This window comes from Echeneis naucrates, chromosome 23, assembly GCF_900963305.1.
Source record: "Echeneis naucrates chromosome 23, fEcheNa1.1, whole genome shotgun sequence".
NCBI classification, from domain to species: Eukaryota; Metazoa; Chordata; class Actinopteri; order Carangiformes; family Echeneidae; genus Echeneis; species Echeneis naucrates.
In genome coordinates, this window is record NC_042533.1 from 6,835,745 (window position 1) to 7,045,321 (window position 209,577).

At 40.1% G+C, this 209,577-nt stretch overlaps 7 protein-coding genes across 18 annotated transcripts; 4 read left to right on the forward strand and 3 right to left on the reverse strand.

Annotated features, from left to right (window-relative positions):
* The first annotated feature begins 4,183 nt into the window (after nt 1-4,183).
* Nucleotides 4,184-72,007, forward strand: cacna2d4a (calcium channel, voltage-dependent, alpha 2/delta subunit 4a). The gene is made up of 39 exons (XM_029495702.1): nt 4,184-4,288; nt 7,172-7,253; nt 9,353-9,469; nt 9,551-9,610; nt 9,896-10,058; nt 10,146-10,277; nt 10,679-10,739; nt 11,597-11,747; nt 12,670-12,744; nt 14,005-14,094; nt 14,267-14,380; nt 14,552-14,630; nt 15,463-15,596; nt 16,725-16,802; nt 17,008-17,088; nt 17,229-17,303; nt 17,389-17,475; nt 17,602-17,673; nt 17,938-17,999; nt 18,303-18,370; nt 18,463-18,508; nt 18,586-18,683; nt 18,868-18,961; nt 19,133-19,225; nt 20,613-20,740; nt 22,758-22,826; nt 62,063-62,124; nt 65,739-65,753; nt 66,249-66,293; nt 66,425-66,487; nt 67,238-67,308; nt 68,368-68,443; nt 68,527-68,579; nt 69,134-69,189; nt 69,660-69,680; nt 70,194-70,314; nt 70,934-71,049; nt 71,359-71,441; nt 71,828-72,007. Exons 1-39 carry the CDS (start codon nt 4,212-4,214, stop codon nt 71,918-71,920), a joined length of 3,261 nt encoding a protein of 1,086 aa, XP_029351562.1. The 5' UTR covers nt 4,184-4,211; the 3' UTR covers nt 71,921-72,007.
* Nucleotides 29,389-47,870, reverse strand: lrtm2a (leucine rich repeat transmembrane protein 2a). Its single transcript, XM_029494862.1, has 7 exons — nt 47,754-47,870; nt 42,576-42,765; nt 32,786-33,015; nt 32,129-32,254; nt 31,609-31,697; nt 31,139-31,296; nt 29,389-29,921 (listed from the first exon to the last, which is right to left on the reverse strand). Exons 2-7 carry the CDS (start codon nt 42,649-42,651, stop codon nt 29,389-29,391), a joined length of 1,212 nt encoding a protein of 403 aa, XP_029350722.1. The 5' UTR covers nt 42,652-42,765; nt 47,754-47,870.
* Nucleotides 72,008-74,277: 2,270 nt separating the features above from the next.
* cpsf6 (cleavage and polyadenylation specific factor 6) lies at nt 74,278-88,191 on the forward strand. 2 transcript variants are annotated; one of them, XM_029495025.1, is made up of 11 exons: nt 74,278-74,510; nt 75,550-75,759; nt 75,916-76,019; nt 76,424-76,569; nt 76,794-76,967; nt 77,852-77,959; nt 78,912-79,410; nt 79,582-79,697; nt 79,795-79,948; nt 80,200-80,398; nt 86,195-88,191. In XM_029495025.1, exons 1-10 carry the CDS (start codon nt 74,451-74,453, stop codon nt 80,384-80,386), a joined length of 1,758 nt encoding a protein of 585 aa, XP_029350885.1. In that variant the 5' UTR covers nt 74,278-74,450; the 3' UTR covers nt 80,387-80,398; nt 86,195-88,191. The 2 variants fall into 2 exon arrangements, with proteins under 2 accessions (XP_029350885.1, XP_029350886.1); XM_029495026.1 differs by lacking the exon at nt 77,852-77,959 and having other exon boundaries at nt 74,279-74,510; nt 80,200-88,191.
* Nucleotides 88,192-89,381: 1,190 nt separating this feature from the next.
* On the forward strand, nt 89,382-91,708 carry yeats4 (YEATS domain containing 4). 2 transcript variants are annotated; one of them, XM_029495034.1, is made up of 7 exons: nt 89,436-89,753; nt 89,870-89,989; nt 90,073-90,139; nt 90,361-90,455; nt 90,716-90,805; nt 91,048-91,135; nt 91,251-91,708. In XM_029495034.1, exons 1-7 carry the CDS (start codon nt 89,703-89,705, stop codon nt 91,418-91,420), a joined length of 681 nt encoding a protein of 226 aa, XP_029350894.1. In that variant the 5' UTR covers nt 89,436-89,702; the 3' UTR covers nt 91,421-91,708. The 2 variants fall into 2 exon arrangements, with proteins under 2 accessions (XP_029350895.1, XP_029350894.1); XM_029495035.1 differs by lacking the exons at nt 90,073-90,139; nt 90,361-90,455 and having other exon boundaries at nt 89,382-89,753.
* A 535-nt stretch (nt 91,709-92,243) lies between these two features.
* On the forward strand, nt 92,244-99,835 carry napepld (N-acyl phosphatidylethanolamine phospholipase D). Of its 3 annotated transcripts, none has more exons than XM_029495031.1 (10): nt 92,244-92,395; nt 94,548-94,623; nt 95,399-95,515; nt 95,760-95,900; nt 96,503-96,727; nt 96,843-96,946; nt 97,076-97,241; nt 97,480-97,628; nt 97,962-98,076; nt 98,695-99,835. In XM_029495031.1, exons 1-10 carry the CDS (start codon nt 92,325-92,327, stop codon nt 98,824-98,826), a joined length of 1,296 nt encoding a protein of 431 aa, XP_029350891.1. In that variant the 5' UTR covers nt 92,244-92,324; the 3' UTR covers nt 98,827-99,835. The 3 variants fall into 3 exon arrangements, with proteins under 3 accessions (XP_029350891.1, XP_029350893.1, XP_029350892.1); XM_029495033.1 differs by lacking the exon at nt 92,244-92,395 and adding an exon at nt 92,712-92,990 and having other exon boundaries at nt 94,442-94,623; XM_029495032.1 differs by lacking the exon at nt 92,244-92,395 and adding an exon at nt 92,712-92,990.
* LOC115036718 (proline-rich protein 5-like) lies at nt 99,384-114,554 on the reverse strand. 4 transcript variants are annotated; one of them, XM_029495030.1, is made up of 11 exons: nt 114,313-114,554; nt 112,123-112,212; nt 110,110-110,304; nt 109,233-109,313; nt 108,241-108,347; nt 106,828-106,919; nt 106,609-106,749; nt 103,144-103,288; nt 102,758-103,045; nt 102,482-102,595; nt 99,384-101,422 (listed from the first exon to the last, which is right to left on the reverse strand). In XM_029495030.1, the coding sequence occupies exons 2-11, from the start codon at nt 112,146-112,148 to the stop codon at nt 101,412-101,414; spliced, it is 1,200 nt and encodes a 399-aa protein (XP_029350890.1). In that variant the 5' UTR covers nt 112,149-112,212; nt 114,313-114,554; the 3' UTR covers nt 99,384-101,411. The 4 variants fall into 4 exon arrangements, with proteins under 4 accessions (XP_029350890.1, XP_029350889.1, XP_029350888.1 ...); XM_029495029.1 differs by having other exon boundaries at nt 99,395-102,595; nt 110,110-110,292; XM_029495028.1 differs by having other exon boundaries at nt 99,395-102,595; nt 110,110-110,295.
* A 6,551-nt stretch (nt 114,555-121,105) lies between these two features.
* wnk1b (WNK lysine deficient protein kinase 1b) lies at nt 121,106-198,613 on the reverse strand. Of its 5 annotated transcripts, none has more exons than XM_029494718.1 (34): nt 198,091-198,613; nt 193,932-195,608; nt 163,026-163,198; nt 159,278-159,498; nt 158,226-158,383; nt 154,420-154,508; nt 153,552-153,691; nt 153,224-153,303; nt 152,799-153,032; nt 152,613-152,682; nt 151,728-151,921; nt 144,079-144,168; nt 143,344-143,418; nt 140,114-140,172; nt 139,861-140,014; nt 139,546-139,662; nt 139,237-139,347; nt 139,078-139,129; nt 138,817-138,948; nt 137,478-138,411; nt 137,029-137,342; nt 136,869-136,930; nt 136,473-136,529; nt 134,970-135,053; nt 134,827-134,863; nt 134,666-134,745; nt 134,290-134,568; nt 133,808-134,079; nt 133,522-133,597; nt 133,299-133,428; nt 132,522-132,719; nt 126,788-126,960; nt 126,277-126,333; nt 121,106-126,169 (listed from the first exon to the last, which is right to left on the reverse strand). In XM_029494718.1, exons 2-34 carry the CDS (start codon nt 194,874-194,876, stop codon nt 125,738-125,740), a joined length of 6,279 nt encoding a protein of 2,092 aa, XP_029350578.1. In that variant the 5' UTR covers nt 194,877-195,608; nt 198,091-198,613; the 3' UTR covers nt 121,106-125,737. The 5 variants fall into 5 exon arrangements, with proteins under 5 accessions (XP_029350578.1, XP_029350577.1, XP_029350579.1 ...); XM_029494717.1 differs by having other exon boundaries at nt 144,079-144,171; XM_029494719.1 differs by lacking the exon at nt 136,473-136,529 and having other exon boundaries at nt 144,079-144,171.
* Nucleotides 198,614-209,577: the final 10,964 nt, after the last annotated feature.

Genomic DNA, 209,577 nt, shown 5'->3' on the forward strand with positions numbered 1-209,577 from the left:
GATCCACAACAGTGGTAGAAAACATGTTGTGAAGTGATCAAAGTCCCATCAGTCCTCTTTTTTTTGGGGAATTTGGCTGCCCCTCTCTCACTCACACTTCCTTCCTTCCTGTTTCCCCAGTAAACACTGTCGTGTCACACAGTGAAATTCAACTCGTTATTTGCAGTAGCAGATTAATTTATTTAAATAGACATTGAAATCATTTTAAACTTCAATATAAATACAGTTTTATTAAAAAATACATTAATGCCAAAATAATCTTGTTAATAAAGAAATGGCATCAACACACACACACGCACACACGCATACTCTTCCCTCTGAGACTTGGCGGTTCCAGATCATTGGTTTAGCTGATGGAGCTAAAAGTAAGGGCTGACTATTAGCCCTGGCTTAGACTAATCAATGTGACTTCTGGTTTGTGTGTGTGTGTGTGTGTGTGTGTCCGTCCATAGAGGCGGGGTCCAGTTTACCACTTTTGTTGCCTCTACATCGCCGTCCTTTTCCGCAAGTGGTGGTGAGGTCGTCTTAATGACCTAATCACCAGATTGGACAAAAAGTCCAAGAGTCTTTCTGTCAAGTTCTATTAAGTAATAATCATTTTGCTTTTAAACTTTGTTCAGGCTGGTCCTTCAAACTGAATTTTGACAATCAACTCTCCACCATTTTTTTTTTTTTTTTTTTAAATCAACTTTTCTCAGTTAAAAGACAAGTTGGAAGAGGTGAGTGACATTGCAAAGTTATACCACATTTCTGCTGTGGAATCCTTTTGGGTTAATGTGTTTGTTTAGTTCAGGTCTCATAAGCTCGAGCATTTTTCTTTGTTCCAAATAATTGTAAGTGCATATGAAGTCTCTGTATGTTGCTGTGCCTTGATTAAGGAATGTGTTATTACTGTCCATACGTTTACATCTTGTCTCAGAAGGTAGAGAGCCTAAAAGACCAAATGGAAAAAGAGTCAGAATATGGAAACCCACAGCATGCATTAGGTAGGAGCACTAATTTGTTTCATTATTGATTTAGCCCATTTCCTATTTCAGTGGGTCTCAAGTTTAGAAATCTTTCACTTGTTTACCTCATCTTTTTTTTTTATCACAGCCTCCTTCATTTGTGATTGTTAAAGGTTTAATAGATGAAAATTAAAAAATTTGCAGCATTAACTTGCATTCATCTCAATAGCATAATTAACCTGGATTGTTTTTTATGTGGTGGCAGAACTTTTTGTTAAAGGTGCCGCAATTATAGGATATTAGACCGGAAAAACTAACGATTCCTCCATTTTGAGTGGGAGTGGCTGAGCATTCATCTCCATCATCAGTGATCTGGGTCAGTGGGGGAGGAGGGGTCCCACAGCTGTTACACACTGCTGGTGTGTGCATGGATATTCTTTTGTTGTAGTTTGTCACTGTGCTTGTTATTAATCTGAACCAATTCAACATCCGATGCAACATTATGGCTTTGTGGTCAGGTTGCTTTACTACATTTTCATTCCCATAACAGCATGAGCAGATGTTTCACGGTGTGTTTGTGTGTGTGTGTGTGTGCACGCATACTTACCAAATGCATGTTAGTGTGTTGTAGCCATGCACATTAGCTGTATTTACCTTGCACGTTATGGTCAGTGTGCTCAGTGTGTATGTGTGTGTTTCTGATATCTAACTCCATTAATGGCCCATTAGAGCTCTAGATGTCATATCAGCATCATGGCTCATACATTTTGGAATACTATTTGTGTGTGTGTGTGTGTGTGCTGTGCAGTTTTAGACACACAATTATTTATTGACATAGTTCACACAAAACTGAGCAAAATGCTGAGTAATCTGGTCGTGAGATTGCAGAAGTGTTTGCAGAAATGGCTTAAATACATTTTCCTCAATAAGTTGTAAAAATAACTTTAATTTACAGTCACTTATATAGGACACATTTGCAATTTTGTAGTACCTTTGAGTGTGCGTGCTGTGTATACGTGTGTGAGGGAATGAGCGTCCACTAGATGTCTCAGTTCGATTATAAGATGGTATCAGTAAAGCCTCTTCCTCGTATCATGACTTCCCCTCTCCTTTTCTCTTTATCTCTGTTCCCCTCCATTTCTGCTGTCTTCATACTCTTCAACTCTCCTTTGACCATTTCTCTTCTCCCACTTGACCACACATGATTTTTAGTGAGGATACATTTTTACTTCATCTATTGCTCAGTAACCACAAACACATGGAATAAGGTTGAACACAAAAGTGAGGGAGAAGTAGGTGAGAGAAGGCCTGATGAGAAAGATTAAGGCGGTAAAAAAAACGGAAAGAGAAGCGGGACTGGAAAGACAGTAGGTCAAAGAGCGTTAGAGAAAGATAAGGGCGAGACAGAGAGAGAGAGATTGTGCTTGTGATAATGTGTGTGAGAGAGGGAGAGTAAAAGGGATGGGGAGAGAAAAGGAGAGATGGAGGGAGGAGGGGTTTAATCCTGCCTGGATTATGGTATAAACTGGTGCTGGAGAGCGGGAAGAGATATGCTGGCAAGAGGAAGTCCCACTATCACTCTCCCCATCGCTCTGTTCATCTTACTCTCCATCCGGTAGCACATTTGTGTTCCAGTGCTGTATGATTATTGGCTCTGGATCCACGAGGATGTGAGTTCAACAGAAGGGACGGCAGAAAAATCTGAAATTGCGGCAGGTTTCTGTTTGAAATCCTTGTGAATGTGTGTCTGGGGCACACCACATTGGCTGACAGCAACTGAAATCCTGTGAAGACAGAAGACAGAAGTCCATCAGGACATCTCAAGTCCTTCTGGCATGCTGTAGATCCAAGAGACGAAGTATGGAGAACAGAAGAGGATGACAGGAGGATCAGAAATAGGATTAAGAGGTATAGAGAGGGAGGTGTAGGAATATGGCGAGACTCTGTTGTGACTCCTGGTGTGAAGAAGTGACCTTTGACATCAGAGACAAACACTCTCTAGCCTCTTCTGTGTGCAAGGATAACCAGCTCAGCTGACACTGAATCAGCAGTTGGAAACTTTTTATTCATGACTTGCAATATTTGAACTTTCTTTAAAGGCCCACATGCCTCAAAGGACTGGCTTTAAAGCTTTGACATCATGACACAGTGAGTAATCTTTTGTGCCATTCCGCCTGCTATTATTTTGTGTCTTAATCTTCCTGCAACCCACTTTTAGGCTCCAGCCTGTTTCCTTCAAATTAGCATCCTGCACATGTTTCATGAGCGTTTCAGTAATTGTCTTGAAAGAAAAGCAGCTCTTACATCTTTCAACTTAAATGCTGTCTTCTCAGGGTCATTCTTGGGAGCCAGGTTCAGTCTTAACTATGACGGCTCTCAGGATGTTGTCAGAGGTTGTAGTCGGGCTTTCTGGCTCCTCTGTTGCCACAAAGATATTTTACATACTCACTGACAAATTCAGCCTCTTCGAGTAGCTCCATCTGGGAAAGATTGTAAAGTTGACATAAATAGTTGTCTTTCTATTACATCTGATCTGATCTGATGCTGGTTTCCACAAATCAAATAGATCTAATTTAAGCAGGTTCAAGTGAAACTTGGCATTTAGGATGTTGTGTGAATTCGTACTTGTAGCATTTGCACTGACGGGTCCCCATACTTTTGGAACACAAAGTTCAGGTTCTGTGGTCTTAAAAAACAACATCACTTTGGAAACTGGTAAAAAAAAATAATTTCTGAATTTCTTTAATTGAACATGTGCTCTTCAGACAGGATGTTGCTATTGTTGTGTGAATCAAGAGAAAAAATGTTTCTAAAGTCAGTGGACAATGATCAAATGGCCACATATTTCCACAAATTTATCACAAAAGTTTATACTTTTTTTTTTTATCACGAAAAAAGCATTATAGTTGCTGTAGTGAGAAGGCACTTCATACAGACTCAGTAGTTGCTGTTCGTTTTAGGTCCTCAGACAGACTGAAACTACCTCAACAATTTGCTGCTCCTTCATCTCCCCAAAATGACCAACAGTCGCCTAGTTCATTACACCTTTAACACATTCCCTTCTCTCTGTGTTTGCACTGTGACCTGAACATTTCTAATCTCACTTTACAGTGTCGTCATTTCATCCTTTTCTTTTGGAGTCAGTGTGCAACAATAGCTGGACTGATGCGGATCACAACAGCTGCAGGGATGAAGTGCTGGGTTCAAGGCGACACTAGGGAGGCCTGTAAATCAGACAGGAGTGGGCTGCACGGGGGGAGGCTGATGATGCTGATGTGGATAATCTTCTTCAGCTCGCTGTGCCTGATGGCCGACGGACAGATGAAGATCCCACCAGAAACGTGAGTACAGCTGCAGCAGGAAAAACAGACTTTTTCCTCATCAAATGAAACATCAGGAGGACGTCTACTGGTCCAACCTTTTCACCTAAGTTCTATCAAGGCGTGGAAAAATTGCTTCTCCATCATTTCACTTGCACCTGTACTTTTATCACTATGACATTATTCATTAAATTTGTGGATTTAATGAAATATTGCCTTTATCTGCATTCACCTGATCACACACTATAGTTTTGCTTTCCTGTTCTGATGATTGCATCCACACTAACAAGGTGACACAATGTGCTGCCATTTACAAGTTTGATGAACACAAATAGTGCTTTGTTAAGACATTACATCAACAATTGTGCCAGGTAATTTCTGGATGGGCACCCTGTCCAGCCTACATGCAGCTTTACCCTTGTTGAAGCCACATGTCGGAAGGATGAGCCAATGCTGTTCTTGCTATTTTGGCTGATAAGTCCACTCAGATACATATGGGCCATATGGGGACCCATGGGACACAGCTAACTGCCAAACTATCATACAGCTTATCAGCTGCAGCCAAAGACATTCAAGTTGATGGATAGATATTGCATATTAGAGTGAATGCAAAAAAAAAGAAGACATTAGTGAACCAGATTTTGTATTTTGCTTCAATTAAGAGTAATTTCACTTTGACATATTAAGCTGACATGTAGAGACATTTAGAATAAAGTTGACTGAAACGCATTGATATGACAGATCTTAAATCGATCTGGCATCGTTGGACTGACTTGCTATTTCAGACCAAACTGAAAAATATTTACATGGTTGGATGGCCTTGGAATTAAGTGTAGTCATTCATGATCACAGAATACAACTTTTATGGCTTTGGTGGTCCTGACTTTTCCTTCCATGCCACCAAATGCTCATCTACTTGATACGGATCATATGATGATTTTTAATCACTTTGGTAATCAAGTCCAAGTTTTTCTCCCATTACCAATGGGAAGGTTTAGTTTAGTTCTTTATCACCGCATAACAGCACAATAATGTTATCATTTAGTTCGCCAGTGTCCCTTACACAACCATTAGCATGGCTGTAAACTGTAAAGTTGACTTGACTGTGATTATTTTTTACTGATAAAGCCTTCTCTCAGCTGAATATTTCTTTTGGGACTGAAACGCTGTGTTTATTCTCCAGAAGCCAGACGAGGCTCTTTTCCCTGAACAGCTTTCAAACCTCCTGCTGACTAAAAACGCTAACAGATCGATACAGTACTGTCAGTCCATAATAGCCTATTAACTGTGTGTCTGTGTGTGTTAGAATGGAAGGGGGCCGAGAGGGACAGAGAAATACACAAATACAGGAGCATTTTGTTTGTATACCTGCCCTGGCCGGATACTGTGTTTTCAGGAGTATGTCTGTGGCAATCCATTTTGTGACAATTTCCTACCAACACATTTGCCAACCAAAATCATAAAACAATGGAGGCTTATGCAGTTTGGGGATATAATTAGTGAATGTGTGTCTTGCACTTACTCAACTCGGACAATTTGTGATATCACTATAGGCAGGATGGCTTCTGGGACGGCAGTGTTAAGCAGCCCAGGTCACAGAGGTCACTGAGCCCAAAGTCCCCCTGTTTGCCTGGCAGCAGGGCCCCTCTGGCTTTGGAAGTCCGTGGGGCCATGACTGGAACATTTCCGGCCAAGAGGGTGACATCTTCAGCCTCTGAGGCCACAATGAAAAACACCCAAATAAACAGAAAACTGACAGTGAGACATTTGAGCAACAAATCTAATAAAACTGAAATATAAATGGCGACAAGTGAGTGTATATAGATCGAAGACTAATCCAGACATTTACAAAGGACAAAAAGGTCCCTTCTTAGTTAAAAAGAAGAATTTGTTATTTTCCTGAAGAGTAAAGAAAATAAGGCACCTTATTTGGTCACTGGAGGAGTTTGCTGTTTTTTGTCCCATCTGTAGAGGTACAGTGAGTAAAGAGGTACTCACTGTGTTGCATTTGCTCCACATTTGAGGCAGGTTTGACATGCTGCCTGCTTAAGGCTCTGTCAGGCTCTGTTCAGCTGTCAGAGGGGAAATTTTACTGTTGAATAAAAACAACCTCTGGTCTGTTAGGAAACTCTGCATACGAAAACAGTCTTATTCATCTCACTTTAAGATCTGAGCCAAAACATCTTACACTTAACTACTGAACAGCCTCTACACTCTCCGTCCTCACATTCAAAAGTGAACACATTCCTATTCTCCAATGAACATATCAACAAGTCAACAAATTTTTAGTACCATTGCTGGCAGGGTAGCTGTCACCACCCTGACTGCTCACTTGGAGCAAATTGGCTGACTCCCCATAGGTTGAGCCATCTGTCACATCCTGTCTACTCTCTAACCTCTATTACCTTACCTTGGCTGCCTTCACATCGAGGATTTGTAGAATTACTACATGTTACTGAGCACCAAATAACCCCCTTGACCTGGCAGCCGGACAGCTTTTACCGCCACCTTCTTGATAATCTCTTTTAGCCTGTTATTGGTGAATTCAGGATGGGCAGAGGATAATATATGAACAGACCTCTTCTTTTTCTCAAACTGAGGGAGTCAGATTTGTTACTAATTGGCCTGCTTTAAGATCAAATCCAATTTGTTCCAAAGTTGCTTCAGTTCTAACAGAATAAGTCAGTTTATTGCGATGTAAAAAGGGAGCTTTATTAAAGGATGGCTGGATGATTTATTAGACAATCTGAAAAAAGGTGGTAGAGAATCCGGACTAAGATCCATTTTTTTTTACATCTCTTTACACATCTATCAAATAACTACACTGAGAGGAAAGATACCACCCACAGACACAGTGTTAACAGTTTGGGGAATGATCCATGATCGTGTTTCCTCTGTGTCCAGGGTGCAGCAGTGGGCTGTGACCTTTGGCAAGGAGATAGCTGCCCTGTCTGCCAGATACTCTGGAGCTAAACTGCTACAAAAGGTGAGAAGCCAAACGCATACACACACACTGCCAGATACACATTTTATATACCCAGGCTAAAGGCAGTGCCACACATGAGATTCATCATATTGTACTTGAGTAATAAACACAAATCTTTGGTGTTGAGGAAGAGTAATGCTGATTGGAGTTGGGATTTAATCCCTTTGCTTGATTATCCCTAACATACATTACAGGGCCAGTGGAGGGATATGTACAGAGGGCCATTGTGGGTTGTGTTTACAGCCTACGCCCCCCCCAGTCTCAAAACATAAACAGTTATCTATTATTTCAGAAAACCTCACACTGTTGCCTGGTTACATGTCATTTACAGTTTGGCTTTTAAAATGATACAGAGCAGAAAAAATGCAGAAAGACAAATGCACTTTAAAACAGGATATAGCACACATGACATCATCATATCATACTGAGACGGGTGGGATCTGGATTCATCCCTCTGCTACATCAGCCAATAAGGATCCGACTGACTGGCATACATTTGCTGTACAACATCTGCACATGGCCCAGAGACCAATGTGATGACACACTTAATTCAAATATACTTGACACATTCAAGCACAAATGCATGTACACTCTTGCTTTCTTGGAACACGCATGAGAATCCCATAAAAACACACACACGCTAAAATATCATGCAGATGCACTGTTACTTGCCATTGAGACTCAATGCAAGGATATGTTGTTATGTGTCTTTTGTGTGTCTTTTAGTAATTAGGGTGTGTGCTTTTTCTGTGCATGCCACCCTGTAGAATCCCCAGCAGGGCTGCTCACCATCTGCCACACACACAAACACACACATTGAAATTGTGTGTCCACAGAAATGTGCGCCTACTGACCGTCTCCCTCTATTCGTGTACTGTATTTATCGTTATGTCCTTTTTACACCACAGCATTTTCTGTCATATATGACAGCAAACTTCACACAAACCTCCACAGATTTTGTGAGCCTGCTATGTAGTTTGTTCTTAACGCTGTATTGTAGACAGAATTAAGCTACACCTGAGGACACCACCTGCCACCTTTACTTCGTAAAAATTATTTTCCAGAGGGAGAAACCCACAGTGACTATTTTGACAAAAGCAGTGGCTGTTAAAGAGTTGTGGTGGTTGATGTTGAGACAAAAACAGATATGACAGAATTATTTAGAATAAAATCAAAGCATACTTCTCTTAGTTTTCTCTAGTCTCTGTCTGTGGACATTATGTGTAAACAGCATCTAGGGCATTAGTTTAATCTCCAAGAAGCCATTAATCACCCATGGCTGTGCAGTTGATGTCTTTCTTGTTATCTGTGGAACATTTAGTGACTTTGTCTTCCTGTCTGAGTCAACTGGATAGGATATTAAAAATGCTATAGTTTTAATGTAGCTGCAATTGAGACTATGTGGTTATTTGTCATTTGTCCTTTATCACCCATTCTCTGTTTTACATCTGTTTGTTTCTCTTATCTTCCTGTTGTTCATAAAGGAAATTAAAACATATCACCTGTGGAAGTGGAAATAAAACATATCTTTTATTTTGAATGATTAGACTGTAATTATTTCTTTCCCAAGTTTTCCAAGAGGTTCTGGCGACAGTCTAACCCCAGCCTTAATGAATAACATATATGAAACGTGAAAGGGTTCTTTATCTGTCTGCCATTCTGGGAACTGGGGATTTTCTACTAACAAGCCTGCTTCCTTGATATTTTAATAACCTAAATCCCAGAGTTGAGGGAGGGCAATTATCTTGCTGAAGGTAATAGAAAATGAGTCCATCATCACTCCCGGAAATTAACTTTTCAGTCCAGTGGTAACAGCAAGGGATCCCTCAAATTACACTCATCAAGCTGTTTAAATTAATAGTACAATGAACAAATGCACCAGCCATGAGAAGCCATAAAAGTAAGTTTGGTTCAGTCAGACACTTTAATCATCTTGATCAGATCTTGATCATCCAAATCCCTTAGTTTGAAAACTGAATTAAAACCAAACATTAACTTTTTCTATTTATAAAAGTTATAATAGCATAATAGTTGCATCTGTACTGCACTCTGCGTCTGGATGTATTTCTCTTGTATATTGATATGTGTCTGTTTTGAAGAAATATAAGGATGTTGAGGGTGTGGTGAAAATGGAGGAGGTGGACGGAGAGGAGCTGGTGAAAAAGTTTGCAGAGGAGATGGAGGAGATGCTCGGGAGGAAGATGAAGTCTGTCAAGGTAATAGTACTTTTTATACTCGTCTTACATGGTTCATTATATGTGCATACTTTGACCCTAACCAGGTTGTTTTTATCACAGAGGTTAGCAGAAGCAGCAGAGGATGCTGATCTTTACCATGAGTATAATGAAACTATGGAGGTATGTGACAATATACTGTATATTACCTTCTGAGCTCAGTTTGTGACATCTAAGCCTATTTAAATGTATTTATTTTGTAAAGATAAGAGAATGTAACCATCAGATTTTTTGCTATTAATTGATGACCCCTCTTCACTTTATAGTGTCAGATTGAAACAGTGTCACATAAAAGAGAGGAAACAAAGTAAACTGAGATTTCTACAGCCCAACTTCATAGAAGAAAACTGAGCTGTTTCATCACATAATCTACATATCAAAGTCATGATCAGATATTTTTCTATCCAGTTTGACTACTATAACTCCATGCTGGTCAACACAGTGGATGAGGATGGGAACCCGGTGCCACTGGGAGGAGAATTCCCACTAGAGGAAAATGAACATTTCAATAAATTGCCAGTCAACACACAAATGAGTAACATTCAAGTTCCCACTAATGTCTACAACAAAGGTAACACACATGCCCTTCTTATACAGTGTTTATCCAATGGCCTGTGGCATATCTATATTGTTTTGGTCTTTCTCTCACTTTTTGTAGATCCAGACATTCTTAATGGGGCCTACATGTCCGAGGCCCTAAATGATGTGTTCATTGAAAACTTCCAGAAAGATCCGACTCTCACATGGCAGTACTTTGGCAGCTCTACAGGCTTCTTCAGGCTGTACCCAGGTATGTACACCTCACAGCTGCCTGCATTCAGGACACGTCACAATTCTCCCAATTTCACTGTCTTCATTTGAACTTTCTCCGGCGTCGGCACAGCGTTCACACAAGCCAAGCATTACACTTACACAGCAACTGACAAGGCAGGAAACTGTGGGTCAAACGTGATGACTCAGTATGGCTGCTGATAAGTTCTCTTCTGTTTGTTTCTGTGTGAGTGTGTGACGGAGGAATTGTGTCATAGCTTGTTTTATTAATCTGCTCCCTCATCTATCACGGTCTCATTTGACAGCCTGTCACCCTCCATCCATGCATCCAGTTCTACATCCAGTCATCTATCAAACCAGATTGCTTAGCAGCAGTCTGTCGTCTGTCAGTTTTTGACCACTTTCTCTGTGTCTCTCTAGGGATCCAGTGGATTCCAGATGAAAATGGTGTTGTCACATTTGACTGCAGGAACAGAAATTGGTAAATCCATATCCATGTCATGTTCAGTCTACTTCCTGATTGATGCCAAGCAGACAGTTAGAGATAAATGTAGTGCTTGAAAATACACTGTAGTGCTTTTGAGGATATGATGGGAGACGACTCAACTTATCCTGAATCATTTAACTCCAGTGAACAACTCAAACAAATACTCATCGGGCACCATTAGATTCACATTGATCAGCTATGCCTGATCAACATTTGCGGTTTTTGAACAAAATGTGTTTTTAGCATAGTGTTTTCCCCCTTAATTTAACTCTGAACAGAAATTGTGAGGTGATGTGGTTTAAAGCAAAGCATTTTTATTAGTCAGCCTTAACTGATCATAACCAGCGTTTTTCACAGCGGACATTTCACCTTGACATTTAAGGTCTGGTCTATTTAAGCATCCCAGTTAAACATAACAGTGTGACAGGGAGTTAGCAGCCACAACCGGGCCCCTGAAACAGCAGTTTAATGGGATTCAATCATCATTCATTTTATTTTTTACAGTCACATGTTGAAATGTGTAAAAAAAGACTGAACTCTTGTACAGTCAAACAGTACATCAAATTCCAGGAATTCGGGTTCAGGTTCTCAGACAGGATATTCTGGGTAACACAGGGAGGAGATGGAAAGTTTGCTGAACACAACTGCTACTGGGGAAAATCTTATTTATGTTAATGAGCTTAGAAAATCTAGGGATGATCATAAAGGGATAAAGGGAAGCATGGGCGGAAGAACAGAGGAACAAATAAAAGGATAAGGCCTGAACTTTGTCTGCTCTCGCTGACTGCTGGTAAATAACCAGCCTCTGTGATTTGAGTTACATTATACCCTCTCTCTCTGTCCCTCTGTAGGTATATCCAAGCAGCCACATCTCCTAAAGATGTGATGATCGTGGTGGATGTCAGTGGTAGTATGAAAGGACTGAGACTGACCATCGCCAAACACACCATCAATACAATCCTTGATACATTGGGAGAAAATGACTTTGTTAACATCATAGCTGTAAGCATACACACACACACACACACACATGCATGCAAACATAGTACACTAAAAAGAAAAAAAAAATAGCTGACAGACGTGAGCAGTCTAAGACTCACAAAGATGTGTTTAAGTCCTGATGAGTGTGACAAACAGATTAACACTCTTAACACCCAACTGTATGGTCAAACTAACATGCAGGTAGAGACTAGGTTAAACACAGGAAGCACAACGAAAGGACACTAGTGTACATAGAGAGAAATACGAAAATCCAACGTTCAGTTCATGCCAAGCCTTTACTTTTGGAAGTAGCATCAAAGCTTGAAAATTTCGTTTTGTTTCTCAGTTTTTCAGGATTTTGGCCGGGTGTTGGCCTACAACTACAAATCAGTGTAATAAGCATGGTTTATCCTGGTATTACTGCGTGTGTAATCATATGCCTCCTGAAAATCCGCTGCCTTAAGCTGTTTTTACACAGAATTTAAAGCCACACTCCTTACAATGGAATGACCATGTTAGTGAGCATTTTGTTTTAAAATGAGACCTCCTCTTGTCATAATGAGGGTTCAAATCCCACTTTCTTCTGAGGAATACATATTCTAATATGGATTTTCTTGACCTTGAATTAAATACCTATCTATTTCAAAAAAATGTATTAAATGTACTAAAATATGAAGTGCACATATCCAAACACAATTTAACACCAATGTTTGTAATAATTTGGTAATTTAACAATAAAAGCACTTAAAGCAAACTTCAAAGTAATTCGACAGCATTCCTCTATTTTAGATGAGCTATAATAGCCATAAGGTTGGCCAGAGTGATACAGTGTAAGTTGGTGAAACGCAACTCTGAACTGAACATCATCACTTAGAAAAGGAGATCATGGTGAATGATCTTTAATTGTATTGAGTTAGTCTGTATATTTGGTTTCTCTCTGCAGTACAGTGACTATGTTCGCTATGTGGAGCCCTGCTTCAAGGGCACACTGGTACAAGCTGATCTGGATAACAGAGAGGTAAAACACGCACACACACACACACACCCACACCCACACACAGTCTCACAGCTAATTAATTCACTTAACCTGTGTTAACCCATTAACCGTCAGCTGTTATCTCACTAATCCTCTAAAGACAAAGATTATGCTGTTATCAAATGACAGGTGAAACGTCCCAGCAACCCCGTGTTATGGGGTTAGAAACTATTTGTGAAAGGGTTGCATGATGAAGCTCTTAGAACCACTTCACAATTCTTGCATTTGTTTGCCCTTAATCTTCTCTTTGTCTTTTAGTCTCTTGTTCTCTTTTCTTCTCTCTTCTTTTGCACCTTTTTGAATTTACATATACAACTGCATTAATGTCTCATTGCTTCGATGTGGCTTTAATATCTTTCATCCCTTCCTCATCTGTGTCTCCATTTTTGTATGTCCCAACACCTGCTCAGTCTGCTTAGCCTTGTGTGTATGTGTGTGTGTGTGCATAATGTGGTGGATGTATGCCCTACTTTCAATCCCCTTCACATCATGGCAGATCAGGTAAGGTTGCTGGCTGCTGACAATTTTAAGTAGGTCACATGACCTGTCAACAAGGGATTTGATTGGTTGAATGCCAAGAGAGGCAGACTGTAGCAGAATGGGCTTACAGATGTTGGCTGACATACTTACATGCATTTACAGGAAGATGATCTTAAGTTTTATGGTTGTTATATCAGATTCATATGGGAGTTCTCAAAAACAATTTTCATGTTGACTCCCACTGAAATTCAGAATGACTTTCCCCAAACTCTACAGGAGATTGGTTATTGGTTTTGTCAGCTGTGTGTGAGTTGGTGAAATGCAGCATGTACAAAGTTGTCTCTGGAAAAAAGATATGAACTAAAAAAACTCACTAAAATGTGATTATAATTAAAAAGTACACAGCAATAATCGCAGGAATGATGTTGACTTAGTTTGTATTTGTAAAATGATATCAAGTCAGGCCAGGTCTCTCCCTGGTTTCCATTGCAGTTGCATGACAGTGTAGCCAATTATCTGTGTTTGTGGGTCGGTGTGTCTGTGTGGTGATTAATCCTGATGACATCCTAGTGTAGTGATTTTGCTGTACTTGGTCAGTGTGCCAGAGAGCCACGGATAATCCTTCACTACAATCTTTCTCTCACTCCTTCATGATCTCTCACTACTTATTCTTTGACGAACTATACACCTTTAGTAAAAGAGCAAGATCCAGGGATCAGTGATAATGTCTATTTAATCAATTATTGTATGTCTCTCCTCCAGCATTTCAAGCTTTTAGTCGAAAACCTTCATGTCAAAGGAGAGGGTAAAGTGAAAAAAGCAATGAAGGAATCTTTCAAGATCCTCAATGAGGTTTGTTCCTGTTTGCAACAATATACAGAAATGTACTAACTGGCTCACAGTATTCAGAATTGCTGGCCATGAAATTGTAAAATTAATTTTATATCCACAGTTAAATGGTCTGAGTTGGGTTCTTTGGTCTAATTTAGGATTGAATAAATTGTGTGTGTGCATTTGTGTTAAGGCTGCAGCACTGGGCCAAGGCAGCCTTTGCAACCAGGCCATCATGCTCATTACAGATGGGGCCATGGAGGACTTCCAGGATGTTTTTGAAGAGTTCAACTGGCCAGAACGACGGGTATGATGCTCACACACACACAAAAACCACACAACCATGACTAAAAACAAGCAATAGCGAAATGTAATGTGTAATGTGAGCACACAAGTCTCAACTATTTGTATGAAGTTGTTTGGATTGACAAATGGGACTAATCGCTTGGTACTTTACTCAACTTTATTGTGTCTCCAGGTGCGAGTGTTCACTTATCTCATTGGACGAGAGATGACGTTTGCTGACAATGTCAAATGGATTGCATGTAACAATAAGGGTATGAAGTGATCTCATGAAACTGGGCATCAGATGCTGCCCCCTTGTGCTGTACATTGGGCCATGCACCGGTTCCGGCATGAATATAATCACTTTATTCTGCTCTGGGCACATCAAAATCCCCTGACTAAATACCCGATTATCAGCATAGATACACTGTAAACATTTTGCTCGCCAAAAATATCATATCTGTGTGCCTGTCTTTGTGTGTACATTTGTGTATGTATGTGTGCGTTTGTGTGTGTAATGGGTAACAGGTGCACTCCCTTCTGTTGCATACACAGGCATTTGCTTCTGCCAGTAACAAAATATCTGTCATAAATCTGACAAACACCCATATTTATATTTTTGCTAAAACCGTCTCCTTGCAATTTAAGTTTTAGTCAGATGAGGAGAACTATTTAAAATATATAAACAGCAGCACACAGAGAGAAACACAGGGGGAAAAAAAAGGCTTTCACACATTCACATATTCATATCTGGCAGCATCTCAGTAGCCTGTTGTCATTGAGCAGCTTCACCACAGGTATCCCATTGACGTCATTGTCCTCCACTTGCAGAAATGCCACAAATCTTAGACTGAGCCAAGCTTGAAAGAATGCTAAAAGCACAATCCCATCGATTGGGATTAAAAAATAATTTAGTGCCATAGGGACCACAAGGTTTTCTGATGTCTGATGAATTAATTTATTGCTTTTAAAATAATACCCAAATGTTGGAGCAAGAAACATAAAAATATAGTGAACACTTTCCTATGGTGAATACTTTGAGTTGTAGGTTTCCTGTTTCAGTAATATAGGATTTATGGTATTTATTCTTTTTTTTCCAAACAGGTTACTACACACACATCTCCACATTGGCTGATGTCCAGGAAAATGTTATGGAATACCTCCATGTTCTCAGTCGGCCTATGGTCATCAACCACGACCATGACATTATATGGACTGAAGCATATATGGACAGTGTGGTCAGTCTACTTTTCATATTATGAGGGTGCTATCTGGTAAACTTATTCAAATTATCACTCACTTTTTGATAGACTCATTCAGAACGCCTCCTCTCTTATTCATTTTGTTGAGATATTAGTTTACATTGCTGAGGATGCTTGTGCTGACATTTACATAGTATGACCTCTCAGTTTACCTTGACATCAGATCATGGAATGAATAAATAATGAAGACTTGTTGAAAAACAAAAAACAAAAGACAAGGACAGAGTTTGTCAGCGATCATCTCAAGCTGGACTGCCTTTGTTATATTTCTTAACAGCAGTGTATCAATCTTTATGTTTCTCCCCATGTTGCTGAAACACCCATCCATCCCAAACACCAATGCAGTTTATTCGCAGCATCCAATATCATAGCAACGGTACAGAACACCATGGCAACCACCACCAACCAGCTCTGTCCCATTAACGGCAGAAAATAGGCTCATGTTCCTGATGTCAATACATCTAACCAGCACCATTTCACAAACCATAGAATCTACCATCAAGATTTATTATAAAGTATTTCATTGAATATTTACTTGACATTTGGATTATTTTACCGTTTACGCCTTCATTCATCTTCGTCTTCACCTGCAGCATTTCATGCCGTTTCATGTCTTTCCTCCATCTCTGCCTTCAGTTTCCAAACACAGAGACGGTAATGATTAATTGACCTGCTTAAATTAACCTAGCAAAGCTTTATCAAACGTACATAATCTGTTTAATGTTGATAGTGAAGTAGTATGTGGCTAAATAAACTTTCTACCTTTAGCTTCAGTTGCTAAAGATAGCTTAGCTTAACCTGTAGAAAATTAGCCTAGCTTAGTTTTTAGCCGAACCCTGCAGGTTAATGTGCTGCTTTCGTGTTGCTACTGTGCTTTAACCTTTTGTTGAACGCGTCTTCACGGTTTTATTAGTTATTTAACATTCAACATTTCATTTTATAGGTGTAGTTTCACACTTTTTCACGCTCTTTTCACTCCTTTGTTAGATGTTAGCTTGACGAAGTTAGCCGTTTACCTTAATGAACCACGTGATGAAACATCACCTGTTCGGTCAGATTCATAAGTTAATTCATAAGTGAATTGTGTGTCTTTGTGGATCATAGCTGTTCAACACTCAGGCCCAAAGCCTGCTCCTGATGACCTCTGTGGCCATGCCTGTATTCAGCAAGAAGAAAGAGACTGTACGTATTTATTCATCAGATTACATATCTCATAAAAGTCTTTTTGGGTCCATAATGGTATTTGAGTCACCTTTCCTTTGCAAGTACGAAAATATCCTCCCAAGAGAATATACAATGTACAGATCTTATAACTAAGGTATATTTGTGTGTCAGTTTCCTCTTTATTCTGTGCTTGTGACTTTATGAACTTGTTTTTTTCCTCAAGTTATCTCATGGGATTCTGCTTGGAGTGGTAGGAACTGATGTGGCCCTCAGAGAACTAATGAAATTAGCTCCAAGATATAAGGTAAACCATGGCCAACACATACTACACTGTATCACAAAGCTGTCGCCAAGAACTGTTTTGATGCTCCTCCATGATGGCACATAAACTGCCACATCAGTGATCTGTGAGTATGTGATTGTGTTCATTCTCTGTCCTTTCAGCTGGGTGTCCACGGTTATGCCTACCTCATCACTAACAACGGCTACATCCTCTCCCATCCTGACCTACGACCTCTGGTACAAATCAATATATCATTATGCTTTGAATTATTGCTGCCGAGAGGTATTTAGGTGTGTGGACTCATATGCGTGCATGTCACAGTATAAGGAAGGGAAGAAGCTGAAGCCAAAACCCAACTATAACAGTGTTGATCTGTCAGAGGTGGAATGGGAGGACACAGAGGAGAAAGTGAGGAACACACACTCACACAGACATTTGTCAGTTCTCTGCTTTCTTTACACTGTCCATCAGTGTGACTTGTGTTACTGAGAATTTAAAGCATGGCATAATGAGTATGTGATGTCTGTGTCTTAGCTGAGGACAGCCATGGTAAAAGGGGAAACTGGAACCTTATCTTTGGACGTCAGAACCTCAGTGGACAAAGGAGTGAGTACTTTCATGTCTGTGAGTGTGTCTGTGTGTGTCAGGACAACAAGGACCTATTTCAAGTATTTCATTGGAGAACTGATTTTCCTCTTTCTTTTCTTCCTCTTTATTTTCATTGTCATTTTCATATCTTCAAAGTTTTGTTTTCCCATTCTAATTCTTATTTGGCCTTTTATTTATTTTAATATTTTCTGTACAAGCTGTCTATTCTTCTCTTTGTTCTCATTATCAGTTTTATAGACTATTTCTTTCTGTCTCACGCAGAGGAGAGTGATGTTCTTGAAGAATGATTACTTCTACACCGTCATCAATGAAACACCATTTAGGTGTGTCTGATTTCCTTTAAATTAACAGGATTACTTTGTCTGTATTAAATTTATATCTATATTAAAATGTGATATTCACCACATCCTGCAACCTCCAATGCATTATAGTGAGTAATTAAAAGAATGTAGGTAATATCTACTCTAGCCTGATATTATGAACTGTTTCTCTGAATAACATTAAATACTTACTGTTGGAAATATGTATGAGCCCTGGTTATTTTGAGCTTTACTTATTCTGCAAACAATGAGGTTGTTGTCACAGTTTATTGTATGTCTTTTAATTTTCTTCTTTCTGTTTGGCAGTCTAGGTATAGTTTTAACAAGGGGACATGGGAAATATATCTTCATAGGAAACGTGTCTGTAGAGGAAGGTAAGGGTTTCTCTTCTGTCTCAGTTTATCTGTACTTGTGGCTGCCTTTGTTCCTCTTCTATGTTCAAGTCTTTCTTTTCTTTTTTCTCCAGGTCTTCACGACTTATTGGCTCCAGATCTGACCATAGCTAATGAATGGTGAGCAGAAATGGTGAAACCTAAATAGTGATAGTAGTATGTCACTTATGTATGTCTGTGCGTGTTTATGTTTGTAGGACATACTGTGAGACGGATATTGACCCAGCCCATCGTAAACTGACCCAGCTGCAAGCTGTAGTGGGATACCTCACTGGCAAAGAGTCTGATCTGGAGTGTAAGTGTACACACCAATTTCAGTCATCATTCTTTCATTTGGGAAGAACAAATATACCCAGTCACTCCAATTCATTACCATGGGGATACTGTGTGTTTACATGGAGTCAGAAAGCAAAGAACAGAGAGCCACACACTAAAACTGCATGAAGTATTAAACAACAGACCAGTGTTTTTCCCCACAGGTGATGAAGAGTTGTTGCAACAAGCGCTGTTTGATGCTGTGATCACAGCCCCTATGGAAGCTTACTGGACCACCATTATGCTCAACACATCTGGGTGAATATTTACACACATGCAATTACTAAAATGTTGTTTTAACATAAGGATGTTTATGCGATTACTTGCTTTATGTTTTATTAATATTTATCCCATATTTCTCTGTTTGCTCCACCTTTGTCTTTATGATGTCCCTCCCTCTCTCACTCTCTCTGTCTCACTCCCTCTCAGTGTGGAGGAAGGGGTAGAAACCGCCTTCTTGGGGACCCGTTCAGGCCTGATGAGATTCCAGTGGTATACCGGTTTGGAGAAAAGATTAGCTAAGTGAGTTATAAAAACACAACACAACACACATTTTTTTTTTATTTGAAAATGGACTAAATGTCATCACTATTCAAAGTAAATAAGGATGTAAAACAGAAAGTGTTAAAGTTTTGAATTACAGTAACATGTGAGTTCATCCCCCTGGTGGTCATGAAAGGGGAAGCTGGGCCAGATGGTAAAGAATCCAGTTTACAATTTACTTACTCCAAAACAAGATACTTATTTAAATTGTTATGTACTGTTGAGTTCCCAAAGTGAACTCGCGCATTCGTTTGATGAAGGATGCATGAGACGTCCAAATCAGTTTCACGTTTTATTATTTAACATCTGACAGCAAAATAGATTATAGAAAAAGAGATTGTTTACAGAGACCAGACTATGTCTCCCTGACCAGCAGACAACTCCAGCATCAGTTCACGAAGTATGATGCTCTATCTTTCCCTGGTCCAGCTTATGTTATGGTTACACAAAGGAAATGAGGAATGTGGGTGTAGTTCTCTTCAAGTGCACACTTCCTCCTCGTGATATCTGGCTCCGCTCTCGCGATCAGCTCCTGGCGGCTGTTGATAGTCCCTGTTTTTGTGCAAAAGGAAGAAGAACTGACAAACCACAATCCCCACAATCCCAGTGTATTTTCTGCACTGTCAACAGTTAGAAGGCCACAGTTACATAATATATATTGTATATGGATATTTCATAAAAGATGTTTTTCAATCATGTCTGTATTCTATCCTCATTACATTGTGCAATTGTTATTTGATTTATGCGAGTGTCACTCTCTACTTCAACATAAGCAGTTAATCAAATTCGAACAATATAATCAAAGAGTATAAAAGCATGTGAGAAGTGTAAAATCAGATATTACAACGTGTTTAACTAAGTTTAAACTGAATAATCATCAAAGTGCAAAGGTGTGTGTGAGAAACATAAAATCAGATATCCCAACAGTACAAAAACAGATGATGTTAATTTCAAGTGTAGACTGGCAGACATCAAGCTGTTGTGACATCATGACTTATCCATTCTTTGAAACAGGTTATCTATTATCAATCCGAACCATACATATGAGTCAAAAATCATTATTTTAGCTTCTTTAGGGTTTTAAAGCATCACTGGAGATGAGTAGACAAATAGTTATATTGTCTCTTGCTATTAGGTTTCAGATTTATTTCCTCTGTACTGCTCTCACTTAATTTTGCTTCATCTCATCCCATTTTTTTAAATTGTATTTAAATCATTTTATGTTTTCCTCATTATTTTTCCTTCAGCTATCTCAGCTATTTCTTTGTGCTATTCTCCTTTTTCATCTTCAACTTCTTAGCCTTTGTCATCATTTCAGACTTGAGATAATATCTTTTCCTTTAAGCCTATTTTTGTCTCTCCCCAGGTCTTTCCTGACCTCCACAGACAAAGAGAATATCTTCACATTGGACCATTTCCCAGAGTGGTACCGTAGAGCAGCTGAGTACCCAGCTGGACAGTTTCTATACTACATGCCCAGAGAAGACACTAGAGGTATACACAAGAAGAGATAACTTTACTGAGCAAATGCACACACATGGGCACACAGAACTGTTTTGTTTTTTTTCCAGTTTTATTAGAGTAATCTCTCAATGACTCATTTCCCTGCAGCCAGCAGGCTACAAATGCTCATTTCTTATTACTTCATTGTTTATTCATATATTCTGTATCTAGATAGTTTCTTATACAGTTTAAATGAGTCAGAGGAATGTTTTTTTTTTAATGAGGCAAAATGCCCAAAAATTGTCACTTCAGTTATTATGGATTTTCTAATGTGGTTCATATTCTGTGACCTTTACTACAGCTACTGTCATTATATTTATCATCACATCGTACTAACACGTAATGCCATTTTCAACCGAGAGACCATGAGATGTGGTTTCAGCAGGATTCTGTAGATGCGACTTTGAGCTTAGCTCCTCTCTGCCTTGTGAATTGCCTCTACCACAGTGTCATATTTAGAATGACATGTTTCCTGCTAGGTGCTCCAGGCAAGCAAAAGATACACTTTTAACTCTATTTTCACTAAACATACACAATTATATGTAATGATGTTTATGTCCTCACTTACTTAAAAGTTCAAGAAATGTAGTTTCAACCGTGCTGTCAGATTTCAGACTAGTTATAATTACATGCAGCATTCGGTAAAGAAGATAAAATTCTGTATGTAGTAAGGACATGGATTTTAAATCCTGATAGTACATGGAGAATTGATAGTGTTTGAACCTTTATTTCTAAATCAAGATTGTTATTATGGATATCTCACCTCCATTATTTTTTAATGTTTGACATTTAAGCAGAAAATAGTTCTCTATGATCTTTGGGGAGATCGTGAGTACAGTGTGTTTTGTTTAGATTTGTTCAGGGACTATGAGGGTGACTATAGCGCCACCTTCAGTGCAGAAGCGGTGGAGCACCAAACTAAGGAGGGAGGGAGAGAACAGAGGAAGGCAGAGGAGGTGGAAGAGGAGGGTAGAGAAAACTATTACTGATTCTTAGCATGCCTCCTCTTTTGATTTATCCTCATTTGTGTTCATTAAAAGGATGAAGAGTGACACCTTGCTTTCCATTTCTTCATCCTTCTCTTTGTTGTTTTCTCTAGTCTGTTTTTCGTGTTATGCTTCCCTCACCCCCTCCTCTCTCTCTGTCTCTCACTATAAGTGCATGCAAATACAATAAGGAACCTCCTGTTCACTTTTAAGGACTCAGTAAGGCTTTGGTTCATGTCTTTTATGTGAAATAATCAATTATTCTTGGAAAGTCAGAATCTGTTTTCATAGTTTGGTTATTTTTCCCCCTCATCATTTGATTATATCATCTCAAAGCAGCAAACCCCTGTTACAGGATTTCCTGATTGCAAAGCTCCATGACTGTCCTGCAGGCAGAGTTAACAGCAGAAATATAAATACAAGGCTGGCAGAAAAACATAATACACATACTGTTATGAGCATGTTAGTCGGTTAGTTCTGATAATCTGTGTTATGTAACGCTTAAATTGGCTGGAATCTGTGGCTTGGCAGTTGGCATCTGCTAGCATGGAGGCTGTGAATAGACAAGCAAAGTATGACTTTATTAGATGTTACCTCCTTAGTTCAAATCCATCTCTCCAATATTTTCAAACGCATTTTGATATATAGCACGGTGGCTAGTGGTTAGTGCTGTTGCTCCACAATGGGAAGTTCATGGTTGTTGGGGCTGGGGCCTTTCTGTGTGGAGTTTGTGTGGGTTTCCTCTGGGTACTCCATAAACGGATAAGTGTTAGAAGATGAATGAATGAATACATTTTGATATATGTTTTAACAATGCAGCTGTCGAAATGGCTGTGAGTGCTCACAAAACACCCACTTTTAATAAATATATCCACAAGCATTTTGCATGCATATGCCTATGTTTGGAAGGAATATTTGTGCTTTATTGATGTGCATGCCTGCTTCTGTTTCCACCTGCATGTTATGATAAACTACTATATATTCTTGTGGATTCTGGCTAACTGTAGGTGTTGCTCTCCCAGCAGGTAGGATTGTGATCTCTACCACTGCTGTCACTGTGATGGTGGGCACAAAGACTGCCATTGCTGGAGGTAGGATGACAATATATTAATTCATTTCTTCCCTTGATACACTCTCACCCTCTTTCTGTTACATGAATGCTTTCTCTTCTTCGCTGACATTTGAACTTGTTCATTTGATGGGGACGGCTGGTTGTGTCTGATGAGCTGGGTCGTCAGTAACACTTGGTGATGAGACAAGAGATTAACTTAATACATGTTTATGACAGGTTAAAAATTGGTATTCTGTTCTTATTGCTCTGGATGTGATGACAAGGTCTTCAAAGGACATGATTTTGTGAGAAGTGTTAAATTTACCTTGAGGTTGAAAGATTCATAGTTAGTCAGTGAGGTGCCGCAACAGGAAAAACTGTACCATTTTATAGAGTAATACAATCCCATAGAAAAATAGTTTGAGAAGCTGTGAGTGACTAAGTCTGTAATTTAGATAGAAGCCTTTTTTGTGTAGTTCATACTCCCAGGCTTTGTTTCACTGCTTCTTGATGTATGGGTTATTCGGTGTGTTTATCCTGGTCAACCCATCTGTGACTGACACATTCATCAGTCATATATCTGAGTGCAACAAGGTCTCTTGAGCTGCATCCTTAGAACATGGGTGTGTGTATGCATATATGTGTGTGTGTATGTGTGCATTTGGTGCCTCATTACAGTGAAAGACAGAGGAAACAAATGACAATCCAAACACATTTGTACAAAAACACAGATGCTTACCTGTATTTCAGAGGTTTTGGTAAAATTGTCTAAGATGTAATAATTATTTTCAGTTCAATTCAGTTTCATTTATATTGTTTCAAGTCATATCTTCCAAAAGCTTACAATATTATGTACAGGACCCCCCCAAAAGCCACTATTTAACTGGACAAAACCCAACAACAGAGCTGGTAAGGTGCCTGTTTGGTTGGGCCAAGAGGGAAAAATGAGGGCAAAATGAGAATAAGGAGGATTGTAATACTTATAGGTGTGTGTTATATATAGTAACAACAGCAGCTCTAGATTAATAGCTGTAAGCTCTGACTCCCATTCTACCCCGGAAACTGTAGGAACCACAAGTAGCCCTGGATTTTGAGACCAAAGTGTTTGTCACTACTAAGCAATGTCTTTACCCGGATTTTTTTATTGTAGAATGTCATATGTTAAATTTCTACACCGTATTTCAGAGCAACATTGAGGGGAAAGTGAAAATGTCTTTAAAATCATTATATATTTGGAAATGGAGACCAGGTAGAAAAGGGTTTCTTGACTTTATTCTCATTCCCTCTCCATGCTTTTTCTGGCTTTTGCTTAATTCCTCCCCCCTCTGCTTGTTTGGGAGCTACATAACAGTATGCTGTATCCAGATCGCTGCTTTGGCCTGTGTCTGTTGTCAGCTGTCAGAAGCCCAAACAAGTAGATGGCAAATCTGAATAACATTGACAGGAAAGTAGGTGCACATTCAACAAAAGCATATTCAAAAAGAGCCGTTTTCATAGTTCCTGCACCACTGGATGTCTAGTTTTACAGCCTTTCTACCAGGTCTTTCTCTTTAACAAAAACACAGAGAGAATGGCTGTATAAATGTTTTATAGACTTGCTTTTTCTCACTTAATTTGACACACACATACAAACTATCTGTTTCACCCACTGTATCTCTTCTTTACTTTTGTTGAAACCTTACATACACCTAATTTTTTAAGCCTCTCTCTAAGATGTCAGACCTGTCTTCCTTCTCCTTGCTTTATTTTTCTGTCATATCTTGCTTCCTCTTTTTCCATGCCTTCCCTCTACATCTGTTTCTTGCCATATCTGAGCAAGGCTGCATTGTCATTTCTGAACAGAAAGCTGTTAAACATTCAAAAGCTGCCCTATCATGGGTCACATGAACATATGAACATAAAGCTTTATTGTAACGAGCCATGGTGCCACACCTGTGCAATTATGGCGTATGCTTGATGTAGCATTTAAAGATGTCTGCATGTAAATAAATCTCAGTTTGATTGTTACTTGTCTACTTCAGAGAGCCTTCAACGACACAATCATTTGCAGACGAAGCCATCTGTGATTCAGCCGACAGGCTTTCTGACAAATGTATTTGTTGTGTGATGTTGTAGAATAAATCAGCTACTTTATGATGAACACTGCTGACAAAAGAAAGGCTAAGCTATGCAACTGAACAGTCTTTTGTAGGCGAGCAGAAAATGTTTATTATTGTTTATGAGAATGCAGGTATAGATTCGTTAATGGCTACAGAAGGAAAGGTTGTGGTTCCACTTTTGACCACTGAGTGTCAGTGTTTGGCTGAATAGAAACCATTCAGTTTTCCACCATTGCCTGAGTGTGCTGTGTTCAATATTTATGCAGATTTGGTGGCAGATTTAATTTCTCATCCTGTGATGAAGGCCAGAGATTTTGTATTTTGAAGGCTGATCCAAACCAGTCAACAGTGACTACATAAACATTGTGTTTATTCAGATTTTAGGCCCAGCAATGGATTAGTATATCTTGGTGGCTAAAGTGACAGGCTGTATGTAAATAAACCCCGAACGTTCCTACTGACATAGAAACAGACTGAGAGGATGTGAAGGAGAACGCAAGATAAGCAAGCAAAAAAAAAAGACAGAGCGAGTCAAGAGAGGAATCAAGGGCTAAGGGAAGATATTTGACATGGAGGAGGAGGAGAGGAACCATGGGAAAATGATAATAAAAAAGGAGAAAAAGAAATAAGATAGGGGATTTGAAAAGTGAAAAACAAACATACAACAGACCAGACAGAGAAAAGGATAAAGAAGGCAAAGATGAGAAAAAAGGAGGTGAAAAGACAAAGAAAATAAAATAAAAATGATACGACTGAAAGATAAAAGGGGGCAAGTGTTTCAGACAAAAATGGAAATGTAAAAACTTTAATCTGCAAATTATTTTCTTCCATCCATTTTGAAGGAGAAATGTTCCAAATTTCTAGTAACTAAACTGGGATTACTTATGAACATTATTAGACTTCATTCTGTTATAAAAATATAATAATTGGTATCAATATTCCAAAGTAACCTTATCCAATACCATATGAGACCATATGAGACATTATTTGAATATCTGCTTTATTTTGTGCGAGTGAAAACTTTGACAACAACCGCAGTTGTTGTAATCTGACAAGCCTTGCCACTGGTCTGGATGTAAATTTGACATAAGTGTGATATGTTTTTATTTAAATCAATGCATATTGACCAGGAAATGCTTCGTTGTCATCATCATCATCATCATTTTCATATCATCATAATCACAATCATCATAATAACATAACACACCATAGATCTCTGGGCATTATATTATTCAGGCCCTCAGTCAACATGGCTGCTGCAGTTTTTAACATAGCAAACTATAGGTTATTATTCTTTACACACACACACACACACACACACACACACACACACACTCACAGGCTATAGAAACAGGGTTCAGCTTGCTAAGATACTTAGCTACCAACAGCACAAGACCCGCAGACCAGGGGTGAGAGGACGATGTTTCTACATTTATAGAAAGAGTTTAGACTTTTCCTTTCTTTCAGTCACTGCCCCTGTGAAGTCGACGGCCATGTTTACAAAAAATCCCTGAAAGGAATTCCTTTACTATGTTTTCATACATCTGAAAATGTCAATTGTAATTTCAAACCTATACTAGATTCATGTTTTACATTAGTGAGGTGACTTCTGTTGCAGAAGTCCATCTTAGACTTTTGCAATTGTAAACTTGTTCGGTATTGAACAGTGGATTTAATAGTCATCAGCAAAGCTTGAGCTTTTTTGCAGTTTTACTTATCATGTATCCCACTAGCTGAAACGCCATCAAATTATGTTCTGCACAACTTTTCTGTTGCTACTGATGCTTTCAAAGTAGTGTAATGTTTGTAAATTAAGAAAAGGGAGATTGTAAGAGTGCATCTTCAACATCATAATAAGTCCCTTACAAGTCTCATACAAGCCACTGTATTTGACATTTAGATTATTCTCACAATCATTCCCACCAAGCATGTCCCTAACTCATTTAAGCTGTATTATCATAACCATCCTTTGACTTGTGGTTTGGTTATGGTGTGTGACTGGAGACAATGTAGTACAGCACTGAAAAGTTAGTCCTGATATTTTGTTATTGGGAAGCATGATTTACCATAAATGCTCGTGCTGTTTCAAGTCAGCTACACATTATCACATTTGTGGGACATCAAGAGAGCCTTACAACATTAAGTTAAAAAAATTAACGTTGCATGCATGACTCAATGCTAAGTGAAGAATGACCAATTCCAGAGACCAGACAGCAACACTGGGCCTTTTTACATTCTTTCCAAACTCTTTCTATGCTTCTTGCAGAAACTTTACCAGCCACTGAACACAAATTATACAAAACACAACAAATTAAACATTACAAAGATTCCCAAAGCCTCAAATGAAAGATAAACAGACATTATTAACACAACAAAAGGCGTACATCATGAATTGATACATAAACCCATAAACAGTTACGTCAGAAACAGTTTGGGGACTGCTGGGCTAACACACAATAGAGACTAGTATAATAATAATAATCTGCATCATACCCAGGTATAAGATAACACTGCTAATATAAGCTCAGCCAATTTAACTTTCAGAGGGAACAACAGTTCTACTGTAGTGGAGCAATATGCAATGAAAGGCAGATTTTGAAGATTGGTTGACACTAAAGACACAAACACACTACTCTGCTAATGATGTTAAACTTTACAGAAATATTACAAAGGCATAAATTAGGATCTTCATTAAAACACGATGCAAAGTAAACAAACCTTTAGTTTGTTTTCGTTGTGTACTATTCAGACAGACATAAAGAAGTGATGATTGCTAAGTTGATAGACTCTTTGGCAGTGACTACATTTTAAGTTGGACAACTTCCATTGCATATTGCAGATCCTTTGGGGAAACATAAGGGATGACAACATGGTAGAAGGGACTGGTTAAAGGAAAGAAAGAAGGTGGAAATCTTGAAGGAAGTGTGACAACAAACTTTCCATAAATAGCACTGGATGGAAAGATGGCTGCGACCCGGAAACGGATAAGCGGTTGAAGATGAATGAATGAATGGAAAGATGGATGAAGAGATAAGGGGACAAGAAGGAAGAAGGGGGAAAATAGCAGCGTCTTTTTGTTTAATTCCTTGTTCATCTTAATCCCTCTAGGCAATTCATCCATTTTAGAAAGAAAGAGAGGGTAGGGGAGAGGGAAGCCAGAGGGGACTGATTAGGTAAATAAAGTGCAGGAGTCTGAGGTTTGTAGTCCTTAGATGAGTTTATGTAGTCCTTGCCAGGAGACAGGGTTCTCATATAGTTTTTTCATGCCATAGAAGCAAATTTTCATGTCTTTGATCAAAGATGATTTGCTTTGAAGCAAAATTTGTGGTCCTTTAAATTTCTTCATTCAAACTGTTGAATGATGCGATGTGACATCTCTGGCCCAGTCCAGAGCCATAGTACAGGAAAATGTTTTTGACCCCTTTTTTTGTGAGCTACTGATCATAATCATTTTACTAGCATCATGTAAGCAAGAGCCTTTTCCAGTTAAATGGCTAGTTACTCATTTAAGTTGTTGATAACATCCATTATGTGGTCCAGAAAGGGTAGAATCTATTTCTAGTCATCCACAAATGATCATTTCGTCGATTCAGATGGTTTCCTGTATAATTAAACGTCAATAGCAAGTCTCATGAGACAGGAGATTTGGGGGACACCGTTTTTGATTTTCAGTCAATGGAAATTCTGTGTGTATCCTCAGTGTCCTCTATGTGACAGAGCACTTGAGAAGCATGGACGATATAAATGACATCTTTATGTAGTTTATCCACGATGTTTCCTTAATTCCTTCCAAGCTTTCCATCGTTGTCTATTTCTTTGGAATGTCAAGGTCCAAAGGATCATCAGGATTAGGCCAGACGAGGGTGAAGGGTCCTGGCTTTTTGGAGGAACTACTGGCTTTGGAGAGGTTTAGGAGGAGAAAAATGCAAAACAAAACAAAACAAACAAACAAAAAAAAAAAACAGGCCAGACACTGCCTAATATCACAAATTCCTCTTATTATTGTGAATACTAGTCTCATCACCTTCATACGTAATGTAAATCCCTGAAAATTTTATCTAGTTTTTAGAAATACTGTCTGAGCATACACCATGAGCTTCTTGTAAAGGCTTAAATGATATGTGTCATACTTGTTTTTTCTCTATAGAAATAAATTTAGCAGCAGCCAGCAGCAGCAGTATGGGGTTGGTAGGCGACTTGAAGTGATGATTCTCAACAAATACTGCAGTGAGAATGGCTCCAAATGGAAGAGAAAATCAGGAAACACACAATATATGCGAGTGAAGGGAGTGTGTTAGAGAGAGGTGAGGGGTAAATATAGAAAGAGGACAAAGAAAGGAAGACAAAAAGTGGGAAAAAAGTCAGTTTTAGAGTAAGAGGGAGAGTCACCATAACTTTCTATAAGAAAACTCTTCCATCTCTCTCCTCTTTGAGCCCTTTAAATTTTTGCCCTTCCAACCTTCATCCTTTGACACACCAACCACACCCCCTCCCTTCACTCTTCTAGGCCACAGAGGAGATCTGTTTCTCTTCCCTATCTTCCCCATCTGCCTCCCCATCTCCCATCAGCGGCTGCCTCTTCTTCAGCTCTCTCTGATATTTGGCCATGAGGGAGGCGTAGATGCAGCCATATGCAGCGGCAGCTACCATCATGATGCAAACAATGCCGCAAACCACACCAGCAATTACGACTGTGCCGATGGCACGGCGCACACTTACAGGTCGGTAGCGTGCGCGGACACAATCCGATGAGGCCTCCCCACCTACTCCTCCACCCCCAACCCCACCTCCTGGGTTTGAAGAGGAGTCATCACCCATGTTGCTGCCATTGTCAGAAATCGGTGTTGCTCCGCTGGGGTTGAGAGCGTTCCTGCTGCAAGGAGGAATGCCCTTTTGTCCGGAACGAGAACCCTCTCCTCCTCCATTCTCATCCTCAAGTTGGAGGCAGTAGTTGAACATTTCCACTGGAACACCGCGGATGTCTCGCCCACGCAGATCCTTTGGCAGTGTGCACTCCACTGCGTCCACCTTCCCCCCTGGAGGAAAGAGGAAGACATGCCGAGACAGAAGGACATGGAAAGGTCATTTATAAAATGCCTTATGCCTGTAAAGCACTGCCAATTAACTGAGTGAGACGAAAAGACAGAGAAGGGGGTGTATGTGCCAACAATACGATGAGTCATAAATGACTTAACACACACACACTCTAACTTCAAGTTAGAGATAGCCTCAAACAAGCTCTTCTATAATTCATGAGATGACATGACAAGCTTCAGCAAAATCCTACTGTGTGTTTAAAAGAGAGAAATACTATATCTGAGTCAACCAGCAAGATGGTAGGGGATCTACTTTATCAACACGTGCTGTATTTGTTTCCGTCTGGAGGTCATTTGTAAGAAAAGCGCTGATTTGTGCCCTCAGGTATGTTTAACCTGAGAGTCAATGAGGTAAAGGTGGAGGATAATAGAAAGACAGAATGGGGAAAGTTGTATTTAGCCCGCATTTGCTATATTCTCAGTGTGTGAAAAAAACAATCTCCTCTGCAAATAAAGCTCTCTCCAAATATCTGGCAATAGCCAAGCTGCGTGTGCTTGAAGCAGATATAAGTCAACACCGACTGCTGTCACTGAGCTTTTCACGCTCACCCATAGCTTTGTCTTACTTTCTATAACACATTTCCTGCGTCATCTACACTTTTAAAAGATTCTGTCATGTTCTGAATCTCAACAACGGTACGTCTCCCTGTAATTTTCTCTGCCGCTCTGATGATTATTAAATTATCACGTCTGCTGTGTGTCAGTCTCAGTCTTAAGTGTACTGAACTGAGCTGGAGAGTGGAGCCTGGCAAAGCAGAAAGTAGCAGAAAGGAGAATGGAGCAGAAAAGAGAAGAGATGCTTCATTAGCGGGGCAGCTGAGGCTCGAGGCGCTGAGGTGAATGTAGATTTTTACACATGAGGAGAGAGTAGAGAGCAGCTGTGGTTATCTGATGCACTAATAGCCTGCAGAGACACAGAAACACACAATGAGCATGGTAATGCACATTGATGCACCAGTGCAATTATGTTACGTGGTTTGAAGTGTAAAGATGCACAAATGGAAGCACACACCTAACTTCAGCCATCTCTGAAGTAAGCACTAGCATTCTTGAGTTTCCGCCCACTGCTTTATGACTTCTTTGCCCTCTTGTCCTCTCCGTTAGTTCAAATCAAACACACCCTTTCAGTGCTCCTGCTACGTAAATCAAACAATCACCTCTGTACAGCAGCCACTCCATCCAGTGTTTGAAATCGCGGAGGTTGCAGTCACATTCCCAGGGGTTGTGTCCCAGTTCCAGGTGTTGTAGATTGGCAAGGGGCTCAAATGCAGCCCTCTCCAAACCATGGAGCCTGTTACCTGCTAGAGACAGCCATCTGTGGAATGATTTGGATGGAATTCATTTAATCAGTGAACACTGCTTTGGAAAAGCAAAATAAATAAGTAAATAGAATAATTCTTTTAAATATATCCCATTTCTCCCCCCTTTCTCTGTAGTTTGTTTCTGACCAGTTCTTTCTTAAATTATTTTCTTTGTGTTTACTGAAGAATCACTCTGACTCAGACCTGTGACCTTTGACCTTGTCATTGTTGGATTGTTATAGTGTTTATAATTTGAGATTGTCATCCTATTTTAGTGTTGTTCTGGGGGTCTGTGAGGGAACATTACATAAAAAAAGAAGCTGTACCTGAGGTTCTGCAGCTCATCCAGTAGCCCCAGAGGAACAGAGGAAAGTCCGTTAAGGGACAGATCCAGACTCTGAAGACCCCCTAAACCCTGTAAAAACATCAAGACAGTTTTTTTTTTTTTTTTTTGGGTCGGTCCTCATTGTTTACAGTGAGCAATGTTTTTCACCCAATACTCTTGTCGGTATCAGTATCTTCTAGCTTCACTTGTTGGGTTAATCTTGTCTAACAAAGGGTCTCATGTGAAGTGCTGACACATGTTCAGCCTACAGACAGCTTTGGTTCAGATGAAAGTGGATAAAAGTGTTGACCAAATGGTTTATTACTAATTTATCACCTGGATGGGAGCCTAGTTATGTCAGTATGTCTCCTCAGGTTGGTTCTGCTCCTAAATAGAGTGTGTCGAGTCCCACCCAGGAGATGAAAGAGTCTATCAGCACAGTATTTTGTGCATGTACTAATTTCATGAAATATCTCCCATTGTTTGTATTTTCAGAGGTACATAGCCTTCACAGTGGTTACCTGAAAGAGGTCTCTGTCCATTACTGTCAATGAGTTGTTGTGCAGAGTCAGTCTTGTCAGGTTAGACATATCTCTGAATAATCCAGCTGGTAAATTATCTAGGTAGTTATTTGAGAGGTCCAACTCCTAAAATACAAAAAAATGTTGGCAGTTAGATTGTGTTCTTATTGAAGATGAGTTAAAACTGACATTTCAAGCTACTCACATTGAGTATAATGGATGACACAGAAGTTATTCATAAATTACAGGTTATATATTAAGCACTGCTGTAGAGGGTGTGACTCTACAGCAGTGAGGGGTATAACTAATGAGGTTGTATTTACCTGACTACTTTGGCAGGTGCAGTAACTTTCATTATTTCTAGTCGTTCTATTTAAAATACCTACATGGCTTGCTCTGCACACAATATGCTAATGGTGAGTGTTCTTGCAAACACTTGAAAATGTCAACTTTCCCTGACTTTCATACAGAGCTGTCTGCAGCTTGCTCAATGTGAGAATCACCACCCAGTGTCAGTTTAAATTCAGTATGCAAAGTCAGCAGAGAGATCACTAGATATTGCCTTGGTGAACACCAACCAAACAAGAACCGACACTTTCACTTATATGGCACAGAAACCTTAACTGACAACACAACAATAAACAATGAGCTGCAGACCTCCAGAGAGGAGAGGTTAGCAAAGGCAGAGGCTCCCAATGAGGCAAGTTTGTTGTTTTTTAGCAAGAAGGAGCGGCTCCCTGGCGGCAAGAGGTGCAGGGGAGGCAGGGAGGAGAGACCTCGGCCACCACAGTCCACTACCAGGCCATCTGAAGAGCAGTGACATGGAGGAGGGCAGGAGGAGGCCAGTGGCAGCAGAGCTGCCAGAAGGCAGAAGACACAGAGGAAGGCTGAAGAAGGAGAGAGAAAAAATACGGTTATTTAGTTCCTCCTCTGAATTATCATTTCCAAGATGAGTACAATACAGAAACAGAAGGAGAGGAGAAGAATATGATCTGATGCAGTAATATGACGGAGTCATTTTAAATTGAAGCTTTAGTTAGAATTTAAGCATAAAAGTCGTTTTGTCATTGGACCTGTCAAAATCACCGTCAACTGAAATAACCACAAAATAGTCTGTCAGTCAGTCACGTGGCCAATTTACTGCCGCATTTTTCATCAGAGCACAAGTCAAAGCCACAGCTGTTCAAAGCCTTGTAAAGTCCCCCTGATTCATGTAGAGAGTGTGAGAGATGTAAAAGAGAAAACACAAGTCAAACAAGACATTGGGAGACACTGTGAGTGCGTACCTCTCAAACACCTTCCTATGCAATTTTGATATTCTTTTTAATGCTGGAATTACAAAGCAAATTTTCATTTCCACCATTTTGTTTCAATAAACAGATGCTGTCATGGATTTCTGCACACAGGAAGGGATTCTTCACTGTCTGATTGAAATGAACTGTTTTATCTTTGCATAGACAGATTTGTGAACAATCCTGGCACATTTTACATGAGCGATGACAGCAGAACCAAAACATGGCCAGACTAGTCATATTAATTTTTTTGGTCTACTCTACTTTATTACTCACTAGCATTTCCATGGTGGCTCTTTGTTCTGCAGTCACAAAACCAGAAGTTTTCATGAAAAAGCTGCACTTATGAGTTTTCTTCTGTGTTCATCAACGAGTGTGTTTGTCTTTGTTTTTCTGTGTGTTTGTGAGCGTCTCACAGCAGTCTCAGCAGTTTCAGTTCACTGCTATCCTGCAGACTACAGCCCAGCTTCCCCTTGTTTCTATTTTTGATTTTTATTTTTTTCTGTTCGTGTTGCATCAGTTTCTAGATATGATTTTATCCTTTCATTACTAATCTTCTGTCTTTTCATTCATTTTCATTCCATTTTTATTTTATTATTTTTCTGTCTCTGCCCTGCATATACTCTCGACTGTGCAATGCTCTCGCTTTTCTGTTTGACTCTCTTTATCATTCTCTTTCCCTTTGAGTCTCTTGGCACCGCTCTGTATTCCCTTAGTGTCTCGTTACAGTGGCTGACTTTGTTCCCATCCAATGCCTTATCAGCATGACTTATGTTTGAGCTCTATAGGGGGTGGGGGACATATGCTTATGCGCCTGTGTGCATGTGTGTTAAGCGCCAACAAAGTATGATATTAAGAAAAATAACTCCATCTTAACCCCAGACATAGACACAGCACGTTTTATTTCCTTCCAAGTCTCTTTTCCTCACCAGCAGATTTCATGACTTGCATCATCTGCATATTCTTCTGCATCTATTTCTGAGTTCAATCACTGATAAAATATGCTTTATCTATTCCATTAAAACAATAGTTTATTCTCTTTAAAGTACTCATAAATAAGAAGAATAGACAGCAAACCTTAACCTGATGAATAATTAATGTATTCAGAAAGGAAAAAAGGCAAGGGCAATTTTGTAAGATTGCCTATTTTTGAATTGTTGGAACAACACACAGTGTGAAAACTTATACATAAATAATACTTAATTAAAATCTGGGTAAGTTCAGAATGCCAAATCCTGATTTCTTTCAACACAGGATTTTGATATAATAATTATTTAACTCAATTCAAGATGAGCTTATCTATGTATCTATGTATCTCTGCTCCCCAGAGTAATAATCTGTATCATTCTGCGGAACAAATGTGCCAGTGGGGGAAAAAAAACAGTGAATAGTTATTATTTACCTCACTTCTCCTTGTTATTTGGACATTGGGAATTTTTATTACATAATACTGCAAACACAACCTCTGGAAACACAATGGTACCAATCTGAAAACACACAAACCAACAACAGTCTAGAAATAGCATCTTTGCTCAGACTCTTTACCTGCCAGACAGAACATGAACTCTCTCCACCAGGATACTGCCCCATTTTGCAGCCTGAACCAAAAATTGACAAAATATGTGTGACCTGGTGAAAAAAATCAGTGTGTGTGAAGTGAGCTCTCATGTTCCTGCCTGTTATCCTCTCTGCTCCTATATAATCCTAATCTCTTGGAAAAATGAACTCCATGTCATAAATGGATGAAAGAGATTTGAAAGTGTCCTAAAGCGTCCTGTGCTGTCTAACTTTGTGGTGGAAATGCTTTAAAAGGCCAATCCTTCACTGCACCAGCTCAGCAGGAGTCAAGATGGTGGTTCTAAATTTCCCACAGCAGGTTTGAAAACGTGCAGAAATGCAGGATTCTTGTAAGGACAATGTCGCTCAGAGCTAAAGCACTCTTATACAACTGACAGAATTTGTAACAGCAAAAGAAATTGTGTTTATTTACTGTTTCTTCCTCATATTATGTCATATTTTAAGTTGTGGTCTTCTTTGCGAACCATTTATCTTTTTCGTTCCACAATATGGGTTTTATTGCTTAACAATATTCTTTCTTCCTGTTTTTCTTTCCCCTACCCACGTTGTGACCTCTCTCCTTTTCCCTCCTTCAACTACTGTACATCATAATTCCCCCTCTCCCCCCTCTGTGTTGTAGCCTATCTTCCAACATTTATGAGTGGTTTTAGCCGCTCTTGTGGAGGAGGTGGTTGTTGTTTCGGCTTATTTTAGCTGCTCCAAATCCTTTCTGCTTTAGCTCTCCATGCAGCCAAACCATAAGGAAAATACTCTGCCAGTCAGAGGAAGATACGGAGGTTCAGTCCAAATAAGTTTAAGTGGCTCTGTGCAGTTGAATTCAGTCCAAACAGACTCCTGACTGAATCTTTTATAAGAATCCCCAAACACATGCCATAAAAGTGCTGACATTTTGGGCAAATGTACACTGGCAAAGCTCTCAGCGATGGAAACAAACGAAGACATGGCATTAAAAAGCAACAAGATGTTCCTGTTTGACTGACGCAAGACTTCTCGAGCAGCACTTATAGTGGGACATGAGTGGTTAGACAAATATTCTGTCCTTTTATGAGGACATCTTTTCTGTGTATTCATTACAAATGGCAGATGAATAGAATTACAGTCCAAGCATTGAACAATTGTCCATGAATGAATGCATTGTCTTAGAATAATATTGTATTTGAATTCTTGCTATCATTGTCTTTTACATGATCATTTTATCATTTTATTTATCAGTGCTGTTCTTCTGTGCTGATGTAGGAGAACGTGAACTGAAGGATTTCTTTGGATTGTTAAATAATATTGTTTTTCAGTTTTCTATTACTTTCAGCAGTGCAGCTTTCTTTTGTTTGATTTAGATCCTGGCACATTATTCATGGTCCATGTGTGTCTGTGCGTGTTTGTGTCCATGTAGGTGTTTAAAGCACGGAAATTATGGAAATAAGTCCTTGTTCCTTAGCGGCCTTTGAGGTACAACAGTTCACTGTCATGTTGGATTTGTGTGTGTTCCTAAAGGTGTGTGTTGCGCCATATCTCTGGCTTATTCCCTCTCTTCATTGGTGTAAAGCACAAAACCTAAACTACATTGAACTCATTTCTGGTATCATATGATCGTTTTGCAGCATCTCCTCTCCAATACTGACTGACAGCTCTGGGGCCTCAGCTGTCTGTAAGTTTATATCCAGGGGCCCCTTCATGATACTGGACCCATCTATGATGTCATCACCATAGACACCTCTGTTACTGAGCCCAGTCGCATGTTACCAGGGGCCAAACTGTTTTCCATGCAAGCAGCAGACTTTGTGCTATCTTGTTACTAGAAAGACCAGCTGTCCTCCCTGCAACACACTCGCTCACTTACTGGCCTGTATTTCTTAACTCTTAAATGTTTTACATGGTGCTCTGTGCAAGAGTCTGAAACAAATCTGTCCTGCTGCTATGACAGGACTGACTTTAGAGCTGATACTTGTTTGATCTGATCCTTATGACAACATTATAATACCCTAATTTAGATAACAACCACTGAATGTCTTATTGCAAAACAAAACATTTTCAACAGTTGTGCTTGTACAACTTCTCCTTTCTTTTTTTTGATTTAATATACTTGAGGTTTTGGACCATTGCTTTGGGGAAGTCAAGCAATTTGAAGATGTCACCTTGGGTTTTATGGAGCATGAGTTCAATTCATAGACAAAATGCTTGTGAGAACATTGTATAATGAAAAGAGTTAGCTGCAGCCCTTATAGTATTCCAAAATATTGTAAATAGAGGCTGATTTTAAAAAGATTAACCGGTTACATCTGCGTAAGAGTTTCCCAGTTTCAACAAAGTCAACATAATGCCGACAAACACATTATGTTGTATGTATGATATATACATTTGGCTTGAGTTTGATTTAATTGAAGTGATGATATGAAACATTTAGGCATTTGAATGAATGAAGTTCAGAGGCATGATCTAAAGATATGTGACAATGCTGAGACAGATAGCGGAAGTATCTTAAAATTTGTTATATATGATGTGTTACATCACCACATTGTCTGCAGCAACAGTTCCTCTGTAATGTGTCAGATGCTACTAAATATCTGATCTTCACTGTAACCTGAGAACTCATTTCGTGAGCAGATGGAAAATAGCCAGCCAGTGTGTTCGTGTGAGTTTGCTGGCCTTGAATGTTTGTGTATTTGTGAATCTCTGTATACACTACTTTGTCTACTGTCTCATTATATGCGTGGCTTTTCTGGCTTTGTATAAAAAAGATTATAAAAGAATATACAGCACACACATAATATCAAGGTCCCACCAGTGCCACCATAATATTTCAACATTGACAATATAATGCTGTGTTACCGTAGCAACCAACTGCCGTAGATGATGTTAAGGAGAGCAGAGGAAGCATAGGAAAAGAAGTTTATTGGTTCATCCTTTAACTGCATTATCTTGTCTTCTCTCACCTGTACGACCTGTCTGTCTTTCTCTCACGCATGACTGTGTATAATCGCTTACTCACACACAGGACATCACGGTTGTGCGCACACGCCACACACAGTGAAACACACATACAGCAGTTGAAGATAGGTAGGAACAGGATGTAGGGGTTTAGGATTTGCTTCTGCTGACAGTGTGATGACGAAAGGAGAGAGGAGAGGAGTGTACTTTTTCTGGAATCTTCAGATCATGCCTTCAATTTCTCACTATGGGATTTCCTCCTCTTGTCTCTCCCTATTTCTGTCTTTCCTCTCTCTCTGTTGCCCCTCTGTGTTTACTCTTGTCACCCTTCCATCCTCCATTTCTATCCTCCCAGTTTCTCTCTCAGCTTCCTTTGTTCATTTTTCATGAATTCGGCATCAGTAAGACAGAATCATTACTCTGACTTGGAGGGGTGAGTCGGTAATGTGTAGGCTGATCTGTCTCTTTATTTCATGCTATCTGTATCAATTTGTGGTGACACAGATGCTTGTTCACACACCAGTGTAGCTCATGGGAGAGTGTGACATGCAATGACATTGTTTTTGTGATTGTGGCTATTAATTAGGGGGAGTGACAAAGAGAGGAGAAATAAAGGGAAAAGAACAAAGGGGAGCAAAGTGGTGGGAAACAAATTATCCGCAATGCATAATTTTAGGTCATTCTTGGCAAATATCAGCTATGGATTTCACTCAGACATCTTTGTTGGATGATGACTTGTTCTTTCCTGAATGTCAACCAATGTCAACTGGGCATCTGTTTGAGGCTGTATACATTCAGAATTTAAAGAGGAAATAATGGCTTTTTATGTCGCATTCAAATCAATGTGACTGGAAGAGAATGCATTTTACTTTGGACCCTAGGAACAATCACACACACACACACACACACACAACAGTTTTGTCTTTGGTACGGTTTCAATGCAGATGTTTTGTTAATATGTATTAGTATAATTTGTTACTTTAAGTGCTGTAAACTACATTTATCCGTGGTTAGTTAGTTTATCTACCTTTTCCAGGGACTTGTGACGTGTTCACTAACAACAAATAAAATTACACCACAAATGGCTATATTCCAGAACCATTACTCACCATTTTCTATGATTACTTGCTGCCTAAAGTACTATTTTATGATCAGGAATGGGCTTTGCTGTGATCACCATAGCTTATCTGCCTCATACCAGATCCATACTATACATGCTTTGAGTGCAAAACTGTATCAGTATCATTTGGTGGTTGCTGAACTGCCGTGGTGCTGTTTGTGGAGCAGAGGATTATCCAGATTTATCCCTGCCAATGTCCTTTGAAAGTGGGCCAGTGCCGTGTGTTTGTGTACTTGAACTTGCACATTCCTGGTGTAGCCATATCAAACTAAACTTGTCAAAAGAGATGTGAAAATGAACCCAGTTTGCTGCACTTGCAGGCATGTCCATGTGTCTTTCTGTGTGCATTGTGTGCAGCTGGAGCTCGTACAAGGTCACCTCAGCAGTAGGAATCTTTCCCACGTGATGCTTGTGTAGCCAAGCTGATGTGTAATTATCACAACATTAAACTGTACATAATTCATCCACTGAGGAGGTGAGGGGTCTGAGTACAGTGCGTACAGAATATAATGTTTCTGTGTTTTTTCCCCTATACCTCGAATTACCTACTCGCCAATACATTGCAAATGCATTGAGATAGCTATTGAACAAATACCTGCATCTGCCATATGTTACATGTTGTTTGTCAACCAACTGTTATTACAGTTTCTATAGTCTCATGCAGCACTATGTGAAAGGGTCAGGCTCCAGTCCAACTCAAATTCTGCACATGCACACGTACTGTATCACACTGCTGTGGCTTCATGCCAAACCCAACATACCAGGAGAGTTGAAGAGTGCCATCAGGTACTAATCACCCAGTGATGAATTTAGCTTTTTACTGCTCACTCACAGCTGATCTGTGTCTTGAAATAGTGAAGAGGAAATTAGTTTCTTAAAGAATCAATTTAGCAACCTCATAGTGGCAGACGGGCAAAAAGTTAGACTGTGCTGTGATACAGCCAGTTGAGCCTGAATGTGGTCACTGCACTGTGTTACAGCATAATGTTATAACCTTAGTCACTGAATCATGGTTCCAAACCAAATCCTCACAGCTTTCTCTGCCTCCCTCTGGCACTGTTTTGATCGGAAGTAATGTGGTCAGTTAATCTGCCATCTTTTTTTTTTTTTTTTTTTGACTGCAGTAAAATGCATAAACACGCACACACACACGCACACTCGCACCCACACGCCCACACACAGACAGTATGGTCAGTTAAGCCACTGTGTGTGTGAATAGGGATGAAATGCTTGCTTGTGCTCTTGTGTGAATGTATGTATTATGTCAGATGAGACAGTCTGCTGGGATCATGGAGGCCTGGAGGCACCATATGTACTGTATGTCGCTGACAGACCTCTCTGTTCTCCTCTCTCGCCTCTACTCCTCCATCCTTTCTTCTCCACACTGTCTTCTCTCTTCCACTGTATCACTTTGATCTCACATCTATTTTCCTCCTTCCCTCCATTGCCCACTGTTAACATCTTCCATCACTCACATTTTGTATTCCCCACATCTAGTTTGTACTCTTATTAAATTTTTATTGTCTATTCAGACCCCTTCTGACATTGTGATATCACTTTCTTGTACTTCACCTTTCAACAATTGTAGGCTTAATGGTTAATAGTGTCATGGTTATTAATGTTTTGTTTTTTTTTTAATCAGTCATAAGCCATTTACAGCAACAGGTTTGCAGTTGCTATGGATAGTGAAAAATTCACTTGGTTGGTGTTTGTTCTTCAGTATATAATTTTCTTCTTGAGGTATTCAATTCCCTAGTGAAACTCTCAAGTACATGTAGCTTCATATTATTATTATTATAGAATTCCAGATTTCTTCCCATTTCAGAATAGTTTTTTTTTATCATATAAACAACTCCTGGTGTAGCCTGAGCACACCTTTGTCTTGTGACATTAGCACAGCGATATCTCCGCAGTTGGCTGGAAACATTTTTGGATATTCTCTGTCAAATTTAATCTATGTACAAACATAAGCTTTGGAAGGAAACATCAGTCTTCATGATTTGATTCTCAGCAGTCTAGCAAGCTGACATATTTTTTGGCTCTGATTTGGGGGAAGGCTTACCCCCTTCTACTCCTATTACACGCATGATCCTCCACTGATTCAAAGTGTGTGTGTGTTTCAGCATATGTGGCATAATAGATCAAAGAGCTTCCAAGCTTTACTCTTCCTCTTTGTGTTTGCAAGAAAAATACAGACAGAGAGCTATAAAGTGAATAGAATAACAGAAAACACCTGTTATTTAAAAGTATCCTTGTTAGCATTGATTTCACTTTGTGTCTCTGAAGCATATTACATTATAGTGAGCTTTCTGGCAATATTGTGTTACATTCATACCAATACTATAATTCTGAATTCTTTGAGCAGGCTTGAGCAAAAATATTTATATAATACTAATGGTGATAGAAGGGCAAAAGATGTTGATAACAGAGTTAAAGTGGCCTGAATTTAGTACAGTTACAAGGAAAGGATGGAAAACAACACAGAGGACAGATGAGAAGAGGAAGGAAGAGGTATGGAGTGGTGTGAGCGATACGGAGGTAGGATGAGCGGCCCAGAAGTAGGTATATCTGTTGACTTAGAGGTGCTGTGTGGGTGTGTGGAGGTTCTGACGGATAGTGTTACCATGTTATTTAGTGTCTTCAGTGCTACACACCAATTTGTGGGGGCATTTATGCATCAACACCGACACAGACACCTCTGGAGCAATACCTCATCAACAGAAGGACAACAATTTTACGATAAAATTATTTCTTTACAGCAGCAAATGCATCAATTGTTAATATAGTGCATGCTCGTGCCACATTAGATGTATAACAAAAGAGAGAAACAATTCAGTGAGGGAGCTCTTCTGTTTGCCCATTAGCAGAGGATGTGTTGGGAATCTCTCAGAGAACAGGATTCATCCACTTAATTGTCTAACCCACACACACACTCACATGCAAACACATACACGCATAAGGCTGTCGTATCCGTTGCTATGCCACCCGACTTCTGATGGATTTTTGTTTTGACTGAGTGTGCCCATGGTATGAGGTAGAAATAGAGAGAAAGATTATGTGCTGAAAGTTACAGGAAAAGAGGGAGGAGCAAATCAAAAAAGGGAAAGATAAAGCAGGTAAAAAAGGAGAGGAAAGGGGAAGTGAGATGGAAGGGTGGGACATGCAGAGGAAAAAGGGAAAAGCAGACTAATAACCTGCAGGTCTCTTCCCCTCTATACTGCGAGCTGTATTATTACATACGGTAATGTGGCATTTCACTGGAGGACTTGGCACATGGCCACAGCATGCTCAATGCTCTACTCCTTTGTGTATGTGTGTGTTTGTGTGTGCACGCGTGTGCTCAAGCATGCTGGGCATGCTAACATTAGCAGCTGTCAAAACAGACAGTGTTCCTCTCGACATGCATAGTTAGAGGTACAATAGATGGAAATAAAATAGAGCAGAGTCTAGTAGGAACAGAAGACTGTTATTACTTCCCTTGTCACTTTTTCCTCAAAATTTTCTCAAGCTGTTTTCGATTTTGTCGACTCACCAAGTCTGGCCAAGTAGGTGGGAGCACTGGGAGTGAGGAGGCCTATGCCCCTTGGGATATTGGTGTGGGGGGGCATGACACAGAGCTCTGCAGCCTTCCTCTTACGGAGGGGTGGGGCTATGGGGGTGTCAAGCTGCCATACTCGCAGCCTCCACTAGAGCGGTGACTGCGAAAAGCTACACCAAAACACCTGAAGAGTAGGAGAGAAGACACAAGTGAGACAAAATAATCATCAGTAATCTACTATTTGCAGATTCAAACTCACAAATCTGAATCTGAGGCCATATCCCATGAGTTACTCCCCAGAGCTACACAAGCCAGTGTGCACATACACACATGCAAACACATTCATATATACACCAGCAGCAATGCAGGCTAAAGGATGCTGTTTGTCTTTGTCAGGTGGCTGTTTTGCATACATTTAATGCATATTTTATTTCTTGTGTGTGCTCTGAGCCTGTGAGCCAATGCGGAAGTGTGGAAGCATCACAAAAAGCCCCCTGGTATTTGATACACATGAATAATAGATGTGTATGTCTTTGCCAGTTTACACAATCAGTTTGCCTTTCCCATCAGACAGACCCCCCACTGCTACTGTCTGGCACAGAAACGGACAAAGACAGAGAGACACAAAGCAAGACTGTCACGTGAAGACAGAGAGAGTGATAGAAGGAAATGATACAGACAGAAGGATAGAGGTAGAAACTGCAAAATAAAGAGGACTATACTTAAAGAGTTAAAGGAAGTAATGATGGAAGGTGACTGTGGGAAATTACCCTTGAGCAAGCAGTTAGTAGCAGGAAGCTGTAGAGTGCAGTTCACACTCTTTGCTGAATAACTAAAGGTAACTTAGCAACAGCTGACCTCATCTGAATCTGTTGGTTGCTGAGCAAACAATAACTTAGTTGTCACCATGAGCAATTATCAAGCTCCTTAAATGCTGAGGTTTCACATCAGCTCTCAGTTTATGCATGTGGACCAACAACGTCATTTTACATTAAAAAGTATTCATATCAAGTCTCATCTGACATTTTATAAGAACACACTTCAAACCCATGCATTACCGAGCCACTGAAAATGTCAGAGAACTTTGGGGGGGAAAGAAACACAAATTGTGAGGGGTTGCAATTAATTTGCTGATGATATCATTTAGGTACAGGAGCAGAGTCTTCTTGTCATTGTTGAGTAATTTCAGTGAAAAATGGCAGGATATTTGGGAAAGAGAAAACCTGTTGCAAACACATGAAAGATTCATGCTGTAGAGTTGCAGCCCCTGGGCCAATCAGTGTAATTTTGTAGATTCTAGAGTGCTGCTGTGAGATGTGCCTTTACCCAAAGTATCATCAAAACGCAATCAGCAGTGTATGAAATTTGGCACTAATCAGATTAGGCTGTTGTTCAGTGGTTAGCTGTTTGTGGAGAAAATTTACAGGCGAAGACACGGGGTCGACTTGTTCCTGTACAGCTCATTTTGCCAGCAGGTTGATTGAAGGTGAATGTACGTGTGCATGTGTTTGTAGATCCATGTGCAGTGATTATGTAAATTTGCACCTGTATCTTGAAATAGTCACGTTAAGCAAGCATAGTCCACAGTGGCAGGATGATAACGTGGATGTGTGGAAAAATATGATAGATGGATTTAGATGAGGAAAGACAGATATACAACATGTTTAACTTTCTCTGTATACCTTGAGTGTCAGTAAGTTATTTACAGCTGGTTGTATATGACTTAGTGGAAACTGGAGAAGAGGATGGGAGGGGGGGTGAAACAAGAGAGTGTGATGACAGGGAAAAGAGGTGAAGGAAAGATAGGGCGATGAAAGAATAAAAAGAAAATATAGGAGAGGCAGGAAACGCCCAAAGGGGTTGGGAGATAAAAATAAGTGCAATGGGTAAACAGGGAAAAGATTAAAATTCTCCTCCACAACCTCCCTACTGTTTAGGTGTGTGTGCTGAGCATATGATTTTGCATGTGTGTCCCAGTGGTGCTATTTGTGTTATCATTATTGTTATTAGTACCTGCCAGACATTCAGGAAAATATAAAACATCCATCTAAACTCCTACTTCTCTCATCCCTTTCCCCATACTGTCCTTCTTCTCCCCTCTTATGTTTCGCCCTCGACCTTCATCTTTCACTCTATGCTGCTTCCCTTCCTATCCTTGCCATCTCTCTCATCCTGTCTCTCTCCCCTTGACAAAGCAATGGAGGCATGTACCAGGGATATTCTGCAGATGGATTTCCTGCAAGTGATTAAAGTCACATTAGTCAGGCTCTGCTGGGAAATTTGAGTTGTTCTTTTCAAAGGAGCACACGAGCTCCTTTGAAAAATTCAGAAGGTGGGATGAGAAATGGAAAGAACTCAAGGAATTTGGGAGCATTCCTGGGTCAGTTGCAAATTTCAAGATGTTTTTCCTTTTTCATTCTCCTGGTTGATCTGAATTTATACCAGGACTAAAATGGCTGCAGGTTGGAGCAATGTTGCAGTGAATAAAGTCATTATTTACTGTGAATTTCTATTGCTGATTCTCTGATTTCTGTACTATTCACCCCTTTACTTACACATGGTAAAACATTTGAGAAATCACTCTTCACACATCAATACTCATGCTGTTTAGCCTTTGCTGTAGTTGTTAGAAATGAAGGTCATTCAGTTTTATGCTAAATGTGCATTGCTTTAAAATATTGAACTAGGCTTTTATTGGCTTTATATAAAAATTCTGGTTGCTGCTTGCTGGCCTCTCTTTGCCATTTCATTTTGATTATTTTTTTACATACCATTGTGGAAATGAATAAGAAGATGAAAAAAGGAAATCTGAAAAATGTAAATTATGACTGTTGTGAAATCCGTCAATATGTCATCATGTCCACAATCATGCTGGAATTGTCCTTTAAATGACGCATTAGCGGTGGAGCAGAAGGTCACCTCCGCAGCCACATATTACAGTTCCCATCATGTTGAATGGGTGCTGTGGGGGCAAGCCTGCCTGTCAGGCTATTCTCAGAAAGCTTTTTTTACCGATTTGACCTGGACACAGGGGCAGCTAAAATGCACACATGCGCCTTTGCACACGCACACACACGCGCACGTAAATACTTGGGTCGCCAAGTGGTCCCTCCATGTTGGGGAATCAAGTATCACCTCCTTCTCTCCTCTTGGCTCTTCATTTCCTCTTCTCCAGCCTCTCATCTTTCCATTCTATTTTTTCCTTGTATTTATTCCACTAATTGTTTCCTGTCTGAACTTAAACTGGATTTATGCTCCACAGGGGGGCTGGACAGGCTTTGGGCAGCACTCCAACATGCATTTGCTCAAAAATTTCACCACACATTTGGGGACTTAGATAAAAATTAAGCAGCCCCAACTGTGAGAGGTCCACATGGGCTCTTTGTATTTTCTCCTATGAGTTGATAATCCAGGTGGTGGGGTAAAGTTATTTTTTCCATTAATGGAATTTATGGAAATTTCTATTTTGTTATTTAGCAAAGCCATTTCCAATGCAGTCCTCTGCAGTCCCAACTATTACACTGTATCAGTTCATTATAAAATGGGTATGTATTGATTGTGCAGTTTACTAATCTTGTTTACAGCAGCTGGAAAAATAACCTTAAGGCGATCCGTCTAGGAATATCTCTATTGCAAATCTGCTTGTCATTGCTGCCTATGATAAAGCAAATAAAAGGCTATAAACCCTTTTTGCTTGATAGATAATGCTGGACAATATACAAATCAGCCATTTAGTGTTGGTGCTACAACAGGCGATGTTATTCAACTATAAATTAATTCCATATTCTACAGGGTAACCAAGACACACTGGCAGATCTGACAGCATGAATCTCCTCAGTGCTTGTCATGGGAGTGAGTGAGTGTGTGTGGAGGTCCGTATGTATTTGTGATTTGTCCACTTAATGTCTGTGGTTGCTTGACTGAGATCTGTATTATCAGTTATCACTTTTCACAGGCATATATTCAAGCACACTACGATTTAGTATTTAGCAGTGGTTCAAGAGGAAAATCATTGATTTACCACAGAGAGGAACAAGGAATAAAAGGTTGTAATAAATGCTTATATGCTGATGTGTGTTCATCTGTTTGTGTCTATGTAGGTGTGGTAGCTAACAAAGGAACAGAGAGACAGCCAAGCTCCCTACATCAATTTTTAATGGCTTTCTTACACAGGAGAGGGGGTGATTGGGGCAGCATAACATACACATGCCACACACACACACCTAGACACATGCCAATAGCTGTACACATAGATTTAAGTAGGTGTTGACAGGAACATGTTGCAAAAATATGTTATAGGTATGTAGTTGCATGTATAGACATTTGCAGACACATTCTGTCCACACACACACACACACACACACACACACACACACAGACACACTGTGTGCATCTGTTTGGAAACACACGACTATATTGATGGATATAATGACTGTACCACTCATGCAAGTAAATTACTTTTTTGACACACATTCTGAACCAGGGTTAGTGTCATTCATGTTCAATCAGTCATACGGAGTTGGAGAAGGACGAAACCTGAGCTGGAAGGGACAGAAACTTTTTTGACAAATTCACTGGATGACTAGCTTTCACCGGGATGAATGGACTGCTTTTTTGGAATATGCCTATGAATAACTGCCATGGAAAATGAAACATTATTTGTGGCAAAAAATATCCAAATAACTTGCTGTATATGAATATGGCACACATACGGATATTATACACCAAGACGTTTGATACAAGCAAACAACGATTTAATAACAATACATGTTTCTTTTACACTAAAGTGGCTTGTGTGTGAAATAAAATTAATAATGCCCTAATATCATATTGTCAGATGTTAAGGTGAGAACATTACTTACTTTATGCACATACAACAACATAATCTTCCTTTGAAAAGTCTTATGCAATCCAAAACTACAGCCCAAAAATTCCCACCAATGTACATATTGTATCTAGGAAATATGGTCAGATTTTCAGCGTCCACCTCCTCACACATGCACTTTTTGCTCCTTCGGAAACGTCCATTTGTTTGTAGGGGAATAAGGGAAGTGTGTCTCTGTCTTCAGTTTACTTCTTCTACATCTATAATTCCCGTTGAGAAATTAGATGAGGAACAAGTATAATCAAGTGTGTGGCTGTGGAGCTAAGTAACACCACAAACACACTTACCTTTTGACCAATATGTCAGACAGCACCAGCCTTATAGATTTCTTCTCTCAGCCATCCCCCCAAAAATATCCCAAAAAATGAATGAAAATTCAAAATGTCTCACAGCACAAAATATAGGAGAAAAACTATCACCGCTTCGAGAAATCCATACATTTAAGGTCCTAGTCAAGTGAATAATGTAAGAATAATCCTGCTTTCTGTGTAGAGACAATCCCCCCGGCTTCCCTTCAACCCACCAATGAATGTGAAAAAAGGAGGGATTGTGAAGAAAAAAATCAGGGATTGTGGAAAAAAAATGAGGTGAAGAGAGGCTTAGAGACACAAGAGGAGGCAAGAGAGGATAAGGTCCTTAGAGGGAAAGGGATGGATATAGTTTATCCTTTTCTTCGGCTCTATTCCCTAAATGAATGATACGTCCAGCACCGTTCTGTTCACTGGCTTGTGCGCTGCCGTGTGCATCTGAGAGGCGTCAGTGTGTGTGTTTGTGTGGATGTGTGAGAATAAGAGAGAGACGAAGAGTGTGTGTGTGTGTGTTTGAAAAAAGGAGAGCGATGAAGAGTGAGTGTGTGTGTGTGTGAGTGAGAGAGAGAGCGGCGTTAGGTTGCTGGCGTCACGCGCTAGTCCTTCTCTGTGTCGCTATGTTTATGATTCCTTCACTCAGCACGTGTCAGAGTGTGTGTGTTTATCTGCACATGTACACTTCAGGGTTGTCTTTCCGGTGTGTCTTTGTGCCCCCACCTCCCTTTCCTCTTTTCTGTATGTGTGTCCAGTCGTGCATATGGCAGGAGAATATGTGTGCATGTGTCTGTGTGTGTGTGTGTGTGTGTGTTGTCAAATATAGTAACATTAGTGTACACTGCTTCTGTCTGCCTGCAGCTCTCCCACTGTGACAGAGAGGATAATATGAAAGAGTGAAAGCCAAAGGGGGGGGGCAATAAGAAAGTAGAGCGAGAGTAGGAGGTGAAAGAAGAGGTTGATTGAAAAAAGATAAAGGTAGGAGGGAGGAAGAGGACAAGGAGCAATGGATAGGAGAGAGACAAAAAGAGATGTGAGGAAAAAAAGAGCTTTTGCAGTAGAGGACGGGAGTGAGGGAGGGATCATCTGACTGAAGATGAGAATCTCCCTCTGCCTCACGGGCTTCTCCTCCCTCAATTCTTTTTCCTTTTTTTTCTCCTCACGTCTCCCTCGCTCGGCTTTCATTTTCATTCTATTCCCAGTGGCAGCTCTCGTAACGGCTGGTCTTTGTGTGTCTACGTGTGTGTGTGCAGTGTATGGCTGCGCACATGGCTGTGTGTACACACCTTTTTAAATGTGTACGTATTTTAATTTTAGGGACAGAACTCTGGCACCCACAATGTAAAATATAAAAGGATGGGATTATGACTGATCTTAAATCCCAGAAAAATGAAGTGAGTCAGTGCAACGTCTTTGGAGTTGTCTGTTTAGTGTGTGGAAATCATTGTGAAAAAGAAAAAAATGTTTCCTTTTGAAGATGGCAATGACAATTTCAGAGACAGAGATAGAGGGTGGGCTGGGCAGAGTCTGAGCAGGGGGGAGTATAAACTGGTGGGGGGACGACGCATTTGTTTGCACACAAGCATATAATTACTTGGCTGCTTCCTTACATGGACTGAATCATAGCTGACACACACACACACACACACTTTGTGCTGTTAATGAGCATGTGAATCATTTGGCACGGTTGGCAGTGCCTTAGGGAGAGACTGCTTGTTTTCTGAAGAGATCAAACCAAAACTTTCTTACAGTGAAGCATCTTCTAATGGCCCTCCCAGGGCATCTGCATTGTGTGTGTTGTGTTTTCATACTGTCACTTCTATCAACCAGCAACCCAGTTCTGGGGTGTTCATGTGACATGAGAAAGACAAATGTCTCCCAACCAACCTTATGGGCCAATGATGGGGATGGACACAGGCATTTTTCAATGGGTCTGTGTTAGCTAAAATAAAACAATGATCTTGTTTGACTTCAAAATCAACCTCAGTAAAGGGATGTTTTAAAGGCTATGAATATGCCACTGTACATTACCCCTCCAGTCCAAAACGGAAAACAAATAAATCTGGAAACTAGCAGGTGAACCCAGTGCAGTATTAAGCATCCAAAGCCTCCAATATACCCATCAGTTGTTGGTGGAGACCAAAACAGCAATAAGCAGAAATGAATAATGGGCTTCATTCATCCTATGGGCAGAAACACAACTCCACATGAATGCTAATGTAGCTCTCAGCTGGGTGTGTTGATTGGCCACTGTTACTGTTTAAGGGGATGATGTCCTGGTCCAGCCCAGAGCCCAGAATCTATAATACGTACTGCTGTAATTAATCAGTAAGTAAGTAAGTAAGAATGTAATGTGTCCCATGTGTCCTTACCAAGACACTTACCACAGTTTGATATTATATCCTTCCCACATTACCCAACCCTGTTTACCAGTCAGAAGTACCTACCTGCACACTTTTCTGAATTTGCTCACCACGTTGTCTGTCAACAGCTCCAGCTTTTTGCACAGGCCAATTAAAACACTAGACTGGTCTGTTATCCAACACACACACATGCACACACAAATACAAAGACCTCTGGTTTCCCGTTCAAATGTGGGCACTGGACTGGCTTCACTGGTCTTGAATGTACTTCCTGGCAAACAGAAATCTATTTTAGCTGCCAGTAGCTGCTGCCAGTGCTGGCTATATAGGACACACTCTTCAGTGCTAGTTAGAAAAGATGATTGCCTAGAATGACTGGAATAGCAGGTAAGATGCAATATGCTATTCCACATGAAAGTTTTATTTTGTTGTCTGTGTCTTTCTATAAAAGTGAGGAGTAATGTCTGTGTAGCTGCATTTGTGTGACGCACCCTTTAGTCAATTTGATGCCAGGCTTAAGGACACATGGTATCAAATATAGAAAATCATATTTAACAGCCAAAATTAGTTTATTCATTTTTTTATATCATTTTTCAACCCATGTAGTACACATGTAGGTCAGTGCCTCAAAAAAACAAGAACAACAACACACACACACACACACACACAAAAAAAAACACGATACTTGGCCAAAAGTCTTTGACTTATTTTGGAACACTCTTATTCTCCTTAGGTGCTCTATATATGAATATCGAGACAGCAAACTGTTTCATGTCTGCATGAGTAATTGCTTTTGAATGTAGAGTGCAACCCTTTGGCACCACTAAATTTCACATTCCATGCTGCTCCAAAAATTGAATCTCAACTATGACTTTGCTTTTCTGTGACCTTTCATTTTATAGCAGACGAACAGACAGCTGTCTGTGATGTAACCTGAGAGAAATCCATGATGGATGAAAGTGATACAAGAACGTTTCTTGCTCTCAAGCCCTTCTTGACCTCAGATCCTACATCAGATATTTCAGATATATAAATGCCACTGTTTTCCCTCCACTTACCTCTGCACTGTTACACTACACTTACTCTAATCTCTGAAGGTTCCCCTCTTCCAGATTTGTCCACTGTTTGAGAGTAAAAGAGGTTTTAACATCAGAGTGTGAAGTGAGCTTGATTCATTTTGTTCCAAAGGTAGTGTCCATGTTTTTCCAGGCTAGTCATGTGTCTGGCAAACAGACTTTCTGGCATAGGGATCCTTTTTAAGTGCCAACATCTCCTGCCAAAGCGACTTTTATGGCCGGTTCTGTTCCATGAATGATTCAGAAAATACGTGTAATGAAAAGCTGTTATAGGTACAGTGTTTTTGAAGGAAGTAAAGTATTCTGTAACTTTTCTTTTGCGCTGTCATGTCTCACCTAGGATCTATCCAGTCCCAGGCCACGGGATGATTAATTAATTCATTCATACATTTACCTTCTACTGCTTATCTGTTTCTGGGTCGCAGGGGGTGCTGGAGCCAATCCCAGCTCACTTTGGGCGAGGTCAGGGTCACCCTGGACAGGTGACGACAGACAGACAGAGACGAGCAAACACTTACACTCACACTCAGACCTACGGACAATTTAGAGTCACCAATAAATCCAAACATGCATGTCTTTGGATGATGGGGGGAAACCAGAGTACCTGGAGGAAACCCACACAGGCACAGGGAGAACATGCGAACGCTGTACAGAGAGGCCCCAGGCCTGGGAACCGAACCCACGACCTTCTTGTAGTGGGCGAACATTGGTTTATTTATTATCATGGAGGAATGATTAAATCCCTGTACTGTTTGCTGTTCATTACCTCAGATACTGATGATATATGAATTTTAACCTTCTCAGTTGCATTCATTAGAAGTTGCTGGGTGAACTAAATACACATGGTCCTTTCTGCTATCCCCTTCACTTCTCTATTTCTATGGGTTCTGCCTCTTCTCTCATCTCTATCACTCTCCTCTATTTCTCTATCATCCACCCACCTACCCCTCTTCACCCTCTCCCTCACTCTGTAATTTACTGTGCCATTGGGTGAATGTCAGTGAAGATGAATTGGCTCTAATCTTTATATTAACACCAGACCTGGCCAGGCATGTTTAGCAGTACAACAACTAGTTCCTGCATAGAACAAGCCACTTCAAGGTACTATCCATCTTTTCCACACACACATGAAGGGACAGCAATTGTGTATGTCCATGGTTCCATCCCAGGAGTGATTTTTGTCTCTTTTTCAATTCATCAGCCTTTTCTATCATCCGTGAATCAGCCTCATATTGACTAGACAGTTTTATGGCCCTTTGATCAATACAGTCAATGAAGATTGCTCCATTAGAAATCAATGTTTTAATTTACGCTTTCAAAAACATTTTTCTTGACATAGTTTTATTGAATAGCCCATTCTATTCTCATAGTTTTTGCCTTTTCTTTTTTCTAAGACTAGATTTTTGGTATTTTGTTTTTCACTTCAGCAAAGCGTTTCTGCTTAAAGCACAGTCATTGGGCAAGATAATTTTTTTATCTTTATGCTGTCTACCATGCTGAATAAGTTCACCAAAGCATGTTCTGCATCTTAATAGTCTGTTTTAAGGACTTATTGAATGGGGCCTCATACTGCAAAAGGCAGAAGCCAAGACATGATTTTTTTTCTGTCTTTTCTATCCAAACAAAAATAATTTATACCTAACATTGGAGAAACACCCACCCAGACTCAACCTGGGTTGTCACAATCTTGATTGTAAATCAGATATCAATCATAATTACATCCAAATTTCTACCTTTGGAATCAAGGATGTTACACGCCCCCAAGTAGACATAACCATGAAAACAACACTGTGAACACAGCCAGTTCAACCATCCTTATTTAGAGCTATTCTCCCACAAACATTAACTCACACTGAAGAAATAATTCGAATAAGAATAAATAATAAGAAATAATAAGAATAATTGGTAGATCAAGCAAGCAACCCTATTCACTGGTGGAAAACTCTTTAAGGATTGAAGCCTTTAATTAGCATCCTGGAACCTCACTATGAAATGTGAAGCAGGCTTTTTCTTACCACAAATGTTTTGCTTTTATTGTAAGGTAAATATCCAGTAATTAAGTTTCCAGTTTACTGGTGAAGTTAGTTTTGTTTTTGATGGAGATTATATCATTCACAACACCATGCAGACCCTTTTATGAAATAAGAATTAGAAAATTTAATGGACTGTCATGGCATAAAACCAATGACACTAGACCAGATTAGACTAGATTAGTCTAAAAATGGGATAGTCATCTGTGCCTAAAGGACCCACCCACCCCCCACCCCCCCCAAAAAAAAAAAAAAAAAAAAAAACGAGACTCAGATTAGAATGTGACCTTGAAATTTTAAATTAAATCTAATTCAGGATTTGGAGAATTGCGACACCCCCAGAAATTACCCTTTTTGAAACACAATATTTCCTGAGTGCTGTGTCATGCTTCCCTACCAGAAAACACTAAAAGAAAACTGATATCTTACTTTCCTGTCCAACAGCATTAGTGCTTAAAAGAGTCAGATGGCTAAAAGTGTAGACAGTAACCTGAATAAGAGGCCCCATATAATCTGAACTTGGCTTCTGATGCGTACCTACAAGACACAGTCATGAGCCTTCATGACCTGGAAAATATTGGTTGTCATTCACCGAAAAATAGGAATTTAATGTGCAAGGGCAACCAAAACCAGGCTCATCTGTTTAGGGTCAGTCTTGTTTGCATTATTTCTCTGTAACACAATATCTATCATTGCAAGATAATTTAAGATATACAGTCAGAGGATTATAAAGTGTTTTAGGTACACAAACTCACACACAGATGCTGACAGAAAGTCTATCCCCTTGGAGAGTCTCATTAATTTGGCAGAGCTGATTTGTTCTGAAAGGCTCTGAATTCATCACAGCCAGACAGATGGTGGAGAGGGATTTCCTAGAGAAGACGCATGTGTGAGAGAGAGGGGGAGAGAGACAGACTGAGAGAGCCAGCAATCGACAGACACAAAACAAGAGTGAGGGACAGAAAACAAGGAAAGTGGAAGGTGGAGAAGAAAGGAAAGGAGGCGAGAACAACAGCACAATAAAGCTGCAACCCAAAAGTGAAGGGGAGGAATGAGAAACACGAGAGCAAAACAAAAATGGATGAAAAAGAGAGGGATAGTTGAGATAAAGAGGGGAGAGGTGAGCAAATGCCATCTGTCTTCTTAGAGAGAGAAACAGATAATAGAGTATAAAGGAGAGAAGGGGAAAATAGACAAGAGGGCGATTTAAGCATATTTAAGCTTTATATAGAACATGTTAAATGTGCTGCAAAATTGAATAAAGTTATTCTGTCTGCACATTATATGTAGATATGGAGCCAGGGAAAGGTTAATTTAGTTCTCCGCAATAACTGCAGGCAGTGGAAAACAACTGCCCTGGCTTTGTCTGACGTAAAATAATACACCTACCCACACCTATTAACAAATCTCAAACTTAAAGCTGCAATAATTCCATTTTTATATTAATGATCAAAAAAAGTTGTGCATGTAAAGTGAAAGGGGTTTCTCATCGCTCTGCAGTTTCCCTCAACTCTACAGCATCTTTTAGCAATGAGCTGGTGGACATGGTGAAGCATTCAGAAGCTTGACAGTCATGTTTGGCCATCTATATTATCGTTGGAGATACAAATATGAACTTTTGCTTATTGGAAAACAAATGATTTTATAATAATATTAATGCATATGTAAAACCAGATGGGTGGAGTAAAGAAAGGTGACACACAAACAAAAGACACTCACTCACTGCCATGTTGATGAGATTGAGGAAGTGATTGAATTTCATTCTAATTAAGTGCATCAGAATATTGACACTTTTCTTTCCTCTCTTTTGATGTGTGGGGAAAATCCCCTGTTCAGAGCATAAACTGCCATGTAAACATTGAAAATAGAAGACAGAACACAGCAGTTTGCCTTGACTGTTGACACACACACACACACACACACACACACACAGAGGTTTCTCCCTGTCTCTCCACTATGAATGATTTAGTGATCGTGCCTCCAACAGGCCTGCTCAAGAAGGCTGTGAAACTAGGTTATCTTAAGGTAGGCTCTACTGACTTAAAAGGTCCACACACACATCTACCCATTGTCAGCTGCATTTATTTCCGTTTTAAAGAAAGAGGCCACCCATTTAACACTCTATCACTCCTGCTCCATCACCTTTACAACAGCCAAACGCAGTCACAGGCTCCTCTGTCTATTTTTCTGCTGTGTCAGTGGGTTTCAGAAAACATAATCAATAACATAATTGAATTGTGTGAATGTCTGTATAAAGTTTTGATAATTAATTTTTTTTGTAGTTAGTAAAGCAAAATATAAATTTTTTGTCATGTGTCATCTAGTTATTCTAGGCCACCTTTTACAGTCTTTAAGTTGAAACGAATCACGTGGCCCTGCCTGTTCATCCACTTCTGTCTTCATCCTTGATATACAAAAAGTTGCGCATAAGAAAGTGAGAGACACTTCTAGTGAGAGAAAAGGTGGAGAGAGAGAAGAGGAAGATGAGGAGGGAGGTTGAGTCATCATGCTTTTCATCCAATCACAGCCCTTGGCCTGTTGCTTTGGTAACGTGATGTCAGTGCAGCCTCTGGCGAGTCCTCTGAGGTTGGCGAGCGGCAGCACAGAGGTGTGTGTGTCTGTGTTCTTTTCCTCTCTATTGAAGACGTCAAAAACACATTCTGAAACTTTATTTTAAAAGGCTCAGAGTCACAAGCCATTTGTTTATCAGCTGGAAGAGATACAAGTTTGAATCTGAAGAATGTGTTGGGTGTTTATGTTTGTGTACTTGTGTGTGCTGATGTGGGAGTTTTCATGCATGTGTGTTTCTTAATGTGCATCCATACATTTGAGTCTGTCTTTAAGTGGCTCTGTGAGTGCATTTTGATGTTTTTCTTACTTTTGCCTGAGCGTGTGTGGACTTTTGTGTGTAGGTGTGTTTGTGCAAACTGAGATGCTGAACACTTCTATTTAGCCTCAACAATAGAATCAAAAACATTTTTTCTCTCAGTCTTTCTGAGTAGTCGATCAAAATTTACCATAAGTCCCTTTACTGGCTGGGGCAGTGTTTGTTGCCAGGCAACATCAGTTTATTGAACATTCTCCATCAGAAAGTTATGAGATCTGCTGAGGCTTTTGGGAAACACAAACAATTGTGCGGCTCAGCCATATTGGAAATTTGCAAATTGGCTTTCATTTCTAATCTGCCACATTGCACCCATGTGTAGTTAATTAAGGAGTTGAAAGAGCCAAATGCGTTATTTACTAATGACACTCCAACAATTTTGGAGCTAGGCTAGTAAACACATTATTTCATATGACAAATGCTACAAATACTATTGTCTTCATGCATGGCTTCTCCTATCTGATGCAGATTACAGTGTGATGACTTTGAATGACAGATGCGGAATCTTTGGAAACATTGATGGTTATTATTCAGATTAGAATGGAGAATGGATTTAATTTTCACAGGGACAACAACAGTCACATATTAAAGAAAGAAAACAAAGAATGCAGATAGAGAGATTGTTGATTGCTGTTAAAATGAGAAGAAAAAGGACATGAAATAAAATTTCTGAACTGCATCTTACTCTGTTCCATCTTACCGATAGCGGTTTTTTGATTTGATTTTTGATAAAAAACTGTAATTATGTGTTTGTGTGTTTGTGAAGGAGCTGGAAAAACAGAAAGCGCAAGTGACATTTAAGTGAGAAAGCTGTAATATCTGTGCATGTCTGCACTGGAATGATTGTGTCTTTGTCAATGTTGATGTGTGTGTGTGTGTGTGTGTGTGGATGAGGATGAAAGCAGAAAAAAGAGATAATAAAGTCAAAGACACGATAAGACTCTGACATTTGCTCAGATAAACAGTAATCTTCTTGTCCGCAGTCAGTTCAAATGAAACATCACACTTCTAAATATTCAAACAACAACTACTGTGAATCAGTTACTTTTCCTGATACCAAACTCACCCATGAGATGAGATTTAACTGAAAAGGCACTGCTTATAATTAGCTAAAGACTAATTTTAATAACTGAACTGTTCTGGGTAATGCTTAACTGAAGTAGCATTCTGCTAAACTACAGTTGGTGTAAAAATATTTGTATACTGTTTTATAATATAATCTATATATTTATCCTTAAAATTCTAACAATGTAAATACATTTTCAATTTAATTGCATTTTTTTCTCATATTTGGCTATCATTCCCTTCAGTTATGATATTGTAAAACGCAAAATGGATAGAAGGCTTTAGAACTAAAAACAAGTGGGCAGTCATTTGGTGAGTATTATGATTAACAATGGATCAACAAAATAACCAAAGTGAGACTATTGCTTTAATAAACTGAGATTATCTTAGTAGGTGTGAAATTTTAGTGCCAGAGCTCACATCTTCAAAAAAATACACATATCATTGCTAACTGTCACACCTCCACTTCTCTTGTCATGTCCACACTCAGATACACAAATTTGAAAGAATGGGAAACAGATACACTCACATGCACTCTCATGCACACCCATTTGTTCTTGCTGGCTCTATTATTAATAGCTACCATTGGTAGAAATGAAAAGGGTTTCCAACTCATAACATTATTAAAAAACAATTCATCCTCTTTCATCCCCTCTGCCTTTTGTCTTGGCCCTCTTCATCCCGCCATCATTCTCATACCACCTGGGCCACCTGAATCCATTACATCAATTAATCTGTTCTTTTCATTACATCTGCCCTCTTTCAATGGCCTTTGTGTGTGTGTGTCCTTACAACCCAGGCTCATAGCTTTTTTGGTCGCACTTGTGGTTGTGTCTTACCTTTTTGGCCTTGTAACCGCTTCTTCCCTATCACAACTAATGCAGAGTATATATGTTTCCATGAAAGAATGACAGAGACAGAGAGAAAGAAACAAACAAATATACAGAAAAGAATGAAATGACCTCCTCACTATCGGCCTTATTTTCAGTGTCCCCTCTGTTCCCAGAGACTTTTCAGAGCTATTGTGCCAGTTTAATTTATTGACTTGTGTGTGTGCATTTCCTCTATATTTAGCCTCCAAGACCATCTTGCCTCAACTGCAAGGTTTTACTAAGGGAACCATCGGCACTAGCTCAGCTCACTGGTCATTTAACACAAACTAACCTCCAGTGCCACATCAGCACAACAGACTGACACACACACACACACACACACAAACATGCGAAACAATGTCAAAAATGCAACAACACTAACAAGCGCCCATTTATAGAACTGTATACAGTCACCTCTGTATACAGTGTTTCAACCTAAAACACATATAACCTCTGATACATAAATAGCTGGAGAGACAGATAGATAACTTACTCTATCTCTGTCTTCCTCCATCTTTCTCCTTTTCTTTTCCCTTTCACAGTCTGTCAGACACTTGACACTTGTGACTGCTCCATTTAGCAAAAAGGGCAACAAGCTCGTCACCTTTCACTGTCTCATTCTGTCTCTCTGTTTAATAATGATACATTTCAGTGACATGGTCTGCTAAAAGTTCTGTTTATATCGCTTTAAATGGTTTTGACAAATGTATTATTTCTTGTTCCTCACAGAGACCTGCTTTGGTCTATGTCCTGCACTTAAGTCTAAACTCTTTTCATCTTTGCAAATATGCTTGTGAAATGCATCATTACATATGCTTTGTTCTTATTGAAAACATTTGTAACTTTATAAATCTGACTGACTGATGTATGAAAAGAAGATTGTGTCATAAAAAGTTGTCTATAAAAAAAATATTTTGTAGTTGGAATTGCAAAGGGATGAGTTGTAATTATTTTACAGCACTATTTTAGGATCCATTCATGTCACACAACAGAATTGTGTGACTTGAATCTCAAGCTGGGTACAATTATATGTAGTTGCTTCATATATAATATTTATTATTTCTTCACGTCATTCTCTTTTATTATGAATAGTGTTACCATCTCAACTATACATATACATTGGTTGTGCTAATGTATGAGTGTGTCTTTGCCCCCCTTTCACTCTGTTGGATTGCCCCTGTTCTACTACCTGTCCATTGTTATAAATGTCTTCCTAATTTATTGCTTTGCTACATGTTGCACACACAGTGTAATAGGTATACTCTGTTGGGAAAACTCCTTTGAGACAAATATGTAAAACGTATAGCTTGTTGTCTGCTTATCCTTGTTCCAGTCCCCTCACTTTTTTTTTTTTTTTTTTTTGCATGTTTTTTTTTCCCCCAGCATTCACGACTCACATTCCTCTGTCTCGTTAGTGTAATAACCAATTAACTCCAGTTCTTGGTTGCTCAGTTTTTTAAATTCATTTCTTTATTAATTCATTTCCTTTGCAAGCGCACTCCACTGTGATTGTCAGCTCACACTAATTGCAACTCAGACTGCAAGTGTACAAGATATCTGCTAGAACTAGCACATTCACACACACACAAACACACACAGGAAAAAACACAACTATTACAGCGCGCACATACACACACACTTACATGGATCAGTGTGATGGTTTTAATTAGATTTGGCCTATCAGCCTCCAACTCAGTGAGGCAACGACGGCAGATTACTGCAGCCCTCCTTCCAACACTTTAGCTGACATTATGGTGGAGGGAGACAACTTCAAGTTCATTTGTATTATTGAGGAGGAGTGGGAGGGTTGTGAGGTAGTGGTCAAATGGAAAAAAATCTCAATTTACTCAATTTATCTCAAATTACATTTCTTTGAATGGAGTGTAAGGATATTGATTTAGTATCCTTACATATAATTGCACTGTGTGACAAAGTGTTAGATCATGTCGAGAATGTGGTGCTGAAATCGCAACAGATGCCTCAACAAACCAACACAGCTCAGTCCCAGTCTGTCTGTAGATTTTTACATTTTGGAAAATCTTGTGCATCCGTTCTGATTTGTTTGAACAGATAAACAAGTGCTCAATCAGCATAACAGGAATTTATGTGTACATGACTGATTACATGCTGATTGCAGCCATGAATCAGCATCTTGGTTGATTTTCAAGAGACTGGACAGACAGACACACAAACCAAACTTACATGCAGCCACATATTGAAACGCACACCCTCAGACAGAACATGTCAGAGGCTTTCCCTGTAATATACAGAATGATGCCTATATGGATGTACAGCTCACAGGTTATTCTTACCCTCAGTCATGCATCATTTATTACTTAATAGCATTTTACAAGCATAATTGAGTGAGTTATGTGCAGCCTATAGTCCTGACCACAGCTGGCCCCACATCTTTTGGCAGCTATTGGATTACTTTTTATTTCGTCACCTCATAACTTAAGAAAAGAAGGAAATGAACCAACAAACTAGCCCTTTTTTTCCTTTGTTCTGTTTTCCCCTCCTTCTACTGTCCCATGCTCTTTTTTGACTCTTCTATAGCCCAACACACACATACACGTACACTTTCCCAGCCCTGCATAAAATAATCTGTCTCACTGGCTTTTTGCTAACTTATTAAGTTAAAGTAAGTAGTCATTTCTCTGTGGTATCATTACTTTACATGGTGCTGTGTGTGTGTTTGGTCGGATTTTAGTGCATGCTCTCATGCTGTATACAGAATGTGTACCTATACTGTTTGTGGAAGGATGTGTGAAAGTACTGGTGTGTGTGTGTTTATATATATATTTTTTTGCATACAGCGAGGCTTTCCCTGAGTGGCCATACAAAACACACTGCAAGTAAAAAACACAAAATCTTTGATGCTAATATGAAGTGTCACATTTTCCTTTGCTGTGTGTGCGTATTTGTTGTTTGCATGGGTGGATAAAGTATGTGTGCAACTTATGCAATTACACTTGCTTTTTGCATTACCACACGCTCTGAAATGCTGACGGACGTACAGCTCTAAGCTGACACAAGCAATTGCTTTACCCCTGTGTGTTTAATGTACACATACACACACACAGACACACAGTTGGTTCAAACAGCGATTCTGAGGCTCAGAGGGCCAGTTACTGTAAAAGGTTCTTCATAATTTGGGTTGAGAAGGCAGAGCTGATCTGTACAGCAGGTCTTCTTCTTCCCCTCCAGCCTGGGAGCTGAAAGAGAGATACAGTCGCTCTGTCAGTGACGTTAATTGGCTCATTAATGTTCTTTCTTCTAACTGCTGAATTTAACTTTCTCTCTCCATTTATGGTCTACCATCTCTTCTACTACCATTACTGCATAAGGAATCACCAGCACTTAAAAGTGCAAATATTATCAGACCCACACACACTGCACATGTTTTTGCATTTACTATGTATACACTTATTACTATTAGTGTGGCTGCTAATAACACTAAAACTGCAGTAAAATAAAAAACTTCAGCAGTTTTACTGATGTTAAAAAAGTTTTGCTTAACAGCTTTTTAAGAACTTTTAACTTTCTGAAACCAACAAACTGAGCACAGATTTTTGTTGTAGTCAAGTTTGAAATTGTTCAGTTTATGTCATAATTATCTCTTCTGGAACTGTATATACTGTTCTAACCAGAGTAATGTAAAAACTCAGACGTGAAATTGACCAACAAAACTAAATGATAAATACTAAGCTGTAACAAAACAAAAAAAGCAAAAGGTAATAAGAATGGACAAAGCCTTCTGTGTAGCCACATGAAGTGTGCTTTGTTTTCTTCCTGCTTCAATGCTGTTGCCATGGCAGTTTCGGCATGTGATAAAAGTGTCTGCAGTGCTTTTTTGCCTTCACAACAAAGAGGAAAATTTGCATTTTTTGAGTCAAAGTCTTTGATTCTACCCTTCTCCTTCTCATTAATTTTTTATGTTCAGGTTTATTTTAATGCTCTTAATTGGTCTTTCACTCTCTTTGTGTGTCTCTCTGACTCTACAGCCATTGGTGTCCAGATGACTCTCAGCATGTTGGAAGCCAAATTCTGGGCCATCACAGTACAGGTAAATACATACTGCCTTAATGTTTACCACCATAAACTAAAGACAGAACGTTATCCAGTAGACCCTGCTACCTTTCATGAATCTTTTATATCTGGTTTGGAAATAACTATTAGCTGGTATTTAGCTTTAGTCATTATTACCCATACATGTAAGATGCACTGTTGGTCTGCAATTATTCATTTATTTTTGTTTTGTTTAGTTTTAGTTTTTGTTTCTTTTTTTTTTGAATTAATGAATCTTGTGTCCGATGAATTAATATAAAGCTGTTCATTCAAGACATGCTTGTTGACAGATATACTGCCTACTCCAAGCATATATTCAGGATTATCCTTATCCTTTCAAACCACCTGCCCGCTCTGACACAATATCTTACGTATGCATATTCAACCGTTAAAAGAGTGTATATCCATCCTATAATATTACTGTATTTTGCGGACCATAAGGCGCAATATCAGTGAACAGTCAGGTAAGTAGTACTTTCACTACATAATTAGTTATCTAACGTTGTCTGATGTTGCAACCCATATCCAACCAAGGACCAACGTCAGTACAACGTCCCTGTGTCAGCTGGGAATGCTCCGACAATCCACCGAGCGGAGCAGCTTCATCACTTATCAAAGTCGCACTAAAACATTTTGAGATTCTTGAGCGCAGTGTACCAGATAAAATTGGTTTGAGGTCAATAAGCACAACAAGAAGTCATACACAAGGCGCATTGCCGATTTTTGAGAAAATTTAAGGATTTTAAGTGGGCCTTATAAATACGGTAGTTTGAAAAAAAAAAAAAAAAAAGTAAAGTCGTTATTAGTGTTGTTTTCAGCTGTTAGTTTGTGTGCTGCTCAGAAAATGTAAACAGGATGGTTTCCTTGAAGTATCCTTGGTATTATTTCACACCAAAAAAAGGTGCTTAATGACCTTTGCTGATAGCTTTGCCACTTCTCCTCTCTGCTCCCTTGGCTGTAAATGACAGCAGATAAAATAGAATTAAGGCTCCTGGCTAGTCATTGAATGATAGATAGCTACCACAGATAACAGCCCCCAAATGTGTGTTTGTCTCTTTATGCGTTGCTGTGTAAGTGCGAATAATAGTCCTGTACTGTATATGTGTGCACACCTCCTAATGTTAGTGTGTGTCATGTTGACAGGGACCATATGCATGACCATCTGCCCACAAGTATGTTATGTTCATATTCCTTAGCCCAGAACTCATTAAAATCATTTGCATCTGTCATGTTATCCATTACATCTATGCTACGTAGAAAATCTTTATCACTCACACTGTGGATTCTCTCTTCTGTTGCCTAAATTCACAATTTTCCCCCTCCTTCTTAGTTCTTCCCTCCCTTTGTTGTCTTCAACACTTTCAGTCTTCCTCCCCTTTCCCATCTCCTGCCCCCCTAACTTCTTTCCTCACCTCCCTTCCTAGGCCCACCTCCTCTCCTCAGATAGCTTACATAACCATATTATGTCATGTCTGTCATGTCTTCACTGTCAGGCATCTTTATTTCATAGTGTGTGTGTGCGCACTACAGTATGTGCTTGCCTTAACTCTGTACGTTCATGTTTGTCATTTGTGCGATCAATGTGTCTGTCGCATTAAGTCCTCAGTCCAGTTTATTTTAAGCTTTAAGCTTCCTCAAGGGTGAAGATACTGTACGTACTGTAAATCCTGAATTAAATACCCATATCCAAGAGGAAGTACAATCACCAGTCATATGGAAAAAAAACAGCAAGCCAAATAAAAACACTGATTAACTGATTAAGAAATAAGTCATATGCTAGCTCTTCATATCATTTAACTATAATCTTACTATTTTGATTCATTATCAACAAGATAATGCCATTTTTCTGTTGTTGTTGTAAATTTGGTTACATAAAAGTTCTAAGAAGCATTGTGTTATTGTGTTATATTAATCTGTTCAATTCAATTACTAATATCATCAAATTCACTTCATTTTATGTGTGAGAGTAAGTATAATGGCAACAACTGCTCTCTGCAGATCTCAGTGACAGAGTTATATAAGTTTTAGAAATCCTATCTGACTTTATACTTACAGGATAACGTTGACTAGCTTAAAATAAGATTAGCTGATGAATCATGAATTAATAGGGCTAAGAATAAAGTATGAGGTTCCATCTCAGAGGAATAAGTCAGAATGTTAATAGGAAAGTTTTGACATCACTGTACAGCATACTCAGCTCTGGTTTCTGAGTTTGTGTCCAGTTCTCTGGTGTTTAGAAATAGTTCATGTGGATGAGAAACAGAAACAAGTTTAAATGCATCGTGACAAAAAGACTGTAGATAGATCCACTTCAGTGTTTTACTCCACTGATACTTTATGTGCCCATCTTGATTAAATCTCAAAACCCAAAATTGTATAAATATGTGGAAACATATATCACATTATAATATTCAGTGTGAATCCTGCACTGTAATTCTCTGTATGTCTCTGACAGTCCACTGCTGATGCATTTTGTCTGAGAGCAAGCTGAGATGCAGTGACAGTATTGTGAATTAGAAGTGATAGCTTTTCTCCTATTCACATCTCAGCTGGCTCTTAATCTCACAGAGAAGACTCAGCGGTTCCAATAGCTCTAATTCCATGTTTTCTAACTCTGTGCTCGCACGCTGTTTTTGTATTTGTCAAAGCAATGCACCGCAACCTTTGAAATATGAAATATGCTTAAATATATTAGTGCCATTACAGAAGCAGAAATGTTTTTGTGGATTTTTTTTTCCAGACAATATTATTTTGTGGTAGTCAAAAAATATTTTATCCTCAAGTTAAGTAGCTTACTTCAAAATGTGTTTATGTAATTTAAATATAGATTTTTTTAGATCAGGATTCATGTCACAGAAGAATATAATCACCATCTCATTGTCTTCTCCTGGAGTTCCCAGTTGAGACCTATTTGCTAACACAGGAGCAGCCTCTTACCTGCTGCTTTGATGTGGGAAACTGTCTCTGACAGTGGAGGAGAAAAACGTATAGAGAATTGAATGACTGATCTGACCATATCATAGTTTCCCCAAATTTTTTGGCTCTAAACTCATGCATTTTTTTAATTACGGCTTTATGCTCTGCAACTCAACTATAATATTCCTGAATAGAGTTTCCTTTCAAACTTCTTCCTTCGTAAACAAAGAAAAAAAATACAGCTTTTGCCCTAAGAGTATGAGGAAGAATCATTTCTCTAAGTCCATTCATTGAATTGTGATTTATTTTAGGAGGCAATGGTGGGAGCTAAGACTGACACTTTGCTGTAATAGGATTGAAAAGAATGACAGACTGTCTCATTCACACTTCGACATGCTCTATATAGCCTGACCATGACTCCAAAGACATATTGTCCATAGACCCTAATCTACACACAATGTGGACTTAAAGTTTGTCCACAAAGTGAAGGGGAGAACATCACCGATAAAGAGCTGTCAAATATAAAAAATGTCACTAACACTGTCACTAACATGGACAAAGGTTTGTGTACTTTGTGCGGTACAGTAAGCAGTACTGCAAAGATGAAGATTTTGTTTCTGACCTGCATATATATCCAAAGGGACATTTTCATGCAGCCTGTTGTCTCTCTCTGTTCCTTTCCTTGCATCTTCTCAGCCAAATGACACAGATGTAAGTGTGCATAATTTTCCCCTCTCCTTTTTTTAAGTGTCACTTTAGTTTGGAACCAAATTTAACATTTTTGCAACACCTGCTCAGCTCTGTGAAGTCAGCTTCACACCCCAGTTACGACAGTCACATGCAAATGTACACACAGACACATGCTTGCAGATATTCAGGTGCACAAACTTGCAAAAACGCTGTAAGAATGCATCAAAAGTAGATAAGGCACATCACTCGCAAATTAACACCTTCTCACCAACACAGGCTTGAACATGTGCTGATAAAAAAACTCATCTAACACCTCCGCCGACAAACACAGACAGAGCATGTGTTCACATCGTTTCCTCACTTACACAAACATGGCCTTCTCTGCACACACATACTCATCAGATATTAACACCGATCACAGTTGTAGTCATCACTTTCACCTATATTTTGTCAGTGAAAGTCAGAATTGGAAATCATGAAACACATTGCAAAGACCTGTCATCTTTCTGTCTCCAGTGCTCTAACATAGAGGGGATTTGTCCTCTACGGTGTGACAGCATTGTGAGTATAACAAAACAGTGTGTATGTGCAACTTTAGAAACACAAATATTTGTTATCCAACTGCATAATAACTGTATGAATCATTTTGCCTATTGTTTGACCCAGATCTGTGTCTCCTTCTCATATTACAGGATATTGAGTGCTACGTGATTGACAATAATGGCTTTGTCCTAATTTCTAAACAGCGCAATGATGTGAGTTCACACACAAACCCACACACACCCAAACAGACACAGTGAATTTAGCTGGAGTGCTTTTCAGTCTCTCATTTGATTGTTTTAGAACTTAATGGCTGTCAACAGAACAATGTAAGAAATTTGCTGTTCTGTGCCCATTATTCAAAATTACATCCACACATCTCACAAATACTACTGTGTGTGTGTTATTGGTTGTAGTTTAAATCGTCTGAGAAGACAAGAGTTTATTCACAATATACCAACCATTAATTATAGCAAACATAATCGTATAAAGTCTGGTTCTTAGAATATACCCAAGTGTGCTTCAGGCTTGAATGAAGCTTTATTAAAGGAATAGTTTGTAAAATAATCTCATCCAGTTTCTTGCTAAGAGTTGCTTGTTGCTTGTCTGAGTCATTTATAGACTTTGGGTTTTGACAGATTAAACTAAGGAAATATAATATTTTAATAAATTAACTGTCAGAGATGTTTGCACTGCAGATTGTTAGGATACTTTTGGGGGCCCAGCTCTGAAGACTGTATTTACAAGAAACTCCAGCGAAATCATGTACAATAACATACATTGTGAATACACACAATATCACATGGATGAATAATCAATCACACCATTCACATAGAGGGGAAAAGGATGAACACCAGAATAAGTAGTAGATATTCTCTCTATCTGTCTTTTGTGATAGAAATGTAATAAGTTCAACCACACTTTGTTTCAAATAGCATTTATCTGGCTTACCTTCTCTTTAATAGGCAGGGAGGTTCTTTGGTGAGATTGACGGATCAGTGATGACCACATTGATCAGAATGGGCATGTTCAAAAGGTAAAGCCTATCATTACTGTGTGACTGACTGACTGACTAGTGTAAAAGAAAGTCTATCTGTCCAATCTCAGTGTTTCCTTGTCTATCTGTTACCTAAGAACAGGAAATTTCCTTATACTGGCTGAACTATTCTCACTTTGCAAATTAAAAGTGGCACTTTATTCATCCCAATGCCTTGTCCTTATAAAACAATGCATTTGAACCGTATTATGGATTATGAACATGATTCGCTTCGATGCCATGTTACAAATTAACCAGGAGGTCAGGTTGTAAATGTTTCCTATTTTGTTTTTGGTTGTTATTCAGCTAAGCCTTTCATCAGTATTCATGTGAGACACGTAGCCTGGAGGCTGTTCTTTACTCTCATTATACAGCCACAACAGCTTTGTTTTTTATGGTATAGTCTTGTGTTGCCTTGCGTTGTTGTCTCTTCATGCAGAGGTGTTAGTGGTTTAGATATCCCTGCTCCCTGCTTCTCCCTTTTGCTCCCCTTTGAGCTTATTTGGCTGCTCTGGATTTTTCCCCCTTGTACTTTTTGCCCGTCTTTTATGTTTGAAATCTCATGAGTGATGTGCTATTTTTAAACAGCTAAAAGATTTCGTTATGCTTCGTTTGACACAGGATATTACATAACCAGTTTTGAGCATGCATGAACTTCAGTGGTTTGTGTATGTGTGTGAATATCTATGTTTGCAGTGTTTGTGCGTACATTTACATCGAATGTGTATTTATTTGTGCTTCTGTCTGCTGAAGGACCAACTATACTTTGATGTGCGTAAGGATCAGATATACCATACTGTATTACTGTATTGAAAAGGTTAGATCACTGTGCTGTTTAAAAAAGAAGGTAATTCTGCCACATAGATAAGTGAAGTTAAGGATCAAGCCTTGGCACAAAGGTTAAACCCTGCCATTCAATGCAGTGTGTAATAGTCTCCGGGGGGGGAGGGGGGGGTCAAGAAATCAATGAAAGTCACTGAAATACTGCCAGAAGAACAACACCATGTGCTTTTGTGTGTTTGTGTGTGTGTGTGTGGGTGCGTGTGCGTGCTTCCTCAGGGTGTCCTTGTTCGACTACCAGGCCATGTGCAAGATGAATTCACACTCTGTCAGCAGCTCCCGTCCACTTTTCAGCGTACGTACAGCAAACTCTCTGTATACACCACAACGATCCAATCAATTCAACAGTAACTATAATCAATCCATCTATCTCTTCAGCCATTTTATGGTCTGGCTTCAACACTCAAGTGGTTCCTCTCCAACTTCCTACTGTAAGTGTTGCTAGGGGCAACCCGGAATTGACTGTTGTGCAAAATATATTGGATTTTTGTGTACATTTGTTTTGCTTTTTGCGTAAAAACAAAGTAATGTTTGTGTGTTGGTCAATAGCACTGTTAAACATAACTTTAGATACACATTGTTCATGTAACATGTTAATGTCTTTGGTATTTATGCCAAATTGCTGAAAGAAAGAAAGCAGATGAGTGTCACCAAATTTCCAATCATTCCTCTTGAGTACATTTATCAACCCATGGAAGCTGGATCAATGCTGAATTGGACCCTTTTTATCTTGGTGGTTTTGTAAGACTAAAGGCACTTCATAAATCCAACAACTATATTAAAAAGAACAGGTTAGTTATCCAGTTAACACAGAAACTGCTACCAAAACTTCCAATTACTGCTGAATAACTCGAGGACCCATTTTAATATTCCCGTGGCACATTTTTGGGTCCTGGCCCAGTTTTTGAGAACTGCATGCAATCTGCTTTTGGTTTATAATGAAAGCTGTCTAATTGACTATCCACTCTTCTCTCCTCTCCACAAGGTTTCTCCTGGAGTTTAATATCTGTGGCTTCTGGCACTCTGAGCATTTTGCTGATGGTGAGCTCATTTTGGCCAATTAAGGTTTAAACACCATCACTGAATATTTTATATTTTGTAACCCCCCTCAGAGTAAACCTGGGATTCTGCAATTATTGCTGTATAAACAACTTCTTAAAAAATATATAACAAATAAACACTTGAGAAATACATATTATTTAAAGATTCATATGGATATATGTCCACCAGGGCTTCATTCAGCACCATCCTCATTTCATTTTCATCATCATCTCTCACACCACAAAGTGATGTCATATTACAGTGATGACAAACACATGTTTTGTTTTGTGTAACATTGATCACTAATTTGAAGGTCATCACACAATAACAAGACTGTGTCCTTTGATCCCCTTACCTCTCATATGACTGTCTCTCCGTTGATCGCACATTCACCTGCCGCATCACTTCACCTGTCAATCATCTGTTCTTCCTCTTACACCTTATCATGAACATCATCTTGCTTCATTCAGCCAAGCCGTCTTTCAGTGTGTGTGAGTATTGGCCTTAAATTTTTCTGATGACAATCCGTGTTCACTAAAACTCCCTATCATTTTGTATTTATGTGTGGTGTTGTGTTTTGTAGCTTCCCTTGAACTAAATAGAATTTGTTTTGTCCAATTTTTTTCAAGAATCTTTCAGTAGGAACAAGCAGAAACAGGCAAATACTTACTAGCATAACATTGGACTAAAGTTATAGTAATTCTAAAGAAATTGAGCATAAACTGTATTTCACAAGTAGACGTTAAATCCTGACAAGCCATAATGGCTCCTTTCTCAGGTTTCAAAGCCGTCCTTTTACCTGAACACAGCACCATAATCAATTTTGTTTGGAATACACAGCAGGCCAGAGCAGCTCCGGCAATGGCAGACAGAGACAGAAATGGCTGAAATAGGAAGGATTTAAATGTAGGCCTCGTCATCTCCCCAGCTTGTCAACAAAATGTCACACGCAGTAATTCCAATTCCAAATTTTAAGACATGACCCTTATTTATGTTTCTATTAGCCTCAGCTCATAAGAAAAAAGGGGACATCCTGCAGCCATGTGACACTGAGTACCCCAGCTTCGTTTACGAACCATCAGTCAAAGAGACCAACAGCATTATTAAGTGTGGACGCTGCCAAAAGTAAGCACACACTCGTGCACATTTATACACACACACACACACGAATCCGCAGTTTGATCCTGTTAACCCAAAGACCAGTCATATTAAATTGTCCTTCCAAAATCCATTTTCTAAGGCTTTGCTCTGCATACAGAAAGCAGTGTGTGTTTATACAAAAGTATCAGGGAAGGGGAAATGAGTAGAGAGGAGCTGAATTACATCAGCCTGCCTGGGGTCATAGAAAGATAGAGAAGCATATGGAGAATGAGATAGAGTGACTTGGGTAAGAGTAAGTGACAGAAACAGACATGGAAAAACAGTGGGAGTCAAGTGCAGGGGAAAGAAAAGGAAGAGAGAGAAGCATCACAGCTTGTGTTTGTCTGTGAGAGATGGAAACATGGAGAGAAACCCTGGGGTTCTGCGGTTATCTGAATTAGTTCAGCAGATTTATCATAAATTGAGTCTGAATGCCCTCATGAGGCCAAGAGAAGCATAACACATTACAACCAGCCTTTTTTTGTTGCTTTGCTGGCCAAGATCCTGACACATGAGGTTTTTGGTCGGCTGTATTATCCACTAGAATCAAACAATATCACTGACCTATTTCTCTTTTTCATAAATGTTCTTTTGTGTGTGTCAGGATGTTTGTGGTGCAGCAGATACCAGAGAGCAACCTGTTGATGCTGGTGGTTCAGGCAGACTGTGACTGCTCCAGACAGTACGGACGGCTGACCATGGAGCCCAGAGAAGTTAGATATATCCTTTGAAATTTTGGGATTCACTGAGCATCTGTTGTTACGCTGTTGTTCTGGAAAGGGTGTACACAATAAGCAGGAGTCACTAATTTTACAACAAGATATCGGCCCTTGCTGACTTTGCAGATCCAAACACGGTAATAGTGTTGAGGTTTTTCCTCTTGCACCACACTTACCTCAGCTCTTATGTACCCTAAACTACAACCTGACATAAATATGAATTGGTACAAATTGTGAGCCTATGGTTTATATGTGAAATATTTACTTTACATTGTACCTCTGCTTTTGTTGCTCCTTAACCCCACTGCACATAACGCCTCAGTGAAGTGTGACAGGATGAGGTCGCAGAAGATTCGCAGGCGGCCAGAGTCCTGCCATGCCTACCACCCACAGGTGAGCTACTTTAAAACTCACAAGATCTGTAACCAGAGTGCAGCTGCTTTGAATGAGTGTCCATCTCAGCTTTTTACAAACTTTTTAAAATTTTGAACAAATATGACCCATATATGTTATTTTTTTTACAAATAATTCACTCTTTCAGACTCACGTGCTGTTGTTTTATAAATTTATAGAGTTTGATCTAGACCTGCTCTATATGTAAAGTGCCTTGATGTAACTTTGTTATGATTTGGCGCTATACAAATAAATCTGATTTGATTTGATTTTTCCACAATGTGCATTATAATAAAATAGATATTTCCTGTTATTGTCTTGATGTACTAGTTCTGTTGTTTACAAAAGAAGAGCTCATAGTGAAATTTTCTGTTTTGTCTCTGTAGGAGAACGCCAATGACTGCGGGCGGGGGTCTTTTATATCTCTCTCAGCCTCTCTCTTCTTTACCTGTCTCTGCTTCTCAAGACTTGTCTCCTGATGATGGACAACTTTGCCATTTTATCAATTCCAATATGCAGGAGGAGCCTGGAATAAATCAAGTGATGTGTTTGGACATTGGAACCCAAGTGGATTTTTTTTTTTTTTTTTACTAATTCTGTGGAGTTTGCTCATTACAACTACAAACCTGTTCCCTTCAGATGGACATTCAGTGTGCTTTATGAGCTTATTTTTGGTTAATTACTAGAAATCAATACATTGGAAGTGAAAACAGCAAAGAAGCAAATTAAAGGGCTTTTGTTGCCATGGATATGTTTTCTTTTCTTTGGTTACTTTCACAAGCACTGCATTGCATCTTAAAATGAAAAGGGACTAAAAAGATGCAGGTGGTGACTATGACGTGTATTGATAAAAAGGGATTGTGAGTCACAAGATGTAAAATAACAAAGTCTGGTCCCTTTATGCCACTGAATTGCGTGTTGCAGGCAAACATGCATGTTATTTATGCAGCTATAGGCACACACTTGACCAAAATATACACACATCCGATATTTATCATCCGCAAGTCTTTATTTCATACTTTGTTTTTTTTTTTATATTTTCCACTGAGAGAAGGGCTGCAGCAACATGTGAGGAATCATTGTTGCATTGTTGGTGCAAGTCAAATTTTACTTGGATGTTTTTAATATTGATTAATAATTAACAATGGATATGACTTCGGCTTAGTGCCTAGAAAGTGGCCACGATCCTCGCATTTTCAAGCTTTGCCGACATAAAAAAGTATTTGTTTCTTTTAAAGATGTTTGTCTGCCTTTCCGTTATTATCAGCTGTGTCTTTCTCTGTATTTGTACATACTGTCTGTAATTATGTTTTGGTGAAAATGTGGAAACTGCAACTTTCACATGGTCACATGCTCAAGTCTATGACCAGCATGGATAACACAATGATAGACTAAAGTTTGAAATGCACTCACATTCTCTGAAATTTTAAGAATGCTTTCAGTTTGCATGTGTTTGCCACAAATTATAATTTTAACCTTTACCAACATATAATTGATTCAGGAATTGAAACAAAGACTTTATATGTAAACCTATTTTATTGCTTTGCTTGACTATGGTTTTTGAATACTCTTCCTAGCCCTTGTTCTCATGTATCTGCTTAACAATAAAAGCTAATTCACTCTGAGAGACAATATAGTCTTATAGTTATGGAAGAAACTCGGTCATAGGATGATTTCTAAAAATGTCTCATTCGCTAATTAATTTTGTAAAACTAATAGGGTATTTTTGCATACATTGGCTTGTTTGTTTCATATTCTTCACTGCTTTGCTCAGCATTTCATTGTACTTGGACTCTGAGTGATCCTTTAGCTTTTTCTATCAGATTTTTTATCATCTTACAAAGCATGTGTATGAGTCGAAAAAATGCTGATGACAAAATAGCTTGAGTTTTTTGCCTGTTTAGGAAAATGACAGAGACATTCATGCGTGTGCATCATTGCAATATTTTCTCTCTTGCTGGGATTATGAGGGTTATCATTTGTCTCATTTTGTTTGTACCACTACACAAAGACTGTAAATTGTCTGGTTGACATGTCCACATTCTATGTAGCCATGAAGCCATGATTTGTACAAAAGAAATTAAATTATCCATATGGTTTTTGTACTGTATTTGTTGTTGTTGTGTATTGTGTTGTAGCAGTACGAGGCTAAAATAGAATCAGTCCATCAATTTATTAGTGATGGGATGTTCAATTCTTTTTACTGATTCAGGTCTTTTAATCTCGTTCAGTAAAATGAACTAATCTTTTTTCAAGTAATTTGTTCATTTTGTTCATTTGAACTTGACTGACTCTTTTTAAACCACAAATGAGTCAAATGCAGTTTCTCTTCAAATCCTCAACAGCTTCTATACTGACAATAAGTTGTTGAAGAAGAGGCAGCAGGGAAATATTTTTTAGAGTTCTTAACGTGATTGTGGTAGATTGTGATAATATGCTTGCTGTGAGTAACATGCCAAAGATTAAGCAGCGCTGCAGCAATAAAATGTTCTTTACCAACAGCTTTCATCACATATGTTGAAATCACAGGTCTTTAAATTGTAGCTGGGTTCTAATCCTTTTAACATTATGAAGCCTAATTTAGGACATTTTCACAACAGAGTGCATTATTACAGCGTCTTTTGGGTTTAAAGGGTTCAGTGTTGCAAAACTATCTGTAAATAACATGATATTTTTTTCTATTTGCTTTACTTGTAATAACTCCAAACTTTGATTATGGGCTGGACTGCCAATCATTCATACATATCAGTCACACCTTTAATCCTGCCAACATTAGAGCAAGGTGGATAGAGAGTCAGATCTAAGCTAAAAGGCGGAAGTCAGCGTGTTTTTCGCAGCATTTGATGATATTGCATGCAGCAGGGTGTAAAAGCTGAGGGTTGCTTTGGAGGGGGACATCAGGTGAGGCTTTGCAGTGAGTGAGCCGGACCAGCAGGGACGCTTGTGGTCCGTCTCTTCCGCTTTGTTCGCGGCTCACTGTTGGTCTGCACCGCGACGGGTCAGAGGAAAATGGCGGACGGTGTGGATCACATCGACATCTACGCCGACGTAGAGGAGGAATTCAACCAGGTAATTCACTCCCCGTTGTGCGCTTCTACAAATACTGCCATTTTTTTTGTAGCTCCGTGTAAATAATCTGTTCTTGCTGTGATAAGAGAAAAGCCTGCTCTGCTGCTAAAACGAGCCTCTCTCGCATTCAGGCCCGCCGTCACATTGCTGCGGAGCTGCAGCAAAGGCTAACATTATCGGCTCCAGATGTTTCATTTGTTGTGTTGTGGCTATCAAACCCGCAGCCTTCTTTCGTGCAGTCATCGACAAACTTTGTGTAGAGGTGGTTTTATCTGTGTGTGCATGCGAAAAGCCGCCGCTCATTGTTCTGCGTTCACGACGTCAGCATGGCCGACTATGGCGGGTTAGAAATAAACATTTGCGTTCGCCAGCTAATAGTTAGCCACCGGTTTCTTTTACAACGAGTTTGTTTTTGATTCGCCCCTTTTGTTGGTCTGTGCTCATTAACTTCTTTTAAAGGGGAGGCAGTAAAAAAGGCACGTGTGAAATTAATGAAATAAGAGCGCAATTGTTTTTGAAATTCAAGCGTAATTAGCTTGACTGTTAGCTTCGTGTAGCCTGGTAGTTGTTGTCTTCTTCCATACACGCCCCTTTCCTGCGACGTCAGTTTAATCCAGTATGCAAATTGAGGTTTGTTTGTGTGTAATTTAGTGTAAGCATAAACAGCAGCTACTCCAAAGTTGTGTTGTGTTGCCCCGTTGTGTCTGCTGTGTCGGTCCGTGCGGTGAGCTCTCAAAGCAAACACTTGTTTCTAAAAAAAAAAAAAAATCAAGCTTCGTTGTCACTTTGAAACGTGTTTCAGCTGTGATGTGTTCACTGACTCCATTTGGGGTGGGGGTAAATCTGAGATCTACAGGTAAATAAAAACTGCCCCTCATTCTTTGACTGGAGACTTCTAAATGCGATGAGTGTCAACATATGGGGCAACATTAATTTAAATGTTATGGAACATCCCTCTGCAGACTGTGATGACAAAAAACAGCAGCAACGTGCTTATAACATGTTTGTTTGACCAAACTCTGATTGTCATGTCTAACAGGAAGCTGACTATCCGGTTCATGAGCAAATTGACCTATATGATGATGTAATATCCCCATCGGCCAATAATGGTGACGCTCCAGAAGACCGTGACTACCTGGATGCACTGCCTGCACCTGGTGGCACTGAGGGAGGAAAGAGTGCCCCACCCAACGTGGTGTACACCTACACAGGAAAAAGGATTGCCCTGTACATAGGGAACCTCACATGGGTGAGTAACAAAGAGTTCTATTCATATTTTTGGTCAAGTACAGAGAACACATTTTCCCGAACTACACTATATTAACATCATATGCACGTTCTTAAATATTACATAATAATGCAAATTGCTATGAGTAAAAAGTGGCTGCTATCTTCTTTCATGCAGTGGACAACAGATGAGGACCTGACAGAAGCCATCCGGTCAATAGGCATCACAGATGTGTTGGAGATAAAGTTCTTTGAAAACCGGGCAAATGGGCAGTCAAAAGGGTGAGGTCTTCATTATGTAATCATACTAAATTATAGACTTCAATATTTATTTCTAACGCATTGACGCAATCAACTCCAAGGTCGGATTTAGCATTTCCATGCATGTCTTGTCTAAATGCTGTAACAGTGGATACCACTGGAAATGTATTTGGTCTTAGTTTATATAAAGTTTGACTTGGTGCACATTTCCTTTTTGAGTTGATGTTGGTGTGAATATTGCGAGATGATGTTTGAGACTATAATGACAAGAGCGTTTTGCTATCTAAAGATTAAAGCAAAAAGACACAGATGGAAGGTGACCTAGCAGTACGGACAAAGTCACAATAACTTATTACTCTTTAATGAAAAAAATGCATCTTTTAGAGTGTTACTTGCACAAGTGTAATTGTATGTGTGTCTCCTAGGTTTGCCCTGGTGTGTGTCGGCTCAGAAGCTTCATCCAGGAAGTTGATGGAATTGCTATCAAAGAGGGAGCTCCATGGTCAGAATCCCATCGTGACACCATGCAACAAACAGTCTCTCAGCCAGTTTGAGATGCAGTCACGAAAAAGTAAGTAGGATGCATAGTGTAAGTGCACTCAGCACGTATAAGTGAGTTGCATAGGCTGCGCCATGTCAGATTGTCTGCAAGTGCACTTTCAGAAAATACATGGACCCAGTGTCTTTATGAAATTCAGACAGAATGCACACAGCTCGATGTCTGTTAGTGCAAACGTAGTATAGATGTGTTTTTATGTATTAGATATGACAGTGTGTGGTCTCATTATTTCACAGGTACTCAGTCAGGTCAGATGTCTGGGGAAGGTAAAGCTGGTCCCCCAGGTGCAGGTCCTCGTGGAGGTTTCCCCATGGGTCGAGGCCGAGGAAGGTTCCCCGGACCACCTGGCCCTGGAGGAGATCGCTTCCCTGGTCCCGTTGGACCTGGAGGCCCGCCACCGCACTTCCCTGGTTAGTTTGATAACAGGCGTGCTAGAAGGGTGGGAGCAATGTTCCTGGGTGCCATGGGTGCATTTGGAAGACATACACACCATGAGTCAAATCACTGGCTTTCAACAGCATATATAATTTGGTGTCTATTGATCAGTTTTTAGTGCGACTCCCAGTTGGCAGAGGTCATGATCTGTCACAAGTTTATGGGTTGGTGGATTCCTGATTTAGACCTGGTATTAAAAGCTGTCCTCGCCTGTTATTTTGAATTTAATGGTTTTGTTTTCAGCCTCTTGTTATTAATGGGATATTACAACAATAAAGCATTTCAGCATATTGAAATAACAATCATAGTGAGACAGGGGCCATGAAAACATTACAGGACATCCATAAAATTCTGCTTCGTTCCTGGTTGTGCTGCTTTGTTTGGCACAGTCCGGTCTCTGCTGCTTTTTACGTCCGCATGGTTTCTAGAGAGGGCTGTCCCCCCCCTCTAAATCTCTCCTGGCAGGGCTACGTCTTTGCATGTTTCTTTGACATCTGTTTTATTCATATTTTGTCTCTCTTCCCTTGTAGATGAACAAATAGTTCCTCCCTGGCTGCAACTTACTACTCACTGCCAATTTCCAACACAACTCCTTGATCAGCAGTTTGCCCAAAGCTTCACTTGACAACTTACCAACCTTGAACAAATCTGTATTGGCTGTCTGTGACCTTCAGTAGGAAAGAATGGAGTTGCCCACTTTTTCTTTTTTATATATTTCCCCTTCATCGCGATTTAGCGCAGCTCTCATTTCGCTTCGTGGCTGGCCCCCCCATGTTGCTGGGCTGTGAAAGTCCGTCAGTTGGTAGGCAGAAGTTAATGCAGGGAAAGGTTGTGATTGGTTTGCTTTCTTCCCCATTAGGCTCGGGGATGAGACCAGATCTGATTAGGCACCAAGATGACCCTCTGATGGATATGAGTTTCAATCCCTTCCCGCCGGGGGGCAGGAACGGGAGCTGGCGTGGCAGAGGTGAAACACCTCGATTGATCTGGTTGATATGATTGATAGCCTTTTCATCCTAACCCTCAGCTGGTTTTAAGTGGAATAAAAAAATATTCGATTGAAACAGTAAGACTGGCTTCCCCTAAAACAGCTGAATTTACAAAAAAAACAACAAAACATCCCCTTGACAGTTTGCACCGAATGCTGTTGCTGCTTACTGAACAAACAGTTCAGGAGTTTTAAGTAAATATTTCAGTGTTAGTTCACACCATTTAGAGATATCCTTAGTTCAGGTGAGGGCGAGCTGTTTTGAAGGCCTTAATGAATCCTGCCAACTGCCTAGTACTTTTGTACCCTTTTTGCTCCTTATTCTCATCAAAAAAAAAAAAATACTTGGCTCTCCTTAAATTGCCTTGGAAAGGTTCCTTTGTGTAGACAACTGATTTTTAAAGCAAAATGTGTTTAACAAAGCCATATAAGACCCATGAGTGACCCTTATATACAGTATATGGATTTGGGAACTACAGTGTGTATGTTGCATACACAGGCAAATGAACAAGAAGTTCTGAACTTCTGAAGCCCGCTTGGAGAAATCTTTTTCATTGCCTTCTTATTTTTCAACATTATTTTGACACCCTTTCTTCACTTGTTATACCCTGTAGCTGTGGCTTGCTCTTCTTGATATGTCTGTGTCATTGTCTCTGCTTTGAACATCCAATCCTTAAAAATGAATCTAAGTTTGATTGAAACACAGAACCCAGGTTCCTGACATTATCGGAGCTCAACCAATTGATCGGACTTTCCAATATGCATTTTATGTTTTCATCTAGCAAGTGTCTTTGGTATTATTATTATTTTTCTTATCCAGAACACATACATCCATCTCACTAAAAGCTGAGGAAAACTCCACCTGCTGAAACATAAACAAGATAAAATAGTTTGATTCACAAGCTTCTATCTTGTCTCTTGTGTTTTCCAGGTGGAATGCAGGGTCCCCCACGTCCCCCTCCTGGTCCACCTGGCCCCCCTGGCCCTCCAGGACCTCCACCTCCTGGACAGGGTCTTCCCCCTCCGCTCGCAGGTCCTCCAAATCGAGGCGATAGGCCTCCTCCCCCTGTTCTCTTCCCTGGTCAGTTTGGCCAGCCACCAATGGGACCCCTACCTCCAGGCCCACCCCCTCCAGGTTACGGCCCTCCTCCAGGTCCCCCACCCCCTCAACAGGGTCCACCACCTCCTGGGCCCTTCCCTCCTCGGCCCCCAGGTCCCATTGGACCCCCCATGGCTTTGGCACCACCTCCACATATGCCAGGTCCCCCACCAGGTGGACCACCACCAGCCCCCCATGTCAACCCTGCCTTCTTCCCCCCACCGGGCAACAACAGCATGCCACCAAACGACAGCCGGGGGCCCCCAGGACCAAACGATCCATACGGACGCCCACCACCATATGAGAGAGGAGATTATGGTCCTGGAGGCCGGTAAGAGTGGGTGCAGTGACTGGAACAAAAATTAAATACTCAAATTTATATCTCTAATTGACACACTTGCACTGAGTCCAATAATGTTTTGTTTTGTTTTTTTTTTTTTGGTAATTGTTTTAACATAACACAAATTGTGACTTTTTTTTTACTTGGTCTGTGTTTTTATAGGGAGATTGAGGCGTCAAGGACCCCACTGAGCGAGGCAGAGTTTGAGGAGATCATGAACAGAAACAGAGCCATCTCCTCCAGTGCCATATCTAGGGCTGTGTCTGATGCCAGTGCAGGTAACACGTGTTTTACACAATATCACAATGTCACAAGCATCAAAATTAGAAACCAACAGTGAGGAAAGTTTATTGAAACCTTGTGTGTTCCCTTTAGCTGATTATGGCAGTGCTATAGAGACCCTGGTGACAGCCATCAGTCTGATAAAGCAGTCCAAAGTATCAGCAGATGACCGCTGTAAGGTCCTCATCAGTTCCCTGCAGGACTGTCTTCATGGCATTGAGTCAAAAAGCTATGGCTCTGCATCCAGGTACGATTCTTCTTAATGCCATCAAGTAGGACATTCAACATGTTGGAATATTTTGGGTATGAAAAGAAAAGGGGAAAAAACCTTGACAAAAGCTAACTGCAATATTTACCCCCCATTTGACATGCTTTGTGTCCCCTTTTGACTGACTAGCCTACACTTTTCACGTTTTGTGAAATGAGAATTTGGGCCCCATAATATTTAGTTTTTAGACATTTGAAACCCCAAACAATGTGAAAATCTTTGTGTCCCAGGCGAGAGCGGTCCAGAGAACGTGACCACAGTCGCTCCAGAGAAAAGAGCAGACGCCATAAGTCCCGCAGCCGTGACAGGCATGAGGATTATTATCGAGAACGCAGCCGTGAGCGGGACCGCCATCGTGAGAGGGACAGAGACAGAGACCGGGAAAGGGAGAGAGAGAGGGAGTACCGACACCGCTAAACAGGAGGAGAGGTGGGTACATCTTGGGTTATTTTTTTCAGTACTAAACATTGTTCTTTTCTTCTTCCTCAATGAAATTCTCTTGGACCTGAATTGAGACAGACCAGGCTACACAACGGGAGAAGAAAATTTGTGTTGAGTTTTAGACACGTTCTATGAATATAAAAACTTAGACAATAGAAGGCATTTAAACTTTCTTTATACTTATGAAGCCGTATGGTCACATTTCTATCTAAAATATAGACGTTAGTGTTGATTTGAATGAATTTTTGAGGAAAGGGAACAGGTGAGACCAGGTGAGCATCATCAAGACTTTGACGCTCAATCCTGTGGTTTCAGGTAGGTGTTAGGTAAGTGCTTTCATTCAAATTTCATAATTTGTGGTCACACTTGCGTATGTCTTTATGTCCATCTTTATTGTCTCATGGAGAAATGTGTGTGTAATACTCAATTATTGTATTCGCTGTGCTTGAAGGGGTTTGTACCTGTGATGTGGTATTTGGGCCAGTATCCCTAAAACAGAAAGTACACTGGTGGTGACTGGAAATTGATTTTGTGGGTGAATTGTTACTTTTTGGTCCACAGGCATTTGCTGCTGGTAAATTACAAAATTAATTCGGTCTAATTCATTTACAAAAAGAAGTACAAGTGGTACTGTTGTGCCTATACTAAGCGATTAAGTGACACTGACCCAATGCTGTTTTATGCTGTGATGTACACTGTATGAGTTCAAAACCTGTCTGCAAAAACAAACATGAGATTAGCTCATATAAAGTGGAGATGATCTGAACTTTGGTTTTACCAGCAACTTGGGCCTGTGGGTCAAAAGTTGAGTATTTATTTAGCGAACATATCAAGATAAGTTCTTTGGCATTTCATTATATACAAGTTTACAACTTATTAAAGCATATTGTCTTCTGCGTAGCATTATTAGTATGCTATCAATAGTGGTTCTAGGACTGATTGGCCAGTTTCAGATGTCAGGGTCCCCCATATCATTTTTTTGGTACTTAGAACTGATTTGGCAGTTTGTGTGATCTTTTACGATTTGATTGTATTTTTGAGGAAAAAAAATTGCAATGTTCAACTTGTCCAAGGTGGACCAATCTATATTTTGTAATGTTGTATGCATTTTACCATTTCAATTTATTGTCATGTTTTAAATGAAGAAAGCCGTGTCAATATCTGATGGATTTTGGGCATAGCATTTTGACAGTGCAATTGTTCCACATTTGCATGACAATATTTCCTGGTATTCTGATTTTGTCAAAGTGAATGTTTTATTGACCATTTAAATCATTGTACCTCAATTTAAGGTATTGAGGTGAAGTGGAAAAATAGTGACGCTTATGGCCATTTGATGTTGTGACAGCATTGATGAAGTAAGTGATCAAGTAACGATTCTATCAGTAGTAGTAATGTCGCAAATAATTTATTTTAGGCAAAATTCAAAGAAAATATAGAATTTAAATTTTCTAATGGATTGATTTGTCGATTTTAAGACGTTTTTTGTTTTTGTTTTTTTTTTATCAAATTGGTTAACAATCAGGATCAATGACTAATTAAGTTAATTGTTTCACAAATACATTATTGCTAAGAGTAAACCACTTAGCAACATTTAGTCATAACTGTAGAAATAAAATGCTGGATGAGGAAAAAACTATTTCGAATCCCAGAATTTTGTGCCCGTCTTCAGGCTATTATTCAGACTATATATTGGAAAGCGTGATAACTTTGTCAGTGCAAACATAAAAATTATTTTGAGGTAATAAACAACTAAAAACTTCAAATTTTTCAATACAGTAAATTCACAATTATTAGGGAACGGATACATATTTCCAATTTTTTTTTGTGTATTTTTTTCCTTTTATGTGACTCTTGTATGTCCATTGAAGTCATTCCCATATAGGTTGCAGTGTTAATTTTTTGTATAATCTTTTGCCAAGCCAGAATGATTTACCAATGAGAGAGTGTTTTAGCTCATAGCATTATGGATGGCTTTTTGACATTTAGATAAAACTATCAGCTTGTACACAACTGATGTGTGTTGTGGTAATTTATTTTAGGTTAATATTTTAGGCAAGCTGTCTGAGACGTAATGTTTTAATTAATTCTCAGCCTTAGGTTTCCACATTATGATTTTGTATTCTTTGTTGGAAGATTATTTATTCCATCTCGCCACGATATATTGATATTGAACTATTCTGTGCTGCCGAGGCTCCCAGATGTCTGGGACAGTCTAATAGGTGTATTGGGCCCTTCGGCATCTCTGCACAGCTGTGCATCACCCCAAATAATAATTCTCAATTTTAAATAAGCTTTCAGAGAAAATTTTGTCCATTTCTGACAAAATATCTTCACTGGACATGCATGAAACATGCTCTGCACAGGAGCTACATTATAAATTGGCATTTCTCTTATTCTGAGAAGTATTAAATGGGGTGGTTTTGCTTGTGGGGTTGCTGAACTCTGAAAGCAGGCAAAATCCATACCAAAAGAATGTAACACAGTTAATCTCCCAGTAATCTGTAATGTTATTTAGTGTAGAATTTTTAGCTGTCACCACTTGCTGATTTGATCTGACCTCTGTTCCACTCAATTGTCCTTTATCTGCACAAGCTGTTGCTGAAAGGTTAGACCTCTGTCCACTGGGAACCTCTTAATTTAAATTACTTTTTCATTCTAGTGTTTTTCACATTAGAAAGTAATTATCAATAATGCTTAATGGCTTTATTTTCACTCACAACACAGCTTTTTTTATTGTAATTGAATGTCAAAAGCACTTTTAAGGAACGCTTCAACAGAGCACTGCAGTTTCAAAAGTAGAAGTGCAAAAACAGCCTCCTAACACGTTGGTATCTCATTGAGATAAGAGATTCCCAGTGGGCACAAGGCTGAACAACATGTGGTCGTGTGTAGATGCCAAATATGCATATGTTGAGTATATTCTGACAAAGACGTTTCTCATTTAAATTATTGAAGTCAATTCGAAAGGAAGTGGACAATACTGATCTAGTGAGGCCATTAATGTCCATTTTCACCATGTCCAACTATCTCAACGTGTTATTCAGGAAACAATTAAGAGCCAACTGTTTTTCTGTTAATATTGCCATGGATAATGTACAGGTTCAAATGACTTATTGCAGGTGTGCTCATGCTGGTTTCACAGCGAAAATGCCCTTTTTAAACAAGCTCATTAGTAGCTCGGGTTAAACCGGGGTCAAACAGTATGACTCAAATGTTCATAAGCCTTCGTAAACATTTAAATTATCAGGTGAAAATTAAGTTTATGCTTAATACATCTGACTTTAAGATGTGGACCACAGTCAAGGTAGAGAACAACACATATTTTAATCATGTTTAAGATGTGTAAAGAAAGAAGCTGTGTAGTTGTCACACTGAGTGGAATTGCAAGAGAGCTAACTATTTTTAAGTTTTTCTGAAGATGTGATCATTATAATAGAAACGAAGGTGAAACACACAGAAGCTACAGTAATCAATATAGTCTGCACAGTGGGAATTAAAGGAGCCGTTCATAGATTTCCTGTTGCTGCAGGGCCAAATTTAGTGTTAGCCGCTGTTTACCTACCAGTGTAGAAAAGTAGAAATCTTAGTTCCATTGCAGAGAAGCTCTTTCAAAGCAATAATTTTTGCTTCCATTTCTTTTACGTCTTTTCTGAGCTTTGCATTAAAGTGTTCTTGCTGTGAAAACTTGTCACAACTTTTTCTATTTCTGTTCTACAATAATGATTGAAGCTCTTTTGAAGACTGGTAAACAGTAAGCTGATTATGCTAACATTGGCTATGTAGCAATAGTAAAACATACAAATATGGTTTAAAAGGTAAGTATGTCAGGCTGTTCAGGGAGCTGTTTGACCCTGGTTTGGCTCATTTACATGCTGTTAGCTGAAGCACTGCTATATATTGTTTTTGATGAACTATAATATTCTATAATGAACAAAGGTTCCATAATATGGCATTTTTTGTAATATGAGGGAAGAGCTTAGTCTGATATTTAGATTTCTTTCGACCACTAAAAGTTAAGTGATGACCATTTCCAATTGTGCTGGATATTGTAGTCACTTCTGAATCGTGGTGTGTTGATTAGTACAGTTTAGATTGACTACTGTGTGATATAACATATTATTGTCGGCTAAAATGTCTGTCTGCTTCATGTAAATCAAAACCTCTTCTACAACAAAAACGTGAACGCTGTTAAATATGCAATTTAATCTTTGAACCATATAAAACCATGTATGTATTGAGCCTGTAACTGAGGCCATTTCAATGTTATACCAGTTCTATTTGGCAACTTTGGCCCTGTAAAGCAAAGCCCCTTTCATCAGGGCGCAATTAAGTGATTTGATCTGTTGGAATTGTTATCATTTTATATGAAAATGAACATTTCTGCTCAGGGGGCTAGCTATTAGATAGATAATAGCAATGTAATCAGATCAGTCCAGCTACCATTTCAAAATATGAGGTAACCTCTCATACTGGGCGTTGTCTTCCTCAGTGACACGAGCTATTGCTGCTTGTTCACTGGTATTATGTAAACAAGACCATACAAGGGTATATAAATTACATTACGATAAACTTTCTGTCATTTGTAAAAACCCTGATATACTTTTGGCAACTATATCATTGGGTTGTGGCACAGTATTACCTGCTTTGTGTGAGTGCGATGCGTGCATTTGTAGTTCTGTCTTTATCTACTGTCCCTTTGTTGTGTTTTCCACCTATTTTACACGTATACTACCTAAAAACTGATCATGCACTGTTCTGTGAAATTGATGATAGCACATTCTTCACTGATTTAGTTCTTTGTCTTGTTCAAGTTATATCGTAATGTTGAAATATTGAAAATAATATTTTGTTTTTGAGTTATTTGAATGTAGGACCCATTTTGATTGGTCTCTAAGAAGTGAAAGAGAAATATTGGAAATATCCTGGCTTGCAGCTTAAAAATCTAACTTGTGCTTCATCATTAAACTGCTCAGAGGTTTGGCAACAGCTTAAAAACAAATCAACAGCAAAGGATAGAATAAGCTAATTGCTCTTGATTGGAGAAATGATATGATGATAGGTGAGACATCTTATAGGTACTAACGTGGCTTTTTTGTCATTGTTTTTGATCTTTACCTTTTGCTGATTTCAAGCGAATACAACAGTACACAAAAAACTTGATTGACAGCATAATTGAGAGTGAGGCCACACTATATAAATAGATGCCCAATTAAGCTGTTGACAATAAAGAGGAAATATTTTCACCTCAGCATAGCTTTTCTTGTTCCCTCATGTCCATCCTTGATGTTGTAGTTTTGTGATTACTGTAGACTGCTCTGTAACGATATCAAAGGTCACTGTCCCAAGATAACGGTTTTATACATGAAATCCTGTGTAAATGCAGATTTTTTTCTGCTTCCTGGACATCTTCTGTTGATATTTGCATGATATTTCTCTCTGTGCGAGGGTTAGGGGCAATTCACATTCAACTGAGACTTTCAAGTGAAACAAATATTTTGAAGACTTTATTTAAAAGAGAGAGAAAGAAGGAAAAGGGGCTAAAGGTTGGTTTCTCCACTTCTCTCCAAACCTTTCCTTATCACACATCCTTTAAGACCATAAAATGTTAAATAAGTGGACTCTGACAAACTCCAAGCCTTGTGACTCAGTGATGAATTGAACCCAGCCTTGGCGTGGATTTAGTATGAGTAGTGTAGAGGTTAATTGGTGGGTGGGTGCTGGGGTGTTCACTGTTGGGCTGCCTCGAAACCAAACCACACCCTTCGTTTTGACACCTTTCAGCTCACGTGGATCAAAGATGGATGGAAGGAAAAGGAGGAACGCTTTCAGTGCACCACCACCAATTCCTCCCCACCCTGCATGACCGGACAGGATAACCACCACCACCTCTTCCTTCACCCCTCCATCTCTCTTCTCTCCTTCTCCACCCATCCTTCTCTCTGTCTGTTCATCTTGTCTGCCTGATTGAGAGCAGTGGATGGAAGACCCAGACCTGTGTAAGGCTATGTTATCCAAACACCTATACTCATGGTAACTAAAGATGAAAGAAAAACTTTCCGAACAGCTCTTTTATTTTTATGATGTTTTATTTGACATGATAATGAGTATGAGTGATGCTTTTTGCAAAGAAACAATAAAATAGCCCGCACAACCCCCCCACCCTCCAAATAGAAAACACAAACATTACATCCTGTGTTTGCTTTTTTTTTTTCTTTTTTTTTTTTTTCTTTTGCCCGCTGTACTGTGTACATTCAGTTTAGTGATCAGTTTTTATAGGTTACATGTTGGATGTTTTCACCACACCTCTCCTGCTCATTCTCATTTATTCTTTTCATGGTTAGTATGTTTGTAAATGTCTCTGCTTTTGATTAAAAATTAGATGGTGTTGTAATAAAAAATGTTTACTGAGGTACACTTTGGATTTGGTGAATTCCTCTACATTTTTGACTCATTTATATTAAATGTGCATTTCAGAATGCTAAAATGTTTTTCATATTGAATTTGTCTGCTCTAAGATTATGCTTTTCAGCTGTGTTCGTGAGTGGCTTTCCTTTTGTTTTGGTTATTTTCTTTTTCTTTCTTTTTTTTCTTATTTTTCCCACACGTCCTGAAAGAAATTTTCACAAGGTAAGAGAAATTAAAAAATTTCAGTAGCATGGTCTGACTGATGGATGAAAGTATAAACTGTAGACTTGTAACCTTTGAAGGTATACAAATTCAACTTTCTGGACAATTTCAGGTAAACCATAAACCAAAAAAAAAAAAAAAAGACTTACAATGTTCAAAAAAATGGTTTTGGATGTTTAATTCATATGTATTTTCAGCGATAAGCTGACACAATTGCAAAATAATGTCATTGATATCTGTTTTGTTTCGTAAATGTGAAATGCAGTCATTCTTACATTTGATTCATATTAATTTAAGCAGCCATTGTGAAAGCATCCCTGGAATTGATTATTCTACAAATAATTCAATCCCAAATGTGTAAAAATTTCCTTGTAACTGTCCCCTTTTCACTCCTGTGTTCCATAGGCAACATGTTTTTGTATGTTATTTTTTTAACACAACAAAAGGAGCATATTCAAAAATTCAGTACAGCTGGTGGTTCCAGTACACTTTGTTAAAGGGACCGTAACACCAGCATTGGCATTAAGCATTTAGCCAGATATTTTATTCCACTACCCATCATGTTTATGCCTTGCATTTATGTTGAAATAGGCCATGATTGTAAAGACTTTGGGATACTAAGGTTTATATTATATTTGTTGAATATAATGGGTTTGGTGAAGAAGCAGTTAAATGTATGTTGGTTGTTTTTTGTTTTTTCTTTATTTTTTTGCCCCCCTTTTGGGGGTTTTTACTATAACAACAAAAATACTTAATATAAAAACATTAGGCTTAGCTGTCATAAATACACGTGAATTTAAACCACAAACTGAGACAGAGTTTTGAAATAGAGCAAATAAAATACAAAAATACTGTGAAGATTTGCATCAGTAGTGTCTGATCAGAGATGCCATTTTTCTGTTATTTCAAACAAACGCTAACATTTATAAGAAGGTAGGCAAGGTTTCTGGTTAGATTTTTCATATTGTTTCTCTAATGTTGAAAATTAAGTTTCCTCTTGCACTATTCCCTCCATTTTATCAGATCTTGTTTTACTTCTGATGGTGAATGTTTTGTATTCAGGTTGGTTCAAATCTCCATGACCATCCCCTTAAATACTGCCTCGCAATCTGTATATGATGTAAAAAAAAAAAAAAATTGTGGAACTCAAACGCAAACTTTTTATTATTCTTTCTTTTCTTTTTTTCTTTTTCAGGTTAAGCGGAATGTAGAATTCAAACAATATAAAACAGTCATTCTCTTAAAATGCATATTTGTTAATGAACAATGTGGAAAATTTTTGCAGAGGATGGCGTTTCTTAACTATTCCTAAAAGATGTTGCTGCTTTTTAAAACCCCACCCATCCCTGGTTTTTCTTGCTTGTGATGACTCGACCTCCTTTGAGGTCTGTGTGTGTGTGCAGATAATTCTCTCCACAGCACTGAAGGTAAGTGTTTGCAGGTCTACATGTCTGTCACTGCAGAAGAAGCAGTCCAACCGAGAGACAATCTGGCCAAGTCTGCTGCAGACCAACACTTTGCCTGATTCAAGATGTTGGAACATGTTTTCCCTCAGTATTCCTGCTGAATGGCCTACAATAAAATACCTTTACATTCACTCATTAAGTAGCCTTAATTGTCACAATTAGACTGCAGTTAGTTTTATTAGCTTAAATAAAAACTGGCCACTTATTTGTAACGAAATTAGCATCTTTATTTTTATTTATTTATATATTTGATTTACAATTAAGCAGCACAGCTGGCACAACTTATTCCAAAGCAGTGCCAAGAGTTAATGATCTATAAAGTGGTCTTAAATTTGCGCTTTGGGTCTTATAGCATACTATTGTAGTAATACATTCTGCTCAGCTCTGAATTGTTTGGATCAATGTAATTATTCAGGGAGCTGTCATGTCCAACCAGTGCCCAGCTCGGTTTTACACATTTCATATAGGGGAAAGGCTTAAAGGCTCCCAAAATGAAGTCTGTCTCAAAAATAAAATGGGGTAAAGTTCAGTCTGGTTTTGTGGCTTTCCTTTTTATATAATACCTCAAATTGGTCATAAATGTGGCCGTCATGTTTGTTAATTAAAAAGTAAATGGTCTTCTGTTGAAGCTGATATTCAGAAGGAGCAGTCTCACCAAACTGCATTCATAAAGGAGTGACAAAACTGATGGAAGAGTCAGAGTAGGGATGATGGCATTTCTTGTCAAACCCAGTTGGTCCTGTGGCTAAAATCGTCTGGACCTAAATAATTCATTAGACACCTGAATGAGCAGAGACGCATCTTCTCATGTACGTTTGGGCAGGTTAACGTTTACAGTCAGTTGAAGAGAAAATACGGTTTTTAATACATATGTCTTATCAAGTGGATATAAATTAGACGAAACTTGCAAATAGAATAAAAAGTAAAGTAAATAGAATATTAGTCCTGAAGAATTAGCTATTTTAAAGATATCATCACCCGGAACCAATAGTCTCCCTCTGACTCCCGTCGGACAGCTAACCCAGAACACGGCGCACTTCCGGTTTCTCTGGCGCTCCGATATGAGGTTGTTGTTCTGAGAAGCGCACTTCTGATGCTCAAATGGCAGCTGTAGTCACTGCGGACACACGTTGTGGTACAAGGGGAGTCTAACAGGCTGTAACCAGGGTTCAACCTCACTCTCGCTTCAGTAGACTATGTTCAAAAAGATGACTGAATTTGGTCCAGATTCTGGGGGGCGAGTGAAGGTAACACGACGGCTCACTACACTTCACCATGTGTTTTGTGTTTTCCATCCTCCACCGTGTCCTGTTTGGTGTAATGACGTGAACACGTCCTTGTGTTTTGTCTCCGTGAACTGCAGGGGGTGACGATTGTGAAGCCGATTGTGTTTGGAAACGTAGCGCGCTACTTTGGGAAGAAGAGAGAGGAGGACGGACACACACATCAGTGGTCTGTCTATGTGAAGCCTTACAGGAATGAGGTTAGACCACTGCGTTGGTCACACGGATAAAAGACACACAAACCCCTGATCTCCCATGTTCATATGTCCGATTGTCCCTGCAGGACATGTCTGCTTATGTGAAGAAGATCCAGTTCAAGCTGCATGAGAGTTACGGTAACCCCCTGAGAGGTGAGGAGACCTGTCATTAGTTTGTGTGTTCACTGAGACAATGCTCCTGATTAGTTCAACAAAAGCAATTAAAAACGACAGGAAACGTAATTAATGGTGTTTCATATGAGCATAATTCATGACTGCACTTGTCCTGTTTTGGAACTTTTGAGAGTTTGTTTTGATTTGGTTGTGACTCAGATTCAACTGTGTGTGTCACTCATCTTTTCTATTCCTGCCAGTGGTGACAAAGCCTCCATATGAGATAACAGAGACGGGCTGGGGCGAGTTTGAGATCATCATTAAGATCTTCTTCATTGATCCCAATGAAAGATCTGTAAGCACCGCCGCTACTAAAACTCATTTCAGCTTCAGTTTTCAGCTCCATACTACATAGTACTATAAGTGTACACAGTGTGTTGATATTCACAGTGCTACTCTGCTACTTAGGAGAGTGTCAGACTGATAATGTTGTGTGATTATCTGCTATGAATCCTAAAGTACATTTCAATATACCTAATGCTCAACATATGGGATGAATTTGTATTTATATTTTACTTCACCTCCTGTTTGAATATTTTTTGGTGTGTGTGTTAGGTGACTTTGTACCATCTGCTGAAGCTGTTCCAGTCAGACTCCAGTGCCATGCCTAAGAAGACAGTTGTCTCTGAATTTTATGATGAAATGGTATTTCCACATTTGATGCTGCATTCATTTCTGTGTGCTTTTACACTGAAAATGTTCTAATGGTAATTTTTTCCTCATTGTAAGCAGTGAATCACATGGCATATTACACACTAGGAACCCTGATTTATCACAATTGCTTGAGAGTTTCATCTGTTGGTAATTTGATGGAATAGATTAAAAAGGTCTTGGAAGTTTCCCTTTAAGTAGAGAACTGCAGATCTACCAAATGTATTTTCTTTCAGATCTTCCAGGATCCTACAGCCATGATGCAACAGCTTCTAACCACATCAAGACAACTCACCCTGGGTGCATATAAGCACGAGACAGAGTGTATGTACAAACAATCATGATATTTCACTCTGACTTCATTGCCTGGATAAATGATAGTTTACTATTTAATGACAGCATTTACATAATTGCTATCATCATTCTCATTTGTCTGTAGTCGGTGAACTGGAGCAGAGGACAAAGGAGAAAATGGAAGCAGCAAAGAAGAGAACCAGCCAGGAGATCGCAGAGCTGAAAGACAAGCTCAAAGCCAGTAGAGAAAACATTAACCACCTGAAGTCGGAGATCAGGAAACTGGAGGAGGACGGAGACCACAAGGAGCACTGAGAAATGGACACACAACACACGGGATTTTGATCATTTGTAGAGCTGCTGACCTGATCTCAAAGAAACAAACATAGTAGATGGAGAACACAATTTTGTGCTCTACCTTGTTGTCACAGTAATGCAAAATAATAGACTTTTATGATTTTTTTTTTTTTTTCAAGTCTCTTGTATTGATTGACGGTGTAACTCTCTTTGGTATTCAATTTGGTTTTCAATTTGAATAGCTCATCTATTGTTTTTTATTGATTCTGGTCATTTTCTATCAGAAGTAAACATGTTTACAGTGTTTGTGTACGTATCTTCTGTTGTGATCTTTTGAGTCCAGATTAGTGTATCTGCTATGGTATTGTAATAGTACTGAAAGCTGGTGTGTAGTAGCACTTTGTCAGGTTTACAGCAAGAGTTTAAACACTTAATGTAAGACAGCGGAGGTCGACCGGCTCAGGCCTGTTTGGGCCACACACTGATAAACTAGATGACCAGCTGGGTACCAAAAGGTTTTAATAACAGGAAGGAGGTTTGATGATCTATAATCTGACTGCATTGTTTAGTTTTATTCTGAAAAAAAAAGGTTAAAAAAAAAATCTATGAAGCCTTCCACAGGTGATCTTTAGCAAATGTTCTGTAGATAAAACACAACACTTGGAGGGCGGGATGTTGAAAGGTTTGTCTACAGGCTCTCACCCTGTCTAACACACTGCATCTTTGAACGGAGTCGACAGGAACTAAATGCGAAGTGCTCAAATTTCCGGGAGTCCCTGAAAGCCTCTAGCAGGAAGTCCAAACAACTTCCTAAATTGTTTTCGCGTCACTGTTGTGTAGTTGTGTGTGTGTGTGTGTGTGTGTGTGTGTGTGTCAGCTGGCTGCTGTCTGCAGAAAACATGTCCAAACACAAAGTCCCGGGATGAACACAGTGTGTAGGTCCGTACGGTGGTCCGTGGCGTGCAGCCGGGCTTTCAGGAGGACCAGCTGCGGGTAAGTTCACACACCGACCGGAGAGTATCCGCCACATGGATCAGAATGGAGTCCGTGCCAGAAGTTTGTATGGAAGTGAATTTAAATGGTGGATCATGATAATTGGACTTTAAAAGTACACGTATCAAGACCAATTCAGGAGAACTTGTATATAATAAGTAAGTAAGGCTTTTTCAGCTGATCTGCGGATTATTTAGTGGCTGTTTGAGTTTTTGGTTATTTTTTAAACCACCTGCAGTCAAACCGGGAGTTTCTCTCTGCGGTCACGTGGGCCGAGGCTTTTTTTTTTTTTTTTTTTTTCTGTGACGTCAGCGGCGCATAGCTGGTACCGACTAAAGCTCCTGCAGTCCGGCTGCAGGATCCGCAGCTCCGGGTCCCTCCTCCTGCCGAACACAGCTCCTGCAGTCCGGCTGCAGGATCCGCAGCTCCGGGTCCCTCCTCCTGCCGAACACAGCTCCTGCAGTCCGGCTGAAATGCGCCGATAACATCTCCCTGCCTGTCGCATTAAAACGGCGTTTGGCGCACACGTAAATGAAGCTAAGACCTCCGAGCGGAGGAAACAGCTGCTGCTCTTCTGTTGCGCTCAAGTTTTCAGGTGAGTCGGCTGGAAAGAGGCGAACTTGAGAGCTGGAACATGGAGGGACGCATTTTAATCCGTTTAGTGCTCTGCTTCCAACCAACGACACATTCAGATCGACCCACTTCCATTTTCATTCTATCGCAGTTGTTCTGGGTGAAACATGTTTGCGCTTCCTTCAGCCTCAGAGTTCAAACAGGCTAATGAGGAAATAGTTAGTTGTTTATCATTTGATGTGGCCTTCAGTGTCACTGGGACAACACTCATCCATGCCATTCTTTACTGTGTGACGCTGATGATGGCTGATTGTCTGTACCTCATTTCCGTCTGTCTGTCTGTGAAGATCTGAGGAAAAACTGTCTGCTACGGTTTAACTCAACTGCAGCCATGAGAGCGCGACTTCAGTCTGTTTGTTGTTCATATGGCCACACCAGGCATGCTGCCTACATGGAGCTTTGTTTTGGTTGTCATCCACAGAGCTCCATTGTTATCTCAGTGTTTGTGGTTGCTAAAGTCCATTCATGTGGCTGAGTGCATCATGTGTGGAGTTCCCCAGACAGGCCAAGTCCACAGGAAGCTTACATTGCTTTTCTGTTTAATGCATAATGCAGACGGTGGCCATCAAGATGAGACGGATACGAGGGCATATTCTCCAAAAGCACAAGCACATGAAGGCGTTACTCATGCCTGGATAGCAGTTAGTGAGGGCGTGTACTGCCCTGTGTGGATAAGAGCAGGATAAGGAAGGGCTGTGATTTGGCATTGGACGGTATATAAGTGTCAGCATCTATAAAGTGCATGTTCGCCTTAAACTAATTATCAGAATCACTCCAGTTTCTTTCAGCTTTTCTCATAGAAAGGTGCATTTCCTGCAGCAACACGCTCAGATCCTGGTTCACAATGAGATGTGAGTTTAACCTCGGCCACCTCTGCTGTGGGACAAGCCTGCAGCTTAGTGGGGAAGTTCGACTCTCGGTTTAATATTGCGCCACCATTTTTGAGATAAACAATGTTTAAGAGCAAAGTATTTACAGCCATTTCAGCTGTTGAACTGAGACTATGACATAACAAAGAGTTGGGCCTATGCATCAGCATGAAGGGTACTTCCTCATCAGTGTTGCCCCGGTGTGTCACACCGATCAGAAACATTTCTCTTCACCCTTCCTGTTGACTGTGTGTTAAGAGATTAAACACAGATGGCACAGAATAGCTGGCCTAGTAAGAGTGAATGCAACGTTTCACCTCTGAATTTAACTCACCACAGGAGCACCGAACTGTCGTACCTGATAGTGGTTTGATTTGAATACAGTGGAGTTAATTCAGCTGCCTGGCCGAATACTGTCTGTCTGTTTTATATGCAAACTATCGTGTTTCAGCTGTCAGTTCTGTTGTAGCATGCAGGTGAACAAAAGGAGCCAAAGTGTGGCTTTTGTGTTAGTGTGAATTTGTGTCACTGTCCCCACCCTCAGCAACTTCTTCTTTCAACAAACTCCGTAAGCCGGGGCTGTTCAGGAAAAGCAGCTTGAGGGCCAACAATCGAGCTCTGAAAGTTTAGTGGCTGTGTGCTGATTCCAGGTGTGGAGGTGTGCCCATGGAGAAGCCATCATCTTCAGGCAGAGCAGCGTTGGAGGAGAGAAAAAGCCTGGTAGAGGTAATGCATTCTGCTTTTCATCTTCTGTTTGACAAACTATAACCTGTTTTAACTTAACAAAATGATCCAAGGAGAGGAGAATTCTCCTTTGTGTGTTTGTAGTGATCCAAATATTGTCACTAAGTTGCTACCCAGAGCTTTTCACGGCAGACACTTTGACTGATCATAGCAGGAACAGCACAGGTGTGACTGAGATAATGTCCCGCAGAATCAGGGACTGTATCTTATCGAATGGCACCTGTGCTTTTCCTGCAACATGTCAAAACGACTGCTGTGATAAGATCTATTTATAGTTCAGGGTTTTGTTTTGTTTTTTTTTTGACTCATGATACTTGTTAAAGGGAACTATATCTCACAAATCTCCTAAAAATTGCTAGTTGCAAAATAAAGGTGTATACAATGTTATGGATGTGGATGTCAGTGTTAGTTATTTTGGTGTGATTGTGTAAAGAAGAGCTGATCTTACTAAACTGTCAAAGCTCGCTCTTCCCTGCTGGAGGCCAGGAGTTCATATTAGTAAAACCGCTGTTGCCTTGTGGGTAATGTAGGCACAAGATTTAAAGCTGTAGGATATATATTTTTTTTTTTTACTTGCTTCATTCATTTGTTGCTGAGGCTGCTAATTTACAAATTCTGCTAAATCGTTTTTTGCTTTTTTGTTTTTGTTTTTTTTTTCTGAATAATTACAAAGTACATTTTATCAGCCCTAGCTAAGATGTTAGCACACAACATGATGGCTGTCTGTTTGGTTAATAGTGGTATTTCTGTACTTCAGCTCCAGGATGAAGGGATCAGAGGCGCTGAAGGTGGAGAAGTGGATCATCAGTTCCAGAGGAGGAGCAGCTCCTCCCACTCTTCCCGCAAGAGCTTCCGCCTGGACTATCGATTGGAGGTAAAACGTCAAATCTCATCATCCTTTGGTCACTTTGAACCGGTTCCTCTTCCTTCCACCATCACCTCATTTCACCGCTAACCTCCCTATTTCCTCACACTCCTCCCCTCATCAACATGTTAGTCCTACCTTCTACTGCTACTGCAGTTTTGTGTTTCACTCCTATCTGTTTTTTGAAATAACTTTAAGACGTGCTCTACTTTGCTGAATCTGCGGTTGGAATCACTGTTCATTTTGTTTACAGGAGGACGTGACAAAGTCCTGTAAAGACAAACATGGCCGCTGGATGAACCCCTGGCCCACATGGCGGTTCCCTTCTTACTCAATGCTGCTCAGGTTCTTCCTGTTGGATAAAAATCACAGCAATGTACCAACTAGTAAAGAGGTGCGTGAAAGTCAGGCTCATACACGTTCAGGAAACTGATACTGATATTTAAAACTTTAAGACTGAGCAAAGTGAAATACAGAGCTTTTCTCTTTAACACATATAAGACGTGGCGTTTATTATCCTTGCAGTGATTAGTTGTAGGAGCTCATTTTTCTCACTTCTGTATGTAGAAATGTTGTTGACTCTCAGGACTCGCACCGTATTTATAGCAACTATTTGAAACTTTGCTGAGCTCAGTGGGGGCTTAACAGTTTTCAAAGGTGGCTTTCACACAGCAACAGAGAACTGGTTAACCCCTTATTTCCATGGTTTGTTTTGTTGTTGGATAAAACCTAGGAAAACAGGCACACTGATGAACTTCCACAGAGGTCATTGGTTTAATCTGCAATGATGGCGATGTTGTCACTACTGTGTAGACACATTAGACTAAAGTTAGTGTATTTCTGTAAACTCGACAAAAGCTGTGCTTTGAGCGCAGGGACTCTCTTTAGGTGGCAGATTATTAACAAACAGAATGAAACACAGTTCCTCGTAGTAAAAATGGGATTGTTTTATTTGATACTGTGGTTTTCTGTTGCCGGTCCATCTTTTTCCTCCAGGCCCTGGACAGTGAGCTTCCAGTGATGGAACCGTACTTTGTCCAGAGCCCAGACCCCTCTGACTCTGCTCCAGGTCTGAGAGTCACCTGGCTTGGTCATGCCACAGTTCTGGTTGAAATGGACGGACTGAATATTCTGACAGACCCAGTCTTCAGCCAGAGGGCCTCGCCTTTCCAGTTCATGGGTCCCAAACGGTACAGAGGGCCTCCCTGCACTGTGGACCAGGTTCAGTGATCTGTTTTTAGTTTCCCTTTATTTCATACATTCCCTTTGATCAGGCGGTAACGGAACAAAATTAGCTTGATGACTGGACTGCATCTGTTTGCTCTCCTGCCAACAGCTGCCCAGGATCGACGCTGTTGTCATCAGTCATTCTCATTATGACCATCTTGATGCTGGATCTGTGGCCAGCCTTAACAGACGTTTCGGAGGGGAGCTACGCTGGTGCGTGTGATGAATCAATGGCCACTGCTTTGATTCAGAGCTACATGTGTTTAGCTCTCAGCCACTGTGTCTAATGGTACATATCTGTTCTTAGCCTTTATATGAAGTAAGGCGGTGTGTGTTTTGCAGGTTTGTGCCTCTGGGCCTGATGGACTGGTTGGCTAAAACGGGCTGTGAGAACGTGATGGAGCTGGACTGGTGGGAGGAGAACTGTGTCCCAGGCCATGATGACGTGACTTTTGTCTGTACGCCATCTCAGCATTGGAGCAAACGCACAGCTTTGGATGACAACAAGGTAATAATTGATTGGGTTCTAGGAAATATATGAATTTCCAGCTTAAAAAAAAAAAGTGTTTATATATAAACTAAATCTCATTTGTCTGAGACGGTTTTCAAGTTGTTGATGCTTTAAATATTTTCAGTGCATTTTTTCCACCAATTACCTTTTGTAGATCTTTAATCAAGCAGAGCAAATCACTTTTAAATGCTTCTGTTTATTCAAAATAAAATAAAAACATGTGCCTTTCTTTCAGACTCTGTGGGGCAGCTGGTCTATTCTGGGTCCAGACCATAGATTCTTCTTTGCTGGCGATACCGGCTACTGCTCTTCCTTCCAGGAGATTGGACGGCGCTTTGGACCCTTTGACCTTGCTGCCATCCCCATCGGAGCGTACCTGCCCAGGTCTGCCACACTGCACACACTCAGTGCCCACTTTATTAGAAACACTTTGGTACAATTAAATGCAATGCAACCTAACTGTTCTCATGAACACTGAACATGAAAGATAAAGTCAAATGAATGGTTGAGCTGGTTTATTTGATTAGAATAGATGGCACATGAGGAACAAATAAAATGGCCTTTGGGGTCTTTTTTATGACATATGAACACTTTCTAAAATTAAACAAATGAATGTTAAAAAAACAGTTTGACTGTATGATGGCATTCATAAAAACCACTAACAGATGCTGCAACAGTGACACACGTAAGAATATTCGAGTGTTCGTTGTTTTGCAGGGACGTGATGCAGGGGCAGCATGTAGATCCAGAGGAGGCTGTTCAGATTCACCAGGACATTCAGGCCAAGCAGTCTGTGGCCATTCACTGGGGGACTTTTGCTCTCGCCAATGAGGTAAGAGTATACAGCCAAAGTCCAGAAACAGACAGTCCGGCTGTCCGTCTCTAGTAGCAGATTTATAGTTGCCAGACGCTGCACGTGAACCACCGTTACACTTTGGTTTTCCTACAGATAGAGCTAATGGCATCTAGTGTTATTTCAGTTAACATGCCAGTCCTGGACGTTACTCAACATGTTGAACTCTTCCTCTAACACAAAACAATTAAACCAAGTAAATTCATTACTCCATTAAACTTTATGTTGAAAGTGTTCAACATGTTTCGTTGACACTTTGAAGGCTGCAGTTACTGAATTGTGTTGCCTTAAATCAACAAATGTTCTACCATCTCACAGACTACCTGGTGCAAAGTGACCACAGTTCAGTCAACTTGTATCTACAGCTTCAAACAAAACCTGAACTTTAGTTGGTCAGGGGGGGTCATGGGGTAAGAACCTGCTGACAGTCTATTGTGTCCTGGTAACAACTTAGCAGCGTTAAGCTCTGAGAGTATTCTTGCTGTGCTCATGGTTCAATGCAGCGTCTGGCTCACAGCCATATCTGGAAAGCTAGAGATCAGCTAACAGAAAAAGAGGAATAAAAATGAACCTGTCTCTGGTCTCTCCCTCCTCCAGTTCTACCTGGAGCCCCCAGTTCGTCTCAGAGAGGCCCTGGAACAGAAAGGACTGAAACCAGAATCCTTCTTCACGCTGCATCACGGGGAGTCTCGGCTCATCGGCTCACAGCCAGGAGACGTGTTTGCCTGAGGCTGCGCGCTGCAGCGTGTTGTGAGGAGAACTTACTGTACATCTGTGTCCGTAACAAAGTACACAACATCTTAAACATAGTGGTTCAGGTCTGAAATGTTAAAATGTTAAATACTGTTTACATGCATACAAGTGTTTCCACTTCTGTCACATAGTCTTTTGGGAGCAATGACACAGAGTAAAGATTAAAAAAAATAATAAAAAATTTGTTACATTTTCACAATTTTTAAAATTCTTTAAAGAAAAGATTAGCTCTGTTAAGTCAGTGTGGTAGGTGGTGTGAAGGGGTTACATTGGTGTTTAAAACTGAGGAGAAAAGCTCCTGTTTTTCAAAATCCCAAAGAAGTACCAATTGTAAATAATCATTTTGAATGTGAAGCACAAGTGAACCAGTTGACTTTAACATCTGACAGAGTGAAGGAGTTCAGCTGCAGTGAGTTACTCACATGGCCTGGTGCTTGAACCAAGTTACTACAATAGCTTGTACCGCTGTCATTCAGCCTTACAGTGTTGGGAACACTGTGTGCATAAACAAACTGCAGGCAGTGTGATACATCCTCGTGTTCACACACCTGAAATATCCAGGAGGAAACAAGCAAAGTTAGTCGTGATTTTTTTTTTTTTTTTTTCCCCCAAGGAGTAAAGGTAGTTAATGCCAAAATACAATGCTTTGTAGTGACGTTGAGCTGGGTTCAACGTGCACAGCATATGTTGTACATTGTTCCTGTGCCAGACATTTGCTTTTGAAAACCACGTCGTCTCTGCTCATCATGTGATCATCTGCACCTCTAACAACCTTAGTTGATAGATGTGTCGATCGAAAGAGCACCAGTAATCTTTTTAGTTCAGTGATATTACAATTTTGGATGTTTTATTCTGTAATGCTACATCTTTACAGCCAGAATGTAAAAAGTTATTTTAATAATCTGGTTATGATTACATGGTCAGCGAGACTAACTGTGGTTCGCATGGAGTTTCCCATTAAATACACCCAGCATTTAAAATGTGACATGCTGTTCTGTCGTCCATACAATGTAGAGCAAGACTAACCAACAGGAACATACAGCAGAAAAACCTTTTAGTATACTTTCATTATTTCCACTAGTGTTTAAAGTAACACTATTTTACAGCATCTGACTACACCTGAAAATTTTAAATGGTTAAAAATGGGGACAGCAGCATTTTAAGTCAAGTTGACAGCATTTAAATACATTTTCATTTTAAAAATGAGCAGCAGTATTTAAACCGTTGGACCAACAGAAGTAGCAGAATACCTGCCTTACATACTTTGGGTGAGCTGATGTTTTAGTGTACGTACTGTAGTGACTGAAGGCTCCGTCCTTACTCTGGGAAGATAATGTCAGAGGCTAAAGCTGCTTAAAGAAAACAAGGAACTGCAAAAAGTTAAGGCATGAGATAAAAACATTTTGAATTAATGTGTAACATTTGTTTTAAAGTGCTGAACTACAGTATGAGGTGATTCTTGTCCATCTATCAGTAGTGGACACGTCACTCTACAGAGATAGAAAATGGCGCTGTGAATGTGATTTACTGGCTCTGGTGTAATTAAGGCCAGCCAAGTAAGAAATCTATCTGCCCTAGCTGTTTTTTCCAAATGCAGCAGTCTTCATTTGTGTAGTAGTTCAATTTGGCACAACTAAAAGAACAGGTTACTGTATTCCTTCATTTTTGTCACAACAGATTATTCCAAATATATCTGCAGCTCTTTCTCCTCCTTTTACATTTGACCTTTTTCTCTCCAACTTCTGCCACATGAGTACACAGCATCTGCACACTTTTCACAGCGCTCAGAACAACACAAGGTGGCAGTGTCTGAACAGTTTTCTCTTTTTGCACTTCAAAACGATAGTCTGAGAATATTGGTTTATATCAAGTTGCCAATTTTCTCACAAAGTTGTGATCAAGAGCAGGAAACAGCACAACTCATGTCTCTATGCAATTAAACATCTAAATTTTACTGTGATGCTGCTGATGAAAGCTAATGTCTTCAAGATCCAGTTTTTGCTGGAAGCTTATTTCTATTCTCAGAACAAAATGCCAGATTAGATTATTGGGTAAACAACATTTATCTCATTGAATAGAGGTATTAAGTTGGGTCCATCAATTCAGGGCAGAGTGCACTTCAGATGGCTTTAATGGCTGCATTTATGCAGACAGGAAATGTTTGTGGTCTGGATGTATTTTTCTTCCCAGAGAAAACGGTTGTTTGTCCCAGTTGGATAACAGAGTTTTCACATGCATCTGTCTGCTATTTCAACTGTGTACTGATAGAAAGAGAAGAGCTGAGGTAAGGCCAAGGTGCGTTTTAGTCTGTGAAAATACCATCTCATCTGAAAATACCTTACAAAATCCACTGCTATTAAAATTACCAAAAAAATAATATTCCCTGGGATAGCAGGTGCTTTCCAACAAGTTCAAAGTCCACAATATCTACTTGATTGAGGAGACACTGACTGACTGACCTGCCCACTCACACTATCCACTGACGCACAGGCAAGTTTCAGAGGTGAGGTAGATTTGGCCAGAGGGTGAAGGAAGAAGTCCAAAGTTTGAAAACAGTGGCATTACACCAGAACTATAATCAGAAAGAGCATGAATATTATCTTCATAGCAAGCTGCAAACACCCAGTTCATCATCATTTCAAGGTTTTCATTGTTTAGTTTTTTTTTTTTTTTTTAATCTACCATGGAAGTCCAACATTCAGGACAAAGCACCGCCTGTCCTGCAGGATACATTTCCCTTTCTATCACTATAACTTTCTGCATCTAATGAATAAAGGCTTTGGATTAAGAGCAGAAATAGAGAAAACAGCAGGTTTAAGAAGTGCAAAATCAAATATTTAATGTTATTATAATCAATTAATGTAAACAATGATATATGTAATAATGCCAACTGCAAAGTTTGTCTTATATTTTAAAATGATAAAAATTCAAATTTGATAGTCCAAGCTATGCAATAGCCATGGTCCTGAAGATATGATTAAATTAATAATAAAACATTTTTCAGCACACTGTGCCTGATATTACCACTGGCTTTTGTTTTTTTTCCCACAAGTTTTTGTTAAGAGAAAACTGGGAAAAATAACATCCATGAGGGAAAACTTATGAAACACCCATTTCTATATCACAACAGCTTGGACACCAAGTGATTGCTGGTTCCAATAGAGGTCAGTGCTGATGTTTCCAACTGGGATAAAATGCCTCAAAAAGATAAATATTGACTACAATATTGACTTGTCATCATGAGTATAGACTTATTTTTAGGCAAAAAGATGGCTTTCGATTAAAAAATGATTCAGTTTGAAAGGATGATAGGCGATAAAATCCATCATAGGCATAGGAATGTATTGGCTCTGCGTTAGAGTGTCTCCTTCAATAAAAGTGTCTGTCTGCATGTGTCACACTACGCTCTGCCTGCTGTCTCTGCTCTGTGGTGAACCTCCAGAACAACGGCGGGACAAATCCAGGAAGATGCCTTCCTGGTCTGGCTCTGAGTCCAAAGACTCCAGGACATGGTCCATCATGGCCTCTGGACTAGAAACCGGACTAGGACCAAAGCTTGTGTCCTGAGCGAGCACTCTTGAGGGAGAGGGGCAGTTCCACACCAACATTCCTGTGCAATGTGTGTCCTCACCTGGGGAAGGCTCGGGCCGGATCCCTAGGGAGTGATGCTGTGGCTGCAGAGGGTGGGGGCCCACAGGACTGTTAGTAACTCTGGGCTGGAGGTCCTGGCTGGAGGTCACAGTGTCTGAACCACAGACAGTAACGGACAGTACAACAATCATTACATGATTGTTTATATGACAACATGATAAAAAGCCTTTTGTTCAGTTTCTGTGGTAAATATGGATGCATTAGGAATTAACTGAATTAAATACAAAACACCATCTGAAACATTTTTGTTTTCTACCTGAAAGTGCAGCAAATTCTGTGGAAGCAGTGGAGTGGTTGGTGAGGCTGGAGGTGCTGGTGTTACTGGTGGATGAATCGGCCACAGAGCTGCTCTCCTCCACACAGGAAGTCATCTCAGAGACCGAGTGTCTTCTGATACCTGCACCACCTCCGACGGAGGAGTCCACATCATATTCCACCACGGGGGTCAGCATGGGCACATTGTAGCTTTTAGACCGTACCACTGGATTTTTGGCGACGTGGGAGTTGCCTGATTTGGAGGGCCAGGAGCGCTGCAGACGCTTCTCTAAACACAGTGAAAAAGAATTGGATTACTTTACAAACGAAAACAGGCCATTGAACACAAAGTACAAGAGAGCATATAAATATTTCACACACACAAACCTAACAGGCAGGAGGAGCAGTGCTGATTGGAGGATCCATCACGAGAGTATAAGCCATGAGTCCCGAGGTAGGGAGAGACCACCTTCTGGATGAGAGACTCCAGACGCAGGTAGTCATCCGATACACCTTTAGATTCATGGACACCCTGCAAAACGCACACACACACACACACACACACACACACACAGTTGTGTTGTCCAGTAATTGCTGCTTGTTGGTGGAAATGGAAACTTTAAAAGCCCCGAAAAAAATTACAGGAAAAACAGAAAAATCCACCATGACTTTACTGTGTGAAAATCAGCCTCAAATGGTCTCAATCACTCAGATGTTTGCTTAATGTTAGTATTGCTTTAGGCAAAATGGCAGCTGCCAATAGGAAACACTTATAACAAATTAAGGGTGTAAACTGTGTAATAAAACCCATTGTGCTATTTCTTTCTTTTTTATCTTTGTCATTGTTTATCTTTCCAGTGTTAACTTACTGCATTCGAGGCCACAGCATCAGAGCATTGTGATTAACTGAAAATGATGCACATCTTTAGATTAAACAGAGCTTTGTTTCCTATGTGGTAACAGTGGTAAATGTTTACAGGGAACTAAATGAGCCTCAGAGAGCACAGTCTGCTAACTTGAAGCTAATAAGTTCCCCCTTAAATCTGGTTTGTGGCTACGCTTCTAAAGCATTAGGTCTCAGAACAGGCCTTAAATCTGCTGTCCCATCAGTCAGATCAGCTAAAAAGTCTCAGTCAGCAGACACTATGGAACATTAGCATTATCTTCTTTATCTATTGGATGAAAATGAATGTTTAAACATGTAATACTCGCTTTTTTACTTGCTGCTCACAATTAATTCTGAGCAAAATTATCTCAGCTGCGTCTCTAGTTGCTAACTCTTTGTTCCTCTGCTTTGGTGCTGGGAATTTTTTTATGCTGTGGCTTTTTAACTTTTTCTTTGAAAAGAGCTGCTCCATCTGGAAACAACATTGGTGAGAGTAGTGAGACAAAACAGTAACGTTAACAGTCAAAAAGACAAAACAACAAGGCACCAGGTTTTGTACAGTGAAGGGAAAAAGTGGAGCCTTTATCGTATTTTTTTCTTATTCTTTACCAAGGACACCACTCGTGTTATAACCTAATTTGAGTCTCCACATACTGTCACTGTGCGGCGTGAATGTGAAAACATTGATGGGAGCAGCTTTAAGGACACAGTTGAGGTATACATTTCAGAACCAATCAAAACAGAGCTAGTGACAGCTGTATCAGCTGATCATAGTAGAATCACAACCACTTTCCTAAATAGAATAAAGGATGCCTTTTTCCTTGCGCTTGTAATTTTGGATCTATCATGCGTCCCCACTGCGTATCTGATGTTAGCGGATTTTTTGTTTTCAAGTAGATCACTTGCAGATTTCCCCCTTAATCAAGATGTTGCTGCTGAACTCGGCACTTTCTTGAATACCAGACAAGGACTTTGGAGCTTGAAGGAAGAGATGTTTCTGTGTAGTTAAAGCCACCAACTCCAGATGCCATATTTCCAATTCAGGTGACCTCATGCTTCAGAAATAAAACACTTGTAGGAGTTTAATTTACACATTGAGGACTGTGATATGTCCATGAATAACAAAGCAGAGATCAATCAAGTTTCAAAGCTCTGAATCATTGAGCCCATGTATCAAAACCACAGCACTGACACAAACCACATAAATAGAACAGACTTCGGTGAATTGGCGTCATAGCATCTTAACAGAATGAAAGGGAAATTACTAACAGATGAAACAAGAAGTAACAAACGGCCAAAATCCACTGCTGAATTTAAGTTTTTTTCTCAGCTGCACTGCTTTCCTGTCTGCTTTGGTATCCTTGACTCAAACTTGTCTTCTCTTTCTGTTTACCTTATAACAAAAGGAATAGGTAAATTTACTCTGCAGTCTATATTTGTTTTCCATTTATGCCTTCCCCCCCCCTCCTTTTTTTTTTTAAACTCTGAGTCTGAGCAGCAGATTGGTCCACACACAAACAGTTCACATACCCAGACACACTTGAAAGAACCACTTAATTCACTCATTTACCCACATCTTTCCTCTGAACAACAAATGACTAACTTTAAAGCAATATACAATGTTTGGAAGATCAGCGTTGAGGTTAAATGTTAGCTGTTAGCTCCTGAACAACTACAAATTAAGAAAGTCTTTCTATTATCTGATTGAGAAGTGGAGTCAAAGATTATTAGGGTTGTTAAGATGTTCACTTTTCATCACTGTTAAAAACCTACTGAGAGGGAATGGAGTTCTGTAAAAACTTAAGGGTTAACCCTTTTTTCCCCCCTCTCAATCATGCAGATGATTACTGTGCTGTTATGCCATCTGAGAGGTTCACTGAAGTTATTTTATCCTATGCCTGGGAAAAAATAAAAATCAGCTTGTAAAACACCCATAAATTACCTAAAGGTACATTCCTCACCTTTATTTGATCTTGTTTTATATCGACCTTGAAATGTCTTGAAATGCACAGCAGACTCCGCCATGCCTCTTCTTTAAACCTGAATATTTGCACTTCATCCTCATCAGCAATTCAAACTAAGGATGCTGCGGTTACTCATGCTCTTTTCATACACTTTTTCTTCTTTGCTCAGAAGCTCAAAGTAGATTTTCTGTCATTTTCTGAGAAGTGGAGCACAGACTACTTTGATGTAGTGGTTACAAACCTTGTCATACTAGCGGTACAGCTGCATGTTGTGCAATTTTAATTCTTTTTACAGGAGGGTAAAATTGCACATTATTAACCTCTAAATAGGAAAAGAACCATGAATGTGTCCTTCAGCAGTGGATTTTCAGCATTTTGAGAAACAAGCAGTGACTTTGTTCGCCTGAAAACACAGAAGCCAGGCAACACCACAGTTAAATCATAAATAAACAACTATTCCTGTTCCCATAGGAAATGAAGGTAATGGACAATTTGCTGTGTGCTGCTATGAGTCACTACACAGTAAATAAGTAACTAAACCAAATAAAAGTAGATCAGCTTCCATGTATGATTATGTGAAATTGTCCACAAGAGCCAAATGAATTACTTAACAGACCAGACTCAATTCTATATACAAATGTTGAATATACTTTGACGATTGACCTGCTGCTGTTCGTCTGAGGAAAGTGTAAACATGGGTAATTCAGGCAGAAAACATTGACACAAACACTCCCGCAGACACACACGCACATACACACAGCCACAAGGTCCTGAGGGTACTGAGTGGCCCTGGGAACACTGCTCTGTTCACACTGAGATTACTTCCTGTGAGATCCTTGGGCAGAAAAACAACCTCTTTCCCCATCTGTTGTCATTTATCTTCTTCCTTTACCCAGCATCAGTCATAGATGTGTTTTCCTGTGTGTGTGTGTGTGTGTGTGTGTGTGTGTGTGTGTGTGTGTGTGTGTGTGTGTGTGTGTGTGTGTGTGTGTGTGAGAGTACCTGTAGTATTAGCAGCATCTGTATGATGGAAGGAGGAACTCTGGCTCGGGGTCGAGAGAGAGCCTCGTCCAGTTTCAGGTTCAGGGTGATGATGTTCCTGAAGTGGAGCAGAGCCAGCTGACGTACTGAAGGCTCCTTTCCCTGAAAACACACATGTTAACCAAACACAGTTGTCTAATGGGAATATCAATGTGTGATTTTGTAAATGGCCTTGTGTACCTGTACAGGATAGAAGATGGCCTGCAGCATGGACAGAACATCACAGAAGAAAAAATCCCACGTGTCAGCCAGAGTGTCCAACAACTTTTGACCTATTTGGCACAGTTATGAATTAGAAAAGAAAATTATGTGAAATTAAAGAAAAAAAGGGAATAAATAACTTCCAGCATAGAATATGAATTTAAGTCTAATTGTGGATGTTGTTGTAGCTTGTAAAATAAAACTTCACCCCGTGTGTATGGCATCTTGACTTTTGTTCCTTAGAAACGCTTTTCATGATTTTTCTGTGCAGGGTAAACTTGAAGTGGGTGATTTTAGTAAAGATGACTTAAGAAGCATTTTGAGTGCATTAGCCTGGTGTCTCAGTCAGTCACTTTGTGTGATACTCAAAGGTAATGAAACTGGAGTTTTAGTATGGCGTGTTAGTATTGGGTATGCAGTGCAACAAAATAAATGGTTTGTGTAATCCTTCATTATTTGACCGAGCAGACTTAGTTCACTTAGTGTGAATGTCACCTTAGGCACAGAAATGGGGGCTACATTCTCAAAAAAGACAAGGAGTACACAGATTATCCTGGTCCTGAGAGGGAGACCAGATAGCTATGAAGTTTATCTTTTAGTGCTGGCAGGCTAAACCCAACTTAAGCCACACAGGACGAGTGAGCCAGAACAAAGGGTAAATGAGACACTGTGGTTTCTCTTATCTTAAGTTTCTCACTGATTTAATGTTGTGCAACCGATGTGAAGCATCCCTTCCTGTGTCAACAGTATTACTTCATGGTAGTGCAATGACACAGTTTTACAGGTGCTTCAATTGAAGGTTAAAAAAAAAAAAAAAGAAATCATGCCGTGTGTGTGCACTGCAGAAAAACACGTCGGAAAGACTGATGGTGGTGAGATAAAGTCCCATCTGCTCTCACACGCCAAACTAATAGTTCAATGGGTAACTTTTTCATCCGTAATTTTTGTCAATTATTATTTTTCCCTGCTAGATATGCGTTACATAAAGCTAAAACCTCTTGTCCCTCATTTGCTCTGAAATAAATCACTGGTACTGGGAGGACTTGGCATTAAAGGTGGAAAAAGCATCAGTTAAGAAAAATCTAAAATTCTTTCTTCAACCCTTTTACCATTTGTTACACAGAGCAGTCTACAACTAACTCCTTTCAGATGTGTTTTAAGCTCTTTCCATAATATACAGAATCTTCGTTGCAATAAATATGTATTTATACCATTCTGAACAAAAGAAGAGGAGCTTTGATAATCAGATGTTTTCAGATCTACAAGCTCATAAATACATGTAATCTCTAAATCAGCTCAGATGTTAAGTTGGATCTCAGGGGTCAGTTTTCTCTTCTTGATCTTTTCTTTCAGTTACATGTTTGAACTTGGTTTTCGTATGTTAATGCACACCTTCGTAGAAGCGGATCTTGTCTCTCAGTATGACCATGCCTTTAGTGAGCAGCTGATTCTGAAGGTACTCAGTGAAGAAGGAGCCAAGTTCTGTCTTCAGCAGCTGCCTGCAAGATAGTGCAGATGACATATATACATAATCTGGCAAATACCCAAACACACAGACACAAACCATCAGACACACATAAAGGCTGAATGTGAATAATCAGATGGTGTGCAAATGCTGCAGTGTTTAAACGAGCAGATTCAGGAAATGAGAAAAGCTGAAAAACAAGGCTACAGAATCACCTTCACATTTTGACAACAGGATTTTATACCGAAACATGTAGCACACACAGAGCAGAGTTAGTGCTATCAGATGAGGGGAGATGTTGACTTTTAATCTGTATGGCACACAAAACATCACCAGGCAAACAGAGCATGTTTTGAGATGTGAAAATATAACTTTTTTCCATTTTAGGGTGATTTTTTTTTCCTTCTGATTTAATTTTAGGTACAATCAGTTTGACCACACTGCAGTACCATGTTGTGTACTGTATATAGTGTATTATATTTACAGTACAACACTGGGGGTTTGACCGTCCTGTGTGAACTGCCCTCAGCTTCACTGTGTCTAAACACCAAACACACAGCAGTGACCTCTCCGTAAACCTCAACCTGTCATTTCTGAGTCAGTTCACTGTAGACTGTAGACAGCCAGTCAAGAAGAGTAAAGGGTTAAAAAAAAAAGAAAAAAACACGCGGCATGGTGCTGAGAATTATGCCACGACAATAATTGTTAGAGTCTGTGAATGTTTGAGTAAAGACTAAATTTAGCATGCTGAAGCTGTCACTGTGCATCTATAAAGGAGAGTGTTTGTGCCTGCAGGAAATCTGCAGCTAAACTAAAGAAAGATGAGAAACAAAACAATTGAGTCCTATAATACAAACCAGCTCAAGCTAAAATTTCAGTTGGTGTGTGTTATAGAAAGAAAAACAGACAGGGAGCTGACCTGACACCTTCATTCAGAGTGTAGAGTTCATTTTCTCCCAGATCCTTCCTCTGGAAAACAGATATCACTGCGTTGTGGATGCTGCAGATGAAGACAGAGGGAAATATTCAGTATAGAAACTAATTACTAATGCTGCTATGGTTGAATTATAACAAAAATGCTTTTAATTCTTTCTGAGACAAGCTTCAACAATAGGAGTGCAGAGGTTTGTTCACAAGTTTCCTGCTATTACCTGTTGCTGCAATTTAAAAAAAAAGTACCTTTTTTTGTTTGTTTGTTTTTTTCTTAGACCTTTTTTAAACAACAGGTTCTAACACAGTAGTCTGTGAAAGAAAAAGACAGGACTGTAGAATATAAAAGATCAGAGGGGACTTGTCTCATTGTAGGTTTTACTCCAGCTTCATGCAACTACCCAGAAAAGTGAGTGAGAGCTCTGCCTTTCTGATTGTAAAACCATAAAAAAATAACCAGAAGAGAGAGAGAGAGAGAGGAACCACAAAGAAAAGAATCTATGAGGCAGAATGAGATAAAAAAGAGTATTGAGAAGTGGATGGAGGTAAAGAGAGATGCTGATGGACCCTGAGGGGAGCGGGACAAAGAGTTGATGCTTATGTGCATGCATGTGTGTAAAATAAGGTTCCTATTCATAGCACAAAAAATGGCAGCTTTATTCTGGTGAGGTTTATTCCAAGATGACATTGTGAGTGAACAAAGAATAAACACACACACACACACACACACACACACGTGTGAGTAAAAATAAGCATGAGCGCCTGACTGGGGACAAAAATGCACAACACTTTTTCACATTCACAAAGTAAACCAGCATGGCTCACTTTAAAGACTGTGTGAATGTCAGTCTCTCTCTGACACCAACCTGTTCCAAGTGGCGTTGGCCCCTGCCCTCCTCTGCTGGGTCCCTTTGTCCTTGCTGCCCTCTTCGGTCAGTCCCCCAGCTTTTCCTCCCTTCTCCCCTCCTCCACTTGATGGGGTTTTGGCCTGTGAGAGGTCAGTCAGACTGGAGGATGAGCCACTGCCCAACCTCAGTTTGCTGTGGAGACTCCTCGAAATCCAAGAGGAAGAAAAAGGGAAACGATAATAAGCAGATAAAAAAAGTGTGCAATCTGTGTTAGGGCTGCATGACACTGATGTGGAGATGGAGCTGGGTTCATTGACACAATTCCTTTTTTTTTTTTTTTTTTTAAACATCAAGCTGAAATTCTGTAGTCTTTAATCTTTAAGTTTTAATCATAAAAATTCATTCCGAACTCTGAAACTTTGACACTTTTACTATTCTTTGATATCTTAAAGAACAACTGATCAATTAACTAAAAACAAACCACAGCTGAAATTAAATTATATTCTGTGGCAGCCATAGTGAAAGGATGTGTGTTTTCAGTGAATATATGCAGGCAAACATTAATACACACTAGTAAACTGTTTCATCTCCAGTGTCGCTGCAGTCTGACACATGAAAATTAATTCGCAATCATTCATTAGTTAAACCTGAAAACACACACACACGCTTTCACATAACGTACTTACTCTATTAACTGAAAAGGTACCACATATCCCCACTCCATGAGTATGTGTGTCACACTGATGTGAACAGAGAGCTGGATGAAGGTCTAAGCTTTTCTCATGCTCCTTTTCTCTTTCTTCCACTGTTGAATTCCTCCACCCTCTTGTCCCCTTCTCTCCTTCTCCTCTACCTCTTTTTCTTTTTCCCTTTGCCACTCTGTGCCAGCGGGAGCCATGTGACCCTGTGAGCTCCTGTGCCAGGCGAACAAAGGCACCCTTTGAGGTTCAAGAGCTACCACATGGGAAGGGAAGGATTTAAAGGTGACACAGATTACACTTCCTTCTTCTCTGTCTGCCTTAGTCCCAAGAGAAATAATAGCTGAATGCAAACTGTTCAATATTTCTTTAGTTATCCTACCGATCCTGTCTAGTTTCACTGACATCTGCTGTGGAATTATTTGGTTTTCTTCTTGATTGTCACTATATTTAACTATCCATATCCAGTAAAGACCGTTCATGTAGGAGGAATAACCTGAAGTTAACAGAATGTGGACAAAAAGCAATGAGGGGCAAAAGAAGTGGAAGGAGAGAGAGAGTGTTGGGAAGAGAAAAAATAAAAGAACGAATGGAAAAATCAGTGGCACGTAAGAGAATATGGCAGGCAGAGGAGAGGTAGTGTGTGTGTGCGTCTGTGTTGTAGGTCTGTCTGTCAACCTGGATCTTAGTTCAACTCCACATAAATAGGTCAGTGTGAGAAACAAGAGCCCTGGGCTCAGTCACACATGCACAGACAAACACAGGCACAGACACACACACACTGCTAACGTCAGTGAATGTTTCAAAATTCTCCAAGCAAAGAAGGTGCAGTGTTTGTGCAGCGCACCTTTGTGCTACTGAATGCACTGACATTTCAGTGAAAAGTTTCTTCCTGAAGAATGAATGATGGAGCACATAAACATACACAGTCAGAACATGCAGGAACTCAAAGTAAATGTTGAGTTGCAGAATGTGTCCCACAGCTGATGGGAAAAGAGAAAGTTATTTATTTCTGCACTTGAATTAATTAATGGATGTGGACATAACCTAGGAGTTAGATTCTCTTTATTTTTTTTAATCTCTGAAACAAAAAGAAGAGTTGAGAGAGAAAAGGCTGCAGTCTAATTACTAAACAAAGGAGGATACGGGGAATGTTTGCATGAGTAAAAGAATGAATGAGGTCATTCAGGAATGTGTGTGTGTGTGTGTGTGTGTGTGTATATCAGGAGCAGGACAAAGAGAGAAAAAGGGAAAAGAAAAAGTACTGGAGGTGCAGTGAAACTACAGCATCAATAAGACCTGCTAGTCTCGCTGCATTTGTGTGAGTTCTTACCTCCTGAATGAGCCTTCTCGTTCCATGTTAGCCTTGACAGACACCTGGGACCTAGTAACCGCCCAGTAATTGCAACCAACCAAGAGGCATCTGAAAAAAAAAAAAAAACAAAAAAAACAAATGACCAAAAAAAAAAAAAAAACCACTTGTTGGGAGTGCTCTTGTCATCACAGCTCATAATTTCAGTGATGGACACAGAGTTTTGCCTCTGAACCCAAAGCTAATCAAACATAATAATTTAATAAAACCCATGTCAACAGGCCTTTATCGCTGAAGATCTTTTGACATGTCACTTTAAGAAACACAGTGCGAGTTTAATCAAATGATTGACAGCTGGGTTGGTTTTACCTGCATCAGGGTCATGGCTTATTAAGCACAGCTGTCATTGATGTTGTCATTGACGAGTGCAACTTTCACACTAATATCTCTGTCCAAATATCTTCCGTGGAAAAAGATTTGTTCTTTGCATATTTATAAAAAAAAAAAAAAATCATTAAAAAAATCAAACCACAGTTAATCCACTTTGAGTGACTTGGATAAAATTAATAAATTTGCCTTTAAAGACAGTCAAGTAGTTTACATCATATTCAATGTTGTATGTAATATGAAATGTTGGTATGGCCAATAGTCCGTAAGTGTTGCTGTCAAATGTATGTTGTTTTTTTTTTTAAGACACATGCAGCCGCATCAGTAGAGACAGACAGACAGACAGACAGGTGTCTACTTACCGTCTGGCTGACAAGACAGCATTATAATCAAATTACAGTAAAGTGGTCAAGAAAGAAATTTGATCCTGCTATGAACTCAAATGCCCCTACTCACTCATTCCCTCATGTGCTGACACACACACACACACACACACACACACACACACACAATGACACATACTGTATGGGGAAGGTTTGTTGTACAAGGTCATTCAGGGGAAAGCTAATGCTTCCTCATGATATCTCCACAGAAAAAAATTTTTCTGGTTGTTTTTCTTGCTCCACGGCCAAGAAACAATGCATGAAGGTATCATCAGAACCCACAAAACACAATCAGGGCAATCATGGTGTGTTTAGATTAAAATGGTGATGCATGTTCGGCTGCTTGGGCCATAATGACTCTCAAGAGGTTCAAGCTTTACTTCCTGGAAACTGTATTTTACTATGCAATATAAACCAGGGTTAAATGTGCTCTGGCAGCCATTGTAGTCTGTCCTCTCTATTAAGTTCCATTTCTTTTGACATAGTTTTCATTCGATTACTATTTGAAGCAGTGAGCGTGACACAACTGTGTTTCTGACATTAACTTTCTGGATCTGACAGCAGTGAAATAACTAAAGTCCTACATGCAGCAAGCTGCTGTAGAGAGGAAAAAGAAAACGCACATGCCAATACGAGACAAGGCCAGCACCACCTTTAATCACAAGACTGAAAGGTTTGTGGATGGTGAAAAGTGACTGGTGTGTCCGATTCACTACCGCTCTGTTAAATCACATTTGACCCCACTGAGGGAAATATATCTGGACTGAATGACACCAAGGTCTAATCCAGGTGTCTCTTTCTTGAATCTTGGTGTTAATATGATGAACTGAGACCAGAAAGTGATTCTAATTCAGGCTTTAACAGATTTTCATGAGCAGCGAGCTCCCACTCATTTAAAAAGCTGACTTCACCACCTCCCACCGCTCTCAGCAGAGCGTTTACATTGTAAGTAGATATCAGGGAGTCCACTGGTTAAAATTAACCCCCATGATCTGGTTCATGTGGAGTACACACACACACACACACACACACACACACACACACACACACACACACACACACTCTCTCTCTCTCTCTCTCTCTGCAGACTGGCAGCAGGATGGTGAAATTACCACCCTGCACCAGACTAATGCTAAAGTTGTATCTTGCTGTAGGTTTGTCTGCTTCATCAGCCACAAATAAACAAAAAACCACAACACACAAGTTGGACATTCTGCTGTACAAAGCAAACACACACACACACACACACACACACACACACACACAGCAGAGTCTGTCCATCTGAGCTGACTCCACATCAGAAATAATACAGTTAGCTGGATTTCACCGATTCCTGTTATTTTGGATCGAGCTGTTGTCTTAGATGAAGTTGCGGCTTTGTTGTGGAGCACTGAAGCCGGTTTGGTCCTGAAGTTTGCTCCGGTTGTCACCGTTTACTCACCTCTTCACAGGTCCTCCTCTCGGTGAGTCCTCCGAGCTTCCAGCCGAAGAACGGACCGTGTCTCGGCGAGGACCGGAGGACGGACGGACGGACGGACTGACGGGCTGTTCGGCGGGCGCGTGAAGTCCGCGCGAAGTCCGCGCACGTTCTCCGGAGAAGAGCCGCCGAGCTGTCCGCGAGCATCAGAGAGCGCGCGAGAGAAGGAAGTGTGTGTGAGACAGGCTGATGGGTGGGAGAGTGGTTTGTGGTTTCAGTGTGTGTGTGTGTGTGTTTGTGCGTGACATCCCAGCTGTGCGAAATGACACACTGCTACTGACGTTTACGGACAGACAGCACGTACACAATAATCCTCATCCATCTTCACACACACACACACACACACACACACACACACACACACACAGGTGGATGAACCAACACGTACTCTGGTTTTGAGGCTAGCTCTGTTAGCACTGACCAGCTAACTAAAGTCACACCACTAAAGTGCTCAAACTCTTCTTCGGTTTGGGGATCAATAATATCAGCTCAGATTTCACTTCACATGAACTTCAATGGCCTGTCACTGTCAGGACTTCATTAACTATCCAAAGCATTTTATACCTGATGTCACAACATGAAAATAAATCAGCTAATTAGAAAATGCCTGTTTTCATGAGGGAAGCCATTCTGCAGGCGGTCCACCAATCACCAAACTGTCTGAGGTTCATCCTCTGGTTCTCATCAATCTGAGCATCAAAATGATGCAATGATTGTTCAGATATTTCAGTTTGGATCAAAGGGGCCTCCTCCTGAACGCTGCAGTGCACGTGAGATGCAGCTTTGTGCGCAGGTTGAAAATATTGAGAGTCTTTGTTGTTTGCAGATTGGACTGGCATCATGTTTAATTCATGGAGAAAAAATACACAGCCAGACCACTACAGCAGCAGCAGCAGCCGTCTGGAAACACAGCTTTCACCGGCAGCAGAGAGGGCCACTCAGCAGCTACACAGGCGTGTGTGTGTGTGTGTGTGTGTGTGTGTCAAAGCCACCTTGCATTTACAAGTTATTAGCTCTGTCTGGGCCCATTAGCTGCACACAGTGTCTAAAGTACAGATCACTACATTAACAACACGGCTCACACAGACTACACTCTGCCTGCAGAGACCACATGCATGCAGCTCAACTGATAGTACACTTCCCTTCCTCTGCCACACACAGACAGAGAAACCTTCAGCTCTCAATATCTCCAGCTCCTCCCTCTGTAATAAGGAACAGGTTCATAACAGCTAATTCTACATGTCAAGGCCAGATTGTATCTTCGCAGGACTATAAAACACACACACCCAGGAGCACCTGGAAAAACACAGCTCACCCAGAGTTCACTAATCACTGAATATTATATAAACAGTGTTACCACAGTCACCCACGTATACACAATCTTTGTTTATACATTTTCACACGCACAAATATAACAACACAAACGCTAGTAAAGTGGATTCTAATGGCACCACATTTAATTCAGCTCCTGTAGTAAAATTAAAACTTAGCGTGATGTTCTCTCATCTTTTGACCTACTTACAGCTTCTGCAATGTGTTTGTATTGTGTGCATCTGTATATACTGGTGCGCGTTTTAATACCAGGACATACAGGCTGACCCAACGTTGTTGCTCTTACAGAACAGTTTTCATAAGCTTAGACTAATATGTTTTATTGAACTTTATTTTACTCAACACTATCTCACATTTAAAATAGAGATTAGTTGAAAGTTATCAACTAATATTTATAATTATTTAATTTGGTTCCAATACACTCCTGAATAAACATGAATGGTCCGAAAAGTTTATTCTGTGCTTCCGAAATATGGAGATTTATTTTTGCAGTATCTTGGCAACAAAAATGCTGTTTCTCTTTCATGGCCTCTTTCTGATACACTTTACGGCTGTGCACTTTTACTGCAAGGAAGCCGTAGGTTCAAAAACCACAGCACACACCGTCAGAGCACAGCGCACAGCGTAACACAAACTGCCTTTTACTTATTTTCTTAAGAGACAATCTTTCCGAATATAACATCATTCGATAGCCACTGGTGGGTGTTTGAGGAAACTCTTGTGCGTAAACCTATGCATGTGAAACAATGTGAGATTACTTCAGAATGAGCTGCTCTCACTCTTCCCTGGTTTTGTGTTTCACTTCCTCTCCCCCACACACACAATCAATCTCTAAATCCTTTAATTGAAAGTGCTTGTCATTCCTGGTTGCTGTTTCTATGGCTAATGAAATGAGAAGTTATCAAAGAAAATCTGATCTTTTAGGAGAATCTTTTGGATTTATATTGTCTTACTGCAAAGTTTGTTTGGTGCCAAAGGCAGCTTTGACTGAAGACCAGCGCCTTGCTCTATGGCACTGTTGCTGTGACCTTTTGGCTACTGATCCATGTAGAGCTACACAGTGATTGTTAGTGTGCAGCTCCACCTCAGCTCCTCCAGTCTATTTCAACACTCACATTAAGCCGACACAAACAAACACACACACATTCAAAACCACGGGTGGATTGGAAAAAAAAACAAAACAGAAATGTTCAGGAATATAAATGTACACAGATGGCCATTTAAAGCTCAGTGCCATATTAATCTAGGCCATGTAAATACAGGAGTGAGAGAATCTCAGGATCACGCAGAGGGAAACAGCAGCAGGAACCTGTAATGTCTGCTGTCAGCAGCCCTCATCACTCGGTGCAAACCTGCAGTTTATACTTACGTGACTACATGATTACACTAAACATGCCAAGGTTGCAACACCATCATTACTGCAAGGGGAATAGATTTTTCTGTGTTTTCCATTGAAACACAGAGAGGGATGTGTTTCATGTCTTCAGGACCAAATGAAAACAATCTCAGGCTTTTGTTCTCACAGCAAAAAGAGCAGAGGGTCAACCATCATTGCTGCGCTCCACTGATCAGGAGCGGAGTGACTGGACTCAAGCCTTTCCTCATTCAAAGAAACAAACAGTCCTGTTGGGTCCAAACATCTTCTATTTAACAATTATAAAGGTCACCGTCCTTTTGGGAAACTTCAACGCAGCAGACAGATGATCAGGAGGAAAATGGTCGGAACATGAACCTAAACTCTTAGCCAAGGGTTTGAATTCTTTCTGAAGGGACTATAAATCTGAGCTGCATTAGAACCTCAAAATGTTTCTGATTGTTTTACTTTAGAAAGAAAAAATTAAAGAAACTGACCTCATATTACTTTGGACGCTTGGATGATTTTTTTTTTAAGATTGAGGGCAAAATGCTTGACTCACAAGGCAGCTCAGCCCAAGTAGATGGAGAAAAGATGATGGATTAATGAGAAACTAAATGAATAATAATAAAAAAAAAAAGAAGAAGAAGAAGGGAGGGGGGATCGCACACTTAAACACCAAGGACATGCCTGTGAAGGCAAAAAATGCACTAGTCACCACTGTTTTGGAAATACACACACCCACACGCACACACACCCACCCGCACACACACATACAGACCCACACACACACACCCACCCACACACTCACACATACAGACCCACCCGCACACACACATACAGACCCACCCGCACACACACACTCACACTCACATACAGACCCACACACACACACACACACACACACACACCAAGCTTCATTAAGCCCTTTTGGGAATGCTCAGTCAGCTAACAACGTTGCATCAGATATTTATCTGGATTTATAAATATTTGTGAAATCAGTGGTTGTTCCCACCAAAGCAACAACGAACAGTCCTGTATAACCAAGATGCCCATGTAATGATAAGAACTATAAGTGTTTTGTTGATGACTGAATATCCAGAGCAGCAATCAAAAAATCATGCAGAGCAATTTCACACTCTGTGTGGTATTATGAAACTGTAACATGTTTGTATATCATATAATAAAGAGTTTCTTTTGTTTTCGCCTTCATCTTTATGCAATTGTCTGTAAAGTAGCTCTTTCTCCTGATGCATCTTGCGGCTGACTGCTTATCTGTGGCTTTAGTTGTGGTTCAGATAGGTCAAATTTACCATCCATGCTCCCACAGGCCGATTTACGTCTGTTCATTTGAACATAATAATTTTCATATTGTGTAAATTTTTTAAAAATGTTTTTGAACACCAGATACCCATCAGCCTCGGCTGAGAAAATGTTTCCATGGTAACTTGATAAACTAAGATGTTGGACATGGTGCATAATTTACAATGTTAACGTCAGCATGATACAAACATCAGGGTCAGCATTTACCCTGCGTGTCATTGCTTAAATGCTACGTAAACCTCACATTAACTGGTCATTGCTTGAAGGCATTCGTCATTTCAGTGTGAATATTATCATTAAAAGAGGTTTTCATGCAGTACACTGCTGACCTGGCTGCAGTAATTCCAGATCTGGTGCCATCACAGTTTTGTGGCAGTTATTTGGTGGATATCTACTGATGAAAGGTACTTTCAGTTTATGTCATCAGTGAACCACAGCCTCTGCAGTGTGTGTAGCAGATATACATGTTAACTGTAAAGCTGCTTCAAATGTGACATGACATATTTACTGCTGCTCAAATACTACACAGCAACATTTAAAATGAGGGATAGGCTCACAGTTCTGTTTTACTTTTGGTCTCATCGTGCTGAGATGAGAAATAAAGCTGTGCAGTTTTGATGCAATAGTATTAAAGATTAATACAGTATTGGTATTCTTATAATATTTGCATAAATAAAGCGTAGAACTGGCTGTTCTCTCTGTCTGTAGTCTTGCATTTGTACCTTCTCCCACACACACGACATCTGAAGACACCCCTCCTCCGCGCTTCCCCCATCCATCTCTTTCTTCCTTGTGTTGGTCCATTGCTTTCTCTCTGAGTCCTTTAATTTTACCCTGCTATAAAAAAAGGAAAGAAAAAACACAGAAGTAAAAATAACAATAACCTTGTCTTCAGTAAGGCCCGTGATGCCCAAAATGAGCTGGGACTGGCTCCAGCATCCCCCCGACACAGAAACAGATAAGTGGTATAAGATGAGTGAATGTATAAATGAATTGATTGCTCAGTCATCACTTGAATTCATTGATACTTAATCATTCACCTGTATTTCTGGTGTAACCTTGATCATTGGTCTTCTCAGGCCACACAATGAAGTGTAACTTCAAAAATGAAATTCAACAGGAGTCTCACAGAAGCCAAAAAAGGAACCAAAAAAAAAAAATCACACCATTAGTTGGCTGCAGTAAAAATGTACCAGCATGTGGTGGGTGATCAATTTCTCTCACTCAAAGCAAATTAAATAAAAAAACAAACAAACAAACTGAAGGACATAAATACAAATGGCACTCATTCAACTTTACACATATGTGACATTAAAGACACACGTGGGAGATCTGTGTGTAAGGGGCAATGCAAAACCTTGTTCATGGTGCTAGCAGCTAACGTGGGTGTGCAAACTTGTGGTTTGATCTTATGATCACATTTTGTGTTGCTTGTATTCTTCGTAGAAACTAATAAAAGAAAAAAAAAAAAACAAAAACATTGTGGTTATAGGTGGAAAGATTAAAGAGGAAGTGTGTTTTGGCCTTAAGCTACAAGACATCTCCTGTCTGCATACCTATTAACTTTTTACTGCAAAAAATATAGAGCATTGTTTTTTTCCCCTCTAGGTCAATAATACTGATGTTTTTGAAAGCTTACTTGTATTCTAAATATCTAAAGAAAATTAATAAGACAGGACAGGTAATTTTTTTTTTTTTTTTCAAAATTTAAAAAGACAAATAGAAGCAGCTTTTCAAACTTCATTACTGTTTTCTTAAAGTGTATTTTTTTTTTTTTACACTGAAGTATTTGTATCATAGCAGGAAAAGAGCATGATGGAAATTTATTGTTAGTCTACCGGTAAGTCTCATTTTCCTTCCTCTCTTCCTTCCTCAGGCCTCCTTCACTCCTGGCCAACAATGTTATTGTGATTGTATCCATAGTGACAGGTAATAAAGCCAGGATTCACACCTCACAACAAGCTGTTTCCTGATTGGACTTGAAGCAAAAAGCTATTTGGAGGGAGACCAGTGGATCCAGCAGCGACACAGTCAATACAGCGCAGTGCTGCAGCTGTGTGGAAAAGAAAAGTACTGCACTGGTGAAAAAACCAAGTGATGACAGACAACAAAAAGAATAGGGTGTAACATCTCTGCAAATTATACCTCATTGCGCCTTTTTGTTCATTTTAAAACCCCAAAATCGAGCAATATCAGTTAGTTTCACCCTAACAGGATTAACACTACATTAAAGTCTAGTCACTCGCATTAATTTAAACAACTTTTATTTATTAAGTTTTTACAAATAAAGTAACAAATATCATTGTACTGTAGCGCAAAGCGCAAAGTTTCTTTTTTTATATGAAGCCTGAACACTCTATACTTAGTGCAAAACATACCGTTAAAGGCTGCTGATTACTCCCTACATGTTTTTTGTTTGCTTTTCTTTCATTCATTCATCCATGTGTTTTGTTTTTAATTCAACCACTTTTGTACAATGTCAAACACGATACAGAAAAATGAAACCACTGAATTAAGACAGGTGTCACTAGAGACATTAAAACTGCAGATAAAATGAGTGAGAAATTAAAAAAAATTATGTGAGAACAGAAATATAATCGACATGTTGAGAAATGTTTTCAGTAACAGTCAGAGAAACTCAACATTGTTCCACAGGAGGAAGCTACAACAAACAGCAAGAGGATGCACAAACAAATCTGTGTGTGTGTGTGAGTGAGTGTGTGTTGATCTCTTGGAGCATGAAAAGGCTTTTTTTTTTTTTTTTTTTTTTTTTTTTACATGAGGGCACTTTGAGCAAAAAGCATAAAGGGTAATCAAGTCCTTACTGTAAAACACCAACAGAAAGGAAATATGATCCTAATGTGCGAGAACAAACAATTGCTATGCTGAGTGTGTTTGTTACCAGAAAATGAATCTTCTTCTCCTACTTGAACCTCAGGAAACTTCACAATAAGAGCACTCACAACGGAGAACCCCCCTAAGAGCCTTCCACTACAACTCCAAGAGTCCTCCAAATGCAACTCTAATCTCAGAGCTTGACAGCATCCTGTAACTTTAATCAATATTGCATTGCAGCCATTGCACAGAAGGCATTCCTCTCATAGTGATTATGTAGAAGAGACACAGCAAAACATGATCAGACTTCTACTGTGGAAATCATTTGAGGCATGAGCAGCTGAAAAGTGAAAACCCAGGATGTTATCTCGCAACGCAAACAGCTCCAGTGAGTAACAGTAGGCAATTACACTCAATTTTTTTATTTTTTATTTTTCATTATTATTAGTCTTCACCTCTGATGGTTGCACTCCACTGACAGAAAGTCAAATGGCACTGAGTTGGTGGCATCATTAAAGAGTTGACAGAACTAAAGCAAAGTGGCTCAATGATTATTCACAGCTTCAACCAAACTTGCCTAATAGTAAAAATGGTGCACTATTATTCATGAGAAATGGAAAATATCACAAAGACCGAGAAAAAGCAATGTTGGGTTTTTTTTTATACAAACTTTACAAAGTATCCTTTTCATAATATTTCTATGTGAATCCAGACCACCCATGCCCAGCAAAAAACAAACAAAACAAGAAAAAACTGCTGCTAGGCTTTTAAGTGAATGTCAAAGTTTGTACCAGATGTGTTTCATTTGCAAGACAAATGAAAAAAGAAAACGGGTCTGGGTGTCAAAGGCCTTGAATCTAAAACCTCCACATGAATAACCATCACTTCCACCAACCACCATCCTCTACCAGCACAATCATCACCACCAATACCATTTGTTGGCTCCTTGAACTCCCAATGCTGCAGCTTCCAAAATCTACAGTGGGAACAGGAAGGGATCAGACAATAGTCAGACCTTCTTTAATCAATGGCAGCATTATTAGGTGAAGAGTCACTCCTGAACAAACCTGCTAACGAGAAAGTAAGATTTTACTGGCCTCATAAATGCTTTTTGATTCAAACTGTAATTAATGGAGCACGAGAACACAGTGCCTGTTACATCAAACTCTTTAAACTTAAAGGCCCTACAAACTTACTACCACCCAGCTCCTTCCTATGAGTGACAGGTTCTTACACAAAAGCACTTAGTTCAAACAGTTTGCGACAATTTCCATTGTGTATTTCTGTATTCAGTTTGACAAAAGCGATGTCACATACAAAACCACCCTGGCAGCCCAGAAGAAGCAGAGATGGCAAGTCAATATGTTAAATTATGTAAAATTTGAGTGCAATGTTTTTTTTGTTTTTTTTTTTTGTTTTTTTTTTTGGGGGGGGGGGTAATAAAAAGTTGCACAAAATCCAACATCAGGCGTTCACATTACTTCACCATCTAACTGGACTTTCATGACGGAGCAACAGTTTTATTCCAATGAAACCTATTCCATCTGAGAGTAAACTATCATCGCATCTGTGATGTTTTTTTTTTAACCAGCTGCTGTTGACTCTGCAGAAAAACATACTTCACAGTAAGAATGAATTAATGATTTGGTATCAAACCTGTGTGACATTAGTGATATGTGAAGATTAAAATGAGCAAATCGCTGTATCCATGCATCCTGTCTTAAACGTATGCTGCACCTGGGCCATGTCTCTAAAGTACAGAGTGGTCCAATCTTCAAATTCAATCTTCAACAAGTCCCTCCTCAAAATGAAACCCACCTTCCCTCTCACATGTATCTACATTTAAAACCCTGAAGAAAGGTGGCATAGTATCATGTTCTCCCCATCTTACATCCTGTTGATGGTATACACAGGCCTCACTTCAAAAGAAACAACACTGACGTCAAATCGGCCTGTTCCAGTCTCACTGCTTTACACAGCAGCGAAGAAAGGGTCGATTCAAAGTCTTAAGTTATTCCAAAGTTTTGCATTTTGAGAAAATTCCACCCAAAAAGAATTAACCACAAACGGCAGCAGCTGCTTTTCCTGCAGCCGTGCCCCACTAACCAGGTCCTGCCAACAACACCTCAAAGCTCTCCACACACACTGTGCTTACTTTAACCCAAGTCCTTGACCCCAGACAAAGAAGCAACGGGAAGGATGCAAGGCACTAGTAAGAACCTCCAGTATCAGCTGGAGGTTCTGGGGAGGGAGGGGCGGGGGTCTGGGGAAGCATGAGAGCGAAAATAAGAGACTTTTTTTTTTTTTCAAGTACATTAAAATGGACACCATTGGTTTATACATTCACATTCATCTAACAAAACCAGGGGAGAAAGGGAAGAGGAGGGCTATTTTAAAGTGTCTGATATATAAGTACTGTATTAAGAAAAAAATAGCTAGCATTACTTTATTATCTAAATATCAACTATCCTGCCGGTTTTTCCTCAATAATGAGCTTGGAGGTCATTTCAACTTTCAATTCAATCAGTTGTAAAGAGGAACTGAGGCTGCAGTTGATTAGTTGTTGGTAAGGCATTTGTTTTGGAGTATGTCCTTAGTAACTGGATGCAAGGACGTTTATTGAAAGGAGGGGTTTTCAATTTTCACATTTTTGAAGAGACTCCGTTTGCAGAAAGCAGTGAATTGAAAGTGAAAGGACCCCAAACCGTTCTCTGTATGCTTTTTTTTTAAATTTGCGACATTTCACCCTAAAACAAATGATGTCTTCTGACAACATCTGCTAATAACAAACAACAATAATCACAGTGTTTCCACATCGAGCATCGATGTGTGTGTATAACAGGTCCATCGACAGAACAGTTTTGTTTCTGTTTCTTTTTAAATAGAATAATAATCATTAACAACAATAATGATAATAATGTACATTGCAATCATTTCAACACCAAAGTTGAAACCAGCTTAATGATGACACTAAGATCTCAGACATTAGTCTACGAGTTTATGTCCGTTAAACAGCTGCTATGCCTCCAACCGTGTGTGTGTGTGTGTGTGTGTGTTGTGTATTTCCATGAATCTGTGAATGACTGAGAGTGTATCTTTTTGAATATCACATGCACTGTGTGTGTGTGTGTGTGTGTGTGTATGTGTGTGTGAGATTGCTAGCTGGGTGCAGCAGGCAAACCAAAGCCAATGAAACAAAAAATGAAAACAACAAAATGGAATCATCATAGCTGACTTTCTAAAAAACAGACAGAAACTGTACAGGGACTCTGATAGTATTCTGATAACAAGGCCACTTTTCACACTGAGTTCTCTCATGTTTGGGCTTTTTTTTTTTTTTTTTTCCTCTAAGAGGTTTCTGCTGTTATTGCTTCAAATGGCAACAGAAAGGCTGAGAGGGGGATGGAGGAAGAGGAGGAGTCGTAAAGGTGAAGAAGTACTGAGTCCATTCAGTGCTGTATGCACACGGTGGCCAAACTAAGCAGTGGAGCAGGAAACAGTTGGTTTTTGGGCTCTTATGACACACAAACACTGTCTCCCTTCTCTCCACCATCACCTGCTTCCATCCCTCCATCTCTCTCTCTCTCTGCCTTAATGGTCTGTCGAAACTGAGGAGGAACAAGATGGAGGAGTAGTCATCAGGACTTTTCTCAAGCTGACACGGCTTCACTGAGCGCTGATCTACACCTATTCTCAGTGTGCGTTAGTTTGATTTGTTCTTTGAATCCTTTGTGCTTTTAAAGGTAACGAAATACTTTTGAATACTGAAGAAAAACCACTTTGTGAACTAATCTATTTTAGGATAATAATGCAGAAACAGTTCGACATCTCCTTCTTTATGCTCTCACTTCATATCAGCTTTTCTCTACAGACTTTTATATCCCACCTCGTAATCACTGCGCTTAAAGGTGTAGACCTTTACCACTGTCTGATTTCAGAGCCTTTTGTGTACCAGAAAGGCACTTGAAATGTGATGGCCAGCCATGCTCACCTCTCATTGACCGTATCCACTGCAGCAGAAAAACTGTGTGGACTGAAGAGCTAAAGTTGGATACAGTTAAAGCTGGCCACCACATTTCTCCCCTTCAACCTCATACATTTTACATTTTCCCACCATCATTATACCGATGTGCATCCCGTCATGTACATTATTAACACCCATCCCACACCTTGTCAGAACCTCTTTGGCCTTTTAACATTGCACTCATCAGTCTTTTCATTTATCTTTGAAAATTTGGCTGGCTGTCACAAGCCCAAAGTCAAACACAGCAGACAGGAAGATCGGTTAGCTGCATTTGTATCTGTGACAGCTTCTCGCACACTTAGAAGCAGGGGCAGGTGGAGACGGCCAGATCGCACCCATAACTTCTCTCCTGATTTAATCTGTCTTCTTTTTTTTCTCTCCTCTTGGACAGGTCAGCTTCTGACATTTTAAACTCCTCACTCCTCCAGTTCCTCTTTCCTCTCCAGCTGATCCAGCCCAAAACACTCCAAACCAGTTCTGTCCAGTTGGGCTGTTGTTTAAGCCAGCCCTCATCCCCAGCCCTACGTGGTCCGCAGGTTGGGCCCTCCTGGGTTGCTGACTGACTTCTGCAGAGTGCTGGCCAGATGGAAAGCCTGCAGGGGCCCTTGACCAGGAATCTGGCCCTGTGAGGTGGAGTATGGGCCGAGGGGCTGGGAGGTGCTGACCAGCAGAGGCCCAGGCTGTGCTGGAGCTTGGTGTGGAGCTGACAAACCATGAGCCGGACCAGACCACTGTGCGCTGTAGGCAGCAGTGGGGGTGTAGTGGATGAACTGGGGAGGCTGGGACTGGGGTGGAGTGGAGGAGGCAGGGGGGTGGCACAGGGAGCCCTTGCGGACAGCCAGAGAGGTAGCAGTGGTGGGGTTTGTGGGCAGGTGGGCAGAGCCTCCAATGCTGCTGGGACACAGCTGACTGGGAGCCGAGTACTTCCTGCTGAGATTAGCTGACTGGATGACCTTCAGGGGGATTGGACATTTGACATTGTTTGATTATTACATTTAATTTTTGTTTGTTTGTGACATTTTTACAGCTGTACACACACAACTTGCAGATGTAGACCAACCTCATAGCTGTGTCCCTGTGCTGGAGCTTGCTGCAGCTGTTTGGCACTCCTCTTACCCTAAAAAAAAGTTAACTTATTGTTAATGTTTGATTTAATTTCACTTTTTAGATTAATGAAAATGTGACATTTCATTGTTGTATCCAACAGGCAGCTATAGCTCCATTAAAAAATTTCAATTAATTGTGCACAAGAATCAATAAGAATACTGCTAAAACTGCACATAATACATTTAAGGAGTCTGCAAGTCACTGACCATGTTCACACTCAAAGTGCTAAATGTAAACCTGACGTTTTACATGTTTTGAAAACTTCCCAGCCAAGAGTCTGTAAGTTTTGACTGAGGTTTGTTTATCTTGCCAGCCACCTTTTACAAACTACCATTTAAAGTTTCTGGCCTCGACTTGTCTTCTTGTTGGCAAACTAATTACTGGAGCTGGTGAGTCACTGTGAAATGAATATTTTATGCGTCAAAACAACTTCTGCTAGCATGAATTATAAACTGGCAGTAAACCTGTGAGAGGTTCATGGCGTCTCTGGCCCAGTTGTCCACCAGTTTATGGAGGTCATCTGTGAAGGTTCCTTTCCTCTGGTGGGGGGCTGACATGTTGGGGGCCAGGCACTGAGAACCCCCCTGGCTCTGGCCCAAACCACCTGAACCACTCACTGCATTCATGCTATTAGTCCCTGTGGGGAGAAACACAGACGACAGGCACAAAGGAAGTAAGATATTATTCAAACATAAGGATGAAACTGATGTAGTCTGAATGAATGCAAATGAATTTCCTGTCTTGACCATGAGAGGAGCTGTATAATGGTGATAGAGGCTGGTCAGGACGGGAGTTTGAGGGCAGGTCAACATGTTGACATGGTCCTTGAATTAAATTGTTTAGTTGTAATGATAGATATGATGATGATTCAGAAGAAAAAGTGACAAACTAATGCTAGAGCAAATTTTTAATGCACAACATGGCCAACAATTATGACAAACGGTGAATGTGTTCCAGCAAATATAAATATGTGTTTATGCTATGAAATTAGTCATACACTGATCCCTCTATAAAGCTGTCTCCTTCAAAATGCTCATAAACAGCAACAATTTTGAGCCATTGTATTGTTTTGCTGTTTATTATAGTTTCCAAATCCCACTGATGAGTGGTTTAGTTCACTTTTTGACCAGTAGATGGCACCACAGCTCTATGGTGGCAGCAGGCAGTCAGCTTTACTGATCCTCCACATCAAACTTATTATGGCAAGTTCATCAAAAAAAAAAAAAAGCACACAATGCAAACAGGCCATCATCCCTGCATCTATACAGTGTCTGTAAAGGACTACAGGACTAGTACTATATCCTCATTGTGTTTGTGTTTCTCTACTAAGACAAAAGATAGACAGCGTCACCGTACAGTGACGCTGACCTCAGCCCTGAACTATTGAACAGGGCACACACAGACACAAAATGTTTCCCTTCAACTGAGTGTGCAAATAAGGCAGATAACATGCTGACAATATGCATGTACATCTTTTACATTATTTCATTATATCATACAGACCAGAGGACATGAGGATTTACTATGAGGAAAAATTTAATCGCGCTATTACTTGCTGTCTTATGTTATTGGTGCCCCTTTACTGTACAGTACCTCAAATCCAGATAATTACATGGAGCTAATACATTTCCTTTACAGACGAATGGAACCAAAGGCCATGCTGACAAAATGAGCTCGGCTGTGTGTGTATGGTCTGCTTCTGTCAGACATAACATGAGAAGGAACATCATATGCAGGATTAACTAGAAAAGAACTAGCCATACAGAAACTGTCATGTCATGCTAAGTAAAATGGAGGAAAATAAGAATGAGCAGACACTGAGTCATGACTGACTGCAGCAGCATGGGATTCTGGGCAATGTAGTCCGATCCATAAGCCATGGCATGGGAGGAGAGGAGAGGAAGGGGAGGGTGCAGAGTGGCGAGCAGCTGTTCAAGTTAGTATGTGTTTGTACATGTGTGTAGGAGCTTGCACGTGCATGCACAGTCAGTTTGAATCCAAGATGGGTGATCAGTTCAGTTATTTCAGAGCTCTGACTGGGCTTTCTCTGATCATAATTATTTCTAAAAGAATTCAAATTCCTATTAGGAAGGCTAACTGGAATAACAGAACTGTTCTGATCTCAAATCTGGCAGAAGGTCAGAGTTTGAATCTAAAGTAAATCAGAGGGGAAGGGGAAGCATGGGAGAGCAAGTGCAAAGGATAGTGACGGGGGATGGGTGGACGGAGCAAAGATCAAAAAGAGAGATAGTTACTACAGAGCTGGTTGCAGGGGCAGACTTTTTTCACCATCTTCCCTGTGAGGCCCGAAGACAACAATTGGAGGATTGGGAGAGAGTCAGAGTTAAACCCCACCCACAACACCCAACAACCAGACACAATGCATCCAAGCATTTGAATGTGAATCAGTTTACAAACAACACTTTAGGGTTGAGTTGCCCAAGAACATCTTAACACAGATCAATACCTGTCACACAGTGCACAGTGAGCCTTGATACCAATGCAAACAGGAGATGAGAGTATGTATCTACAATTTTTAAAAGAGACATTCAAACTCTCCAGGCTGATTTTCGAGTATCTTAATGCGTCACCTTTGAGATCAGTAGGCTGCAATGTGAGAAAAGTTGAGCCCAGTTATTAGGTCTGCTATATTACAAAGCTGCCATCTTTAAACACATGAACAACTGGGTAAAGATGCTCTCTGTGACAATGCCATGACAGGAGGGAATCCTTTTGAGGAAATGCAGACACCAACCTAACGCATACTTGGTTGACAGTAACTGCAGCAGCAACAAATAACAGGTAATCCTACAATATAAATACTTTTGAATAAAATGCGTCACATCCATACTTATTTGGATATGTTTAACTGTAAGATAAACCGAGCTTTGCTTTCATATCAACAATGATGTTAACCATCAACAACTGTTGCTAAAATCATCCGTGTATAACACCTTCATCTTTGACCATGTTCCAGACTTTTAAGATGCTTTTGGGAAACCAACACTTGATGATTCTAAGTCCTCTTAACAGCTCACAAGCCTGTACCAGAACTGGGTCCAACATTGGATTCATATATACAGACGAGTGACAAACCTGAGTAAAATTAGTGGAGATATACAATGAGTTCAGAAGCTTCCACACAGATAGACTGCATGGTATACTTAAATAGTTACCATCCAGTTGCACTCAGTGGCATGGATAAAGACTCTGAACAGGCCCAGCTTATTCTAATTTTGAATGACAAGGGAAAGAAAGTGGGTGACTTTGAAAGAGGATTCCTTGTTGGAAAAAGGGTGGCTGAAACTTGGGATACGAGGGCTCAGCCAACTACTTTACCTCTGCAGGAAACACCAAACAACAGGCCTGAAAACTGGGTCGACAGCACACATTTGATGGCTGGTGCATTGCATGTGGGGAAAAACAGAAGAATGAGTCTTCTTCAGGTGGCCTAGAACGCCAGTGTGGTTGGATTGCCCCTGTGATCAGACTGCAGCTACAGCAGCAGCAGTCCCTCAGCAATTACATAGAGAGCAATATTATAACAGGGCTGCAGAGCATGAAGCCCTCATTAAAAAGATAAATGCATATTTGAGAGTTCCATGGTGCAAACACCAGAGGTGATCTGGTCACATGAGTCATCTTTCATAATTTTCTACAAGGAGGAGAATGTGTGTGGTGTATCAAGTACAGGCCTGAAAACCTGACCCATTAAATGAGGATATCAGGTGGTTATTATGCTGCGTGGGGAATTTTACTGGGATGGTTTGGTTCCACTTATCTTTTCCATCCTGTCTGACTCTTCCAAGATGACAAAGCTGTCATCAATGGGACATGAGGGGGTCAGTGAATGGTTTAATGGGTGAATCACAGTCACCAGCTCCTGACTCACTAAGTGGAGACTTTGACCTGAATGTGTGAGACAGCCATCTCCACCACCAAAACACCAAATGAAGGAATATATTTTGGAGGAATACTGCTTTATTCCTGGAGGTTATACTGTTGCAGAATCAATGCCAAAGAGCACTGAATCAAATGGTGTGAACACCTTGATGTTTAAGATATAACATGCTGGTTTCACCTGTGATTTGTCACCAGTCTGTATATCTATAACTCCAGACCTCTGTATTTCTGCCCTTATTTTTGATATATTAAATGATCTAAACCGAATTAAGTGAAACAAAATAGCATTAGGGAATCATCACACTAAAATCAGAGGTCATTAACCAAGACTTAATCCCAATTTTATGCACTTTTCCTACAAAGGATGTTTCAACACAAAATCAAGTTCTAAGCACTTAGACCCAGGTCTGTCTCTCTCCCCTCCTGGCTGTGCAGTGATAGGAAAGGTGAGGGAGAGTAAGGGTGAGGATAAGAAGTGTGGGAGGGAGGGAAATAAGGAAGGGGGAGAAAGGGTTTGAGCTGCAGAGGCTTCAGAAGCATTCTTAAACATCCCTTTATCAAGAACAAAATATTCCAGAAAAGACTACATATTATGATGATAATAATATGGCTTATGAAAAACAGGTTATTAATTAGGAATAATACATAAACAAACAAAAGCACAGTATTTAAACAGAGCTGTGCTTTCAAGTTTAATTAAAAATAAAAAGATATAACAGAATTATCATGCCATCACGTCTCAACTTGTCTTTCCTTGTTAGTCTGCTTGTTATAACAAAAGATTAAAAAGATAGAGATGGATTCAGTCAGGATTTAAATTTCAGATCCACACACAAACAAATGTATGGATGAAACAGACCAGATATCCAGCAAAAGTTCAACTGTCAACAGGTTGGGACAGAGCATTAATGCAACAAAACGAGGACCTAATGTTCATGCTACAATTGATATTTAACTTTTCAGTCAAGTTAATATTTAACATCAGTTTTAAATTTTGGAGAGAGTGATGACAACACCTCGTACTCCCCAGCAAAGTAAGCACTGGGCCCTGCTGTTGTTGTATGCTACATGAAATCAAATGGCAGGATGGAAAAAGACTGATTACTGACTGACTTCCTTATCAAAACAATGGCAGTTGGTTCTGCTGCACTGTAAACGCATATGCCAGCTGCTCTTCTCTTGCATTTATGACAAAGCGGCTCCTCAGTGGTTGTTGTCTCGAGCATTCAATTGCACTTGATGTTACCACCAGTTAACCTTGAACTTTCCTCAGGTCAACCAGGACTGCAATTGATCTTTGTTCCATCATCTTCCACAACAAAAAGTTATTTTTTAAATGCATATTGAAGCTGTCTTAGAGGTAGTTCAGTAAAATAATATTGTAATTAGCAAATAATTTCAGTTAAACAATTTTTGGTTTGGTTTAAAGTACTTCAACTTCTGAAGTCAGAAAGCTCTCAGGGGTGACCTTATGTTAAAGTAAGAGCATATACGGTCAGCTAATTAACTCTGGAAAAATATATGATGCCTACTAAATCCGAAAAGAGAACAGTTTTATTTTTTTTATTCATCAGATTTTTGCAGGCCACTGGTGATATCAGCAGAGGGTCTTCGTCCAACAAAGAACAAAACCCTCAGGAAGACAGGATGACCGTGAGTGGACAAATATAAGAGAAAAGGAAGAAAAATTTAACTAAAGTAATTAAGGATGACGAATAAAAGAGAAGAGCAAAGAAATAAGGCGTTACACACAAAGAGCCAAGCAGGGCGTACTCAGAAAGCGCGTCCTCCTGCCGCCAGGCTTGAAGGCCAAACGCTCCGAACCCCAGCTGAACTTTACACAGCCTGAAGAGAGGAAGGAGGGAGGGGAAAGGAGGAGAGTAGAGATGAGGAAACAGAAAAAGTGGAGGAGGGAAGGAAAGGAAATGCAGAGAGAGGTGGACAACATAAAGGAAGAGTAAATTAGAGAGAGGAAAGAAGCAAAGAGACAGAAATGGAATAGATGAGAGGGAGAGAGAGAGATTCAAGTGAAGGATGCACAGAGAGATAGTAACAGTCAGTTAGCTGTCAGACTGCGTTACAGAGACAGAGAGAGAGAGCAATAGACCAAGAAAGGTAGAAAAAATGTGTGGAGTGTCCTGTCGTGAGGGAGTGAGGACAAACCAACTACATGCATGTGTCTGAATACAAAGAGTGCAACGAGCTGTTTAATTTCAAAGTCTGTGTGAATTCAACTTTCGTTGTGGCTGTGTGATGATGCCAGTTGCAGCCTGAAATCCCCAGCAGAATGCCTACCTGGGGTGGGAGCGCACAGGCTGGGGACAGAGAGCGCTGCCTCGCTGGTGTAGGCCGAGCACAGGTTATCGCTGGAAGGAGATGGTTTGAGGGGCTGGAGCAGAGTGCTGCTGCCAGAATCGGCTAACCCTCCTGGGGCTAACAAAGCCAGCTGGCCAGGGTACATGGTTGGGACGCTCTGGGCGGATAAAGTGCTGCCTGGAGACAGTACAAAGCATAGGCAGGAGAGGACAGGGCAGGAACAACACGCCACAGAGAACGGAGACATACACAAAGATAACAGACAGATAAGACATCCATCACCCCAGACATTTGCACAAACCCCAACACACACAACCATACACAGAGAAAAACAGACAGGGAAAGCAGTCAGAAATTTTTAAGCTCCGAGCCTGCTCCAGAGTACACCCGCATGCACGTGTAAAAAAAAAAAAACACAAACACACATGAACACAGAGATGCATAAAAACAGAGATGACATTTCAAGTTTTAAGTTGATATAATGATGTTGGATAAAACCAAATCAATCCAATTTATGAGCTGAATGTCTGTACCAGATTTCATGGCAATGCATCCATTTGTTATTTATACTTAAAACCACAAATATCAACCATATGCCAGAAAGTCAAAGAATCAATCATCTCTTGAGTGTCTTGGAATAAAAATGGGTGCATAGCTTGATACTACTTAATAGAAGTGAAAACAAATATGTTTCCATTGTCTTTTGGAATTTGGTCAGAGTGATCCTTTAATATCAATGTTTGAACAAGAGTCTACCTGGCTGTAATGGACTCTTACTGCCGTGCATGGAGCTGGTTCTGGATGATTTGGAGGATTTGCTTTTGGTAGGTCGTCTCCTCCTGCCAGGCAAGGCAATAACTGGAGGGAGCACCACAGCCGGAGGAATCTAGGCCAAGAACAAAAGAAGAATGGCAGCTTGTTTTAAACTGTACCTAATGCTGTTTTCAGTATCTGCACCAACAGAACTGAGGCGAGTTACCTTCCCCAGCCTGGTGAAAAGACTGTCTATTTCCTCCTTTTGACGAGAGTGGAGGGCTTGAATTTCACGCATGTGCCTGGCAGTAAAAGGAAGGAGTAAGAAATAAGCTGAATAAATAGTTGACAAGCAAAAATTAAATAAATATTGAGGGTGAGGAACAAAGTTCTGGATTTCTAGGAAAAAATTTTGTGAGACTAAAAGAGAAGCAGAGCAGCCTATGAGGGAAAGAGATGGAGCAGAGGGTGTGTCTTTTATCAGACTTGAAAGAGAAGAGAGAGTAATTTACTTTTCTCTAAGGCGGTTGACTTCACGTTTGAAGTCTTCATCCTCAAATTCGGAGTCGTTGTCACTGCTGATGTAGGAATTATTGAAGGAGTTGTTGTTTAGACCTGGCAGGGAGGCTTTATGGGTGGAGTCTGGAGTGAACATTTGTCCAGGATCACTGGGTCCATTAGCAGCCTGGGCAGCAAGTGGAGGGGTCTGTCTGGACTCAAGGCTCTGCTCTTGGGCACGACTGACTGAGAACCTTCCAACTCGGGCCTCAGGGTTGGTGGTGACCTGAAGGGACGGTAGAGTAGACAGGAGTGTTGTATGGGAGAAGGAATTAATATACTTGACAGGTCTTTGCAAATGTACAGATAAAGACTAATTAAGTTTTAATTGTAAAACACATTTAGAACATTTTTAAAAGAATATTCTAACCAAAAAAAACTGTGGAAAGAAAGGCTGTTTTATTAGTTGAGCTGTACTTTCACAGACTGGATATACCTGGAAGCGTCCAATGGTAGTAGGTTTTGGAGAGGGGCAGGGGGAGGTGAGGGGGGAGGGATGGTGGGATCCTCCCAGAGTCCTTTGGGTTGGGCCGTCCACAGTGTCTCCTCGTCCTCCTCCCTGTTTCAGAGGAGATGAGGTGTCCTTGTGCAGAGTGTTCTCTGGGCTGGAGAGACTGGAGGACGAGGAAGAAGAGGACGAGGACGAGGAGGTGGTGGAGGAAGAATCAGTGGAGGGTGGGCGTTGGGCTGGAGGCTCTTCAGTAGCCAAAGAGACCTAAGTGGAAGAGTTAGAAGAAAAGAAGACACTTTGTTAGGCTGCAACCACATTTATAATGACATCCTTAGATGTGAAGTATATTCACAGCTCACACCTGAAATCTTCCAAGTCTGATTCCACCTGTGGAAGGAGGAGCAGTAGTGGACACAATTTCATCATCTAGAGAGAAAGGTACTGAAAGACAAACGTTACAATTATGAAACAGACACAGAGAAGTTTAGATGTATAACATTTATTTTACTGCGATATACATACTTGGTTGTCCCCCTGCAGGTATACCACTGTGAGAGGCCTGGGGTTGATTGAAAATGGGTTAATATTGAGCAGTGATTGAATCAGCGTATGTGGCACAATGTCTGGATGATCTACCAGAATACGGTGTGAACAAGTGGGTTCACCTGTGTGTGTGTGCTAACAGGAACCGTCTCTGGGCTCAGTGCCCTCCTCAGCTGTGCATCTAGGTCCTCTAGAGGCTGCTGGGACTGAAGAAGGACAAATACATTTTTAGAGACACACACACACAAATCAGAAAACACATACACACTCAGATACTGTGGTTGGTTAATAAAATAAACAGATAAACATAAATCAGTTCCAAGGACACATGATACCACGACAGCTGCCAACACAATTTTATCATGCGACTGTGCACCAATTTCTGCTGTTGAAATAAAGAAACTGGATTAAAAAAAAAATACATTATGTTAAAACTATTTTGTCATATTTTAAATAGATGTTCATTCAGGATAATATCTGTATTAATATAATGATATAGTATAATTAATATAATACTGTTGAATTATAATATAATTCAATAGTCACCGAGCCCCGATGGCTGGATAAAAGTCTTGTCATGCTCCAATCCAATAAGAAACTATTTCACCCTTTCCTGGTCCAACTATTACAAAGATGTATAATTGTAACATCATCCAAAATGGGCAAAAGTACTGAAATTGATGTTATTTTATTAGGGCTGAAATTTTGACTTTTTCTGTTCGCATGTCTGTATAACTGAAGAAAAATGCTTCATCTCTCCAAATGTCACTGACTCAGTCAGGTGCAGCCACGCAAGCACAGGTTGTGTTGAGGGGGTCATGAGACCTTTTATTAACATTCACATTTTAACTGCAAATGAAAAATAAATCATTAAATTCCAATCTCCAGTGAGCTTTGCCTACGGAGGGATTATCTTAATCAAGGAGGACAAGGCTCTCCCCTGAGAGTTACATAAGTGACGAGATGAATATCAGCAACTTGGCAGGTCTAATTTTTCATGAAGGGGCTACAGGTCATTTCTCTGCGTTCAGTCTGCTGCTCCGGTTAAATGGAAAGTCTATTTTTGGACAATGGCATTCACAGCCACAATAATGGTCTGGAAATATAAGTCAGTCCACCGTGTCTCCATCTGAAGTGCCTGGCTCTCAGCCAGCCTGACCGCTGCCTCTCTCTTTTTGTCCAATTATATTTCCATGCCTCCCACTCTTCTTCATCCATCCTTTATCCTTCATTATCTCTCCTCCTCTATCATATTCTTTTTCATTACATAGAATATAAACTTTAACTTGCAGTCACTTAATTTTTTGTTTCAAAGGTCTGTTATTCTGATGTGTGCTTTGTTTATTAAGATGTATTTTTTCTCCTTTGAATTAAGAGAATTTTGTGATGGAGCTGAAATCTAACATTTGAGTTTGTTTAGCAGTCACATAGAGTTAAGCTTTAATGAAGCAGAATTAAAATAAGCAGAGGCACTAATTATAAACAAATACACAGACAACACAGACAACAGAGAACTGACACAATACAAATATGAATAGCTTATTATGAATGCGGTTTTGCACTGCAATGGAGACAGCACTCTTAATAATGACCAAAAAAAAAAAAAACAACAAAAAAAAAAACACCTGTATTAGACAAGGTCCAGGGAAGGATGGCAGGAGTTCTGAAGGAGGTGAACTGGCCTAATCCCAGAGAAAGAGAGGTGATGAAAAAAGACAGAGTGGGAGAAATGAGAGAGAAAGATTTATAGAGGAGGTGATAAGAACAGTGTTCATTGGGGAAAATGTTAAAAGAAATTTTCATGCAAGATGAATTGTAAGGAGTGAGTAGAAACATGTTGGAATATGAAATATTTACATTTTAAAATTTTCTATGACTTCTTAAAGTTAAAAAATGTAGTTGTGTAAATTTTCTCAGTTAAAACATGTACATACTTTCTGTTCACATAATTAAAGAAATACAAATGCTTTAATTAGAGCTTAAAAAAAGATATATTTCTCATAAAGAAGTGTTTCACTCACCGGGACCCTGGATAAGGGAGTTTTAGATGGAGTGGTCTGGCCAAAAGATGAAGCAGGGATGACTATAAAAATTAAATCAGAAAGTCAGAAAGCAACACTTAGAAAAAAAAACAACCAACCAACGACACAGTCAGTAAAACATCAACAGTTTTCTACATACCAGTCTGTACAGGGGTGGAAATGGGAGTCCCAGGGCCTTGTATTGGAACAGGTGAACCCAGGGACCCCAGTGGTAGGCTGGAGGGGGGCTGTAGAGGATTGGTTGGCAGGCTGGAGCTCGGTGTGGTGATCGATGTGGTGGAGGTAGAGCTGGGCCCCATTGGGAATGAGGTACCTGCAGCAGGGTCAGCAGCTAAGATGTCTCCCTGGGCGGAAGGCACTCCTCCACCAAGGTCCATGAAGAGAGACCGCAGCTTCTTCTCAAGAGCTTGGATGTCATCCGGTTTGCCCTGGGACTCAGCAGATGCCTCACACCTGAAAAAGAGATTGATGGATGTTTTGTAATTTTGGTTGATAAATGAGTTTAACTTTAGAACTTGACAATAAAGTAGTCCAAATAAATAAAACAACAACACTTAACAGCTGTTACACATATCGACTGCCTCTTACCTTGCATCACATTCGCCACAGTGTGTGTGCGTCTGCCCAGGAAGGGCTGCTGTTTGTGGCTGGGAGTGCACCAATGTTGGTTGGACTGAGGGAACATTTGTGGCCACTGGCTGGAGCCCTGCAGAGGAGGTGGAGGGAGGTGGAGTGGGTTGGGAGGCAGCAGAGGGAGCTAGCTGGGGCCCTGGGATGGCAGTGGTGGGGACGGCAGAGGAGGAGAGGGAAGGAGTAGAGGATGAGGTGGTAGACGCTGATGGATGACTGGAGGTGACCTCACTCGCTGTAAGGGTGGAGGAGGGAGGGGAGGATACTAGGGCAGGAGGAGGTGAGGTGAGCATTGTTGGGGGGATGCTGGAACTGCTTGCCAGCGGTAAAGTGGAAGGTACTGAAGTAGCAATGACAGCAGAAACTGTTTGGGACTGAGCCAGGGAAAAAGCCTGGGGCTGAATTTGTGCTTGTCCCTGGACCTGGGCCTGTCCCTGGGTTTGAGACACAGCTTGCATTCCTGGCTGTGAAAGTACTTGCGACTGAAGAATGGCCTGACTCACCGCCGTCGAGGGGGGAGAGGAGGAACGAGGAGGACTGAGACATACAACTGGCACAGAGGAGGAGGTGGAGGATGAGGAAGGGGAAGGAAGAGAGGTGTCTAAGACCTGCTCCTGTGCCTTGTTTAAATTAGAAGGGACAAGCCCAGCACTAAGATCAGTAGGAGGAGTGATGGCGCTAGCCTGTGAAGGGATGGGCGAAGCTGCAGGCTGTAGAGGAGGATGGGTGGAGTGGATGGATGCCGGGGCGGTGCTGGGTCCTGTATCAAACTGATTCTGGTTCTGTCTGAGCTCAGAGAAGGCCTGCTGTAAGCTGATTGCTCCGGCAGACTGGGACAAGACCAAACCTTGGCCTGAAGAATGAGATGTTGTTGGAGCTGGAGCTGAAGGACCTGAATGAAGAAAGAATTATGAGCTCAAAAGTGCATCAACTTCATTTACACTTAGGCTTGTGGTGAAATCATGTAGTTGAGGGTTAGAGGGCTTAGAGGGCTAATCAACCACCATGAAACTTTGCATGATCACGAAAAAAAAACTGGGTCTTATTTCCACATTTCTAATTTTCATTTTAGTCAGCATAGCAATAATGTCTTCAAATGTAATGATAGTGATTCATCAATGTATACCCTAGCAGTAAAACAGGAAAGAAGAATTGTTGGTGTAATGATTGGTTGGGATGTAAATAAACCCATACTTGTACTTATTTGAGGGGAAAAAAAAAAAAAAAAAAAACTATCAATGGTTAGTTAATTCAAAAGGTCAAGCACACACGCACAGACACATGCATAAATCCTTACCTGGCTTAGCAGGAGGTGCAGGGGAAGAGGCAGGAAACATTGGCTCCTCCAGCCTGGCTTCAGGTACGGGGCTGACGATGAACCTCCGTCCTGCTGAATGGACCACTTGTGCTGTTGCACTGGGAGGGATGTCTTTTAAAAAAAAAAAAAAAAAGGATCAGTGACACACAGTATTATTATTTTTAATCTAGAAGAGAAGTTGGTAGTAGTTGGTTTTTCAAAATGTAAGGAATAGGATTATTAATTTTATTTTCTTTTTACCTGGCATCGGGACAGATATAGCAGGAATCTGCTGCTCCATGCCACCTGACACCTGAAGAACAAGACAACGTGCTGTGAAGCCTGAAAGACCAACTGCAACAACAACAGCCAAAGGATCATTTCTGGCTCCTGGGTGAACTAAGAAAGAAGTGTTTTTACCTGGCTATTTGCGTCTCTTTCCAGACCCTTCTCATCAGCATTTTCTATCACTTCCCTGACCTGTTCAATGAACGACTCCCTTTCACTCTCCAGGATGAACTCACTCTGGACCTAAATACAGACACGTGAAAACACATTCAGATGTGTGTGCATAAAATGAGACCGTAACAGAACGACAGGCTGGCGGATGGCCAAGGAATAGGCACATGCACAGCAGCACATGAAACATATTCCACCATTTCCCAGTCAAACACGGAATGTGTTGCTGTGACAGAAGAGAGAAAATAAAACAAGAGGCAGCCTGTGTACCATGATCTGAGCGATTTCCTCAGGGTTGTCACCATCCAGGTCAAACCTGAAGGTCACCATCTTCCTGTTGTGGGTCTCCAGTTGACACTCTGCAACCCTGTCACCTCGGTTGGAGATCTACACACAGACACACACACACACACACACAGAGGGAGAGAGAAAAATACATAATTACAAAGGAGGCAGAATATAAACAGATAAACATTAGATGTATTTCATTAATATTACTTCAGCTCAAGGCACCTTAACAGGCTAGAGGACACAAGTGAATTTATTTCACAATTATGATATGGGATTTATGGGATGTGCTATTACATTGAGAACATTGAGTTTCGCCTTGGAGATCTTCTCATGGCGAGACCGACTGCGCACAGAGCGTCTCTGATGACGCTTGGTGGAGCGCCCTTCATGACGTCCTCCCCCTCCTCCCTCATTACCGTCACTCAGACCTGAGGTCTCAGAGTGACCACTGAGGTACAAAGGAGAGAAAAATTTAATAAGACCAAAAAAGTGTCACAAACCTTTGGTTGAGAATGTCATACTAGTTTAACCTGTGTGCAGTGATTACCTCTCTATAGATGAGAGAACTTGAGGTGGCTGTAGCTGGGCTTGGGACAGCTCTGAAGACTGAGAGGTACATGAAAATACACAAACACACTCAGTATAGTCACCAACAACAAACTCGGCTACACCAAGAAAATTTCTAGGGATGAAAAAACAGCAGGACAGCATGAAATACAAGCAACAGTGATGAAATTAACAAGAGAGAAGAAAGCAGATTGCAGGCAGTGCCTTTATGATTTTAGAGTAAGGAGAACTGAAACAAGTTAAAATATACGAAAGAGGTTTCAGGACAAGTCACATAAGAATTAAGTCAAACTACAACTAATGCAAGACAAAAGATGCAAAGCAATAACTGCCACAAAACAGAAATTAAAGTGTCTTGTTAGATACACACAGCATCTGCTATAACACTTAGACGTTGTGTCTCATAGTTTGGGTCGACAAAAGATGATTTAGAAATAAGAGACAAATATACTGAATGAAAACTTCCACCTAAGGCCGACTCTTGAACTTTCAACCAGGAATTCAGAATCTCACATGAGCACTATTTTTTTCCCAGGTTGCCTACTGAGGTTTTGAACATGGGTATATTCTGAAACCTGGAGCTGAACTTTTGGGAATCAACAAGCACATCCTAAAGACTTTAATATCAACAAATGTGAGCACATTGAACAGGGACATGACATCCACTTGGCCGGTTTGGCCATCCAGTACCTGGGGAGGGGCTTCCATGGGAGTGTCAGGCGGGGCGGTGACTACACTGATGATTGGCACCACAGTGGCCAATGGCTGAGGCACAGGAGTGGGCACAGGAGGAGGAGGGGAAACGATAGAAGGAGCCATCCCAACAGGGATTGGCAGAGGAGAAGGCGGGGAAGCCACGACTGGTGTTGGCATGGTAATAGGCAGGGATGGCAACGGAGGAGTGTGCGTCACCAAGAAAACGGTAGAGGTAGACGGAGTTACACTGGGCTGAGAAGAGGAGGGAGGGCGAGAAAGAGTGAGAGGAGGAGGCAGAAGTGAAGTGGGGAAGGAGAGAGCAGTTGGGTAAAAAGTGAGAAAAGGAAGGGAGTAAATAGTAAAGATGGCAAAGTGGATTAACCCGTTGAGTGATCGGCTGCGTACGGAGAGAACGGCAGAAAGCTACAACCAATCACCTTGGTAACAGACAGTGAGCTGAGGATGGCCTTTTTTTTGACTGCTTCGTTTAAAATACAATTAAGACTTCACATGAAAAAATAATATGCCTTGAAGTGGATAACACACCTGTTAGTCTTAATTTATCTCCATGATAAATTATGAGAAAATCAAGAGTCCTGAGGAAAGATCCATCCATAGTTCACTGACCCATTACTCATTTGTCTAACTCATTTGACCTGCAACAAGCTATTTCTCAAGCAGCACAACAGGAAGATAGGCCAAGTCTATTAATAACAAAATCTCAAACTCTTTAATTAAACAAGAAACGTGTCACATGACGTGAAACACACACTAGTGTGAGACCATGCAGTCACAGAAACACCGTGGAGTGTGCAGCAGTTTTAAAGGCGGTGCAAAACCGAGCAAATTCCTGTGCAATGCAGATGGCAAACACTCCTTCATACCAGATCACCCCTGGGGACTACGCAGGAGACTTTACAGAATGAAAACTGACAAATGAATCAATGTTTTAGAAGTCTTGATTTGTGGACAAAAAGTGGTTTTCATCTTCACAAGGTTGTTACAAGTACAACTACAGTTATTGGCATATTCTCTGATTCTTAGAGAATGTAAAGAAAAACACAATTCTAAAGTTGGTTAAAGAAAAGGAAAAAAAAAAAAGAGAAAAAATCTTATGAGTTATGTTATGTTATGAATATGCTGTCATTTAAACAAAACTTACAGTTACAGTACTTAAGCAGCAAACTTGCTTTTATCAGTTACTGGAAGGGGACTATCCATAAATGACATTTATCATCCCTCTATACGTTACATGTCTTCTGCTGAAAACAGATTTTTTTTTTTTTATTTTGTGATACTTTGAGATACTAATTTTATAATCCTCAACAAACAACAACATGAAATATCGTACTAAATTGTTTAACTATATACACAAGATTCTTCTTTTCCTCTCGTTTCCCACATTAGCCTTTCACATTTCATCAGTTTCGACCCTGGAGACATTACCCCATTTCCATTTCCATTCATTCACGTATTTAGTGAGGTGGTTAATACAAAAGACAGCTACTAATCATCAACTCCCGGAAAAACTATGTCCAAAAATCACAAAAACACAGGCACGACAAACACAGTCACCAAGCTAATCACTGTGAAACACAGTGCACTAAGATGCAAACAAGCACACACACACATACATTAGGATAGAAACGCATACACTGTGATACATAACAGTACCTGAATCACAGCTAGTTGAGCAGCTTGGTACAGAAAATAAAGGTGCTCGATACTGGGAGATGGACTGAGGTCATAAAACTATTTTACACATACATCCGAACCATAAAAACACGAGGAAAGACACACATATGCAAAATAAAAACAGGCACGTAAAAACACACATTTAAACAAACCCAGTGAGAGACAGGTGGCATGCCAATGAACGAGCCAGAGAACGGGAAGAAAAATAGAAGAAACAAACTAAGTCGATGATGAAGTTAAAAGTGAGAAACAAGCCAATTAAGGACATGCAAAACGAGCAATAATTACATTTAGATGAGGAATAACAACAACATGATTTCTGAATTTCTTTTCTAAGTTTTTCATTGATGTAAACACTTAAGTCAAAAGGACATCTATTGAAAAGTTGAAATTCCACGTATGTGTGTAACTTTGTCTCTGTGTTGACCCTGTTTGATATGTTGGCTCTGTTTAACAACTCCATAAAGAGTTGAGTCTAGACCTGCTCTATGTGTAAAATGCCTTGATGTAACTTTATCATTTGGCGCTATATAAATAACCTTTATTTTGATTTGATTTTCACATTTGAATGCATCTGCTGTAGAATATATAGGAAAACAACAGTGCATTCATGTTGATTCTTATGAATCAATTCAGCTTAATCATTCAGATATTTACTTTATGTGTAAACAAGTAGGCCGAATGCGTGTCAGTAAATTAAAGTGAATGTGGATGTAAAACGCAGATACTGAATTCAGTCCAGAAGCTGTGATCCAGGGACTGGAACCAGCTCAATTGCATTAGGGATGTCTAAGTATTGAGAAATGAAAAGCATTGTACCTGTGCAGGTGCCTGTGGCAGAGTTGAGTGTGTGGGGCTCTGAACTGATATACTACTCTGACTGCATTTAACCACCTGCAGAGAAACACAAACATCAGCACAATGACCCATCAACATTATATTTTGATTTGATTCATAGTAACCCAAGGTAATCACAAATAGTTTTGAGAAGCCAAGGCTATATGGAAAATGTCAGCTAGAGAATATTGATTCCACTTTATCGCATTCAGTCATCTTATCCACTTTATTGATAAATTATTTACTGACCAAGATAAGAAGCTGCAGAAAATTGCTAAGTCAGATATTAATGATATCATCTATCTATCTTACACAACCATGGTGAATATAATCATGCATTTCTGCATTCCAACTCATGCTGACTTGAAACATGTGATCTCTAGTTAACATCCAATTTTATGCTCAATCAAATCAGTTTAAGCATGCAATTAGTTCCCAGCTATTGTGTAACTGGGGACAAAACAGTTCTTCAAAAGACCGTGGTATTACTGCAGGCGAAGTGCCAGCTCTGGGAAAGTGGTTATCTTGTAGCAAAAGCAATAACTTCAAAGAGAAAACTCACATGTGGGCTATTACTGTATAAGCACAAAAATAGAGCAGACCTATTTTTGCAGTTTATCTTTGTGTGTTTTAAGCAACAAGGCCTCACAAACGTGTGAAAACTGAGAACATAAGGGGAAATGGGAACAACTCTGTTGTTTTTAATGGTGGTCTTACTTGTTGGGGGGTCCCAGGGGTAGCCTGCTGGGAGCTGGAAGGGACTAGCGGAGGTCCTGCTGTAGGCTGGGGGCTGGAAACCTGCATCTGCTGCTTAAGAAAGAAAATGACAGAAAGATGGGCAGGGTGGACGAAAGGTTGTAAAATGAAGGTGAGATATGGGGAACAGGGAGAGAGGGAAAAAAGAAACGGTCAAAACTTGTTTGTATCCTGTGGATCAGAAACTGTACATGAGTGCAAACACAAGGTAGTTCTGCAGTTTCCTCTCTAATGATCAGTTTTTAGTTGAGATTTTCTTCTTGTGTATGCTCACATGCACACAGACGCAGCATCTACATATCCATCCGGCAACATATTGCACACCAGAACCTACTTGTATGTATATGCACATATACACAGTTTGTAGTGTAGCATGAACAGAAGTGGGGTTAGGCAGGGTGTAAGTATAGGGGAGGTAGTTTCCACATGCAGGTCAGGCCCTAAATGATTGGTCATAATAAGTGGCTGTTACACATTCACTGAAGCACACTGAAGCTGGACACCAAACATTCAACTTGAAATAGTGAATCAAAATTGAAGATTTAAAACTGCTTATTGCCATTTTCCCAAAAATAAAAAGTATAAAAAAATGAGATACATAAGTCATGATTATATTTTTTTGATTGCATATATATGTGATTTGCCTCATTGCCTAATAAATCTGGTCAGTTCTCAGATCACTCTGGCCTGTCTGGGGGGGGGGATAAATAATGATGATAGATTTGATGATTAGATCAAATTCGAAATGCTCCAATCATTTCTGATTGCTTTTTGTTCATGGTACATGTCTAATGAACATAAGCTGCACAGGGTTATACTTATCCTACTTGTATTCTATAAATGGTCTATGAGCTTTGTACGGACAGTTGTGGTGGATCTATTGTTGGTTCGAACCCTTAGAAGGTTGTTTACAACTCTATACTTGTCATGAAACTCAACCTCACACAGTGTAGTGTGGAGTGTGGAGCTTACAGTTAAGTATAGTTGCACCAGACACACTACAACCTACCTTTTTCTAACATCAGAGACAGTCAGATAAATGTAACAGCACAGAAATGTAAGAAATAAAATGAATAGAGAGATCAAGAACTTAAGATAAATGACATGAAACCAAAGACAGAAAACAAAGAAATTTAAAAAAAAGACCTTAAGTGGTTCAAAGTAAACAACACAGAATGTACAGATGATACTGATTATAGCAGCATTCTAAGGGTTTAATGAATCACAACCGCAACCTTTGAACCCTGTCTGGGAAGTTGATTTCCAGTCTGAACAGGAAATGGAAACATAATATGCTAAAATAAAGAACTATATACCAAGATCAGCAATTACAATACAACACAACACAAAGAATCCAACATAGATGAATTAAATGTCTCTGCGCACGGTTACATGTTGCCAGCTTTGTCTAAGCCCCTCGGTTTTGTTGTATGTTTCTGTGTGTTTGATCGTACAAATCAACAAAGCCTGACCACATCATTTTCATATTCCATAATCTGAAATTCAATGTAGACTCATAACTGATAATATAATTTAATATGTTGACATCTATAATAAATAGCTGTACATATATATAGCTTTTCAAGTGGTAGTTGGGTTTTGGATTTGTACGAGTGAAAATTCAAGTATACCATACGTACAGTATACCTGCACAAACACACATTTGTCATATACATTCATATATGAACATACACACAAAATATTACTTACTGATAGCGACAAATAAATAAATTATATAACAAAGAAAGAATAGAGGGACTTAGACTGTTTGCTTATAAAGCAAAAACCACAGAGAGTGTCTCAAAGACTACCTTCTGAATATTGCTTTTAGTTTTAATTATTACTTGACTGAAAATAGTGATTCTTATGTGAGACTTCAAATAAAATGTTTGTGGTCTTGGTCTTTGCCAGATATTGTGACTATCAGTTTAAAACCTCAGTTTTGTGGAGTAGAACAAAGCCCACAGCACATTTCTGTATATATTCTTCTTCTAAAAGAAAGAAAAGAAAACATTATCAAAGAATGAGTAATGTGGCATTTATGAAGGCAGAACATGAGACTCTCTGTGGCACCAATGTGACTGGAGGGGGTTAAAATCACAACCAAAGACTGGGCTCCTGGGTGGGTAGAGTATAAAAACAACAGGGATTGGTGTAACTGCCTCTAGGTCAAATTACTATTATAAATGAACTTATTTACTTTTTCTACAATGATTAGTTTTACCTGTTGGCTGACCTTCCTATTTCCAACTTTCTCCAACAACTCTCAAGTTTGGATGTTTGAAAATAAGGAATGTATTTCTATCTATGAGATATTAAATTTACATTCAAAGAGGGAATGACATCATATCCATATGATCCATATTCCAATAAGGAGTGTATTTTTATCTATGAGATATTAAATTTACATTCAAAGAATGAATGACAGGGTTAGGGTTAAGATTGCAATTTTTTCCTGAAAAAGCACCTGTGTCATTTAATATAGTAACTGACCCAGGAGTCTAGGGGTGTTTATAATGTCTAAACTTAGTACCAGATTAGGATTAGCAGCCTGCATTGCCAGCAGTGACTCATGATATGTCATGTCTGGCTGCGCTGGTACCACCCCTCCATGCCGGGCCCAGGCACTCTGGATCAGAGACTCCAGATGATTAGATGATGCTCCCCTGAGCGGGAGCTCAGATGATGGCGTGGGAGGGAGAAAGCTCTGCATGGACGGTGGATGTCCCTGGGGGTCTATGGGATGCACTCCCCCTGATGAATCGTAGCACGCAGTGGAGGATGAGTGAGGGATGGACTGAGCGGCTGAGGAGTCAAATGGGGGTAGGAGAGGTGGAGGAGGAGGTGACTGGAACTCTCCTGCATCCGAGGAGGCCAAAGAGTCACTTGACGGTTCAGGGCTTCTGTCCTTTGTGGTTACACCTGTATGGTGAAGAAGAAGGCTTCCCGGAGGTAAAGGGAGCTCAGGACTTGCATAAGAACACAGCTCTTCTGTCACTGGCTGGAGACGGCTATATGTGCCTGAACCCCCTGATCCAGTCCCAGTGCTGTCCTCCAGCGGGAGGTCCATGGAGCTTCTCCGGGCCCGGTACAGCCTGGATGCTAGGAGGCTTGGGTCTCCAGCAGCTGCTGCAGCAGCTGCAGCTAAATGAAACTCAAAAACACTTCCAGTAGATGGTGGGGCGTCAGCCATGACTGGAGGAGCAGAAATAGGGAAAGAAGATGGCGAAGCATGCTGTGGTGGAGGATAGCAGCCTTCAGATGAAGAAGAAGAAACAGAGCCACCTGTGGATGAGCTAATGGGAGGCAAAGGTGGAGGGATTGGACTGTGTGCACTCATTCTTTGCATGATATGAGGGTGCAAGAAGCCTGTTTGAGGTGGGGGACCAGGATCAAAACCCAAATTGGCAGCAGCAACTGCTGCTTGCCTCTGCTGATGGAAACTCAGGTGACCAAGTTGGTGTGCAGTCATTGGGTATCCTCCATAGGCCATGGCTTCATAATGGTCCAGTAAAGCAGCTTGATTTAGACTCAACCTCCTCACTGCTTCATCATGCTCTGCTCTAATGTCTTTATAGCCATAAAAACTCGGGTCAGATTGTCCTGGGAGATGCAATGGCTCCCCAACACCAAGTCTTTGAGCAGCTGCTGCAAATCCAGGATTTATCATGAACAGAGAGGGGGTCTCAACACCCTCCATCCCAGAAAAGGGGTGCAGGCTGCTCCCATAGCGGGTGTAGGCAGGCTGGAAATGTCGAGTGTGTGCCTCAAGAATAGATGTGCTCTTGCGTCGCTGGGTGTTGTAGGCCTTTGGAGGCCCAGTGGGTGGAGGCGAGAAGGAAATGGGTCGCTCAGGGATGGAGGGGAAGAAAATAGTAGGGGGGTCAGGAACAGCTGGGAGGGGAATGCTCCCTCCTGCTCCTCCTCCGCCTGTGCTTGTTCCTCCACTGTAGAGGTGTTGCATTGAATGCTGCTGCGACAATGAGATACAATGGATTTAAGGATGAAACTCAGAAAATGAGAGCGAGAACCATAGCCAACATGAAATGGAGAAAATAGTCAAAGAGTCAAAAAAGTATACTTCCAAAATAATACCAAGAGAAAAATGATATACGTTCTCTCCGATCTAGAGACAGGACGGGTTAACAGGACAGAAAATACCTAAAACTATAGAAAGAACTATTTAGATGAAGCATATTGGTGATGCAAAGATACAAAGCTGGTAATGACAGTTTGATAGACTGATTGAAAGCATGTAGAAAGGCAGACAACACAGACGCAAGACAGGAAGAGAGACACACAGATAGTTTACAAGAAGCTAGATAGTGGAGAGGGAAATGCAGAGAAAGGAAACTCTGGCAAAATGCTGGCTCTAAGATCTACAACACCCTGATGCATCTGCGAAGAAATTCTCTTTGATTTAGTCCCTGCTAAATGCTGATATGAAACCAGCAACTTGGACTTTAGACATGAAGAAAATGTGGAAAAACAGAAATGTTTACAAGGGTTGGGGATTACATGGGTCTGCATCACTTGCACTTACACAGAATTACTTTTTTTGTTTTTCAGACAAAATCTGAATGTAAGATTTGGTTGCAAAAAGATAATTGTATATAAAAGTATTCCTTTTTACAAATTGTATGTATGAACATTGTAAGAATAGACATTAGATAGTTTTACATAACTGGAAGACTCCAGTTTTGTTAGATCTGGAGGGAAGAATGACATTTCTTTGACTCCCTCTACCTGAATGTCCTCAGACCTCGTCACTATCAGCTTCTAATAATACCTACAAAACTGGATCATGAAAAGGTGAGATAAGCTTAGAGGGCCCAGGCGGCTTCTATTACAGAAAGGAGAAAGGTGAGCAAAATTACTCAAATGAGGAGTTCCTAATGACAGATGCAGAGGATGTTAGGCCTTTGTATCTTTCAGTGAATTTTATGGTTAAGAAACGTATTCTGTATTTAACATAATCACAAGGTTGTCTGTTAGAGGGAGAGATGAGAAAGAAAGAGAGGGAAAGATGGATAAACGGATGAGTATAACAGACTCACGCCAGTGTCTGAAAGGCAGAGGTCATTTTAACCTACTTACTAATACGTGCTGCTTGAATGCTTAAAATTTAGAACCGAGTCAATTTCACTGATGCAATATTGTCTAATCAGATTTTAGGCTAATGCGCTGCACTGGCGCAGTCCATACAGGATAAACTTCATTGATACGTACAGTAGTTTCATATGAAAATCATGAAGATGTAAATGTCCTGTCAATCAATCAATCAATCAATCAATAAAAGGCTTTTTTTTTTTTAACTAAAATAAATTCATTAATATATGAATTTGGTTTTGCCATTGAGCAGTTAGAACTAATTATTGGCATTTGAACAGCACAATATTACTCTGTCATGAGTTTCACTGACAATAAATACAAAAGGTGTTTTATCTCTTAATTTGACCTTAAATCAAATCTATCCATCCATCTGTCTAATTACAGACACCAGTGTGGCCCATGACCATCATCTTTCTTGTTCTCTCCTTCTGTCTGGTTCTCACCACCACTGTGGCCCCTGGTGATTTAGACTGTGAACCTACAGGGGTGGAGAACAGGGCAGGTAGGCTGGCCCTCCGCTGCCTGGCCCTGGGCAGAGAGGAGGCGGAGTGAAGGGGTAGGACTGTCTCCAGGGCCTTGGACAGGCGGCCAGCGAATGTATCCCTCTCAGTGGGCAGAGGCATGCTGGGGGAGGTGGTAATGTAGGAAGATGAGGGGGACAGATTGGGAGGGGGGGTGGAGGGCTGCTTTGGAGGAACTGCCAAGGGTGGAGGAGCATGGGAAAAAGAATAGGAGGAGGGGGGGACGCAAAAGGACATGCTACGACTTCGACGACGGCGCGATGCAGGCTGGAAGTCAAGGAGGGGTGATGGAGAAGGGTGGGGTCAACATGGAGAACAGACAAAGAAATGAAAATGCAAAAAAATTACCTCAACAGAAAACAACAGAACAAACCCAAAAGCTCTGGGATAAAAAAAAAAAACAAAAAAACAACAACAACTAAAAAAAAAAACATGTTTTACTTGAATATACGATAAACAAATAAATAAAATAAAAACACAAAAAAAAGAAATCATGACTAGATTTTGCCTCAATAGTTGGAAAAAAATAAATGAACAAATAAGATAACAGCTACTTAATTACTTAAGTGTGAGGGAGTGAGGGAGAAAGGAAGATCATTGCACCAGTGACTTTATCAGAGGAAGTTACAGTTTTTCCCAAAGCAAATTTCTTATTGCTTATTACAATATATGTATCATCCTGTTGACAATGCAAACAATAACAGAAACTCATAAATCCTTTTGACCAAAAGCAGTACAGCCAAAATGAAAGACAAAGTGAAACACAACAATGAAAAGTAAAACTTAAAAGTATCTTAAATCAACATGCTGTAAAACCAAATAAAGGGAAATAAACACATGGGGGCAGAAGATGATGGCTGTCTAAAATATTCATTGGTTATTTCATAAAATGAATCAAGTTAGTGTGAGAGTCTGTGGCCTCCAAAAAAGATCTCAACTACGAAATCTTATGTTGCATCAAAGACAGATCTAAAAGAAGGCCTAAAAAACCTAACCTGACTTATTCAATCAGCCAACAAATAAAATAACTGCCCAGTTCAACAATCACCCACTGTGTGTGCTGTCATCGGGAACAATATTTGCAGTCAAGATGTCACCAAATTGAAAAGCCTTGTTCAGAAAATTCCATGAGTAATACTTGCCTTTCTGTTAGCAACTACCAAGAAATTGTACTTGGTACCACTAAAGGTCAGTAACTGAGGATTTTAGTTAAAACAGAGAGTATCCTCAGGACACAATCCCTGAGTGAGGGAAGGAAGGTACATAAAAAAATAATCAACAAGCCATAATGAGTAGGAATGAGTGTCCTGACAACTAGGTGCAAATATCAATGTATGAAAGTTTTAAAATATGAAAACAAAGAAATATACAACATGATAATTATATCAAAAAGAACATCAACTGAATGAACAACAAATGCAACAGCTAGGTGCACATATGAGGCACCATAAAGGCAAAACTGATTTTAACGTATAGTACAAAGATATTTGATGGATGGAGAAAGGAAGAGGGGCTGGGTGATAAAATGGTGGGACTAAGGGACTGCGATATATAACATCTTGAGGATAAAGACAGAGTGAATGACAGAGTTGATGAAACAGGAATGAGTGAATAGCAGATATCCTCTCCATTGTTGGTTCTCAAACCATTTCACATTAAGGACCCCTAAACTATATCAAATTAGAACACAGAGTTAAACATCAGACTGTACTCTATGTGGCATAGCTCACAGGGCAAAATAGTGAAATAATCCCCTTGTACTCGCCTGCTTCTTCTTCTACCAACCAGCAGCATTCTCTGATGTATGACAATTATTATCATGCCAATTCACCTCACACTGCAAAATCCAATGCTGTGCTCACTTAAAACTGTTACTTTCAGCACATCTGTGAAAACGGCACCATGTAGAGATGTGTGTAAAGTGCAAATCAAACTTCCACATGCATAACGTCAAATCAGGACAACATCAGCACTCACCATTTGCTGTGGCGGCTGGGCGTATCCTGTGTGTTGCTGCGTAGTAGCACAGGGGGTGGCGGGATAAGGGGTCTGAGGCTGGGAAGGGGGCTGGGTGGAAGGGGGACAGCTGTACGACATGGTCAGCTGGCCAAGGTGGGGGCAGTCTGAAGAGAAAACTGAGGAACCCTGGCCACTATCCATACCTCCTTCAGCTGAGAGGGAAAAGGATGTTGAGATATTAGGAAATAAGATTTTTCCCTCTCCCTGATTATACATACATGTTTAAAAAATAATGTACTCCATCCTCGAGTAATGACCTAAACATACATTAATGTCTACATGTGCATTTTACGTACTTTTTTATGTTAATGTCACTGGTATGAATTATTATTAGATGTTTAAGTGAGTTTGTTGGGATTTTGCAGGTGGATGATCAGGAACCTTTTTGTGACCATTATGGGATGGGCCGTATTTTTAGGCTGTAAGGACAATAATTCAGGAGTCCCCTTCAACACATTGTAATTCAGATTGTTTGACTGGAAATTACATTTCTGCAAGTTGAGGAACTTGGCTGTTTTTCTTTTAACTTTAGAAAGCTAATCACAGATAGAGTGTGTCTTTCCCATTTATTCTTCAAATGGTAAAGTTGGTTTTGTTTTGTTGTTGTAGCCAAAGTTAGGTGTATATATAAAAAGTCTGCATAAGCCTGTGAAGATAAGAGTATACCATTGAAATATTGTTTGATTAAAACAGGAAGATAAATTGTTTATACAAGTCCACGCATCTAACTATTGACAGATCTTCACAGGCACAACTGTACAAATGTAGGAAAAACTTGACTAGGATTTGATGATCCAGGGGTCATTTGTATCTACTATAAGCCCTAACTGCAGTATGTCTTACTTGTGTGTGAGATGCCAGTCTGCTGATAGTGAAGCTGCTGTTGCTCCACTTCTGTCTCTTCTGCCTCCACCTGTTGACAAACACAAGTTAAGGTTAAACTTGAGGTAGCAAAAGAAAAGCCTTGTGTGGTGAGTTTACATTTATGATATATGCTCTCAGACAAACCTCTTGACAAATTTTACAAACCTGTGTGTGTGAAGTTTTGAGTGTTTCTTGTTGCTGTTGTTGTTGTTGTTGTTGTTGTTGTTGCTGCTGCTGCTGCTGCTGCAGCTGCTGTTGTTCTGCCTCCAGTTTTCTCTTCTCCTGTTCCTCCCGTACCAGCTGTCTCTGTTCTCTCTTGCGTCGTATCAGAGACACACGGTCTTTAATAGCCTTGGCCATGGTCTTGTGGTCACCCTCAGCAACATAACCAGACTCAACCTGAGAGGTTTGGTTAAGTGAGACAGACACTCTTAACAAACCTTTAAAAATCTATTCATCCATTTAGCCTTTTGTACATAAACCACTTCCTTTCTATCTGTCTGTCCTTCTGGTTTCTTTTGATTGAATCCATCATTTCACCCACACCATCACCCGTCCCTTCATTTCATCATCATGCCCTTCACACATACCATTTCCTGAGCCACATCTTCAGGGACATCCTTGTTCAGGTCAAAAGAGAATTCAATGGCTTCGTTGTCTTTGTATTTGCCTGAAAGCAAATTATTCATTCAATACAGTAAGTTTGAGTTTGATAAGATTAGCATGTGCGACAGCTATAATCAAAAAATATAACTACACAGTAATTTTTACCAAATTAGGACTGATGTAATGTAAATATCCTTATTGGTTATTTTATACAGTACTGATCATGACATAGACTAAGAATTTTTATGTTCTTTTCCTATTTTCATCAATAAAAGATTTAAATTTGATGACACAAATAGAATAATCCTTTGCCTTTGAGCTTCTTGACGTCTTCTATCCTGAGCCAAAGTTTGATGGCGATCATTTCCCCATCATCCTCCTCTGCCAGTTCAACCCTGACCCCTGTCTCCTCCTGGAAGAATGCATGATTCAGCAGGATCTTTATGGCATACCTTCAGGATCAAGAGACAAAAAGAACGACAATTAGAACGGAGGATAAATGAGGTGAAAGCATAATGGTTGCAGACCAAAACATGGCAAAGTCCCTCAGAGCTAACAGGGGAGACGTGGTGTTTCATTAATCTGCTGGGAATCACAACATGTTGACAACGTTTGGTCCAAAGACAGTCATCCACACATTTAATTGTGTCATTTACTGTGCAGATCTGGAGCTCCCGATGGCTCCAAAACAAAAAAAACAACTGATCCTACAAATGGGCACAAATATTCCTGCATGACAGACACAGAATCAGATGACTGTTCTTGGCCAAAAGACCAAGGTAACTACTCTACTTGATTTGCACAATAAAGAAAAGATAAATAAAAAATAAAGAGCACAATGGAAGCTGTAGCTTTTGATTTGTAAAGAGGTGGACAAGAGGCTGTGGTGAACATTTTTGGCAGACCCACAGTGTGTAGAGAAAGAACAGAGGTCTTTTTATTTCTGACTAAGAAGCTATGAGTTAGAACAGGATTTAGAGAAAAGAGGATTTCACTGCTCGGTTTCACTAGTTTACATAAAAAAAATGTAAAAAATAAAATAAAAATCCGTCTCATTCACATCAAACACAAATGTTGTCTGTACAAAATATAATGGAAAATTACGTGTCAAGAATGGAAAGACCAGAAGGACCACATATCTAAATACTCATATTTGGCATCTACAGTTTGTGTAACTCACCTCTCATCCTTGTTTGTTCTGATGCAACCCTCTATAATTTCCTTCACCTCAGGAATGGCTACCTTGTCAAAACTTCCAGGCTTCACTCCCTGTAAAAATCACACACAGACGAAGAAGAGCAGTGAAGGAATAGAAGCTTTTAGTGATAGACAAGAAAGACAAAGTCAAAAACAAAGTTCAGTGCGTCTCTAAAAGCACAAACTGAGACAGCCATCTGTGAACACACATGAGAAGAGCTTTATATTCATTCTCTGAAAACCTGAAATTTCCTATTATATACTGAGACTTTCTGCTGCACTGTATTAAGTCTCTGAAATACAATTTTTTTGTTTTTCTGATTAATTCATGAGTGATGCTTGGAGACTATTACTGTAATAATGTTGTATAAAGTTCAACATCTGACAGACAGAGGTCCTACAATGTGGTTCAGGAGTAATGAAGAAGACAAGAACACATTTTAAAGAATAACACTAATAAAGGCCACTCAAGTCACTTCTGAAGGTTTCTTACAGTAAAGGTGAAGCTGAATCCAAAACAAGGAAACAGTTAAAAGACAAAATGTAAAAACACTGTTATCATGGCACAGTATTAAGTTACTGTCGAGTGCCAAAAAGCTAATACTGCAGCCAAGGAAGCACAAATAAGCTCCACCATTCAGAAGCCAAATACCAAACAGAAGTTCAGCTGCAGAGTTCTCCAGAGGGCATCTTATGGAGGAACAACACAGAGAATGAAGTAATCTATCTGAATAATAATAATTAAAAAACAGCAAACAAACCAACCAACCAACAAAAAATTTGTACGCAAAATACTTCCATCACTTGATTTATAATACATCGAAATATGTCAAAAACATGCTGGGAAATAATTTAGTAGATAAATGAATGTGTTTTTTGTGTATCCAAGTTGGTAGAGCCCTTCTGTAATGGAGGTAAAATAACCAACAAGACAGAAACTTTTTCTAACAGGAGAGAAAAAGCCCAAATGACTGATGGCTGGGTGACGATAAAACATTACAGAAGCTCAGTGACGGGCTGCTTGGTGCAAAGATAGTGGATGAAATAAAAGGTAAGTAACTTACCCGGGAAGTACTCAGATAAGTAGGCTGGAGAGAAATTGGACTGACTGCTGTCTTTGAAAAGTTTTTTCAAAGTTTTTTACTGTTAACTGACCAGTTGTCAGACAGAAGCACTGACTGTTCATCTCAAACTGTTTGTGCCAGCAAATGACCACCTTCCCGTGCTCTCTCCTCCGCTCTCGTCCCTTCCTCTTTTACTTTCTTGACTTGTTTCTCTTCTGCAACCCCCCAGTTCGCCATTACATAACAACCCCCCATTTCTCTCTGTCTCGCTCCCACACACAAACACACTTACATTGATTCCAGGGCCAAGCAAAGTCCGGTCTCATTGAGTAAGTAATGGTATTAAGTGTGACAGAAAAAAGGGGATGAAGCAGAGAGACATACAGAGAGCGAGAAAGAGGGAAACAGAGAAAGTGAGATTTTCGTTTAACAAGGCTGACTGGAGTTAAGGAATGTTCCCGAAGGAGAGGGACCACGAAGCATGTCAGCAACATTGTATGTGAAAGTATAAGAGGATGAGCCATAAAGAATATCCCCACAATCCTGCCTCTCTCGGCCTTTCAGCCATATAGAATAATACAAAAGGCCCCAAATCCTGTATAATAATGCTCTTTGTATTACTCTTATTCTACATGGCTGAAAGGCTGGGACCGAAAAACAAAATCATTCTAATAGTAAAATATTAATGTCAAACATGAAAAATGTTCAGTTTTAATGTGTATTTTCACAGTTTTAGTTGTGACTTGTAAATAAAAAATGGCCTAGTAATTTATATGATAAAAAATGATAAGAAGGCTAGAAAAAGAATCCCACCATAATTCTGTGTACCATAAATTATTTCTTCTGTTTGCCTTTCCTGCTAGCCCCACAATGTCCCAGAAATGTTATCCTGTGACTTGTTAAAGAGACTTAGCTATGAGTCAATCAAGCAGCTGATGGCAGGTGAGAGCCAGAAAAGATTTTACTGTAAAACTTACTAAAAATTCCCAGAACTGAAGACAGATCCTGTTGTTGAGTGTACTGAAACTTGCCAGTTCACCTGATAACTGCTTTATAACTGCTGCACGTTTAACTTGTCTAACTTGGGGTTAACCGACAATACACAGGGAGAGATTAGGCAGCAAAACTAAAGGAAGCAGGTGAGGCAGTAATGTTGTCTCTGTAGGTGTTGTCTTTAAAATAAACAATCCAAAGGAAACGGTTCTCTGGGAGTGAGAGGAGGGAATTTGACAGAAATGATAGCAGAGCACCTGAAAGAGAAAGCTAGATTTCAGTCCTATCTATCTGAGTTTATTCTGCCCATAAAGCTTTGTGAATTCAATTGTGAGATTTAGACAGACAGAACAATGGATAAATGGACGTTGACTCAATTTTATAGTGAAACACTGGAAAGTTGTTAAAATTAAAATTGATAACATTGAATATATATTAAAGTGAATTGGAGAGGGCAAAAAAATGATAAAGTAACACATTCATTTGTGACATTGTGTTGGTAACATGTTTGGAACAGTTTGTATTGCTGATAGCCTGTTTCTGAAGTACAAATTAATGTTTATGTTAGTGTTTATAGAAACACCAGAACTTACTTAGCTGACAGGGATGTTGCAGTTGTCATACTGGTGTTCATCCTTACTCTGTTTCAATTTAATCTTTTTCCTAAAATTTCTTTTGACTGAGCATGTCAAATGTACCCAAAGTGTTTCATCAGCAGCCTTCTGGTTTTGCACTGTTTCAGCAATGTAAGAATGATTTGGTGTTTTAAATGAAGCTTACTGAGCTGAAATAAGAGATGTATGGGGAGAGAGAGTAGCAGAGAGAGGAAGAGAAAAGAAAAAACAGGAGGTCAGACAGGAAAAGAGAGAGTGATAGTTAATGGACCAGTGGAATTTACTAGAAATCTCTCTCTGTCAGCCTCCACAGAGCTGAACTCAGTCCCCCGAGGAAAGGAGGGAGACAGCTTGCATCTGTGTGTGTATGTGTGTGTGTTGGGTGATGACCTCAGCAGCACTTAATTTTAAAAAGAGCCCATGATTGCATCTGTTGTCCTTTCTGTCTGTGTTTTTGTGTCTGTCTTGTTTTATTTATTTATTTATTTATTTTTGTTTCCTGCCAACTGTCATCTAAATTTCAGCTCAGTCTGTAAATGTTACAAAAACCAAAAGGGAATTAGGATCATGTCAGTCAGATGGGTTGACACAGCCAGTTCGTCATTACAGACACACTACGAAAAGCTAAATTTGCTCTAAAATAGTTTTTGAAGGATAGTGGAGGACAGGCCTTCTTCAGCTCTTCATCGACAAGAAAATTCAGATCTCACTTCTTTTTGGTCAAGTAATTTTTTTGAGAAATCATTTGTTATTCCTGTTAGATATAAAACAGCAGCATCTGTTTAGTTATGAATGTTTGCTCTGTACTGCTCTCTAATGGTTGGGAAAAAATGTAGCCAAAGATGTGATGTCTTTCTTTCTTTTTTTTTATTTGGCAAATTCGAGGTGGGACTGGAGAACGAGAGAGACACACTTTGGGGGGGGGGGGGGGGGGGGGGGGGGACTTATTTATATAGTCAGTAAACAAGTATGGGAGGGAGTGACAGAGAGCTGGGCAGAGGGGAATGCAAAAAAGACCAACAAGGCTTTTAGCTATGACTTGGTTTCCCCACAGTATCAGAGATCTCTTCACCCTTATAGTTAGTCATACATATACTGTACAGGGAGTGCAGACTTACACTAGTAACCCGCCTGTAGATCTGGGCAGCATTTTGACACTCAGAGTATGGGTACTCAGATGTGGCCATCTCCAGCATGCACATCCCGAATGCGTAGACATCTACAGATTCATCATACTTCTCCTCATACATCTCTGGTGCCATAAACTCTGGGGTACCTGATGAAAGGGATAGAGACAAGGAAAAATAATTATATTTTGTATTGCACTGAAAGTCTCTTAGTCACTACGTTGCACAATTTGTAATGTATTCATTTCACTAATCCCTCTGGCAACCACATACACAGTAGTAAGACTCAACAACTTGCAGTGACAGCAAAATTATCTTTATGTCATTAATACAAACAAGTATTTGCATACTTGTTCGGCCTTTCTATGCTCCTCACTTCTCATGTTGATTCCACTAATTTTACTGTAATAAAGTCAGATGACACAACCCACACACTATGAAGTCTGAAATAAACAATCTGGATGGGTACCACACTGTAGCCTAGTGATGTCTGTTGTGTGTGGATGTCTTCATACTTGAGGTTTACATAATTACTAAAAAGCAGCTGTGAAATTTACTAAACATATCATTCTGTCTCAAGTGCATGTGACCGCTGCATTCATGCAGTGGGGGTGTCAAAACTGTGTGAAGACCAGAATACCTGTGGTCGACTGGACTATTAAAAGGTGGCCAAGTAAATATATAGAGCAGAACAGACCGTCGCTGTATTTGACTTGTATATTTTATGCAGGGTGTATGGGCACAGTCATCATATCTCCAGACAGCTTCATGATAGTAGTGGCAGCCTGCTAGCTGACTGGCTGGTGTGTGTTTCAAATACCTGCAACAGTTAAGTTAATCTACGCTAGGCGTGTCTGCGGACAGAATGTGTCTGTGTTCACATTTGTTCTTATGCAAGACTGTATGTAAGATGTTTATTTTTTGGGTGAGATTATCAGTTGTTTCAGACGTATGACACATTCTGTCAATGAATGACAATGAGCCTGGCTATAAAAAGTATGTGTTAGTATGGAAAAGGGTTTTGTGTCTTCATGTCGTCCTACCTATGACACTCTTGGCGAAGGAAGCCCTTTTTAAGGTGGCTAAGCCCAGGTCCCCAATCTTCACCGAGCCTGTGGGTCCCGTGATGAAGATGTTGTCACATTTCAGGTCCCTGTGAATGATGGGCGGAGCTCGAGTGTGCAGGAAGTGAAGTCCTTTGAGGATCTGTCTGCACCACGAACGCAGAACCTTGATTTTCATCACCTTGAAACGCTTCAGGTACCTGCAGAGCAAAGGCATCACACACAAGAGAGTGGGTTACTTAACAACGTATACAAAAACATACACATTTACAGTCCATCATCAGTGTCCTTTGTCGGACATAATAGCTGCCAACATGTCTCCTCAAACAAGGCCACCAACTTTAGACACGGGAAACAATTCAGGGAAGCAACAGAAAGAGTATTGAGCATTGAGTGCAGATACCCATTCCTCTCCTGGCATACATTAGTTATAGCACATTGTTTATTTACATTATTACCGATCATTAATAAATCCAACAGATGGTTAGGTGTTATTGTAGTTGCCTTTTGTCTTTCACTAAGCAGTGAAACAGGCAATGACAACACAAGAGATCTGCAGCTGTTGGTTGATCTACAGTCTGTAGTCTACCTGGTTGGTGTGCCTTTGGAAAGTGAAAAGACAATTGAAGAAACAATACAGCGAGTGATTTCTCTGCTCAATGTCTGTTTGGCATTCACTGAGTGCCAAAAAGACACAGCCAGACGTGATGACCAGGACATGCAGCTCATCACCTTTTTCATTTGCTTAAATCTGCAGGTGTGTGCAACGTCACCTGCATTACCGTTGGCCAGAACAATTTAATTTGGTTATTAAGTAAAGGACTTTGTTCCAACAGTCAAGCCTCAATATCATCTTTAAACTTAGCTTAAACTGCCTTCACTGCTGGTGCCCAGTTGGTTTTCCTGCCTGGAGTCAGACAGCTGACCTGGTAGAAAAGAGTGACTCTGGCTCCAGAAACACGAGCGGCTTCATAGCTACTGAGAGTCAACAGCTGCTTTAAAAACGCATCAACTGCATAACTGTCTTCAGTGATAAGTCAGGATTCAGCATCACAGACTGGTCTCCTGCAACCCAGTCACAGAAAACTGGGTTGAGATTCAAGATATTCCACAGTGGGCTATTTTAATTTAATCAATTGCTATGTCTTCCTATCATTATAAAGTATTTGAAGAAGAAATGTGATGCTGCTTCATTCTTCAATGGCAGTTATATATGAGTCATATATGATGAATCCGACACAATCAGTAGTCAGTAGAAAGAATGGAGGGGTTGTTTCTCTTCTCTGCAGCAGCATCCAACACAAACTCTGATACATAGGACGCTGAATCCAAGTCAAGGCCCCAGGCAGCATCTCTGCTGACTGGTGGAATTAAAATAAACAATGTGAAGTGACTCGCTCTTCTGCACGAAGAGGAAGCAGCTATATCAGGATTACCAGTCATTCTGCATGAGTCACACTAAGTTGATATAGCTATAGTTGTCAGTAAATGCCATTTCAAACAGCAGTGTCCTGTAATGCTAACACTATAAGAGCATTGTTTGATTTCAAGACTTGAAAAAATTATGAATTCTACGAAGACTTAAGCACAAAAATCATATTTTAAAATTCATCTAGTCAATTCCTTTGTCATACAGAGAGTCTCTTCTAACTTTTAAGGATGAAGTTTGTGTCTTATGTTGGTCAATATTTCCTTTTTGTCTTTAAAGGTTATACAGAGGATTTTATCATATAATATCAGCATTCATTCACAAATTTGCATTAAAAGTTTGCGTTCAGGGCATGTAAAATGACAAAAAACAATCAAGTTTGAAGAGAACACATGTCATGATCCCATGAGCACTCCCCTTTGTTTCCTCTACCTTCCCGTCTCCTCTGTGCTCCTCTGAGGTGTGAAAGGCACTGACAGTTAAACTCTGTGGCATGTGATGTTGGAGTGACAGTCTACAAACTGTCCCTGTTAAACACAACCACTCACCAATCCTCTTTTCAACACACATACCTTATTGTGGAGATATGGCTATGTGCTGTGAGAATACACACACACACACACACACAATAGGTGTGAACAGTATACACACACATGAATTAAGATACAGGTCCACAGCAGCATTATACAACGACAGACATGCATGCAAACACATTTTTGCTTTGTGCCTCTCTGTTTCTCACACACCCAAGGACACACTCACAGATAAGGGACCTCTAATACTCTGTACCCACAGTGGTTAGTATTTCCATCCTCACCATCTTGTCCTTCCCTATCAGTCCTCCCTCTCATCATCTCTCACACTTTTTCCACCACTTCAGTGTGCAGGGGTTCCTCTCCTTTCCGAGTCTTCATCTGGCTGATGGCCAAATTGCACTGCAGCTTTGAATCTGTTCATATATGTGCATGTATGCACTACAAACATATACGCATATATCTTGCTGAAATGAAATAATTAATTCAAACATTTGATTGTGTGAAAGAACGTCATGTGAAAAATAAATATTGTACTGTAAAACACCATAAACTAGCTTTGGTGGTTTGTGTTTTTGGTTATGTACTGTATAAACCATCTCATGGACTTGTAGGCTTTATAGGAGAAATTCTGCTACTGAGCCATCATACACACATTTTATTGCTAAACTTGCTGGGTGGATCGTGGATTGGGAGTTTATGCAGATTTTTTGCATGTCTTCACCAATTCATGAAGACTTTCCACTCCTCCACCAGAGGGAGCTACTGTCCATGGTAGTACTGTTCTGCTGGTTTAGGTCTCACTCTGTTCACTGGTAGTTTGTCCATCACTTTGCCTGCCTGCCTGCTTGCTTGCTTGCTTTCAAAATTGATATATAGCAATTCATCTCTCCATTTGTGCAACTACCTGCCTGACCAACTGTTGGCTGATCTGTTTGTTTTCCAGTCTACCACCACTGTGATTATAATTTACCATATACAACTGTGCATCTGGGCATCTATCTGTACTTCCCTCTGTCTGCCTCCCTCCCTACACGCCTCATTTGATCCCCCCCGTCTGTCTCTTTGTCAGGAATGAGAGGAATCTGCAGCAGAAGCAGCAGTTGGCATGTGGACTAATGTCCCATGGTGCACAGCATGGAGCGTGCTGGGTGCCACCCGCCCCACTTTTTGGCTTTTATTGTATCAAGAGCTCAACAATCACTTTTGCATTCACAATCACACATCTATTCTATACAGGACAGAGACTGGCATGCGCTCATGGCAGGGACAATGACAACCACAGACATCAATTTTCTACAGTGAATTCAGGCGAGGGGGGCAAAAGGGAGACTGACAGACGCCGCTGTTACCAACATGCAAACCACAGATATACATTCTTTAACACAGACAGTCAAGAGTCTACCCATGAGTCCTGAGATTAACCAACATATTCTATGAATTTGAGGCTGAAATAGACATACTGTTATGAGTCAAGACAGACCAGATGACCCACTAACAGCTGCACTTGGCACAGACATCATGGTGGGAATTGAAGAGTTGAAAATAGAGGAAAACTACATATTGCTTTGACAGACAACACAGGGGAGGCATAAGCATGTAAGTGTAATTTTTACATAAAAAACAGGAGGTGAGTTATCAGCTGTGAAGAACAAGCAGGGTCTTTTGTTTGTAGTGACACCTTCCAGACAAACTTTTCTGATAGCTAAATCCCATCCCTCCCTAACACAAGCCAGTAAAGCAACATTTGGAAAAATATACTCACGTTTTAAGAGTGCCAGATGTCATGAGCTCAGTGACCAGAACAATACATTTCTTTCCTTTGCATGGTCCTTCCCACGAGTCATAGAAGCGGACAATGTTAGGATGCTGGAGACCTTTTAACATCCCAGCCTCTTCTTTGAAGCGTTGTCGCTCAGATTTGGACAGCTTACGATCCTACACATGGGACAGAGGAAGAAAATGAGTCACACATTCACAACACTGGAGAAACATTTATGATGTGAAAACTGTAGGGAGCAAACAAAATATGCTGCTTTGGTACAACATGATTATAGTGAGTTTGAGTACAATCAAGTCAAGCGGGATTTTGAGGGGTGAGCTAATTGAGAGAAGAGAAAATAGTTTTATACAGAGAGAAAGGAGGAGGGAAGCTATAATAAATGCAGACAAAACATGAGTCACACAATGAATTGACAGTTTGTTGTAGGGTTGGATACAGTATCGAAAGCTGCTGATAAAGTACATATCCAGGTGAAATAAGAATCTCTGTAGCAGGTATCAGAAAATGCTGCCACGTTAGATTAAAACACAGTGCCATGGAAGGATTTGGACATGGATGAAACAGTAGACTGTCCTTTCATCTGTCTTCAAAGCCGCCACAAACATCCATTACTGTGAGTCTCAGGCTGTATTTTGATCTGTCCTCTTTATCTGCACAGTACCTGCTTCATTTCTCTGTGAGGCACTTGGTGACAAACTGGTTTCTACTCGGGGCTCATAAATATAATTTATGGAATGTAAATTTTGTTAATTACCAACAGAGCAAACTTAATCTGACCATTATTTGTTTCATTAATAAGAAGGGACTATAAAGTGTCATAATGTCTTGTTTAGCCAAAAAACAATTGGTCAATGTCATTCAGAGAAATCTAAGTAAAAGAAAATTAATTCAAATGATCACTTTTTAATTTCCTGAAGACTGACTAATCGACTACTCATTTCTAATTATGTGTCTTTTAGGGGATGAGTGATTTTGGATTCAGCTTTGATGCCACCATCTGCTTCCTTATACTTCCTGGTGAAAACCTTAATCAACATTGAGCCCAGATCATCTTCTATGATCCCTCACCAGCTTCCCACCACAGCTCACTAGACACACATCAAAGCCTGATGTGGTGGCCCCTACTACTTATGTCCATACATCTGATGCTTTGAAAAGAGTCTTTATTAGTGTTGGTAGTGGGCGCCCAGTGAGAGCTTGACCAAAACAAGCAAAGAAAAGAAAGTTATGGCTGACATTCCTTCATCTTATGGAAGAATAGCTACGGACAAGTCACACACACAGACACACACATACAGTTTATGGGCATTCCAGCTCTGCCAATGATACATCAATAAACACTGAGGCAAATGGCTGTGTGGGCAGGCCAGATCTTGTAAAGAAGTGTTGGGGTGTGCATGTGTGTGCATCTGTGGATTAACATGGGTGTAAAAGCTAACCAGCCAATATTGTGTCTGTTTACAAATCAGTTTCATTTATATAAGGGGAAAACAAGACTGAATTTATTATTTTGTCTTAGGCTTCACTTTTATTTACACAGGTCTTGGTGAGAATTTGTTCTGGGTGTGAATGTGTGTATCTACGTATTTTGCTTTTGTCTGTTGTGTGTGCGCGTGCGCGCATGTGCACATTGATGTTCCTAGTTTCTTCATTTGCTGTGTGTCTCACAGTAGCTGACACATCCAGAACATCAGCAGACCAAAAATAAATAAAATCACAGCTGGCTGACAGAGATGAAATAAGATGGTGAAAACTCAATACTTAAGCCCAAAAATGGCTGAATCCTCTGTGACTGTAATTAAACTGCTCATGCCAGATATAACGCCTTCATAGCTAACCTGCAGTCACAAGTGGAGAGTACCAGATGTTTAAAAAAAGAAAAAAGGCAACAGATTACATCAAATATGAAAGGGATGTGACAATTAACCTGGAACAAGGAGAAATTTGTGCTGACACACATCCAGAACATTTTATAATGTCTACGACCCTTTTAGAGGATGAAATTACAGGCAACTGAACAGACGGCCTGATCTACAGACAAACGGAGCTGTAACATTGACACAAAGACTGAAAGAGTTTTATTTATAGATGGCAAAGTGAAACACAGACTGAACACAGAGCAGCAACAAATTTAGGCTTTACAGAAGCCACAGCATTTTTAAGGTGATGCAACATCAGAGGTTGGTAGGTGAAACACCTACTCCTGAAACAGTAGCAGGATTATCACCATGGCAACCAGTTTTAAAAAGAGATCCAATGAGGAGAACTAGGGCTCCAATTCAACAGTTTCATTGTATTATTGGATAAAAAACAATCTGACATATTTCAAGAATGCAGATAAAATACAGTGAATATTAGTCTTTTCATAGTATTGTATTGTTGTATTGTATTTCATTTGAATATGAATGAAGCTGGAGGGGGAAAAATAAAACACGAAACAAATGGATCCAGTGCATTAGTGCAAACCATCTGAGACAAAGAAAATGCTAGATATCAATCATTAAGCGGTTTAAAGCTGCACTCCTCGAGTTTGTAGAGGAGCCACAAAATCCAAAAGCAAACCCCCTGTAGCAACAAACCCAAACAACAAGCATCAATTGTTCTGTCTGGTCACAGTTGGAGTATTGTAACGTTAGGAAGAAAACCTTGTGAGCTGCTACACTGATTAGGACAGTCTATGAGGTGATGATCTCACATTGTCATGTTGTATAACCTAAGGCCTTATCTATATCATATGACTTATACACATGGCAAGAGAAAGAGAGACTCTGCAAGCTCAAACGTGTTTCTATGTGTGCAGAATGTGTGTGTGTGTGTGTGTGTGTGTGTGTGTGTGTGTGTGTGTGTCAAGGCCCATAACGGCTTATCCCTTTATCCTACAGCAACCCTTTCACTGATGGCCCATTAGAAGTGTCCACATGTGCTCGCTAACCCGCTAACCCTCCCTCCCTCCCTGTTTTCCTTCTGCCTGTTGTGATCACAGGGTCACGTGACAATAGCCATTGGCCACCTGACTGACTGGAAGCCAATATTACATTTCCCAGCAGCACTTAGAAAAGACCCTGACCACCGATATAACTGTTAGACACCTCCCTCAAAACACTAAAGGATTACTTCTCCTACCTGTCTTTCTCTCTTAGTGAGTCTGTCTGTGTGTGTGTGTGTGTGTGTGTGTCTCCACAGATGTGTGCAGACAGCAAGTCTAGAGGGGCTTCCTAATCCATTATTAATGTTTCCTTCTTCACTCTTGTGTGTGAATGGGTGCATATTTCTATAACAAACATAGTATATACATTATCAGTTACAGTTTAATGCAAGAGCTGCATCTTGCAAAACAAAATTAAAAAAATCATGTGGGTATTTAAGGAATTAATCTGATCTAAGTCTTCCTGTTGAGTTGCTTTCTTTCTCTTTGTATCCCTTTTTTGCTGCTTCGAGCTTCAAAACATCATGAGACTTGAATTTGTTTGACTCAGAAATATCTTCTCATTCTCTATATAAACCCTCTCTCTCTCACACAAACAAACACACACACACACACACACACACACACACACACACACACACACACACACACACTCGGCTAAGTAAGACAAGCCTATTCACTCAAATCTCCAGCTCCTTATTCGACACTTGCACACTTCTTTTTGACATCAGGACTCTCACTCTCTAAATCCTACATTGCTTACTCACTATCATCCTTTCACCTATCTGAAGATTTGGAAGCAGCCCCATATATGTCCCTGTTTAAGTGACAGTTCGTCCTATTTCTGCACATCCACACACCCACATACAACCAAGCAGCCAGACAGGCGCAGGGAAACAGAACTGGCAGTGTTAAAAGCATTATGCAGCTTCCTGCAGAGAGGCTGAAAGCTGAAACCCTCTGAGCAGCCCATCTAGTCTGGACATCCCACTGTGCTTTAACACTCTCTGATCATGTGCTCTGGTCTGCTGCACCCTAGCGAGTGAGCAGCACCAGATGGATGGAGGTCGCAATAGAAGACAACACTGTGAGTGCCAGAAAATCCAGACAGCAAACACACTAAGATGGTCAAAAGAGGAGTTTCTGGGTACCAATCTGAAATTTTGTTGTCCAAAGAGCATTATCTCTCCCTCGGACAGTGGAAGACTCATAATGGGGGTATATAACTGATCTGTTTCTCTGGCACTCCACATCATCAAACTTGTTTGTACAAAGGACAAAAAAGACATGATGGAAGGATATGAAAGAAATGCTTCTGTCTGACTCAGTGGTTAGTAAATTCACATAATCCCCAGAAACCCTGACCTCATCAGCAGTCAGGAAGTCTCAGATTTAAGAAACTCCTGTTAGCTGGGACTGGTAACGTTGGTAAGTGTTTTTGAATTTAAATACTGAGAGCTGAGATCTGAGTATTTCCTTGGGATTTACATCCAAAATCTATCCAAAACAAATGCCCTTAAAGGATCCAGGGCTGTGAACACGTGTGTGCATTGAAACTAGTACACCTTCTCTGGATATGTTGTGACCTTCAGATTACAACAGAAGCATAACTGGATCAACATTTCATGTTACAGCGATGAAATGCTTTTGAAAAAAAAAAAAAGTGATTAAACAACCACAGACACACAGTTCAAAGATTGACTACATTAGATTTTCAGAACTCTCTAGCGCAGAACAGCAAGTCTGAAGAAGCGTTGAGTGCAGAAAATCAAGGGTCAAATTATTCTGTATGGTTAGCTGTTATGTTTTCAACATCAAAGATAGTGCTATATTTAGAAAAACTGTAATTTTCCTAAAATAAAACCACATAATCCAACAATAATATAAAATTAAGGACACAAAACAGCAATGTTTTACAGCTGATTATTGTTTACTTCAGTGAAACCATTCACCCCACACTCTATACTATTTAACATGCACTCATGAAATCCGAACTGTGTGCAGTCCATCTTCAAAGTGGCAAAATTTACTTTGGGTCAGACATACTGATGAAAATCATTTCTTGGAGGCTGTGTAATAAAAGCTTCGATTGCTGAAAACATTTAGAAATTATTCAGTTTGAAGCCACACAGACAAAAATGCACGAATGATTGTGCCAAGGTCTGCAGCTGCAGCCTGAAACAAACATTGAACATGAATAATACAATTAGAAGCATGAGAGGGATAGTAGTAGTAGCAGGACTAGCTGCAGATCATTTGATTATTGCTGTGCTACTTATGAAACCAACCACGACCTTGTTGCTTTGTCTTATAATAATTACTCTAACATGTAGCAAAACAACTGAAATCATCCTTTTTGCTATGATAATGTAGACATATTTGAGAACCATTCTAGTTTTTTCCCCAGCATGTGTTGTTGACCCAATTTGATTTTTCTCTGATCAACCTTTGAGTCCTGGCCCACATTTCTAAAAATGCTGACTTGTTACTAGAGAGAAAAATCAGGACCTGTAAATCTTTATTACATTACTCTGAGTTCAATGATTTTTTTTCTATATACAGTAGAGATCTATACTTGTGGAGGACAGTAGTGTGTGTGTGTGTGTGTGGGTTGCAAATGCATGAAAAAGTCCTGGTGTGCTCCATTAGTATGTAGACTAAGTGTCTCTCAGACCCCCCACACTCTGGAAACGCTCTCCTGCAAAGAACCACAAACCCCCTACAGTGCACACACACACACACCTAACAAACATGCAAAAAACGACACACATACGAATGTGATTCACTTGTACGCACAAACCAAAACCTCTCCAAGACCTTTACCACAGCTTTATGGTTAGCCAACATATGAGCGAAGGAGACGGAGAGAAAGAGAAAGAGAGCATCTGTTATGAATAAGGATGACTGAAAAGAGGATGGATAAGTTCCAGTAAAAGTCAGAATGGGGGGAGAGCATGATGGAGACTGATCTCATCATCTAAACCAACATTTTTTCCTCCAGTGCCAAAAAACAAAGGCAACACCAGCATTGCAGTCTACTGGTTCATGTGTTTGCTCTACGACTCTTTCTGCCTGCCTCACTTGCTCACTCTTTGTTTCTCCATCACCACCCTCCCTCCTTTTTCCTCCTTTTTAGGTGGTTTTTGGTTTCCCATCAGTCACCACTCAACACATTGCAGTAACCAGGGCCATGTGTATGCACATGTGTGAGCTATAGTTTGACCTAGTTGTGGCTGAAAATCAGTTGTTCCTTTAGCACATCTGGTCAGATATAACTGCACAGCATGACATTACGGTTTTCCTTCTCTGCTCATTGTTGATTAGTGATATGTTAATTGTACGATGCCACATGTTCAGTTGGTTTTTCTGTGATCAGTGAAAGCAACCATGTGCTCCACAGAGTATGATCAGGTATCATTCTTCTAAAGAAGGGACAAGCTACAGACAAACCCATTCACAAGGATGGGCTCAATAACAAGCCGGGTGTGTGTTTGTGCGTATGCTGTGAACCCTTGTGTTAACAATAGTTGCCATCTCTGCCTGACACTCACTGTGCATACTATTGTCTCATCTCTCTGCGCTTGGCTATGCACACTCATACAATCACCGCCTCCCCAGTGACCACCAACAGATGCACCATGTGCTGGTGCAGTCATCACCCTCTGCTCTGCTGGTCACGCCTCATCTCCTCCTCCTCCCTGTCTCCCCACTGCTCCTCTTCTTATTCCCCTTTTCTTTGTCATTCCTGTCCCATCCTTTACTCGCTTCTCTACTTTATCCATTTATGGAATTACCCAAGAATTCAAGCAGGATGCACTTAAAAGAAAAAAAAGAAAAGAAAAACAGCTTCCCTCCCTCATCACACCCCACAGTTCAACCACTTCGTCCAGTCATTTTGATCCAAGGGTAATGAGAGGAAATCTGAGGATAATGAGTGGAACTTCTGGTGAGAAGCTGTTCCCCTCTAAAGTGTTAATCCTTAACAGAACAGCGCACCAAGCACAAAGGATCCCATTATACCTGGAATAATCCAAAGAAAGTTTTGGTGAGATGTAAAGACAACTGATCTACTTCAATGTGGATATTGCCTTAAAAACAAACATTTGCTAGGATTTAGTGCCAAAACATATAAACATATCCACAAACCTCTGACCTTAAATATACATAACTTTTTATCTCATTCTCAAAATAATAATCTAATTCCAATCTAATACCCAAATCCTGAACCAGCTGAGCAAATATGTGCCAATATCCAAAGCTTTGATAAATCTCTAGTCATTCATTTATTCTGATTTTGAATGAAATGGCCAAACAATGGTCTACTTTGTCACTTGTACAAGAAACAAAGATCCAATTAAGTCATGTGGGGGGGAAAAAAAAAAAATTAATTCAGAGTTTTACAGTTTCACATCTCAAGCTTACTTGCGTCAGCTTCGTTATTATATTAGTTTAACAGGATGAGAACCTTAAATAGAGCTCTCAATTCAAAGTTCAGAGGATTCATTGTAATTAAATGAGAGCTAAATGTGGAAATAAGTAATAGCATCATGTGTTTATGTAGGACAGCAAGGGGTAACACGGGATAGCTCTAAAATAAAAAAATAAAAAAAAGTCTCATCCCTTTCAATTGAAAAAATAAAAAGTCCTCTAAACTGATCCTAAACAAACAACATGCCAGCTACTTATTTCCCTTAGTGGCATGTTTTAAAACTACTTTTTGTAAAAATAAATAAATAATTTTTTGTTGATTGATTTGACAGGAAAAAGCGCTTTGAACTATCACTCAGATTAATGTGAAACATGAGACATTTGGATATAATGACTGTCGTATATCTGCAGCTCTGCCTACCTAGAAGGGACCAAAAGCTCTTTGAACTTTTGAGAGTTTGACCCTTTTTCCAGAGGTGGCCACATTGAACAGGGGATCATGGTGGGGCGGAGCTGTGTGTGTCATATCTTTGAGTGAAGTATGTAGAAAGTAGCTCTGCTTCTGTGTTCATGAGTATAAGTGATTTCAGACTTTTTAGATGTATATGTGATTTTCCTATGAGACAGTCTGAGTGTATTTGCAAGCAAAAGGTTGCAGACTTAATATAGCCTCCACCTGCCTTTCTGTTGGCACATCATAAACTACCAGATCCTGGAGATACTGATATGTCGACGGGCATGATCCATTCCCTCCACGTCTGCTGCTCAGACTTTTAAAGTTTAACATGTCTAATAAAAAGAGGAAGAAAACAGTTTTTGGAGAAGACTGCATGGCCTAAAGCAAAAAGAAACATCCCATATGCTGTCGAAGATCATGGAAATCCCGAGTAAAGCCTATTAAAATACCAAAAAATACTCCTGGCAGGAGTTGATTACCAAGAAACGCATGCCTGTTGTGTGTTTCTGTGTGCTTATGTGCAAGTCTCCCTGGATTCCACAGGGTGTAAATGACGTCTTTAGCGAGGTCCTGATACTGTTACAGCAACTGATGATCTAACAGACGGTTAGGGCCAACGCTAGAGAGAGGACAAGGCTGTCCCAGATGAAAAGATTACATAATCTGGAGGACTATCCTTTTACGCGCCATTAAACAGAGGCCTCTAGTATTAACGCCCAAGCTGAAACTTAGCACTTCTCAGGTTTCTCTTTAAAGAGCACCAACAGCCACAGGGATCCAAACGAGCTGCAGAAATTTTGTGTGCTGCAAACAACATGGACGCTCTAATGAAACAACTGTTTGATTAGAGGTTACACTCAGCGAGGGAATTTTAAAAGACGGTGTTCTGTTCCTTTGGCTTTTCACATATCAGACCTGATAACAAAGTCATAACCACTGCATAAAGAGAAAGATGGTTTATTAAAGATTGACAGCAGAGCTCCCAACTGATTGGTATGTCTGTGAAGCAATGAGGTGATTAATTTTCTGCGCATGAGTCAGTATTAAAAAAATAAATAAATAAATTATTCTTATTCTATTATTATGAAGTCAAGTAAAACCAGCTAGAAAGACAAGGAGGTACACCAAAAAACAATTTAATACACTCAACCTGTTTGTTTGGCATCATGGATACACATTACTGGACTAAATAAAAACAGCTGTAGAGATAACTGTTGTTTTCAACAAAATTACTTTTAAATAACATCCCCACTGATCTTCATTAGCTCAGATCTCTCCTCATGATTAATGCTTTAAGGAAATAAAAATTGTAATTTCACGCAATTTACCCCATTGTGTGCGAAAGTCTGCAGTCAGAATCAAACAATGACGTTGTGGTGACTCTTCCACGACAGGGTGACGTTAACCAGTAGCGCACACGGATGTTTACGCTACAGGCATATAATTGCATAAGTGAGAAAAAACTGCGGTGTGAATATTTAAAGTACAAAATATTTATACATTGTCAGCTGATCTACCACTTGAGTGAGAGTAACCACCTGTGTGTTTACATGTACACAATGTAGCTTTGGCACAAATGCAAACTGACTAAGAATACTACACACTATATCAGTGATGCATGCGTTTGCGTGCTTGTGCATTTGTGTCTCATTTCTAACTCCTCCAAAAGCCCCTGAGGTTGTCAACAGATTAACAAGAACCACAAAGAGAGGCACAAATGTATGAAAATGAATGCACTGTGAAGGCCCACGTGCATGAAAACATCCAAAGATTCTCCTTCTACCTTTATAATAAATATGAAATGAGGATTATTCCCTGTGAAAAGAAAAGGAGAGAATGAAAAAGGAGGTGAATGTGAAAGTGGCTGAGAGAAAAACAGTGAAATCATTAATTTTAGCTGTCACCAGGCCCTTCTCTTCCCCTTTTCCTCATCATATCTCCGTGAATGCGTCTTTCCTCCCGTCTCTGTCTCTCTGACCTTTCACTGCCCTCTCTATGGCCTATATTTCTTCTGCAGCTGGTTAGTTGAGACGAGGGAGAGAAACTGATTTAGGCTCCAGCTCTGACAGGGTAACCAGAGAAGTTAAACAGATACAGGCTACCAGCAGAGTCTTGCACCAGAGACCCGAGTAATCTGTGACACACAACTGGACCGCCTCCAGAAAAGTCAAGCAGCCGAGTGGATGTGTGCGTTGCTGTGCATGTATGTCGTGCACATGTTTGTGTGTATTTCTTTGTGGGTCTGTCTGTGGTTTTGTTACATGCAGGTTTTGGGGTTAATTTGTTCCAGATGAGAGCCCATTACTGCCAAAGCGCACACTGTTACAAGACATTAGCCTAGTTTTTTTTCCCCCCCCCTCTTGTTCTTTTCTCCCCATTGCCCTCTCCCACTCTCAGACACGTGCATAAACATATGATTTGAAGTATTAATGTGACTAAGAAAAGTTAAAAATCATCTGGAACATTTCAAATAGTGGGTATCTATTCCCCACATACACACAAGCACAAAGAAGTACAGTGAATTACATGACAAGACAGTTTCACATTCCTAAATGGTATTAAAAGAACAAATAATTAAGTGGAACATAGAGATGCAGACACACCATACACATGTGACCAACAAAACTGGGGTAGGAAGCAAAGAGGAGGGGTGAGCGTAAAAGTGATGACGGAAGTGAGGTAAGATGAAGAGGAAATGGGCATATTTGTCCTCTGAAGTCTTTCCTGTTAGGATGTCACACAGTGCAGAAATGTTCCATAGAGTGTCCATACTCTGGGCAAAAGACAGGCAAAGCAGTAAACTTTGAAATAATGACACTTCACAGCAAACTAGGCGCATTAATAGTTTCCTTGACAGCTGAAGTTCAATGGCTCAATCTAGAGCAGATGTAGACAGAGAGAGCAAGGACAAAAGACGAGAGGCAGAAATGGAGGTTGGATTATATGGCACAATGATGCAATAACTATGAGAACATCATATACACAAACATGCATGGTGTAGTGTTACTGCAGAGGAGCCTGTGTGTCTCTGTAGAGTCTCGCTGAGAGACAGATGTCAATGTCACAAGGACTGAGTCAAACTAACGCTTACATCAACTAGCAAAAAAGGACACACACACACACACACACGGAAAATCGCTGCTTCACAAGCACATTGCACAGACCAGGAGGCATCAGCATTTCCAACAGACAGGCTGTATGTGGGCAGCTCGCCCAGGTGCATAAAACCACTTCACTCAACTTAAGTAAATCTTACATCACAATGCCTTATTCTGCTCTTTGCTCACAGCTGTCTGAGATGCATGCATTCTAGGCAGGCACCCAGCAAACATCTACTGATGGCCTGTGAAGTGTTTAGGGGACACATGTACTGTAAATTTTGGCTTTAGAAAATAACTTCAGTTATAAATTCTCAACCAGTGGGAAACATCAGCGATGGTGCTGACCAGTTATTTCTGTTTTTTTTTAACTGAAATATGATACAATATCTTGAAAAGGTGTTCTTTGAAAGGAAAAGTAATAATTAAGGGGATAAAGTGGGAGGCTAGAAATCTCTAAGGAGGAAATGAATGAGGTGAGATTGAAGAGCAGCAGGAGGCGAGGACAAAAGTGAGGGATATGGAGAAATATTTTAAGAAAGGAGACATAGGAGGGGGCAAGGGGAGGCAGAGAGACGGGCGCAAAGCAGAGGACAAGGCGAAGAGAAGATGAGAGAAACGTAGGAGGGTGACAGATGTTAATGGTGATCAGAAGTGATCACTAGGAGATCTGAAAGCAGAAGGCAAGAGAGTTCATGTTGGGAGGTGCAATTTTAGGTGAAGGGTGAGGGAGTGAGGAGAGCACTGGTAATGAACTGCCAATTGACACAAAAGCAGAATTGTGTAACTTCCCAATGAACCTCATACTAAAAAAGATAAATGTGATAATGACTGAGATGGCTACACCAATTCACATGCAATGTAACAACCCTTTCCTGAACAACTCATTATACCATGATAATCATGGCCCCGGACTTGTATATCTTTCATAAATGTAGAAAGTTAAAAAGGGAACAGATTGTTTCTCCTCCTGATGATAATAGAATGATCTTTTTTTTTTTTTTTCTTTTGTTGCACGTTGTGTTCACAGCCAATTGTAAGTATGTATGGATGCACATTTGACCTTACAACTTCAGGCTCTCAAGCTAAACAGGCTCAGTTCCAACTGCTTCTCAATCAAGTTCAAACTGTGGCCAGCATAGGTCCAAAAACTTATGAAACAAGTGCTTTTGTTATTTCACCTGCCTCTCTTTGGTGTAATGACTGGCAGAGTTTCTTATGAGGAAAGAGGCAAGATAATTACGATAATGTAGAACACTGTCACCTCTGAAAGGAAACACTATAATTAATCACAAACTACATCTGGCTTCAATTAGCTTTATAAAAATTTGTACAATAGCCATGCTTTGTGCACACATGCAGGCGCACACACACATTTTCAAGGATTCATGTGCACACACAAAATTCAAAACGCAAAAAATTCACAGATGGTACAAAAGGCAGAAAGACAAGTTTGCACACACAAAACATGAACTGTAATAAAAACTTTACACCTGAACGTGCCTGAGAATAAAAGATGTCTAACTTTCTGCCTTCTAAACAGTGACAACAATGAACAATAATAATGCTGTTTCCAAGCCCAGGTCAGCACAATTACTGCTTAAAATATCCACACAATGAACTTTACGCTGGGTCAGACCAAGGGAGAAGAGACACTGATGCTTTTCTTTCTTGGGTGTGATCTCACAAAGTACAGTAGCAACTGCCTGAAGGTAAAATGAGTCAGGCTGTGAAGTAGCTGGATTAGATTTACAGTGGATGAGATTAGTTCATAATGGGTTACTGAATTTTAACAATGACTGCAGACAGTTATTTTATATTCAGACTAAACACAAAAACTTGTGCAACAAATAATTGACCATACTGATAAGTTTTTGTGAAAAATGCTGTTATAGTGCTTCAAAAATAGAAGCAGAGTCCAGAAGAACTGCAACAAACAAATATTTGACATAATTTAATCTGACAATTCTTTTCTCAATTCATCATTTAATAATTCATTCTGTCAATTATAATATCATAAAATATAAATGAAATTCACAACATAATTTCCCACAGCCAAAAGTTCAAATTAAATGTAAATTAATCAATCATCAAAGCAGCTAATAACACGAGCTCCTTATGTATGGATTAGTCATTTTCCATCTTGGTCAAACAGCTGAGATCCATTTGGAGGTGTGTGTAATAAGCACTACTGTGACAACATGAACAAAGGGAACAGATTGTTTTCCCTGTGAGAGATCGTCATGATGTATAATACATGATATAGGTCAAAATGTTCCACACACACACACACACACACACACAGAGGAAAAAAAACAAAAAAAACAAACAGAAGAAGCTAGAAAACTTGTCCAGCAAAGGATGAGAGGATGGTGTGGGGTGTATGAAGAGAAAAACAGGGGGTAATGTTTACAGAAATGGCCCTGCTCAGTTTTCTGGCTGGGATTAAAAAACACCAAAGCACGTGTACACACACAAACACATGCTGCACCACACTGCTGGAGGTTCATAAGAGGCCAGAAGAACAGGTTAAGTCAAAGAAATAAAGAAAATAAGTAAGAAAATTTGGGAGTTGGGCAGAAACAAACAAGCTGTGTGTGTGTGTGTGTTTGCGTGCGTGCGTGTGCATGTGTGTGTGTGTGTGCGTGCTAAAGGATGTAATGCTACAGCAGGATGTTTGCAATGATGATTTCATTAAGGTTTTGAAAGGAAGCTTCAATGTAACTGGCTGCCTGTTCAAACAGCTCCAAAAGGCATGTATGCTCGATGTGGCAACTGGCAGCTATTCTGATTCAGTCAGGTGCAAAGCCTGACATGGGAGGGAAAAGTCTGTGTGCTATGATGCGATCCATCAGAATCTCAACTTCAAAACATTTCCCACACCAGTTTATACTGAGTGCTGTGCCAACACATACAGCAGGATCAGTGTGTGTGAATGTTGTGGTTGGACATAAGATAAATCATTAATTTCTGTGATAAAAAAAAACCTCTCTCAGACATGCTCTGAAAGCCTTTCACAGATATGAAAATATGTCTTATCAAAGCAGCATGATTTATCATTACCTGCAAGTCACAAATTAGGCTTTCTTCAAAAGAAATGTAATGTATAAAAGGGCATAAAAACTTCGAACAAAGTTTCCAGGGCAGTCTGATCTTTCAGCCTCCTAAAACATTACTGACACAGTTCATTCTCTCAGCACTGAAAGTAAACCTGACCTACTAGCATCAACTTTCCATTATAGCCATTATCCCACAAATAAGGAACAATAACAAAACAAACAAAAAAAAAAATAATAAGTTACATGATTTCATCCAGCAATATTATGTGTCGGTGGGCATATGACAATTTTCTCTCTTAATTTACATGGACACCAGGAAACTAGTCTAAAAGAAAGAACCTCTTTGAGCCAGAATTGAGCAAAACCTAATGAGGAAGTGAGCTGGTGTCTGTAGTTAAATGTCATCTCTAGCGTTAGCATTGCTAGCACCAGCAGCCTTCTTTCCTCCACATGTGTGTGCTGAACATGAGATGTCACCTGTGTCCTTTTCCACCTTGCTGGTTTTGAACATCTAGGAATCAGCATGCGAAGATAGTGGCTGCCGTCTGCCAAGGCTGTTGCCTCGCTTGTGGCAGGTGGGTGTGTTAACGGGGTGTGATACAATTCTAAAATATTCATAATTCGTTTAACTGACAAGTATAAGTAATGCCAACTACCAAGTAGAATTATTTGATCTTTTAGTCAACTCATGACACCCATCCATCATGAGAAGTTGAGAGACAAGAGAGGTGCAGAAGTGTTTTCCTATTCTTCAGAAACCTTTCACAATGTGCCAGTCAGATTTTTGCCAATGTACATCATGATAGTTCACCTACAGGTGCTAACTGTGACTTTATAGACTTAACTGATATTATCAAGGATTATATGATTTAACTACCTCATCATAAAACTACTTTGGAAGTTAAAGTGAAAGCTGCCAGTAGCTGCCATGGTGCTGATATCACTCTAATAACAAAGGTTAAACCCGCAGCAACTAATAAAAATAAAAATTAAAAAATAAAAAATAAGGAGAAAACGGTGGAGGAAAGGGTGAAGATTTAGATTCTCTTTTACACAGTTAATTTGCATGAGAGTTGGTTGCCTGGCGCTGATATCTAACACAGCTGATACAAATGGACCCAACCATAAAACGCGTGTGTTTTCAGGAAATGAAGTAGAAGAATTGGACTAGCAGTGGTGACAGAAAGGAGGAACTTATTAGCTTGAAATTGATAAATGTATCTTCGCTATGCAATAATTGACTACAGAGTGATGAGTTGGAGGTTGTGTGTGAGTTCCAAGAGGAGACTTCTTGATTAATGGAGACCATGATTGTTCATGGCCTCCATTCAAAAGAAAGGCTCCCACACAAAGCTTACAAGGGTGCAAGTAACTTGAATCTGATCCACACACTGTCATGTGAGAGGAGGAAAGGAGAAGAGAAGAGACAACTGAAGATAAACACATGGGCAGGGTATTAATAATCATGAGTTGGTGTTGTTTCTGCTGCTAACATCTCCAGCCCTTAAGACTATATATATAAACCAGAGAGGAGAGTGACAGAGAGAGTGACAGAGAGAGAGAGAGAGAGAGAGAGAGAGAGAGAGAGAGAGAGAGAGAGAGAGAGAGAGAGAGAGAGAGAAAGAAGGTAGCAGTGAGGAGGCCTCTTAGAAAGTTCAGAGACAAACAGCATAAGAGAGAGATGACAGTAAGAGTAGTGAAAGATGGAGGATGGAGATGGAGGAAGAGCGGGGGACTAAAAAGGAAAGCAGCAGAGAGAAAATGAATCAGTTAAAGGATCTGAAGACAGAAGAGATAAACAGAGACAAGAAAGCATTGGAGAGAGAGCAAGAGAAGAAAAAGAGGAATAAGTGATTGTGCCACAGACTGAGAAAATATCTGGGTCAAACCACGGTCGTTGGGAGGATCGGTAGCATGACACCAGAGATAAAAGGAGTAAAAACATGGAAGGAGCAACAGAATTACCAACTACGAACCTGAGATGACCAAAGACTTCCATAGAATAAATTTGTCAGTATGAAGACAATACTCTGACATGATGACACATGTATATGAAGAAATCATCATATCCAGATGTACCACTGAATTCAGCCTTTTTTTTTTTAATGGTTTAATGATTGGAGCCGTATTTAAGGGACCAGCGAATAGTTGTATCCACATTTTGTTATCGTCAGTGATATTATCAAATATGCTGTGACTAAATCTCAAATATGTTTGCAATATGTTGCACCCTGGACAGGTTGACAGTCCATTACATCACAAATCAGACAGAGACAAACAACCACTCACACTCTGACGTACAAACAATTTAGAGTCACCAATGAACCCAAACATGTCATCTTTAGATTATGTGAGGAAACTGTGCTAACCACTCTGCCACCGCACTCCCCTGGTTAGAACACACTGAAAAATGTATTGAAGTAGTTTTTTTTTTTTTTTTTATGTTTGTTAAAAAAAAAAAAAAAAAAAAAAAAAACTCTACTCATAATCTACTACTCATACAAACCAATTTTTGCAACTTAAATAGTAATATTTGTTTTACAAATCCATCAGTCAGATTTTAAACACAAGCAATCACAATGCCATAAGTTCTACCCACATGCATACCTTTTATTCATAAACACTCCCACAAAAAAATTTCACACACCCGTTTATACAGAGGGTTTTTTTTGTTTGGGTATGCTTTTTGTTTTTATATTATCAGTGGCTTCATAGCTTGATGCCAAAAGGCAAACTGAGCCTAATATTGCCAAACCCAGTTAACAAAAGCAGGTGTGTACACCTGCATACATTGTTTATTCCTGTGTCATAAAGGACTAGATGAAAGGAGAGCGGGCACTTATTGCTTACTAGTTTTGTTAGCAAAGCGGAAATACCTGTTATGGTTCATGAAAAAGGCCCTTTCACAAACACCGATAAGGACAGAAGAGAAATGGAAAGAACTAAAAGCCTTAATTAAAAAACTGTGATGAGGATCCTCAATCTCATGTTGACACATCATGAAAACAAACTTCACAATGAAGGTTCAGCTTGGGTGACAGCCATTAATGTAGTAAACTGTCACATGTTCTTTCCCACCATCCAAGAAATACACATACGCAAACAGAAATGGCTATTGCCCAATATTTAAGCAAGATTCACTGATTGAGTTCTCAGTAATCTGTGGTGAAAGAGGGCACCATGTGTGTCACGCACAAATATCTGCAAACGCATAATTTTTTCCATGACAACAATGCTGGATGTTGAACGCAAAATTATCTCTAATGGTCTGAAGTTCATAAAAACAGTGTATCACCAAAGTTCACAGGAGAAGCTGTACATGATTCTTCCTTCTCACCTGCATGTGACCCCTTTTTCACCCCCTTGGCCTTTTTTACTTTCTTCTTACCCCCCACCCCCCACCCCCCACATGCCCCGTCAGCTTCAACCTAGTGAGCTGAAACCGAGCTAATGTTTGGGCTAATTAAGGACATTCTCCACCACTGCAGTGAGAACAGATTTGCTGTTATGACAAAAAAGAAGCCTTCTAAAGAGTTTAGAGTTAAGACCAACCAAAAATGTGCTGGAAGATACGAGAAATGCCACAGATTTGTCTGTTTTCAGCAGTGCTACCCTTAATATTTGACTGTTTGCTGTAATTCAGTGGCAACATAAAAAATAAAGAGGGCTATCATGCACTTGAAAGAGCAGAATCAGTCAGCCAACTATGAAATATTTTATGATGATAATAAGTGAAGGGTCAAATATGGTCACAACTCTATGCCAAACTGACTGAGGAAACAGAGCACTGTAAGAGTATCAGAGCTTTGTATACACAGATGGGAGATAGCTGGCAGCTGACCACACACTATCTGAAACATGCCTCTGAAGACACACAAATGGCAGCATGCACATGAAGGAACCACAGAGGGCGGATGTGCTGTAGACTGTGGTGAGGTTTGGTGCCACCTGCAACGTAGACTGCATTACTGCAAACTTCAGATTTCAATAAGGCCTCTTCCTTTTTTGTGCTACAGTGGATTGTGCATGTTTCTCATACTCTCATGTGACGGTGAATACAAACCACCATGGAGCCTTCAAATGCTGAGTTGTTCACTCATGTGAACTGTCACAACCAGGTGAAGAGGGACATTTACCTCTGCGATTGATTCCTATGGATAAATGAGACATAGCTTTGTGTCCCTAATAGTCACAGAATTCAGCCTTAGACATTCCCTTCGGGAGGTAAAGGGACATGACTACCACATACATGGCTATTTGTTGTACACACACAACTAATACACACACAGAGGCATGTTGAGGTATTATCAATATGAATTACATGCATAAGGACTACAGGGCATCTCAAGTGAATAGTTTGTAGAGTAAACCTTGATTACTAATGCCTTGTTTTTCCCCTCAAATTTCAGGAATTAAACTGGTTTACTATAACCAAGCAAACAAGTAATTCCTCTCCAAAGAGAAATTAAACTATGGCACTAAGGCAGACGTGGTGGTGTGAGAAGCACCATGCTCTTCTGTAAAAGCTCAAGGGTTGGGGAGCATCTGGATATTGAATATACAATGGAGCAGACATTGTCTAAAGTACACAGGTTGAATGGGACTTCCATCAGACCACAGGGGATCTACAGTCCATTACCTCCTAAAGCTCCCTATTAACTTGCTGTCTCACTCTCACTCTCCGTCTGCGTCACCCACACTTACTCTGCCCGTCTTCCTCTGATGCTGTCTGCATCTATTTTTTTGTCTTCCTCTGTCTGTCTGTATTTATCTCAGTGAATAGCACAGCCTCTTTCCAGGTTGTTTTTCATCAGGCCTTTCTGTCTCTCTGAATTGTCTGGATCTCTCTCTGCCCCCGTCTCTGCCTTCACTTCTTTCTTGTCCCTATTGCTTTTGCTCATGACTTATCTCTCTGGCTATTTTATTGTCCCCTTCTCCCTCTATTGTGCTCATTGTGATTTTGCCAGCTTCTGACCCACATTTCTCAGCATGTGGGGTAATCTCTATAAGGCAGATAAGTTAGATGGCCCAAGTTCACAAGTTCTCAAATTGTATATTCCCTTTGAACAAGACTAATCTGTAATGTTTAACGGAGGTCAAATTCTTATGGATGCATTTTAAGACTAAAGTCCTGACAACAACAAAATACACAACAGAAGCTGGCAGTGCTAAAATTATTGCATGATGAAGTATCATAGTAATTTATCGAGCCAAATTAAATCAGCTCTGTCAGCTCTCCTAAAAAGTCAGGATTTTTCTGCTTTTTATTAATTTACATTCAGTAAAACAGTGGGAAAACAGTGACTGCCATTTTGGACGTATTAAGAAATATGTAATCACTTAATGCAAAATTTCCTTTTCAAGGGATTTAATTTTAATCTACAATGTACCCAATGTAAGTGTGCACACGTTTCAGGTTCCCTGCGTGACCACTTGCACAACATTAGCTTAACTCCATTAGCTATATTATGCACACATGCAATCTCACACATACACACACACACTCAGTACAAGAAGAACAAGAGATGTTTCCCATCAAATATTGATCAAGTGAGAATAGATGGAGGCTTTCGGACAGCTCCTGGGAAACACACACTAACATAATAGCAACACGTCAAACAAGCATAACCTCTAAAACCAGCCTCTCCCTCTTTCTTTTCATGGTGAAGTGTCCTGCTTTCCCGTCATTCTACTCCCTCTCACCTTTCTCTCCTACTTGTTTTCTGTATTTCCTCCATCTGTATCTCCCTTTCCCTGTTTTCTTCTTGGCCTAACTTCAGAGTCAACAACAGGGTGATCGAGGTTAGCTGTTTATCACCCATAACACAATGAATAGACAACACAACCCAACCCACACACATCCATGCACACAAAAGGAAGGACAACAGTAAACAAACAATCCTGACCTCTCGGTCAACCTTGCTTTGTTATCATTTGCGCGTGCATGTCTGTGTGCATCGCAGCACACGTTTGTGTGAGGAAGAATACTGGATAGGAGACTTCACTGCTTCTATGAACGTTACAGATTTAAATGGTTAAATCTTAATATTTTGGAATAAATTGTGATCATGACATCTTTTTGCATCTCAGCTGTTTGACCACAGGAACAAGCTCACCTGACAAAATCCGTACTCAAGTTAAAACAGAAATTTACCTTAAAAGGACACTGTAAGAGGACACTCTGTTTACTGCAAGGGTGCTACATTTGATTTCTGACATCCTGTCTAATCTAATCACAGAAACATAATTCTCAGATAGATGCAACGAGTGAACATAAACCCTGCTATCAGCTGAGTTTATGACTTAAACCTTATTGGCTTATTGACAATCACTTTAGACACAGACCTCATGACAAGAGACAAAGAGTAATAAAGGGATATAACACAGGCCGGATGCAACACCCTGGCAAATAATGGAAATTTAGAATGGCATGTAAAATACCAAGAAATTTTTCAAATCATAAACATTTAATGTATTTGCTGACTTTCACAGCATGCCACACATTAAAAACTGAAATTTATACTCAGATATATTGTTGTTAAACTGTCTGTACTGTCTCTAAGTATCATGGTTTTATTGCACATTAAAATGATTTGTGGCAGATGACAGTTGCAAATCATGCAGCTGTTCATCCTCACACCCGACCACAGCATTAAAAGGACAGAAGGGGCTTTCCTGTTCAATTCAAACAGCATTGAGGGCTGCATACCATCCATGTGACCTCACTCTGTGGTGATTACATCATGCAGACTGTGGTTTATAAAGGATTGACTTCTAATCTGGTGGGAAGAACTTCCTACCTTGCTGAAAAGTTAATCAAAGAACTCTGTACACCTCTTAACGCGCTCCATCAGAGCTGCAACAAATGGCTTTTGAATGGATTTATATATTTTTTTATTCCAAATGTTATTGCAAAATATTGGAAACACGCTGATTCTAGCCTCTCATGTATAAATGACAATAAATCCAATATATTTTGGTTTTTGGTCTAAAACAATGAAAGTTCATCTCATTGAGCTGTGGGACATTATAAAAGGGCTTTTGTCTTCACCACTGGGTCTGCTTGATTATCGGAAGGATTATAGCATTATTAAGTGCCTGAACAAAAATTTTAATCAAACTTAGTAGCAGGATGGAATGTGGGCCAGAGACTAACCATTAACTGTGAACTTGAATTTTCTTTGGTCTAGTTTGTCATTTGAAACCAGGCTTGTTCTACCAAACCAAACATCTAAATGTACCAAGAAGTTCACATTTAACTAAGCTTCATTTATTCTTTTAATTAGCGAAGCCATAGAAGGTAAGAAGTACACACAGACTGACACACATATCCTCTCTGACACATGCAGCCACACTCATTCTGCTCTAGTTGGCTCAGCAGATGACACGCTGCTGCTCTGCTACTATTTATAGAACACAGAGGGGAAAAAATCTGAAGGAAAAATCCCATCTCTTCTCTCTCTTTGCTCCATCTCTTTGTCCCTGTCTCTCTTGTCTTTTCCCAGGAGGCCTTCGTTAAGGTCATGGAGGATGGCGAGAGAGAGAGAGCGAGAAAGAGAGAGGGAGAGAGACAGAATCAGAGAGTGAGAAAGGAAGCTGGAGACAGCGAGAGAGGAAGAGTGACAGAAAAAGTGTGACAAACACAAAAACGTGCACATGCACAGCTGCACAGACGGAGAGCATTAACACTGTCTTCTCTCCATGTTGCTGCTGTTCAGTTCTATTTCTAGACGTCAGTGAACCTGTTAAACCCCAACCATTTCTGTTCCGTTGTTACCCTGAGCATCAATTGGTTTTACTTGAATGCTGTCTTAATATAGACCTATTATAAACCAGGGACAAGCAAAAAGTATTTTGTAGTCTGTGTTTATCTATATTTCAGATCTCATGTCATCAGGCCTGCCAGCTGCTGTATATCACATATGAGTTTGGATTAGAATTTAAGATTTAAGTGTCATTGAAAATCCCACAAGATAGAAATTTTCAGGAATTCAATTTATAGCTTGTTTAATCAAAAGTTTCACAATTTCTTCTTTAACTTGTAAGCCTGTTCTCAGCTACAGCTCAGTTAATCAAATTCCATAAGCAGCACTGAGGTACAAAGAAAACATTCATAACTAGTGAAATTTCTGTTTCATCAGAAATCCAATAAGTTTCAAATCTGGCTGGGGCGTACATCACATCTCCTCTGTCTCATTTCCTGCTGCCTCTTTACTATCAACTATCAAAATAAAGAAGAAATACAAATGATATCAAAAATATTAAATGGGAAAGTAATATCCTTAGATAAATGTATGACATGTAAATTCATAAGGAAAGAAGATTCAGACTTGTTAGACATTTCAAGACACAGATTGAGCAGTCTCCCCTGACACACGTATTTTGGGGGCAGGGGGGCCCATTTTATGATGGGCCCCTCACCCAAAACCCCATTCAGTTAAGAAAATGACATCTTATCAATGGAATGTGGGGAATCTGGGGAGCATACAATGAAACCAAGGAGTTACCTCCTCTCCAAACACACACAGAATAAGAGGTGAACACAAAGAGAGAAAAGAGGAGCTCACGTGGACACACATGTACACACAGAGAGAGAGAGAGAAAGAAAGAGAGAGAGAGAGAGAGGGAGAGAGAGAGAGAGAGAGAGAGAGAAAAGAGTATTTGCACACAGTGCACAGACAAAAGCCAGAGCAGACTAAACATACAGAAAAAGAAAAGGACACACAAACAGGTTGTGGAGCAAGCAGCTTAGATGTGCAGGCCAGGTCCCTTTACGCTGATGCAGACGACTGGCAGTTTAGAGACTTGATCTATTTTAAACTGAGGTCACACTCACACAGTCTCCTGTGTCCCCTTTCCTGCAGGAGATGCGCTGCTCTATTGAACGCACATTGAGCCCTGTTGTCACTGGCTGATCTATTGTTTTCAACGCAGTCGTCACCAATTGCAGTGTCTCCCTTTGGTTCTTTTGAACAGGAGTCACTTAAATACAGTTTGTATTTCATTTATATTAAAATTAATTTTGAGATTTTCTATTTCTATGTTTTTCAAAACCAAAAAGCATTCAATCCATGATCCAACAGGTTGAGAGGAGCCCATGTGTCCTTATATTTCCATCAACAGAGTAAATTTTATCCATTCAGCAGAATTTTTACTCATATGGCTATAAAATCAAAGACACCCTCTGTGCTTGGTTTTCTCTCTCACTCACTCACTCATCTTGTACCACTTACCACTGTACCACTCCGGGTTGCAGGGGGTGCTTGAGCCAATCCACACTCACATTGGGCGAGGGCGGGATACACCCTGGACATGTTGCCAGTTCATCGCAAGGGGCCAACAAACACATGGAGACAGAGATGAACAACTGCTCGCACTCACACCTACAGGCAATTTATAGTCACCAATTAACTTAAACATGATGTCTTTGGACACTGGGAGGAAACAGGAGTACCCAGAAGAAACCCACGCTAGCACGGGGAGAACATGCAAACTCCACACAGAGATGACCCAGGCCCAGGAACCAAACCAATATCTTTTTGATGTGGGGCAACGGCGCTAAGCATTATGCCCCCCCTAGACAAACTTCTTAATGGGTGAAAAGAGCCAAGAAACTTAAACATTCAATTCCTCTCATAAACTGACAGAATCCAATAAATGTGGACTGGCAGAGTGGGAATTAAAATGGGGGGAATTTAATATATTCCAAATATTTCAGTCATATCAAGTGATGACAATTTCTCAGCATACTCTCTTTCCCTACAACACTAGATAAAGTTTAAATGCTGCGCTCTTTCTCTTTATGCGTGACTGGAAAACCCAAGGTTCAATTTGATAATATATACTGGCGTAGTGATATATGATCCACACTTTAGCCAGACACAAAATTCAGAAAAATTAAAACAAATAAGATCAAATATTCTTGAGTTATCCACAGTATTATATACTGTCTCAGGTTTTGGAGGAAGGAGAAGCTGTCCACCTCATCCCGGATTTGTCATTTCTGGCTCAAAACAACGTGACCCAATCCCCTCCCTCTGATCTGCAGCTGTCAGCCAATCATTGCTCTGAATTTAAAGGAAGTGATTATTCTTACAATATCAGTATTGTTTAGCAGCAGTATTGGCAAAACATACTAAAAATGGTAAGGCATAACCCTCTTTTCACTAATCAGGTGCATACTTGCACTTAGTCAGGCTACTAAGTCTGAGTGCCGTTGCATCTGGGTTGCAATTACAATGTAAAGAGGAATTCACACTTCCTTAAGGACCATGCTGGCAATAAATGTTAGGGTGGAAGATACAAGCCATGTAATTCATATACTTCAAATACACACAGACTACGCAATCTTTCTGTGGCTATATATGTCACTAAGAAGATCAGAGATGCCTAAAATACACAATCTTCTGGGTGGAAATCACAAAGATGATTAATGAACGAGGAGACAGCAGAAGGAGGGGGGAGAGTGTGAAACTTAGAGGGAAAGAAACTAATGTCAGTGGAAGAGAGGCAAGGATTAATGACACAAACAAATGAGAAGGGAAGAAAGAGGTGAGCAGGAATAGACAATAATCGCATAAAGAGAGATAAAAGGGGGAGGAGTGAAGCTGACTGTTGAGACCATAGCTTGGAACAGGAAGAAAAAAGCCACAGCGAGCAAGCGAGAAAAAGAAAGAGAGAGCATAAGCCTTTGTCACCATGTCTCACTGTAAAAGTCATCTAACATCTGCATGTTGCATTCAATATCCCCAACTCACCTCTCAGTGCATGTATGCATGCACACACCCACCCAAAGAATCCCTATGTCTGCTGTAAACACACAATGTCTTTCCATGAGTCGACATCGCACACCTACAGACAATGTGTTTCTAATTAAACCGTGGTATAATCAACTAAAGCACATTTACCAAAACAAACATACACATTCAGTGGGATGTCATCCTTCCCCACCCATCTCTACAGCATCCTTAATTTTTTCATCATTCACAGGATGACTTTATTTAGAAGTAGGTGCCAAACCATTTCAGCATATTCACATTTCCGACTTGTAAAAACCACACACAGCCTCACACACCGCCAATGTTCACAAAGTGGTAGCTCAGGAGTTAACTTGCTACTTTGGTATTTTTTTTTTCTAAATAAACAAAGCGGGTGGGAGAAAGGTCAGCAGAAGGTCTCACTGAGCACACTCACAGTCACATACAGATCTCAAACCTCTAAAGAGAGATTTATGTGCGTGATAAAATGCTGCACTCCTACAGATGGAAGGTGTTGACTACATGCTGAATTTGTAACCCAGTTTCAATAACTGATAGAAAATAAGATCTAATAGGTCTAAATTGTGATTTTCTTTATCAAATCAATTACACTTTAACTCACACCTTCCATCATAATCTATTCTAGTCCAATCTCTACTACTTGCATTTATAAAGGCAGGGCAGTATGACCATATTACTCATCATTAGGCAAAAACACACACACAGTTATTACACAAAAGGAAGTATGAGCATGGTTTGCATTTGAGGAAGTGTTTGCTTCTCTCTTTACTTCCTCACTACCATATGCACGAGGCAAAAGGAAGCAGTGAGCAGAATATTGAGAGAATGAGTAAAAAATGAATGAAAAAGAGATTTCCTCAATGTCCTCCTCAGGTTATCCCACATCAGAGGCCACATCAACATCCTGTTTTATCCGGCTGTTGGGTGTGGGAATGTTGTGTGCGTAAACATAATCTATTCAGAGGCGACTGCACTCTCACTTATGACACCAAGTCCTAAAACAAACTTAGATACCTTTCATGCTTGCAGTTTACATAGCAGGAAAGGAACTTATTCAACTATGGTGACAACTAGATTCCTGAGGTAAGACGCACCATTCACCCATTTACAGATAGCTTTATTAGAGAAGAGCTGAAACTTGATGAGCAACACTGTCATGATGATGAACAGCACATCTATACATACCAACAAGCTATATACCAGCAGATATAGAAAGAATTCAATCAAGCTTTTTAGTTAGAGTTTTAATTTCTAAATGCAGAAAACCAACTGTTTGTCTATCACCTAAAACACAAGAAATATCCTGCAAGTAAAAAATTCCACTTTAAGGGTTTTATAATTAAACAGCTGAGCTCATCTACAGTGATGCTCAGCCAAATGGATAAGTTAACAATCCCCAAAGCCTGCTGCAGTGTGTACACACCCACACTGCGTGCACACATACACACACAGACACCTTCATTTACATGCACATACAACAAATTAGCTTACCTGCTATCAAGAAAAGTCAACCAAATATTATTTTGTTATTATTCGTTGCCAACAATTAAAACATGATGAGAATGTTTCAGCAAAGACAATTTCCCTTCCTTTTTGACTGTGTGTGTTTTTCAGGGAGTGATTTATAGTGACTTCAGTATCAATCAGCAGTGAGATTTGGCCTAAAAGAGCTGCTGTTTGCTGTTTTGTCGGGGAAATCTGAACCTCTGGAAGGCCTAACAATTTCACCTCAGCTCTGCTGCTCTGGAGTTGTCTGGCTGACATTTATGTTTTAGTAAAATACTTCTCTCTTTCATTCATGGGTGCATACATCATCCCCATTCTCAATGTTTCTGTGTAATATTTGACCTTGGGAACTGGCTTCGGGGAATAACACTTATGAAATAACTATTAGGAACAATCTTGACAACCTTTCTTCATCTTGCATCACACACTTTGTTCCATTCTTCCTCCCCCTGTCAATGGGAATGTGACAATGTAAGCCACATGTTACCCTGATTCTCCAGGAATCATGATGTATATTTTCTACTGGTGTCATGATATTTGCTAGTATACAATGACAATGAAACAGTTTTAAAAAAAATAAATAAATCACGTTTTGAATTTTAATGACAACAATCAACAAAATAGCTAATATTGTGCATTGCTGCAATTCTTGGTCATGCCAATGGAGCTGCCTGAGCTCAGATCAGTTCTCTCATAGCATTGAGTGAATAACTGTTATTGAAGTAGAGGCCTTGCAGCCCCCAAAGCGTATGCATGTGCTTGATTTGTGTATGCGTGTGTGTTTGTCTGTGTGTGTGGTGAGGGGGCTAATCCGCCTTGTGTTGCTGTTGAGAGAGAAATTTCAAGGTCTTTGAGTGCCAGTGGAGCTAAGAGCCTAAGGTCGCACACACAGACAGACACAGACACACACAGAGGGTCCCTACTCTTTTCATCCTCAGTCGCTCAGTCCCATTCCCCTCTTCTCCCTCCTCCTTCCCCTTTCCATTTGTCTTTCTCCCCCACTTTTCTTCTCTCCCTCCTCCCCATGTTTCCCTTTTCTCTACACTCTCACAGAACTCCCTCCACATTCACCTCTATCTTCCTCAAACCCTTGCGGCTGATACTTCTTTCTGCCTTCATGCAAAGGTTCACCAATACTACATTTTTTGATTAAGCAATTTATTGCATCTTATCTCAGTTTTTCTCCCAACGTATCTGTTTCTGCCAGGAGACTGAATGAATGTTGGGCAGGCTCCTAATGATTGCCTCTGACACAACAGGCTGAACTTTGACCTTTAACCCTCCATCCTCCATCTCTGCCCTCAAGTAGGACATCAGTTTTCTCCTTCCCCTCCCTACACTTTCCTTTCTCTTTACGTCTCATTTGACTCAAGCCTCTAAACTTTTTCTCATGGTGCACTTTACCACAACAGCTCAAGCTGTTCCCAAGTGCTTTTCATTTCAAGCAGAGACCAGAACTGTTTTCCTGTATAGGCCACAGAGATGGTTTCATCTTGGATTCCTTTCTCCACTAGCACCATTTCATAGACCACAAAGACAGGGGTACTCCAAAAGTGATGTTTAGTTTCCTGCCAGTGAGACTACTAAACACTCACTAAAATCTACCAGCACAGGCCCTCTGTAATTTCCCTGTTGTAATTTTCTCAGCTTCAAGGCAACTGAGGGCTTTCAAGTCATTTTAAATGGTTAACAAAAACAATAAACATGTTGCCTGAAGATTAAACTGACCCCAAACCTTTCCCCTTATCCTATTTCTCTCATTCCAGGGGAACTGCATCACCCTCTTCTTTCCCCATCGATCATCTACCATCCAGTCTAACAAGGCACCTTAAGATAAGCTACTGGGTGACCTTACCACTCTTTCTCTTTTGTTCCTTTAGTCATCAATCCATTCCTTCACTTAAGCTCTAGCAAACTTTCTGCTCCATCTCCTCTCTCCTCCTTTCTTCCTGGAAGCTAAATTTGACCTGCTCTAAATCAAATGCCCAAGAACCTAAAGCCACAACCCCCACCCTCTATCTCTAAAAGGCCCCTGAATTTAAACAAACACTTACATATGCATATTGTCATGACTGAAAGGGGTGGCAACTCACTCACACCACATACACATGTATGTCAAAAGACACATTCAGAAACCCGACAAGTTCCAGATGATCCTGACTCCCAAGGATCTCCAGTTGCCATGCCCACCCAGTGAGTGAATGTGATTGGTTGAACGGTGTGTGTGTGTGTGTGTGTGTGTGTGTGTGTGTGTGTGTGTGTGTGTGCGCGCCTTGTAACTTTACTCCCACCATTCTGCCACATGTCAGCAGTTGCTCAGACATCATTCACACTCACACACACACACACACACACAGGATTACAGCCAGGGTCTATAAGATAGCACTTGTCTCTGCATGCATATAGCCGAGTCACCACAGGCCTTCAATACTCTTATATAACATACGTTTAATGGAAAATTTCATTCCACCAAGTAATCCACTATATACGAGTTAATACGAGTATTAAATGTGCTAGTCAGTTGGTTGATTTTGATTATTTAACCAAGTCAAAACTTCCTGAGTTTCTGATTTGTTTTTTGTTTTTTGTTTTTTTTAATCAAAATCAATTTAAGGTCTGAATCTGTCCTGACACAGAACAGGTCTCTTTTGACAGAGAGGGAAAACTCGACAGAGGCTAGGACATTTGTTTTCTGATAAACAAACTGCTGTTTCCTTGACGCTAGGCATCAGTGCAAAGCTGATTTTAGCTTGTGGGATTCAGCAGGACTCAAGGAACATCTTGTGATGGAGATGACAGGAAAACAACCTCATAGAGTCACAGGAAATAATCACACACTTAGAAATATAAACATGCAGATTTGCAGAGAGAACATTTAATTACGCTGTCTCACCTTTTTTGACATTCTGATTCTAATTCATTTAACAGCTAATTATGGGAGACTAAACACACAAAAAACAAGCTTGTTTACCTGTGCATTTCAATTCATACTGGGAAAAAAGCTATTTCCTATGCTTGATTTCTGTGGCATTACAAATAACTTGCAGCAAGTGGCTAATAATGCCATTTCTAATCTTGAATAACATGTAAACATTTTCAGGGCAGGCAGCTCCATTTGAGTCTATGTCAGTGTTTTCTTCCTCTGCTAAAACCTCAGCTTAGTCAGTACCCTGAATGTCATATGACTCCTATTCTACATCTCCAGCAGCTCCACACACCTCGCCCCAGTGCAAACAAGACAAACAGTAAAGTCAAACTCAATTTTCTTCACTTCCCATCACCTGTCTCAGCACTAACACACAAACTCCTCTGCAGGTCTCTGTTGTTCACACTTTTTGTCTGTCTTCCTGATACATTCACTGCAAAGGTTGCATCACTGAGTCAAACTATAGCAATAGCATCCTGTGGTGAGCTGAGTGTCATCCTGGCTCATGTTTCACCTTTTTGTTAACCCTTATGTTTCTACAGATTGATAATGAAAGGCGAGCTACCCACGACAGCCTGTCTGGTTTTAGTCACAGAAACTATTTTGGTGGAAGACGGAAGTCATGTGTTTTGTTCAAGGCCAACATAAGAGAGAAGGAGACAAAGGAATAAATAGTTTAACCGAAATTTCTAAGACAAACTGGGAATTTTACCAGAAAGTCACCAAATCCACAAATTGAACTTACCTGTCAGCCTCATTCGTTCAGCATCCTCTTTCTCACTAATGTGGAATTTGTCTGATAGTGGTAATCTGATTCACCACTGCTTCAGTTCACACAAGAATCAGCCATTGATAGCACAGGCTCAAAGCAGGGTAACTGAAGGGATTTGAAAAACAAGACCATAACATGATGGCAAAAGTGCCTGAAGTGGCTGGCAGAGTTGCATGAGATCACCTTAGTTTGTCCAATTTTTTCTGTTTGCCATGTGAAATCAGCAGAACCAAAATATTTAGATTTTGGGAATACAGACTTGGCCTAAGCTGCGAGAGGTAAATACGTTAAAATTACAGAAATGACCAAAATACATATTCCTTCAATGATGGGGAAAAAAGGCAAGTTTGAGCATTTTCGAAAAACCAAAATGGCAATGACTGTGATGCCAGTAAAACAGCATTCACGTGAACTCTGTAAAACCACAACCTAAGAATAGCACAGTTATATCCACCCAAGCGAATTTTGAAATGGCAAGTTCTGAACGACTTCAGAACTGCTGCTTTAAATTACATACAAACATCTAGTTGATAGATACAATATTGTGTTTCCCTTTTCTGCTTGATGGACCGCCCTGCTAGACTCGTCGTGATTTATCTAAAATGCAGCAAAAAAAAAAAAAAAAAATCAAAGCAAACAGATGCACCTCTAGTCAGAAAGTAATTTCACACAGAATCTCTATTTCAAATAAGATTATAATCTCATATGATGAACATTTATGCAAAAAAGCAGTTGCGTACATAAATAATTCTCACACCAAAGCCTTAAGATCTCAAAGAAAATAAGCAAGAAACAGTAAAACAAGAGGTTAGACTAACTACCTGGATGTAATTTGAACATCTTGGGGATTACTGCAACCATAAATTGACTTTACCAAATGAGCAGGAAAAGACATGGCACAGCCACGGAAGAAGTGAGTTTCATGAGTGTGGACTTACCTGGAGTTCACACCATGCCACCTCCACAGTAGTCTCTGTATCCAGCCCCTTGTACACGGTCTTAAAGGACCCTCTTCCAATCTCAATGTCAAATTTCAGGAAACGTCCATCAGGTGAAGTCCCAACAGCTTTTGTCTCTGCCTCCTCTATATCCTCCTGCACTCGTTTTTCAGCTTCTCTCTGCTCAGCTCGGGCTTTCGCTAGACCCTTCTCCTCCTCTGTCTCCCTGTCTTTCTCTTCAGGTGGACAAATAACATTATCCATATGTTCTATCACTTTTCCATTTTTTTCCCCCAGTGGTGTGTTTTCAGATCCTCTGGGACATAAGATGACATCAGGCTGCTTGCTTACTGTTTTTTCATTAACATCCAATACTGTCGGGCTGGGTCCTTTTACTGCCCCATCTGCACTATGTTCAACACTGCTACTGGTAGGAATGGCAACTGTGATATTGTTTACAGCAGAATTTTCCTCAGTATTTTCTACATGCTCCTCTGCCCCTGCCCCACTGAGTCCAAGACAAGGTTGAACAGTTGTATTTTGTAAATAGGAACCTCTTGGGGCCTCCCTGTCCTCAGCATCTTGCAGCCCAGGAACAGACCCCAAGGTCTGAGGGGTGAAGAGGGCTTGAGGTCCTTCACAGTCTGGTGGTGAAGTAAGTATCACAGCTGCTTTGCTGGGCAGGTCCAAGGCTGTGGCATTGGAGTCACAAATGACGCTGCGACGGAAGAAGCGATGTTCGGCTGTTTTGGAGTCTCTATCCATTGTGTGGCGCCGACGTTGGACCTCTGGGTGTCCTCCGAGCTTTTCCACCACGTGCGAGTCTGAACTGGCAGAGCCATTCACATTCTTGTGAGGGGTCTGGGGTGATGGACAGGGGGAGGCAGAGGAAGAAGGGGGGGGTTGGGCAATGAATTTCACTGCTTTGCTGCTGCTGTCAGACATTTCTGCCTAAGGCTCAGACCACCAAAGAGAAATTCTATGTGTATAAATAAAGAATTTTAATATAAGTAATCAGAACAACCTGATTAAACTGATTGTGGGTGCAAATCTTGACCAGCAAGCTCTTTTTTCAAATGAAAACCTCTTCAACCTTTGATCAAATTGCAGAAAAAGCAAGTTGGACGGGTTACAAAAAATAAATCAATCAAATCAATTAACTGCAGCAATCTTTGTTGTGTTTTGAGGCCTACAACAAAGATTTACTATCTCTACTTCCTCTTTGCAATGTCTACTCTAGGTTGCCTTGTTTCAACAAGACAACCTAGAGTTCCTGCAAGGCTCTTCTGAACAGGGGTCGGGGAAGCCCCGGGAGAGGTTAAGGGGCTTTCTCTTGAAGATTTGGGAGGGAAGGGACGAAAGGCAGTCAAAAGAGGGGGCGTGCAAGCACTGCAGCAAGGTGAAACTGGTCAAATTAACACTCGAATCCATCCTAATGCCAACATCCAGAGAGCAACCACCACAACATGGAAGAAGTGGAGAACCGACAGAGCAGTATACACTCCAGAGGGCTGATAAGACAAAATATGGTTGGAATCCAATCAGCAACAGCTTGACTTGAAGGTCTGGTGAAGTGATGGAAAGGTTGCTGGCTGGCCTTGTAAGGCCAGACAGGAGGGCTAGGGCGGCCAGGCCCAGCCTTGCCTGGCCAAGCTCGGTCTACCACTCTCCTTGTCTCTGAAAATGAAAAGAGAAAGGAAAGACGGCTGAAAGATGAAATTGTATTTTCTTTATATATCTAATCATACATCAGAAAATTCAGTATCTGCTTTCACTTCACTGTATCACGGACCCAACCAACTTCAAGGGACTCTGAAGTGATACTTGGTTCGCTGCCAAAGTGTCTGGTACAACATCCAGGCTGTCAAATACTTTAACATTTTACCACGTTTTGGCAAATGATCTGTGATTTGGTGACACTAGGTAAGAGGAATTGAATACTTGCCAAAAAAGCTGATTCAAGTTTGCATGCATTTGACAAATCCACAATTTTTTTTTTTTAACTACTGAACTGAGATCTAGTCGTCATCTGGATCTTTGTTTCATAAGCCATTCGAATAGTGAAGTGATGAAACTAGGTCACTGAATGACAACATTGGGCTTCTCGTAAGAAAATGTGAATATTCATATTTGTTAAAGCTATATAAGCTATAATAAGTAATTCATTATTCAGTAAAAGATCCAAGCAGACTTGTACCAGGAAAAGAACTTTTTCACACGTTTTGGGATTTAATAGAGAAAATTTGACTTGAGCTGAGCATGACATAAGCTTTAATCACCAACTGGAGCTCAGTGACAGGAGAGAGATCTGCATCCTACCCCAGTCTTTCCCTTCACATTAGTTACTGCAGTGGAGGGGTGCAGTAGAGTATACGCCTAATTGCTCCATGTTCCAAATTTAGCCCCAAGCCACAGCAGCCTGGTTGACCCTGACGTTAGGCTACTCTGTGGTAACTCAGCAGCGTAACATGACAGAGAAGGGGGGCACTTAGAGCAACAGAGATAGCACCACAGTACGGAGAATATCTAAGGACAGTATACATGTACATGACATTACATGTTACAAGACAGAACTCAAATTTTTTAACAGATAAGAAATATGCCTGCTTGCTTTGCACCTTAAACGTCAGACTGTGACTGTGTGAGTATATAAATGATTATTTAAAACAACCAATAAAACATTTTCACTAGTTTTATGAACACAGGTGCAAAAAAAAATTGTGCAAAACAATTCTCTGGTATTGGTTCAGTCAACTATCGATCCTCCATAAACTACATTACCAGTAAATTGGAATTCAAAATTGGATTTGTAGCCGTGTGCCAAGGAAAATCAAAACTGCACAAACCTTATCAAGCTCGCATCAAAACCAACCCATTTGATGTCACCTCAGATGAACCCGTATGGCATACAAACAGACAGAAGAAAGGCAAAGACAGTCTCACGTTGGCAGGGTGTGGAGTTTCATTTGCATGGAAAACCACTTTGATTTTCAGCCCAACCGTTTCCTATTAGCAGCTATACATACGGTAAGTTGTCTGGTGATTAGGACTGAAAAGATCACACTGCCACTGCCATCAAGACAACAATACATCCTCAGTCGCTTTATATGTTATTTTGTTTTTGGCTACTGATATTTTATGGATGAGATTTAAAGTATGCCTAAAATAATCCAACAGATTATGAAGCCTTTTTTTAGCTTGTAATGCCACCTGGATGCCCTTGAGGTTAAGAGAAGTCATTTATTCAAACAGATGTCTCAACTTCCAGTCCAGGTGTAGGCTGCTTGAAAAGGACCTGCAATGATCAATGAGGTAATACATTACACAGCACAATGACACCAATTGAAGAGCCTAGACTGATGATTTATGTATGAAACAGCAGCGCTCAGTGAAGTGTATTCTGGGGTGTAAAATTTCTCAGATCTAATACTTGATTGGATAGTTGTTTACTATCAATGCCCAAATTTTGGCTTGTGTGGCATGAGTTGGCCTGAAACATCTTGAGGTATCCTGCATGATGTGGACAATGTATGTGACTCCACACGGCTGTCATTGTCACAAATTCATCATCTTGGAGGCTGTTCCATACAGACCAATTAGAATTAAATTAACATTGGTAGCATAAAACACTTCATTCTAATGCTCAAATATAAAGATGCTGATTTAAGTCTAAAATAATCACTTTTACCATTACTCCCTCCCAGATGTAAACCTGGAGACTCTTAACTGGTTTTGAAAAAGTAGATGGGTTGTGGTTATGGGTTTAAGGGAAAGTTGACAGAAATTATTTTAAGACACTAGAATTGATAAATTGTCAGGATTTTTCTCGCGGAATTAGTTAAATTAGCAATAAAATGAAATGTTAAAATCAATGCAGAAGTGTCCCCCAGAGTTAAAGGGCTAATAATAATAATAATAATAATAATAATGCCGGTAGTAGGGTCAGGGGCAGGGCAGGCTCTCTGCTCCGGCGTGCAGCAGCATCAGACGGCCCAGTGACGGCTTCACTGCAGCCTGTTGAGGAGCTCCAGACTCCGGGCTCTGCAGCTGAGTGTGCCCGGAGGCAAAACCGACACCGACCCGGAGCCAGTCAATGGTGTAGAAAAAGGCTCACACACACAAAGAAAAAGAAAGCAGAAACAAGGAAACGTTGGGTTACCTTTTACATGGATGTGTGCTGTGCTCGGACGGAGAAACGTGAAGGTAATGAAGTCAACGCCGGAGCCGTGGACTCCTCTGCGGCGGGGATCCGCTCCGACGCGGCGCTAAAAATCACCGTAGTGCGTCACGTTAAAGCCACAGTTGGTTTCTGGAAGAAACCCCGAAAAAGACGCAGTTCAGGAAAACATAACTTCGGCGGAGAACGGGTCCGAGCTGCGGGCGGGGAGCGGGGACGTGCAACGAGCCCCGGCCGACCAACGGACACCTCCCACTGGGCAGAGGAGCCAAGTTCTCTCGCTGGTGTCTCGGCGGCTGGCGGCGGCTCTGGTCCGCCTGTGTCTGCCTGTTCCCGGCTGTGCAGCCGCTACCGCTCCGCTCCAGCCTGCTCGCTCAGCCGACGCCAAAATCCAGTCCGCCGGTTCGCGCCCCTCGGCTCTGGTGGTGCAGTAAACCCGTCTATGTCCACGCTCCGTCCCCGGCTTGTGGCCATCAGACGGAGGCTCCGTGTGCTCCGTGCTCCGTGCTCCTCTCTAACGATGACTCGACAAGCGCTTTCACGGTAAGGAGCCGCGTCAAGGCGGCCATTGTTACCCCGGAACATACCGGAAAAGAAGCGCTCTTTCAAAGTAAAACCCAAAGAGCGCTCTGTGTGACACAGAAAGGCCTAAAACTGAAATGATCTTGTTCAGGAGGGTGTTGTTGAAGAGATGATGAGGTGATATTTCAGGCCAAACGATGCTGTTTCCTTGTACCAGAACTGCTATTTGTCCCATGTGAGTATTTTGTAGATTCAGTGTGTTTGATCTGATGGAGATCCAGATGGCCCTGCTGTGCTGAGCGCTGTGGGCTCACCTTTCTCTGTGAGTACAACAGCTGTGGGCACTTAGTCTACTTCTCAAGAACTGATGTAGAATTAGAGCTGTTGAGAAAGAAAATGTTTCTTATTTTGGGAAAAGCTATTGAAGTCAGGATATCACCAGCTTTTAGCTTTCAAAAATAACGGTTACAATTTAGTTCATACAGTTATATGAACTTGTTTAAATTATATATATATATATATTTGAAAAACATGCATGTGCTTTCCCTCAACATATGTTAACATCCACTAGACCAACAATATTATGAGCTATCTATACTGCCCTCTTTGAGAAAACATACAAATGTATTCATTAATTACTTGTGGCCTATTTAATTGTATTAAGTAATTTCAGCCACTTTAAAACAAAATTACCACTAAACACTGGATGTAACTCAATACATTCTTAATTTATTTTGGTATTAATGTGGCCGCAAAACTGGAATCAAATTGACCTCTTGTAAGAAGTTGCACCATTGAAATTAGTAATAATCTTATTCTGACAAACCAAACCGGAATTATTTTTATTTACTCCTCTGTGCTTGACAGCAACAGGCAGAGGAAAACTCCAGGGTCCTGACAGAGAGCCAACAGCTGCAGTGAGAACCAACATGTCAGTCATTGTCAGGCTTTTATCTCACATCTCTCTTACCTATTTTACACTGTCTTCATGCATTTGAGTTAGTGTGACTCACACATGCCTTATCATAAATAATAAATAATAATAAAAAGTTTCATAAACTACAAGTCTAACAGGAAAACATCTAACAACTAAATGTTTCATCCTATATGCAGGTGCTAAATTCTTGCTGCGTACTTACTGACACAACTTTGAATAAATAAAAATGTGCACTTAAACAACAATTTTTCTAAGTGAAAATCCATATATGAAAAAAAAGTATCTATATTTTAAGTTAATGGGTTTTTATTTGGAAAAATTTAAATGGGCCTCAAATTTGTCTGTTAATTTCTGTAAGATTTCTCTCTCATATCGTAGCTTGTAATTATCCTTGTTTGTTTTGGATAATGACTAATTTTCCCCCAAAATACCTGGGGAACACTTTTTTGTTTCAGTTTATTACCAAAACATTTTACTTTACTCATTTAGAAACATGCTTCACACTTCCTCCGAAGAGGTTACCAATAGAAAATCCCCACAGATAAATGTGCTGTAAACCTTCCTGACTTATTTATACAGTCATTGCAGTATCTTATCCAAATATATGTGTTATCTAAGCTACAAGTCTTAATAGCACAATAATTTGCTCAGAGTTGCAGCTTTGCAATCAGCAAACACTCCTGCTGGAAGTATATAGTACTCTGATGAATGCTGTTGTACCTGACAGTCTCTGGTAAGCAGCGGGCGGAGGCACAAACTAGGTCATGGACTTCTTGTTGTTTTGGGTCTTCACATGACCACCAGGAGCTGAATATTGCAGGAGAACATGAATGAGTCTGTGTTTCAATTTGAGTTCTGATTCCCCAAAACTGAAAAGGAGTCAGGTGTTTGTGTGTGTGCTCCTTTGCCCATGTACACACGTCCTGCACATGTTTATCTTGCATTTGCCTCAGGCAGTGAAGGGGTTGCCACAACCTCTTGACAGCAGGTGAAGACTGAACCAAAGTCTTTTAGAAACGACACAAAGATATAATTTAATGAATCAAATGTGCATCTGTTGTGCATACAACTGCTGAGAGACAGTTCAGCTATTATGCTTTTACTGTAACCTCAAACAAATGTGTGAGATTCTTGCTCTTTTTTATCGGCACTATCTCCATAAATACCCTCAGTCTAAAAGTTGGATTTCAATATTCAGTTTCATTTCCTTCCTTTCCAGTTAACACTGCTCTTTTCTGTCACAGAAGAAAATATCATGAATTATTTAAATCTGGCTTGTTTTAGGTTTAACATACCAAAATATCTTCCGCACAAAATGATGGGTATAAAAGAAAACAAATTATATTTGATTTGCAACTTTTGCTTTGGTCTTTCACATCTGCAATAACATATTTCAATATTTGTAATATTGAATAAATCCGGTTTCCTCTCAACGTCCAAAGAAATCACGTTTGGTTTAACTGGTGACTCTAAATTGTCCGTAGGTCTGAGTGTGAGTACGAGTGGTTGTTGGTCTCTGTCTGTCTCTGTGTGTTGGCCCTGTGATGGAATGGGGCCCTGTCCAGAGTGACCCCGCCCTCACCCAGAGTGAGCTGGGATTGGCTCCAGCCCCCCTCACAATCTGGAAACGGATAAATGGTGAATGAGGATTCCCAAAGGTCATGAATTTGAGACAGTTTACTGCAAGCATCCAACTGGACAAAGGAAATATATGCATGTGTGTAACACCTTTGGCTGCATTCCTTCAGTTCTCATACACCCATACACACACACTTACACACACATCTCAGCACATTTTCGAAGCTGTAAAACTGCTCCTGAAAATTGCTCCGTCAGAATGAATGATGATTTATTGTCTCTCTATCTCTCTTGCCCTCGCTCTCTCCTTCTTTCTCTCTCTGTCCTTTTTTTTTGTTTTCTGAACTACACTTGTGTTGGCCTGAAAACCAAATACTAACCTACATACTTGGACTTCCAGGGACTCTCAGCTGAAAGATGAACACCGTAGGGCAACTGCTTTCAAAGATGCTGCAAAGTACAAGGTGTTCGTGAAGTGACAAGAGATTGGAGCTGTGACAAGACTCACTCAGTGCATGTAGGAGACACCCCAGACTCTAAATACATTGTGCAGCTAATTTACCCAAACCGCCCATGAAAGAGCAAGAATAGCAAAGGAATAGTTTACAAAAAGGTTACAAACACCACTGAATTGTACCCTTAAAGCTCACTGATTAAACCTTACTGTATATCTTTAATGTCTATTCAATGTGTGCATGAATCTGGCTGTATTTTCAGGTTTCAGATGTCTGGACAGCAGTTACTGCCTTTTTCCATTCCTGATGCTAAACTAGTCTAACTCCCTGTTTGCTGTTGCTTTATATTTAGAATGTGGACCTAAATCTGACAGGAAAGTGAAATGGACTATTTGCGAGAGTGCTGAACTGTTCTTTAATTCTAATGACTGTCACAGTTTCCCGTATATCAGCATGGTTTCCATTGTAACTGCAACTTTCTCAGTGACAGATTTTTACTCCAGATTTTTATCACCTTGGCAAAGCAGAACACACCGATTTGAAATAGACCACGAGGTACAATAGCTGACTTGATAACAAATATCTCCTTATACTGTTTCTGAGCAATACTGAAACGGTTGCTTGTAGCTTTGCATTTTCTTCACTGTGTCACTTTGTGTGTCAGTGTCATAGGCTGAATACAAAATATCAGTTCAATTTCTTGACTAGCAAGAAACAAGATTTGTTGACTCACTACTAACAGAAGGTATTCATGAGCAAAACGATTCTGACGACACCAAAAGGGACATGTTCACCAAAAGTTAACCTCTTCCTCATTTCTCTTTGTCACTCTGTCCACCAAATTCTAACAATTTCCTTATAAAATCTGTTATCAAAAGTGCATTTTTCTCTTCCTTGAGTTTGTATTAACTTCATGTCCGGTTTTGGTCCAGTTTGTCACCTCCTCACACACACACAAACAAGACTGAAACAAGCAAAAGAGGAAGCTTCAGTATGTTGGGTAAAACTAAGAATATGCAGAGGGGAAATATGCAAAAAAGAGAGGCTGCTGACATGGCAGTGTGTGTGTGTGTGTCTGTGTGTACGTGCGTGTATGAGAGAGAGAGAAAGAGAGAGTGGTGTGTGTTAAGTGTATCTGTACGTTCTGTTCTTCTTCCCGCATCAAACACGCAATTATGCAAACTTTTCATCTGTGCTTCAGCCGTCATCAGTCAGTTGTGAATGAGTAAATGTCATTTCACTAAAAGCAAAAGATACTTTTCTGATTGCTGTGTGTTCTTGTAGAGACATGAACCGAACCTCCCCATCATCCTCGTTTATATGTAAAAATCTGTCATTGCTTGTTAAACATGCTATGTGGCCATTGTTCCTACAACTCTGCAGGGTGTGTGTGTGTATGTGTGTGGTTGTGTTTGCATGTTCATGTGTGTTGTCTTCTCCATTAAAGGGCAAAGTGTGACCTGTGAATTTGTCCCTCCTCACATGCTGCAACAGGTTGGAGAATTTGTCGAAGCACAGCTCAGCTAAGGAAAATAATTTCTCTGTCTCTCTCTTGTTTAACTACTTCTCTTTGGCAGTTCTCCCTTTATGCTGACAGAGTCCCTTTAACCTGCTCATTTCTCTCTCTTGGTCCCTTTTCCAACTTTAACTTTCATCTTCCTGTCTCATGTATGTAGTTCTGCATTCAATAATCTGGGACATCAGGCATTTAATTCAACTCTTTGTGATATGACTTTGCCTCTGCACTGCACTCAGATGTGATTCCATGTTTTCTGCCTCTCCTCCACTCACATGTTGAGGCACTGAAACCAAAGAGCTTCTTTGCATGAGTACATTCAACAAGTGAAGCAGCTGTGAGTGTCTTGATCAAGGACACTTGAGTAAACAGTACAGGACAACATCTTACAAGCTTTCCTTTTTTTTTTTTTTAAAGGACACATTCTATCACTATATATTTTTCTGGATTTAACGACTTAAAATCAACTCCTTTGAATAACGAGTGGCATGTCAGCATAACTAAGTGCATGTACTATATCGCTATATGAGTGTGCGTATGCCTCTGCTTGTAAGAGGATGTGCCTTAAGAGCTCTCGTGTTGCAACAGTGAAGCTGTCACTTCCCTTCTTGGTGACACTGCATCTAGCGCTCTCTCTCTCAGATGCGAGGTCAAGAAAAAAGGCAGGAGAGAGAGAGAAAAAGAGAGCAAATTACTTAAGCTGGCAGCTGTAACTGTGCATCAAAGTGAACGGAGCACAGACACAGTGCTGAGCAGGATGTCCAGTCACATGTTTCTACGTTATATTGGAGAAAATAATACACCGGCCCAGCAGTTTAATGCAACTCAACCACTTTAAAATTGGCCACAAGTCAAAAACTACAACGATTCATATTTAGTCATTATGATATTTCATCATAACAAATGAAATTCAATTAGCTTAAAATGTTTTTGATTGTTTGACATGAGCTTGTGCAGATACCCTGCTGCTGACGCCTCGCTTTATGAATATGTACATTATAATTATTCTCCAGTGACGTGTTCAGAGGGTGAAGGCTCATACAAAACATGTGTGTTATAAGAAAAGGCTGTACATACTGTACAGAATGAATGCATGCTGTTACATGTTGTGCTGTTGCAAAGAAAGGTAAATTAACTGGAAATCAGCCTTGAGTCATTGTGCACTACATTTCTTATACCAGCTAGTGTCACTAAAGAGTCCAGTGTGTCCGTCCCAGTCGGTATCTGGTGTGACAGATTTCACCTGATCTCTGTGTAAACTTTCATTCTCCATCTTCTTCCATACGTCTCCCGACAGAAGGCCTCTAATCTACTGAGGCCCGGCTGTGATTATCTGCACATGCTCCCTCGCTGGGAACACTTCAAATGAATATTCTATTCCTGTGAGGGGATGAGTAGGTTAAACATGACATGGTGTTTTGGTTCTGGACTGTAATTATATAAAAAGGAGGAAAGGGGAGGGGAGGAAACATTCAATCATTAACAAGACTGATTTAAAAAAAAAAAGAAAAAATTATAAAAACACAAAATAACTAATTCCTTGCTCCCATTACAAATTGCTTTATTCAGCCTCGTTTTTAACTTCAGCAGACTGGCTTGCATGTGTAATTGTCTGTCTGTTTTTACATCGTCCCGACCGGGTAGAGTTAGGTGTTGTGGGACAGCTGAACTGGTGGGAGGAAGTCAGAAGCAATACAAAACTATTACTATATCATTTTAAAGTTTTTTTCACCACAAGGTATGTACAAATACTTTATGGCTGAGGGATTTCTGTCAGGAATTTACTGTGATTTTCAAAGTAACTGCAGGAACCAGGCACCACGGTGAGCATGTCTTCACAATTTACACCAATACAGAGCCACATTGTCCAAACCACAATTATCATAACTGTTGAAAATTGGCCTTGAGATGTGATTATTAGGGTAATAAAATATGCTGAACTTTTCAGCCTACTGCTCTTTTTTCCAATAACCATTCCTGCTATAGTTGCAGCCAGCAGTCCATTTGTATGGTTGAACCTTGTTAGAATAATAAATGTGAGATAAAATGTTCAGCCCCATGAGCCTTGTCAGCATTGGCCTTTATTGCAAAAGCAGTCTAACAGTTCAACAGGTGGAGAATAGTTCTGTATACAAAAGGAGCACTCACAATTTTACCTTTCTTACCAGCCCTGTTTAGGATAAGTGTTACATTTTGCAGAAGTAATGATTTCAAAGGCACAGGAAAACGGTTAACCCTAGAATGAGTGACTTTCTATGTGTGTGTGTGTTCGCTTGATGTTGGAAAAATAAGCCATCCATTCTCATTCGATGCTGAAATTGGCATAATCTTGAGTACAGAAAAAGACATTTTAATGTGTAAGTCAGGATAAAAGAAGAACTTGATTTTCTTGCTGGTTGTCTTTCTACATGTCTGTGTGCATGTGTGATTTATTTTCCGTGTGGTTTCTGACATGGCTGTTTCATCAAAGCCCACCTGTGGTGACGATTTCATTTACCTTCATAAAAATCCCATCCACATAAATTGAGTACAGTCCTCACATTCTAAAATAGTTTAAGGGGTTCAGCAGGGGTCCAGAGAAGAGACAGACAAAAATCAAGCACTGACCCATTTTGCCTGTTCAGTGTGTGCTTAAAGCAGAACACTGTGATTTGTGAAATTCACCTATTCATTTGTCTGTTTGTTAAATATGAAACTCAAGTTGGGAGAGAACTGTTTTAGTTCAAGGACTGCAAACACAGGAAATCAGCATGATGCCTAAAAAAAGAGAGATTGTCTGCAAAAAGAAAAATATACCTAGGTGCAATAAACCCCCAAATTCTTGTTAGATTTCTGTATGCACAACTAAACAAATAGCTTGTCCATTACTGAGTTGTGAAAGTGCTAGTAAAGTAGGTTTCCACTTAATCCTTCAACGTTTCCCTGTTAATGAGTTTCTAATAACTAATAGCAGTTTTTTCAGTTGGTTTAACAACTATTGGTTTACACAAGCTTTATGCCATATTAGGTTTAAGAAATCCATTTTTATAATTTTCTTAAACCCCTTCATTTGAGTTAATTAGTGTTTTGTGTTTTGTGTCAACAAACTCTCAGCAGATGAAACATAAAAGCTTGTGGGCATCTGCTGTCATTGATCCAACTATCACTTTGGCATGTGTTGCTTCACTCTCCTGAGGTAACCTGCTGTTTCACATGTGTACGTGGACGTGATCATGTGGGAGTTAAATATCTTCGGGTGTGTGTGTCGATGCACATGAGTGTTTGGTTGGGTCTCATACTGTTGTCAGCTGCTATCAGAAGGTGCTGTTAACTTTGAAGTGGGTTACTTTTTGAAGCATAAAGGGCCTTTTATTATGGCCGAGTAAGAGCCTACGACAGACTGGTACTGTCTGGTTAGTGTGTGTTTGGATGTGCATGTATATGGCAGACAGAGGTAGACAGTGAGAGGTTAGCACTGCCTGGTACTCCACTGCAGAAGCTCTATCTTTGTGTGTGTGTGTGAAAGAGAGCGAGAGAACTAGAATGCAAATGAACAAGACAAAGACTGACAGTCCAACGAGGAGGCAGAATGACAAAGAGGACAGTACTGTATATGTTCCAGTCAGTGTCATTACACAAACTGTCATGTGTTGCCAAAGCTGATTTTAAGTGTGTTGGAGAACATCCAAAAGTTGAATCATTTGAGGAAAATATAAGGTAAGCCAGAAATCTGTCAGAGCAAGTCTAAACTCAAGCTTCAAGTCCTTGGGGACAATTCTAACTGTTGAGTCAAAGCCCTCAGAAGCAAACTGCAGATCATCAATGCTGGCATTTTGCAGTAATTTATCTTTACAGCCTCAAGTATTTTTCTTTGCATAACTGAAAGCAATAAGGCATAAAATTTAATTTGCATGACAGAATCGAGGTTGTTTGTTCCACGTGTTAATGTTAAAGGATTTATATTGTTATGTGAAGTCAAGACCTAACAGATTAATGTTTTTTGCTTTAAAATGTCAGAACGAATTTGATCTATAAAGTTTCAAGCGTCAGCCCTGCACTTCAGAAATGTCTCATTTATTTTGTTCACCCTGCACTGCAGCATACTGCAAGTAACCCAACCACCACTGTGGCACTGTACACTGTGTACGTGCTTCAAATGCTAGGGAAACCAGGAAAAGCTTGTAATTTCACCTCATTTACATCTGTGCCAGTATCATCGCTGTAGCTGTTATGTAACTAAATGTCAAAAAAAAAAAAGCATCCAATGAAGTTTTTGATTGAGGACATGCCCATCATTATAAAAATAAATATCACTTATATCTCCTGCAGTATAAATGTGTATCGCTTTCACCTTCACAAAGATTTTTTTGTGGATATAAATGACTACAGAAAAATCACAGCTGAACTCCATTAGCATGGTGAGCAGGTTATTAATAGCTCCTATACACAAATGAAACTATTCCTGCTCAGGAGGGATGATACTGTAAACACAAAGCCTGTGTTGCAAGTTTTGTTAGCGTTTCTCAATACTGCTTCACTACTTTGTTTATAGTTTAATGGAAATAATACCACAAGTGCTGCAAACCCCCTAAGGCTTTACTCACACAGGAAAAAGCTCCGGGGGATTAAACAGTATTACAGGTATGGGATCTACAGTCTTAGCCTCCAAATACATGCGTGTAAAATGCATGTAAAAACATGCAGCAAACTGAAGAACAGCCTTCACTCCATAATTGGCCTTTTTCACTCTTCACTGAGTACATGGAGACTAAGCAGAGCATCCTTTATCAAGCAGGATTATATATTTAGCTGGCTGTCAGAATCATCACAGGCCAAATCCCTGTAAGACAAGAGAATTAGTAGAGTTGTTCAACTACATCATCTACACTGCAGCTATTCATTTGGAGCCGGTGTATAGTGTAACAGTCATCTTCTACAGGCGCTCTGTTTCTAGGAACTCAAGAATGAAGAGGTTTGGCTCAGTAACTGTTTTCTCTAAATTTACATGAGTTTCTAGGAATGATTACAAAAAAGGTCTGTGGGTAAGCCATTTCGTTTTCAACCTGTCATTTAGGGATTAACATGGAATCTATTGCTCAAATAGTCACACACACGATGTATAGTCCATTATGTGCTGGTGAATCGTTACTAACCAAAAAACCCTGAAAGATGACAGAGGTGTATTTCTGGACAGCCGCAAAAACAAAATAACTTCTTGAATGCTGTGAGCTGAGATTAGCATAGTTCCAGGAAGCATGTTAATGTGTCAAAGAAAAAACAAAAAGAGATACAGTGGCCATATTTCCAGCTTTCAGACGGTAGTAGAGCAGAGATGAGCCCCGAGAGCAAACTGTCAACAGCTCTGTTTATATGACACAGCTGGATCTTCTCTATTTTTACTGAGGATATAAAACATTGGAAAAACTGTTTAAAATTGAAAAGTACCATATTTAAATCTGATTGGAAGATTCAGTCACCTGTTAGATGCTCACAATGTGTCTCTTCACATTCACTTGAGAAAATGAAATTCCTTTTTGAGGATTATGGGCTTGCAGTGGTGTGTTTAATCACTTTTGACAGCTGCCCCCCCGGGAAACACAGAGGGGAGAAGACACGCTGTTCTTCTGACTGAGCATGCTTGTTGGTCAGTTTAGTTGGTTTGATGTTGGTCAACTGAGAATAAATTTATGTCATTTGTGTATTTGTTAGTGGTGAGTTATGTTTGTGTGTCTGCTGCAGGACTTTTTTTACCGTACAGACAGACATTTTCCTTCTTCTCCGTCTGTGTCCCCGCTGTTCTGCCTTAAAGTGAACGCTGACACTTTCATCTCAGTCTCACGTTCAACCTTATAACTGAAACCTTCATTTTCTTTTTAAGACACACAGCTGTTGAGGTCTCTACTCATTCCTTTCCACATTTATACATTTTTGACACACACACTCTTTAATAAAAATCTTTTATTAAAGAGTGACCCTAACCCTCCTGTTTACAGCGTAACCTTGCTCAGCTTTGCTGATCCAGCCTAATTTGCTCTGATATTATCGGCAGTCTGTTGTGGCTAATGCTACCCAATAGTACCAAAGTGGTATGATTTAAGCTTTCTGAGCTTTATTTCAATGGCTTGCTCACCATTGTTGCTTTACAGGTAGCTTTTGTCCAGGCTGTGAGATATTACTGGGCCAGCTTCCTGCACACGCAGCTTTGTGTCCATGTCACAGGGCCTGGAGGTCCCCAGGTTTAGAGTCACGTAAACTCCCGACAGTGAGGCCTCAGTGCTTTACCGGAGCACATCTGACCTCTGTTACCTTAACAGGAATACTGCAGAGTGTTTTTGTAAAGCAAACAGGCACAAATAGACAGAACTGGTTAGCAGCGGTCAACCACTCATAGGCAACCATACACAGGGACAAGACTAACAGCTGCTTAGTATTTGCCTGGTTTTTAATATCCTGGTCTTCTTACATTTTTACCATCTCAAGTT

Excerpts from the sequence above, each read along its gene's own strand:
- cacna2d4a (XM_029495702.1), top strand. The coding sequence starts at position 4,212 with ATGATGCTGATGTGGATAATCTTCTTCAGCTCGCTGTGCCTGATGGCC. Across the intron at positions 14,381-14,551 it reads TCAACTGGCCAGAACGACGG|GTGCGAGTGTTCACTTATCT; the intron begins GTATGATGCTCA and ends TTGTGTCTCCAG. Across the intron at positions 17,476-17,601 it reads GGGAGGACACAGAGGAGAAA|CTGAGGACAGCCATGGTAAA; the intron begins GTGAGGAACACA and ends TCTGTGTCTTAG.
- lrtm2a (XM_029494862.1), bottom strand. The coding sequence starts at position 42,651 with ATGCCCCCCCACACCAATATCCCAAGGGGCATAGGCCTCCTCACTCCC. Across the intron at positions 31,297-31,608 it reads GATGAGCTGCAGAACCTCAG|ATGGCTGTCTCTAGCAGGTA; the intron begins GTACAGCTTCTT and ends ATCATTCCACAG. Across the intron at positions 29,922-31,138 it reads GGAGTGGCTGCTGTACAGAG|GGGGGAAGGTGGACGCAGTG; the intron begins GTGATTGTTTGA and ends TCTTTCCTCCAG.
- cpsf6 (XM_029495025.1), top strand. The coding sequence starts at position 74,451 with ATGGCGGACGGTGTGGATCACATCGACATCTACGCCGACGTAGAGGAG. Across the intron at positions 75,760-75,915 it reads ACATAGGGAACCTCACATGG|TGGACAACAGATGAGGACCT; the intron begins GTGAGTAACAAA and ends TCTTTCATGCAG. Across the intron at positions 76,968-77,851 it reads CCCGCCACCGCACTTCCCTG|GCTCGGGGATGAGACCAGAT; the intron begins GTTAGTTTGATA and ends CTTCCCCATTAG.
- yeats4 (XM_029495034.1), top strand. The coding sequence starts at position 89,703 with ATGTTCAAAAAGATGACTGAATTTGGTCCAGATTCTGGGGGGCGAGTG. Across the intron at positions 89,754-89,869 it reads ATTCTGGGGGGCGAGTGAAG|GGGGTGACGATTGTGAAGCC; the intron begins GTAACACGACGG and ends CGTGAACTGCAG. Across the intron at positions 91,136-91,250 it reads ATATAAGCACGAGACAGAGT|TCGGTGAACTGGAGCAGAGG; the intron begins GTATGTACAAAC and ends ATTTGTCTGTAG.
- napepld (XM_029495031.1), top strand. The coding sequence starts at position 92,325 with ATGAACACAGTGTGTAGGTCCGTACGGTGGTCCGTGGCGTGCAGCCGG. Across the intron at positions 94,624-95,398 it reads AGAGAAAAAGCCTGGTAGAG|CTCCAGGATGAAGGGATCAG; the intron begins GTAATGCATTCT and ends TCTGTACTTCAG. Across the intron at positions 95,901-96,502 it reads ATGTACCAACTAGTAAAGAG|GCCCTGGACAGTGAGCTTCC; the intron begins GTGCGTGAAAGT and ends TTTTTCCTCCAG.
- LOC115036718 (XM_029495027.1), bottom strand. The coding sequence starts at position 112,148 with ATGGAACGAGAAGGCTCATTCAGGAG. Across the intron at positions 110,305-112,122 it reads CGAGAAGGCTCATTCAGGAG|GATTTCGAGGAGTCTCCACA; the intron begins GTAAGAACTCAC and ends TTCTTCCTCTTG. Across the intron at positions 106,920-108,240 it reads CAAGATCCGCTTCTACGAAG|GTCAAAAGTTGTTGGACACT; the intron begins GTGTGCATTAAC and ends TGTGCCAAATAG.
- wnk1b (XM_029494717.1), bottom strand. The coding sequence starts at position 194,876 with ATGTCTGACAGCAGCAGCAAAGCAGTGAAATTCATTGCCCAACCCCCC. Across the intron at positions 159,499-163,025 it reads ACATCTGGCACTCTTAAAAC|GTACCTGAAGCGTTTCAAGG; the intron begins GTGAGTATATTT and ends TTTGCTCTGCAG. Across the intron at positions 134,746-134,826 it reads ACCTGCAGGGGGACAACCAA|TACCTTTCTCTCTAGATGAT; the intron begins GTATGTATATCG and ends TTTGTCTTTCAG.